The sequence below is a fragment of the Cydia pomonella genome, chromosome 2, assembly GCF_033807575.1.
Source record: "Cydia pomonella isolate Wapato2018A chromosome 2, ilCydPomo1, whole genome shotgun sequence".
Taxonomy (NCBI): domain Eukaryota; kingdom Metazoa; phylum Arthropoda; class Insecta; order Lepidoptera; family Tortricidae; genus Cydia; species Cydia pomonella.
Window position 1 is genome coordinate 33,575,077 of NC_084704.1, and position 273,397 is coordinate 33,848,473.

At 38.6% G+C, this 273,397-nt stretch overlaps 13 protein-coding genes and 2 long non-coding RNA genes across 20 annotated transcripts; 8 read left to right on the forward strand and 7 right to left on the reverse strand.

Annotated features, from left to right (window-relative positions):
* Positions 1–8,662: 8,662 nt before the first annotated feature.
* On the forward strand, positions 8,663–25,617 carry LOC133515464 (uncharacterized). 2 transcript variants are annotated; one of them, XM_061848015.1, is made up of 8 exons: positions 8,670–9,802; positions 12,359–12,456; positions 17,222–17,352; positions 18,343–18,423; positions 18,713–18,848; positions 21,323–21,437; positions 21,746–21,887; positions 22,812–25,617. In XM_061848015.1, exons 2-8 carry the CDS (start codon positions 12,411–12,413, stop codon positions 23,037–23,039), a joined length of 879 nt encoding a protein of 292 aa, XP_061703999.1. In that variant the 5' UTR covers positions 8,670–9,802; positions 12,359–12,410; the 3' UTR covers positions 23,040–25,617. The 2 variants fall into 2 exon arrangements, with proteins under 2 accessions (XP_061704000.1, XP_061703999.1); XM_061848016.1 differs by lacking the exon at positions 18,343–18,423 and having other exon boundaries at positions 8,663–9,802.
* Positions 25,618–26,942: 1,325 nt separating this feature from the next.
* LOC133515457 (leucine-rich repeat-containing protein 40-like) lies at positions 26,943–37,508 on the forward strand. The gene is made up of 11 exons (XM_061848009.1): positions 26,943–27,304; positions 27,772–27,956; positions 28,541–28,744; positions 29,132–29,255; positions 30,620–30,789; positions 31,824–31,966; positions 33,603–33,788; positions 34,594–34,737; positions 35,337–35,525; positions 36,750–36,941; positions 37,377–37,508. The coding sequence occupies exons 1-11, from the start codon at positions 27,142–27,144 to the stop codon at positions 37,483–37,485; spliced, it is 1,809 nt and encodes a 602-aa protein (XP_061703993.1). The 5' UTR covers positions 26,943–27,141; the 3' UTR covers positions 37,486–37,508.
* A 6,774-nt stretch (positions 37,509–44,282) lies between these two features.
* On the forward strand, positions 44,283–89,569 carry LOC133515476 (uncharacterized). Its single transcript, XR_009799029.1, has 2 exons — positions 44,283–47,987; positions 89,366–89,569. It is a non-coding gene; the product is annotated as an uncharacterized LOC133515476 (long non-coding RNA).
* On the forward strand, positions 50,400–78,811 carry LOC133515455 (uncharacterized). The gene is made up of 15 exons (XM_061848005.1): positions 50,400–50,975; positions 65,614–65,726; positions 66,418–66,580; positions 67,160–67,310; positions 71,370–71,542; positions 71,804–71,898; positions 72,823–73,027; positions 73,330–73,537; positions 73,925–74,077; positions 74,418–74,584; positions 74,826–74,923; positions 75,103–75,243; positions 75,612–75,873; positions 77,234–77,360; positions 77,689–78,811. Exons 1-15 carry the CDS (start codon positions 50,960–50,962, stop codon positions 77,813–77,815), a joined length of 2,199 nt encoding a protein of 732 aa, XP_061703989.1. The 5' UTR covers positions 50,400–50,959; the 3' UTR covers positions 77,816–78,811.
* Positions 63,048–64,257, reverse strand: LOC133515474 (uncharacterized). The gene is made up of 2 exons (XR_009799027.1): positions 63,996–64,257; positions 63,048–63,226 (listed from the first exon to the last, which is right to left on the reverse strand). It is a non-coding gene; the product is annotated as an uncharacterized LOC133515474 (long non-coding RNA).
* On the reverse strand, positions 79,685–83,349 carry LOC133515468 (cuticle protein 21-like). Its single transcript, XM_061848021.1, has 3 exons — positions 81,797–83,349; positions 81,222–81,398; positions 79,685–80,299 (listed from the first exon to the last, which is right to left on the reverse strand). Exons 1-3 carry the CDS (start codon positions 82,010–82,012, stop codon positions 80,114–80,116), a joined length of 579 nt encoding a protein of 192 aa, XP_061704005.1. The 5' UTR covers positions 82,013–83,349; the 3' UTR covers positions 79,685–80,113.
* On the forward strand, positions 84,746–89,569 carry LOC133515465 (protein SCO1 homolog, mitochondrial). Its single transcript, XM_061848017.1, has 5 exons — positions 84,746–85,149; positions 85,476–85,599; positions 86,159–86,240; positions 86,841–86,967; positions 88,077–89,569. The coding sequence occupies exons 1-5, from the start codon at positions 84,877–84,879 to the stop codon at positions 88,224–88,226; spliced, it is 756 nt and encodes a 251-aa protein (XP_061704001.1). The 5' UTR covers positions 84,746–84,876; the 3' UTR covers positions 88,227–89,569.
* Positions 89,570–90,598: 1,029 nt separating this feature from the next.
* LOC133515456 (zinc finger protein 501-like) lies at positions 90,599–105,415 on the reverse strand. 2 transcript variants are annotated; one of them, XM_061848007.1, is made up of 13 exons: positions 105,040–105,415; positions 104,683–104,843; positions 104,514–104,578; positions 103,786–103,858; positions 99,297–99,322; positions 99,133–99,209; positions 98,525–98,711; positions 96,680–96,848; positions 96,129–96,296; positions 95,418–95,548; positions 95,134–95,254; positions 93,478–93,605; positions 90,599–90,958 (listed from the first exon to the last, which is right to left on the reverse strand). In XM_061848007.1, exons 1-13 carry the CDS (start codon positions 105,205–105,207, stop codon positions 90,624–90,626), a joined length of 1,809 nt encoding a protein of 602 aa, XP_061703991.1. In that variant the 5' UTR covers positions 105,208–105,415; the 3' UTR covers positions 90,599–90,623. The 2 variants fall into 2 exon arrangements, with proteins under 2 accessions (XP_061703991.1, XP_061703992.1); XM_061848008.1 differs by having other exon boundaries at positions 104,683–104,815; positions 105,040–105,414.
* Positions 105,416–107,109: 1,694 nt separating this feature from the next.
* LOC133515471 (retinoblastoma-binding protein 5 homolog) lies at positions 107,110–121,133 on the reverse strand. The gene is made up of 11 exons (XM_061848024.1): positions 120,948–121,133; positions 120,840–120,865; positions 120,380–120,574; positions 119,231–119,437; positions 117,611–117,792; positions 116,451–116,570; positions 113,572–113,765; positions 110,561–110,736; positions 110,042–110,155; positions 109,127–109,247; positions 107,110–107,205 (listed from the first exon to the last, which is right to left on the reverse strand). The coding sequence occupies exons 1-11, from the start codon at positions 120,964–120,966 to the stop codon at positions 107,129–107,131; spliced, it is 1,431 nt and encodes a 476-aa protein (XP_061704008.1). The 5' UTR covers positions 120,967–121,133; the 3' UTR covers positions 107,110–107,128.
* Positions 121,134–122,210: 1,077 nt separating this feature from the next.
* Positions 122,211–157,834, reverse strand: LOC133515448 (remodeling and spacing factor 1-like). 2 transcript variants are annotated; one of them, XM_061847992.1, is made up of 26 exons: positions 157,480–157,834; positions 157,223–157,410; positions 155,338–155,534; positions 154,148–154,274; positions 151,367–152,994; positions 151,206–151,279; positions 150,747–150,952; positions 148,909–149,080; positions 147,890–147,988; positions 145,431–145,588; positions 143,215–143,353; positions 141,642–141,784; positions 140,915–141,037; positions 139,787–139,908; positions 137,591–137,700; positions 135,415–135,523; positions 132,726–132,960; positions 131,902–132,100; positions 129,453–129,522; positions 128,757–128,863; positions 127,674–127,705; positions 127,243–127,422; positions 126,616–126,774; positions 126,123–126,186; positions 125,256–125,352; positions 122,211–124,167 (listed from the first exon to the last, which is right to left on the reverse strand). In XM_061847992.1, the coding sequence occupies exons 1-26, from the start codon at positions 157,622–157,624 to the stop codon at positions 122,451–122,453; spliced, it is 6,600 nt and encodes a 2,199-aa protein (XP_061703976.1). In that variant the 5' UTR covers positions 157,625–157,834; the 3' UTR covers positions 122,211–122,450. The 2 variants fall into 2 exon arrangements, with proteins under 2 accessions (XP_061703976.1, XP_061703975.1); XM_061847991.1 differs by having other exon boundaries at positions 131,893–132,100.
* A 205-nt stretch (positions 157,835–158,039) lies between these two features.
* Positions 158,040–165,708, forward strand: LOC133515466 (uncharacterized protein CG5902). The gene is made up of 4 exons (XM_061848019.1): positions 158,040–158,350; positions 158,657–158,742; positions 160,033–160,263; positions 161,557–165,708. Exons 1-4 carry the CDS (start codon positions 158,160–158,162, stop codon positions 161,709–161,711), a joined length of 663 nt encoding a protein of 220 aa, XP_061704003.1. The 5' UTR covers positions 158,040–158,159; the 3' UTR covers positions 161,712–165,708.
* Positions 165,709–171,888: 6,180 nt separating this feature from the next.
* On the reverse strand, positions 171,889–181,932 carry LOC133515467 (uncharacterized). Its single transcript, XM_061848020.1, has 4 exons — positions 181,560–181,932; positions 175,169–175,340; positions 172,726–172,857; positions 171,889–172,173 (listed from the first exon to the last, which is right to left on the reverse strand). The coding sequence occupies exons 1-4, from the start codon at positions 181,676–181,678 to the stop codon at positions 171,937–171,939; spliced, it is 660 nt and encodes a 219-aa protein (XP_061704004.1). The 5' UTR covers positions 181,679–181,932; the 3' UTR covers positions 171,889–171,936.
* A 211-nt stretch (positions 181,933–182,143) lies between these two features.
* Positions 182,144–188,797, reverse strand: LOC133515526 (cadherin-related family member 5-like). The gene is made up of 2 exons (XM_061848072.1): positions 188,044–188,797; positions 182,144–182,196 (listed from the first exon to the last, which is right to left on the reverse strand). The coding sequence occupies exons 1-2, from the start codon at positions 188,795–188,797 to the stop codon at positions 182,144–182,146; spliced, it is 807 nt and encodes a 268-aa protein (XP_061704056.1).
* A 3,273-nt stretch (positions 188,798–192,070) lies between these two features.
* Positions 192,071–228,997, forward strand: LOC133515450 (phospholipid-transporting ATPase IF). Of its 3 annotated transcripts, none has more exons than XM_061847997.1 (17): positions 192,071–192,346; positions 202,501–202,693; positions 209,872–209,997; positions 213,400–213,621; positions 214,375–214,554; positions 216,238–216,552; positions 217,892–218,139; positions 220,643–221,068; positions 221,746–221,917; positions 222,326–222,516; positions 223,442–223,723; positions 224,740–224,876; positions 225,290–225,425; positions 225,862–226,007; positions 226,527–226,694; positions 227,420–227,575; positions 228,630–228,997. In XM_061847997.1, exons 1-17 carry the CDS (start codon positions 192,257–192,259, stop codon positions 228,811–228,813), a joined length of 3,372 nt encoding a protein of 1,123 aa, XP_061703981.1. In that variant the 5' UTR covers positions 192,071–192,256; the 3' UTR covers positions 228,814–228,997. The 3 variants fall into 3 exon arrangements, with proteins under 3 accessions (XP_061703981.1, XP_061703983.1, XP_061703982.1); XM_061847999.1 differs by having other exon boundaries at positions 209,876–209,997; XM_061847998.1 differs by lacking the exon at positions 192,071–192,346 and adding an exon at positions 196,851–197,060.
* A 9,295-nt stretch (positions 228,998–238,292) lies between these two features.
* On the forward strand, positions 238,293–252,321 carry LOC133515527 (phospholipid-transporting ATPase IF-like). The gene is made up of 17 exons (XM_061848073.1): positions 238,293–238,361; positions 238,489–238,681; positions 241,580–241,705; positions 242,188–242,409; positions 242,778–242,957; positions 243,146–243,451; positions 243,784–244,028; positions 244,171–244,590; positions 244,742–244,913; positions 245,639–245,829; positions 246,013–246,288; positions 246,614–246,750; positions 247,249–247,384; positions 248,000–248,142; positions 250,124–250,291; positions 250,958–251,113; positions 252,150–252,321. Exons 1-17 carry the CDS (start codon positions 238,293–238,295, stop codon positions 252,319–252,321), a joined length of 3,312 nt encoding a protein of 1,103 aa, XP_061704057.1.
* Positions 252,322–273,397: the final 21,076 nt, after the last annotated feature.

A 273,397-nucleotide genomic window follows, 5' to 3' on the forward strand; every position in this document is an offset into this window, starting at 1 on the left:
AAAATTTATACTAGAAAAAAGAAGTAAAATGTCACCATTATTCATACAATTAGAAATAGCATGCTATAAACTTTTATAACTACTTACTTATTCATATAATTTTACCAAACTTGTACAAAGGGTTTTATGTTCAGCACTAACAAAAATGGAATTTAGTGACATTCTTGAATTTACAGAATAATTAACCAGTGAAATAAAAATATTGGCGAAAGGTACAAATATATTCGAACTGCGAAAATTTTGTATGGGACTTGAAGGGTAAATATCGCTCCTGCTCACCTTACAAAATCAAATAATTGATAAATGTTGTAAATAGTCTTATATGTATACCATGATACATTAAAATATGAAAGTTAATAAACCAGAAATCCAAATTTAGCAGTAGTTCTTGTATAAAGACTTAACGGAACAGGCTATATAACACAAAACTATTACGCATCCACAAAAACGCATGTAACTCGGAAACTAAAAGTCGTGAAATGGTATCTTTCACTAAGCACTCCCACATATTTGAATCCAGTATATCTCCTGCATCCTGTATGTGTTAAAATTGAAGCTGTTCCAATATAATGACTGATATAAATTAAACAAACGAATTAATTTATTTGTTTACGTTTAAAAATAGGTATTCAATTTGCTTATTACTGCATAGCCATTTAAAATATTTTATCATTTCTCATGCTCCGAAAGTGGGTCTTTGATGTTTTCAAAAGAGTGCAGAAAAGTTACTGCTCTAGAGAGAGTCTAGACGTTTGTTTCTTTTTTTACGATAAGCATTTCAAATTTTGATTTTAAATGGATTTGATGTATCATTTCCATTCTGATAATTAGCTGCCCATTCCATAAATAATTATGTTTTACCTAAATTTATAATTAATAGTACTTAAGTACCCCTTACGAAATACTACTGAAGTTTATATTTAGCCGTGTTTTTTTTACTTTTACTTTCCTCGTATTAAAAATGAAAAGTAGAGTGTTTAACTCGGTTGCAAGGCACCATTTCACCCTTTGGTTAATCGTGGCTGAATGCCGGATGATGCGTGTGTAAAACTTGTCAAAAAACATAATATGACGGACGGATGTCTGAAATGTCACCGTATTTAGGAATCAAGTAGCTTAAACTTTAGTTTTTCTTCGTAAGTGTGATAAAAACATTGTGTGTATAACATATTTGTGTATTTATAGTGTGATTATCCATTTTATGTAACGTCCGCTAAACTAGCACAGGTCCGACGCTGACAGTGGTCACGGGCGTACTGGCGTACTGACGGTATTGCCGCGCAGGGTAACGTTTAGTAGACAAAACGTTGAATTCATAATTATGAATGAAAAATTTAACGCACCGATAAAATGACAAGCAAAATCATAGAGTTACTTAAAAGCTATCGAATGAAGTAAATTTCATATTGATATTCGTCATAGTACTTCTAAAATATCGGAAAAGACACAATTCTAAGCATATTTTCAAAGCGATAATCTATCGAGAAAAAGATGAGCCCTCGTGTTTCTGACAAGCATACGGCTAGTTCAAGGACTGAAGTTATACATACTAGAAAATAATCGATGAAATCTTTGTACAAGCTTGTAAATATCGATTTAAAAATAGCGCATTTTACTATACACCGCGCCTTAAAACCGCAGCCCGAACGCGTACAGTCAAGTGTATAAATTATGGGTGCACACATCTTACTCAAAAATATTTTAAACGGAATAATGGGACATATTTTTAAGTTATCTTGTCAGTGCACCCATAATTTAAGGTCAGTACAGGTAAGTGTGGCAAACGGGTAACCATACTAATATCTCGTTATGCCTGGTTTGATTAAAGTCTTGGCTAATTAAATAATATTACGAGTATAGAAGAATAAATCCTTGTTAATTTTCTATAAGAGTTTCATAAATAAAGCTGTTGATTAGTTGAATATGTATTTTTTTAAGTGTGCCGATGCCGTTTCGCTTTGCTTTCCCCTAAGTGTGGCTGGCCGCCACATTTGGCCAGTTTACACATTCATTAGTGTTTAGTACGAATTCATAAATTTGCCACTAAGCGCAAGTACTAACACTAATATCAATCTGTAAGCAGTCCAATGAGAAGGCCAGCCACTAGTGCCCCTAATGTGCCACACCAGATACCCGTACGAGTATTAACCACACTTTAGTTTTCTAGTCAAACGTAACATACGATTGTTATGCATTGTGTATCAGGCGATTTGTACGCTTTTTTTGCCATCAATGGCGATATTAACATTATCCTCCTTTTTGTCGCGCAGTCGGGATAGTGGCGACCTGGGTAATGTCTCTTTAAATAATATATGCGCAATGATAGCAGTGTAATTAGATAACAAAAAACAAAAATGTCTCGTCTAATTGCTACGTTTTTATTTGGACAATTAGGCTAACTGCTGTTATTACCGCAGTTTTATTTAATTGCAGTACTTTTTTCTGTCGCAAAGCGAGAGCTCCCTAATGAGAGCAGTTACCTTACCTTACATGAGGCATTTGGCATTCATAAAAGATTTGGTTGTTATTAAAACTATTTAATAGTCTTAGGGCGCACTTTTATTGATGCTTATGTTGATAGATGAACGAGTGACAAATTTTAGATGTATGAAATGAAAACCTGAGCCATGTGAGGATTTCAACTGACTTTGAAACAAACAGCTTTTCATAGTGGTGCATGAATTGAGCTGTCATCAGACTTTGGTCATCTTTTCATCTTTAGCCCAAATTCCTTCTTTCTCGCGTTGACCCGGCATTTTGCCACGGCTCATAGGAGCCAGGGGTTCGCTTGACTAGTTGCCTATCCCTTGGCGTTGGCATTGGCGTTGGCGTAAGCATTGTTTTTTACGAAAGCGACTGCCATCTGACCTTCCAACCCAGAGGGTAAACTAGGCCTTGTTGGGATTAGTCCGGTTTCCTCACGATGTTTTCCTTCACCGAAAAGCGACTGGTGAATATCAAATGATATTTCGTACATAAGTCCCGATAAACTCATCGGTACGAGCCGGGGTTTGAACCCGCGACCTCCAGATTGCAAGTCCCACGCTCTTATTGCTAGGCCAAATTATTAATTTTAATTGTGGTTTCAAATATGTGAGTAAAACTGTACTTTATCACAAGCGTCGAAAACAAATTAAACACATTGAATATCATTTCCACACTAGCGAACAAAATAATCCTTTCCAGGCTGTTGAACTGAATAACAATAAAGTGAATTAAGCTTAGTTTGCGCGACCGTGTCATGATCAATTTGCATTCCGGTTTCCTCACGATGTTTTCCTTCGCCGAAAAGCGACTGGTGAATATCAAATGATATTTCGTACATAAGTCCCGGTAAACTCATCGGTACGAGCCGGGGTTTGACCCCGCGACCTCCAGATTGTAAGTCCCACGCTCTTATTGCTAGACCAAATTATTAATTTTAATTGTGGCTTCAAATATGTGAGTAAAACTGTACTTTATCACAAGCATCGAAAACAAATTAAACACATTGAATATCATTTCCACACTAGCGAACAAAATAATCCTTTCCAGGCTGTTGAAGTGAATAACAATAAAGTGAATTAAGCTTAGCTTGCGCGACCGTGTCATGATCAATTTGCAGTGCGCATACGCTTATGGTAGTGCAGGGTCCAAATCCAGCCTCCAGGGACCTAAACAATCGCGTTTATATGGACTTGTGAAAGTTCTGGATGACAAGGGTAAGTAGATATACCTATCTACTAAGTTTAAGTGTATCCGATAGGTACAGTAACGGCCAATAATACAAGGTGCCCGTGAGCATTGCGAGACATTTTAACTAAGCATTCCTGGTAATATTTAGAAACTAAAATGTCATATAAAATTTTCTGGATTAGGCCTAGTTTCAGAGATAATTTAATGTTTTTCGAAATCATTTTTTCGCCATAAGTCGGTACAAAACACATTTTTGACTGCGGTATTGCCACTTTGAGGTCTAGTCTGGACATACCTATTGATTGTTATCGAAAAATTAAAAAAATGTATTCGTGAGGCTACTCCCAAATAAAAAAAAACTTTTTAGTTAATTTTAGGTTATGTGTTTATCAATAAAAAGTACGTTTTATGTACAGGAGTGTTCAAACAAAGAGAAAAGAAAAAAACATTTTTTTTTTTGTTTTTTGTCGAATTTCACAAAAAGTCATATAACATTTCTTGCTTCTGTTGCCATCAGGAATGCACCGTTAAAATCTCTCGCATGCTCACGGGCACCTAACACCTTGTATATTACCTTTGTGTTTTCTGTATAGCAATACAGCGTGTATTTTTGATACGAAAGCATAATAAAAGGCTTTGATGAACACACTCTTATAGATTTTGTAAAAAATTGACTACTTTTATTTTTCCTTGTAAAATAATTCAACAAGCAATGTATAGTTTCTATTTTTCTCCGTGAGCTTCTACGGATTATCGTCTTATCTATTGTTTAAAAACCGCAAAGGCGCGTGCCACTATGAAAAAATGGTCAAGCCGCATAGGTAGCGTTTATTGAATTACTACTCTATTGAGCACGGAATAAGATTCATTATGAACTAATACAGAATTCTAACAGAATAGCTGTCTGATCTCTATTGGTGCGGTATCTATTATACCACTACCTTGTTTTAACTCAAAACGTCGTAAAAATCAAAAATGTATTATGTTCTGGTAGGTACGAAAAACGAAATAAAAGGAACCTTAGAATTGATTTTAATTAACTTTCCCTCCTTATTATGTTTTTTAATAATGATCCTTTCGAAAAGTGTATTGAATCTTTTTATAGAAAATTTTGTGTAGATTATTTACGTTTATCAACGTTGTTTACTATTGGCCACCGTTTACGAGTTATTTACGAAAATATAGAAAAATGGTCCATAAAATTGGTTTTAATTAACTGATCTTAGCGAAAAAGTGTAATGAATCTTCTTTTAGAAAATTTTATATAGGTTATTTGCGTGATAGAACTTTTTTGTTATGGGTGGGCCACCGTTTACGGGTTATTTACGAAAAACTAAAAAAGGGACCCTTAAAGCCCCCCTACCCGTTAGCGCCACCCCCATATATCCGTATCGAAATGAATCTTATAGTTGAGTGGGAGCCCATACATGAAAAGTACGCAATTATAGTTTGGTATACGAAATCTTAATTCAACTGTTACAGTTGACGAGTAGAAAAAAAAACTCAGAATAGTTTTATAGCAATAAAACCTACGTCTAGTGTAAGTTTGCGGTTTTATCAAAAATACACACTGTAGTGTAAACAAGTATGTAGGTTGCATATTTTACTAGTCATTAACAGATATGGTTTATTAACAGGTATGGTTTATGGTTTAAGAATTTTATTCTCAAAAAATCTATGATGAATACTTAAATAAATAGCTATTTACTTACTAAATAAGCTCTAATAATAAAAAAAGTGAAGTTGACTATATTATTTAAAAAAAAAATGAATAAACCATTATATGAGACAATTTACTGAGACTTCGCCGTCCGTCCGTCCGTCTGTCACCAGGCTGTATCTCATGAACCGTGATAGCTAGACAGTTGAATTTTTTTCTTTTTCGTCTATTAGGGCCGAAAGAGACCTTGATTCTGAGTAGAAATAACAAATAATCTCAAATTTAAAAAAAAGTTTAGAGAACAACTTTAAATAAAAATAGCACATCTGAGGTTTTATGTTAAAAATCGGTCACACCTCAGGAGTAAAGCAACTAATATGAGTCGGTAACAAATGGCACATGTTGATAGCATCTCAATCTTTCTGATACCGGCGCTGCTAAACGATGCCCTTAACGGTATCGGCATTTAACCTCTCGTATTATGGGAACGTGGATCCGTACTGTAAGTATTGAATTGTAATTGATTATTAATTAGAGCTACAAATGTTGATCCAAGTTCCGACACATGAAAGGTTCACGTCACCTAAGAGGAAAGTGGTCGACCGCTTCTACATGTACCTAGCCTCCATTTTTAGGGTTCCGTAGCCAAATGGCATAAAACGGAACCCTTATAGTTTCGCCATGTCCGTCTGTCTGTCTGTCTGTCTGTCTGTCTGTCTGTCTGTCTGTCTGTCCGAGGCTTTGCTCCGTGGTCGTTAGTGCTAGAAAGCTGAAATTTGGCATGAATATATAAATCAATAAAGCCGACAAAGTCGTACAATAAAATCTAAAAATTTAATTTTTTTTAGGGTACCTCCCCTACACGTAAAGTGGGGGTGAAATTTTTTTTTCGCTTCAACCCTAGAGTGTGGGGTATCGTTGGAAAGGTCTTTCAAAACTAATAGGGGTTTTCAAGAAACATTTTTTGATAAAGTGAATATATTCGGAGATAATCGCTCCGAAAGAAAAAATAAATGTGTCCCCCCCCCTCTAACTTTTGAACCATAGGTCCAAAAAATATGAAAAAAATCGTGGAAGTAGACCTTAAGAAAAACAATAAATGAAAACTATAGCGGACATGATCAGTTTAGCTGTTTTTGAGTTATCGCAAAAAGTTTTCCCTTCATAGTAAAAAGCCTTATTTTAATTAGGTACTGATTATGCAAATTTGCCTATTTGTTTAACTCAGGTGAAAGGTAGCGTTTCATCCCTTGGTTAACAATTTACTATACTTCAAGCTCCAGTTTAGGTTATTGTGACGGAAGAGTAACTACGGAACCCTACACTGAGCGTGGCCCGACATGCTCTTGGCCGGTTTTTTCTCTCTGGATATTGTCGGGAAATATTTTTTCACAGTTTCATGTCGGTACTTTCTTAATATTAATTATATAATAGATATCCACTAGTGGTTCTGTGAGCTGTAGACCTCGCGATAAGCTTAAAAAACCGGCTAAGTGCGAGTCGCACTCGCGCACGAAGGGTTCCGTACCATTATCTATAAAAACGGCAAAAAAATAGTTTGTTGTATGGGAGGCCCCTCAAATATTTATTTTACTCTGATTTTTAGTATTTGTTGTTATAGCGGCAACAGAAATACATCATTTGTAAAAAATTCAGCCGTCTAACTATTCTAGTCTAACGGTTCATGAGATACAGCCTGGTGACAGACGGACGGACGGACGGACGGACAGGGAAGTCTTAGTAATAGGGTCCCGTTTTACCCTTTGGGCACGAAACCCTAAAAATATAAAAGGAAAAAATACCTAGCCACAAAAAATCTATTTCATCATAGAATCTGGTCACAAAATTTCACGAGAATCGGTTGAGAATTGCGACCAGTAGAGGAGAAAGTCCGGACACACGAAAGAAAATTGGCGAGTTAAAACGGAGTCCCTCGCTAATATTCCCCTTCGTTAGACCATAATGTAATTATATATAATTACTTTTATGCAATAAAGGGACATACATACATACATACATACATTATATTAAAGTAATTATATCTGTAGTTGGACTTTTTCGATTTTTAGATTTAGGAGCGGGAAACAAATTGCGAATCTTTGGAAGTTTCTAACTAACTTTTACAGAGGAAAGGGGGACTGCTACTTTTTTCTACGTTTTTATAGGTACACGGTGGTCCACTTTCCTCATAACGTTTCTTACATCCTACACCGTCAAATATTCGGAGTTTCATTGAAAACTGGCCTTTGCAGGTTCACAAGGGTGTTATGCAGGCTGCCGAGTGCCAATATTGGCAATATTGGTTCGAGATGGCGCATCTAGAATTCCTCAAACGTCGTTGCGTTGGTTTCGAGCACATAGACACGTTTCTTTTAAAGAAAGTACATGCATACTTATTATAAGACTTATAAAATACTACTTAGATTTTACCAATGACAATAAAATAACTCTGGCTGTGTGTGTGTGTGTGTAAACCTTTGCAAAAAAAACTTAAGAAAAAATTCGATGGCGACTTTCCTACTTCATCGTCAGAGCTAATTTTCAATTTTAGCTGCAAATATTTTATTCACATACACTGATTGGTGAAATTAAATGACGAGCTTGTAAATTATCTCAGAAGCAGCAGAAGCAAAAAGTAAAAACATGCTACAAACAACTTTAATTTGTTAGTGGAATCTATCCAAGAAAATAAAATAGTTTGTCAAACAAATTTGTCAGTAGAAAAAGGCGTCTTCGCGCCTCATTTTTTAAACCTTGCCGCTTTTTTCTACTGACGGAAATGGCTTGACAGACAATAGGCTCTATATATTTACTCTTCTAAAGTTTGGCCAGGGACTGTCTCATTTCGAACATAGACAGAGGGAAACATAATGTCTTTATCTTACACTAGTACTATACTGGCACCCAAAAGAAAGGGATGAGTATAGTTTATTTTGTTCTTATTTACTGACAAATTGGGTTTGCGAAATTGTCAGAGTATAGTTATTACACAAACATACCACTTAAATATTTAAATTTTAATTCAGTTTGTAAAACACTAACCATCGTGTTTCAATAGCAGATCCTTATTTATTCACGAATGTCATTTGTAGGTAACGAAAACATTAGCTGAAAATAACTAATAATTATCCACTAATAAACGGCATTTACAAAGTTTCTTTAAATAATTGAATAAACTAATCCTGGTGACTATAATAACATCTATTTATTTAGGTATATTTCATTTATTAAGGGGAAACTATATTTCTATATTTATATATTTTCTAAGTCTACTCTACTCTAGCAATAAAACTAAATTAGATATGGCTAAGCGGACCCAATAAATAAAATCTAGCTTTTATGATGTCTTATATGATTAAAATATATATTATTAACGATGTTATTTATTTATTTATTTAATCTTTATTGCACAATACATGAAGGTACAAATGGCGGACTTAATGCCTTAAGGCATTCTCTACCAGTCAACCAATGGGTCAAACCAGAAAGATTAAGTAGGTGCAGTGTAGTTTAGTGATGTTAATCTTTATTTACATAAATAACATACATACAAAAAAAATCTTTTTTGGCTGTCCGGATTAGCGAAGTTCTACAGTATTATGTACTATGTATCTGTGAGCGTAATTCAAAGACAGATATGTAAACATCCTAATATCTGAGCATACTAACATTTAAATATATTTTAATTTAATTTCTTTGAATGAAACTTAGATAATCAAGCCAATTTTGTATGTAAATCAACAAAATGTAGATATTTTTATTCATACGGTATCCCCTATCTTTCCATGATTACGATCAGGGGCGTTGGCGTAACCACACGCCATATGTCAACATTCAATTAGCATGTGTCACCTTGCGGGCGACATCGCTGTATCAGAAGCCATGTCACTATCTGTCAATAAAACAAGTCGAATTTTTCCTTCTGGCTTACTGTCAAATTCATTTGACAGTTCTTCATTGTGGCAGATCCAGGATTTTGTTTTGGGTTGTTTACACATTCAAAAATTTTGCCATTCTAATTAAGAACTCCCTAAATATAAAAGCTATAATATTGATGTGTCTTACTCTTAAATAAGCTTTAATATAGGCACACTACGAGTATGACAGTTTTGAAGTTAAAGTTTCCCAAGCAACAGCCCGCACGATAGTTGGGAAGGGGCGCTCGGCTCGGCGCCACGCGTTCCACGTTTGAATTTAAACTCGCGAGTCGCGTTCCAAACCCGGGGTCCGTTCCGAAACTTATTTTTCGTAATGTCTTGGGGGTTCTGAAACGGCTGCTATTCGTGAGTGCGCTTTAAATAGTGAAGTGCGATTTGATTTTCGAATCGGTTTTTGCTTTTCGATTCTGAGTTGCGTGTTTAGGTGTTTATTAGAAAGATTAAGTAGCAAGATTTAGTATCTAGTGAAAATTTATGAAATATAAGCTCAGTTGGATGCTGAAAATAAACTTAATTTATAGGCACATAGGTAGGTTATTTGTTTTTCAGTTTCTGTGGCTATAGTATTTTTCAAACTTGATGGGTAGGGTGACAGGTGTCATCTCCATATAATGTATAACCTATTAACGCCAAATCTCGCAAAATTGCGTACCTATAGTTTGAAAAATACAATACATAGGTATCTAGCCTAGTCGGTAGTGACCCTGCCTATGAAGCAGGTCCCGGGTTCGAATCCCGTCCAGGGAATTGTGTGTTTATTACGAATAATTAGTCAAGCCTTAAAATATAGATCCGGAACGACAAAATGCCAAAAATATGTATACACATATGGACAATGAGGTTCAGATTCAATATTTTTAGACTTAACTGTACAAGCTCTGCTTAGTTTGGGACTAGGGGGCCGATTTTTGAATTTCGACCACTCGATTTCGTGTATTTTGTTCAATAATATCTCCACTACTAGGCATTTAAATTCTCCTAATGGAATTGAAAATGAGTGGTCAATACCACTCGATTCCCAATTTCTATCGCCCGTATTTCAAATATAGCATTTCGCTGTTTTCCACAGATTTTCGAGTGACGAAATCGGTCCCTAGGTCGATCTGTGTAAGATTGTCCCCAAATATGTAGGTATTTAATTATAACTGTAACACAAATGGAATTCGAAATGTAACTGATTAGTTACTCATAAACTTCGTTAGTGTTTGAAACTTGAAACTCTAGTTAGTGCCGTAAAATTTGCGGAACAAAGGTTCGGCACGCCACAATTACATATTATCGCCGCGAGCTTCGTTTGGTTCACTTTTGAGTGAAATAGTTACACGTGAAACTAAAATAAATAAAGGGTCATTGTATAGAAATCTCATTCCTCAGGCCTATTCGCAAATTCCTAGGAAATTCCGCTTGATTAGCATCTCTTTTTCGTGACTGTGTAACTCGTGTCAAGTTCCATCTACAACAAAAACAGCTGAACGGAATCTTCTGGAAATTTGCGGATAGGTATAGCCCGGGGCATGAGAGTAGAATGACCCATAATAGACTAGTCGAACTTTGATCATGTAGGTAGGTACTAAGGTATGTTTACAAGCTTTTATTTACTTTCACCTGTTCCGTTTTTTGTTGTTTGTATGCAAATTAGACTCAGTTCCATTTTCCGATAGAGTTAGAGTTCTAGGAGAACTTCATGTAAGTCGGGTGACAAATGCGATGTTACGGTACCATCGAAGTCTGTGAGATAAAACAACACAACGTCAATAGGTTTGGATTTTTTAGAATTGTCTCTATGAGTATTAGTAGTTGACTGTTAAAAGAAAAGTACAGTCATCGATAAAAGCTTGTATCAAAAATCCAATTTTCGACATAGACCTTTATGAGTATTTATATATTTTTCACCTCACCAGCTGGTGGCTGGCAAGGCTCTCTTCATTGTTCAAAAACGTTGCATTTTATCTACATGTGTGGCAAAGAAATCTGATGCAAATTTTGAGTTGTTTCCTTATATTAGCTGATTGAATTGACTTATTAAATGTGGATTTGAATGATAAATATTTAATAACGTAGGAATCTTTCGCTTGCTCGGGAATCAATATTAGCACGAGCGGTTACACGTTATCAAATCTTGGTTCAAATCCTGGTAACGGCATTTATTGGTGTGATGAGCATGGATATTTGTTTCTGAGTGATGGGTGTTTACTATGTATTTAAATATTTATATATTATATATATCGTTGTCTAAGTACCCTCAACACAAGCCTTATGGAGCTTACTGTGGGACTTAGTCAATTTGTGTCAGAATGTCCTTATCATATTTATTATTTATAATTTTAAGTTATCTAGATACATTTGTGTATTCCCTGTGGTCACACAGTGGTAAATTTATAAGTTCTTGGTATTGTTTAGTTAGACAGGCTATGAAAACATGACGAATCTATAAGGGTTCCGTTGTTAGCCATTTGGCTACGGAACCCTAATTAAAAAAATTGCTTTAGAAGGTAAATAAATATCTTAATCTACTTACTGTGTAGTAATTACTTCGGATTTTATTTTATTCTTATAAGAAACTATTTTCAGGCTTTCACTGATTCACTTCAAAAATGTTACTAACAATACGGGTAAGTGTGGCTGTAGGATAAGTGTGGCTGACATTTACATTGGGGCCTGTTTAAATGTCGATTAGTGTTTACTGCGACTTTATAATATATATTTGCTACTATACGCAACAAATATTAGGTAATCAATATCTGAACAGGCCCCAATATCGTCGGGGATAGTGCAATACCGCGTAACTAACAAATGCAGTAAGGTCAAATTTCCTTGTACATTGTTTGAATTTCGAACTCTTTCGACTTTGTTATTTGCGCCGTATTACACTATCTTCTACAATATGTAGGCCAGCCTCACTATGCCATAGCCAAACTTACCCGTTGGCCGTAATCATTTTCTTTATCAAAGAACGTTCTCAGGGATAGAGTAGCGAAAGCGATAACTTTTAAAATTATTGTGTCAAAACGACTCGTTGGGCCTTTTGTGTCATTTAAGGTAAATTGTCAATAATTGCTAACTCCGGTCATTATATATTTGACAGGCGCTATGTGAACGCTACTGCCCCACAATGGACGGAGTCTTGTGAATGAAACATGGCGACGCGTTCCTGCCTCTTCGTCGCGCTCGCCTTCACAGTCGGTGAGTAAATTACAGGCTACAACTAAAAAAAGAAAAGAATAGAAAGTAAGTCCTTTCCCTAGCTCTAATGACATGGCAATCACGCAACATTTCAGACAAGTGAAGTAGGAAGTGTCATTCGACCGGCAATATTTCGCACGCGATAAGGTATAGCGATATATTCTCAGGCAAAAGACCTGATTGTCGGTTGTTAATGGGAATACTTTTTAATTGCATGTTTTTCTAGTTCTCAAGGGTTCCTTACATTTTCTTACAACCTTTTTGGCCTTAGGAAACTATTGATACGGGATAGGAATGGAACCGATTGGCATAAAAAAAATAGCATGTGAAAAATAAAATTTTTCATTTTCATACAAATTGTATGGGAAAATATTTCCTCGATTTGAGGCTTTTCTAGCCGGTTTTTTTGGTCCCATAAAAGCTTTTGATCCTGGATAGGAATGGGATCGATTGAAATCAAAAAAAAAGTTTGTCAAAAATTACCTTTTTCTCGCAACCTGCATCTTTTTTCCAAAACATGTAAACGCCAATCTTCATTAATTTGAAATCGAGGGAAGGCCTTCTAAGACCGTTTTCGCGCAGTAGCCCGGGATCTGGTAGTTGCCCTCACTGACCCATTAAGACCCATAAAATCCACCCTGTATATATATAGTTGGGCCCCTCCTTATGGTTCATTTTAAGGATTTTAAAGACATATACATACGTATTATGAAACATCAAAATAACAAACGAAAAGCTTCTTTTTCCGCTTAACCAACCGCGTGCAGGTAATCAAGATGGTTAATTGTTTGGAACTACTGTTACAAAATAATGTTATCATTTTTAGTAATATTTAAGTAGTATCTGGTAACTTGAAGATAATTATGACTAAGTAAAAAAAGTAATTTAAAAAAGCAATTTTTGTGCCAAATGTTAGATTTACTAATAAAATCGGACTCGCCCACCGAAGGATCCGTACTTCTTAGTATTTGTTGTTATAGCGGCAACAGAAAAACATCATCTGTGAAAATGTCAACTGTCTAGTCAATCACGGTTCATGAGATACAGCCTGGTGACAGACAGACGGACGGATGGACGGACGGACAGCGGAGTCTTAGTAATAGGGTCCCGTTTTACCCTATGGGTACGGAACCCTAATATTAAAATTCTTTTAGGACGGCTACTATTGTCGGTGGCAAACAAGCATACGGCCCGCCTGATGGTAAGCAGTATCCGTAGCCTATGTACGCCTGCAACTCCAGAGGAGTTACATGCGCGCTGCCGACCCTAACCCCCTCCCACCCCTCGTTGAGCTCTGGCAACCTTACTCATCGGCAGGAACACAACACTATGAGTAGGTAAAATAGACAGTAGGTTGCCAATGCGGTACATAACATAGAGCCTATATGTATGCATGTACGTATGATTAGCTTAATTTAAACTCAATGGTCTCTGCAGCAGTCTCCTAAGAGACTAATTAGAACGGACAGCGCTGGCTGCGTCGGTTAATAATTGAGACTGCTTAATTTGGCCTGATCCACTCTGGAGGCCTTTAATCAATCGCTATAGATGTAAGGTTAGAGTTGTCATATCTGCGCGTCATCGTGGATGACACGAACTATAGGTCGATAATCAGACAAACGTTATTCACATTTGTGCAAGGACAAGACTTTATAAGGGGGATATTTTACAGGGTAGACATTTTTAAGGAGACATTTTAAAATGTTAACTTAGAAACGGTTATAAATAGTGTAGTCGAAAGTAGTATTAATTAACTGCAGCTATACTTGCTAGTGCAAAACTTAGCGCTATATCTCCCAGTTAATCTTATTTGAAGATTGCGATACGCCAACGATGACTTTATTCGTCAGATAAGTGGCAAGTAGCTTATTCAAGACTTTACTTGGATATTAAACAGACCCTTAATGTCAATAATTATTATGCTCAAGATGTGCAATAATTAACTAATTAATGCAAATATAGTTGACCCGCTGCCTAAAAGTTTGTGGGCTGGGGGTCAAACATCTCCGCAGCAGACTGTATTTAGGAATGGAACTTAGAGCACATAGGTACGTGTCCAGTGCAGCTCTAAAATTAGCACAGATAACAGACCAGGACATCCTAGATCCATATAACGTTCTCCAGATAGCTACGACCTACATGCATACGAAAACACTAATTTATTCTTTGTTCTAGTTCCCGACTGATTTATGTCCACTTTGTTTGTATCTTTGTTGCCTTTTCTTACCTATCTTTTATGACTGTTTGGATTTTTTAAATCTAATATGACAAAATACAACAGCAGATAAAAGTTGTTCCAAAAAAAGATAACTTGTACTTACTGTTTTTACCCATCATGGTATGATGGTGTTCCACATTTGAGAGGCGAGCTTGGAGCAGAAGCCGACATGTAGAGGCCCTTTTGACACGCCCGCCAGGGTGTAAACGCTATTGAGAGTTGATGAAACCTAAAATTAACAAGACTATTGGGTGAAAGCGGTGGACTAAATACTGGGCTACGGGATAAAAAAACCGGACAAGTGCGAGTCGGACTCGCCCACCGTGGGGTTCCGTACTTTTTAGTATTTGTTGTTCCTGAGTCATGGGTGTTTTCTATGTATTTAAGTATTTATAAATATCTATATATTATATGTATATATCGTGCCGAGGTGCCGATAATCGGCTCGGCACTCGGCGAGTCCTGCATATGACGCATGATGTCTGGCCTGAAGCGTAAATTTATTCGATTGCGTGACGTGACGTACGCATTTTGTATGGGATTTAGAAACAGCGCGCCAAGCGGAACGTTTTGGAAACTGAAAATCCCATACAAAATGACACTTAACACAAACGCGTACGTTACGTTTCGCTATCGAATAAATTTACACTGGGGGTACTGATTTCGGGCCCAAAATCAGTCCCGATTTCGAGCCTGATAATCGTTTCACGGAATATCAGCACATCGTTAACAATATCTGAAATGTAAAAAATACTTTGTTTCTGATTGCTTTTAATGTTCAATGTTATATTTTTGCATATAAACCATTTTTTCACATTTAAAATATTGTAAACAATGTGCTGATATTTGGTGAAACGGAAAAATATTCTTTCTCGAGCCCGATAACTGTACCCCTAGTGTAAATAAATTCGATTTTGAAACGTGACGTACGCGTTTGCGTTTAGTCTCATTTTGTATTGGATTTAGAAAGAGCGCGCCAAGCGGGACGTTTTGGAAACTCAAAATCCTATACAAAATGAGACTTAACGCAAACGCGTTCGTCACGTTATGATGTCGATAAAATTTACACTAGGGGTACTATATCAGGCCTGATAAAGTGTGGATGTACCTAATTGGCACATAAGGCGAAAGTCGTTTGATCTCATTGGTTTTATAAGGCGCGTGATAAAAATAACATATTGTTAGGGTTCCGTAGCCAAAACGGCACAATCAGAACCCATATCATTTCTCAAGCAACGGAAATTATTATATCCCTTGCCTTGGTTATTATTCCTAGCTTATCTTTCTTCTAATTCGTTGTTTTCTGTTTACACTAATGTTTTTTTTGTGTTTTATCGTATTCATGCTTGGTCGCACTAACGACGGGGGTTGTTTCAAGTTGCTTGCAGGAAATTAGTTCCCTAGGGGACAAATGTTTCACTTTTCCGATTTAGTAGCAGGCTTTATTACGATGATTGTTGGCTTTTACAAAAGGTCTTTAACCTGTAACATAGAGGTAATGTAGGTCAGTGTAGGACGAAAATGATTCCGGCTCTGATATACTTAGTTATTTCTTATCATTATACATTGCATGTAAGTACCGTAAAACTACCCAACTATAGTCCAATACTGCAACTATGGTCCACAAGTTCAAAAGGAAATTAAGTATCTATACCAATGTTCGTTTTGGTTTACTCCTAGTTTTACCTTCCATTTATAAACATATTTTGCCTTAGAACTACAAAAATATAGTAAAATACAGTGAACAAAAATATAGTGAACGAGAAAAATTGAGTTTATTTGTGGACCATAGTTGGGAGCTTTGGACTATAGTTGGGTAGTTTTTCGGTACCTAAAGTCTATGTAAATTCGTAGGTAACCCTTTGAGTAACCTTGCCAGCCGCTACGATACAGGCCGCTTTGCCGGTGAAGGACACCATACATTATTAAAGTTTTAATTTAATAATCAAGTATGCCAAATGAGGAGCTTTTGTACCGTTCATTTATTATGTGTAATCGATGGCGATTGTGGTGTTAGTCGATGTACGATTATTATATTGGCTGTATTATGAACATGACTCTTCTTCCTCGCGTTGTCCCGGCATTTTTGCCACGGCTCATGGGAGCCTGGGGTCCGCTTGACAACTAATCCCAAGATTTGGCGATCTATTATGAACATGACTACAATGAAATAAAGAAAATAAAAATTAATAATATTTTGTAGATCTGCTACCGAGTAATCCTTAATACCAATAAAATACCCCGCTAGAGTACAACCCATAATTTAGGTAGGCGCCTTTATGCCTTTTCCAGGCCTCATCAATACACAAGGTTTTCCTAAAAAATGAAATATATTCCTATTAATCCAGCTTTGATGATTCATTAGAAGACAAGTCTCAATACCTGAAAGTGCAATCTAATTTAAACCTTAAATCGAAATACTAAAGTTGAAATTATATTAGCGCGTAATGTGGTCGATAAATCGTACTATGCTTAGAAAAGGGTAATGCCATATTTGCAGATACCATTTATACTTATTAATGTTGATGGATCGGTGTTTGTGTACAGAATGCGCATGCTCGCTGCAGCTGTTAGAGCTGCGCGTGCCCGCGCACGTGGCGCGCGGCGCGCGCGCAGCGCTCGCGTGCCACTGGCAGCTCGGGCCGCACGACGTGCTCTACTCCGTCAAGTGGTACAAGGTAGGTTGCTGTTGCTGCTGCAGTAGTTTGCTAAAGTTGTAGCCGTAGATGAACTTATCTTTATTGAGAATAGAGACTTTTTGTACATTACACTATTTCTTACATGCTACACGTACACCAATTTTTTTTTTGTTAGCCTAATTTGGTGCCTCACTGCTGAACAAAGGCCTCCCCTCGTTTTGTCCACTCTGTCATTGGAATTTTCCCACCATTTTGGATAGAATGCGTCCAAGTCGGCCCGCCATCTCCTTTTCGGTCTGCCTGCGCCGTCTATGGTGTTCCGTGGGTCCCACTCAGTAACCATTTCGGCCCACCTTTCCGGCTGCATGCGGCAGACATGTCTAGCCCAGTCCCACTTAAGCTTAGCTGTCTTGACGCCTACATCTACAACTCTAGTTCTAGAGCATAGTTCCGTGTTTCTGACTCTATAAGTTATTATAAGTATAAGTATGCTGATATTATCAACCCTTCTTCGAGCCTCTATACATAATTCCGTGAACTCGATTTTATTGTGTGAATTTTTCGATTTTCTAGATTCAATATCAAATCGCTCTGGTCTTGCTTATGGTTTAATAGGCCAGAGAAGTAGAAGGTATGATAGTTGAAGATTGGCCGTTTGAGGATGCCTAAATTAGTGTTTTATAGTTGGAATTTTCTGATGTGATTTTTTGGGAATAAGCTACTACTAGTAACCGCTGCTTAACCTTTTCAACGCTTTTCCACACGTGTCAAGAAATGCCATGGACGCCAAAAAGTTAACTGGTGAAGAGCGAATATGAAGCTTAACTGACAGTAGGAAAGTCGCTTTGACAACGTCCGCCATAGCCTTTTTAATGGTCATTGGCGTCGCGGGCACGACAGACGATGACCGTTTTAGTGGTCTTTGGCGTTGAAAAGGTTAAAAGAAACAATACTTTTTAACAGATTAGGCGTTTAAGTCCAAAAATCACCTCAGAAAAATCCAACTACACGGCTAATTTTATATTAAAGGATGGCAAGGAGTTCTTCCGCCACGTGCCACGAGACCCGGAACCGAGGAGGCGGTTCGCGCTACCCGGGGTGCATGTTGAGGTATTTACGAGTACCTTTAACTACCACTTAAAATTAAATTGAGATTTTCGCTGGAATTACGGTTTATAGGCATTTAAAAATCAGTTCAGGAATTCCCAGCTAGAAATATTGAGAACGCTTCTTAATATTTAGAAGAGAGCTCGAATATTATTTTTCGGGGGCTGGATAAAATAAAAGTTGAATCTCTGCCCCTCTCTGCCTCCGCTAAAAATGTTGAGGGCAATAGAGCGTGCTTTGAATCTCTTTCTTAGATAGTTTATTTCAAGTAGCTTTATTTTATATGCTCTAGAAATCTGACTCGTCGGGCTCAAACGTGACGCTAGGCCCGGCCGAGCTGGAGACAGAAGGCCGCTACCGCTGCGAGGTGTCCGGCGAGAGACCCCTCTTCCCCACTGTGTCTGACCACGCCGACATGACCGTCGTCGGTGAGTACGTTCTACAAGTCTGCCCTGGACTCATGTTTTACGCTAGGTTCGGCGAAATTGGAACAGACGACCGTTACCGCTATGAGATGTTCATATTCATATTCTTATATTTATAATAATTCATATTACATGTCACTTTTCATAATTACATTAAAATACTTAAATAAATTAACAATTACATTAAATTAACAGTTAAATTAAAATTAGCATAATAAATACAATGTTAAATAGAATGTGAATGTAAAGATGTCCGGCGGTCGCTCTTCCCCACCGTGTCCCGAACCAGAAACGAAGTGATTTCCTATTAATCTATTTTAGAAATATATAAGTCACATTCTGAGCAACTCTACTATGGGACCAACACCGAAATCGCGAAAAAATATTTCCTGTCCCATAGAAAATGTCAAGGTCAGACAGCCAAAATGTATGAAACAGCTAATTTTTTTTTCGCAATTTCGGGGTTGGTCCCATAGTAAAAGTTGCTCATGCAGTATGTATATATTCACCCTGTAAATTATTACAGGTGACTGTAAACACCCTGTATATCCAAATTTGCTAGTTGTTCCTACACACTTTTTCTCATAGGAATGAAAAAGAACTTCGGTCGCATATCCCAATTGAAAAACCTCTTCCATTGATTATGCCGTAATGTTAGCTAATTTCCCTGTCGAGTTATCTAACATCCATATCAAGAAGCTTTTCTCGTGACATGCTACTCCACGGCTTCCTACCGGAATGTCTGATACATTGTTGATCAGGGCCGATGACTCTCTAGCGCCAGTTTGGAACTAGCACCGGACCCAGCAGAGGGGGCCTACCGCAAAATCCGAAATTCGCAAATTGAGGGGATCTTTCTCTTTTACTCTCACTAAGACGTAATTAGAGTAACAGAGAAAAATGCCCGCAATTGAAGAACTTCGATTTTCGCTGAGCACTTAACAATTTTCCGGCACGCGATTGCCCTGGGGGAATATCCACTAACAGCAAGAATTTTACTTACCAATGGTAGACCTTATATCTTGGTAATAAGGTTTACGAAGTTTCAATTAACTGCGGAGGCGACACAGCACAGTGCGTGTTTGTACTATGTTTGATACTGCTATTTTGTCGCCAAACTTAGGAGTCTCCAAAATGGATGATTGTCTTTTAAAGCATTTATTTAATTAAATATACCCATTTCAAAACCTATTTTATGGCCATTACATACCATTTACTAAACCAAGAACTATTGAATACTTTTTGCCTGCACATTTCCTACGAGCAAAACTTTTGCCCGTAACTTTATTCCAAGTTAGTACAGAATAAAATTACTGAGATAATATCTTTCCCAACTAAGACAAGGGGTGATATTCCAATCGAAACTAATGCTCACAATAACAAACATAATACCTAGTCTAAGATATTCTCTCGTCAGCAGGTATATGATTCAGAGTATTCAGACAGAGATGTGAAAAATAGTTTATAGAAAGTATAGTATATACAAAATCGAAATACTTCCTTCATGTATTATATTATACTATTTCAAATTCAAAATAATTATTTTAAATTTGTATTTAAAATACTAAATACGAAATAGTTATTTTCAAAATACTTTTTTTAAATACTGATACTTTGCGATAAAAATATGTAATCTGAATAGTGAATACCTAGTCTGAACTAAAAAGTGTATATTGCTTGAAATTTCCGATTTAGAAAGGCTGTCTTTATTCTTTGAAAACAGTGTATCAATCAGTCCTCTAGAGTGCAAATTTCGAGTTATTTCCTCATGTTAACCGGTAGAATGGACTTTTAAGCTTTTTTTGGCTGGTCATGTGCGAACTTCGACTCGCCCGCTCGTTAAGCAATGAGCAAAGCGGTAAAGTTTCTAACTGAGTGTCCCAGATGATATCGGACGGTGGATGAATCTTAATATTTTACAGCATAAGCCGAGGTGCAAGTAGAATAAGACAAGATTATCTTTGTTAACTTTGTAGAAACTTTTTCTTGAAGTTCTTGGACTTGGACGGTGCAAACTTGCAAAGCTTCCACTGTTTTTCATTTCCCGGTGGTATTGTTGGATACCATACTTTGCAAGTTCTCGCACTATTAAAATACAAGAAGATATTTAAATACTTAAATAGTCCCTGTCTATCTACTTAGTACTTAGGTAGATAGTAGTGAAGTAAAGCCTGAGCCTGAACATGAAAGTATGGTGTTGCAGGTGTCCATGGGCGGCGGTAATCGCTTACCATCAGGTGATCCGTCTGCTCGTTTGCCTCCTGTATAATAAAAAAGAACCATGATGATCATGCTCCATATTGCGGAATTACAGTGGAACTAATTTTTTCATACTATACTGAACTGTAACCCTCTTGACAATGATCATATACCTATTACTGGTCAGGCTTTACACGATCACTGACCGGTACCTGCTTTTGCAATAACGTTGCACTAATTTTCTACGAAAAATGATACATCGGTATTCGTTATTTCAGTGCTACCGGAGAGCGGTCCTACGCTAACCGGGTTCCGGTCGCGATACCGCGCCGGCGAGCGCGTTCAAGCGTCGTGCACGGCGGGGGCGGCGCGCCCGGCACCGACGCTGGCTTGGTACCTACTATGTATTTACAGTATCTCTCAGCGAGCGTAAAAAACCTTCGATGGCGTACAATAAAGGAAAAATATATATTAAGGACCTACACATCGCTACGTATCGCAGCGTCAATTTTTCATTAAAGTTCGTTTTTGTCACTCTCTTTGCGGTTTAATTGGCAAAGTCTATTATATATTCAGCCGCGTCAACCTCGTTAGGGAAGCAGCATAGCCTATCTGTTCTTAATTCACTAAAGAGAGGGAACAAAAAAAGTACATAGGTAAGTTAGACGTAGTACTTAGTTCATACTTTAATGTTTTTGCAGGTACGTGAACGGCGAGCCGGCGCCACCCGCCGCGCTCGGGACTTTGGTGCGTCGCACGCACAAGGGCCTCGATACGGTAACGCTGCCGCTGGACTTCAGAGTCACTGAGGACCACTTCAGGAATAACGGCCTTAAAGTCAAGGTGAGTGTCATAATATAGAGTTTGTCTAAGAATAACACTTAAATCAGAATATGTGAATCGACAGAGCTAACAGTTGTAATTGCTTAAAAAACACCAAAAACGTAGGTTAGCTCGTAGTTAATTCGTTGGCGTTAGGCACTAAAACGCTATTTGTTAATTGAACTAACAATGTGTACCTAACTTAGGTACGGCTTAGGACATTTGTATAAACACATTGCATATTACAAGTAAGCCTAAGTTTAACTTAATATGCCTGATTAATTAGAATTCAAACAGCTATAGAACGGCAGGAACCTCGTAGAGCGCAGGTAATGAGATGACTTGAAGCACTCGAGTTGCGAAACTACCGCTAGATAGGTTTAGTTCATCATTACTTAAACTTGAGTTGGGCCCGCGGAAGAACTTGTGGCGTAATGGAATGATAACAAACTTTAATGCCGTCGAACTAATATTATATGAAGAGTCAGGAATTTGCCTACTTACTTATACTACACCTAAAACTATATAAATTGTTGGTGTACGATTTATCAGTTTATATAGATAAAAATGGATTAGGAAAATGTGATCAAGACTCGCACACCAAAGCTAGAAGCTGCTGTTGTGCATCACAAATGACAACCGATTTCTATACATTATAAATCCGATATGGGTTTCGATCTTGGCATCCTTTTCCAGCCAGCCTTTCCTTATCCATTTTTACATAGAAATTGTTTTAAGCAAAGTTTGAAATTTGTAAGCTCTACATACAGACGATGAGACGATCGGTAAATAGTTGAGTACATATATAACAAATAGATCGATCAAATTAATGTATAAGCGACGGTAATCGCTTACTATCAGGCAATTCGTCTGCTCGTTTGCCACCTATCATCATAAGCAAAATATCGTAATCTAGATTTATGAAGATGTTTTATTCTTCCATAGTGCCTAGCAACCATAGACTCCCTGTACTGGCGCAGCAACGAGGAGAGCGCAGTACGCGCGCGTGACAAATCATACGACACCATGGAGCTGCGCCCGCGCACCGCCGACGCCGACATTGTCGAAAATATCGGCGGCGCCGACACCGGCGAAAGTGCGCTTGGCAGCGCGCAGGGTCTACATGTGTTCAGTGTGGTGATCTGTATTTGCTGTGTAATAAATATTTTGTAAGAAAAGTTTGGATTTTTTTGCTCATCTGCCTGAAAAGTAACTGACTCGTATTCTATGAAAGAATAAGTATATAAATATATTGATTGCCAACAAAATAGTCTGTTCGGAAAGAAAAGAGTTGTCGAATGTATGTGGCCCCATACATACCACGACTCCTCCTCCTCTTTCCGCACAGACTCTAACATACTTAAAAACTTAGTATTGTCTTGGGTGAAGTAGAAATTCTAGCAACGCAACGTAGCAACGTAGTCGGTGCAGCCCGCAACCACCGGCCGCGCACTGAGACCGGCGATTTTTTTTTTAATAAGTTTTTTGTATTTTTAAAAGAATAAGATACTACTACTATTAAAAGGCTTAAGAGGCTACTGAAATATTACACACATTTTGGGCGGGAAATTTAAAAAATTTTGGGCTGGTCACACTTTGTGTAGTAGGAATTATAGTTTTGATACTAGAATAGTACATTACGATACAAGTGCGAAAAATAGGAAATTCGAAACGAGTGGCGATAAATTAAAACACGACCGAAGGGAGTGTTTTAAATCGACACGAGTTGCGAATTACCTACTCGCACATGTATCGTACAACGTTTTACAGTACATATGGCCCTTTAAATGTTCGACACAGTAACGTAATATGCTACTTCTCGCACTAGTGCTATAAAGTAGCCCCATATGTACTGTAAAATATTTTTTATTTTCTGTGCGCACGTGAGGTACCTAAGGAAATGAGTTAAATATACGTTGACGTGTACTATGTAAAGTACAAAGACATATATGTATAGACATGCTTCGCACAGATATTTTTATATATTTTATATTTTTATATCAAATTACTACTGACTGTAGAAGAAATCTGTGGAGTGACTGTCCACAGATTTCTTCTACATATTGGTTTTCAGTAACTCGTTACGTTCCAATGTTTTGATTTTATTGATATTTTCCAGAACTTCTAGTTTATCCGTTTCTTTACACACTTGTCCTGTTCATGAGATTCAGATATTAAGAAATTCACGTACTCAATCAAAGTTAGGCAAATGTTAGAACTAGTACTAAATGTATCAAAATATTAATAGAGCACCAACCTACTAAATTGTTTACGACTTGTAAACATTGCAGTCTTTCGTTATACAACGCTTCACGTCGACTTCGCACATTGTCGTAATTATTTACGAGGTTAAATATTAGTTTGCGGACCTCACTCGGTACAGTCAGTATTAATATTATTTAAAATAAACTGAAATAAACCCCTTATAAACCGCGAACAATTTAAATGAATGACATAAATTGACAACAGACTTTTAGCTTTTTTTTAAATCATAGACAATTGGTGATACAACAAGGAAATATCTGTCAACAACATTTGGTTAGCCAGTCTCTAATTTTGATCACCGCGCCCGCTAAACTACTTTTTGTTACGCTCGAACGCGCTCAACCTAACCTACCTCCTTTAGATTCCTTATGTCAAACTTTTGATAAAAAGGACAAATTATGCCTATGTCACATAAAAATGTCACCCTATCTTTCAAATTCTAATTACGCGCAAAATACTAAAAGTTCAAACGGCTTATTCCACTGAAGACGCGATGAAATGGATACAATTTCATTAGGTAAGAATGTATTCAAGATAGTACTACTCCTAAACTATTGTAGAGGTAGAAATACATAGGTACATATACTTTGGCTGCAGGGTAGATAAGAGATAACAAGTCTATGTACTCCAGCTCAGAAAGGTTTTTTTAGAAATCAGTGTACAAATGCTGCAACTGATCCGGAAAAGAGACAAAGTAACTTAAAGCAGGTAGAATGGAGTTTGAAGCGATCGAAACTCTATACTCTCGTGGCTGAATTTTAGAGTCTTTCGCTACAAGTCAAAATGTGCAATTCGTTTTTTACCTACCTACCTACTTGTATTGTACGCGCACGAAGTCTGAGGAATTTCGAGCTTAGGGAGCATCAGGCGTGAGGGTGAACGGGGCTTCTCTGCGATCTCGGACTTCGTGCGCGAACTGCATTGCATATACTTAATCGGGTAGGTAATAAATATGCTTAGTATAATAAAGAGTCGTTACTTTTGTAGGAAAAATTGCAACATCTAGTTAAGCTGATGGAAGTACCTGAACGATGTTAAATTGTAACATGATGCATGTTCACAACGAATTAAATTCACCTAAACCATTTCACAATGAATTCGGAGGTGAGTCATGACTAATAGTATCTAAGTCTCTTTTTATTCCGTTAGGGAATTTAAATGGCGCCGTAGGTATAGGATATACCTAATAAGTACCTACAATTAACTTTTACTGAGGGTACATGTAAATCAGTGTTAGAAGACTGGTAAAAGTTAATAAAAGTGTAGATGGCGCTCTCGGGAATTTCGGATAACAAGGGATCATCGCTTTCGTGGAATTAGACAACATATAGGTACACCGTTTACAATTTGCCGCTATGAGAAGGTGGGCTGGCAGCAGCGGCATAGTTATATGAGCATAGAGTCCGACATCATTCCGGCAGCGGCAGAATCGGGTTATTCCCACTAGTTACCACGAAGTTGTTACCAGTGATACTACTGGGAAAAAAAATCCCACTAGTTACTACTAGTGGTAACTACTGGGATTTTTTTTCCAGTAGTTACCACTGGTAAAAGGTGGGATTTTTTTTCCCAGTAGTTACCACCAAAATGTTGTTAGAGTTCAATACAAAAAGTGCTTTAATAAATAATTTTAAGTCGATTAGTGTTTCAGTTAACTGCTTTAAAAGTGATCAAACATATTAAAACCGCTGCAAGTGCATAAAATTAAAAGTAAAAGAGAAATTAACGTTTGGTTGAATTTTATCTTATTAATTGTTAATTGAATTAATTGTGACGTTATCTATGAAACCTAGATCTTTAGTCGAGGGCGCTTACGCCGCACTGCGTAGTGTTTATATAGGAGCATCGCTGATAATGGCGTAAGCGCCATCGACAATAAGGTTCGTTTGAATAAATAACGTCACAATTATACGAACGAACAAACAAATCAGTCAAAAGGCCGACTATTTTTGATCACTTTTAAGGTAGTTTACTGAAACAGTAATCGACTTATAATTAAACCAATAACTAATTAACTTATAATTAATTAGACTTTTAATTGATTATTGATTAAAGCACTCTATATTTATACTGTTTTTATTAGTATTGAACGTTAACCAAGTTTTGGTGGTAACTAATGGGAATGACCCTCAGAATCAAGAGCAAAGTGTAAACGATGTAATATAAATAAAGTTCAAGTGGGCAGAGGGCCTACCGACAACATAAAAAAATCGAAAATCGTTATCTGCCTCTTTATTGCTATACGAGCGACAGAGACGAAGATAAGGTTTTTTTGATATTTCGATGTTGGCAATAGGCCCTCAGGCAGTTGCATTCCCCGTTTGATTTTTGGTAGTTCCTGGGGGCCTACCGCGAAAACCGAAATTCGCAAATTGCGGAGATCTCTCTCTTTTACTCTCACTAAGACATAATTAGAGTGCCAGAGAAAAAAAATGCGTGTAATTGACAAACTTCGATTTTCGCGGTTATAGCCCTGAAATCAGATTCTGAATCGATTCCGAGTAATCGATTATATTTGATCATTTCTCAGTATTTTGTATGCTGGCAACATCAGTGGTTAGACGTTTTTAAAACATTTTATCTACGTACTAGTACATTGTATTTTTTACGCAAACATCATAAAGACTTGAAAAATCGGTTACTATAGCTGTTCATTAAAGAAGTTAGAAATAAGAAACAAATAGTGTAATTTTCACAAATTTTTATTACGATAATTATGATAAATTACGACATGCTTGTTTTATGTACGCGCTTGTATTTTTTAGACATAAAACGTCTCCTGCTTGTTTTGATTCGAGGTTTGACATTGACGTACGACGTACAGTAGTAGTGAACTTCGACAACTTCGTCGTTTAGGCAGGTCGTTCACTGTTCAGGGACAATGTTTATTTTAATAAATTCGTAGCTCATTTGCAAGTAGTTATAGCCGTATTCTATTACGTGAACATTCCTTCTAATAAGTAGTTTGTTTACTTCAGTTGTACGCTAGAATTGTCGTTTGTTTTTAAACATGTCTCGTAGACCTCATATAAAATCGCGTATAAAAGTGTGTGATAAATCTGTTTTCCACCTTCAAGATAAAAAGGCAGACGAAAGCGTGTTGACGAATGGTCTGATTCAGTCAGCTAAGCGTACGGGGCAGCTCAACCTAAGCGGGCGCGGCCTGGGGACTGGTGAGTGACTTCCTGACTGATAGGTACTTGCTGGTTAATTACTTCCTACTGCGCATTATAGTAAATACTTACGGAGATAGGAAGTACAGGTTGGGTGGAGTGGAGACTAACGTAGGAATTTGACTTACTAATTGAATAATAATTAATGTTAAGTGTAGTTTGTATGCTATAAGAACAGAGGAATACAAAAGTAAACATTTCAAGTGTCCAGAGAAGAAATGATGACTTGATGAAAATATTTTTAATTTTTTTCAAAATTCGTGTAGTTGTTTATTTTTTTCAATTTTCCTTAAAGTATTACTCTTGCTATTCAGGAAATAGGCAAATTTTAATTCCCTTCTTATTTTAAATTTATTATAGAGAGTTAATTTTCACATGCATAAAGTAAATTTTCTTTTAATATCGTAAAATGAACTGCCACAATTTTTCTGGTTTCATTTTTGTTTATTATTTATGATTTATTTTAGTCCCAGAAAATGTGTGGAAAATAGAGGAGCTGGTGCTAGAGGATGTGAAAGAAGTGGATTTTGCCCGAGAGGACCGGCACAACTGGTGGAACAGTGAGCCTCTGAAGTTCCTGGACCTCAGTTCCAATGCCATTGCTGCCATTCCCCCCGAAGTCAAACTCTTGCAGGATCTTGTCACTTTAAAGGTGGGATTGAAGTCACTATATACTCAACATAGTAATTCAAATATTTCATTTAGTATAGAATTTCTATAGATAGGGGACTGTTTTGATTGCCTTTGAGTCCCCTTAATATATTTTTTATGAATGTTAATAATTATCTGCTTTGATCAGTGAAGTAATTAAGAATGTTAAAGGTAGTTTAACCCTTTAAGAATTTGAACTTTAATAGTTGTCAGTAGAGTTGAATATCATATCCGCCATGTATGACTTTGCATGCGGTAAGGGGTTAAGCAAGTTATATTTTTTATTTATAAGAAATTAAATAAATTTGTTTGGTACATTTTAAAATTCTAAATATGTAAAAAAAATTGTTAGGTTGGCTATGTACTTGTACATTTGGCCAAACTAACAAAAACCAACCATTTTAACCCCAGACGAAAAGCTGAAGCTTGAAGCTTCTTGTTGACTGCAAATAAATTTGCTAGAGTGCAAAAAATCCGTTGTAACAAATCAGGGGTGGGGAGCGGGAGACAAGGGCAACAAACAATTAGCATAATATCGGCCGGGGTAGATAGACGGAGAGGATTTAACAACTTTTTAATTTTCAGCTTCATGACAATGCATTAACCTGCCTGCCCAATGAAATAGGCGAGCTGAAAAACCTGTCAAACCTCAGCCTGAACCATAACAAGCTGGTGGCTCTGCCGACATCCTTCTTCAGGCTTGGTGAGCTCCGTTGGCTCAGCCTCGCTCACAACCGGCTTGAGAAGATACAACCAGACTTTGGGGATCTGGTTATGTTGACTTTTCTGGTATGTAATAGATAATTGATGTAAAACATTTTCCATTTAAATCAACATAAAGTTATAAGTTATACACACTAATACAGCATAATTTTTAAGTGCATATATGGGGAATGGAGTTAAAATCAGTCTTGTTTTCCAAATAGAAATTTAGAATGACGTTGAAAGTGTCCCATCTACACTGTTGTTTTATGAGTAGCCTCTCTGCTATTTCTTCCTCAACTATAACAAATAACCAAAAAAGCATATTTGGAATGTATGGACGTATGGACTGGTTAAAATACTGGTGCCGAATCTGATCGCGGTGACGGCGCGATAACCGCCTTATATTTTTTATTTTTTGACTAACTGTTGATATGATAAATATTTAATTATAAATATGTATTGTGATTGTAGGATCTTTCCCACAACAAACTCGCCACCTTACCCCCGGGTATGGGCTACCTAGTGCGCTTAGTGGAGCTCAATCTGTCACACAACCAGCTGCAGGAGCTGCCACCTGACATCGTCAATTTAAGAGGTAAACATAATTGAATATATTAAAATGAGTCACGTTTTTTAATATCGAAAATCCTTACTAATAATACATCTATAAATGCGAGTAGCTCTATCTGTCTGTCACCGTTGAATCAATTTTGATGAATTTTGCTGTGAAAAGGGTGTGGTTGAATTTACTGTGAAAGTTCAATATGAAAATACTAATTCCACGCAAAGAAAATCGCCGGCAGACGCTGGTCTTTAATATACCTAAGTCTCACGAAAATTTTGCTATTAATAACTAATTTACGTACAAATAGCAAAAATAAAGTACTTAAACAAAATTACCTATTCATTTGTTGTTATTGTGCTGTTTCTATTTGTAATTCATATGGAGTTTACATAACACGCGCATTGCACGGTCGAGTGATTTTGTTGAATACTTTAGGTAAATCCCACGGTCTTTAGACACGCGTCGCCACTTATTTAGTTAGATGGACGCGGATATAGGTTATGGTTTATGGAGCACTTGAGTGATTTTGATATAAGCCACAATCACGTTGGGATATTCCCATACCCACCTTATTCCATTCCTTTTTGTGTAATACATGTTTACGAGTATCCTATAAATTATGTATTTGTCACCCTCTTTTTACTCTCCTCTCATCTACTCAAAGGTTAACTGGAAGAGATCCTTCTTGCTAATTGTATGTTTCGTCTAATATGTATTTTTGTACAATAATAAAGAGTTTATTATTACTACTACTACTACTACTTATAATAGTATATTACGATACAAGTGCGAAAAGTAGGAAATTAGCAACGAGTGGCGATAAATTAAAACACGACCGAAGGGAGTGTTTTAGATCGACACGAGTTGCGAATTACCTATTCGCACATGTATCGTACAACGTTTTACAGTACATATGACCCTCTAAATTTTCGACATAGTTACATAATGTGCTAATTTGCGCACTAGTGCGGAAAAATATCACCATATGTACTGTAATAACTTATTATGAATGCCAAGGTTCAGTTTGTTTGTCTGTTACCTCTTCACGCTTAAACTGGTGAACTGATATAGACGAAAATTTCTATGGAGTCCCGGGGAAAGACATTGAATAGTTTTCATCACAGAAATCGTCATTGTACGCTAACGAAGTCGCGACCGTGGCGGGCAGAAGCTGAGGGCTTACCGCGAACATTGATGTTCACAAATTGCGGGCATCTTTCTGTCACTCTAATTACGCCTTTGTTGGAGTTAAAAGAGAAAGATGCCCGCAATTTGCGAACTTCGGTGTTTGCGGCAGGCCCTCTGATACCACAAATAAACCTATTTCTTGAGCTTTCGTGAAGAGGAGACATTTATTGGTGACCTATATGTACTAAAGTTTTATTTAATTTTAGACCTAAAGAAGATGAATATAAGCAATAACAATCTACGCTCGCTGCCAGCACTTGGAGAGCTGAGAAGAATGGAAATACTAGACGCGAACCACAACGATATTCAGGAGTTGCCTGACTTCTACGGGTGTACAGCTTTAAAAGAGATCTATTTGGCTAATAACTACATTAAGGTAATTTCCATGACACCAATTTGATTGCACCCTTTAAACTATATTATAGCAAATGGATCTTTCAGAAAAAATATGCGTAAATTAAAAAAAATATATCACATCGGAAGATCATACTTTCGCCTTTTGTAATTGTCAAAATTATGCGTTTATTTGTCTGAAAGAAAGTAAGCTAATAATAATCGAGTCCACTTACAAAATGTCTGCGAGGGAGTCCCTAGGTTACTAGTTACCCTAGGTTGATGCTAGATCAAAGATAATTGTTTGTAATAGAGAGCTAAAGGATTAAAAACGTGCCCCTTAGTTTGACTTCCAAAACAGATGGCGCTGTACTGCGCCATATGTTTTTCCGTCACTGAATTGTCAAACGTCAACTTGACAATCAGAGTTGCCGCAAATGTACAGCGGCATCTCGTTCACCAGTCAAATTCGAAGCACGAAATTGTCTTAGATTGTACTCATCTTAATCAATGTATTCAGTGATCTGTATTGATTCAAACGCGATTTAAAAGAAATATGTGGACATGGTAATTTGTAATCAAGGGAATCTCTTATATGTACTTTTTTTTTTCATTTGTTATTATCTCATTATGTATTTGACGTTGTGAAGAATTTATTAAGTATTGATTTTTGATGATGACTTGTATGTATCTATATTTCTAGACATTTTATAATCGTATTGACGATCATAGCATAAATTCATATAGATTAGTTTAATATAAATTATATTAAACTAATCTATAATGAATGTACTACACTCATCTAGTGTACTACATTATAAAATAAAATAGTTATTAATATAGGTTTAGTATATTATTATTTATTATTATTATTATTTATTGTTCGGAGAACCAACAGCTATATTAGGTAATAAGTTACTAATATAATATGAAAATTTAATTTTGAAATAAATGTTTATTTAATTTAATTTAATTTATATTGTAATTTCATATTATGAAATAAATAAATCTAAATCAATAGGATTTTCTAGATATGTAAACGTGAAGACTATTACTTTATTTATTCTAATGTTTTAGGAAATAACGGAAGAATTTTGCGATCAAATGCAGCACCTGAACGTGCTGAACATCAGAGACAACCAACTGGAGGTGTTACCGGAGAATGTCTCTTTGCTACAGAAGCTAAAACGACTGGATCTTAGCAATAACAGTCTGAACAAGTAAGTATTTATATCTCGATGCACTGTATGGGATGCGAGAGGCTTGCATTTTTCCTTTCAGGTGCCGTAGGTTCAGAAAGTTTGTTATAACTTACAACAGATACAAAAAAAAAAACATGATATCCGCGGCCCTGAGCATGCACATCCATCGCTTACGCTCAGTGCCCGGGCAAGGTGCCCGTGAGCATTGCGATACATTGTAACTAAGCATTCCTGGTAATATTTAGAAACTAAAATGTCTTATAAAATTTTCTGGATTAGGCCTAGTTTCAGAGATAATTTAATGTTTTTCGAAATCATTCTTTCGCCATAAGTCGGTACAAAACACATTTTTGACTGCGGTATTGCCACTTTGAGGTCTAGTCTGGACATACCTATTGATTGACATCGAAAAATTAAAAAAATGTATTCTAGAGGCTATCCCCAAATAATAAAAAAATTAGTTACTTTTAGGTTATGTGTTTATCAATAAAAATTACGTTTTATGTAATTTAAAAAAAAAGGGAAAAAAAGAACAGTTTTTTTTGTCGAATTTCACAAAAAGGCATTTTTTGCTTCTGTTGCCATCAGGAATGCACCGTTAAAATCTCTCGCAATGCTCACGGGCACCTTGTATAACGAAAAGTCTAAAGCGTCAAAAAACGTTTGGTCCCTTGAGTGTCGCCATATAGAGTTTACACTAGTTGCATTTTGGCTCTCTGACCAGTAATTGACCCTAGTCTCACCTCTCGCAATTGATGACTCCAAAAACACTTCTCATTCATTAGCTCAATAAGCCTATTTACTCTAGCCTGGGAGAGGTCTAGATTGTATGTTTTAGTATTATCGGATTAGCACAAGTCCTACCCAGGATCGGAACAAGCTAACCCATCACATACTACAATGACGAGTGTTAAAATGCCATCATAAATATTAAATTTCTACGAAAGTTTATTTTTTATAGTGGCACCCCTCACCTTGGTACTTTAAGCGTTTGTGCAGAGTTTGCTTAGACGGTCTCTTGCGTATTCGTTTATGTATCTGTATACATAGGTACTCTCTATAATAATATTGCTGCCCCGCCCATGATGCCGGTTATCAATGTCATTGTGCGAGTTTAAATAAATAAATATTAATAGGGCATTATTACACAAATTGACTAAGTCCCACAGTAAGCTCAATAAGGCTTGTGTTGTGGGTACTTAAATACATAGAAAACACCCATGACTCAGGAACTAATATTCGTGCTCATCACACAAATAAATGCCCTTACCAGGATTTGAACCCGGGACCATCAGCTTCGTAGGCAGGGTTACTACCCACTAGGCCAAACCGGTCGTCATATATAATATATAAATACTTAAATACATAGAAAACACCCATGACTCAGGAACAAATATTCGTGCTCATCACACAAATAAATGCTCTTACCAGGATTTGAACCCGGGACCATCAGCTTCATAGGCAGGGTCACTACCCACTAGGCCAAACCGGTCGTCAAACACAGCAATGTAGTTATGCGCATGCAATAGAGATAGCAACAAACGGGTCAATGTACAAAAATCTATCTGGAAAGCGTCTCTTCTTTATGTGCCTTAAATTTTAAGAAATGCTATTCTGGTATTATTTTTAAGTTAACATGTGTTAAATTTTTTAGGCTACCCAAAAACCTCGGCCTCCTAACCCAACTGCAAAGCATCAGCATGGACGGCAACAGGCTGTCCTTCGTGCGGCAAGACGTGATCCGCGGCGGCACCGACCGCATGATGAAGTTCCTCCGCGACCGCATGCACGAGGAGATCCAAGCCGAAACCAGGGTCAATGAAGACCAGTGGCCGGACAAGTAAGTTTTTTTTTTTTTTTTATACTACGTCGGTGGCAAGCAAGCATACGGCCTGCCTGATGGTAAGCAGCCTCCGTAGCCTATGTACGCCTGCAACTCCAGAGGAGCTACATGCGCGTTGCCGACCCTAAACCCGCCCCCCCCCCCTCATTGAGCTCTGGCAACCTTACTCACCGGCAGGAACACAACACTATGAGTAGGGTCTACTGTTATTTGGCTGCTGTTTTCTGTAAGGTGGAGGTACTTCCCCAGTTGGGCTCTGCTCTAGATCTGGAATGACATCCACTGGCTGTGCCCTACCACACAAAGCGAGATGACATTCACAATGCCCATACCTCTCTTTTGGACGTAGTTTAAGGACGTACCCGGGTCCATAATATAAGTCTACTTACTAGTTCACCAAATATCACGCTAGATGTCGCTGTGCATGTGTATTTCTACATTGAACACACCTTTTTCTGTCGTTCTCAGCAGAAAGTGTACTGAAATAGTAGATAGTGGCACAATCCTGAACAAAGCGAAGGATTCTAAAATAGAATCACGAGTGTAGTGAGGGATTCAAGTGTAAACGTCCAAGGTGAACATAATTTAAATGCTTTATCATATCACTGCTGCCTATGAGGAAAATGTTATGTTTCAAAATATTACATACGCAAAAAAATTGTATGAAAAAAAATGTGTTCTAGAACAGAAAATTGCCATTTGATCCCTCGTAGCAGGGAAGAAAAAGCCTTTTTCCGAATACGTAATGTGAAAAAAGATAATTGTATTAATTTATAATAATCTATTTTTTTTTTTCTTAAAGGTTCACGCTAAAAAAGAACCAAGCCCTAATGTTACCCGGCCGAGAATTGAGGACGGTTCCTGACGAGGTGTTCAGCAACGCGGCCGAAGCGCAAGTGCACATCGTCGACATATCCAAGAACAATTTGACACAAGTGCCTATAGGGTAAGTAAAGTTAAAAAGAATTGATTGTAACAGAGGTAAAGAAAAAAAAACGTAATGTTTTGCGGTCACTGAATTATCAAATGTCAACTTTTGACAATCAGTATTACCGCAAAAATGGAGCTGTACAACGCCATCTCGTTTACCAGTCAAATTCGAAGCACGAAATTTTTTTTTCTCTAGTTATATCTGCGATCAGTCAAACTATAAGCAGATTAGTTGAATGCTTAATAACGTGACGAGCGAATCCTCCAGTGAGGGCTTCTACTCTCTTTTTTTTGTCTTAGATTTTACGCATCTTAATCAATGTATATTTTGTAAAGTACAATGTAATTAAAAAGCGAGCGTTATGAAATATAATAGACGGAATGATCGTCGTGTCAATGGGCTACTTACATCTACGGCTATGTCGGATACTTTCTGCTGAAAGGGACAGAGAAAGGTGTGCTCAGGTTCTCTCCCTCATAGCAGACATATGGGTACACTGATCAAGCCCCTAATTAGTTCAATTAACCTGTGAATGGTGAAAAACTTCACAAATACGCGACGAAAATTATTGAAGAGAATGTGATTCTCATTTATTTTTATGATTTAATTTTTAGCATATGCATCGTGCGAGAGACGTTATCGCAACTTGTCTTATCTTCGAACCACCTTTCCGAATTGCCCGCGGAGGTGGGGCAATGCAAGCACCTGCAACTGCTGGACGTCAGCAAGAACAGCCTGAGCGAGCTGCCGCCTGGGCTGGAGGCTCTGAAGGATTTGAGGGAGCTCGTCATATCCAACAACAAGTAAGGCTAACTGGCGCAGTCACCTGTTGCCTTCAACCAACTTGTCTAAGTTTACCGCTGTTGCGACTGCAACTTAATATTATATAAAAAACAATGCAGTAGCTAAACGCATTAGCAAACGCAAACGCTGTTTTTAGTTTGTTAGTGCCTCCGAATAATAGCCGAGCCCGACGGCTGCGTTTAGCTACTGCATTGTTTTTTATATAATATTAAGTTGCAGTCGCAACAACCGCCGAGATACTTCAAAGTACCAATCATGATTTGATAGAGCTCACCATTTAATCACCACCAGTTCCTAACTTGTTTAATCAAATAAATTAATATTATAGGACATTATTACACAAATTGACTAAGTCCCACAGTAAGCTCAATAAGGCTTGTGTTGAGGGTACTTAGACAACGATATATATAATATATAAATATTTATAAATACTTAAATACATAGAAAACACCCATGACTCAGGAACAAATATCCATGCTCATCACACGAATAAATGCCCTTACCAGGATTTGAACCCGGGACCATCGGCTTCGTAGGCAGGGTCACTACCCACTAGGCCAGACCGGTATAACCGGTGTTAATTAGATGGTATTACTACTCTAAATTGAAGATTTTTTTTTATACTATGTCGGTGGCAATCAAGCATACGGCCCGCCTGATGGTAAGCAGTCTCCGTAGCCTATATACGCCTGCAACTCCAGAGGAGCTACATGCGCGTTGCCGACACTAAGCCCGCCGCGCCGCCCGCCTAGTGTTATTTGGCTGCGGTTTTCTGTAAGGTGGAGGTACTTCCCCAGTCTGGATCTGCTCTAGATCTGGAATGACATCCACTGGCTGTGCCATACCACACAAAGCGAGATGACATTCACAATGTCCATACCTCTTTTACAGTACATATGGGGCTACTTTATAGCACTAGTGCGAGAAGTAGCATATTATGTTACTGTGTCGAACATTTAAAGGGCCATATGTACTGTAAAACGTTGTACGATACATGTGCGAATAGGTAATTCGCAACTCGTGTCGATTTAAAACACTCCCTTCGGTCGTGTTTTAATTTATCGCCACTCGTTTCGAATTTCCTATTTTTCGCACTTGTATCGTAATGTACTATTTTGAACGTAGTTCGTAATACTCTTCGTGAAACAATAAGGTTCAATTTCTTTTCAAATTCAAATCCTTATCTACTTATTTGAGATGCAAAACCCGCTTATTGTTTATAGGTTCACCCACATCCCACATTGCGTGTACTCGCTGGAGAACCTCGAGATCCTACTAGCGGCCGAGAACAAGATCAGCGAGATCAACGTCTCGTCGGACGCGCTGGCGAAGCTGCCTCGCCTCGCCGTGCTGGACCTCGCCAACAACAGCATCGCCAGCGTGCCGCCCGAGCTCGGCAACTTCACACACCTCAGGTATTTTTTTTCTTTGGTTTTTGATTGGCACACTACAAAGGTGCATCTACACCGCTGTTAACATTTATTGAGCAACATTGTGCAACACAGTAACAAAAGTTAACTGTGGTGAGGATGCGCCTTAACAAATTGTACAACGAATAGCAGCTTAACCAACGCAGAAAAATTATTCAATATTCTTAAAAGAAAAGAAATAAGTTTGTTTCCGATGCGATATTTTGCCGTTCTTATACATTCATGGATATCATGCAGGACAACAACCGCTATCGCATATTTACAAGTTTCACAAATTCCTTGATTTTATGAATGTTTTTTTTTTTAAAATAGGTTTTTGTTATCATTAATACTGGATTAATTATACGCACAATTTCTGTAGTTATACGGTACTTATATGGCAGTATGTACACGATATTTAAAACGTTAGCATATTTCCAGGTCTCTCGAGCTGATGGGCAACGTGTTCCGTCAGCCCCGCCACGCCATCTTGGAGAAAGGCACCGCCTCAATACTGGCGTACCTCCGCGACCGCATCCCCGCCAAGTAACGCCTGACTGGCGGCCGCGGGGCGCTCCCGCACTGGCGACTGTGCCGGTGGTGGGGGGGGGGGGGGACACCAGCGACGCCGGCGCACGACGTGGTCAAAATATGAACTGTATACCAACTGTTATGTCCCACACCCAGTAGGCCGGAGCGAATACATTTGGTAATACAGCGGCGTATGTTTCGTGACCGAGGTTTTAGCTGAGGCCATACTGAAGGGGTGGCAGTAAGGCTAAGAGGGGAGGGGAGGCAGCTGAGAGAGCGGGCAAGAAGATACGCATTTGTACGTATTTATTATGTTTTGTATTAGAATATAACCGTCTGCTATGGTGACGTCGCGTATGACGCTGTGCGCGGCGTACGGCGTACGAGACCGAGGCCTTAATTTCTCGTATAAAAGACGCATCGTAAGATTTTCAGTAAAGTAAGTTCTTTAGTACGAATCCTTAGCTGAGAGAAATTGAAAATAAATTCCCATTCGAAAGAAAGCATGAAACTTGGCATACTTTTATAGGTACAAACATATATCTGAATACAAGTTGTAATGTTTTTATCTGCTTTGACGCATTTTTGTGCTCAGAATTGCATTTTTTGACGAGACCCCTTTTTTACAACCCCTTCAAGAAATATCAATACCAAGTGTCATGCTTTCTTCCGGACCGGACTGTATTGAAAGCTAAGAAAACCCATCAGACATAGTTCTTAGATACCATCAAGTAGATTTTAAGTCGCTTCACGCGCTGTCCATTGCGTTTTTCTATATTACAATATAACATTAGGTATGTCAACCCAATATCACCATGTACGATTCACAGGGAGCAACTTATTACAGCCAAAGGAAATTGAACCTTTTATACGGTATTTACAGTTCATATTACTAGTGCGGGACGCCGTGCATCGAAGCTATTTAATCCTTTGAACGTCACGAAAATGGGTGTGTTACCACACTAATCAATCTATAATCGATCAATGGTACAATGGAATATCGATAGTTTCTACCTAGACCAATCGATCGATCGACGGCGACTATTCCATTCTAGCATCGATTGATTGGTGGTACCTTATCGTGTATGGCGTGTGATCGTGAACCTTATCGGAATGCACGAAAGTTGATATCGAACTGAAGCCGCGCGCGTCAGTTGACGTCTTCGACAGTCCAAAAGTTAAATATGGAACCATCATCATCACTGTTAAACTCAATAGGGGGTATTACAGATGTGCAAGTTGCGGAAAGTTTCCATAAAATAGGAAAAGTTCTCGGAAATATCTTGAAAATTTCACAGAAATATAAGAAATTTCCATTTTATGTTTCGGAAACTATCAATCCCCATACAAAATTATAAGAAGTTTCCGTAACTTTCCAGTGTAGAAAATTTCGCAATTTTGGAAATTTTCCTTCGGCACATCAATAGGGGGTATTACTGCAATGTTCTGCCACCAGAATGCAGCACTAGCACCTATCGTAAACCATAGAGTAACTTGAACTGTTTTTTGACAAATTTTCACAGATAATAAAATATGACATTGATGCATCACGGCGGTTTGTTTACAAAGGGCCTACCGGGAAACGCGAAAATCGAAATATAGTTATCTGCCTTCTTATCGTCCGTTAGCAAGAGAGATAGAGAGGTTAGATAACGAAATTTTGATTTTCTTGTTTCGCTGTAGATCCTCAGATTGTGATGGACTGTGATAGTGGCGCCCCCTACGCGGAGTTTCGCATAATATTCCCTATTCGTAAATGAAATATATAGTATAAAAAGTACAAATTCCTTTGACAGAAATATGTGTAGGAATCACGCAATGGACGTTGCTATTGCTATACCATGCAGCCAGAGAATATCAAGCCAAAGTAGTTTTAGAACACCAAATATTATCTTTTCGCGTACCTGTGACACCCGCCATTTTGTTTTTGTATACTTTGTTGTTTATGCTACTTGTTATGCACTTAAGTTAAATCATTGTTATGTTTGAGCTTGTTAATAAGGAATTAATTTGCGTAAATATTCTTATACAATTATATTAGGTTGTGATATTGTATTAATAATTATTAAAAAAAGAAAAATAATTTAATGAAATGTTTCGTAGCTAAGAATTGGACAAATAAAAGCTAAATTTATTTACTTTAGAAGTATGATCTAACTAATAACGTTCTACGTAAATACGCCTAAACTATGCCAAATAAAGGAAAGAAATATTTTTTTCTGACGAATCTATTATCGTAGAAACTTGCTCAATTGATGTACAGCCAAATGATGAAATAATTATATTTTAAATTTATTGCAATGCGCATCAATAAATCTGCAGCTATCATCATATTTAAAAGGATTATATCACATAGCGATAATAGTAATTTAATTCCCAAGTTCGTTATCACGCTAACGAATATGAGAAATTTTTTTTATGTAAAATGCTAACGCACAGTTATACTTTGTAAGTTATCGAAATTAACATTAAAATTTTCTAAAAAATTATAAGGTTCTGACCGTTCGGACGTTCTCCATTCGATAATTGGTATTAGAAAAGCATGTATTACGTATAAGTCGATGTTACGCACAATTGTGATATTATTATGTACCACGCCACGCCACGATGTATGCTGTATGCTGGTAGTTTCTTGTCCGTAGAGGCATTCCACCTGAATGAAGATAATATTACCGTTAAAAAACAAACTAGTAGCTCTGTGAGCTCTAGACCTCGCGATGAGCTTAGAGAATGTAAAAGTGAAAAACACTTTTAGTTCGATGAGTTATTATCACAGTGAACTGGCAATGGTCTTAAGCGCCATAGACCGTATTAGTGCTTACGTCCTTTACGCCAAATTCCGCATTTTGAAAAAAAAAACTAAAACTTAACCGACAAGAAATTCAATTTCATAATAGAATCTGGTCACAAAATTTCACGAGAATCGGTTGATAATTGCGACCTGTAGAGGAGAACATCTGAACATACGTAAGCAAATTGCCCGAGTTAAAACGTTTACTATACTGTGTAACATTTATTAACGCAATAAATATTTTTCATTTTCAAAAGAGAGACCTTCGCTAACGCTTCGGTCAATAAAGCGGAATGCAAATCAAGAATCCGTTGTAGAATTTCAAAACATCAACTTGTTTTCTTTCTCAGAATAAAAAAAACTAGCTTTTTAAATAAAGTAAGTAAATTAAATAAAGTTAATTCGGGCATAAGTGCCCATTATGCCCATTTTATCCTCGACCTATATCGGCTTCGCTTAAACTCGTATAAAATAGGTTACTTTATGACCTACTATTCAATTTTCATACGTCCGTCTTTATTGACATGATGTGCGCAAAAGTAATATCTATTTGTTTACCTACTGAATCAGCAATAGAGCTTGCAGTCGCCACCCGCTGTTGTTCAATAGAAGCTATTGTTGCTAGTTTGAATAATATACATATTAAATGAATGCACAGTAAGAGATCAGATATCAGTTTATTTTCCTCCCAATCGAAATGGAAAGCAGAGTGGACTGGAGAGTATATACCCATTTTATCCTCGACTTACATCGGCCCTCGCCTAGTGGCTCCTCAAATAAAATAGGTTATTTTATGCTATCGTTGTACAATCTTCGATCAAATTATGAATGCATAAAGGTCAATGTGCCAAAGGCGAAATATAAAATGTTTGGTTGGGAAGATCATCATAGAACAAGAACTCTGAGCTTGTAGGTTGTAGGTGGACGGTCATCCCCGCATTGACCTTAATGTCATTTTCGGTGGAATGCTTCTCAGTTTGAAACCACTAATTATACGGTTTGCATTGCAGTATAGAGTATTTAAACTACAAGGCTGTTTTCCAGTTATATTATCTAGTCGTAATAAGTCATTGCAAAAACATAGTCACGTAACAGAGTTTTTATTGTTAGCTTACACATATACTGGGTGATTCTGGGGTTATGATAAGGAATTACAACCTGATAAAGATAATTAGAACATTTTTTGACAAGGGATCGATATGGAAATCGCGAATAAAAATATTGACGATCGATATTCCTCTACTATGAGCTCTTGAGGTTTTCTTAGGAATTGCTCAATTTATCGCGGTTCTGTAGTTTTTCCATTAGAAGATCAAACTTGACCATCTTTATAACTTTTCCTTTGATTAAATGACTTTAATTATGTAAAATTTGGTTCTGAATTCCCAATTCAATTTAATATTTTTAGTCATTCCTGACCTGCTAGCAAAAGTTGCGTTCTCGCGCGCGAGTATTTGAAGTCGCGGAAGATGTATGGAGTCGCGCGCGAGAATGCCACCCACGCTAGCAGATCTGATCCCAACACGGAATCACCCACCAAGTAGTTATTTATATTGTATTCGCTGTGACATAAATTATTATATTTAAATAGACATGCTAAAAATATTGCCGCATGTTTGGAATGTATTATAATTGTATTACTAGTTTTACGTCTTTGTTTATATCATCTTGCGACTTCGAGGGTGATATGAAAATTGCTGGATTGAAATGTAACTTAAAATTTTAAATCTTGGCATTAGTTAAGAAATAACGCCAATACGTGTTCATATTTATCTAATTAAATGCGCGTCTTGAAACTTGACATTGATTATGGATTTCAAAAGCATCCATTTTGTAATTAAAACTTCGTATTCAAAATAATTCTGATTCATTTAAGTAGACGCCTCTGCTTATAAAGGATTTTCGATCGCGTACAATTCTTGCAACGTGTAAATAAATACCCTGTATAAAAGTATTAGTGTTTTCTTTTTCATGTAATAAATGTTCGAATTACTGCAACATCATACGCTATCAAGTTAATCAATCGTTTATTTATAAATATAATAATAATTCAGCCTATATACGTCCCACTGCTGGGCACAGGCCTCCTCTCATGTGCGAGAGGGCTCGGGCTATAGTCCCCACGCTAGCCCAATGCGGATTGGGGACTTCACATACACCTTTGAATTTCTTCGCAGATGTATGCAGGTTTCCTCACGATGTTTTCCTTCACCGAAAAGCTAGTGGTAAATATCAAATGATATTTCGTACATAAGTTCCGAAAAACTCATTGGTACGAGCCAGGATTTGAACCCGCGACCTCCGGATTGAAAGTCGGACGCCATATCCACTCGGCCACCACCGCTTGTGTAATACTATATTAAATACAGCTAAACCCTAGAAGAAACCTAGTCTCATAGACTCGATCTGGGGTTCATTTCTGAAACGATATTAGGCTAATATTATTAGTCTACGAATCGTCAAGTCATATGGGTTACCATGGCCACACACCAATAATATTAGACTAATACCGTACGAGAAATGGGCCCCTATTATAAAATTAAAAGAATACAATACTCCTGGGTGCACCTGTTTTCGAGGAATCAATCTCAGATTTCATCAACTCAAAAGTACATAGTTTTACAGAATTCTCGGACCGTCTACTGAAAATTAATTCCCACATGGCGCTCTGTATTCTTCGTTCCTGCCTTTTTGTTCCCAAATTTACATATTCTCTGCGCTGCAGTCCTTTATGGAAGTTTCCAAACATTACCGCATCAATAGATTCAATCCTCCACATTCAACTGGAAAAAATTTTAAATGTCAAAATAAATGATCGCCAATTTCTTCATGCTACCCTACCGATCAGATTCGGAGGTCTCGGTACCCGTCAAATATCAAGTGTCGCTTTACCCGCGTTTCTGTCCTCAGTACATAGTACGCTCCCCCTCGTAGGCAAAATCCTTACGCCATCACTCCGTGGTTTCGAGGTAGCGTACATGTCTGAGGCTGAAGACGCATGGAAAATGGCTTGCCCAGGAAGAGATCTACCCATTAACAAATCCATCCAGAGAATCTGGGATCAACCCATCTGTTCACAAGTACATACACACCTCTTAAATTCTTGCTCCACCAGCCAGGAAAAAGCACGCATCCTGGCTGTGGCGGAAAGAGAATCTGGCTCCTGGTTGCACGCTCTCCCCTCATCAAACTTTGGAACATTGCTAGACAACAATACCCTCAGGCTGGCTGTCGGTCTTCGCTTGGGATCCAATATAGTCACACCCCATCGTTGCCCCTGCGGAACTTCTGTGGACAGCCTTGGACACCACGGGCTGTCGTGTTCTAAGAGTGCCGGCCGCCTATCACGCCACGCCTGCCTCAATGACATCCTCCGTCGTGCCTTTGTCAGTGCCAACGTCCCAGCCATTCTCGAGCCACCTGGCCTCGCACGTGACGATGGTAAGAGGCCCGACGGAATGACTCTTGTGCCCTGGAGTGTTGGACGGCCCCTTATTTGGGACGCAACGTGTGTGGACACCCTGGCACCGTCTCATCTCGGCTCAACATCATTGAGAGCGGGCGGGGCGGCCATAGCTGCCGAGGCTGCAAAATGCCGCAAATATATAGCTCTCACTGACCGGCATATATTTGTGGCTTTTGCAGTCGAAACTCTAGGACCGTGGTGCCCAAGCGCTCATAAATTAATTCGGCAACTTTCAACAAAAATTATTGATGTCACGGGGGACCGTAGGGCTGGCTCCTTCCTCGCCCAACGGATCGGCATAGCGATCCAAAGGGGGAATGCAGCCAGCCTTATGGGAACCCTTCCACAGGGTTCTGACCTGGGTGATCTAGCTTAATATAAACATATTGGGCTAGGTCACTCATGTTACCCTTTTTTTAGGTTTTAATTTTAGTTTTGTAGGTAGTTTTAATTTTAGGTTACATTTTATACTAAGTTTGTTATTATTTAAATATAGTCACATATGTTAATTAAAAAATAGATGTGACGTCACATTTTTCAATAACATTTAAGGAATCCAAAGAATACAACTATCTACGCCACGGTCGCTCTAGAAATCGTGTGAAAATAGCGATCATTGCAATCAGTAAGGCCCAAGGACCTACCCGTAGTACCTACTGTCCTGATTACTTCTTTTGTTTTGTTCGATTTGAAACAAAATTCAATCATATTTCATTCACTATTGATTTCAAATTTTAATTGCCAGATTGCTAAGTTGAATGGGCCTTACTGTCAATGTCCGGGCCTTCTTTCTAGTCTTTATTACTCTCTTATTATTAATAATCTCAATGCCAAGTTGACATCGTTAATAATTGTTGAGAACCATTGTTCTATCAATTGTTCTAAAAATTTATATATAATTTGTGCAGTTTACTAGAGTTCTAACTCTGCCTCGGCTTCGGAAGCAACAGAGTAGGTACAGCAACGCAACGCCACCATAAACGTAAATTTCCTATGAACATAGGACAATCATAGTGGACCTGTCACACTCTGCCGCTGCCAAGTCGAAGTTAGCGTAGACGAATTTTAATTACTTATCATTTAAAATAAGTACCTATAGACAGCTTTTCAGCACAAGTTGTAGGTAATATAGACTAACTCGAATGAGATATTTTGCCATAAAAAAAAGGTTATCATGATGTTTTCTCAAGTCACCTTTTTTGTACTGACCACCTGTAGGCCTAATGTTCTTGCAATAAGGTCTACAAATGGTTAGAGGGCCTACCGCGAAAAAAGGAAATAAACTTTTCTTTATCTGCCTCTATCGCTCTTGCATATTCGAGTGATAGAGAGGTAGATACAGAAATTTCGATTTTTGTAGGGCCTCAGGTAATGGGACATTTTATCTTTGACCTACGTACCTACTTATTTCAAATGTAAACCTCATTTTCGCGGTACAAAGTGCATTTTTCTTTAAATGGATGTTGCATGTAAATAGGTATATCGTCCAATGAAGAATGTCAAACATACGTACCATGTAGTATTTGAGTTATATGTTAACAAAATTAGCATTGTTACCTACAGTCACGTGAAGGTGTTACTAGCTTGTAGCCGATTATCTTGTGTGCAGCTACGCTGTGAGTCCGAATTCGTAAAAAACAAGTTTCTGACAATTTTTTGTGACACTTATTGCTGTTTATTTACAACTTCTCATTTGCGAGGCTATCAATTATTTGCCAAGACGTTTTTAATGAACCTAAACTCGGTGTGTTTGTGTTTTTTTGCTTCCTCCCGACTGTATCATGATCGGCGCCATGTTATTGCATTGTACACATATAGCAGCATACACATATAGTATATATAGGGTATACATAGGTCACTAGATAGGTTTTGCGATAGACAAATATGAAACAAAGACGTGGCCTATCACGTATGTTAAAAACTATAAGTATTTCCAATGTTTGGACGGAAAACATTTAAATTTTATTTTATTTAGGTACTTATTAAAAAAATAGATTTAAACTTTGAAAACGTCGGCGTGGGCTAAGAACGATTTACGATTATTTTATACAACATTTTCATTTCATACAAAGTTTATATTTTTTTTGAAGTATTTTAAAAATAAAGTAAATGTTTTCCGGCCAATTATTGTCTATGCATATATAGTTTAAAAAAATATATGTGATAGGCCACCTCTTTGTTTCACATTTGTCTATTGCTAAACTTATCTCGTGACCTATGTATAGTCGCCATCAGATATATTTCGGAGCGGCCAAGGTGTTCGCAAATATCTGAACACGCCTCTATTGTCATGGCACTAGAGTGCGTGTTCAGATATTTTTGGTCACCTTGGCCACTCCGAAATATCTGATGGCGACTGTACAAACAAATATATGCATTGAAGCTAAATAAAAAATTGCGTTCCAAGATTCTAAAGCTTATACGTCTCTTATCTTTCGTAAGCACCTACTTATTGAAAATAATTTGACACAAACAACTTCATTAAAAAAATAATTTACACCAATTTACAATATTTCAGAGAACCTGTCAAACTAAGTAAACATGGTAATTTAAAAGCAATAAATGCAAGCACCGCTTATAAGTGAAGTAGCAATTGTCCGTAATTTGGTACATCAGGACGTGATGGTATGCCGCGCCCAGACATTTCCATGACAATAGCGGGACGTTACCGAATTAACATAACAGATTGCTTTATAGGTCAGCGTCTGCGGTTGTTGTCGTCGCATTTTGAGCGAGCGTTCATCAAACATGCTGGAAATATTGGGGAACCTTGGAAATCTATGAGACGCGGACATGGCCCAAGTGTTATTACGATCTCGATCCGCCGCATAGCTGTGGCACTGAAAATATCAATATATACAGCCCAGGGGCGCAGGACCCTGACCAGACTAAAGCCACAACGATATTACTTATACTGCCAAAGCAGGGCTTGTTACATCTACCTTTTTGTCGGACACTTTTTGCCATCTTTCTGCTGAGAGAGAGGGCAATAACGAAACGGTGTAGATAATAATAAACTACCTATAATAGCCCCTTTAATGCACTCTCTGATTACGCATTGTATTTCAGAACTTGAGCTCTCTGTACACTGGCCTTTTATACTAAAACTACTTACGCGAGCTAGCCCGACATTCGTAACACACGGTCAAGTGACACGAAGCCTAATCATAAACAATTAGTCAGCTAGACCGTCGTAAATCATTTACCCGCTTGTTGACGAGCGGCCGATTATTTTCAACATTTCGGATTGTTTCATCACATCATTCAATGGCGCCATTGTCTTAGAGTTGATTATAGTTGTGTGTTTACGTTTCCTGTTTTTGCACGGTCGTTCGTGGACATGACATATGAGTGTTTACTACAGACATGCTCTAAGGAGTAAACTAAAGATTTTGTAGAAAAAGAATATAAATAAAATGATGCTAATCATTGACGTAGCTGTGGGCGAAGCGGCCCCTCGCCCACATCAGCCTCACACTTAACAGGGCCCCGCGGGAACCAACCCTTTTTAGGGTTCCGTAGCCAAATGGCATAAAACGGAACCCTTATAGTTTCGCCATGTCCGTCTGTCTGTCTGTCTGTCTGTCTGTCTGTCCGAGGCTTTGCTCCGTGGTCGTTAGTGCTAGAAAGCTGAAATTTGGCATGGATATATAAATCAATAAAGCCGACAACGTCGTACAATAAAATTTAAAAATTTAATTTTTTTAGGGTACCTCCCCTACACGTAAAGAGGGGGTGAATTTTTTTTTTCGCTTCAACCCTAGAGTGTGGGGTATCGTTGGAAAGGTCTTTCAAAACTAATAGGGGTTTTCAAGAAACATTTTTTGATAAAGTGAATATATTCGGAGATAATCGCTCCAAAAGAAAAAAAAAATGTGTCCCCCCCCTCTAACTTTTGAACCATAGGTCCAAAAAATATGAAAAAAAAATCGTGGAAGTAGAGCTTAAGAAAGACATTAAATGAAAACTATTACACCAATTCTCCATACACTCCCCTCCCTGTTTATACTCGAGGTGGCCAAGTTCGTACGAGCGTTTTTGATTTGTCTTCATTCCTCAAAAAACAGTGGAACCGCAAAAGATTTCGGGACATGCGTCAGCATGACTTGAAACAGCCTGAAAAGCCCACTCATCAACGTGTACAGTCAGCGTCAAATACTTTGTAGCAGTTAAAGTGGCCAAATAGTTCGGTACACCATACTAAATATATGGTGTACCGAACTATTTGGCTACTTTGGTTGCTACAAAGTATTTGACGCTGACTGTACGTATGGTATATGGTTGGATCAAAGATCTAGGTATAATTAAATTCCTGCTCACCAATTCTCCATAAACTCCCCTTCCTGTTGATACTCGAGGTGGCCAAGTACGTACGAAATCACACCATTCAATCAATTATATATGTTAATTATATAAAATTCCACATAAGAGTTTTTATTAGTATTGAATGCTTACCAAATTTTGGTGGTAACTACTGAAAAAATCCCATTAGTTATCACTGGTAACAACTTGGTGGTAACTAGTGGGAATAACCCAAAACTTTCAATGTGTCTGGGTTAGCGTTGTTACTAACTATTCCAAATGTCAAATCGATAGCGTAAGTGGTTCTCGAGATATTTAGATGTGATAATGATAAGGGTTCCTTTTGTACCTTTTTGGGACGGAACCCTAAAAACACCTCTCAGGATTTGTCATGTCTGGGGTGCCAGGACGCTGGTTTTCAAGACAATCGTAAAAAAAACCCGTCTCCTTCCTTACCATTTAAACAAACATCGTCCACTTAAATTAGGGTTTATTACAGTCATATATTGCGTACCTATACTTAAATGTATGTACGTAGTAGTTACTTACATCCACCACCAAATAGGTATCATGACAGCGGCGGACGTCACGATGTTCCTTCCGCGACTGATGCAAATTGCGCTAGGCGGATGATTTGGAAATCTGCGAAATAGCATAGGTGCGGGTGTAATTTTTATTAGTTGAGCCCGTATGTTTGCGAAACATCAAGTGTTATCTATTACAAGCTATTGTCGAGCGTAGTTGAATCGATCACGAAGACAAACCAATGTAAATGAGCTAAGTATTTAGAATTGTTTATCCTATGAGTCGTGTATGAGTCATAAATTGAATATTTTCGATACGCTGTAGTCAACTATAAAAAAAATGTTTAATCACGTGCCGCACGCGCTCCCGTAGAACAGGGGACGGGGGCGGGGACTTGCACTACTAAGATACTTACCAATTTTCATTACTTATTTAGGTTTTATAGTAAAATAGTTATTTACGATACAAGTGCAGAAAATAGGAAATTCGCAACGAGTGATGATAAATTAAAACACGACCGAAGGGAGCACCTATTGGCAAGTGTATCGTACAAACGTTTTACAGTACATATGGTTCTTTAAAGTTTCGACATACTTATGCACGGAAAGTGCTCATTTCCGCATGCGTGCGGGAAGATTGCCCTTCCTGCCAGTAATTTACAAATGAGTAACAAAAGTCCCTATAACATGTCTATAACAATTTTCAACAGTCTTCCTAAAGAAATAGGGATAGAACCAAAATATGATAAATTTGTAAGTAGCTTGAAAAATATCGTCTTGGCTCGTCTCAGTCGTTTTTTGTCAAGTTCTTAAATTGTTTTATATGTTAGTGTTAGATAAAATTGCAATACCCTTACAGGGTGTCATATTGTGAAACATTATATTATTCATTAAGAACATCTGTATGAACACCAATGTGAAAGCAATAAACGTTATTATTATCATTATTATAAAGTAAAATATATAATTTTTGATGACTCGTAGAAAAAGTACTGTATACAATAGTGATATAATCAAGTTTTTCAATCTCGTACCTCACTTAGGCAACTCAGTCAGCTTCGTTGCCTAAATATCAGTACTTAACTGAATCACGATTGTATAAAATACTATTGTTTAACTAAATAATTATTCATGTACAGTAGGTACCTACCGGCCAATAATTTATCACCTTTTTTTTTTGTTTTTAGCGTAGTCAACTAGGAACCCAAAAAAGGTTTTCCGTGAAAACCTGAAAGTGATATATTTTTGGCCGGTACTGTATATTCTAAGTATGTAAGCGTATTATTATGTAGTATAGTTTTCGCCTTATTACAAAGGAGCAAGGTAAAAAGGGGAAACATATCTTAATACCCATCAAAACGAGAGACAATCGGTCATATTACCATTAAATCAATCCTATTTCTGGACACTTTCTGCTGGGAAGGACGGAGAAAGGTAGGTAATATTGTTTTCCTGTCTTCCATATCAGCAAGACAGCAAGTATCCGGCGTAAGGATAGGTGTAATAAACTCCTATCCTATAAGGTTAGGTGGTGTAAGTGAAACAGATATACTTAAGTATATAAAAATCTAAATTGAATAATAGTAATAAAATAAAACGAATGCATTAAACCTTACCTGTTTATGCGTACCTAGACGTCTTAATCACGGGGTCACATTTCAGCTGGTTTACATACTCAACGATAGTAAATCATAAACTAAGTCGATAGTAAGTTACGCTGTCATATCATCGTTCGGTTTCACTATCGGTCGCGTCATTCCATTGTAAATTGTAGTAAAGACATAATGAGCTGCAAGGTCGCGCGGCGGGGCAGGGCTGCGGCTGCACTTCATGAGGCGTAGATACTCGTAGGCAGGTAGTTTCAGCGCGCGCGCCGTCGCCGCTCCGTCGCGATCCCACTGCCAAGACCCTTAACTTTCTAGACTAGACTAGATTTCACGAATAACCTTTTAAAAACGACATTTAAAGACACTTCGGCGAGGCAAGGAATTTCGCGATCTTCGTGCCTATACCACGCGACTCGAATTTACAATCGAAATTAAATTTAAAATGTGACTTTAAATATAGTGTACATCTTGTATAATATATACGAAAGCGCTACACTCACCATGTTCACTCTTAAACCCTGTTTTTGAGTTGAATACGTTTGATTTCTAGTTCGGAACCTGACCACACACGCGATGGTTATGTTAGCTCAGCTGCGGCCCGGTTACTATAAGCTATAACGAATTGCACAAGTGCTTCAGTCCCTACAAGTTTTCCAGTGTTGAGTCACGTCCCAAATGTTCTAGGACTATGTGGTTTTGGAGTATCTGTGTCATATGATCTGGTGCCAATAGTGCTGTGGCTGGATGCTGGATGGAGTTTGGCAAGATGGAGGGGCTGGCTCGTGTTTGTTGTGGTTCTGCTCATGCAATATTTTGGTGGTAAGTGACATATATACCTAAGTACCCACTAAAGAAAAAGTGACCGAGCCCAATAAAAAGTGGCCGAGGCTGGATTATGCCTGGATGTGAACCGGCGTCTTCAAACTTTCGCAGTTGGCGCAACGTCATAGGACATCGATTTCAGTTTTTAATTTGTACCTATATAATCTTAGTATACTCTAATTCTAGGTATCATATAAGTTATCATATTTATCTAGTACAGCCACGTCTAAAAATATCGATACGAACAAAATGCAAAAAATATGTAGGTATACACGACCTTATTGCCCATATATTAAGGAGTATACATATTTTTGGCACTTTATCGTCCGTATCTTTATTTTCAGATGACCGTACCTATGAGACCATTGGGAGCCAGCACTTATTCAAAGACTCGTTCTTACAAAACGTAGTGACATTACCGACAGGAACCTACTTATCACCAACACTTTTACTTGTTTTCCAATAAAATAAGGGTGGGAAGCCGATTTATTGATATGGCAACACGGCACTTACTGGAATTACAATGTCTACTTTTCATTACTATTAAGTAAGGGGTCTATTTTGAGCTGTTTTGCTATCAGCAAAAAGTAGTTATATGTATAAATATAATAGTACATTATGATACAAGTGTGCTAAGTTGGTCATTACACACGAGGCGATATTGTGCGCGCGAGCTGTAAGCGAGCGCGCAATAAGAAAGGCCGAATGACATGAGTCATGAAGTAAACAATTTGATTGAAATGGAGGGTAGATGTAAGGAAAACACTCACGGCTCGGCCACGTCATCTTGCGGCGGCAGCAGCGGCCATAGTGTGGAGTGGAACACAGCGACCCGACCTTTCGTGCCGACACGAGATAGTAAAAACAAAATATGAAAAGTATAATTTTAGACCAAATGTTTATGATATATGAAAGTCAATAGAACGATACCAGTAACAATTATTTTTCACCCCAGATAAATACCTGATATTTTCCCATGTCCAAATAGTGCACTTTAAATTTACACTATAGCTTTGTTTTCACGAATAAAGCATAATGATGATTGTAAGTAAAAATAATCATGTCAAAATGTATTTCCAATATTTTATTTTGGCTTGTAATTCTCCCCCCAAATTGAAGGAATATTTTTTTGCCTGGTATCACTAGGAAACTTCAGAATTACTCGCTATAAAAAACCAAGGTTTACACCTGCAACCAAAGGCGGCGCTAGGCGTGGGCTACGTGGGCCACCGCCTACGGCTCGTGGTCCGAGGGGCCTCGCGCCTCAAATACATTAACTGGGAAGCAACGTAAAAATTATTCGTTATTGCTTGCGTCACCAGAGAGCCTCGCTAAATGTACCTTGCCCACACAAAATTTTGGTCTTGCCCCGCCACTGCCTGCAACCCCAGAGGATTTACATGCGCGTTGCCGACCCTAACACTCCGCAAATCGTTGAAATTTCATCAGTTTATTTTGTTAGCATAGATACACGTAAATTTTAGATAGCCACAGAAATAAGTCAGGAGCTGCAAAAGTTGGGGAATTAGGGTGCCAATCACTGTCATTGTTTCTCGAAATAAATCGAGCAAACGACGTGTTTTAAACAACAAAAACATTTGAGAAAAAATTGCTTGCTGCTAGAGGTAGACATTTCGTAGAAATAATATTCAGTATACAATTGCTAACCCTGAATAATATATTTATGAAAAAATATTTAATGAATTTTGTACTTAATAGAGTTAAAATTTAAAAACAATGTGTCTATATCTCTTATTTGCCTACCCTGTACTTAAAACGTTCGCTTTTTCCCTGTAGACATTGCAAGTAAAAGCTATTTTTTACGCTGCACCCTTTACAGGCGAGATAGTTATATTGTTTCAGTACTTAAGACTCAAATTTTAAGAATATTTTACCTGGTTCGTTAACTTTTAATATAAAGGAAAGCCTTTTCTCAAACGTGTTTGACCCGGCCAGATATTATATTAGATCAGGGGTTGCCAAACTGTGCGCCGTAGACCGTAGAGGGGCGGGCGCCGTGAGGCAATCCTTCTCACCATGTTACCTATCAATTTCGAATAGCCTAGATTTTTTTATATCACGACGGTGGCAACCGAGCATACGGCCCGCCCGACGGTAAGCAGTCACCGTAGCCTATGGACGCCTGCAACTCCAGATATGTTACATGCGCGTTGCCGACCCATTAAAAATCTGTACACTCCTTTTTTGAAGAACCTCATACTGTAGGCCCTTGGGTCGGCAGGCAGCTCATTCCACAGCCGGAGCATCCGCGGGAGGAATTTAAACCGCACAGTGCGCGACCATTTAGGAATAAATAAATAAATAATTATCAAACTCCGCGGTCTGAAAAAAATTAGGAAACCCTTGATTAGATAAATGACTACGAAAATAATTACGTAACTATTCGTTCGCATCTGTTGCTACTTTTCGATTGGCGTTTGCTGACAAACGGTTGTCATGTTAGCTACCACCCAAGGAAACGAATGTCATGCCACTGGCTGACATGCAACCTAGCTCTCGTCGGATCATTAGCTGCGCTAGATGCACGCTGGTTCGCCGTGAACTCGGACAATTAGACTCCCTTAATTATGGATTATTATAAGTATTATTACTAATTTCAGCCCGCGACATAGTCCGCAGTGACGTCGTACACGACAAAAAAGTGCGATATACTGCAAATGATGATGATCCTGATCATTATCACCGTCTTTATTTTTAATTACTACTTCTAATTGCCCGAATATAATATACCTACATATATATGCTACACTCAAGTGCTTTCTCGTTCCTACTTATAACCTCACTCCCATCTTCCAGTCAATTAGTAAGGCTAACTATAAAACGTAAAGCGTGCGTCACCCGTTACCTGTCTGTCATAGTATGCTCTCGCCAAACGGCAGGTTGCCTACCATTGTTTGAGAATCCTAGCCCTATATCAGATCACAATATAAGTACAATATGGTACTTCCGAGAACTAGCACCTCAATATATAAAAAAAGTACGTTCATATCTGCTATTAATGTCTTCAACCATCTGCCAAACGAAATAAAAAGCCTCGAAGGAAATACTTTTAAAAGATGCTTAAAAAACTTTTTAATAGACAAAGTCTTGTATAATTTAAAAGAATTTTATAACTATGTAAACCTAAATGTATATTAAAATATAGTTTAAGATAAAATATGAAAACCTAGTTTAAGTTAAAAATAATTGTATACCCAAGAAGGGTAAAACTGTTGATACTCATCAAAAAATGTACCTAAGTCATATTCTTGTACCTACACAGTTTGCACAATAAATATTTCTGATTTCTGATTTCTAAATAACAATCGAAGATCGTTCGGTAACAAAAACACATCATAGTTTTTTTAGGTATATTTACAAATGAAAATTATGTTGAATGCTTGTGTTCCGTCGGTATCGCCACACATACTCGTGTCCCAAGTTTTGATTTCACCAACCTTTGACCTGCAGGGCATTTTTGCAGGTCTAACAGGGGTTTCTTTGTTGTTGTGGAGATTGAGAACACCGTAGCGAGGGACAGCAGGAATAGCACCATAATGCCGAACACCTTCATCTGCATAAAATAAAAACCGGTCAAGTGCGATTTCGTTTTACTCGCGCACAGAGGGCTCCTGACAAACTTTGAATTATCCCATGCCTAATTATAAAGGCGAAAGACTTTTGATCAGAAGATTCAGGAGTATAGGACTAGGTATAATTGTGTACAGCGCCATCTATCGGCATTTGGCTAACTAATTTACGCGATGTATTGCACGTATGTTGTTAGGGTTCCGTAGCCAAATGGCAAAAAACGGAACCCTTATAGATTCGTCATGTCCGTCTGTCTGTCCGATTCTGTCACAGCCACTTTTTTCCGAAACTATAAAAGCTATACTGTTCAAACTTGGTAAGTAGATGTACTCTATGAACCGCATTATGATTTTTACACAAAAATAGATAAAAAAACAATAAATTTTCGGGGTTCCCCATACTTAGAACTGAAACTCAAAAAATCTTTTTTCATCAAACCCATACGTGTGGGGTATCTATGGATAGGTCTTTAAAAATGATATTGAGGTTTCTAATATCATTTCTTTCTAAACTGAATAGTTTGCGCGAGAGACACTTCCAAAGTGGTAAAAAGTGTGTCCCCCCCCCCCCCGTAACTTCTAAAATAACAGAATGATAAATCAAAAAAAATATATGATATACATTGCCATGCAAACTTCCACCGAAAATTGGTTCGAACGAGATCTAGTAAGTAGTTTTTTTTTTAATACGTCATAAAAATTAAAGCGGCCAAGTGCGAGTCCGACTCGCACTTGGCCGCTTTTTTCGTTTTTTCGAGGATAATTTTCTACTCTACCACGTGAACTAATTTCAAAAATTGTTCTTTTATTTGAAATAAGTTATTTTAATGTAATCTCATAGCAATGTCAAGTGTAATATAATAAACACACGTAAAGATGGTTAAATTGCACATTTAATTCAGATTGTTTTTGTAATAAAAAAAAGTTACCAAGATGGAGGTCTGAGTATATTTTTCCTGTAAAAATTATAGTTATGTTAATATTATATAAAAATTTCAATCAATCAATCAATATTTTTATTTGTTAAAATTTAATATTTTGAGAATGTTTCATAATTTTTCTTCGGTAAACTTCGGAGATAAGAATGGTCCTTTTTCACTATGAACAACACAATGTTTTAAACTTTTGATATGTACAATTTGAGCTCTTTCAAACCCTCTTCATATTGAGCATTTTCCATAATAATTAAAAAAAAAATACTTTGAATGTGTCTGGATTAGCGTTGTTCTTAACTACTTCAAATTTCAAATCGCTAGCTTAAGTGGTTCTTGAGATATATGGCATACATAATGTGGCATACATAAGGACGGTCGTCGTCTGTCTGTCACATCGCTATATATCGAGAGTCGCACCATAAGGTTTCATTTTGTACCTTTTTCGTACGGAACCCTAAAAATGTCGATATCGATAGAGCGAAATGTTGTTTTTCATAACAATGTCTATGTTTCTGGTTATATAAACAAATCGGAGGTCAATCGATGTATCAACGGATATTTCTTCCATATATTTAAGTATTTTTATATTAATAGTCCAAGATCCCAGAGCCGCCAGACCTTACTTATTTTCTCATGATAAAATGTACGGTATACCTAATATATTGTTTAGTATATACTATTAATGTCTGAATACTTGTTATATTGGCCCGACGGCCATTTGTCCGGTACAAGGTGCAGTACATATAAACTTTATGTGGGTCTGGGGGATGGTTGGGCCCCTCCAATTGGTCTGACTACTTACAAAATGGTTTGTAATAGTTCCCTGAGTATTATATATAAAAATCAAGAGTGAGAATATAAGTAAAGTTAGTAATTTTTTTATCTACCTTTAGCACCTTGTACCGGACAAATGGCTGTCGGGCCAATATAGCAAGTATGCAGACATTAAAATTACATACTAACAAACTATATTATCCCATACATTTTATTCATGAAAAAATAAGTAAGGTCTGGCTCTATAAGTACATAGCTCGCTAAGTCGTCTCATCGTCTGCGTAGAATGATAATTTCCGGAATAAAAGGTACGAGTATCCTTTGTTTCTCCAGGATCCAAGTTATTTCCGTACCAAATTTCATTTAAATCGGTAGCCTTATTGACCTTTTTGTGGGGCTTATGTCAGTTACTTATGTGGCTTATTTCCCATTCCCATAATATTGAACAGACAGCGCACTATGGAAGGTAGAGGCATGCCAGAGTATAAATGCCTTTACCTTCCATACAGAGCACACCGCCTAACTGAACCGTCGAACCTTGACTTGACATTAAAAACATATTTTATGTTTCTCAAATGTTGTAAGAGCTAAAATAAGGCTTTTCGAAATTAAAAATGGGATGGAATGTTTTCAACTTCTAAGCGCATTAAACATAAAGGCGAATGCTAGTTAAAATAAACAGTACCTACTTATTCACAAAAAATCACTACAAACTCACCTTCAGGCACGTCTGTATCGCTTCAAATCCAAAAATATCACTAACGAAATAAACTGCGAAATGCTCTAAAGCCGACTAAATCTAAAAATGATCGTATTTTAAGCAAATTACAAAATTTTCTACTCGCAAAACGATTGAGATTATCTTAATTGAGCTGGTTGAATTTATAATTTTGTATTCGCGAATAATTATCGCATAAACAATCATAAATGGCACTAATGGCATAGATCTAACTCTTAGGCTATTAAGATACCAGTGTTACCGACGACAAGAAAGCGACTATAGGTACCCTTAAGTTATCAGTTATCATCGAAAATCGCCTAGAATGGAGAAAACGGACAAGGAAATTCGACGACAGATGATGGAAAATGGCACAGCCAGATGATTATGATCCCCTAAGGGGTTAAAAAGGGGATGAAATTTTGTATGGAGATCAAACAGTTTTTGAGTGCAGAAATTGAAACTTTGTATAAAGGCATATGATTAGAATACAAGAGAAGTTATTTCAACTTTTTTCAAAATTTATCCCCTAAAAGGGTTAAAAAGTGGTTGAAAGTTAGAATCTATTACAACTACTTTGAAAGAAAGTGATTCCAAGTATTTTGAGAAATTCAACCCCTAAGGAGATATAAAGGCGATGAAAATTTGTATGGAGTTCAAGTTTTATTTTAAGCTAGGAACTTGAAACTTCGTAAAAAATATTTCATTAAAATACAAGAAAACCAATTTTAGTGTTTTTGAAAATTCATCCCCTAAAGTAGTAAAATAAAATCATCCCTAAAAGTGTTCAAAAGGGGTAGAAAGTTTGAATCTAATACAAGTCCTTTGAAACTTAAATTACAAGAAAGCGAACCCCTTAACCAAAAAGGAGATGAAAGTTTGTATGTGGTACAAGTTATCTGTTAAGCTAGGAACTTGAAACGCAAAAAGGCATTATATTACAATTACAATATAGGAAAACTGATTCACCGTTTTTAAAAATTCATCATATCATCAAAAAGGGTTGAAAGTCTGCATCGAGAACAAACATGTTTATTTTTAAGTGTACTTGAACTGTCGTAAAAATATGCATTAGTAAAAACAATGAAAGCTATTTAAGCGTTTATGGAAACTTATTCCCAAAGGGAGTTAAAAAGGGTTGAAAGTATGTATTCATCCCCTAAGTTGGTGAAACAAGGGTCGAACATTTGCATCAGAAATGAACTCTTTTTTAATGGTGGACTTGAAATGTAAATAGACACAATAACAGAAAACAATAAAGTGATTTCAGGGGTTTTGGTAATTCATCCCCTAAAGGAGTTAAAAGGGGCTGAAAGTTTGTTTCGGTATTTCTTTTATTGTCAGTAACTTCGAACGTCGGAGAACTAAAGGTATAAAAGTAGAAAACAAGAAAACCCCAATTTCAGTGTTTTTGAAAATTTCGTTATTTACGGAGGTTTAAGACGGAGCTGAAAGTTTGTAGCACACATTAAATATTATGTGAATGAGGGACTTGAAACTTTGTAAAAAAACCTAATATTACATTTTTGTAGTTAGGGACTTGAAAGTAATATAAGCGTTTTTGAAGATTTTCCCTGTTAGGGGGTTAAAAAGGGGTGGAAAAATTATATTGCATTATTTTTTTTCATTTAAGGACTTGAAACTTCGTATAAATAAATAAATAAATATTATAAAACATAATTACACAAATTGACTAAGTCCCACAGTAAGCTCAATAAGGCTTGTGTTGAGGGTACTTAGACAACGATATATATATAATAAATACATATTTATAAATACTTAAATACTTACATACAAAACACCCATGACTCAGGAACAAATATCCATGCTCATCACACGAGTAAATGCCCTTACCAGGATTTGAACTCGGGACCATCGGCTTCATAGGCAGGGTCACTACCCACTAGGCCAGACCGGTCGTCGTATGTTGTGATGTAACAGACAAATTTCATCTTTTGCTACATAATGTTCTATTATCTGGGATACTGAGATTTGCTCGGAAGTTTTGATTGATTGATTGATTGAAACGTATAAAAACTCAAAAATGCGCGTTTTCCCAGAGATAAGACCTAGCAAGATCTATTTTTCGCTCCCGAAAAGCCCCATATAGCAAATTTTGAAGTTTATTAAACTAGCTGTTGCTCGCGGCTTCGTATTCTTATATTTTTATGTTGGGTTGTGGTTATATATTGTATATGATCATCTATCTATAATAATATAATATATATACTACATATACATCAAATTTTATAAATAGTTAATTATACATTATGTAGCTTCCAAGGAAAATCGTGACATACATCGGCGGTGGAACAGGTGCCTGGAATTACGGAATGCACTCGTAAATATATGCATATCGATAAAAAATTTATTTGTTTTCCTCTTTGGCCACATCGGTGGAATAATATACAATTCTTAGAAGACGAACGTGAATAAGAAATAATCGGCCAAGTGCGAGCAGCTTGGACTTGGGAAAGGTTCCGTGCTATATAGTCTAGCAAACCCAATTTGTCAGTAAAAAAAAAAAACAAAAAAAAATCCTTTCCTCATCCCATTTCTTTGGGTGCTAGTACTAAAGTAAGACGACTAGACAGTACAGATTTACCTATCCCTCACATCAAATAACGAATGAATAATTTAATGAAAAAGAATCGGGTTGCAATCCGGGAGTGCCGGCAGAAGTGAAAACTTGAATATTAACGTTGTGCATTTTTTGATATTTTGGAGAAATTGAGTAGCAGTTTTATAAAAAGAGATAATTCTCTATTATACCTACGTAAATAAATTTGAGCATGGAAGATATTTCGAAATGCGAAAATTAGTGTTAATATATAACATATACAGAGTAATTCATGAGACGTGAGCAGGACTACAGCCTACACAATCAGTAAATGTTGAGGACTCATTCACCATCATATTAAGTAAAACAATCACGCTTCTTTTCCGTTATTTAACTTTTTGGTAAGGAAAAATTTTAGTATCTACAATCATGGACACCCAACAACACAAAGATACAATACAACACAATAACAAAGATTAAACCTCTTAACCGTTATGACAGCACTTTGATTATGAAGAAAATAAAATGTCACACTTGAATGAGGCTTCGATGACATTCAATGTTCACGTCACCATGATGTCACGTGTCCGTCTTACGAATTTTCAATCTGACGGTCACGTGACCTGACGCGAGTTTAACATTTTTTATAGAATAGAATAGAATAGAATTTCTTTATTTGCCAGAATACGTATGGTACAAGATGATAACAGAAAAGGTTTTACATATAAGTGTCAGTATTCAGTCGAAGACACGACATGCAAAAATTTACATAAAATAAATCAGTATAGAAAAATTAAGAAAATAAAACCGTGGCTAAATTTTTCATAGTAAAATAATAATAATAACATCCACTTGTAACAATTCGAAAATTAAATAATTTTCCCATCACAAAAAAAGCACAGCGCCGCTAAAGAAGTTTTCACTTTAATAATTTATTATATCTACATCTTAGACAGATATGACAGCAGAACTTTATCTACCTATGTGTGAAACGAGAAATTCCCTGTCCAAGATGTAATTCTTTAACTGAAAAATTGTATTAATAAAACAATTTATTTTTCACCACACCAACTTGCCCTCGTGATTGTTCAAAAACTAATGAGAAAGTTGCACTTTATCCACATGTGGGCAAAGTAATCAGATGCAAATTTTGAGTTCTTTCCTTATGTTAGCTAGTAGAATTGACTTTTAAGTAATGATTTTAAATGATATTTTTTTTTATTACGTTCATTTTGATTAGATTTTTTTGGTATTTCACAGTTTGTAGTTTCCTCGCGTTGTGTTTCACTCGGAGGCAAAGTTTTTTTTAACCCTCGTGCCTTGAAACCCTCGCAAGTGGAATCTTCCACTTCTCGAACCACTCGCTACGCTCGTCGTTCAATTTTGGAATCTAGCCGTCTAAGAAGTGAAGAGTGCTCGGGTATCAATATTAGCACGAGCGGTTAAACAATAACTTTGCCCCCTTGTGAAACAAATAACTAATTCGCGACACTAGTTACTAATGTTATTTGGAGATATCATTCAAACAACTTAATTTATAAAATGAAACAATAGGATTATTAAAACACTATATTTATATCAAGCATACAAATAAGCCATGTATATAAGTACGGAGAGATAACCAAATTGCAAAGTGCGCCCTACCCGAGCACATACGCCCACATATAGGTATGATTTGCAAAACTATTAGCTTTGCAACCATGTATGCAGGGGTGTTATAGTATTTTATGCAACAGTTGTATAAGAAGGGTCAAAAAAGGCGAGTGGCGTGAGTTACAATGTGAGCCGGAGCCGACGGCGTAGGCGAACATTGTAAAGGAATACGCCACGAGCATTTTTGACCTACTTATACAACGTTGCATACAATATTTTTCCTACGAGTCAACAAAAATAAATCTTAATTTAGGTAAACAAATTACAGCAAAAGTATATAGCCAAGACGCGCGAGTATACCTTGTTACGCGCCCGGCCCGCCCGGGCGGCGGCCGGCCGGTCAGCGACACCTCGTAACTCATGAGGCCCTGGTACTTGCTACTTGCTAAATTAAATTTTTGGACAGTTTTTTCTCAATTTTGGCCACCGTAGCCTACGGAGACTAACAAGCAACGCTAAGCGGTCTTCGTAGTCTATGGGTGTTGCTATATTACGGGTGTCACATGCGTGTTCTGACTTATGAAGTAATTATTTTTACTATGCAACCAAATGAATATTTTGTACGTTGGCAGCAATGCACTTAGTTTAACACTGTATTCGTTTTGGTTTTGTTAGGTTGGTAGCCAAAGCCATTAATCGCAGTAACGTTATAGCGATTAAAAGCACAAGAGCTTTTATGAGGAATAGACAATATAGACTTTTCTTGAAACCTTTTATGTATGTTCTTATATTCCTGTTAATGAATGCATAAATGACAGATAACAGTAGAGGAGTAGGAAAAGATAATAGTTTTACTGACTGTACCTAATGTAATCCTTAAGAGCTTTACAGATCTTACATCAAATTGCATGCGATTTTTGATACATTGCTGAAATGTTTTTTTTTTATTTAAACTTTATTGCACAATACATTAAGATTACAAATGGCGGACTTAATGCCAGAAGGCATTCTCTACCAGTCAACCATGAGCCAAACCGAAAGATCATAATTGGTGCAGGGTCAGAATACAGAGTAAAATGACAAAAAAAAATATCACAATATTACCTATATAAAATTATACGTACATAAATAATATGATACATAATATAAATACATACATATATAAATATATACCCATTGTGAAACATCATGAGGACGACCTTTGAACCTTGTCAAACAGATGCAACAATCAACAAATGTTGATTTGTTGTGATGTGAGTGAAGCTCAGAAAGTAGAGGCAAATGACGCAATGCACACAAACCGGCAGAAGTACCGATATTTGTCGTGTTAGGGTGCGTTGCGTCTTAAAATGTGAGTAATGAGACCGAGAAAATCGATATTTAATTATTTGCCTCTCTATAACAGCCCGCGTAGCCAACGTGTCAATCGTTAACGCTCGGTAGCGTATGGTAGCCATCTCTCTCTTTCAGTCTTCCATATTAGTGCGACAGTGACAGTTGCGTTTCGTTCGCTAGGGAGCGTTAACGCTTGGCACGTTGGCTACGCGGGCAGGAATAAGGAAGAGCGTTAGAGAGGCGGTTTTCGCAGTAAGGCCTTAGTCTCAGGTGCCTTAACCCTTCAAAACTTACTAACTAAAAACTTAAAACTAGTATACTTATATAAAATTATCTATACAAACAAGAGTCTGTATACACTTTTCTTAATTAATAATAATAACCCTTAGAGGTGTATGAATAACACCATAAATCAATTAATGACTGCATAATTGATACATGAAAACCGTTGATAATTATCCCTTAACGTGATATTTCTGTATGTTAGAAAGAGACAAAATTAAACAGAGGTTTATAAGAGGTTGCTATTAGTTTTATGAATAACCTCCTAACCCTTTGTCACTAGTATCAAGCGCTTAACGGAAAAGTGTGTGCCAATATACACACTTGTTGATCATCCATGCTTGGCCCTCGGGACATTTAGCTGCGTTCACGGTGAAGTTTCTGTCTTTTTCGGTTTTGACCAGTGGGGCCATGACGAACAGGGACAGCAGGCATACAGCCAATATGCCGAGCACCTTCATCTGTACAATTGAAATGTAATCATGAGAAAAAACGGTAATCATACTTTTTTTGAAAAACGAAGTCTATTTCATTCAAAGTGCTATTCTAGACCTATCTATGTGTGATTGTGTGCGTCAGTGGGCGTCAATTAGTAAGATCACGGGTGAAAGAAAAAATAGGGGTCAACTTGCTCAACGGGTGTGTATGGGTGATGCCCAGCCACTGCGAGGCTGCATATTTGTAAATTGAGCAAGGATTACAAGATAACTAAAAAGGAAAAAGTAAAAAAAATCGAAATGGAGGGTTCCATTCAAGAAAAAGAGCGAATCTCAGGCTTTTAGTGCCCCGCATAAATTTATATTTTTATATTAATTTTAACTTAACTAAGTAGCGGCTCACAAAATACTCTTGCATCCACGTTCCAAATTTCGTTAAAATTTATCTAATACTTTAAAAACAAACAGACAGACGGACATGACGGAATTATAAGGGCTCCGTTTTTGCCATTTTGGCTACGAACCCTAAAATAATCTAAAACCAAAATGTTGAGCACTTTGGTGTTGGGGCTACAGTATATCACACCACAAACACTCAATTAAAATTAAACTAAAAGGTATTTACGAATCCTGTACCTACTCGTACCTATGTTACGTGAGCTCCTAAATATTGATTGTATTTTAGATTAGTAAAAGATAATAACTAATATGCTGTAGGTAGATATGGTTATGTTAATATATGCATTCACACACACACAAATATAATATTTTAAAGTATTAAGTATAAGCTCACCTTCGGGCTCGTTTGATCCAAAATTATTACTACCCAAAATCCTGCGAAATGTTGGCGATCTCGAGTAGGACTGGTGGTGACGACATTTAAAGCTAATTCTGAATTTTAATTACTTATGTACATAACTTCTGTCTAGCGCTTTTAGGATAATTTTATGCAAACTGGTTCTTAGCCAGTTTGCATGAAAATAATATTTATTTTAAAATGACGGCCAAGCGGCTGTCAGACTACGCACACTCAATAGCGGGTTCCGTCGTATAAAACTGCTGTCTTTGGCGGTAATATTTTGATTGTGAACCTTTTTTACAAAATCCTCCTCAAGCCTCCCACCTGGTTGGCCAAGTCTCCGGAGTCCACCTATTTTTACTATCTTTCATTTAGTTTCAGCTGTCCCGTTGTCTGTGTCGGTCTGTAATCAAATCTTGCAAATTAAATTTGACCCACTTCCCGGTTTCCGAAGAAGCTGAAAATTTGCATACATATGTAAGTCGGGTGACAATGCAATATTATGGTACCATCGAGATGATCTGATGATGGAGACAGGAGGTGGCCTTAGGAACTCTGTGATAGAACAATTTAACCTAATTGTGTTTGTGGTTTTTAGAATTGTCTCGATGAGTATTAGTTGCTTATGGAAATAAAAGTACAGTTAGCGATAAAAGCTTGTACCAAAAATTAATTTTTGCCAAAAACTTTTTGGGTTCAATTAGAGTCCGTCTAAGCTTACTTTGCACAGACAGAACAAAGGGTGGGAGTGTCATTATAAACGTCATATTTTCATAAAAAATTGACATTAATTATGACATGGCCACACTTTTTCATTGCAAATTCCATACAGAGTTAGCTTGGTCCGACTCGAATACATTTTGGATTTACGGTTTGAAAGTTATTAGGGGTGAAATGACTGTGACATACGGACACACGGACAAGAATGGCGAAATTAGAAGGTTCCCATTTTGGTAACGGAATCCACAAGCATAATAGGTAGGTACCTAAGCTAGATTAGACTAAAAGGACGTAACTAACCTACTAATACCAAAGAGAATTTGAAATAGAGGTGAATTGTCGAAGAAAACTTTGTAGCCACAGTAAATTTACTGCCACCTTTCGACTTTTAGAACGCCATTTTTTTTTCTTTGTAGCCACAGTAAATTTACTCCCACATTTCGACTTTTAGAACGCCATTTGATTTTGATCCTTATTCTTTCACTGATATGTGTTAAATATCAAAAAGTGGCGCCGTCTCACCGGGCATCGGCTAAAGGTTGTGACGCCATCGCTCGAAACGATGCCGCCATTTAACACATATTAGTGAAAGTATCATCTTAAGTCAGTGATGTTAATGGAAACACGTGTATCAAGTTATTTTATTCTGGCCAAAAAGTGTAAGGTTCTGCTTTGCTTTATCACTTAAAATCCCAAAATCCAATACACGACCTAGGGGAAAACATGCCACGATCGAATTGCCACTTTTGCCCAAGGACCACGGAATGCTCGACGCTGCCGCTGACCGCCAATACCGCCATATGCCTACTCGTGTTTGTTTTAACCAATCAGTAGTCAGCGTCAGTGTGCTCTATAAGTGGTGCATTAACACCCTTTTATTTTTTTGTTTCAGAGGGCAGTGGGCAGTGCCGCAATGGACAGGAACTGAGCTTTGCTCGCTGGTCGGCCGCGAGCCCGGAGCAGGCTGCGCCAGTCTTCGTGTACGCGGCAAGCGGTGAAGAAGAGGTAATTGACGACCGGTCTTGCTTAGTGGGTAGTGACCCTGCCTATGAAGCCGCAGGTCCTGGGTTCGAATCCCGGTAAGGGTATTTATTTGTGTGATGAGCACAGACATTTATTCCTGATAATTAATAGAATCAGGCGTTACTTTGCGGAAATCCATGCTCATTAAAGCAAGAAATATTACTTTGCTAATCCGCGAGAAAATAATGTGTTAGTCAATCAGTGCTAACCCGTTATACTACTTGCGTATTTTTACATGCAATTAATGTTTTATTCCTGAGTCATGGATGTTTTTTTATGTAGGTATTTGTATATTATATATATCGATGTCTGATTACCCACTTCACAAGCCTTCTTGGCTTACCGTGGGACGTGGGACTAAGTCGATTCGTGTAAGAATGTCCCTATAATATTTAGTTACACTAATTCTTCAGTGGCCAGTGACCAAGAAGAGAATTTTATAGTCAAGAACTCGGTACGGCACGGCGCATTTACGATGCGCCATAAAATTACCGCACCGTGAATTTATGAAAGATTTGTAGCCCTTATCGCTTCAACAGCAAACAAGAGCATCGATAATATCTTCGGCTGTTCTTTTAAAATGTAACCCTCTAAGAAATACTCCCAGCTCCGCTGCTCTAAACTGCCTACAGACCTAAAAGTGTAATTTCTCGATTGTTTCAATTATTGGCAGTCGCTGGCAGGAGCTTGCCTGGCGCGCTGCCGCGAGCTGCCAGTGTGTGCTGGCGTTGTGGTCGCCTATTCACGTGGACACTGTCACGGCGTCGCTGCGCAAACAGAAGAAATACTTCGACCGGACAACGATGTAGCTTACTTCAAGAAGATCTGTGCGATATGTGAGTAGACTTGTTGCAATGGTCGCAGGTAGAGCGTTTCTGGCGCGCTGCCAGCGAGTGCTGGCTTGGTAGTTGCGCATTCCCACGAGCAATGTCACTATGGTAACAATAAGAAATACGTCCAAAGGCCTATTCAGATATAACAATTTGTTTAGGGTTGAATTGGTTTTGATACGCCTTTGACCATCGTCTTCACGAGTGGCGCGCATCTTACTCACGACTTTCACTTTATTTCACATACACCAAACAGTGTATGCGACCATCAGGGTCTTATCAAAACCAGTACAAAATCATAACCAATTGTTAAATCAGAATCGGGCTCCCGGACAAAGACGTGGAAGTTTAGGACGATATGTAGAATAGAAACTGAAATTTTAAATACATAATTGGCATTTTCTTTTTACGAAATTCAAAAAATAACATATTATATAAGTATTGGTGCAGTAAAAATGTCCACACTTTTGTACATCTGTACATCTGAAGCAAATTAAGAACTTAAGCTACCTATCCTGAACTTAACTTCAAGACACGAAATGTATGCTCTGTTAACGTTCTTAATATTATGTTTATATACCCCAGTGCCCGAGGGCTGCGCAGAGCGCTGGTGGGCCGTGGAAGCCACGCCGGGGTATCATTTGCATTCCGAAAGCAATATAAAGGTGGTCCTGAACACCACGGCGCGGGAATGCTACGCACTCGTCCTGGGCACAAGGGCGGAACAGCTCTACAGGTTAGTAATCATCAAATTTATAGGGTTCAAGTCAAGTATATACATAATGGGTTATCAGATATATCTGGAAATGGAAGAAACACAGAAATAAAAGGAACGATCTTCATTAAATCTATGCTTTTCTACGAAACTTTCTGTAGAGAAAGACAAGGAAAAATATACTTACTTATTTTGTTTCCCTTTCCTTTTATTCTATCTTCTAAGAAAAGTAGATAGGTATGCTTCATATAATATATATATTATACAGGGTGTTTATTTAGTCACCTGCAATAATTTACGGGGTGAATATATAGGAATAATCATAATGAGCCACTTTTACTACGGGACCAACCACGAAATCGCGAAAAAAATTGGCTGATTACATTTTGTCTGACTACCTTCACATTTTATATGGCAGAGTAATTTTTTTTCGCGATTTCAGGTTTGGTCCCATCAATGCCGGATTTAGAGGTCTGGAGGCCTCGGGCAATAGAGGAGTGGAGGCCCCCTAGCCCCAAATTTTTTCCAAATAAAATGGTAAATTTACCGAATTCTCTATTGTGGAGACCCTCTTTTGTGGAGGCCCGGGGCAGTAGCCCCGGTTGCCCTCCCCTAAATCCGGCCCTGAGTCCCATAGTAAAAGTTGCTCATTATGACATATTTATTCACCTCGTACATTATTGCAGATGCAACAGTTCACCCTGTATGCAGGAAGTAAAAACTCACGTGGTAGGTACATATTTACATGTATAGTATAATCATGATAAGGTTAATAATAACCGTGGAACCGTTTTAATCTATATATGCATTTATCTGAATGACAATCTTATACCATTGTTCCTGGTACAACTGTGCTGAGATCACTAAGATTTGATACAGTACAATCGAAGAAATAAATATGTGAACGAATGCTTTGTACTAAGTTAAAAAAACTATACAGTGTGTATTTTTGATATAACCTCAAACTTAAACTAGTCGTAGGTTTTAGTGCTATAAAAAAATTCTGAAAGTTTTTTTTAGTTTAGTCTTCATTACCAGAGCACAATTATTTTTTGAAATTTTTTCGAGCGGCAATGTATGTCGTACATCATGATCACTATTGACATTTGTGACGCCGCCGCGTCATTAATGAGACGTTTTGAGTTAAAACAAAGTAGTGATACATTGCTTGCTGAATTATTTTGTATGAAAAAATAAGTCGTCCATTTTTAGGGTTCCGTAGCCAAATGGCAAAAAACGGAACCCTTATAGATTCGTCATGTCCGTCTGTCTGTCCGATTCTGTCACAGCCACTTTTTTCCGAAACTATAAAAGCTATACTGTTCAAACTTGGTAAGTAGATGTATTCTATGAACCGCATTATGATGTTTACACAAAAATAGAAAAAAAACAATAAATTTTGGGGGTTCCCCATACTTAGAACTGAAACTCAAAAAATCTTTTTTCATCAAACCCATACGTGTGGGGTATCTATGGATAGGTTTCTAATATCATTTTTTTTTAAACTGAAAAGTTTGCGCGAGAGACACTTCCAAAGTGGTAAAAAGTGTCCCCCCCCCCCCCCGTAACTTCTAAAATAACAGAACGAAAAATTTGAAAAAAATATATGATATACATTGCCATGCAAACTTCCACCGAAAATTGGTTCGAACGAGATCTAGTAAGTAGTTTTTTTTAATACGTCATAAACATTTTTTTTTTTTTTCATCAAACCCATACGTGTGGGGTATCTAGGGATAGGTCTTCAAAAATGATATTTAGGTTTCTAATATCATTTTTTTTCTAAACTGAATAGTTTGCGCGAGAGACACTTCCAAAGTGAAAAAATGTGTGTCCCCCCTCCTGTAACTTTTAAAATAACAGAATGAAAAATCTAAAAAAAATATATGATATACATTACCATGCAAACTTCCACCGAAAATTGGTTTGAACGAGATCTAGTGAGTAGTTTTTTTTAATACGTCAATAAATTAAACAAAAAAAATTTCATCAAACCCATACGTGTGGGGTATCTATGGATAGATCTTCAAAAATGATATTTAGGTTCCTAACATCATTTTTTTCTAAACTGAATAGTTTGCGCGGTTCCAAAGTGGTAAAATGTGTGTCCAAAGTGGTAAAATGTTGAACAAGATCTAGCAAGTAGATTTTTTTTAATACGTCTTAAATGGTACGGAACCCTTCATGCGCGAGTCCGACTCGCACTTGGCCGCTTTTTATAAAACCTATGAAAGTGTGTTTATTACAGCCTAAACTAACTGCCCTTTGATTATGTGTTAATATCAAAAATACACGCTGTATAGGTAGATCCTAAATAGCAAATCCTAGGCAGTTAGATGCCAGTATAGGTCATTGGCCCTATAATGACTCTTGTGTGACGTTGTATGTCAGAGTGTTGGTCAGTTACCATCGTAAGCCCGAACCAACAGCTAATTCAGCCGATTAACTGATTTTCTACTCCCACATACACTAAACACCTTACGTAAGAACTTACTGTATAATCTCATTAACACTGAAGGAAACCATGTCAAATGTATGACATTACTAAAAAAATACTACCTAAGCCCAGAGTAATGTATATTAGATATAAGTACAGAGATAATTGTTTAAAGATAAATTAAGTTTACTGATCACCTGTAAGAGCTGTCGTTGTAAATTGATTATACTGTCTCATACATAAGGTCGATATTTAAACGATAGATACAATAACAGCTTCGACAGGAAAATATAACTAAGTATGTATTAATAGTATTTAAGCAAACGCGAATCGCTCCGCGCGATCTCGCCAACTATTACATAAACCCTAGAGGTTTTCAATAGTGGCTTATTGTGTTAAACCTTGTTTCAAAAATTAATAGTGAATAAATAAACTAAAAAAAAAACAGCGCTTCAGTATTTTTCTCATCATACTCCGGTTATTCGGGGGCAAAAACATACCCGTGCTACGTGCTAGTGATTAATTCAATATCGACTCAAGTGTTATCGATATCGTTAGTAAGCAATTTCTGAATCATAATAAGAAATGCGACTCATCTTTTTTTTTTTATTAAAAGTTCTTTTATTACCTATTTGTAATGTAAACCTCTTTAATTTATTCTTATCACAACTGTAAATATCCAACATGTCATACTAAGTTTAGGTTTAAGTGCGCTTAATCTTTTATAAGTTAGTACCTATTTACGTTTTAATTACTTCACTTAATCACACGCACTCAGTCAAGCCTGAATAACTTTGCTTCAACCGCCTCAAATAAGTCGTGGGCCAGCAGTTATAAAAACAGGAATATATGAACATTGTCAAGAGGGCGCTGTTATTCTCATGTTTAGGGTGACAGTTCAGTTTAGTATGAAAAATTTAGTTAGTCATTTATATGGAAGGTAAGGAATGCAATCTTCATAGGTAGAACTGATGCAAAAGTGTCCAGTTGTCAGTTATAGATAATAGTTCTAAATCTCTCCAGAGTAGCACTAGAGTAGCTAAGAACATAGGCGTTATTGACGGAGTGAAGTGCGCTGTCTATGATTTGTTTTTTTTTCAAGTATTATAGGTATTGTAGCGCCACCTATTTAAGGTTTTTTGATGACACTTTTTTGGTATTCCATTCCTTACCTCCACCTTCCATAGTAATTTAGTTAGGTAGTGTAGTTCCAGTGAAATTTCGCCATATGGCGCGAGATCATGTATTACTGGTCAGCCTTACTTACTTACTTCACTGGCTCAGTGACCCAAAAAGGATCTTGGCTTCTAACACAAGAGAACGCCACTCTGTCCTATTCTATGCCACTTCACGCCAATTGGGTACTTCAAGGACGGACGGGAAGGTGGAGGGGTTCGTCACTCCAGCGGTATCTGATGGGATCCCCGGATGGACGTTTTCCACCCAGGTGCCCCACATACGCTTTTCTCACAGCTCGATCCTCTCCCTTACCCTTATCCTCATGCTTACTTTGGTAGCGACAATTAATATATTTACTAATTTTGCGTTACTTTGAAGTAACGCAAAACCTTATAAAGTGTCTTTCTGTCAACACTGTCGTATGCTTTGGCCCTACAGTTATAAGTAAGCCGACTTTTTCCCAGGTCGGCGCAATGGGTAAGCCCCGAAGGCGCCCTGGACGCCGACGCTGTCAAAGTCTCCGACTCCTCACTGGGCAACTGCATCCTCAACGCCGAAGACAAGTTCACCGAGCCGGAGTCCTACAGGGTTGCCAACTACTACACGTTCTACGTGGAGAACCAGTGCAGGCACGACTGTAAGTATAAAGAAAACATGATAAAAAAATATATATATTTAAATGCTTAGATCGGGACTGTTATTATGACAATCCGTTGAATGTACATTGTACAACTTTTGATTAATTTCTTTTAGGCTCTAAAACCAAACGTTCGCTTTTTACTTCAGTTACCAAGAAGATACTTACTTGTACCCATAAGCTGACAATATCGCGATATTTAAAAAAACTCTTCATTTTAAGGGTTATGTTATTTAAAGTAAGTCCTTTAAAAAATTTCAGATCCAAAGAAGATAGACCGATGTTCCTACGAAGAATATTACAACCAAACGCTGAAACACGTCGAGTTTACTTATAAAAACTTCACCAAAGATGAGGTGTGTATTATGAGGTGTTTGTATGCATCCTATCTAGTTGTTTCTACTGTTCATTACTTTTAAGTCTTGTCGCCATTTACCTACAAATCTAAAAACAACCTTCTTATAAAAACACCCCTTTCAAAAAAAGTTCACTACATGATTAGTTCTTTGTACAAAATTGTAGGAGGATAGGTCTAGAGGGGAAGGGTCTAGGGGGTCTTTACTTTTCTTTCTACGCACAATATCTGGTACCTATTCCGCTTCCTCTACTATTTATAGTCGTACTTAATAGGCACTAATCCCTTTTTAATCATTTTAACCAGCTTTACATTTAGTTTTTCAATAAATACTCACATGTAAAACTAGGTATTTCCAAAGCAATTTACCGTGATTGTACCTAGGCAAATATGTGTCTTATCTACTCACGAACATACAACTTACAACCATAATGAGCACATTATCTACTCGACGAATTACTGGCAGCAATGTTATGATTATGTGTTCGAGGAAAATATGCGCATGTCATCATCATATTCATCGAAGTAGTAGGTATCTATCATTAATGTTGTTACACGATGTTTTTCTAGTAGTAGCTTATTGGGTAATTCGGGACTAAAAATACTTAAGTAGTTATATTACTTTTACTTCATAATAAAGTGCATCTTTCTTGCTTTATGTTTAAAGTTTTAATTACACGTTCCTTATTTCGTTGATGTAGGTATGTCTTTTAGATATACCTTTAATTGGTAGGTAAAATAACACGGACATTCGTGTTAAAATGTATTATTATTAGGTAAGTAAAGTGCCTCTCTAAGGCCTATATATAAGATATAATATAACCCACTTATAATATTATTGAGAAAATAACTGGATCATTTCATTGATCTTTTACATCATCCTTATGTCTAACCACGTCTAACAATGCAACAATTTGATTGTCAGTGCAAGAGTGCCTGCGAGTCCGAGGCGCGCTTCGTGTGCCGGGGGTTCACGTGGCTGCCTCGCGAGAGTCGCGAAGGCGAAGCCGGCGGGCCCGGCGCCCGAGGCCTCTGCGACTTGCACTCCGAGGACCTGGTGTCCACCGGTTCATGGCTGCTTCGCCGCGCAGCTCAGGCTGTGTACTACCGCCGTGTCATCTGCCTTAACAGTAATATTTTTGTTTTTTTCTGCTCAAAGTTTCTTGGCGAGGAATCGGCAGACGTCGCGGCTTACTTACATAAATACAGTATATTTACGAACATAAGTAGTAATCCAATCGTTAACAATGACTTCGGCCTCGGTCTCAGCCTCTGACAATGCGAATGCACCTAATTGCAAAATTTTACAGATTGGCCAAGAATAAACTTTCGGTATGTTCGGATCTAATATGCCCTCAATCGCCATACAAGTTTTTTGGAAAATTGGTCCATATAATATTCGTTACCTATACGTACATGTTTTCTATTGCAGTAAGTGTAGACTGTTCAGACGACTCGCTGATAGTGACGTACCGCCCGCGCGGCCAGTTCCGCGGTCGCATCTACGTGCCGGGCCGCGGCGAGGGTTGCGGCGCGCGCGGCGTTGGCGGCGCAGTCCGGCTCAAGTTACCATTGTATGGCGATTGCGATGTCAACTTCGCGCATGCCATCTCCCATACGCCTAGCGGAATCATTAATAGGTGTGACAACTGGTTGTGGCTCTATTTTATTTGGTAGTGAGGGTTGCGGGGCAAGCGGCGCTGGTGGCCCCGTGCAAATGAAACTGCCGTTGTATGGTGACTATGATGTGAATTTCGCGCATGCTACTCGTATATTATATCGTATACATCTAGCAAAGTCGTTAATATTAGGTGAGATTTCTTAGTTGTGCCTCTAGAATGAGTATAAATAGTGCCAGGACATGCAAGAGTAGAAGTGTGCACGGTTTGCCGCTGCCGCTGTATGGTAACTGGGACGCCAACTTTGAACATGCCATATGCCTTCTGAGGATCACACCCTTAAGGAACCGGAAAGACAAACTAGAATGCAAATTTATACATTTTAAACTAAATGGAATGGACTTTCAGGACGATGGCTTACGTAATGGTTATGATCCAAAACAATCCGATCATCCAAACGGCGGGTGACCGCTGGGTGCGAGTGGGCTGCTCGCCGGGCGAGCGCGCTGCCACTGTGCCGAAACATGTCAACGCAGCAGCCGTCGCCGTGAAGGACACCGGGTATGCAATTTAATGAAATGTACTTTTTTGTTAGGTTGACACTACCATGAATGGGTTTGGAATCCCAATGCTATATAAATAGTCAAAAGTATACGATAAAGAAAATATTGTACCCCAGAGCCCGAGCCTGGATTCGATTGCTCCTCAATTTTTCAAGATTGTAAGTTGTTGAATAGGTAATTACATGGAGAGCTACCATAACCGGGTAAATCTGAACACGTCGGTCCGTATCCAGCCTCAGACATGTTAGACCTTAATTACTTTTTGTATTGTCTACTTCTTCTTACAGAAAACAAAAATTCAATCAAATAGTTTCATTTCATGTAATATGTTCCATAAGGCGTCCATCTGAGCCGAGCAGCGGTGCGCCGTTGCCGGCGTCGGCGAGTACTGTGTACAGCGGCGGCGCGCCCGTCTCAATGTACGTCGTCCGCGTCGCGCAGGACGCGCCGCCCGCCGCTGCCGTCTCGCTGGGCGAGCCTTTAGAGCTGCGTATCGAGTCCACAGGTAGGTATTACACACCAATGTAGAATGTAGAAGGATTGCACGAATTATTATCAGTACCTACTCGTATTTGAATACACTCCTAGAGTACTTGAATAGGATCCTTTTGACCTAGAATACAACAGCTATGAAAACTTTCCTGCTCCTACACCATTTTTTGGATCGGAATAAAATCTTTGCGGACCTCAATCTCATTAAGTAGAATTAATCATACTAGATCAGATTTTTTGTTTTCTGTGTGCAGAGGAAGCCCAGATCGAGGCTTACCATTTGGTGGCCTCGTCGCGGCTCGGCGACAGCTCCGTCCTGTTGCTGGACAGCAGGGGATGTCCAACCGGGCAGGTAATATTTAACATTGTAAGCCTGTTTTTACTACATTCAAAAACATATTACTTAGGTTCGTAATGTTCAAACCAATAATTTTAGCTCGAAATTAGGAGAATTGAAAAAGAACCAAGTTGTCATCTTGTAACTGATACACCTTTTTTTCGACTGACGTTATGAATGTTGTCCCATTTCAGGTGGACTTCCCGGCGTTCACACGCAGCGTGTCGGGTGGCACGCAGCGCTTGTCGGCGCGATTTAAGGCCTTCCGCTTCCCCGCATCACACGTCGTTCGATTCTCTCTGATGGTGCGGTTCTGCGATAAAACTTGTGACCCGGTGTGTATCTCCTCTAGTCGGCAATATATACCTAAGACGCATTAAGATAGCTAGGATTTCAGAGTAGTTTGTGAATAGTTCTCCCTGATAAGGGAGTATCGAGTAAGAATAAGAAATATAATAAACTTCTATTCGTTGAACATTATTATAAAGATTTACTTTAATGATCGGTTGATCGCTTAGATACTATTAGGCGAAGTGTACACTTATTTATTAATTAAAAACGATTGTCATCCATGGCGTACTATTCGTTTTGTTACGAAACGTATTTTGCTTGCCGTTAAAAGTAGATAATTCAAACATGGCCCTACATTCGATACTCGTCATTGCAAATGTATCTTAACTATAAGACATCATTTACTTTCTAGGTGAATTGCATCCAGCCTTCAGCTCGTCAAGCACGCATGACCAACGACACGTTCTCTTGGGACGACGGCGACGGCGTGCCGGGCTCGGCGGCGCCGGCGCGGCGCGAGCTCGGCGCGCGGGGCGTGGTGGCGCAGGGCGGCGCGGCGCCGTGCGCGCCCGCCGGCGCCGGCCCCGCGCCGCTGGAGCTGGAGATGGTGGTCGGCTCCGGGGACGTGGTGTCCGCTGACACTATGGTCCGCGCCGACCATCGGTCTAATATACGTGAGTATACCTATACTTAACATAGAGACTAATTTAAACTTATTACACCTGACATCAAAACGATATCTAAACGACGTCACGTTATTCCCATTCGCCCGTGCGCTCGCTTACGCTAATACATCTATGGATAAGTGCGAACGAAACGAGCGCGGGAATGATAACTAAATGACATCATTTAGATTTAGACATCGTTTTGATGTCAGGTGCACGTTCGAATTGGCCTCGTCGAATATAAAACTACTAATCAAATTGTGTTGTAGGACTTAAACATAATATCGAATGGTTTCAAACAGCGCGATTGTGCCACCGCTCGTTTTAATATTAATATTTGACTTTATTAGGTAATTCTATGCGCTGTCCACAAAACGAACACATTGCGTAGGAATTAAGTCGAATATTTGATTTTGTGAATTTAATTAGCACCCATTAGGACCTATATTCTCTTATCAGTTATCACCTATATTTATGTTTTCCCCGTGCACGGGACAATGGTGTTCGGACATTTCGATGGAGGGAGCAAATCCGATGCCAACACTTTGAGGTTCTTTCGACAATTCAATAAAATATAAGGGAAATACCTGTTTTTCTGAAATTGCAAACTCAGCACTGTATTACAGCCTAGAGATACATCAATTGGAATTTCTAATGAATTCTACTGAATTAATGAAACGAGAATGAAAACAAGATTATACCTTATTAATAGTGGCAATAGCACAAATAGTTATACGTTTCATGATATGAAATTATTATGAAACAGATACGAATCAATGTCTCACTCGACGGCCTCGGTTTCCGGTCGACCGAGCGTCTTGTATAACATCATTAACAATTAATGCGTCTAGGCACGTAACAGTCGCACTCCGCTGATTATCACAATTAAATCATTATGGGAATAATTAATGCTAAGAAAATTGTTCTATCATGCTTAATCGGAAAAATACACGGGTAATTTTGTCTGCAATATTGATTTTTAAACGATTTTATTTTAATGAACAGTCACTATCAGATATATCGGAGTGGCCAAGGTGCTCACAAATATCTCAACAACACGCCTAGAGTATTATCACAGCCCTAGAGTGCGAGTTCAGATATTTTTGAGCACCTCGGCCTCTCAGATATATCTGATGGCGACTGTACGTTAATAGATTAACTCCGAACCCCGTGGCGTGGTCTGATATGGGTACATTTTGGTTTGTTTATATCGGTTTACCAAGTCAAAGCAAGTAGGTACACATAAATGTACGAGTACCTAAGTAGAGGGGTCTTAGGTAGGCCGAATCCATAATTCCATATGTATTACGATATGAAGCGCGATTTTAGACAACATATGCAAGATGTGATAATGTTTGTTTGTACACAGCGGAGGAGCCGCGTGAATTCGATAACGGCCTAGTGTGCGTGCATGAGCTATTGCTGGTGGCGCTGGCGCTGGCCTGGCTGGCCGTGCAGGTGTTACTGCTGCTGGGATGCTGCGTCCTCGTCAAGCGGTATGTTGGGTGGTATTCACATTGGATGCGGATTTGCACGCCGTTCTGCTGTGCAGCAAGCTATTTACGCGCATAACCCTGTAGGTGTGCATAACCAGAGCAGCGTGTGGATCCGCCTCAACGTGATAACCTCGATGGAATAATGTGCATACTGCTGGAGTCGTGTAATGATGGTAGCTTTAAGAGTAGCATGGCGCATGGCTGCAACGCAACAGCAGTTAGTTAGGTGTTCTCATCTTCATTTCATTTATGGAGTGCATGAATTCATGGCAAGAGTCACGTTTCTTTAATAGCTTACAAGAGCTTAATCAATTATATTTTGGATCAGGTACCGTAAGCTGGCGGAGATGAACATGCAGAAGGACTACCAGGCCTTCGACAACGTTGGCTTCGATTCCATGTCGACGCACCGTCGGGTCCATTGGCCCGATCAGAACATTGACGTGCTGCAGTAATGGCGACCAAATCTGTACTTACCTAGGTCTTATAGGGCTTGACTTACGACAGAATAATTATTTGCAAATCATGCTAATTCGAACGTACACTGACATCGGAATGATGCGTCGATATCGTGTGTCTCGCTCGCGGTAATACATGTACGGACAAGTATGGGCTAAATGCTCGATAACTGAATGACATCATTTTGATGTCGATGTACGTTCGAATTGACCTTTATGCTTTCCTTGTTGGTTACAGCGACAATTCAGAATCTGAATGTCACGTGTCGTAGGCGTACCTATTTATTTAAATCTTTGAGGCGAAGCGCAAAAATTGAGTGAAATGGAATATTTTAGTTATGGAACGTTTATTCAGATGTGAAGATGAACAACGCAGATAGGAAGCAAATTCATGTATTTATATTAATAAAATGGATAAAGTAGGTTAAGAAAAACATAATTCAGGCTCAGGAGTTCAAGGTGTCAACCGATGCAGTCGTCGAATTATTGGGTGCAATCATTGTGCAAGTTTTATTTTAAGATTTTAAAATTATCTCGGTGTAATTGTATTGTACAGTTAGCTACAGAAAAAAGGTGCCCCCCCCCCCTGCATATAAATTTGTATGCCGCGGGGTATACTTTTAATAGTTCCTTATTACATCTTCTTATCAAAATACAAAAGTTTGTAGTTTTTATATAATTGTGTTATGCAGTCGATTAAGCTAAAATGACGTGCTCCAGAAAAATGAGATTCCAAAACGCCTTATTTCAGCCAAGAGTACTGTTCATTAATAGTAGGTAAATAGTTCGGAAGTAGTAATAACACAATTTTTTATTTATTTATTTAGATTTAAAACTTAGTAAGCCCTTGTAAACATTCCAAAGTAGTTGAATTTCTTATTTATGTGTTCATTTGTTGAGTGCTTTATTGAAGATATTTAAATTAATAGATAAAATGATGTTGAGTGAATTGTTATAGGTCTTTGTAAGAAAAATAAAATCACGTTTCCTATATCTTTTTTATTCTTTTAGCATTCCTCCTATTTTTTTTACATTTTCCCTTGCATGATAAAATAAATAGCTTTACACGTAATCAACAACATCTTAACCATCGTTTTTTATTATCGCAAAACGGTTGTTATTATCCAGTCAGTTGTAACATCACTTGATTATTTAGGTTGAATTATTCCTTGACTAGGACATAATTGAGTACATTGATAATTTTGACCGATATTGGATAGTTACTCATCGCCTTTGCTGAGTGGCAATAAGGGTGGCACGACACTATAATTTATTAACCAAAATATGGATACATGTAACACACATTTTAGCTGTACATCGAGCAACAAAAGTGCATGACCAATTTACGAATAAATTCCATTCATAACTGGTCATGCACTTTGCAGCTCGCTGTACATGTATGAACGTATACAGTATATAGTCCTTCGAACCGGATCTGAACTTGGCGCATCCCAGTCATTTATAGTTTCAAGCCGTGCAGTATTTTCAAATAAAGAAACTTTCCGTTGAAGGTTTCCTCGCTAGGTTATTATAGAGATCAATATTTCGCGTAACATCAGCTACTCACTGTGTGTGTGTTTTTTTGGCAAGCAGTCATCACCGCCCATGGACATAAGCATCATCGGCGGAGCCACTTATGCGTTGCCAACCTTTGAGAACCCTAAATACCTGCTTCTTGAAGAACCCCATGTCATAGAGTAAGGGAAACACCTCAGAAGGTAGCTCATTCCACAACTTGCACGGATTGTCGGATTGAAGATTTTGTAGGTATATAGTAAATACAGTTAAACCAAGATAAGTTGGCAGCAATTTTGATAGCCCAGACGGTGCACGGGTTATTTTAAACGTCCAACTTCTATGAAATTATGACATTTACTTTACACTTGCACCGTCTGGGCTATCAAAATCGCTGCCAACTTATCTTGGTCTGACTCTAGTAACAAATTATTAAACGAGTTACGTTGAATATCTTTTCCCTGTCCTAACATTATTAAATACACTTCCGGATTTTGCCCAATGTTCTCACTGGCCGATATTTGTGGGACTATTTATTGATTTCGAAATTTCTGGGTAGTAAACATATACAGTGTTTTATTTATTAATGTTTCGGGGTTGTTTTATCGTAGCTGATATTGAGCAAATAAAGATCATTTGAGACATAAAGAGTCCAGTCGCAGGCGCCGGTGTCGCTGGCGCAGGCGGCATGATGCCCACTGGCTGGATTATATGGAACTTGGTTGTTTTTATGGGTCGGATAGGCTTGATTCGTCCCGCGGGAATTTGGGAATCCATAGTCTATCGCGTGGCATTAGCGGGGGCAGCTACAGGCGCGGGGGATGCAGGAGAAGGCGGCGCGGTGCGGGCGGCCTGGCGCGGCGCGGCCTGGCGCACGCTCTGGCGGTTGGAGGCCGCGTTGTAGTGGTAGCCGTCGAACTTGTCCGCCGCCGGCGCGGGGTACGTTGCTGTGCCCATGTACATTACCTGATCATAGAGAATATGTCAATAAAAAGAAGAAACGCTGGAAGCGCTGGTGGCCTAGCGGTAAGAGCGTGCGACTTGCAATCCGGAGGTCGCGGGTTCAAACCCAGGCTCGTACCAATGAGTTTTTCGGAACTTATGTACGAAATATCATTTGATAATTACCAGTCGCTTTTCGGTGAAGGAAAACATCGTGAGGAAACCGGACTAATCCCAACAAGGCCTAGTTTACCCTCTGGGTTGGAAGGTCAGATGGCAGTCGCTTTCGTAAAAACTAGTGCCTACGCCAAATCTTGGGATTAGTTGTCAAAGCGGACCCCAGGCTCCCATGAGCCGTGGCAAAATGCCGGGACAACGCGAGGAAGAAGAGAGAATATGTCAATAGAGGGACCTCAATGTTACGGCACATCAGACACCACGAGAAAAGCATTTACCTACTACTGCCCGCGTAGCCAACGTGCCTATCGTTCATGCTTCGTGGCGAACGAAACGCAACTGTCACAGTCGCACTAATTTGGAAGAGTGATAGAGAGATATGACTACGCTACGCTACGGAGCGTTAACGATTGTAACGTTGGCTACGCGGCCTGTTATTGTTACCTATAAGTAATTTGTAAATGGAGTCCACTGTAGACGAAGAATCATCAGATAGCAGGAATTACTCTTACGTGGCTCACCCGTGGTTTGTGGTGCAGCATGATGGATCTTTCTATCACTACTCGTATTGTGGTGGCAAACATGGGTTTTAAACAGCGTATATCATATATCGCAAATGAAACAAAAACTTCTTTTGTAGGTATAAATAATTTGTATCCGTAAGCGTGATTTCGACCGAGTGATATTGTCCATGGGAAAACAGCACGTGGTAGAATCTGGTCAAGTAATCCGTGATCTTCCTTGTACCTAAAGTCCAGTTTCCACTAACCTGTGGCTTGTACCCATCAGGTCCAGCTTCGTACTCCACCAACTGCATGCGCCCATCAGGCAGGAGCACGTGGTAGGAGCCGGTCGCGCGGTCATCCTTACGCTTCTCGTTGTGACCGAAGTCTAGGCTCACGCCGTTGTCTTCCACGTTGTATGAGAAATCGTAGTTCGCTGGTAACTGGAAGAATGGATAACATAACAAATATAGTATGAGGTTCTTCAAAAAAAAAGTATACACGTTTTTAAAAACTCGGCAACACGCATGTAACACACCTGTAGTTGCAGGCGTCCATAGGCTACGGAGACTGCTTATCATCAGGCAAGCCGTCTGCCTGTTTGCCAATTCATCAATTGCCTGTTCATCATTCATTATTTATAGGTAATAAAAAAAAAACAATCAATCATACATGATTGTATGAGGATTTTTTTGGATACTATGCGATGAGTCGAGTTATTTATGGCAGAATCTCTTCTTTTCTTTTTTATGGTTCCTTACCAAAGGAACCCTCGTGGCTGTCCGTCCGTCCATCTGTCATATCGCTAAATATCTCGTTTAAATTAATGAGATAATCTTACGGTAGGTTCGGGAGCAGGCTTCTTGCCGCCGGGCTTGGGCGGCAGGTACTCCTGGCCCGCCACGTCCGTCACCAGCAGAAACCAAGCTAACAACGATACCTGAAACAACGCCACAGAATAATAAACAGCACTACGCAAGTCGCAGGACTCGCAGGGCGCCAAAGAAGGCCCGGTGTGAATGGGTGCAAATTTTGTGTCAATGTTCACAAGTACCATAGACAAAACTGCATGTTAATATTTAAACATAACGTACCTTCTTTAGCGCAGGTAAAGCATTAAGTACACTTTCAGTTCGAGCTCCAGTTAGTTTCATTTTAAAAACTCCAGACTAAGAATGTAAGCAATAATCTCCTTTCAATTTCACTTGTTACAGAGATTTTCTTGTATTACAGACATTTACAGCAGGTTACTTCAATTAGAATTTCAAAAATAACTGAATTTATATGTCTACAAAAACTAAAATAACTTTTAAAGTTACTCAATAAGGACTTTTATAGCAAAAATGTGGCTACGATGAACGGTCCTCTAATCCTTTTTTTTGGTCTTTGCATATATAGGGATAGGCGTGATTGACCCCATAGTATTGCACTTGCCTCGACTGATAATAGTTATTCCAAAATAAACTTACGCAAATAATTCTCCACATTTTAAACGAGATGAATGATCTACCCGACAATGGCGGCAGGATGTAGGGCTCCGTCTATATAAAGCCGCGGGGCTGCGGTTGCGCGCTCCGCCCCTCGCATTTTTCATTACCGCCGAGCACGACCTACGAAAATTTCGACAGAAGCAACCGATAATTGCTATTAAGTATAGTAATAATGTACAAGTGTTAAATAGTTTCATTTCTCAAGCCTTGCAAATCTGCGTACTTACCGCAAATTAGGTGACACGGCGGTTGATTAAACTGAATGAGCTGACTAATGTTTAGACTGCAGTGTGCCATAGATAGACCTGCAGATAAGACATACAAACTATAGTACATTGTGCAACGAGGGGGTAAGTGAAATATTGGAAGCCAGGGTGGTAATTCCCAACAGCCGTAGGCTGGAGGGAATTAGAGACCCGAGTTTGCAATATTCTTACCACCGGAGTTACACACAATATTTTTCATCACACTTGCGAAGAAAAAACTAAATTTTAAGCGGAATTATGTTTAAATAGGTTAGGCATCGAAGGCACAGACCTATTCTGCATTCAGCCGCGATTGAAAATTACGTAAAAATATTTTAAACGGCTATTCAATTAATCAAATTAAATATTTTTAAACACAACCAAACATAAACTAGGCAGCACCAAAGTAAAACTCATTTACGCTACTTGGTTTGTATGAATTAGTGACATAATTTAAAAAAAAAGTTGTAACTCCCTAGGGAGTTGTAGCTTTTTAGGGTTCCGTAGCCAAATGGTAAAAAACGGAACCCTTATAGATTCGTCATGTCCGTCTGTCTGTCCGATTCTGTCACAGCCACTTTTTTCCGAAACTATAAGAGCTATACTGTTCAAACTTAGTAAGTGGATGTATTCTATGAACCGCATTAAGATGTTCACACAAAAATAGAAAAAAAAACAAATTTTGGGGGTTCCCCATACTTAGAACTGAAACCCAAAAAATCTTTTTTCGTCAAACCCATACGTGTGGGGTATCTATGGATAGGTCTTCAAAAATGATATTGAGGTTTCTAATATCATTTTTTTTTAAAGTGAATAGTTTGCGCGAGAGACACTTCCAAAGTGGTAAAATGTGTGTCCCCCCCCCCCCCCCGTAACTTCTAAAATAACAGAATGAAAAAACTAAAAAAATATATGATATACATTGTCATACAAACTTCCTCCGAAAATTGGTTTGAACGAGATCTAGTAAGTAGTTTTTTTTTTAATGCGTCATAAAATTAAAAAAAAAAAATTTTTTCATCAAACCCATACGTGTGGGGTATCTATGGATAGGTCTTCAAAAATGATATTTAGGTTTCTAATATCATTTTTTTCTAAACTGAATAGTTTGCGCGAGAGACACTTCCAAAGTGAAAAAATGTGTCCCCCCCCCCCCCGTAACTTCTAAAATAACAGAATGAAAAATCTAAAAAAATACATGATATACATTACCATGCAAACTTCCAACGAAAATTGGTTTGAACGAGATCTAGTGAGTAGTTTTTTTTTTTAAAACGTCATATAATTTAAAAAAAAAATTTTCATCAAACCCATACGTGTGGGGTATCTATGGATAGGTCTTCAAAAATGATATTTAGGTTCCTAATATCATTTTTTTTAAACTGAATAGTTTGCGCGAGAGACACTTCCAAAGTGGTAAAATGTTGAACAAAATCTAGTAAGAAGATTTTTTTTAATACGTCTTAAATGGTACGGAACCCTTCATGCGCGAGTCCGACTCGCACTTGGCCGCTTTTTTTCATAATCCATTACTCCCACGGGAACAATATAGGCCTTTGTCCTTCAGTACACCTGCATGAAATAAGATCTTTTTGAGCCCACCACCCAAACCCACGCCATTACCCGCCCTTATATGCGATGCAGACATCTACACATAGATATAGGACGGTGCATCTACATAAATAAACGGCCAAAACTTAAATCACCGCCTTAATGTAACCAACCTTTTTTAAATATTCAAATATTTATAGCATGATTCAGGCAGTTATCAGCCCTTTGACACAATTAAAAAATAAAAAGTATTTATTTTTAAATGGCATTTGCATGTTTTCTTGACTAAATTTGGCCATTATTTCTTTATTGTGTATTTTAAAATGCTATAAGTAAACTCTAGTTAGTTTATAATTTAAAATCCAAAAAAGACGTTTTATTGTAATTTTATTTATATTTTTATTGTAGTATCGCGTAGCGACAAATCGATACTATCGATAGTTGTACTTTTCTTCTGGTAACACATGTCATTCATATTTTGACATTGACATACGCGTGACAATGACAATCTGTAGGTTTGACAGCCAGCTGATATGATAATACTCCCAACGAGGAGCATGTAGAACAGGAAAAAGGCATTTAAAACTACTAAATACATTCTTAACTTTGTCTTCGTAACACAAAACAAACTTAAAATGAATTCCCTAGTACGAAATAGTAGGTTAGCATGCCGCGCATTTTCAACGTCGCTGGTGCGGCAATGCGCTCAGCCGCCTAAGAGGAAGCCGAAGCAGTTCTTGGGGCCTATAACGTGGAAGTCCATGGCGGCGATGGCGGTGGTGGGCGGCGGGCTGACGGGCTTCATGCTGTACGTGCGGAAAGAGAAGCAGGAGGCGGTGGATAGGGAACGTAAGCGGCAGCTCGGCAAGGCTAAGATCGGAGGAGATTTTGAGCTCGTGGACACGCAGGTGTGGATTTAACTGCTTAATCATTGTTATGTTTTTTAGTAATGTATCACCCAGGCTCTGCAATAACTTGTTGTGCTTTTGTATTGGAACCACAAGTTGGATCTGCTTTCATGAAAATAATATTGAGTGTTTCCTACAAAATAAATTACTTATGAGCTAAAAGCACAGGACATATGTTTTTCATTGAATGAATGTCTTCTATCATTTCTAATCTCTTTATTTGAATGACCACTTTTTGCTGGTATTGTATGTAATTACATATATAAATTGTGCAACACAAGTACACATAAATTGTGTAACATAAAAATGTTTATTTATTATTTTAGGGCAAACTGGTAAAGAGTACAGATCTCCTAGGCAAATGGCTACTAATATACTTTGGATTCACCCACTGTCCTGACATTTGCCCTGATGAGCTGGAGAAATTAGCGGAGGTTGTCAACAAACATGGTGAGTTCATGGAATCTAAAATTTAAAATAAAAATGTGTTGCTGTAACACTTTCATTTGAAGAAAAAAAGATTGGAAGAGGAGTTCATCAGAATTTCACTTATCCTCTTAAGGCCCAGCCATAGAAATGAAAAATCCAAAATTTGCCACTGGAATTTGAACCTATAGTGCACGGAATAGAGTAGATTTTATTTTGTTTGAAAATTGCACGAAACAAAACAAATGCAACTCTGTCCTAATTGAATATGATTTAAATTTCATCGAACTGAATAAGTCCTATAGGTAGGACCTTGGGCCTTACGAGGTTAAAACACTGTTCCTTTTATTATTATAATTATATTATAATGTTTCTGAGAAGCTGAGTTTTCATTTGACACTGCAAAATTTTTAAGCCTTCATTTGTTAAATCTAGCAATTAAAATCAGATTGCTAATAGCATTTTCAGAAGTTTTAAAATAGTTGCATTCACAAGCTATAAGTATAGTAAAATGGTTCCTAAGGATACATACGAGTAAGTGCATACTGTTTTCCAATAATCATAACATTAAACTTGTTTACAGATGCAACTCCATCTGCACCACCTTTGCAACCAGTATTTATATCTGTAGATCCTAAGAGGGATACACCTGAAATTGTGGGAAAGTAAGTTTATTATTGCAATATTTAATGAACTGACTAGCTAAAATCTAACATCATTGATATATAGATTGTTTTATCCATAGGGATCTTCTCTCTCCAATCTTCTAATTTGACATAAATGATCAATAGTGGAACCTAGAATGCTTGAATTTTTTGATTAGGTGAGCAACAATGTTGATGTGATAACTTGTGTGAGACGGAGCTCTTTAGTTTGATGCACTCTGTCAAACTGCTTTTATTGTCTCCTGTGACCATCTTTGCCGGGTGATATCTTCAATTTAGACTGGCAAAAAACTAACCATACTATCTAACTTACTTCTGTGAATAACTAGATACTTAGGGCCTGATTCCCAATGACCAAGTAAAAGTATTGGATAGTCAATTAACAAATAAATAAACCGCCAGGTAAAATTTCCTGCAAAACTTAGCTGAAGCTTATCTTCAAATAAGCCAGTTAAGCTTATATGAAGATTGTGAAACACCAACAATGATTTTATTCATCAGATAAGTGATAAGTAGCTTATTCAGGACTTTACTTGGACATTGTGAAACAGATTAAGGTACAAAGATTGTTCGACTAATTCATGTGCACGTTATCGGCAGATACTGCAAGGAATTCTCTCCTCGATTCTTGGGCCTGACCGGCACCGTCGAACAAGTTCAGAAGGCATGCAAGTCGTACAGGGTGTACTTTAGCGCGGGGCCGGAGGACGTCGACAATGACTACATTGTAAGTGTATCTTGATTCTAAGGGGCTAGCCAAAATAAATGACAATGGTTTATAGGAAACGTCAATCAAAACATCAATTAATTTAAGAATAAATTAGACTAGCACTAAACAAATTTTACTCAATACTGAAAACTTTATTGACGACTCTGGATACAGGCATTGTCAGTTATCGAAACAGCCTTCCTTTACAAATAAAAAATATATGGAAATGATCACGTGACATCTGTCATCATCACGATACATTATAATTTTTCGATGGGCGTTTGTCATCTTGATAGTGTTTGAATCGTTATAACAAATTCAACCTTTTGGTTGACAAGGTGTTAGTCAGGGACCACCACTTCCAATTTATTATAATTAGTGTTTTCTCCTACAAAGAACTCTACTTACATGAGAATCTTCCTTGTTTATATGTTAAAGCAATATTGGCTCTAGTAAAGGGATAAAAATCGAATAAGCAAAGAGAAGTTACCCTCTCGGACGGCTTTTATAATTGCTCAGCCCTTCCAAACTGCTTATCCAGCTTTGAAAGCCTAATGAATTGGTTTTCGGGAGCAACTCTTCGGTAAGCAAAATCTCACGGAACTCTCGGAAAACCCTTGTGAAAAGCAAACCCTCAATAGGCATACCAAGCACACGGAGGGATACACTGGTTTTATAAATAGCCGGAATTGTAAAACAAATGCCTTGCCCTGTTAGTATGTCAGTGTGGGACCAATCTTGGAAACGAAACTTGACCGACTTCCCGATTTCCGGGTGACCGAAATTTTGCATAGGTATGTAAATCGGATGGCAGGAAACCGCGCTGGATCAGGACAGGTGGCGTTCTCTCGTTTCGGAGGCCAAGATTATTTTTGGGTCGCTGAACCAAAGCAGTTAGTTATGTAAATCGGATGATAATGCAATATTATGATGACATGGAGCTGATCTGATGATGAAGACAGGAGGTGGCCATGGGAACTCTGTGATAAAACAACGCAAACCAAGTTTGTTTTGGCGATGTTAGAATTATCTCGATGTGTATTAGTTGCCTGTGGAAAGAAAAATAAAGTCGGCGATAAAAGCTTGTACCAAAAATTAGATTTTTGACAAAAACTAATTATGTTCAGGTGGATCACACCATCATCATATACCTGGTGAACCCCGAGGGCGAGTTCGTGGACTACTACGGCCAGAACCGCAACGCGAAAGAGATCCACGACTCCATGCTCGTCAACATTCAGAAGTATGAAGCCTCCAAGAAGTCCTCGTGGTTCTAGAAGGGTCGTCACACAGAAGCACAAGTTCTCTTCTGTTCTCGAAAGTTAAAAATGTTGGAGCTCATGTTCTGAAAGTGATTTCATTGATTTGTGAAGGCTATAAGCGGGTCCCGAAGTCCTTCTATTCCATATGTGGGGGTTCCATGCCTAAAGGGTTTTAAAATATAAACAAAACACGTCATTCGTTCATTTGACCAATGTCTAAAAACATCCTTTGGAATGATGCCGTTTGGACGACTGGGTGCTGTAGTTTTTACAAGCTTTTATTTAACTTGCCCTGTTAGTATGTAAGTTATTTTGTTAGTGTCAAGTTGGAAGCTAACTTTGACCCACTTCCCGATTTCCAATTGAGCTGAAAATTTGCAGTCGGTTGACAACGCAATATTATGGTACCATCGAGCTGATCTGATGATGGAGACAGGAGGTGGCCATAGGAACTCTGTGATGAAACAACACAACCTAATTGTGTTTGGGGTTTTTAGAATTGTCTCGATGAGTATCTGTAGCCCGTAGTAAGAAATGAAGTCAGCGTCAAGCTTGTACCAAAAATGTTTTTTTTTTTTAAAGTGGCCATAAGAACTCTGATGAAACAACACAACCTTGTGTTTGGGGTTTTTAGAATTGTCTCGATGAGTATCTGTAGCCCGTAGTAAGAAATGAAGTCAGCGTCAAGCTTGTACCAAAAATGTTTTTTTTTTTTAAAGTGGCCATAAGAACTCTGATGAAACAACACAACCTTGTGTTTGGGGTTTTTAGAATTGTCTCGATGAGTATCTGTAGCCCGTAGTAAGAAATGAAGTCAGCGTCAAGCTTGTACCAAAAATGTTTTTTTTTTTTAAAGTGGCCATAAGAACTCTGTGATGAAACAACACAACCTTGTGTTTGGGGTTTTTAGAATTGTCTCGATGAGTATCTGTAGCCCGTAGTAAGAAATGAAGTCAGCGTCAAGCTTGTACCAAAAATGTTTTTTTTTTTTTAAAGTGGCCATAAGAACTCTGATGAAACAACACAACCTTGTGTTTGGGGTTTTTAGAATTGTCTCGATGAGTATCTGTAGCCCGTAGTAAGAAATGAAGTCAGCGTCAAGCTTGTACCAAAAATGTTTTTTTTTTTTTTTATGGCAAAAACTTATTTAGTAGGTACCATCAGTCGTAAAAGTGCCTGGCGACTTTACAATTAATCATCAATCAAAATTTCTCGATACAATTTCGCAGCTTACCATACTATTAACTTTCGGGAACAGAAAAGACAAATTAACTTAAATATGAGCTTTTAATTAGATTAGACATGCCTATAGTTTTGAAGTATTTTTGTTTAAGTGAAATAAATTAATTTGTTACAAATGTTTTTTTTTTATCACCCTGATGTAGTTACTATTTAACCCACTTAGAAATAGAATAGAAATAGAATTTGTTTTATTCATAAACACACAAACAGTAATAGACAGACATAAAAGAGAACATAGTGAGAGTAAAGTGACACGAAATGGCCTCATCTCAGCATGTTGCTGGCGACTTCCAGCGCTGATCTTCCGATGAGAGACTTCGTACCGTCATAGTAGGTATACTATAGTTTAAATATTAGGTAAGGTGAATGAAACCTGATTTAGAATCTCTGTTAAGGCGTCCGCTAGGTGGCGCGGTTGCACGGAGCGGGTGAGGGGGTTAACGAAAAATAGTATGTGCGACGGACTTTACCTACAATAGCACCCGCGTGCGTGCGCCCACGAACTCACCCGCCCACGCTAGCGGACGCCCTTAGGCTCTGATACCCTATTATTAGAGTATACATACATATGTTCAGCTGATTCCATTATTTCAATGCAATCTGCGAATCGTTTATTACTTTAGAAATAAACTAAGTACATTATACATATATAAAGAGAAAGACGTTCAAAACGTGCATCCTCCCATGCATGACATATGGATGGGATGCGAAACCTGGTCATTAACAGCAGAACATATAGACAAAATCGTCAAATTCCAACGAGCTATGGAGAGAAGTATGCTTTGTACAAAACTAAGGGACAGAATACGGAACGAGGAAATAAGGCGAAGAACAACTCGAGCGTATCGACCAACAAAAGACAAAGAAAAACGGAGCAAGCAAGTGACCCACTGGTACCCACTCGGCTGCAAGCGGAAAACCGGTCAACAAATAACTAGATGGGAAGATAACATCCAGTTTACTCTAGGACCCCGCTGAACCAGAGTTGCTCTGGACAGACAGAGTTGGAAGAGGCCTATGCCGGCAGCTACACCACATTAAGAGACTTTTTATAATAAGACAACTTAATATTTACAAGTAATTAATATGTGGATTAAGGGCTTATTTAATTAATTTTATAAAGTATATTAATAAAACAGCACGTGTCAGACATAAATATATATTAAATAGTTAAAAGTCAGGTATCTTTGGATGTAACACGACGCGCTCCTCAAACCCGCTGCTCACAAAGCCATCCGCGTGTGTGTACACGCTGATCTGCTCATCTACCACCAACAACTCAGTTTTGATGTCCCCGTTCTCCTGGAGTACCAATTCACCCGTCACTTCTAAAGGTACTTGTTCGCCGATATCTTTCTCGAAGTTTTCGTACGTTTCGATGTGTTGGACTATGAGTACTTTGTTATTGGGCTTCTTTTTCGTTTCGTGGGTCTTTAGGTGCTTTACGAGGTGGGATTTGGTCGGGTATTTTTGTGGGCACATTGCGCATTCGTATGGCCGCTCGCCTGGGGAGGAAATAATTAAATATTTAGACAGTGATACATATTTAAAATTAACAACGAACTATGTCGTTTTAACTCTTTGATTACCAAAGACGTCCACAGACGTGTACGGCCACAGTCTAATATCAACTATCGTACATTCCGACAAAGTTAATTGCGGGAAATATAATTAATAATCCTATCTAGTTTGAGAGAGTTGATGAGCATGTAGGGTGTTACTTATGTTGCTCTGTGGTCTGTGACGGATTAATCCGTCTTCGGCGTTGGACCTACGGTGCGGATATTTTTTTTTATTTTTTTTATTTTATTTTATTTTGATAGGTACAATAACACAATGCAGGCAACAACATTTTAAAATATTCCATATATAAGTATCTTATACACTACCCACACCACGATTACAATTGTACACAACACAACCACGGAACAATTATTAAGCTAAATACAATTTTTCACTATAAAATCTTGTTATTAAAGGCAGTAAAGATTATAGTAAAATATAACAAACTGTTAGTACGATGAGATATTTACTTACAATTTTGGGACAGCAAAACATTTTTGAACTCGGGTAAAGAAACATTCAAAATATCTAAATCAATATCTAAGTTATTATATACACGACACATTCTAAAGACAGGCGCATTATTGGATACATTGTTATTAGAAACCATAGGCAAGGCAAACAATTCTAGATTCCGTGTTCTCTTATTGTTGGCTCTAAGTGAAACATAATCCATGAGGTTACTGTCGAGACCACCATGCACAATTTTATGAAGTGTAACCATATCAACGACATCGCGTCGGGACGATAGTGATTGTAAATTATATGCTAAGAGTTTATCTGAATACTCATAAAGCGTTCGGCGTGTTTTTTTTTTATTGGAAAGATATCGTAAAAACTTTGCCTGTATCGATTCCAATCTATCAGAGTGTGTCTTATAAATTGGTTGCCAAACCGACGAGCAGTATTCGAGCGTAGTTCGTACTAATGCGGAGTATAGAACAATTAGGCTATTTGGCCCTTTGAAAGGTTTAGCAGTTCGCTTGATAAAACCAAGCATGCGATTACATTTTGACACCATATGCTCATAGTGACAACGGAACGACAGTTCACTATCCAATAATACTCCTAGATCTCTAATGGAAGAAACCCTAACTAATATTATACTCGTGATTAATCCAGTTGGTTTTTTTTGTGAACGTAATTGACTGACATTTATCGATATTCAAAGACATGAGGTTAGTGCTGCACCAATCAGATATCAACTCCTATCAACATATATCCGTCATTGGCGTCAAAGAGGTTGATGAAGGGGGTAGATCAACTATTTCTTGTTGTTATTCTGTCCCGTCAGTCAGGGGACATCATAAGCAGTTATTTATGGTATATAAAGGTAGTTGGCGAGGGCCCGGATTCGTAAGGCTCTCCGTTATAGTACCTGTGTGTATCCGCGTGTGGTCGCGCAGGCGCGCCGCGCTGACGAAGGTCTTGGGGCACGCCGAGCCGACCGGCCGCTACACCCACTAGTATACTGTACCTGTGTGTATCCGCGTGTGGTCGCGCAGGCGCGCCGCGCTGACGAAGGTCTTGGGGCACGCCGAGCCGACCGGCCGCTACACCCACTAGTATACTGTACCTGTGTGTATCCGCGTGTGGTCGCGCAGGCGCGCCGCGCTGACGAAGGTCTTGGGGCACGCCGAGCCGACCGGCCGCTACACCCACTAGTATACTGTACCTGTGTGTATCCGCGTGTGGTCGCGCAGGCGCGCCGCGCTGACGAAGGTCTTGGGGCACGCCGAGCCGACCGGCCGCTACACCCACTAGTATACTGTACCTGTGTGTATCCGCGTGTGGTCGCGCAGGCGCGCCGCGCTGACGAAGGTCTTGGGGCACGCCGAGCCGACCGGCCGCTACACCCACTAGTATACTGTACCTGTGTGTATCCGCGTGTGGTCGCGCAGGCGCGCCGCGCTGACGAAGGTCTTGGGGCACGCCGAGCCGACCGGCCGCTACACCCACTAGTATACTGTACCTGTGTGTATCCGCGTGTGGTCGCGCAGGCGCGCCGCGCTGACGAAGGTCTTGGGGCACGCCGAGCCGACCGGCCGCTACACCCACTAGTATACTGTACCTGTGTGTATCCGCGTGTGGTCGCGCAGGCGCGCCGCGCTGACGAAGGTCTTGGGGCACGCCGAGCCGACCGGCCGCTACACCCACTAGTATACTGTACCTGTGTGTATCCGCGTGTGGTCGCGCAGGCGCGCCGCGCTGACGGTCTTGGGGCACGCCGAGCCGACCGGCCGCTACACCCACTAGTATACTGTACCTGTGTGTATCCGCGTGTGGTCGCGCAGGCGCGCCGCGCTGACGAAGGTCTTGGGGCACGCCGAGCCGACCGGCCGCTACACCCACTAGTATACTGTACCTGTGTGTATCCGCGTGTGGTCGCGCAGGCGCGCCGCGCTGACGGTCTTGGGGCACGCCGAGCCGACCGGCCGCTACACCCACTAGTATACTGTACCTGTGTGTATCCGCGTGTGGTCGCGCAGGCGCGCCGCGCTGACGAAGGTCTTGGGGCACGCCGAGCACGCGAACGGGCGCTCGCCCGCGTGCAGCCGCAAATGCGCACGCACGTTGAGCCGCGCGAACCTGCACACAAATTAGTACAGAGGCATAAAGCAATCCATTTTTTTTTCGAGGCAATTTATAACCAATATAGTCAAAGATAAAAATGGACATTTATGCCTGACACTACTTTTTTGCGAGGAATTTTTCAAAAATAATAATGTTTTAGGTTAATTTGCCGTATTTTGTCAAGACTAAAGGAAACCGTACTCGGGGCGGTCCGGCGGGTAGGGGCGCGCAGGCGTATAGCTAAGTTAAAAAGGGTCGTAAAAGATGATTTTTCTTTATGCTATAGACCATAATAAAAAAAATTATGTTACTTACACGTGACTTAAATGTCAATTTTACAAGTATGAGAAGTGAAAAGCATTTTTTAACAGCATTATTTCCAAACATCCACTTTGTACCTAATGAAGCCCCTGTTTAGAATGAGTGCACCACAGCCAGCTAGCAGATCACTTAAATATCCTTTAACAAGCAAGGTTCTTGAAGGATTCTCTGTCGAAAAGTCTATACGGTCTAATAGGTTTTTGTTAAAACGCAATTTCAGATTATTCTTGGTCGATTTACAGTTCTGATTATAGATGATCTTGCCCAACTCGCATTTGTAGGATTTCCAACGGTTATGTCTACACGGTTTGAATTTTCTATGGATCCTAAGTAAAACGATGTGAACTAACAACATGATATGCCAGTCTTGCATGCTCTGGGTAAATACCGACTTTTGCTACATAGCTTACAGCTGTAGGTTTTCTCACTGATGTGTGTACAGTCAACATCGAAAGTAGCGCATCAGATTCCGCGACAAAAGTATCTACTATTCTCTAATAGCTTAACAAAAAAAGGACATGTCTCTATAAGTAGAATTAGATAGTGACAGATACTTGTGAACGCGAACTGTAAACATATTTCTTTATTTGGAAAACTATTCCAGGATGGCAGATACTTATGGGGCGTTGTTTCGTCCGGTACGATTGATGCTGATTCTACATGCTTAGGTCTTTAAAAACGATACAGGCGTGAGGCGTCGGGAACACAGTACATTACAGCGCAACGTAGTGTAGCAATCATTACTGTTGTCAAACAACACTTAAGCGAAGACTGATCTTCACCGCACAGCTCGCAGCTGTATGGTTTCTCACCGGTGTGTACGCTTAGCTCTTTAGAAACGTGGGAGACATTAAGCCTCGCAAATACATTGCGATGGAGTCTAGCACGATGCACAGTCAATATTTTTTCCACTCAACACTCGCTAGACCGATACGACTTGCAACTGTAGGGTATCTCACCATTATCTGTGCGTGTTTGGTTCTTTTGTATCGAGCCGGAAGTTATGTGTCACAAACACAGTACCACAGTGCAATGCGATGCAATGTAGTGTAGAATGCAATGCAGTCAGTAATTTTCTAATAGTTCGCAGCTGTAGGGTTTCTCACTAGTGTGTGTGTGTATTTAAAACAAGTCCGATGTAAACCATTGTAGATAGACACATTGCAGTGCAATGTAGTGTATCAGACAATCCTTTCCAACACTATACTGAAACGATACTGACCTTTTTCCGCAAAGTTCGCAGCTATATGGTTTCTCACCGGTGTGCGTACGAGCGTGTGTCTTTAGCGAAGAGCCTGAAGTGAAGCGACGCGAACACACAGAACACGAATAAGGTCGCTCGCCTGCAATAATGCAGGGGTATTATGAAATAGGAAGAATTAAAAATACTTTCAGACATAGGATTTAAAGAAAATTTTGGTAAGAAAGAGATATATTAATTATCAATTTCATCAGGTATTTAGAGCAAACGTTTAATATAAAATAAATATTGTTAGAACGCCTTACCAGTATGCGTACGCATGTGAAGCGTGAGATTGGAGTTCTGTATAAAAGTCTTCCCGCAGACGGAGCACACGTAAGGTTTCTCCCCCGTGTGGGTGCGGAGGTGAGTGCGTAGCGTAGACTCGTGCCGAAATCTGCACAATATTAAAACAATTTTAATAGCGGTAAACAAGATGTGTTAAACGACTATTATTAACACGCTTTTATTAGGTCGACCTGTATGGAACTATGTAATGGAATCTCAGGTAACTAATTATATATTAACCATCTTCCAAGGATCGTAGCGTCATGAAAATTGGCAGCTGTATGTAGTTCTCATGACAATACAATAATATGGTACTGTCGAACTGATATAATGGTGGAGCCGGAAGATATGAACTGGAACTTCATGATGGAACATAGTATCATAGCTGTGTTTGGATTTGTTAGATAAATCTTGTAATGAACTTTGACCACGATTAGGTTTCAAGGTCTGATAATGAAGCCGGAAGATAGGCACTGGCATTCCAATTTCATGATGGAATATCGTATCATAGTCGTGTTTGCACTTGTAAAAAAGGTCACGTAATGGACTTTGAACACGATCAGGTTTCAAGGTTAAAAAGCGTGTTTTTCTAGTGTTTTTTAAACTATTAATTTATTACTACTAAAGCACACCATTGAGAATAGTTACCATCAACACAGCGCATCTTAAGAAGAGAATGAGTCACTCACTGTCGGTCGCAGAAGTGGCAGGCGTGCGGCTTGAGGTCGGAGTGGACCAGCGCGTGCGAGGCGAGCAGCCGCGCGGAGGGAAAACGTTTGTTACACACGGGGCAAGCGCAGGGCAACTCCCCAGTGTGACGCGCTATATGCGCCGCGAGTAGACTGCCGTCTGTGAACCTAGAAAGGGAAAAATCATAAATACATTAACATCGATGTAGAGGAACACTATTTTGTTCACGAAACTCCTGCTTATCGAATTGAGGAGGCTTGCTTTTAGGAACAAGGTGTGCCCGACGTATGTAGTGCAAATATATTTTGCACTACATACGCCGTAAGTTGGTGTCGTTCAATGAAATACAGTACTATTTGGAATAGTATTTTTTGGTGCACAACGGTTACTATTGACTACGGACGTTGAAACTATAGGGGTGTCATAAATCTGACCGCTTATCGCACATGTGGCAGGCGTGGTCCCGGTTGCCCGGAGTGGACGCTGGAGTGTTGTCTCAAGGCGTAGCTCTCGGCGAAACCTTTGCCGCAGTTGCTAACAAGAGGCTCACCGCTTTTCGCACAGATGGCAGGCGTGGTCCCTTGGCGCGGGTACTCCGGAGTGCACCCGCGAGTGCCGCCTTAAGGCGTGGCGCTCGGCGAAGCCTTTGCCGCAGCGCTCGCAGCAGTGCCGCTTGCCGAGCATGTGGCGGCGCACGTGGCGACGGAACACTGTGCGATCTGCGCAAACGCAACTTTTATTGACTAAAATCATATCTATAGAGAGTTAATAAATAGGTCATACTGAACCACTTTTGCTACCTTCTTCTTCTTCCTTGCATTGTCCCGGCATTTTACCACGGCTCATGGGAGCCTGGGGTCCGCTTGACAACTAATCCCAAGATTTGGCGTAGGCACTAGTTTTTACGAAAGCGTCTGCCATCTGACCTTCCAACCCAGAGGGTAAACTAGGCCTTGTTGGGATTAGTCCGGTTTCCTCACGATGTTTTTCTTCACCGAAAAGCGACTGGTAAATATCAAATGATATTTCGTAGGTACAAAAGTTCCGAAAGACTCATTCGTACAAGCTGGAGTTTGAACCCGCGACCTCCGGATTGCAAGTCGCACGCTCTTGCCGCTAGGACACCAGCGCTCACCCGAAGTAGCGAAAAACAAAACTGTTTCAGACGTTTCAGAATATTTTATGCCGATGTTTTTTACGGAACATCTTTTTTTTCGATATTTGGCCCCATAGGAATATATTTTTAACATGACTTACAGATTCACCCCTCACACCATGGTCATACATAACATAATCACTTAAATATTCATTGATTTATATAAAATACTTCTGTTTACATATAAAACAATTCTGTTACTTTAGGTACAAATTAATATATCTGTTACTGTTACAAAGGTTTTTACAGACAACGTATAGCCTAACCTGCTGAAGGTGGATCTTGAAATTTTCACAATATAATTTATTCATCAAATCAAAACAAATATATTACTTAGCTAATCCGCAAAAAGATAAGGTGCTAGTCAATCAGTGCTAACCCGTTATACTTGCGTATGTTTACATGCAATTAATGTTCCCACCCTCCCACCGCAAAAATAAATACGCAAACCCACCACCAAAAGTTCAAAACTCGACACGTGTTTCGCTTACGAGGCATCCTCAGGACATGCTGGAGACGTTGACGGTCTGACGTCCGACAACTGAAAGTCAGACAGTCAACAAAGTCAGAACGCAAGTGGAGTGTGAGTGAATGTTTTAGGGTTCCGTAGGCAAATGGCAAAAAAACGGAACCCTTATAGATTCGTCATGTCCGTCTGTCTGTCCGATTATGTCACAGCCACTTTTTTCCGAAACTATAAGAACTATACTGTTCAAAGTTGGTAATTAGATGTATTCTAGGAACCGCATTAAGATTTTTACACAAAAATAGAAAAAAAAAAACAATAAATTTTGGGGGTTCCCCATACTTAGAACTGAAACTCAAAAGAATTTTTTTCTTCAAACCCATACGTGTGGGGTATCTATGAATGGGTCTTCAAAAATGATATTGAGGTTTCTTATATTTTTTTTTTCTAAACTGAATAGTTTGCGCGAGAGACACTTCCAAAGTGGTAAAATGTGTCCCCCCCCCCCCCCTGTAACTTCTAAAATAACAGAATGAAAAATCTAAAAAAAATATATGATATACATTACCATGCAAACTTCCACCGAAAATTGGTTTGAACGAGATCTAGTAAGTAGTTTTTTTTTAAATTCAATCACAATTTAACCACTCTTTGGGCGCCATACTGAGCCATCTACTACACCTTTCAAAATAGCAACTAATTGACTTATTATTTTGCACTAGTGACTGTACGTGTCTTAGCATTATGTTGTCTCACTTTAAACATGTACTCACTGTTGTACTTTTTCTGGCAGTCAGTGTTAGGGCACGTCCACACGGGCCCCTTAAGGTGCACAGCACTATGCAGCTGCAAGTCGTGTGCCGATGTGAACGCCTCCTTACACTGCCCGCACGCGTTGGCCTCAACCTCTTTTTCATGCTTTTTCATGTGGATTCGGAGAGCTTTCATCTTTTTAAATTTCTGTAGAATAAATCACAGTACAAGAATCTTAAACATCTTAGTTTACTTAAACTTAACAAAAACTGTTGAAAAATTTTGCAAACAGTAAACAGTACCCCTAGTGTAAATAAATTCGATTTTGAAACGTGACGTACGCGTTTGCGTTTAGTCTCATTTTGTATTGGATTTAGAAAGAGCGCGCCAAGCGGGACGTTTCGGAAACTCAAAATCCTATACAAAATGAGACTTAACGCAAACGCGTTCGTCACGTTATGATGTCGATAAAACTTACACTAGGGGTACTGGAGACTTTCAAAACTTCACCAATGGAGAATTGCAGTCAAATATTAACGTAAAGACTGACAAGATTTTAATATGGCAGCTTATCAAGCAGTCATTTTAATAGTAACAGCGAATAAAACATGCGGATAGGATATGTTACCTTATTGCATGATGCGCAATAATAATTCCGATCCTTATTATTTGTAACAGATACTAATTTTCTATGATTCTTCTTGCCTGAAAAACAAATCTTTTAAATAAAATAAAAGAGTTCCGGCCAAATAAAAAAACAATAGTCATTGTTAAGATGTTTCTGACACAAACCTGCTTTCATGTTTTCCAAGATGCTCCTAAAAAATAAAAAATATTCATTTAATAAATTACAAGACCGTCTTGCTTTTGTTTCAATTTTGTAATAAAATTACTGATCGTTCAAATAAATTGGGGCAATTCATTTCTATATTGTTATATTTCAAATAATTTAATCCATATTATTAGTGACATTACATAGCACACACAATTTATAAATCTATGTTAGCGACAATAACAAAAATAAAAACTAATTTTGTGCAATAAACATTATTTTTATTTTATTTTTAATTAAAAGCGGCGTGGTCGGCAGCGGCGGTACGTGCAGCCGCACTCTGCGCGCGAACAACGGCGAGTCCCAGCGCTGCGCCAACACTAACTAACTAACTATCTATTGCGTCGAAACTATCAGTGTGCGCCTCAGCAAACGTTGACGCGCTACTGTAACGCGGCAGTCCAAACAGCACTCTAAACGATAACGTAGTAATACAACTAATATTTTAATATAGATCGTGTCATTCACGAAGACGCGTGCCTTAACTCGTAATGTCATGTTGTTAAAGGTTAGATTTGACAAAATTTCCCGTCATCGTGGATGACACGAACTATATCTGGAATATATTTATATCCCAAATACAATGTAACAGTTTTAAGCGAATTTGATGGTATTAAAATCATCCAGCTTTCACACCATTACAACCTGTCTGACCTAGGCGGTAATGACCCTGCCTATGTAGCCTTTGGTCCTGAGTTTAAATCCTGGCATGGATACTTATTTTTGTAATGAGCATGGATGTTTGTTCCTGCATCATGGGTATTTATCTATACACAGTGCCGGATTAACCATTAAGCAAAATAAGCACTTGCTTAGGGCACCACGTCTAGGGGGGCACCAAAATCGTTGGCAAAAAAAACGGGTAGTCTCCAACGCAGGCCTTTGCCCCTACGAGGAGGCCCATTCCGTCAGGCTTGCAATATGCTGTTTTTTTCCTCATACTTTACCCATTGGTTCGTGGTTGATTTTTGATTTCCAGCATTCTGCAAATCTGGCAGCCTTTAGGCCAAAGGGCCTTACATAGAGCTCAGTTTTAGAAAGCTACTTGTCTTCAACCCTACGTGGAGCTTGTTCTTCAGCCTTCTCGGAGTGTCGAATTTAATAGTAGATCTACTTTTGTCTTAATTTATAATTATGTTGTGTCCGAATTTCGCTCTCATGCAACTCGGCCTTCGGCTTCGCACCGATGTCTTAACAGATTTTCGAGGATCGGAATTCGCCACTCATGCTGCCCGAGCTCTTGCACACCAGATTGGTTTGCGACGTATTGCACACGGCCAAGCTGCAGAGCCGCGATCGTGCGAACTAATTGTCAAAGTTTTATTATAAAAAAACTGATGACGGAATCAAAGGCTAAAGTCCAGGTTCGGGGCCCCACGAAGGTCGAAAACCAAAAACATACGGTTTTATTTGAACCAAAGGTTTCCTTTAGCAGAATTAATCTTTGTTTTCCTAAGATGTAATTAAAAAGTGATGCCACCCAGATTTTAGATTCAGGTTTATTTCAGCTTCGGCGAAGTCGGTCAGTCGGAGGTCAATAACTGTTTAAGTTTAGGTTCTAAGTTACGTTTGGTATCATTTTCGACATAATCTAAATGTAGATCATACCAAATTTCATTCAAATAGGTAGGTGCAACGGTTATTAATTCCACCCTCCTTTACACATCCTTAGCGATGATTTATTAGATTAAAACTATCCTGTCCTTTCTTGGGACTAAACTAATTATCTCTATACCAAATTTCAACTAAATTGGTTCAGCGGTTGAAGCGTGAAGAGGAATATTTAAAAAAAATGAAAATTTTACATGTTTCCACTTCGGAATGGTGTCAATGTGATACCATACTCGTAAATGAGTTCGGCATTCCCGATTTATACGAAAACGATACCAAACACAGCCTAGTAGCTTAACTGATGTAGATATCAAGATAAAGTTGAGAGCCCACCCCCTCCTCTAAAAATGTACACTACAAAACTTGGTGGCTCCACTTCTTAACTAAATCAACCCTTGGGTCCTAACTCCTAGGGGCCAATCCTGCCAAAGGAAATCTTCGGTTCGAAACGCCTATTTCATCGGCTGCAACTAACTCTAATCAAGTGCCCTTTTGAGCGAGGCCAAATGCCGAGCAGCAGGAGAGCCATGATCACATTGGTTCGATTTCGTTAGGTCTTATTCATACCCGGCTTTTTACTTTATGCAAAAGTTAGCCTTACGCCTCACATTTTGGCTATGTGTCCAAATCCAGGCTTTCGTCTCTCGCGGCTGGGCATTATGCCTTGTTTACAATTCGCCATTGGTTTTTTTTTCTAGCGCGCCGCCATCAGACTCTCCGGGCGTCTGACCTTATGAGGACCTCAGCATTCGGCTTCATTCACACAATTTGTCAATTCCAAGTTCTGCTTTCTTGAAGCGCGGCCTTTAGCCTCATAAGTAAAAGCGCCGATCGAACCGCGCTTTCAGCCTTATGAAGAGCTCATCTTTCGACTTAGTTTTGTAAGACACTTGGCCATAGATTCTTGCCAGAGCTCGGCCCTGCTGAAGCTTGACCTTTGGCCTCACATGAATGCGCTTCTCAGAAAAGCTCTCTTTTCATCCCTGTGTGAAGCTCGACCTTAGTCCTCGCTTACACTGGGTATTTTTTCAGTCACAAAATCCAACTCTCTCGCAACTCCGCCTTTAGGTCTTTTTTGAAGTGATTAAAGCAGGTTTTAATCACATAGTTAGCCGGAAAGGCAAGTACACAATCATAGATATAGGTAATTTCAATCATTTAGTTCACGCCTGCTTTGATAAAAGTGACATTAGGATGGCGACTGCACCAGCATTACTGTTGCAACGTTACTGCTGCAGCACTATCAATTTCCTTGATAAAATAAGTAATGGATTGAAAATACAAATTGCAGCAGTAATGCGACCATGAACGTCACTTAGTTTACCAAAAAAAATCAATGTTGTCAATGTAATCTGGATGAGCCTAGGCAGAGGGGGCACCAAGATCTAGAAATGCTTAGGGCATCAAAATTTCTTAATCCGGCACTGTCTATACATATTTATAGTATAGTATGTATCGTTGTCTAAGTATACATTACAATACAAATCCTCTTTATAACAGTTACAGAGAGACACACATGAAGCCAGAGGTGGCAACTGGCGGTCTTATCTCTAAAGAGCGATCTCTACCAGACAACCTTTAGGTAGTGGAGTAGTGATAATATTAATTTGACTATTTAGGAGGTATACCAACAACACATGCAATTTAGTGTTTTCCTTAGTCAGTTTGTGTAATAATGTGCTATAATATTTATTTTATTCTAATTGACCGAGTCTTAGCAAAGGTTTCCGTTTCAGTTTGGGCAAAAATGCTTTCATATGCCAGGATGCTCTCCTCTGCAGGTCGCATTTTTTCTCAACTGATTCTCGTTAAAATTTGTGAGCAGGTTCAGTAGTTAGATAGTAATTTTTCTGTTGTTTCGTCTTTTGGAAAGTGTTCGAAACGGTGGAATTAGGCATAGCGGAATTAAAGTCCAGTGCTATGGCAATAAAGACCATTGCGAGTTTGGTTTTATACTGACTCAACAAAGTATTTTTTTAATTTTCATAATTTTGAGGTTATGAAGCTTATTGCGTGGTCTACAGTAGATGTGCAACGAATATTCGGCCTCTATTCGGTCTCCGGCCTATTCGGCCACAGCTTCACTATTCGGCCGAATACCGAATAGTGGCATAGTATTCGGCCGAATACCGAAAAGTACGTTGACACGTAGATAACGGTAAACGAGCGGTAAAAAAAGTAAAAAACTACAAGTAATCAATTATTCAAATCAGTATAATCTTTCAGACTACCTTTATATTTATAGGTAGTACAAAACCATAAGAAAAATAATACAAAATATTTTTTTTATACGCACGACGAAAACGAACGCACCGCAATGTCCGCAATTCAATACGCACTGCGTGCAGAATAAGCGCAATTTCTATCAAAGACTGCCTACAGCGAGAAACGCGCGTTCGAATTTACTTCATTTTAGGTACAACTTCTAACCGAATATTAGGCCGATGATTCCGCTGGATATTCGGTATTAGGCGGGTCCACACAAAGCGACCATACGCGAGAGGCAATTTCCTCACGCACAAACCGGCTAGTGTAGACGTGCCTCAACCGAGGTGGGGCGCTCAGGCGAGGAAAATGCGCGTGCGCCACGGTCGAGGCACGTTTATGCGTGAGGAAATTGCCTCGCGCGTATGCTAGCTCTGTGTGGACCCGCCTATTCGGCCAAGCCACTATTCGTTGAATCTCTAGTCTACAGCTCAAAGCCACTAGTATGACATAATGATGTAACAAATAGGGGTAATCATACTGTCAACTTGAATCTAGGATATAAAAACAGGAATTAATATGAGTAGTAGTAAAGTTAATATGATCATGGTCCAAATCAGCCTGTGAACTTACTTGCTGTCCATCTCTTCCTTGAACTGCTCATCGTCATTGATCAGGTCTTCTTCTAAATACTGTATGTCTGTAACTGAGTAACAAATCACATTAGTTGATGACCAAATAAAAAAATTGCAGAAATTGCAGATTGTGGTATTTAAATTGGTAGAATGGTGAGGCTGTTTCCCAAGGCTATGCATTCAAATATCGATATTTGCATGGTTGAAAATTGGACATGGCTTTGCAAACACAAAATTGAAATACAGATTTAGTGTGAGTTGGTTCCTGTTGGCAAAACTACCTCCAATTAGCAGAGGGCTCTGCAGACTACAATGTGAGGGGTCTTCTATCTATCTACCTATTAAGCTCTTTTATTCTGAGTTATGTCTCTTTTTATTTTTTCTAGTTAGTATGTCTCTTAACTCAGTGTGCCGCTTGGCAAAGGCCTCCTCCAGCTCTTTCCATTGGAGTCTATCGTGGGCCACTCTTCCCGTCCGCTGTGAGTTTGAGTTCATCCTCCCATCTTGTTTGAGGTGAGTATCTTAGTTTCCCATTTGAATGCAAGATTAATTAAGTGGATCCTACTGACTACTTCCTGCAACAAGAGCCGCTGTATTTTGCACAGTGTGGCCAAACAGTTAAAACAAAGTTCGGTTTTGCCAGCCATATACATGGTCACCAGAAAAATTGTTAAGATTGCCATTATTGGATGATACATGGAGGACTATATATATTTGGCAACTTACTTTCATCATCCTCTTCTTTCACTTTAGCTTTGGTTACAATTACACTGATATATTGTGAAGACTCCCTGAAAATAAAATTAATAACACTTTTGGTACGGCAATTTGTTAACATTTAAATTAAATATACATATTACTAACACTTTGAAAAAGAAAATAAAGTAAAGATTACCCTTTTCCACTGTTAATTTCTTTTTTCATTCCAGCTCCTTCTTTAAAAAAGGATTTTATGAAGTCGTTGGATTTGATGCATTTAGCCCGGAACCCATAGCAGTGCTCAATCTCTGCTCGGCATGATCCACAGACTTGCGAGGGGAAGTGATCTTGAGACATCTATTTTAATATTGACAATTGAAAATATTTATTCATATTTTTCAATTTAGAAACAATACTAAAACAACAGTATTTTGCATAAAATTTAAATCAGAATTTAAAAATGAAATGTAGTTAAATTAGAAAAGAGCATTTAGAGTTGAAACTATAGTTAAACGGCACTGATCAAAAAGATTTAGATAAAAAATCAACTCACATCAATAGATGTTAGTGTAGCATACATTTCTGCAAGACCTTCGCCTTCCTGAGGCAGTAATGGCTCCATTTGTCTACTATCTGTTAATAAACATACTCGGCACATGTTTTCCATATTCTCCAAACTCAATTCTTCTTTAAAAATCTTGCAATCGCCAGACAGATCCATCCTCTATAACTAGAACGCTCATATTTGTTACGGGTTTTAAGTATATATTTTCGTTAGGGTGTTTATTACCTATATGAATACATTGTACTAATTTAAAACTGCATAAAATCAGTATAATTACTAATTACATTATTACGAAAATAAGAAATCAATCATAAATCAACAAAAACCCGAAGCAAAACTACAAGTTACTCTGCTGAGAAAAGTGAAATTGAAATGTCAAAATAAATGTCAGTTCATGGGGGCGAAGTCCGATTATTGCAATCTCCGTCTCTGTCACTCCAATAGGCATGTTCGGGATTAGATTTTCGCCGCACCACTGAGGATAATCATCATGTGACAGTTGAACGTTGAACTTAAAACAAAAGTTAACAGTTCTTGTTGTTAGTCGTTTTGTTTACCAGTTTCACCAGAGAAAATTGGAGAAATAACGCGAAATGTTGGAAGGAAACAAATAACGATTGGACTATACTGGGTTACCATGACATTATACGAAGCGAGCGCGTGAGCCGCCGGTGGCAGCGACTGCAGCGAGTGGTGCTGCTGTACTTACAAGGCATCCGTTTTGGTTTCTTGGGCAGGAGAGATGATAACAGCCCTTCAAACGCCTTTAGTTGGAAACTACGGCTATCCATGTACGAATCTTTCACTAGATGGACTGCCAAGCTAGGCTCAACGGTAGTGGCCACTTACTGCAAGACTGAAGAGAGTTTAAATATAATTAGGGAAAACTGCCCTAATCTAGAAGCTTTAACGTTGATCAACTTTAAAACCAAATCAAAAGACCGATCTCAAGATCAAATTACATATAATTTTAATGAAGACTAAGTACCTGAAACGATTTTGTTTCGATACATGTATTATCTCAGACCAACTTGTCGGCCGGTATATAGCACACAAGGCATTAGAAGAATTAGAATTTTGTTTTTGCTATGAAGTCACTGGGGAATGCTTGAACTCTGCAAACTTGTCTAACATTAAATCCCTTGCCTTCAAGACATGTGTTAAACTTCAAGCTACATACACATATACTGACATCTATCAACCAACTTTGCAACCTGACAAAACTGGAACTACTTACAGTACCAACTGAAATATTAAAGGGAGTTCAATTAGTGTTGGACAAGATGACAAAATTAGAATGGTTAGAAATGCATTCTTCTTCTTCTTCTTTTCATCCTGTTACCCCTTGCTGGGGTGTAGGGCTCGAACCATTTTCTTCCACTGACTCCGGTCCTGGGCAGCTTGGGTAGAAATGCATTACTATCTTGGAAATCCATGTCATTTAGAAAATTATGAGCCTCTCTGTCGCCTCAGTCAATTAAAGCATTTGAGTACAGACCTCTCAGTATCAGACGATTCTGTGGAAGCAATAACATGGCGCTGCAAGAAGCTGCAAAGCTTGGAGTTGTGTAACTGTGCTTACAGCTTAGAGACAATTTGTTGTAATGCAGGAGAGCGCCTTACTGAGTTTGGCGTGTATCGTTTCTGCTATCTACGGGATGGTAATGTGGTGGAATGTACCCGCAGCTGTCCAAAGCTTACACTGCTGTTTGTGGGTGGAATGTGTGGGATAACCCCGAAGCTGCCCGAACTTGTGTCAGCTGTTCGGCAGGAGGTGAGTCCAAGGTATGTTCTGCGCCTTGATTTGAGTGATTTTGAGCTGTTTGATGGATATTATCGTGAAAATGAGGGATTGATGAGCGCTCCATTGCTTAACTGGGTGGCATTTAATCCTTTGAATACCAAAAACCCCTTTAAACCTTTGGCTTTAACCTCTATGAACCCTTTATGCTGTGGAGGTTGTACATTAAAAATGCGCACAAAATGTGTCTTTCTAGTTTGTGGATATAAGCTAAAATGCCCTACAGGAACATGTTTTTTAAAGAAATAAAACAGATATTTACATAATAATTATTCTTTATTTCCTTGGTCTTCCCGCCACTTTTTTACTGCCTGCCGCCTGCTTATTCTTTCCGCCGAATGACAATGGTTGTTCTGTAAAAATTAAGTCCAGATTTACAAAATTGCATCACTCATCTAGATGACCTAAAAACAAACTATTAGGCGGGTTCACACAGAGCGAGCAGCCTCGCGAGGAAATTTCCTCGCGCGGCATACGACGGGCCTGAGCCTCGCGCGGCCGCGTGCTCGTGTAAGTTTTGCCTCAGCCGAGCCAATTTGCTCGGCATGATGGCGTCCCTCACTCAGATGTTCAAAATGGTGCTGCACATATTCACTGCCGTGGCTCGTGTATGTTTTATTTTGCTTTTCAATGCAATCCAAAAGAAAAAACGAAAACGAACAAGTTGCAGGAAATTTTGAGTGCAACAAATCTATAAATATCAATCACGATACGGAAATCGGCTCTTTTGAGGTTAGAAAATGGAGCCAAGACAAATTTTAAACGCATTTAAAAAAAATCTGCCATGTGCGAGTCGGACTCGCACAGGAAGGTTTCCGTACCAATATCTAATAACGGTCACCCATCCAAGTACTGACCCCACCCGACGTTGCTTAACTTCGGTGATTGGATGAGAACCTCGAGATTGGAAAGAAATATTTATTTTATTCTGTTTTTAGTATGTTATAGCGGCAATAGATATTTTAAAAAGATTATGTATTCTGTAGAAATTTCAACTGGCCAACTATCACAGTTCATGAGATACAGCCTGGTGACAGACAGACGGACAGCGGAGAGTAATAGGGTAGGGTCTTTTTAGGGTTTGACCCTTTGGGTACGGAACCCTAAAAAGGAGTGATTCGACTTGTTATGTTCACAATTACACGTAAAACTTAAATGGCAAGACACAAATTGAAGAAAGGTATCACTTTCAGGGAGATGGTGCTTCCCACGCAGCAATATTTAGCGATGGAAGACTCGTACACCAGTCTCCGTCTATTAATTTACGATCAAATTAAACATCAATCCTATCTAATTCCCGTATTCGTATAGTTAAGATCTCTAGGTCTAGAATCCCATATTATGTATTTACTACGTAATAGAATATTTTATATTTATAATTTGCAACACTGGTCTTTATAATTTTTTTCGTACGGAACCAAAATAACCACGCGCACCAAACAAACACGTCCCGACCGGCGCGCGGCAAACGACAGGCACCTTTGAGCATGCCGAAAAACCGACACCGAGCGGCTCGGCCAACGTCGCACTCGCCCGAGGAAAACGTGCGTTCTGCCTCGGCCGGGCCGAGGCACGTCTACACTGGCCATTTTGTGCGCGAGGAAATTGCCTCGCGCGTATGCTCGCTGTGTGGAATCGCCTATTTATGACGAACCCAAGACCAGAGCACCCGTTTTCGGTGAATAAAACTGGTTTGGTTTGTAGGTGATGCGGTGCGGGCGGCGTAGTACTTTGCATGTATAAAATCACTAATGGATTTATCATCTCAGACTCTCAGAGGCAACTGAATGTGTCAGAGTAATATTTTATTCCTAAGACTAGCCAAATATGATAGGTGAAGTTGAGTGTGGGCACCATCTCAAGTAAAATTCGTTGCACGCGTCCGCGCCAGTAAGCGTTGGTCATACTATTTTTGAATAGGCGTTCATCCGCAAACAGTGGAGGCACTCAGGGTCGGTTGCACCAAATCGTAACAGTTGAAGTTTGCTTGTCCATTCTAACATTGCGATAAATGCATCATATCGACAAATCTTTACGAGGTAGCTACTCTCTTTAGAATAGTATCCTACTAATATGAATGTGAATGTTTGGGTATTTGGATATTTGTTCTTACTTCATGCAAAACCCGCTATACGGATAATGGCACATAGGTTGTATTTAACCTATAAAAGGACATAGGATAATTCTTATGCCCTAAGAGGCAATAAAATTCGTATTCTCGGGGGTTCAACGAGGCCACTTAGAACTAAAGGTTTAGAGTTTAGACGATCTTACCGGGTGGCGCAATTTTGAGGGAAATATCATATGTTTTGCTCTTCGGCCTTTTGGCGGCCGGCTCCAGCTTCTCGGGGGTCTCCGTCGGTGTCACCGTGTCCTGCGTGGCCGCCCAGCCGTCCTGCAATCACACAAATATCTCAATACAATAAACATGAATATTACCATTTAACTTAAGTACATTAACAATAATAATCAAAACAAAACAAAATTAAAACTAAAGAAGAGTAGATTGTAGAAAAGAGGTGGTGCCTAAGAAAAAACTAGATACGGCATCAAAACCATATAACATAACATAATATGTCAATTACCACATGTTTTGCGGTAACCGAACAAACGTCAACTTTTACAACGAAAAGTGCCGATGTACAAATACGCCATCTGTCTACATTAACTATCAAATTCGGGCGATATGGGCAGTGTAGTGTATAGACGTTCCGAGCGCTTACGTCATGGTGATTGGTGAGGTCACTGACAGTTACAGTCAGTCGATGTTAGACCGGCGAGCAGCACGGTTGTACGGCGTGATGATCGTGTTGATGAACCGTTAGAAACTCATTATATCGTATGATTTACTGGGGTAAATACAGTACATTACAGGAAGGAAGTGCAGCATGCCTCCGTCCTCTTCGTCGGAGCTACAGTAGGCTGCTATAGGCTCGCATGTGTACACTATAGTAGCTTACCCCTGGGCCCTCTATCTCGGGCTGTATGGGTAGGAAGTGCAGCATACCTCCGTCCTCTTCGTCGGAGCTACAGTAGGCCGCTATAGGCTCGCATGTGTACACTATAGTAGCTTACCCCTGGGCCCTCTATCTCGGGCTGTATGGGTAGGAAGTGCAGCATACCTCCGTCCTCTTCGTCGGAGCTACAGTAGGATGCTATAGGCTCGCATGTGTTACTATATTGGCTTACCTCCGGGTCTTCTATCTCTGGCGCTATGGGCAAGAAGTGCAGCATGCCCTCGTCTTCGCCCTCTTCGTCGGAGCTGCAGAACGCTGCCACGGCCTCGCATGTCGTCACGTCCACCTGCACAGAAATAATATCATTAAGTGCCTGCAATTTATGTTGAAGTCGAATCTGGCAATCAGGTCGCGGACTGAACTCACGGAGCGTGCGGCAAATCAAGGCCGTTCATATATTTGGTCGAGAGCAATGCATGAATGCCCACGGCCTAAAACGGTCCAGGACAGTCAGCCGGACGGAGCGGCCAAGGTTTTCAAAAATATCTGAACATAAAGTTTAACGTAAAATTTAGATATTTGTGAACGCCCCTCCGATATATTTGATGGTGACTAGACTTAATAGTATTAGATTTGTAGCGTTCTTCATCTCAGACAAAGTCATTATTAGGTACCTCAAAATACATTCTCGCCAACTTTTTAACCTGAAATTTGTCGTTACCTCAAACTCATGAGAACCTCACCAGCTCACCTCAAAGTCCTCGTCGTCCCGGCTCTCGCCGGCCTGGTCGACGGAGCGGTCCTCGTCGGCCACATCGAACTCGCTCTCCCTTTCCTCGTATTCGACGTTTTCGTCCAGTTCTTTGAAGTCGGGCGCAAATGCCGACCAGTTTTCGACCTGATTTTGCGCCCAGATGGATACAACACCTGAAACAAGTTCAGTAATTTATTTAGGCATTATTGGACAAAAAAACCATAGAGTAAAAAAAGCGGACTTAATGCCTTAGCATTCTCTACCAGTCAACCTTAAGGCTAAGCAGAGAAATTGCAAAATAAGAATAATTAAGAATTAAGAGCAATATATGCAAATTATGTCGATTAAATTACTTTCTTATGAAAATATTACACCAGACGACGTCGAGCAGCAGCTCGCCCTTGGTGCCGTGCGGGATCTTGACGAGGTTGCCGATGCTCTTCTCTGTGCACTAACCTGCACTGATGCTGGCTATGATGGGTCGGATGGGATGCCAGACGACGTCGAGCAGCAGCTCGCCCTTGGTGCCGTGCAGGATCTTGACGAGGTTGCCGATGCTCTTCTCTGTGCACTAACCTGCACTGATGCTGGCTATGATGGGTCGGATGGGATGCCAGACGACGTCGAGCAGCAGCTCGCCCTTGGTGCCGTGCAGGATCTTGACGAGGTTGCCGATGCTCTTCTCTGTGCACTAACCTGCACTGATGCTGGCTATGATGGGTCGGATGGGATGCCAGACGACGTCGAGCAGCAGCTCGCCCTTGGTGCCGTGCGGGATCTTGACGAGGTTGCCGATGCTCTTCTCTGTGCACTAACCTGCACTGATGCTGGCTATGATGGGTCGGATGGGATGCCAGACGACGTCGAGCAGCAGCTCGCCCTTGGTGCCGTGCAGGATCTTGACGAGGTTGCCGATGCTCTTCTCTGTGCACCAGTGGCGGTGCGTCACAAATATTCGTAGGGAACCCGGAGCTAATTTTGCTTTCCTTTTCTCCATGAATCGATCGTGAAAGTACTCAACGGGCTGAAGTTAGACAAGCCGGTGGGAATCGAGTTCTTTGAACGATCCGCCACTGCTGTGCACTAACCTGCACTGATGCTGGCTATGATGGGTCGGATGGGATGCCAGACGACGTCGAGCAGCAGCTCGCCCTTGGTGCCGTGCAGGATCTTGACGAGGTTGCCGATGCTCTTCTCTGTGCACTAACCTGCACTGATGCTGGCTATGATGGGTCGGATGGGATGCCAGACGACGTCGAGCAGCAGCTCGCCCTTGGTGCCGTGCGGGATCTTGACGAGGTTGCCGATGCTCTTCTCTGTGCACTAACCTGCATTGATGCTGGCTATGATGGGTCGGATGGGATGCCAGACGACGTCGAGCAGCAGCTCGCCCTTGGTGCCGTGCAGGATCTTGACGAGGTTGCCGATGCTCTTCTCTGTGCACTAACCTGCACTGATGCTGGCTATGATGGGTCGGATGGGATGCCAGACGACGTCGAGCAGCAGCTCGCCCTTGGTGCCGTGCAGGATCTTGACGAGGTTGCCGATGCTCTTCTCTGTGCACTAACCTGCACTGATGCTGGCTATGATGGGTCGGATGGGATGCCAGACGACGTCGAGCAGCAGCTCGCCCTTGGTGCCGTGTAGGATCTTGACGAGGTTGCCGATGCTCTTCTCTGTGCACTAACCTGCACTGAAGCTGGCTATGATGGGTCGGATGGGATGCCAGACGACGTCGAGCAGCAGCTCGCCCTTGGTGCCGTGCAGGATCTTGACGAGGTTGCCGATGCTCTTCTCTGTGCACTAACCTGCACTGATGCTGGCTATGATGGGTCGGATGGGATGCCAGACGACGTCGAGCAGCAGCTCGCCCTTGGTGCCGTGCAGGATCTTGACGAGGTTGCCGATGCTCTTCTCTGTGCACTAACCTGCACTGATGCTGGCTATGATGGGTCGGATGGGATGCCAGACGACGTCGAGCAGCAGCTCGCCCTTGGTGCCGTGCAGGATCTTGACGAGGTTGCCGATGCTCTTCTCTGTGCACTAACCTGCACTGATGCTGGCTATGATGGGTCGGATGGGATGCCAGACGACGTCGAGCAGCAGCTCGCCCTTGGTGCCGTGCAGGATCTTGACGAGGTTGCCGATGCTCTTCTCTGTGCACTAACCTGCACTGATGCTGGCTATGATGGGTCGGATGGGATGCCAGACGACGTCGAGCAGCAGCTCGCCCTTGGTGCCGTGCAGGATCTTGACGAGGTTGCCGATGCTCTTCTCTGTGCACTAACCTGCACTGATGCTGGCTATGATGGGTCGGATGGGATGCCAGACGACGTCGAGCAGCAGCTCGCCCTTGGTGCCGTGCAGGATCTTGACGAGGTTGCCGATGCTCTTCTCTGTGCACTAACCTGCACTGATGCTGGCTATGATGGGTCGGATGGGATGCCAGACGACGTCGAGCAGCAGCTCGCCCTTGGTGCCGTGCAGGATCTTGACGAGGTTGCCGATGCTCTTCTCTGTGCACTAACCTGCACTGATGCTGGCTATGATGGGTCGGATGGGATGCCAGACGACGTCGAGCAGCAGCTCGCCCTTGGTGCCGTGCAGGATCTTGACGAGGTTGCCGATGCTCTTCTCTGTGCACTAACCTGCACTGATGCTGGCTATGATGGGTCGGATGGGATGCCAGACGACGTCGAGCAGCAGCTCGCCCTTGGTGCCGTGCAGGATCTTGACGAGGTTGCCGATGCTCTTCTCTGTGCACTAACCTGCACTGATGCTGGCTATGATGGGTCGGATGGGATGCCAGACGACGTCGAGCAGCAGCTCGCCCTTGGTGCCGTGCAGGATCTTGACGAGGTTGCCGATGCTCTTCTCTGTGCACTAACCTGCACTGATGCTGGCTATGATGGGTCGGATGGGATGCCAGACGACGTCGAGCAGCAGCTCGCCCTTGGTGCCGTGCAGGATCTTGACGAGGTTGCCGATGCTCTTCTCTGTGCACTAACCTGCACTGATGCTGGCTATGATGGGTCGGATGGGATGCCAGACGACGTCGAGCAGCAGCTCGCCCTTGGTGCCGTGCAGGATCTTGACGAGGTTGCCGATGCTCTTCTCCCAGATGTAGAGCGCGTGCTGGCGCGCCGAGCCGGCGCAGATGTACTCGCCGTCGCCGGAGAAGCAGCATTTCTTCCATGTCGTCCTGGGGACAGTCGGGACGCACTCAGGTACAGTAGCGGCCATCAGTGCCTAACGGGCCAAGTAAACCCTCGCTACCCAAAGGTTTTGTGGAGCAGATCGTTCTTTAGCAATAAGACTGCCTATTGTCTGCCTCTATATTTATTTAATTTCTATTTCTCTGATTTTTCTATTCCTCTATTTTTCTGGAGCTGTAATTTTATTGAGGTGTGTAATAAAGAGTTTTCTATCTACCTATATCTAACGAAATGTATGACCGGCGAATGTTGCATAATTTCTACAGTGGAATATTTCGAATACTTCTCAAATTTCTGTTTCTTCCATACAGATTCCAACTTATCGTTTCCAAAATAGAAATTTCTGAGAAAATATCCAACTTTTAGATTTTCTACAACTTGCACATCTATACTTGTAATCAGTAGGGCAGAACACTTGCCTAATATTGGATTGAATTGAAGTAGCCTTTATTCCTGACAAATAATTTTTACATTTTCTTTATTTATATTTTTACTCCTTTCTGTTTCTTCTTCTTTGTCAGGCTGTCTTTAACTTTTGAGAAAATGTGAGAGTTACGCGTACCAACATGGCCTTAGGTATAATGCGCGTAAAAGTGAGACGGTGGTTTTCAGAGCCCGTAAATATAATCCACTAATTCTACCTTCGGTCACGTTGGGAGGTGTATCACATAAAATTGTAAAACAATTAAAGTATCTAGGCCATAGCCACGGAAGATTTAGAGGATGACCTTGATATTGAACGAGAGAAAGGACCCTAGCAGTCAGAGGCAATAAGCTCATCCGTAGATTTGCACGATGTACGAGGGAAGTCAGGCTCACACTATTTAAAGCGTTTTGTTCGTTCTTCTACTCGTGCAGTCTACGGGTGAAACATACGAAGCGCGTTTATAACGCGTTCCGTATACAGTACAATAATATCTTCAGGATGTTGTTAAAGCTGCCTCGCCACTGCAGTGCGTCAGGCATGTTTGCCGAGGTGCACACGGTTGGCTTCCATGCCATTATACGCAAGAGGGTAGCCTCTGCTGAGAGCACAAGTGAGAGGCAGCAATAACAGCATCCTGAGGATGGTAGCCGGACGCCTCGACTGCCGTATATTAAGGCATTGGGTCAGCATTGTGTTAGATATTAAAGATCTCGAACGATCTTTTAGTATTATTTTGTTAAGTAGAAAGCTTAAGATAAATAAAATATTGTAAAATAATTCAGTATTTTTGTGAGAGATATATTAATTGTAACGGGGAGTGCAAAATAAGTGGCAAATAGATAGACTGTTATAATTTAATTTATAGTAACACACTTTAATTTATAGTGACATTATTGTGAATAAATCTGAAACTAAAGAAGATCGAAGGCTGATATTAAGCATACAGTGTTCTTAGGTCCAACCACTACTCCACCTAAAAGTATAACCAAATCTCGTGGGGGCCACTCTTATTAGCTTAGCCTGCTAGACCCTTTGATCAATTTACGAGCCGTTTAAAATAATTTTCAATCGTGGCTGAATGCCGAATAGGTCTGTGCCGTCGATGCCTAACCTGTCAAGAAATTACAAAATGGCGGACGAATGTTTGATATGTCACCGTATTTAAGAATTATTTCATTTAAAAAGATATTTTTTTCTTCGGAAGTGTGATGAAAAACATTGTGTCTTTAATTCCCTCCAGCCAAAATCCGCTCGTATCAAAAATTTCAATTACCCCCCCCTCGTTGCACAATGTACTATTGTTCTTCAGCAGAGAGCGAAACTTTGGTGCTGGTGACGTCATTATGACGTGATGTCGCATATAGGATGTTTTTTTAAAACAACATTGTAACACCTCAATGATTCTTAATAATGATAATATATATATAATTGTTTATTTATAAAAATACTTGGTAATTTACTGTTAACATTAAAAAACAATACGAGTAACACTTTATATTGGGTAATGACTAATTCTAATCTAATGTAATTCAAACAAACAATATTATTCCTCGTGTAACTAAACCAACACAACAAAATGTCCCTCTGAATGACGAAGTGTTTTCTTAATATTTAGATATATACTTACATTTCACACGTACATTCAGGGCAAAATAATTCTTGAACCTCTCGCCAGTTAACGAAATCGTCGCACTGGTCTTAATTCCTATAACCACACCTGGAGCAAATGTTGTTGATGGTCAACCATTCTTCATTTAAATCAATTTATTTTGATGGGTATAACGCATATACGGCTGCATAGACTCCATTGCGACTTCAAACAATAATATTTCCGTTATATTTTACTATTAAAAAAATAAGTAAACAGAAATTGGTTGTCATTTTCAAGAATCTTGTTTTAACATGACAACAGTTGTTTTTATACGTGGCCAGTACGTATAAAAACTCTCAACTCAAGTTTCGATATCAGTAAACTAAAGAGGCTAATAAGTTGTTATTTGATGTAGTATCTATAATTTAGATAACAACACTCTGTATTTAGCTTGACGTCATACGTCTGTCATCGGCACCAAAGTTTCGCTATCTGTTCTTCAGGAAGGATAAGAATAAGCGCTTGTTTGACCCATTAAAAAAGTGTGCATTTTGTGAGAATTTTAAGAGGGTTACTACATTTTAGATCCGCGGTCCGATGTGTTCACCAATAAACAGCTGCCATGTTCAACAACGGGTAATACAACAAACTTACTTGTTGACGAGATCCTGTAGTTTCTGTATGGGCTCGGGTTCTCCGTTGACGCCGCTCTTGACGACCGTCGTCGTGTCGTACACGCGGATCACGCGGTCAGAGGTGTTCACCAGGAAACAACTGCAATCAATATAAATGTTGTCCCTTTCTAACAAACACAAATATTAAAATGACAGATAAGGACAGACGATTATCAAGGGCTTGTCAGACTTGACAGGCGTTTATGAATGACACCATAAGTCTAAAGCCCCATTTAGACGAATCAACAACTTGCATGCAAATTTCGTTACATTGCGGTAATTGGGCGATCGTCGTAATTTATTGTACTCTGTAGTTAGCAATTATCGAATATTGCATGCAAGTTCTTGATCCGTCTAAATGGGGCTTTAGCTATCTCCAAATAGAGTCAAGTCGGCACCGATTTTGCGACAATGTGGAAACGTAATAATTTGCATAAAATATTTTATAATGTTTGTTCAATAAACATTAAACACGTTCCACACCGTAAATGTGAAGTCCGTATTTTTTGTAACAATTTTGTAAACATATTCAAGTTTAAAAAACCTAAAACACCTATAATTTTATTTTGCCCTAATGTATAGGTATAATAAACCCTTTTATTTGATTCCTTAGGTTATAACGAGAAAAAAGTATTGTAACAAAATACAAATAATTATAATATAAAATTTATAAATGATCATATTTTGACGACCGGTTTGGCTCAGTAGGTAGTGACCCTGCCTATGAAGCTGATGGTCCCGGGTTCAAATCCTGGTAAAGGTATTTATTCGTGTGATGAGCACAGATATTTGATTTGTTCCTGAGTCATGGGTGTTTTCTATGTATTTAAGTATTTATAAAAAAATATGTATAAATTATATACATCGTTATCTAAGTACCCTCAACACAAGCCTTATTGAGCTTACTGTGGGACTTAGTGAATTTGTGTAAGAGTGTCCTATAATATTTATTATTTTATTATTATTTATTTGATTCCGTGAAATTATGTTTTATGAAAAACCAATTATATCCAAATTGAAACGAATGCAGAATGAAACCGTTGGGTATGGTGCTTTACGCACACTTAATTGTACAGTCTCGGAATTTGAAGGTTTGTCACTTTTGAACCTGACCTGACTAAGTACATTGAAAACACTTACTCTCCCCTCCTAGCAAACTCTATGCTTTTAATGCCTGTAGTGCTCGAGGTGCCGACGGTGATCTTGAAACTCGCCTTTATAGCCAGCGTCTGAGAGTCCAAAATAAGAATTTTGCCTTTGGTGTTGCCCGTGTACACGTAGTCGCCGCGCCGGTCGAATGATGCTATCACGTTTATGTCACCCTGAAAGCGATAATTAATATCACTGTAGAGTAAGGAAAACTGGTTTTTATATAACATTTTTACAAGTCATAATCAAGGGTGAATACCAAAAATTCACGCGGAAAGTAGACTATATTTACAGGGGTAGACTCCAACCAAAACATGAAAAAAAAGCTTTTATTTCGGACAAGATGTCCATATTACAAAACAACGAACTCAAATTTAAAAGGTTGAATTTGGCGCGATAAAAAAAAATCACGTAAACCTGTCTAATTCTCATACATTTTCAGTTATATATCGTTACCCTGCATACAGTATAATTTTAGTAGAAAATAGTGATTTAGCCTGGATATCTGACAAGCAAAATTTTAAACAGAAGTATATTTTCAGAATAATTGAGATAAAAGGTTCTTCTTCTTCTTCTTCATCTTCCGTTGCAAGATTCGCACGGCTCGCTATATCTTTTATTTGCTTTTAATCAATTTAATGGCTGCTTGATTCCACCCGGTTATTTTTCAATATGGAAAATTGTGTGGGCTTATTATTACAGTACCACAGAAGTTTTAGAGTAGAGTTGTGCCCGCTCGGTCTTTAAAAAGAGCGCTCCGATCTCGGTCAATCGGTCAAACGAACTAGTTCGCTCTTTTAGGTCCTTTAGTTCCTTTAGTTCAGGAGCAAATCTCGAGATCTGAATGAGTATGACTAGGTTATCTTGCTCTCGCTCGCAAATAAACAGAGCGAGAGCGTGAGAGAGCGAATTTCTTGACCTTGACTCATTCCGATCATTCGCTCCCGACCGATTTGTTACTTGGTACTGAGGGCGAACCACGTTCGACGTGTTGCCTCTCTGTCGCACTTGTAAATTCGTACGTAAGTGTGACAGGGAGGCAACCCGTCGAACGTGGTTCGCGGTAGGCCCGCTGACATACCGACTACTGAACTAAAGGACCGAGACCGATTAAGAGCGCTTAAGATGAACTAGTTCCTTTCGGTCTGTGGTGGGATTTCATTCCTTTTAGTTCTTCGGTCCTGACCGACTCAAGCCTATTTTAGAGAAAATTTTGCCTTGAAATAAACAAGTTCACCAAATGGCTTTCCGAGTACTTGCCATTACTATAAATTCGTAAGATAAACAAAACACATTGTGAAGTAAAATCTCCTACATCTTCATCTATGGGCAGTATATTGTGATCCCCGTCTGTGTCGACCAACAGCGCCGCATGCCGCATGAGACACACCAGAAACCTCTTGTCGTTACGTGGATCGAACTGGACTCGCACTCACACTCGCAACAAGATGTGTTGAACTTACATCTTCATCTATGGGCAGTATGTTGTGATCCGCGTCTGTGTCGACCAACAGCGCCGCATGTCGCATGGGACACACCAGGAACCTCTTGTCGTTGCGTGGATCGAACTGAACTCGCACTCACACTCGCAACAATATGTGTTGAACTTACATCTTCATCAATGGGCAGTATATTGTGATCCCCGTCTGTGTCGACCAACAACGCCGCATGCCGCATGGGACACACCAGAAACCTCTTGTCGTTACGTGGATCGAACTGAACTCGCACTATGGCGGTTGGGAAACGGTAGCGCTGCTCGCACTCGCCGGTGAGGATGTCCCAGATGCAGACGTTGTGGTCTGTTGAGGCTGATAAAAGCTGGAAATGAACAAATGCTGTATATGATCCGGAAAGCATTCCATGTAATTACTAAGGATCTATTTATTAGAATATACAAGTCATATCTCCATCCTTTACTTAAGTATGCTTTTCAGATATGGTCCCCCTACTTTAAAAAGGACATCACTTTGCTGGAAAAAGTACAGCGAAGAGCAACTAAAATGGTTGCTTCACTGAAAGACAAGCCATATGAAGAACGGCTTCAGGAATTAGGTCTTACAACATTGGAGGACAGAAGGAAGCGAGGCGATCTTATTGAGACATACAAAGTCTTGTCTGGACACTACAATGTTCCAAATATTAAAGACCTATACATATCAAGCCAGAATGTAAGGTTAAGAGGACACTCTAAAAAACTAGTCAAACCTCCATGTGCTAGCAACCCTAGGAAACACTTCTTGCCAAATCGTGTAGTAAATGTGTGGAACTCTCTACCAGAAACTGTTGTTAGTGCACCGTCAGTGAACTCTTTCAAAAATAGACTAGATACACATTTTAGAACATTAAAAAGTGCTTAATAAACACAAGTGCTGCGATATACACGCATCAGCTCCAAGAGCTGCTAGTGTATCAAATAAAATAATAATAATAATAATAATTTTATTTACAAAGTCACATGTTGCTTATTTCTTTATTTAACATATGCCTTATATTATAAATATGGGCAAATCAAGTTTTAGGCCGATATTAATCTGTATTGATTTAACCAATGAATGTATGAATGAATGCAACATGCGATCAACAGTTCAACTGTTACCGGCCAGGAGTCCCTTCCCTACACTACATCTACGACTCAAAAGAAAATAAGATACATTTTTACCAAATTTTATCAAAAGGTGAGAAAAAAACTACCTAAATTTTTTTTTTATGTTTATATGTGTCTAAGAATTCTTAAGATAATAAAAATAAATTCTAACTAACCTTTCTACAATTTCTGGACCAACTGAGACTGCAAACGGGATACACATGTGCGGATATTGACTTTGCAATTCCTCGCGTAAGGAAGTCCCAAATAAAGATCCTTCCATCATTGCAGCCCACGGCCAACAGAGTGCCTCGGCGGTTAAACGCGCAGGTCGCCGCTAGAGATATTGAGTCAAGAGACCCATCAAACTCCTGGAAAAAAAGTCTTTTAGTTAAATGAGTTTTAATATAATGAAGGCAAGATTAAGGTTAGTTTTCTCATAGAATTAGGTTGGATGAAATTACCAGCATAGGAACTACGTTCATTTTTTTCTGCGACTTGTGAGCGTATAGAAGAAACAATCTCTAATCTTAAGTCAACATGACAAACTTTGTTTTTATTTATAATACTAGTTGGGTAATGTCAAAATAAATTACAGTCATGGAAATCTTTTGACTATATTATTTAAGTGCTTACCTCGGGATAATTTTGTCCAAAAGATTCTGGAATTAAAATAAAAAGTGATTTGAAAAACAATAACAAGAAAGAAACAAACACCGGAATACCATATTGAAGTTTACGTACCCAGTAACTCTAAATTCATGGCTGTGTAATAGTTTGTAAATTGATTTTTAGATTTGTATTATTAAATATAACTATGCAATAATGATAAAACTCATTTAATAATCCTTAAAGCTATTTTAATTTTTCTCGAAACGACGCTGCTTCTACCATGTTTGCGTCTATTTTGACATTTAGTTGACAGCTACGAAAAAAGTTGATGAGGTCAGTTTAAGACATCTTTAAAACCGCTATCTAAGTACATAGCTGTGATTAAGGCTGCAATGGATGATCGGACGCGCGCCGCCCATGTTCACTGTGGTTGCGGCGATAGACATAAAATCGTTGCGGCGGCGAGTGAGAAAGAGAAATCGCTTCAGATGTAAAATGGCGGTGTTATGTGCAGTGAAAATTGCTCCAACCTTTATAATTATTTATAAGGCATACGAAATTAAATCTGGGTGACGATGTTTTGTATCTATAGTTTGTCATACAACTTTATCAATAGAAAAAGGCGCGAATTTCAAGTTTTTTTATGGGACAATAATCCTTCGCGCATACATTTTTTTTAATTTGGCGCTTTTTTCTACTGACGGAAACGGCTTAACAGTCTATATAGTCCAAATTAAGATTTTTTTAGTAACGACATGGTAACATAGATGGCAGGATCAAATTAAATATGCTATACGCGTGTGCCCGTGAAAGCCAGAAAATATTTAAGGGGGCTCCCATACAAGTGATTTCTAGATAACGGTACGGAACCCTTCGTGCGCGAGTCCGACTCGCACTTGGCCTGTTTTTATTATAGTATTAGTATTTTCCTTCTGATGAATTCTCATTATACTTAAAGACTGTGCCGTGAAGGATAAAACATTCTTACAGTAGATGTTGCTATGCGCCTCCATAAGGTGCTTAATCATAAACGAAAGAAAGGACAGATTCACAAGTCTTGTCGGAAGCGGCGAAAAAAACAAAAAAAAAACTATACTCTTATCCTTTTCTTTTGGGTGCTATATAGTAAGACAAAGACAGTATGATTCTTTGTCTGTTTGAAATAAGAGTCCCTGGTCCAATTATATTATTGTTATTGAAATAAATAAATCAATGTACATAATAGTTACCAAATTGCTTGCTTTCTAAGTGAATTGCCAATTCAGCAAATATTAAATTTCATTAGTTTGTTCCTGTTTTTGAACATCAATGCTCTAGAAGAGTTTTGCTTATACGATTTTAAGTGCGGCATAAGTATTTTTTATTAAGTTAACGCATTAAAAATAACAAGACACATTGTAGGAGAAAACATTTATTTTGCAAAAAGAAATAATCGATTTGATTCTTTAATAAAATTCGTATTTAGAGATACATCGTAAGTACTTATCGACTCTGTATAAATAAATCTCACTTAAACATAACCGGAAATAATACATTTTATTCGAGACCAAAAAGTCCTCAACTTAATCTGCTAATTACGCAAACGTAATATCGAATCGATATATAAATAGATCACTATAGAGTATGTACAGGTCGCTACGCGTCGAGTTCGTCCTCACGTTGGCTCGAGAAGTAGCTGACGAGACCGCCGAACACGCTGCCCTGCGGCTCGGTCGGGGGCTCGGTCTTCACGAAGTCGGGGCCTTTGGGGGGCTCGGGGGCCTCGTCCATGGGCGCCGGTGGCATGGCTACCGGTCCCGGGGCCGTGACGGGCATAGAGGCTGGAACGGGCACGGATGCCGGAGGTGGCGGGGCGGGGACTTCCGGAGGGGGAGGTTTGTCCGGGGGTGGGGTAGGAGGAGGTTTCTCTCGTCTCATGTCCGGCCCCGGATAGTACGGTGCGGCCGGACCGGGCGCTCTCATTAACGGAATGTTGTAAGGCGGAGCGCCTGGCCGCAGCACCGGGAGGTAGTGCGGCGCTTCGGCTCGCGGCGATCGCGCCGGCTCAGGCTTCTCGGGCAAAAACTGGTGGAGGTTTTGATGCATGCGCTGCAGCGGCGAGGGCCCGCGGAGGAGCAGCTGCTGCTCCGCGGGCGGCGCGTACGGGCCGTAGGGGCCGTACTGCGGTGCGTAGGGCCCGAGCGGGTAGCGCGGGCGGCGCTCCTTATTGTCCGTCACCTTGATCTTGGGATGGCGCGGCGGCTCGGGGGACGCCCGCGGCGGAGACTGCACCGGCGAGTGGTACTCGGGCTCGGTCTTCACCTCGGCTTTGATTTTGATCGGGGGCTCGCTGGCGGGCGGCGTCGCGGGCCGGGGCGGCAGCGCGACGGGGGAGGCGGAGCTCGGCGGGCCGGGGGACGGCGTGCCGGGCACGTGCGGCGCCAGGCGCGGGGGGCCGGCCGGGCCGCGCAGGAGCCCGTGCAGCGCGCCCGGGGGGTGCGGCCCCGGGGGGCCGTGGGAGGAGCCGGGCGGGCCGCGGGGCCCGTGCGACGAGCCCGGCGGTCCGTGCGACGAGCCCGGCGGTCCCGGAGGTCCGTGCGAGGAATTTGGTGGCCCATGAGGGGGTCCGTGGGTTGAATTAGGCGGCCCGTGCGGTCCCGGTAGGCGGTGAAAGGACCCGGGCGGACCGTGAGGTCCTGGGGGTCCATGGACACCCAGCGGGCCGTGGGGAGGACCGGGAGGCCCGTGAGATGAGCCCGGGGGTCCGTGAGGTCCAGGCGGGCCGTGGGGTGCCCCGGGTGGGCCGTGGGCGCCGGGCGGCCCGTGAGAAGATCCAGGGGGTCCGTGAGAAGATCCAGGAGGTCCATGAGAAGATCCAGGGGGTCCGTGAGAAGAACCAGGGGGTCCGTGAGAAGAACCAGGGGGTCCGTGAGAAGATCCAGGGAGTCCGTGAGAAGACCCGGGGGGTCCGTGAGAAGATCCGGGGAGTCCGTGAGAATTTCTTGGCAGGCCGTGCGACGATTCTGGGGGCCCGTGAGGTCCGTGGGACGAACCCGGCGGCCCGTGAGGGCCCGGCGGGCCATGGGTCGACCCGGGCGGACCGTGAGGCCCGGGCGATCTGTAGGGCGAGCCCGGTGGTCCGTGCGACGAGCCGGGCGGGCCGTGGTGCGACGAGCCGGGGGCGGGCAGCAGGCGGGGCCCCAGCGCCAGGTGGCCGGGGCCGTGGCCGGGCTGCGCGTCGAGGCGGTAGGGCGGCAGGCGGTAGTACTGCGGCGGGTACTGGCGCGGCGGCAGGCCGGGGTGCGGCACGTACATCATGTTCTGCGGCCGCGGCCCGTACGGCGACCCGCCGCCCGGGTACATCATCGGGCCTCTGTCCAAACACAAAACTATTATAAACGGCACCGAGTCACGAATTGCAATTAACGAAACACTAACTCCCTGATTCATAAACGTGTACTAAAGTTACGAAGCCGCTAATAGTCGTTTGTCCCTTTCCGACGTATTGGTATGATGGAAAGGGACAAACGATTTTTAGCGGCTTCGTAACTTTAGTACACGTTTATGAATAAGGGGGTAAATTTCTATAACAAAAAAAAAATTGGATCGGAAGACGACAGAAAATTAGTTTTTTTTGCAACAGTCGTGTAAAGTAATAGCGCTCATTTTGGATCTCAAAAAAGAAATAAAATGACACCTACAATAAAAAAAAAACATGTTTTAAAATAACTTTTCCTCACTACTGTCAACACACCGCCTTATTGTGCTGCATAGTTCACAAAAAAATAACAAAATGTCTTTTTTTAAGATCAGCCAGGGCAAAGATTTAAATCCCCCTCGATTGGAGGAGGGTATCCCAATATGGACCGGCAAGAAACTCGGCACTAAAAACGAGTAGGCACTATGGAATTTATATGGAATGCACAAGTGATATCACGGTCAAGTCACGTACTTTTTTTTGTTTATTCGATTTATTAAACAGAAATCGTGTCAAAAAATAACTGCTGTCTACGTTTTTTTTTAATAATTATCTGGTGCTTTATTTCGTGCATGGTGTGAAACAGGGATGTCATGAATGTCTGCCATCTTTTGGCCTGAATCGGAACAATAAACATGTAAATTTACACGTCACGTGTTTTCTTGTGCATAGTAGGTTCTGCCATCTTGTGGGCTACATTGGAACAATAAACATCACATTTACGCCTCGCGCCAAAAATCTGACGGCTCCTGTGCTGCCTCCTGCAGTTCATGCACGCTCCCTATACGAATAAAATGGAATATGTAGCTGTCATTATTGTTCCTACTTAGAAAAAAAATTGTTAGTACACAAATCATAGTTACCTTAGAACTGGATATTATAAAGTGTTGAAAAATGCTGTCTTACCGGTCAAAATGCATTACTTGAAAACAGTTTGCCCATACGTGAGTTACAATATGTTTATTTTGTGTGTATGTATGTACCTGTATTGGTTGAGCATGTGTGGCATGCGCGTGATGACGCTGGGCTCTTCGCTGACGGGCTTGAAGGGCTGCGGGGAGCCCGCTACGGATAGCGTTCCTGCGAAACAATTTTAATTCATTTTGTTATTCTGAAATTAATAGAAAATATTATTCTTCGACTGAGATACAGATTTAATATGTATCCTGCTTTCATCCTCTAAGGCGGTGCAATATGAGACCTCGTTAACAATGTTGCGATTAATTGAAAATCAGGGTTGGCAAAAGTTTTACCGTAGGGAACTTCACTGTTGGTAACCAACTTCGCCCAAGTCAAATACTAAAATAATGTACGGTCCGTACAAGGATTAACATTTCGCTCATCAGCACTTTCCGTCAGTCAGCATTTATTTTACCTATATGAGACAGTACATGTCCGACCGCCGCGGAGTGTATTCAATAATTGTATCATTTTTATCATGTTATCAATAAATCATTATATCGGTGGAAACTGCAGTTTTATCAATTATCATTATCAACTATATCATCTTAAGACTGTGCGGGAAGCAGCCCGTACATCTTTATGGTCCTTCGAACCGGATCCGGTAATAATATCTTACCAAGAAATAGATATAAAAATCCTCTGTAACTCCTCTGGAGTTGCAGGTGTACATAGGCTACGGAGACTGCTTACCATTAGGCAGGCCGTATGCTTGTTTGCCACCGACGTAGTGTAAAACTGCATCGAAATAGCCGAAAGGTAAAAAATTAAAGTTCTAAAATAATTTATTTTCGCCACCCGTCCCCAACTTCAGAAATGGGTACTACGTTTGTATGGAGAAGCGGTCGTCCCCTTCGTCCTAACCGTAGTTAGTATGACATGTGGCCTACCTTCCCGCAGGCTGTCGGCGGCCAGCGGGCCCGCCACCGGCACGCCGCGCAGCTCCGCGCGTACCTGGAAAAACACAAATAATATCCAATTATACTATGTATTTAAATAAAAGTAAACAAAACCTACCCTCAAATGGCTCCTTAAGCCAGTTGAGGGTAGATGAAAACATTACATGATCAAATGATGTAGGTTAAAGTCAGGTCGTTCAGTAACAGATCCAGGCGGTTTTGTATTTGGTTGGTTAACCAACAAATGTTATAACTACCCGAAAATGTACAAATTGTTTGTTTACTTTTATTTAAATACCTAAAGATACAGAGTATAAATATATCTAATGAATTATTTATTCCCTCGAAATCACCCAGTATAAGTATGACAACTCGGCCGAATATCTGAATAGCCGGTCAAGCTAAGTTCAGAGGAATTAATTACGAACCAAGTATAGAGGGTAGCGCTTCATTCCATAAAAACAGTGATAAATGTGCACGTTACCTGTAACCTCGGCTGCGTAGGGAACCTCTGCGGCTGGTCGGGGCCCGGGCCCGGGCCCGGACCGGGATAGTCCGGGTGCTTCATGCCCGGGTACATCATGCGCATGTCCGGCCGCACGTTGTAGCCCACCGGCCCGGATATCGGGTATTCTGGCTTCTCCTATGATAAGTAAAGATAAAGTACGGGTATTTTTTATTAAATATCAAATGACATCCTCGATACTGCACAAAACCTAAGATAAATAATTCAACAAAATTGCCGCAAAGACCCGAGGCTATTAAAATTTATGTATTAGATCGTTTAGATGTCGAAATTTAGAGAAAGGCGAATGGAATAAAATATTTATAAAAAAATACACAATTAACTTTAGTGACTAAAGCATAAAATGACAAGACATCCAAATTTAATAGGGTTATGTGCCTGTCGGCTCTTTGGTGCAATGCTCATTTTCCAGGTTTTCGGAAGTACTGAATGAATGAAAATAATGGTTATATGATTAACTGCGAAACCTGAAGATGTCGGTTTTAATATGGTCGCGGGCATTTGAAGGACTGGTCACAACTTTAGTTCTGACATGAATGACATATGTATTTTAGTTTACAGCTAATTAATTTAAGGTAACCAAACCTTTTTCATCCGCTTGCTCTCCTGCAGCGCTATCCTAGCAAGTTTCTTTTCCTCTCGCTCTTTTGCCTTCAGTTCTTTTAGTTTCTCCTTCTCTTCCTTCTTTTGTATTCTCTCCATGCGTTTGGCTTCTTTCTCCGCTAGTTTGGCTTCGCGTTCTTGGCGTTTCTTTTCTCTTTCAATCTTGAAAATAAAAAATAAGTTACTATACTAAAACACACCCAACTTCTCAGTAGAAAAAGGCGTGAATTCAGAATCAGAATTTCTATGGTGCGTGAACTATTCGCGCCTACATTTTATTTTATTTACTGCCTTTTCTACTGACAAGGTCACTGTGCCAGAGTATATTTATTACTTTCTTTTTTGTTTAGTCACGATTTATATGACTACGTGACGTTACTTTAACAAAAAAAATTAAGACAATTATTTCTTACCTGATTGGGTTTGATCGGTTCTTGGCTTAGATCTGTAAATAATGTAAATATGTTAGTTGTTTAGTAAAAAAAATTTATAAGTTATGTTACTATTAATAATTTTGGATGTTGAGTTGATATTAACCTTTTGACCGCCAAAGACGTCATATGACGCGCGCGGCTACAGCCCAATATCAACCTTCATGCGTACGATAGGCGTGGCGTTAAGAAGGTTAATGCTGATATTAAAATAAAATGATATCTAATAAAAAAAATCGGTTTGAGTATGGGACTTTAATTTGTTTTTTGTTGAATATGGAGATTTTTTCTATACTTAATTATATTTGAAAAAAAAAAACAATACTAATGAGTAACAACGTATTAAAATGTTGTGTAAAACATTGGTGTCGTATTGAGTTTTAATCGTAGTACATAAATAAATAAATAAATAAATATTATAGGACATTATTACACAAATTGACTAAGTCCCACAGTAAGCTCAATAAGGCTTGTGTTGAGGGTACTTAGACAACGATATATATAATATATAAATATTTATAAATACTTAAATACATAGAAAACACCCATGACTCAGGAACAAATATCCATGCTCATCACACGAATAAATGCCCTTACCAGGATTTGAACCCGGGACCTTCAGCTTAAATATGTATATTAAAAATAAGTGGAGGTATTTTTATTTTACAATTATGTTTATATTTTTTGTTTATAATATATGATAGTTCACTTGCATTTTTTATGTAGATATTAGGGAAATAGGAGGTGAATAGGAGGTTCGCTCGAAGCTCGTACGATCGATATAGATAAGTTCGTGATTTGACGTTTCGGTTTAATAATGATAATCATATATTTATTTGCCGTCGAACGTATCATACGTTCCACGTTCCTACGTTTGTATGGTTCCGAGATGCACGATTACGGAAGTGGGAACAGTAAGGTCGTTCACACACCGCGACCTTGTAAGGCCTAGAACAAAGAGGGCGCGGTGTGTGTGTTTGTTTGTGTGTGTGTGTGTGTGTGTGTGTGTGTGTGTGTGTGTGTGTGTGTGTGTGTGTGTGTGTGTGTGTGTGTGTGTGTGCGTACCTTTGATCTTGACGCCGACGAGCTTGGCGAGCGCGTCGTCGGCGCCGCCCGCCCCGCCCCCGCCCCCGCCGCCGCCGCCGCCCCGCCCGCCGCGCCCGCGGGGACCCCTGCGGACATGTTAATATTCTATAATAATATAATAAAGAACTTTTATACAATCGTGATATAATACAAAGCTTTTCAGTCGAGTACCGAGTTTAGGCAACCAAGCCTGCTGAGTTGCCTAAGTAAGGTACGAGATTGAAGCACTATTGTATACAATACTTTCTCCATGACTCGACTAAAATAATACTTTTTCTACTATAAAACCCAAAAAATTAAACAAAATTATGTAAGAATCTTAGTAGATAAAAAGAAAGTTCAAAGAACATCAACGCACCTCTTATCCATTAAATAGTAAGGCGTTGATGTCTTTTATCCTATCCTCTGGCGACACGCGATTGATCGAATTCCTTACAATTGATTAAAGCGTTTCGTAATAAGTTATTGCTCTTGAGTCGGAAGCCCATACAGTGGAGAGCCCATATAGTACGATTAGTTTGGCATACGAAATTTAATTCAACCATCCATTCATTTATAATTTAATTCCGAGTAGAAAATCAATCTTACAGTCTTATAACAGAATCGATTCAGTCAATAACTCTACCTTTGTATATCGGTTAGAAATCTATGAAAGAAAAACAAAGTAAAATATACCTGCTTCCCCGCCCGCCGCGACTGCCCTTGCCTCGCAGCGGCCTCGTGTCCGCCGCCGCCGCTTGAGCGTCTGCGACACGACATATAAATATTATAGGTATTATGACCCTTCCACAATAAGCCCTATAGTAAACTCGAGAAGACTCGTGTTATGAGTACTCAAAACGACGATATATTACCAGTAAAACTATTCCAGAGTTATCGTTTCGAAATCATCGCTTTTATATTAGGAAATGGCCGTACACAACTTTATAAAAAATACTTAGACGAAAATTAATAAAAATATTACGCGATAATATTTCACAATACAAAACTCAATCAAATTTACACCCTCGTATTTTAACTTAAACATCTTTCAGAAAAAAAATAGTAACGTAATAAAAAGATATATTTAACTTTCCATTTTTCAAATATATTTTTTATTAACATGAAAAACCGTTTTTTTTTCTATAAATATATTCAATAAAATCCCCAGCATATTGTTACACTATAGTTTAGCCTAGTTTTGTTCATCACAGTAAATATGCACGCTTTGTTCATCACAGTAAATATGCACGCTTTGTTCATCACAGTAAATATGCACGCATCTCTATTTTTGAACTTATAATTATGGAGGGTAGAGAAAAGGAGAACAATCTTTTATGGGAGAACTGTTGCTAAAGTGTCCAGCTGGCAGTTGTAAATAATAGTTCGAAATCTCTCCGCTAGGGTAGCACAAGGACATGACATGAACGTTATTGACGGCGTGAAGTGCGCTGTCAGCCATTTGATTTTTTTTATCAATGTCAAAAATTTGTTCGCGATGTACCGTGGCGCCACCTATTTAAGGTTTTTTGATGGACACTTTTCATACACGTAGATTGTTCTCCATACCTCTACCCTCCATAGTTATAATACTAACATTTAGACTACGGAAGGTGGAGATAAGGAACGAAATCTCCATGTACCAAAAAGTGTCATCAAAAAACTTTAAATAGGTGGCGCTACAATACCTAGAGTACTTGAACACAAAAATCAAATCATAGACAGCGCACTTCACTCCGTCAATAACGCCTAGGTTCTTAGCTACTCTAGCGCTACTCTGGAGAGATTTGGAACTATTATTTATAGCTGACAGCTGGACACTTTTGCAACAGTTCTACCATAAGAGATGCTACTCCTCTTAATTCCACACTCCATAATTTAGACATTCGGTCGGTCGGAAATTGCGACGAATGTCAAAGCAACGTCATGCTTTAGCTAGCTGTTATGGTGACAGAAGGCGGAAAATTGTGCAGAATGACGATCTTTGTTGCACAAAATAACGACCTCATGTGATCGCAAAACACAAGTCATGCGGATACGAGGAAGAATTGCATTTGTGGTCGTGTTTGACAAAGGGTTAGATACATTCAGTGCTAGTCAAGTATTAAAAGGCGTATACACATCTTACTAAGGGCCACCACCAACCATAGTTAACAGCCTGATCAACGTCCCGAAGCAGACTTCTATGAAATTTCCCATACAATAAAATTTAGCGAATGGTCTAACTCTGACAGATGGTTTGGTGCAACTGACCCTAAGGCGAAGAAGGAGGACCTGTCTTCCTTTGGCTTGGTGATATCATTAGGTAGCTTTTCAAGCGGAACCACTGCTGTCTTGATGAGGTCACTCAGTTTAATAGTAGTTTATGTGACTGCTACATGATAAAAGGCATTAAAATACACGAGTGTGGGTTTAAGAAACGAACGAAGTGAATTTCTTAAAAGGATCACACGAATGTTTTAATGCCTAATTATGAACAGTTACATACACTATTTTGTTTACACACATATTAAAGAAATTCGATATATTCACTAACCCAAATTACAGCCAACGTTGGGGCATCGTTGCTTTCTTGGCAGAACTCGCGGATATGTGGTGGCGTCACCGAAATATTTTTTAAGCTCAATTTACACGAAACTTTTGCTATAGTTACTTTAAAAACAACATAATATATTCATTTTATACTTAAAACTAATTAAAAGATAAACTGTCCGTTACATGGCGGTAAATGAAAACTTTTTTCACACATATCACGCATTAGTAGTTTTTTTTAATTCAGAGACAAACTATAGTCGGGGGCCTATTCCTATCATGCGAGATATGTTAAAATTGTATGCAATTGACATTTCATTTCAAACAAAAAGGCATCTCGACTGATAATAGAATAGAGGTCAAGTAGAATTGCTTATTTTTTCAGAGATGTTCCAAATTAGAATGTCATAACCGAATCGATTTTGATGTAGTTACGAAGCAATTACAACATCATCACAGATAAGAAATTTGTTGTAACAAAACAGTTTATAGTAATGTTGGCCATTATTTACGGATTTTGAAGGCATCATAGAGGGTTTATGATATGTGTGTAGATAAAGATTCAAAGACTAGTGCTAGTTAATGTGTTAAAAGGCGTACACACATAACTTACTAAGATGCGCCTGCAGCTCCTCCTCCTTGGCCCGGGTGACGTCGTCGGGCAGCTTCTCGAGCGGCACGACGGCGGTCTTGATGAGGTCGCTGAGGGTCCGCCGGGGGTCGGCGCGCTCCGAGTCCGAGCTGGACGACGACGTCACCTTGAACTCGTCCGAGCTGTCGGGCATGTGCTTGCCGCTGCCTTTATGCATTTCCTGTTCGATAGAAAAGGTATTTGTTCAGTAAACGGGCGGGATTGAAGTTTCGGCTTGGACGAAACTACTTCCGGATGTTCTCCTCTAGAGATCGCAATTCTCAAGCGATTCTTGTGAAATTTTGTGAGCAGGTTTGATGATTACATAGTTTTTTTTTTGTAGATTCGGTTTTTGAAAATGTACAAAAAGGCGGATCCATACATTTTTTGAGTTTAAAAGTGTTAAGGGTAGTTAAATTTATGACTTTGTACTGACTGATCTTCTAATTCAGTGTTTGGCATTCTGACACAAATTGACTACATCCCACGGTAAGCTCACGGCAGGCTCGAATTGTGAGTACTCAGACAACGATATATATAATATACATATACTTAAATACATAGAAAACATTCATGACTCAGGAACAAATATCTGTGCTCATCACACAAATAAATGCCCTTACCGGGATTCAAACCGTCGGCTTCATAGACACTCCCCACTAGGCCAGACCGGTCGGCATCTCAGTATAATCGATCTTCTTCTATCTTCTCCTGTTTCGGCGACCAGTCGTTAGGGGAGTTAGGCCTCCTTTATATGACTCGAGGCCGAATGTTACAAAATTAGTAAACTATGTTCATATACTTACATCTTCAGATTCAGTATTAGGCATCTCTGTATAATTAATTTTCTTCTGTCTCGTCCTGTGTTTCGGCGACCAGTCATTAGGGGAGTCGCTGAGGCCTCCGTAAGTGACGCGAGGCCGGATGACGTTGCCGTCGGCGTCGTACTGCTGTAGGCCTCGCGGTTTCTTCGGTTTCGAGGGACGGGATTTGTCGCGCTTCTCGCGTTTCTCGCGTCTGACCCGCGATTTGGATTTTGATCTGGAACAAGTTAAAGGAAATTATAACATATAAATGTTCATACATTGTGTGTGCTCATATTTGGAAAAATCTGTATCTAAATTGTCAATATAAAGTCTGGGGGCACGGCAGTGCCTACGCCAAGTCGGGAATAAAAAGCGGCACAGCCGTACCATCCTTTTCTCAAAGCAGTTCAGGCCATTTTCGACCCCCCCCCCCCCCCCCATAACATTGTTGTGGTTAAAACTAAAAGCCTGAAATTTCAGTAACCAAGCAGGCATTGCATAAACACTGTATATTTCAAATTTCATTCAATTAGAACCAGTAGTCTAAGAATTATAACTAGTCAAAGTTTCTTCACTTTGTCACTCACTCACTGACCGACCGATCATCAAAACTCTAAGGCACTTCTAGCAGACATAGAAGCTTTATATTTATAATACAATTACCCCCTTATTCATAAATGTCTACTAAAGTTACGATGCCGCTAATAATCGTTTGTCCCTTTCCGACGAATTGGTATGATGGAAAGGGACAAACGATTATTAGCGGCATCGTAACTTTAGTACACGTTTATGAATAAGGGGGTTAGTGTTTAGTGTATAAATCAAGGAAAAACACAAATATTTTGCAATTTCGCTCCAGTTTTCTAGATATACAAACTGCAAAAATAAACTTTTGTATCCCATATAAATGTATAGGATTACAAAGTTACATTTGCAGTGAATGAATCAGTGTACATGTATATGTATAATATAATGGAATTCAAGAAGTAGAAGGTACTGGAAAGGAAAAAAGAAATAGGACTATCTGCAAAAAGAAATCAGATGCCATCAAAAAATAAAGGGACCTTCTGTTAAGTTATTACGTAATAAGCTAACCTAACAATATCTCATAGTGACCATATCAATATTAAAAATCTTTTATGTTTGTCATTTCAAAATCCTAACCTAACCTAACCTAACAATATCTCATAGTGACCATATCAATATTAAAAATCTTTTATGTTTGTCATTTCAAAATCTCTTTGGTTAGAGTAATAGTGTCTGAGAAATCAACTGCATAGGGCATAAGCATAAGGCCCGCCTGATGGTAAACAGTCACCGTAGCCTATGGACAACTCCAAAGGTGTTACATGAGCGTTGCTGACCTTTAAAATACCTGTACACTCCTTTTTTAAACTTAGAAGCCCATCCTGAACTTAAGCTCAGGAATTAAGAGGCTGTCAACACCCAATGTCCTTGAAATTGATGTTACTTAAACAGTTTTTTAAGAAAGACTATTTGTTTTAGTCAAGTAAGAAAAATATATGTTCATATTAATTATATTTCAAAGACCGTGGTTGTACTCGATACATGATTGAACGAAATCGGCTCGATAGAAAATAATTGCAAAGATTGGTCTTAAAATCACAATTAAACGGTTTTATGTCTTTATCGTTTTGACTTATGGGTCTGCAATTAAAATCACAATTTCAAAACATTTATATCTAAACCGCTGTTGAGTAAAATATTACACTAATAATCCACTTTTTTGATTTAAATATTTTTCTTATTATTCCCTTGCCCAGGCCCAGTAACATGCGACAGTGCTAACTCATTTACTCCGATACAAATAGACAGTGTGCGCGCTTTAGGTATTGACAGCCTCAATCCTTGAACAAACGAGCAGACGGATCACCTGATGGTAAGCGATTACCGCCGCCCATGGACACACGCAACATCAGAGGGGATGCAAGTGCGCAGCCCGCCTTTAAGATGGGAGTACGCTCTTTTCTTGAAGGCAAGGGAAAAGTGTGGACTGAACGAAGATGTAGTGACAAAAATTGAAAAAGGTATGTTGAGATGGTTTGGACACGTGGATAGAATGAGTGAAAGAAGGTTAACAAGAGAGTGTATAAGGGAGAAGTAGAAGAGGGAGCTGGAAGGGGTAGACCTCGGCGGAATTTCTCTGATCAAATCGTGGAGTATGAGGAATGTCATGAAATTGAAGGAAGCGAAAGAGGTATGTCAGGATCGTAGCAAGTGGATATCCGTGGTCTCTGCCTACCCCTCCGGTAAATAGGCGTGATTATATGTATGTATGTATTGAAGGTTGTATCGGTCCGGAAAAACTGCAGGCGACGGTTCATTCCACAGTTTAGCTGTGCGAGGCGGAAAGTTTCTGGAGAACAGCACTGTTGAGGACTGCCAACCATGCATGGGCTTGGTAGTTCAGTTGGCAGAGCGCTGGAGTATCGATCCAGAGGCCGTGAGTTCAAGTCTAACCCAAGGCAGTAATTTTTCCACTTTAGAATTTATTCTAAGCTTAATAGCATCGTACGCAGACGTTTGTTTGTTAAAAAATAATTTAGTATGGGGTATGTAACTGGTGAATTTCCAATATGACTTAGAACTCCGGTAGCCGTTGAAGAAGTGTAACGTAGCAGTAATTTTTCCTATGTTAAATTTATTCTAGCTGTATAATAAAACTCACTTATTCTTCGGAGGCCATTCTTTAGCGCCGCTGGACTCGCTGGAGCTGCCGGCGAATTCTCCCTTTTTCTTCTTCACTTCCGGTGATGACTCCCGGAGTTTCGGACGGTCTGCAAATCATTATACAAATATTCACTAAAACGTACCTTATTGCAACGAAATAAGGTCTACGAATGCTAAGTTAACACGTTCATTGCACAAATAGCACTGGTTAGTAATCCAGAAGGGATTCCTATTCCTATTTTTAATCCGGACGTAAAAAGAGGTGTGTTATAATTTTGACGCTAATGTCTGTCTCAGTTTTGAATGATTCACGGTTAGTTTCACTAGACTTAAAGCGACCGGGATATACACCGTGATTACCTTTTATCACCTACCCACCCGCTATCTCAAGTTACCCGTGAACAAGATGCTTTTCAATGTTCTATTTAATCCTGCTTCGCCACCTTACCTTTCCGAAAGGTTTAGTTATTTAGCTGCTGGTAGTGGTCATCGCCTTCGATCAAGCACCAATCTTTTACTCACGATTCCTTCCAATACGACGCGCACATACAAGAAATCCTTTACTGTCCATGCCGTCAAGTTATGGAACGAGATTCCGGTGTCCGTGAGGCAATCCCAATCTGTAGCATCACTCAAGGAGAAGCTTAAAAAATTGTGGCTTTCCGATACTTTGGTTACGACTTCCTAGTTATTTGGAGTACTTCTACTTTTTTAATTTCCTTTACTTTTCTGGTTCGAATTCATATTATATATTGAATATTTATTTATTTATATATATATATATATATATATATATGCATTATTTTATGGTTATTTTTCTATCTATGTATATTTGTATCAATGTGTATTCAAAACGTGCATTTCATTAATTTCAGTGATTGTATACTTTTGTTTGTGTTTGTCATTCATTCACCGTTACTTCTGTTTTACTCATTTCCTCAAAGGTTAACTGGAAGAGATCCCATACAGGGATAAGTTCGCCTTTGTTGTATTTAATTTACTCTGTAACTGTGTTTTTGTGTTTTTATTTCTATGTACAATAAAGTATATACATACATACATACAAGATGCATGTAACTGCGTTGAAATATCGGGAGCTCGAAAACAATATAGCAAGTAATCATGGTTCATATCCCGATCGATATAAGTCGAGTAATGTCTGTCTGTCTGTGGCATCGTAACTCTTCAACGGATGGACCGATGTCGATGCGGCTTTTTTTACGTGAAAGCGAGTTTCCTTGCGGCGGTTCTTAGAGCTGTGTTTGATAGAAATCGTTCTAGCAGTTTTAAAAGTGTTAGATCTTTTCCAAAATGATGTAAGGCATGAAATAGATTTTACAGTACATATGGTGTTACTTTCCCGCACGCGTGTGGGAATGAGCACTTTCCGTGCATATGTCGGAACTTTAAATATATGTACTGTAAAACGGTGAACGATACACGTGCGAATAGGCAATTCGGAACTATTGTCGATTTAAAACACTCCCTTCGGTCGTGTTTTAATTTATTACCAGTCGTTGCGAATTTCCTATTTTCCGCACTTATATCGTAAATAACTATTTCAACACTTATTATTCTATATATTAAACATACGTGTTTTTTCATTATATTATAGCACTTGTTAGGTAATGAATGGTAATCCGAGTGATTTAACCTTTTCAACGCTTTCCCACACGTGTCAAGAAATGCCATGGACGCCAAAAAGTTAACTGGTGAAGAGCGAATATGAAGCTTAACTGACAGTAGGAAAGTGGCTTTGACAACGTCCGCCATAGCCTTTTTAATGGTCATTGGCGTCGCGGGCACGACAGACGATGACCGTTTTAGTGCTCTTTGGCGTTGAAAAGGTTAAATAGGTAACCGATTGCTAGTAATATGTATGGAAACAGACAGAGGCTTCTTAAATTGGTCGAATAGATTATGTCAGATGCAACACTACATACTAACCGACTTAACCATTAAAATTTGGTTAATATCAAAGTTTCTTCTTTTTCCTCGCAAGAGTGTTGAAAAACATCGTATGAAACGCGTGTGCATTGGTCATTACACACATCGGCTTTCTTATTGCGCACAATATCGTCTCGTGTGTAATGACCAACGTAGCACACTTGTATCACAATGTACTCGTATGTACAATTTTTTTTTATGTAATAATTATATGTTTGTGTTATTGCCTTTCTTATCGGTGCGTTGCGCGCGGCGAATGGGCAGGGAATCTGACGAGCGGGAGTCCGAACTGTCGCGGTCGGCTGATGAGGACATGTCTTCCGAGGACGACTCCATGCTGGAAGAAATTATTATTATACGACATTGTCACACAAACAGACTAAGGTATTACATTATAGTTATAAGAGTTATTATAGTCTGTTTTTTATTCCGTAGACTAACATGACAACCACAAATGTCAAACGTAGAAATAATGTGACCAGCTTAAAACAAATAGTGCTGATCTTTGATTTCGGTTTGTGAATAACCGATAAATATTTAATTAATTTTAGATTCAAAATAAACAATGAATGAAATCTACTCACTACATGATAGGAAATAAACAATAAATAAAATCTACTCACTACTAACCCACTCAAACATTTAAAAATTGCATTATGAGCTTCGAAGTGACTGTTAATCTTACAATAAAATCCCTTTTAAATATTAGAAATATGGTGTATAGACCTGGATAAAAAACTTTCTAAATACCTCAAAATGGGGTGTTACATGCATATATAAGTAACTCCCAATAGTTTATTTTCGGTTAGTAAAGGTTGTAGCACATCACTATTTATAAGATGTAAAAAAAAGCGGCCAAGTGCGAGTCGGACTCGCCCATGAAGGGTTCCGTACCATTTATGACGGAAACAAACTACTTGCTAGATCTCGTTCGAACCAATTTTCAGTGGAAGTTTGCATGGTAATGTATATCATATATTTTTTTAGAAGTTACAGGGGGGGGGACACACACTTTTTCACTTTGGAAGTGTCTCTCACGCAAACTATTCAGTTTAGAAAAAAATGATATTAGAAACCTCAATATCATCTTTAAAGACCTATCCATAGATACCCCACACGTATGGGTTTGATGAAAAAAGATTTCTTGAGTTTCAGTTCTAAGTATGGGGAACCCCCAAAATTTATTGTTTTTTTTTTCTATTTTTGTGTAAAAATCTTAATGCGGTTCATAGAATACATCTACTTACCAAGTTTGAACAGTATAGCTCTTATAGTTGCGGAAAAAAGTGGCTGTGACATAAACGGACAGACAGACGGACATGACGAATCTATAAGGGTTCCGTTTTTTGCCATTTGGCTACGGAACCCTAACTAGCAACACATGAAATGTCATTTTAGTCTCCGGAATAAATAAAAATAGACTTTTAGTATTATTACCGGGATTGGAATCCAGGACTATTGGTTTCACAGGCAGGTTCACTACCAACTATGCTACACGTCGTCAAAACCTCATGCCGAATACAGTGAAGCAACATTAGCAAAAGGATAGTTGAAACTTTTTTAAGCTGAACCTTTACCACTTGAGAGATTATCTTATAAACAATTGCATTGTTCTCTAATATTTAAGGCTACCGCCAATAACAATAGCAAGTAACAAAAAATGCATACAAATAGCTACCATCTTCTCTAATTCACAAGGTTGAAATTGCAATAGCTTAACTCATTAAATAAAAAAATAATGACACTTGGACAATGAAAATCATGCTTAGGAAAGACGTCGGCGTTGTACCGCTTTTAATGACAATAATTAAGAAAGGCATTTATTATTATAGGCTATTGCTATTTCAAACTTGAATAAAAGAAATTGTAACATCAGAAGAAAACATTAGTTCACAATGTCATTGTTCATAAGACAATCTCTAGAGTGCTAAATGGTCAGCTTAATTTTTAGTGTTCCGTACCAAAAAGGTACAAAAGGAACCCTTATGGTGCGACTCTGTCCGTCCGTCCGTCTGTCACATTGCTAAATATCTCGAGAAGTACTAAGCTATCGATTTGAAATTTGGAATAGTAATGAACAACGCTAACCCAGACATATCGGAAGTGTAATTATTTTATTTTATTTATATTTATTATGGAAAATGCCCAATATAAAGGGGGGCCAAATTTCAAAGTCTTTCATTTCATTTGAAAGAGCTCAAATTAAACATTACAAAACAATCTTTTATATTTTTTTCATTGTGAAAAAAAAATTACTTATGAAAGAAAATGTAAAAAAAATACGATCCCCCCCCTTATCTCCGAAGTTCACGAATAAAAAATTATGAAATTTTTACATTGTAATAACATTATCATAAGGATAACCCTCGGCGCGCGAGATAAACGAACTCGCACTTGACCGGTTTTATTTTAACTATACTCACCCAGTGTCCTTGAAGTCCTCGTCCGTTTCGTCGTCGTCCTCGGACACGACCTCTAAGGAGTTGAGCTTGCGCGGTTTCCGGCGCTGCTTCTTTTTCTTGCGGACCTCCGTTATAGGTTTACCCTTGAAGGAATAATAATTATACTATAGTCTTCATTTTACACCTTCGTCACAAATGTCATTAGCTTAGCGTAAATATACCATATGAATTTTGTAATTTATGATAATTTCAAGAAGGCATACCAAGTGATCATTTTATTTTAGAATCGCGTCTTGGTTAAACGATGGGTCACCTGTAGTGTGTGCTATACCTTACCCTCACACGTGCCATAGCCTATACTATGTAAGTACGTACATATGTTAATCTATTCACAATAAATATATACTCAAGACCTAGCAGTTCTCCTTTACCGCCCCACCTCACATCCATTAATTAATTTAGACGACCAGTTTGGCCTAGTGGGTAAACCCTGCCTACGAAGCCGATGGTCCCGGGTTCAAATCCTGGTAAGGGCATTTATTCGTGTGATGAGCATGGATATTTGTTCCTGAGTCATGGGAGTTTTCTATGTATTTAAGTATTTATAAATATTTATATATTATATTTATCATTGTCTAAGTACCCTCAACACAAGCCTTATTGAACTTACTGTGGGACTTAGTCAATTTGTGTAATAATGTCCTTTAATATTTATTCATTACGTCACACGTTTAGGGGCCAGGGAGGGGGGGGGGGGGGGGGGATGGCACAACAAGGTAGGGTGAAAAATCATGAAAATCGTGTGACGTACAATACAATACACGTACACAGACAGAAGTAATTTACGGATAAAGATTTTTTTTAAATTTGTTACAAAGGTTTAAAATGTATGTATTTAATCAATCATAATAGTACATTACGATACAAGTGCGAAAAATAGGAAATTCGAAACGAGTGGCGATAAATTAAAACACGACCGAAGGGAGTGTTTTAAATCGACACGAGTTGCGAATTACCTATTCGCACATGTATCGTACAACGTTTTACAGTACATATGGCCCTTTAAATGTTCGACACAGTAACGTAATATGCTACTTCTCGCACTAGTGCTATAAAGTAGCCCCATATGTACTGTAAATGATATGTTACCTGTGCAATAGCCTCCTCTCGCTCGGCCTGGAGCTTCTCCTCCTCGGCGGCCTCGATGATGGTGGAGATGTCCTTGCCGCGGCCCTGGTTGCCCGCGCTCGTCGTCGGCTCCACGTACTCTTCCTGTACACAGTTTGGGCATTAACTATATGTTGCACAATTGGGTTCTTGACACATGTTGAATATTATAACAAAATTTTGTCAAATGGATAGAAAATGAGCCATCCATTATAAAAAAGTGGAATTCAAAAAATTATATTGAGATCAAGAGAGAAGTCTAAAAAAAAAGTTATTTTTTGTCTTTCAAGAATATATTAAAAAAATGGTACCATAACAACTATGCACATAAACGCAATATTTCAGGGTCAAAATGGCAATTTCCTTTATCTTCCATACATTTAGGACAAACCTATATGATGTGACGTCACATCACATTATCATTTCATCATTTTGTTAGAGGCGTTTCAATCGTCGAGTGCGAGCGTCAGACTTTAACTTTCATTTCTGATCTTTGTGTTGCTTAAATGCCATGAGTCCTATATAGACATTTGATCCTCAGGAAAATCAAGATCGTTTGACATTATTTACAAAAAACTGTCAAGTCGCCAATTAAAAATAAGGAGCTGAGATTAGACCAGAAATAGTAGAGGGCATAGTGCCATTTTATCCGAAGCAATTTATCGATCCGAGCGTAAGCGAGGTCTGGAATAAAGAATATTTTTTGTACCTTGATAGCGGAGCTGATGAGCCGGTCGTACTCCTGAGCGCGGTAGCTGACCGGCAGCTGTCGGCGCGCGCGCAGCCGGTACACGGCGCCGGTGGATGATGATGATGAATAGTCGCTCGCGCTGCCGCTTCCGCTGTCCGACTCTGAAAATCAACAACATTTACAATAACAATTTTTGTAATAAAGAAAAATACTGTCGGTTAATTGCACCTAAATTTCAAAAATCTAGCCTAGTGTGGTGGTCATAGGTTAAGGAAGTTTTGTACACTTTTTGGTAAATAAAGTAATTTTTATTTCATTTTATATTTTAAAATCACAGTCCCTTGAAATGCCATAAATAATTACATTTATTCGGACGTCAGTGGTGGATATGCCCTAGTCACACCTGATGGAAACCAAAGACAGGGCCTAAGGTAGAGCTCACCGGTTCAGTAATAGCCGATTGACTGTTCCTTTAAAGAGACGGCCATATTTCTCAGGGAATACAAATGGCGGGAGCGCATTCCATTCTTTAGCCTTCCGTACCAAATAAGGAGGCAAATCGTTTGGTGTGGACAAATAGAACGCTTACAACGAACGGGTGCATTCCCCGCGCCTGGATGTCCGATGATGGAAAGAGCAAGGTGGGATCAGGTCGTGCAGTTCTGTGCGCACTCCCCGGAATGCATCCGATAGAACACCGATAGACTAGCGACTCGGTTAAGTGTTAATCCACAATATTGACGAATGTATCAGATGTAATAACAACTCACCTTCAACGCCCATAAGTTGATCCCGTATTAAGAGCGGGAGCGCGATCTGTTATTTACATTAGTTCTGTCTACATTTCCGAACATAATAGTACATTACAATACAAGTGCGAAAAATAGGAAATTCGAAACGAGTGGCGATAAATTAAAACACGACCGAAGGGAGTGTTTTAAATCGACACGAGTTGCGAATTACCTATTCGCACATGTATCGTACAACGTTTTACAGTACATATGGCCCTTTAAATGTTCGACACAGTAACGTAATATGCTACTTCTCGCACTAGTGCTATAAAGTAGCCCCATATGTACTGTAAATTAAATTATCAACTTATAACTGAAATCCCAAAAAATATATAAAAATTGAATTATTCCCTAGTTGTATAGTTAATTAAATTATCTACGAACATGGATAGGAGTGAGCGAGGCGTAGGATTTTACAAGTAATTGCACCTACGTGTATTGGCCTCGTGCACTTTTTCTTCGTTATCTACTGAGTCTGACTACTCGTAACAAACCATACCTTCTTCCTTCTCGCTCTTGACGGACGGCGGTTTCTTCAGCAATTCCTCTTCCTTAATGCGCACCGTTTCCGCTTCGACGCTCGCTACCAACGTATCGTATTTCACTAGCTCGCTCTCTACTTACTGCCTGCTGCTTACTACTCGTAACAAACCATACCTTCTTCCTTCTCGCTCTTGACGGACGGCGGTTTCTTCAGCAATTCCTTTCCTTAATGCGCGCCGTTTTCGCTTCGACGCTCGCCACCAGCTCATCGTATTTCAATAGTTCTCTCACTACTTACTACTTGTAACAAACCATACCTTCTTCCTTCTCACTCTTGACGGACGGCGGTTTTTTCAGCAGCTCCTCTTCCTTAATGCGCGCCCTTTCCGCTTCAACGTTCACCACCAGCTCGTCATATTTCACTAGCTCGCTCTCTAGAGACGATATTAGCATTGCCTGGAAAGAAAGTTTGAAATTAGTCCTTCTCCTTTTAGTTTAGATTTATCCATATTTTTTAATTCTGGCCCTTGGCTCCACGTAAGACCAGGGCTGTGGTATTTTATACCTGAGCATATGCTGAATGGTGTCCTTTGCAGCCAATAATTATTTGAAAGTTTTATTAATTACCTACTTTTTTGAACACTTTATGAAATATAATAGAACAGGGTTTTAAATGTTTAGTGATTAAATTTTGTAACTAAAGTGGCGTTATATGTAGGGTTTTATAATAAATTATTTTGTATTCTATTTAAAATTTCCATTTATTGTATGTTGTATTTATTTTTTATATCTTGCCAAAAAATATCTTGACGTTTTAGCCAATTTAGCCCGTCTCCCCCGCCTTCGCGATATATAGTCGGCAGAGGAGTTCTCGATATCGCATCGTGAGAACCGAGGGTTCCATTGAACTATTATTACTGCGTATAAAAAACAGAGAATCAGTATTTTGCGCCATGAATTGTTGTTGTTTTGACAACAAACCACGGAAGCGGAACGTGAATCTCGCGACCTAAACGCGTAAGCGCCATGAATTTTTAAGGCGCTTACGACGTTTTGGTCGCGTGGTACAAAGAAATTATTGAAAAAAAACGTGCTCAGATTTTTTTGCCATTGCAATAGTTATGATATAAATGGTATTTGCAGTGTGCAGAATTTACCTTACTTCCATGTCGTAAACAAAAGTATTATATCTGTTTAAAAATAAACTTTAATAGCTATCAATAGAATTGAATATTATAACTGCCATATAGGGCTGCGCATACGGTAAGGGGTTAAATAGATAAAAATATAAGTAACATATAGACTACCTAGCTTGCATATTATAGGAGCTTCGTCGGCCAACAAACCACTCTGTGGTTTGGCAGAAGTATATTGTAAATATTTATAAGGCATGAAACGTGAATAAACGTTTATTTATTTATTTATTTTTATTTATTGAAATTTAGTGTTGCTCAGAAATATTTGGACACGTTGGCTGCCTCGAAATATCTGATGGCGACTGTACAGGTTGCGATTGCGACAATTTTATTGTTTGGTATGGCTTATTTAAAGTAATAATAACCCAATGATTAATTCCTTATTTTTATAAATATTGTAATTTCGGAGTAAAACAGCGATGTGCGTAACGTTGACATAAGATTCAATTTCGCCTAACTTTTCGCAATTAGTGTTGTTTATTAATGGAATACATCTAGCACTAATTTAAACCTATAATATATAGAAACTAGTGCTAATGAACACGAGCCTATAATAATTCGAGCACGACATAACAAGTATTGCAAAAACTGAAAGCGAGTGTCGTTTTACCAAATGAATAGTTTATAAACACAAATAAAATGTTGGGATCTATATACCTCTTCCTCCAGTTCCTCGTGAATAAAGCCACAAAAACATGTTTTAAGTACTTTCATTGGAAAACGTAAAAATTCTTGTATCGTTATAAGTCGATCAGTACTTAAATAAATTTAACTATTCATTGAAATGCGATTTTGGTATAAAAATATACAATCGTATGTTAATTAACTCGAAACGCAATTTTCCTTTCCAAGAATTTCATGGAAATCCTATGAATCTCGTAAAATATTCGTTAATCGCCTACAATATACATGTTAACGAGTAATTATTTAGATTACCGTCTAAGGAAATTCAGCCACACCCACAAGCGTAAAAACGAAATACGACGCTATGACCTACCCGCGCTTTTAGTTTTTTAAAGGCATAGACAATATTAGCTTACTTTTCCTCATTGGAAAAGTTGCGAGGGAATTATACTCATTCTGCTAACTGATTTAAGCGGATTACGAAAAAATAAAAAAAATATATGATTTTAATTTTATCCTGAATTTAGTATTTTTGTGTATTGTATTAAATAAATAAGATTTATAATCGGCGCAAATTAGTACAAAAAAAAAAATCGACGCACTCATAAAATTAACTGTTATAATGAAATCATAGCGCAATACTAAGTCGGAAGGGAAAGATATTTTTTCTGCCAACGCGTTATCGCGACAGGTTTAGTCTGCAAGTTACTTACATGATTGCACGGTGGACAGAACCAATCGCCCTCAGGCACAAGGAACAACATAGGCTTGAGACACGACGCGTGGTAGCCGGCGTCGCACTTGTCACACAACAGTATCCACTCCGGCTGTTCACCGCTGCCGCAGTGCTTGCAGAACCCATCATCGGCTCCTAGACAGTTAACGAACTTACCAAACGCACTATATACGGCAGTGCCACGGAATTTTCAGTCATGTTTCATGAAAATGATAAAATGTTTGGCGGAATTATCGTAAACATTGCGAAAGGACGCCACTTTGACAGATTTTTTTTTTCTAATCTAGCATCTTGTTATGTCTTCCTATTCACGATCCATCACGTGTTAGATTGATTTGAGGAGACCAATGAGAGATGGTTCCATAGTTCGTGTCGTCCACAATGACGCGCAGATTTGTCAAATCTAATCTTTAATAGCATCACATTACAAATCAAGGCACGCGTCGTCGTAAATGACACGATCTATATGACTGGATGAGCTCTATGAAAATACCCGTAATAAATTTTGATAACATCAATTGTAAACTACCCGTTAATCAGTATTAATGAAAAATCATCACTTTTACCTTGCAATAAGGTTCATACGCGGCTCAGAACTAAAGGAAGAGAAGAGTCGTGGAATGTATGGAGCCTAATACAATCCACGACTCTTCTATAGTACTATTGTCGACCATGTTTAACGTGTTCAACTAGATGGACCGTGAATAAGGGCCTTTATACGTTGATGTATTGTGTCGAAACCACTCTATGGCTTATGTTAATTAAAAAGGTTCTTTATTTGAGTTGTATTCCGATAAAAGCAAATGAAATATTTTATCTGTATTGAAACACACTCAACTTGTCAGTAGAAAAAGGCGCGAAATTCAATTTCTTTATGGGAGTGCAACCTCGACATTGGCAGAATCATCAACACCCTGATGGAGCCATAACACGAAAAATTGATTGAACCCTTCACACCTAAATTTTTTTTTTAATTGACCGCTATTTTCTACTGACAAAGTCGCTGTTCCAGAGTATAACTGCCAATGTATTCACAGTTTTAGTGCATTACATTTAATATAAACTGATAAAATTGAATAAAACCACATGCGAAGTAACTTTTATTATACTTTACCGACATATATTTATCATAAACATCAGATGATACAATAAATAATTAAGAGACTCGCTTAATTTAATTGTTTTATGGTTGATTTTTTTATTTCTATCGAGTTTTAGTAACCATTCAACTTACAAATCCTACAAAAAAAACAAAAACATACAGTTTTTTTTTCAGTAGTTTATAAATCACTTTATCACTGAGATAAAAAAACCACATGAATGAAAAATCTACAAAATATATATCTTAGCCTATTCTTCAATAGTTGACTGTATTTAAAATAAATTATTTCACACCATGTATTAAATAAAGCAGCAGAAAATTAATAGAGTAACGTATACAGCGGTTATTTTTAGACACAATTTATATTTTATAAATCGTATAGGGACCGTGCGCGTTGGAGGGTCTGCCATCTTGTGGCCTGAATCGGAACAATAAACATGTAAATTTACACGTCACGTGTTTTCTTGTGCATAGTAGGTTCTGCCATCTTGTAGGCTACATTGGAACAATAAACATCACATTTACGCCTCGCGCCATAAATCTGACGGCTCCTGTGCTGCCTCCTATAGTTCATGCACGCTCCCTATAGAACTATAAAGAGTAGACCGTGATGTGATTTGGTTTCTTATTAATTCCATGGTGGCAAATGATTTGACAGTTAGAAAAAAGAAACTGATTTGACTAGTAGTGACTAAAAGGACAGTCAACCTTATTATTAATCTTATATAGTCCGATTTTTTAATGTTGTCGATTTTTCTTCGTTATATTGGGATAATATTTGGCTGATTTGAAGAGCTCCTCATTCTGAGTGGAATAAATATAAAATCACAATTTGTGACAAAAAATGTACGTATTTATCGTTGAATTTACGAAAATTCCATACGTTTTCGTAACTCAAGGGACATACGGTGAAATTATGCTTATATTGTACAGAATAGGTAACTCTTAATTATTCACCGAACTTTATAAGGCAGGTCTACACAGAACGAGCCAACTCGAGTCTGCGAAGACGTGCCTCGGGGAGGCACGTCTCCACCGACCGAGCTGCTTCGCGCGGCAATTTCCTAGCGAGGCGGCTCGTTCTCTGTGTAATGCCTATTGAAATCTGACGAAAAAATAACAACAACATAAAAATCGACCCATATACACTTCCAAGTGGATTTTAAAAATTTGCGACAGTAAATAACATAAAAAACATGCAGTCCTGAAAACAATTAAGGTGGTGCTGAGAAATAAGCGTAAAAAAATCATGCAGCATTTTCTTCTCAAGTTTTTATTTGTGCTTTCACAAATTTTTGCGTTTTCGTGCAACCTTCCACCCGAAGCGAACTTACCTTCTTGCAACGTTCTGGCCCTTTTTAGAGGCTCGCTCGGTTCCCCAGTCTCAAGGTCGGACTCTGGCGAGAACTCATGGTCTGATTTGCCGAATTCGACTGTAAATTTATAAAAAGGAATTGATTATTGTTTAATATGGTGGCAAACAAACGTACTACCCGCCTGATGTTATGCGATCACCGTAGCATATGGACGTTTTTAAGTTGCCTATTTCAGTGTTACGTTCTGTAGAATAGTTGCTTTCTTTATAATGCGATAGGAAAATGTTTTGCAAATAGAAGAAGGCTTCATTATTTCATTTCGATAGACATACCTTTACTTTTGACATGAAATCTTTATTTCTAGAAAGAAAAGTTCAAAACTCTTAAAAATATATTTTTGCTAATTTATTTAACGTATTATATTCATAATGTAAGCTGCCTTCCCCTTATATGTTAACTTCAAAATTAGTAAACCCATTTACTTTTTGGTATCCTCGTACCTTACTTAGGCCACTCAACAAGCTTCGTGCCCTAACACGGTACTCGACTGAAAAACTAAACTATATCACAATTGTGTACAATACTTTTTCCACAAGTTAACTAACATAATACTTTTTCTACTATAAAATCTAAATAATTAAACAATATTAGGCAAGTATCTCAGTAGATAAAAATATAGTACAAAAGACATCAAAGCACTTCTTATCCATTAGGCGGATCCACATAGAGCGAGCATATGCGCGAGGCAATTTCCTCACGCACAAAACGGACAGTGCAGACGTACCTCGGCCGAGGCGGCGCGCAAGGAAAACGCGCGCACAGTGTGAACCCGCCTATTAAATAATAGCGCCTCGATGTCTTTTGTCATATCCTTTGGCGACACGTGATTCATAGAATTCAAGTTGACTAAAGCGTTTCATAAGAAGTTTAGTTGAGTTCGGAGCACATTGTGAAAAATATGCGATTACAGTTTGGTATAGGACTTGTTAGTTTAGCCATTAAAGACGGACTCGTAGAGAACGTGAGTTCGGACTCACGGTCAGGCTCGGGGCGGTCGGACAGCTCGTCGCGCTCGGACTCGGAGTCGGGCTCGCTGGAGTCCTGCGCGCGCCAGCCCGGCGCCGGCCGCGCGCGCGCCGCCCGCCCCCCCCGCGCCGGCGAGCCCGAGCTGCTGCCCGACAGCCGCCACTCCTCCTCCTCCTCGCCGCCCTGCAACATCACGTACCTACCGTTCAGCACGGGATCTACCGTACTTCTGTTTGTCGAATATATGACTGCCAGTAAATCGAAATCAACTTTATAAGAAGCGCGGCGCAAGGGAGCCGTTGTCTATAGGATCCTAACAGCTGCGTTGTTAGGTATATTCATACAGTTGTATTTTTTTTTGATGCTGACTTCTAGGCAAAGATCTACAAAGTAAAGCAATATTTACTTTAATTTTATTTATCTAAAATAATAAATAAAATTAAAGTGTTTGTTAGTGTCTTAGATAAAATAATGTGTGCAACGGTACATAATTAATAAGCAGGTCTTCAAAATATGATAGCTAATAAGCTAACCTAAACCTACCCCACCTAATTGTAAATAAGTTTTATTATGTTTTCTTTTACAATAAAGGATAATTATAAGCTTGATTATTGTCAGTGGCGGGGCAAGATCAAAATTTTATGTGAGCAAGGTACATTTTGCGAAGCCTTCTGCTGGCACTGGCATTTTTACCTTACCCAGATATAGGTAGTTATTTGAGGCGCGAGGCCACTAGTACCGCGAGGCCGTAACGCCGCCTCTGATTATTGTCCTTTGAGGTGGTAACTTTTTCAAAGGACAAAATCTTTGTTTGTTATTAAATACTAACGTAGGCTAACACTGATTGGACCATTTGTTGTCTTTAATGGAATAATAATAAATAAATAAATATATTTCCGAGAACGCGTTCAGAAATTATAAAAAACAACCTGACACCACTCGCCGTGCCCAGCTCACTCGATCTACACCGTGTTTTTATTGAATTGCGTTAACTCCGGGGTTTCGGTAAGTACGTTTAAGGAAACTAAATGGCATAGTTAATTAAAAAAAAAAAAAATTTTTTTTTACTATTTTTATTTTTATAAAAAGTAACTAAATGTTGCATATAGCGTTGTTGTAACACGGGCATTACATTTAACTCAACCAAACAATTGAAAACTGTGATATATCAATGTCATTTCTAACATCGATCGTCCGAGATAGTACGTACGTTTAGTAGCAAATGTATGAACTCGCACTAAACACTAATCAATAAGTAAACAGGCCCTAAGGCAAGTGTACACGCTCGTTATAATATAAAAATTTATGATAGATTATCTCCGAAATGGAGTTAGTTAGAATATCGGTATCTTTGAGAAAGTTACTTAATTTAAGCTCAGGAATGCACCCTCGAAATTAACGCAAATAAAAAAAAACACGGTGTATATGAAAGAAATCTTTATTACCTAATTTACCTGGCATAGCATATACCTATAGCATAAGAGTCGCATACGAGTTTTTATGATAAATCGTAAGTATGTAATATAAGCGACCATTATTTGAATTTACTGATGACATCACCTGCGCGTCGACACATATATGATGCAACTCATGTACATATAGCTCTACAACATTTTCACAACTTTATTTTGACTTCCCATTCATATTTTTACATTGCCAAGCGCAAGTTTCTTCCAACCTTCCAATTATATCTTCAATTCCCTAAGCGCAATCTCCTCCTATCAGCTTCCTGTTTAATCTTCTGCTGCGCGATCCGACGCGACTGCCGGACGGGTGTCGGATCCGAGTCGTCCGCAGCTTTTTTTACGTTAGCCTTTATATTTAAACATACATTAAATACAAGTCTTACCTTTTTCTTATGGATCATCTTTAGCTCCCTAAGTGCGACCTCCTCCTGATGCCTCCTATCAGCTTCCTCTTTAATCTTTTGCTGCGCGATCCGACGCGACATCCGGACGGGCGTCGGATCCGAGTCGTCCGCAGCCTTTTTTACTTTGGCTTTCTCTTTGCCTTTTGGCTTCTTTTTTAGGACTTTTTTGCCAGTCTTTTTGCCTGCTGAAATTTGATAATGCAAATATTATTGAAGGCAATCTATCTATACAAAAATGACAAAAGATAATTATAAATGTCCATCACTAAAGATGCTTCTGGCATTGAATCTAATTCAATAGGTATGCCAGAATCTGTATGAACTAGACTCGTCTGGAATTTGGTTAAATCCAAAATAAACAAACAAAATAAGTAAGCGGACTGAGAACATAACATAAAAAAAATCGAAGAAAGTCCTCAAATTCAAATTGTATTTTACCTATACTGTACAGTGTTTCTTCTTCGGAATCGTCACTAGATTTTTTCTCAAGCAGCTTGGCTTCAACCTTTTTTCTACAAAAGAAAATGTCATTATATATGGCATCAAAACTTACCAATTTCAAACACATTTTAAGTAACAAAAGTAAACTAAAAAGTTACCTTGAAGTAGTAATAATTTTCTTGGGTTTAATTTTCAACCTCTTGCCACTTGTGATAGGCATATCATCCTCACTTTCACTTTGAGATTCAGATTTGTTCCTGTCACTGTGCGTCGCGTCCAGCAGCGACCTCTTCAAAGGTTTAGATTTACTCTTCTCCTTATTATTACTCTTTTCTACATCACTATTATCTATCTTATTTTGTAATATCTTTTTTCTTTTAAACTTGCCTTTGTTAGCTTTAATTTTCTTCCTCATAGCTATAGGATCTTTTTCTACATGCTCTTTGTTAAGGTTGTCGTTGTTTTCATTGTTTTCGCTTTTAGCTTCGTCTTTATTTACATTGTCTAGAGTATCTTTGGAATATGATACTTCTATGTCCTTACTAGGTTCTAAGCGTAATTTTTTTGGAGGTAGATCGTCGTCAGGCTTAGCCTCGTTATCTGGGCTTCCTTCCTTTTCCGGCTCCGTGTGATCAACCCCATCTTGATCTGAAGACACACTGTTTTTCCTCTTTTCTATAATACTGGCTTTACTATCATTACAATTGTCAGCGTCCGATGTAGGAGACTCTTTCTTCTGATTTAACTTTAATTTTCTCGCTACTTCAGGTTTCTTCTTTACCTTACCTCTAGTTTTTTTCACATTATTTTTATTCGGACTTTCACTATCTGTGGTTTTGTCATTCACGCTGCTTTCCCTTTTCAAGTCATTGTCATTATTGCTTGAATTTGATTTAATACTGTCTGATCTGTTAGACTTTCTAATACAATGTTTCTTAGAATCTGGCTTTAGAACTTCAGAATTATCATTAGATTGCTTCTTCAATGATCGTTTATTGACAGTAGGATGACTACTTTTTAACTTAACACTTTTAACTAATTTACTTTTACTAGAGTTAGAGTTATCATTAGAGTTAGAATGTTCACCGTTAACACATTCTTCATTGTCATTCTCCTCATCTGAGTTATGCTGCACTGTGTTTGCTTCTTCTAATACTTCAGGGTTTCCGGTATCATTATCATAACCACAACCTTCTCCATAAAAATACATGACAGGTTCGGATATTTCTTCACCTATAAAGTAAGTGCTCTCGCAATCGGCTCCGCTGCCTTCTCCTGTGACAACCAGAACTGGTTCTTCTATTGCCTCACTCACTCCATCTGTTTCCTTTATTTTCGTTTCCTCACTTGGAGGATTCTCAGGCGTCTTTTCACGTACTGGAGACTTTTTGCTATCTGTACTGATTTGAGGTTTTTCAACATCTTCAGATTCTACATTTTCTTCGGTTTCGTCTTCTTTTTCTTTTAACTGTTGATTTTCTGAATCTTCAGCCTTTTCTGATGTTTGCACTGATGGTTGTTCACTTTTCTCTTCTATATTTTTATCTTCTATAGAAGGTTCTTTTACCTTCACATCTTCTACTTTTAGTTCTTCTGTTTTAGAATCTTCAGTTTTTTCACTTTCTTCTACTGTTTGGTTATCTACTGTTTTTCCTTCTTTATTATCACTATCAGCTTTTGTGGGAGGGGGTTTCTTATCAGCTTTAGATTCATCGTCATCATGTTCCGACTCAGACTCTGGGCTTAGAAATTCCTCGTTTTCTTCTTCGGGTTGTGTATTGGTTTTCTGCAAACATAGAAAAGTAACATAAGTATTAGTAGTTCAAAGACAAAACATTTTTTATATATTGCGGTCTTAGGTTTTACCAAGCAATATCTGTTTATTTAGATAGATATATCAGATACCAGATTCATATAATTATGAAAAAAAAACTTTGTAGCTAAAATAAATGAATCAAAAATCCCTTACGATTATACTTAAACGCACCCGAATAAAAAGAAGCAAAAGTTACAGGTGCCATAAAAGATAATTAGACGTAATATAGGTCATACTTATGAAAATCTGTCAATACAATCTAAACTTTCTGCCACAACAAAAACTCATTAATTTCAACACAATAACAACAAAAATAAAATAAACTAAAATAGATGTCTTTACTAAAGAAAAAGTGACCAAGTCGTCCAGTGGCAGAAGCAAGATTCAAACCTGATTTAGTTATTTTTGATTTTTCATTTTAGTTTAGTTTAGTGTGAGTACTTAAAAATCACAAATCAGAATATTAATTTTTTTTATGATATACACCGTGTTTTTATTGAATTTCGTTAACTTCGGGGTATCGGTAAGTACGTTTAGGGAAACTAAATGGCATAGTTAATAAAAATAAAAATAAATTTTTTTTTGTTATTTTTTTTACTATTTTTATTTTTATAAAAAGTAACTAAATGTTGCATATAGCGTTGTTATAAAACGGGCATTACATTTAACTCAACCAAACAATTGAAAACTGTGACATATCAATGTCATTTCGAACGTCGATCGTCCGAGATAGTACTTACGTTTAGTAGTAAATGTATGAACTCGCACTAAACACTAATCAATAAGTAAACAGGCCCTAAGGCAAGTGTACACGCTCGTAAGGGCCTTATAAGATAAAAATTAATGATTGATTATCTCCGAAATGGAGTTAATTAGAATATCGGTGTCTTTGAGAAAGTTACTTAATTTAAGCTCAGGAATGCACCTTCGAAATTAACGCAAATAAAAAAAAAACACGGTGTAGAAGGCGAAACGAGCAGACGAACCGCCTGATGGTACGCGATTACAGCCGCCCATGGACACCCACAACACCAGAGCGGTTGTAAGTGCGTTGCCGGCCTTGGAATGGGAGTACGCTTTTATCCTGAAGGGAATTTGATTTGTTGAACAACAAAAATAATACCTCAGTTGCCTCAGTTGAAGGTATTTCAGTACTGTTGGAATCCTCATTGGTGTTAGACACAGTTGAGGGACAAATTTCTTCTCCGTTTTTCAATTGTCCTATTACTTTGACTAGCTCTTCTCGATTTCTGCAAACAATAGCTTATTAACAAAACGGATCACAGATTTACTCATCCACATTGCCTACCAACACTAAGCGTCACTTGCACCATCCCACTAACACGGGGCTAACCGGTTAAACCTGGAGATACCATGGTTACTAGTACAATTAATAATAAAATAATAATAAAATGTTTTATTGCAGGCATAAAAAAAACCCATACATTTCTTAAAAACTAACTATAAACTAGCTTAACTTTAACAAAATTAAAATAATATATTGCCACTAGGTTAACGTTTTAACTGGTTAACCTTGGGTTAGTGGGATGGTGCAAGTGGCGCTATAGATTTATTTTTGTTTATATAATGTAAAGGTTCTTATTCTTAGAATATAACTTTAATTTCAATATTTAAGCAGTTTCAGTTTCTATAAATATACGAATATTTTTATAAGCATAGGGCCTATAGACTATGATAACACATAAAGCCTTTAAGGGTGTTCTATGGGTTAGTATGTGCCTTAAAAAAGAACACTGAGCTAAATTCAGGAATAAGCTATAAAAAATTAAAATTTTAGTTGCCTTTCTTATTTATTTCCATAAATTTTTAGAACAGGAATAATGACTTGTCTTGACTCGATATATTTCGCTGTCAATATAACCTTTATGCATACAAGCAAGGTTTATATTTTCTAGCTTGTAATAATTAGGCTTGTGTAGAACATGTACTGTACTTAGGGTTGCCATCCGTCCAGGTTTCCCCGGATTTGCCCTAGTTTAGAGGGCATAGCATCGGGGGGGGGGGACTTCATTTGTAGTCCAGATTTCAAAATTTAAAGTCTTAGGCCACCCGTGACACACGCACAACCTGTTTAAAAAACGACCAAACGGCTCTCGGCTAATATGAGCAAGATAGCACATAGCCATCACTCCATTGCAACTGCATAGGAGTAAGCGAGACAACTTATTTTGAATTATACTACTTTACATTTACAAAACATCTGCAAAAACTGTTCCATTACATTCAATCCTCCAAGCTAACACCCATTGGTTAAGTTTATGAATATCTATGTATCTCTGTTATATACAGTACCTCGCTATTAACTGCCAAGTCTCCTCATCCTGGTCCTCCCGATACAGACAGAGGTTAGCCTCATCGTCCACCTGAAGCCAATACACGCAGCCGTGCTTGTCCCGCCCGATGGGGTCCAACCGGAGCTCCTTACATGACAGGGCATTCACTGCCGCCTTGAACTTTATGTGGCATGTGAACTGGTACTCAAGTAATATCTGAAAATGTATAACTTATAACACTATAGTGAAATATAGTAAGGCAAGCATTTACTGGCAATGCCTTACTGTAAATACAAAAGCACAAGAAAATGGTATAAGCAGCAAAGCAAGGCAAGGCAACTAAGGCAAGACCATTGAAAAGTGCCTGTTGCTTTTGAATCTTTTAGAGAATTTATAGACCGCGCGGGCCAGGAGCATATTTCGTCAGTCATCGCCTCCCGGCTGATACGGCCAATACTTTGTCAGATGCTCTTTTGAACTAAAAAAACCGTCAGCCGGTTCTATCGCGGTGGAATGACCGTCAGCTGTAAAATGAACATTTAAAAATATGCGCCTTACCACTTTATGTGCGGCAAAGTATGCGTAATGTGTAAATTGCGTAATCTGTTGATGGCTTTTCAGGCGTTTACGCCTGATGAAATGCTGCATGCAAAGTTTCATGATTTGTTATTGCTGTCACAAAAGGTATAGTGCTTATTTTTTACATGTTCATGTTACCAGCTGATAAATTAACAACAGCATCTGAACTATCATTTGACAAAGTATCAAATGGGAGGAAATGACATTTTTTTTTTGTTTTACGTGTTTCGGTGGCTGCCATGGCTCAACCCACCAATGGAGCGGCAGCTGACGTCCACGAGGGTTCATCATACCTAGTTAACCACTACACGAGTTTTCAGCCAGGAGGCGATTGGTCATGGAAATTGTTCCTGGCTCGCGGTCTATTAAATATTTTAGTTGTGACAACAAGTAATTTTTTTGGCATAGTGATCTCTTTAAGAATATTTAGGTAGCAAAGAAAACATTTCAGTTTGAGCAAAAATGCTTGTACATCTTGATGTTTCTCTTTACAGGTTCCAATTTTCAACAGATTCTTACGAAATTTTGTAAGCAGGTTCAATGATTTAAAAGATTTCTTTTGTCAATTCAGTTTTTGGAAAACTTTAAAATGGCAGAGCCATATATTTATTGAGTTTTAAGGTAGCTCACAAAGTCCTAGTGGCTTTTAGATTGATAACATTGTTAAGTTGCATTTAAATATATATAAAACATGTTTCTATAGTTTCTGTTTAAATTAGCGCTGGGCAAAGTACGGTCCGTGGGCCAACTCCGGACGCTTTTATTTTTTATTATGTACTAACGATTTCAATTCAAAATACATTTTGCTGTAATTTTGGCCCTCCTCTGAAATTTCAGTGTCCCGCCATGAACAAAGTTTACCCACCACTGGTTTAAGTGGTAGTTGTAGTAAAGAAATGCACAATATTTGCGCAGCTTACACTGCATAATTCTAATTCAGTCTGACTTTTACGAGATTCTTTACCTTCAAGTAAGTTTTTTCAGGCATAAGCATCAATTTTAAAATGAATTAGATCATTAAATCAAGTTGCTGAACATAAACATGCCATTTTGAAATTAAAATGATCAAATGCATAAGTTCATAGAGAAATGATCAGAGATAGACAGTGACTAATTAAAGGTTTGTAAAAACTACTACATTCACCTACCCTGCTTCAACATACAGGGAACTCAATTACTTTAACAATGTAATGACACTTACATAGTTGTTTTTATGTCAGATCAATACATTCTGTATACAATAGAAACTAACTGTAATGCTTCCATCAAGCTACTTTCTAATTCAAGTGTGGGTCGCAAAATGTCGTAAAAGGTGTTGTTCGTACCTTGAGGGTCTTTAGTTTGACCTCTGTGCTGGCTTTCTTGTAGGAGAAGCGCTCGATCTCCCACGCCTCCTGGTGGTGGCCCTGCTGGTGACAGAACTTGATGAGGCAGCGCTCCCAGCGGTTGCTCTGCACGGACTTTTGCGCGCGCCGCAGCAGCCGCAGATGCAGCTCCTTCAGCGGCTCCGGAACTGCATAAACATCACTTTCAACACTGTTTGTTTATAACACAACACATCACAATTCTCGTAATTCCTTACCTTCCTCCGTATTCTCTACGAGCTGCTGTAATTTTGCTATTGACGGTATTTCTAGCCCGTACAATTTCCCGAAAACCTTCAAGAACGAGTAGATAACGGCGAAATTGGGATCATTCGTACAGGAAATTTCTCCGTCAGACGCCATCGTCGAAACTCAGTTAGTTTTTATACTAAACATCGCTATGTGGCTTCAATTAGTGGTATACGATTGCATCACTTATATCTAGATTAAAATTGTATAAAATGTACATTATTCACGAAAATATTATTTTAATGTGCACAGAATTCATTATTTTCTTATTTTCTAGTAATAAAATATAACTCAATTGACAGCCATCGTGCCATAGACTTACGAATTCGTAAATGTTTTGTTTTTAATCGCCTTTACCACAGATATGGTATTTTTCAAAAAGAACCGTTTGAAATGCATCTTTATAATTTGTATGCACGTGTGATAAGCGCTTTACAAAATGTCGGTGAACTTTGTCGGCGAATTAAAGGATTAATTTAGGATTGCCATAGAAAAATCACCTGTCTAGATTACGTCTGTCTAGTGTCTACATACTCTGTGGTTAACATCAATCCAAAAAATTGGTCAAGAACTCGAGTATTGTTTCGTTCGCGAGTTTTTTGTGGTTTAATTGTTTAGTTTAATAATTATAAAAGCAAAACCTACAAACATGTCTTCAGCGTGTTGTGGTACTAAGAAGCAGAAGTTGAACAACTCGTATAATGGTATAGATCGACCTTTAAATGGGTACCTAGAATCAGTGGCTATTCCTGATATGTGTTACTTTTGTTTCGATGTTTTGTATTGTCAGCTGCATAGTATGGACCCCCCACAAACGCCAAATTTTACTAACGATGCCTAGTAAGTGCCAATATGTTTATGCTCTAGTGAAACTATTTATAAGTTAATATCTAGGGGTAGGATTTCGCTTAGGCATTCTTTGTTTGCTTACAAAGAAGCTGCTTTGTTCCTCGGTTGGGCAATTAGTAGGTCGAGCAGTTTACGCCCAAAATGCGTTTTTGTCGACGTAAATGTGTGGGTGGTGTTGTTTATTATGCTTGTCTTCTTTATAGCAACTTTCACTTTAGATAATAAATGCACTCTTTGTCGTAATATAGGTAATGGATATGTATATTAGTGGACTCTAAACGAGAGGTCTTCTTGCAGCCCTTTGTTTGTTACCTGGAAGATCGGGAAGGAGCATCGGCTGCGAGGCTGCATTGGGACATTCAATGCCATGCATTTGCATTCTGGTAAATAAATGATTTGGTAATAAAATACAATATTTTTATAACATAAGGATTTATAATGCTAAATAAATATAGCTTAAGCAATAAGTTAATTTAAGGTTTTACAAATTTGAAAAATAGCATTGGGTGATTATCTAACCAAATAATCAATAGGCTATGATAGACATAAACATCATTACTTGGTAGACCTTGAGAGAAGTAATTAAAGTCAATGATGTAATTTGTAAAGCCATTAAAACTAAATTTTTAAAATCACTTCTAGTTTATTCATTATACTGACTCATTTTCCTATAAAGAAAACTATAGAGTCACCTTCAGTATGTAGGTTAATTTACTTGCAGCACCCAGGTTGTTAACCTTTCTTAATGAATAAACATTACAATTCTTTGATAGGATATCTATAGTAAAAAGAGTCACATGAACCTAGTCAAAGTTAACTTTCATTTTAAAGCAACATGAAAGTTGACATGAACATTCAAGTAGCATATATATGACTGGTACCAGATTTTGTTGCTAGAAATTGTATAAATTCTGGTTATGTGGGGATTATAGCCAAAGCGCTGGTGTAATAGAGGAGGCCTGTGTCCAGTAGTGGGATATATATAAGCTAGTGATAATAATGAACAGATGCACAATTACAGTTTAAATTACCTTTGTGCATTGTGACAAGGATTATGATGGTATGCTGTGTATAAAAAGTGTGGCGTCTAAAGGGTTAAGGTTAATGTATGTCTGTGCAGTCATTATTTGAATAAACTAGATAAATTATATATATTATATGTATCATTATTTATTATTAGTAGTTATAAAATGTATGAAGATTTTAGGTTCAAACTGTATTAATTAATGCATAATTTGCATGATAAAGAGCAATAAATATGTATGATCTGTTGACACACACCCCAATTATTTATTATTTTCTGCATAACAATTACTGCCAAACAAAGACTTGTTTAAGAAAACTCTGCATATATCAAACATGTTTTATTTTGTTTGGTTTAAGTAAGTTTGCAATAAGTAATATTGTACAATCAAGTACCTACCCCCTCTTGGCGACTCACTTTTGCATTGAGAGAACGCGATACCAGTCCGTAGCTCGGGCCCAAAGCTCCACACCATATGTCAACACGGAGTGGACCGTCGCAAAGTAGCATTCTCACACCGCGGCCTTCCTGGCGTCTTATCAGGGAGCCCGCTGCTAAACTGCCGGAACTTGACTCCATTCTAAAAAAATCTTCCTTAAATGAAGTTCCCTGTTATCTTAAGTTAATTACTAACCCCCATTTCTTCTAGGCCTCCGCGAGTACGCGATAACAAGCGCCCTTAAAGACTCCCGCTTCTCGCCCATCACGCGCGAAGAAGTCCCCCGTCTCACGGTGTCCGTGTCCATCCTGCAGCACTTTGAGGAGGCCGAGCATTACCTGGACTGGAAGCTGGGGAAACACGGCATCAGGATCGAGTTCATCAGTGAACGGGGGTCCAAGCGGACCGCTACGTATTTACCACAAGTTGCTACTGAGCAAGGTTAGTGTCTACTAGGGGTGCCATACGTCGGGATTCAATCCTCTGATATTTTAGGGTTTTTGGTCCTTTATCAGGATTGCGAGGGAACTTGGAGTGTGTCAGGATTTTTCAGAACCTCCACTAACCACTAAGGGTCAGCTAGAAGTTTGGATTTGGACAGAGGAAAGGGAAGATTGTGTTGTAGCTACAGCATATGGTGAGATATGGAGCTTGTAACTCATGAAAGGTTTTAAGAAGAACGAAAGGAATAAGGGATTTGTTTTAAGTGAAATGATCTTCCAGGAAATGACAGGATTTTTATGGCGATGTCCGGATTTATGTCAATTTGAATTTCTCTCAAAAATGCTCCCAGGCCGAATACCCGCGGACGATATCGTCCACGATTAACCATTACCACAATTTATTCCTATTATTTCTAAAACTAACGCGCCCTGATATGCTGTAGCTAATACAGATAGCCTTCCCTTTCCTCTACCCAACTTAGACCAAACTTTTAGATAGTGGTGGGTTAACGTTTCTAAAAAACCTTAACACTCGCCAAGTCCCCCCCGCAATCCGGCCAAAGGACCATAAATCCTGACATGTCAGGGGAATTCCTGACGTATGACAATCCTAGTTGAGGGCTTCCTCAGGTTGCATCCACCAATTTCCGTTCTACCATCAATCTGCCTAGCCCTTAACCGATAACCAGAAACCAAATGGCAAACAACGTCTAATTGTAAGTGGTTACATACCGTCTTGACTCTTTTAAACTTTTACTTTAGACTACCTTTTTGAAGAACTTCATAGTAACCTAAAATAAATAAATAGTTTAAAAACACAAGAAAACACGCTTATCATGGTCAAGTTCATTACAAGACTTTTCTAACAAATCCAAACACAGCTCTGATACGATGTTCCATCATGAAGTTCCAGTTCATATCTTCCGGCTCTATCATCATATCAGTTCGACAGTACCATATTATTGTATTGTCATCAGAACTACATACAGCTGCCAACTTTCATGACGCTACAATCCTTGGAAGATGGTTAAATTAGTCAGCTAAGATTCCATAGTTACATACAGGTCGACCTAATAAAAGCGTGTTAAAAATAGAAAGGATGACTGGTAGAGAATATCTTTTGGCATTAAGTCCGCCTTTTGTATGATAAGTTTTCTGTTGTGCAATAAACTTTAAATATGTAAATAAATAAATTAAACCTCGACAGGGAGGTCATTCTACAGATTCGCATTTCAGAATCAAAACGAAGAGTTGTAGAAAGTCATTATAAGCTGGATTGTACTAATTCCAGGTTGGGACCAAATCCAAACAATCGACTCGCTACTCCGCAAAGGTGGCTACAAGGCAGCCATTACCGGCGAGATGAGACGCAGCATCAAGCTGACTCGCTATCAATCCGAGGAGATCTCTGCCTCCTACAGCGACTACATCAGCCAGCGCTGCTAGCACCAACCTCTCCGTCTCCGGGGCCTGGTGACTCACACCTCATCTGAGTTGCCCCGGAGGCCTATGTACAGTTCACTTTGGGAACTACCTAGAGGTTATGAGATGGAAAACAGTTTGACTCATCTAAGTGGTTATAGTGCTAAGTTAGTATCTAAGTGTACCCTAGTGGCATGATCCGATTGTGATCAAAGTGAACGCGTGTCTTAAACAACACTGCCATCGACATTCCGAACACCAAAGTTTGGGGTAATGTGTGTGTGAGTTATTTTATGTTAAGGCGGCGGGGTTTGGCGGGAATGGTTTTAAAACATCCTAATTTTAGGTTATCTAAAAATGTAAAAGGTCTTTGACATTGAATTACCTATTGCAAAAAATACAACTGTGTATATAGGTACTAAGTGTGGACCAATTGCCAAATAGCATTTTCTGCCAGTCAACTATAGGTCCAAATAGAGTCAAATGGAACAAAGTGAAAAGTTGAATTATTAAATTTTTGCGTTCAATTTTTTTTCGGGTTGGTTACTCTGAGGTTATTTCGGGTAGGTTACTCTGAAGTTATTTCGGGTAGGTTAGTGAATCAACTTTTTCTCGTATCTCGTTGCCGTTCCCCTGGTTCACTCTTAAAGCCGGTTTTTTATGGTATTTCAACTAACAAAACATTTTTTGTGGGAGTTATATCATAGAGAAATAAGATAGCTTAGAGAGCTCACTTCGTACATCAGTTTTCTTACTTAATAAATAATAAGGTATGGTATGACGTATTATTAATAAGTTTACTCGCTTAAAACGTAATACTTATTTTATTTAGCTGAAATTTTACCATAAATAAGTTTACGCAAAGCTCTTTTAAACCTTATTATAAATAGGTTTTTATTTATGTATGGAGTGAGCACTCTTAAGTCTAAGCTTACTTATTTCTCTATGGTTATACTATACACCCTTTCCACATTAGACCATCTATTAAGCATATTATAACTAATGACTTATTAGAACTTGGTACAACAAACTGTGCTAATATTGTCCTGTGGCTGACGGCATAAAATAACTGCAAGAATTATTAATTAATTACCGAAACAAATGCCCTCTGACCTTACCCGAAGTGCTAATAATAAAGTTTGCGGTGTGACATTTAGGATTGAAATAGGTATTTTGGGAAGTGGATGTTTTGAAGCAAACCAATGCATGGTTCAGCAAGGAAATTGTTTTGTGTGTTATATTTGATACATAGAAAGAACTCCACATAAGTAAGCAATGGTTGTTATTGGGCACTTTATGCGGTATAATAATGCAATAAGGTTTTTTTTTTTTCATTAATATTTCACAATAAGTGCTCGATAGTAATCATTATGTTTATAGGTTGATTTACCAAAGCTGGCGTAGATTTTTTATAAGAATTTTGATAATTCAGTACAAATCTCACGCTAGCTCTTATAAATCTGCATTTACTTTTGTGGATTTCTTTCTAATACTAAAAATACGAAGTAAAATAAAATTTATAGTGGTTTGTCACTGGAGCATAGGCATAGTGAATCATGTATTTTTCTTATTTAGTATTATAACCTCAAAAAAAAATTTTTTTTTTATAAGACATTCCCGCCAAAATATTAAGCCGCGCCGACACGTTTGACCACTTTGATCACAATATGGACAGTGTTGACATCTGTTGTTGCAATAAAACAGTTACACGACGACCGCGTTTGTTTCTTTCTGACACTTGATTCATTTCATGAGTTGAAAAGAGACAAAACTGAAGCCGCTTGTTTTAAGTAGTTTATGTATTGACATTGTGAGAATAATGATTTGATTTTTTTTAAATCAAGTATTTATTCCAAGATTCGACTTCGGACAATAGTTTACGACGTCGTATAATTAATTAAAAAACCCTTGTTTTTATATCCGAGATTCTATAGTATTTTTCAAACAGCTTCGGTACAGTGACAGATGTCATCTGAACACAATTTTGCGAGATTTTGCGTTTTAAGATTATACATTGTATGGAGATGACGTACCGTACACAAGCTGTTTGAAGAATATTATAAAATGACAGTTCGATTGCCCCAATTTATCTGGCAGATCTGCCTTTTTAGCCTCGTAAAGCCCAACATACAAAAAATTGGCAGTTGTATTAGAAATCTACAGGGAAGGAAGGTTGAATTTCTTTTGTTGTAGAAATCGAACGGAACAAAGGAAATGCAACTCTTTTCCGATTGAAAATGATTTAAATTGCATTGTAGTGATTAGTACTATGGAAAGGACCGTGGGTCTTGCGTGGTTTGTACAGTAAGCTGCAGAGATAGTTGACCCCCTCTCCCCGTTTATACCGGGGAGGACGGGGGTTACGCAAGCAGGATGATTAGGTAGTAAATGGGCCAATGGAACTGTCATTTTAGTATTTGGGCTATAAATGAGCGTTTAAAAAAAAATGAAAGCCTATTTGTTACAAATCTGCACTTTCTTTGGTTCTTTCTACACAGAATCGTTAGCATCTATCCTACCATTAAAAAATATCTCTTAAAATGTGCGTTCCATTACGTCACGTTTTTAGTGTGATTTTTTTTCACTTGTACAGATCGTGTCACTCACGAAGACGTGCCTTGACTCTTATCGTCATTTTATTAAAGGTTAGATTTGACACATCTGCGCGTCATCGTGTGACAGGAACTATATGTTCGTGACGTAGTGGAAACTAAAATTTCCATACAAATTTTCGGGACTTTTTTTGTTAGGTTCAGGATTGAATAGTGATTGTGAGTTGGAAGAACCCGAAAGTATCAGGATCTGAGAATCTGAAAACTTGTTTCAATATTTTTTTTAAACGCTCAAAAACATGGCGTAGATGAAAATCAACATTTATCATTTACAAATCCCTATAATTTTAAACTTATGAACTTACAGGTCTATTTGCCAAAACGTGATCTGATATATAAATTATAGATAATAAATAGCTTATGTTTTTTGTCGAAATGCTTATACTAATGTTTGGGTTAATATGACAGAAATACACATAAAATGAATGAATCGGTAGCTTATAATTATACATTTCATTTTATATTATTTCGTAAGCACTAATAATCAAGGCTTGTAAAAAAAACTTCCAGAAAATACAATTTGAAATACAGTGCGTAAAACATATCTCTTGCTTATTCGCTGTCTTATCGTGCTCCCAGATTGGCTGTTATATGTTTTTTTTTAATTCATTACATTTCACAGCATTACAGTACTCCAAATCGCTGTGAAACCAATAGACAGTTTCACAGACATAGTACGCATAATTAACATATCACAGAAGATCTTTCATTCATCATCTCGCAGAACCTCAAGCATTCATCACATACGTCCAACCATCCACTCGCAAACACATCACAGTTTGGTGCTGATCGAGTGCGAGTTTATCAGGCGCAAGGCTTGAACAAGCTGTATTCTCGGCGGGACAGTTCGTACTGGTGGCCGCGCTGACAAATGGCGACGCGGTCCAAAAAGAAATCTTCCCGATGAGGGAACATACAGACGCAGCAGCTGAGATACTAGTTTGAGGCAGTTAGTGTAAAGTACTTGTACTCAATACCCAAATTACACTAATCCCGTTAACGTATAACAAATCAACGATTACTTATAACCGGCTGCGCCATGTAAAGTCCTTATTTGGACAGGATGATGTATTGAGACAACGAGTGCATTGCTAAGACTGTTTATTCATAATCTCCCCTACCCACATATCATACATAAGTCTACCCACAGTTAGAATCCCCACGTAAAATGCTATTGGCTAAAGTACACAGTCTGTAATTTCGCCTCGCTTCAAGTGAGTTAAAACCTAATGTACCCAGCAAAAAAAAAACATTGTGTGACAGGGACAGCATGATAAGTGTTTTATTATGTTGTCCCTGTCACACGATGTTATATATAACATTTTGTAACAGCCAATGTGGGAGCACCACTAAAACCTGTAATATTTGATCAAATATTCAAATCTTAATACAAAATTTTACGAACTACACCAATGCTTTTGCTAAAACATTCTCCATTTTATTCCTTTTTTAACATAAAGAACAACCATGTTATTGACTATTGTCAAAAGATGAGTATTTTTAAAGGTTGAATCACATTTAAACGCAGTTTGACGCTTAGAAGAAACACATTTTTTCTTAACATGTTCAGCTTGCCTAAAAAAAAAAATAAAAACAAAGGTACTTATTACATTAGATAATAGCGGTAACTTTAAGGTGAAGTTCTTATGCTGAAGTCACAAGAATATTATTAATATTATAGATTATCCTTATATTAGCATGATATAATATAAGGATAATCTATAATATTAATAATGCATTGGTTTTGTAATGAGGAAAGTATAAAAAAAGCAAATAATTATGAAAGGACAAAAAAAGTTATGGTTATGACCGATTTGTTAGGGCGATCCGCCGGCTATTTGTATTTCGACTTGTTATGTAAAAGTATAAGCATTAGTATGGTAAATATACAGGATGGATTATTCAACGGGTCAATGTGGGTAAAGCTCGACCAGAAATTTATGACCATTTTTGAAAAGTCAAACGCGAAATCGACTGTTTTATCGTTTTTTGAATGCCGATGGATTGTATATCTGCACGGAACCTAACATTATAGGTTGAATTTTTAGGCGTGTCAAAATTCTTTTCGTTGTCTTTTTTTGTTCCCAAAATATGGTACCATATGGCGCTGCAAGCCTATAATAGGTTAATTATAAAATTAAGTCCCTTGAGATAATTTTAACGTCGCAGCACATATTCTAACCCTTTAAAAAATCCACCCAGTATTACGCTTAAATGCCTATGACTAAGTAGGTATTCATTTTGGCCACTTTGAATTCATTAAGGGATATTACCTACATAAAATACTGATTTGGGAGCGCATGTACTTAAGTACGTTGAGGAAGGGTACGTATGGTCGAGTTCGTAGAAGCCAATGTTCCAAAATAGCCCTTGTACAGTCTGGGCTATCAAAATCGCTGCAGACTTATCTTGGTCTAACTCTAAATATACGATTTTTTTAAAATTCCGTTAATTCTGGGGCATGGTTAAGTTCATTTAAGGAAACAGAATAGCATGGTTTTTAAATCGGACATTATATTTAAATCCACCAAACAATTGAAATTTCAAATAAAACACTAATCATGTAAGGCAAGTGTACACGCTCGTGGGCGCCTTATAAGATAAAAATGAATAATTGTCTATAATGATTATCTTTAAAATGATGTTAATTAGAATACAGGTTTCTTTGGGAAAGTTATTTAATTTAAGCTCAGAAATGCACACTTGAAATTAACGGACTTAAAAAAAAACAATGTTTAATCGGCTCGACTGTACTGAAACGAACAATACCTATATATTGCCATTGACGTTTTGACATTAACACGATAAAATTAAAATTTATTTAATATATTTTAGCCCCATATTTTATAGCTAAAGTATATGGCGCTCTGTGGTAACTAGTGTCAAGCTCTAACGTTTGTTTACGATCTCGCTCGCACTGGTGTATTGGTGCGATAGAGAAGAAATGCGATCGAGTTAACGTGAATGTCAAATGCCAACTCGTAGTAGCGGTGTAGTTATCACAAAACGTACGGCCCCATACAGCGCCATTTATGTCAGATTCTGTGGCTACAATATTTTGTATTAAAACATCGACATCGTCAACACAGTTAACCCTTTGACGTCAAGTGACGCGCGCGGCCACAACCCAATATCAATCTGACCGCGGGCTGGATGCACGCGAAGAGCGGAGCGGCGGGCGGCGCGGCAAGCGGTCGCCGCTGTCGCAAACAGATTCATTAAATTCTATAAGACCGGCCTGACCTTGCCTATGAAGCCGTTGGTCTCGGTTTCGAATCCCGGTAAGGTCATTTATTTGTGTGATAAACAGATATTTGTTCCAGAGTCATGAGTGTTTTTTATATTTATCTATATACGTATGTACGGTCACGTCTGACAATATCGATACGAAAAAAGTGCCAAAAATATGTATACAGCACTTTAATGCCCATGTGTATACATATTCTTGGCACATTTTTCGTACCGATATTTTCAGACGTGACTGTATATCGTTGCCTAGTACCCATAGTACAAGCTTTGCTTAGTTTGGGGCTAGATCGATCGGTGTAAGATTGTCCCCAAATATTAAATATACGTACGTCCAGTCCGCGGCCTCACGATGACGCGCCGGGCACGTTAGGCGTAGCGTTCAAAGGGTCAATACCAGTCCTTGAAAACAGTATTTTATGTGTAATGTCCAAAGGAGTGTAGAGACAAAAATAAGTTGGCAGCGATTTTGATAGCCCAGCCTGTGCAAGTGTTAAGTAAACGACATAATTTCATAGAAGTTTGACGTGTAAAATAACGCACTGGCTGGCAAAATCGCTGCCAACTTATCTTGGTTTGACTCTATATACATTTATTATTACCTATCACAGATCACAATAGCTGATTGTAATGGTCGCTAGAATTTGCTGAGGCTTAGGTTTCCTTAGGACATTTAGCGATTGTCTATGAAAGACCTGACCAGATCTGAAAATTGTCTGAGTTTGAATAATGGAGTGGATGTATTAGGCTCAATCTGAAGCCCCAACTTGCAACTGCAAAATAGATTGCTAGATCGTAGTGAAACATATTAATGTAAGTATTGAATATGCAGACAAACTCGGTTCCATAAGCGATTCATTAATTAACTTGTTTTAAAGGTCAATGTGGAGAAGACCGTCTATAAGGGAATACCGTCTAGATGCTCTAGTCGCTTTTAACTCTAGCGTTTATACAGTCGCCATCCGATAGGTGGGTATATCGGAGCGGCCAAACATCTGAACACGCCTCTATTGTCAAAGCGCTAGAGTGCGTGTTCAGATATTTTTGAGCACGTCGGCCACTCCGATATATCTGATGGCAACTGTACACATACTCTACTTACTTCTGTCGATATAGTAGGAGTGAAGCTCTTCCTTTCTGGCTCTGAGAGAGAAAGCTTTCTGATTACGAGAGTTCTCACCTACAATAAATTTTATATGCCCATCTTATCCACATTGACTGTAGGGTTTAGTCAATATCTGGTCGCCGAACACTTCCTGCGATCCTGCCCTAAGACCGACAGGGAAATAACATAAACCTTCTTCTGTCCCTTTCAGCGAAAAGCAGGCGACCGGATAGAGATAACGCGTATGGCAATTATGACACTCTTCTTTTCATCCTGTTGCCCTGTTGGGGTGTAATCAATTCATAATCTTCGACTGACTCCGGTCTTGGGCAGTTTAGGTGGTTACCTAAACTGCCCAGGTGGTGTGTTGGGAGGAGGTTCCTCCCACCCAATGTAAATGTTTGTACACCAAAGTACTACGTTAGGCTGTGGACTGCACGCACGCGGCGCGCGGCGCGGCAAGCGCCGCTGTCGTCCAAAACAGATTCTTTAAAATCTATATATTTTGATCGCCTCGCTCGCCGCGCACGTCCAGACCGCGCCCTTGACTGCGTTATGTACAAAATAAACCCGCGAACGTATAAAAGTTCATTTCTTTGACAGTTTTTTTTAATGCAAAAATAAACGTAAGACTTTCGATTGTTTCTCATTTCAAATACATTAAATGAATCCTATTTTGTTACCGCTTAAAAAAATGTTTATGGAACTGAGGCGTTCCCTCAATAGAGTGTAATTTATTCTTGAGGTCTGTAACAGTGTAGTGTAGGGCAGCGATGGAAATACACTCCAGAGCAATTAAAATGGGTAGCTTTATATGCAAGCTTCGATAAAGTAACCTATCATAATTGATATTGAGTATAGTTGGAGTTTAGAGACCTGACCTACACCAATTCATGGTATTAATTGACAAGCGGACAGCGGCCCCAAGCTCCCATGATGATGATTTGGAATATAAAAACAGAACTCAGTTGTTTATAAACGTGTTGAAGAATTCTTGAAGTAGTATTGTCTGTAACATAGGATGTGTCTGAGCTTTTCAAGCTAAAAACTGCCATTAAAGACCTTATTCGGGTTGCATTAAAGTCCAAATTTAAGGAACGCACTACCTAGTATTACTTGCGTATATTTTGGCAAGTATATACACTGTTTTACGAGAAAAAACTCGGAACGGGTTGTCACAAATACTGAAAATATACCTGAAGCAGGGACGCTAGGTACAAACAAACAAAATTATAAACACACCTCTACATTTGTTTCAACCTGCCCCAAGTATAGTATGAATTACATGAAAGTTTCTTTCGGTCTCGGACCCTAATCTGTGCCCCTAGTGTAAATTTTGTCGATAGCGAAACGTGACATCCGCGTTTGCGTTAAGTCTCATTTTGTATGGGTTTTTGAACAGCGCGCCAAGCGGGACGTTTTGGAAAGTCAAAAATCTCATACAAAATGACACTTAACGCAAACGCGTACGTAACGTTTCGCTGTCGAAAATATTTACACTAGGGGTACTGTAAAACAAAAGTGTGGTTTCCTTTATACTCCTGCTACTGCTCAAAACGCCGTCATAAATAAACGGGAACAAGCCGTTTAAAAATCGATTTTATCATCCTATTTATATGGTTCAAATTCATGAAACGGTCCAAAATAATGCTGTTAGTTTTGCCCCATGGCATGGCTGTTTGGGTGTCGAATAAACTGTTACATAAAGTTGAACTTTGATAATATCGCGATAGATGCTTTTTAAATACATTGTTGCACACGTGCCGGCTTTTGTTTAACAGATACGGGCCCGTGCCAAAAATCATTTCATAAAATTTATACTATAAGCAAGGCTCGGAAACCGGTTAATTTTCTAAACCGTTATCATGTACTTGGCGCAAAACCTTTTAGTTTCGGTTTCACTCGAAAAACCGTTATTTTTTTAAACCGGTTTTTATGAGAACAGTTCTTGTCCAATTAACCGGTTTAGAGCAATAAAAACCGGTTAATTCCTATGTCGGTGTCTATGTTTACGTGGCACACCACCAGGCCGGCCGGCCGTTTCGTCGCTCATCGAATAAACCGGTTTTTTTAGGTTACAATAAAGTTCTTAAAACGTTCGGGTTCTTTTTAAAAGTTCGAGGGAAAACCGAAATAAACGGGTATTTACCGGTATTTTATAAACCGGTTCCGAGCCTTGACTATAAGTATACCTACTTATAGTCTGTTTTTTTAACTATTAAGTACTTCGCCATATATTTTCTATGCAAGAAACAAATGAGCGTTCCATACTATTTCGAATGGGCTTCATAATTTAAAAAAACAGAGTATATGTGTGCAAATCATCAAGTCAATCAATAATAAGCAATAATATAGCTAGCATAAGATCTCGCATGTGTTCAAGGCAAGTGTTTCTGGTGTGACGTGTGCGGTTTGTTGTCAGTTTTTGTATCTCGTAATGAATTAATTAATATAGGTTAATGAAATCATTTTATTTTATTTTATTTGTCCATGTTTACCTTTTCAGCTGATGATGAATGGTTGACAAGACATCAGTAGTTGTGTATCACCTGTATCTTTTACTGAGGTGTGCCAATAGAGAGTATTCTATCTGCCGCTTCTTTGGAGGAAGGTGGTCTTGAAGAAAAAAACGACTATAAACTTAATTAACATCTAATACCAGGAGTATTACTGGCCTAACATTTAAAACTTTCGAGTTTTGAACACATTATAATACCTGCGTCGAAACGTCGGAAAAATTAGTAAAATGAAGGCTACAAAATAAATGTCGCTATATAGACCCGGTTATAAGGTTTTATGTTTTAAAAAGTATTCATGGGCCTTTGTTCTGTAAGGATTATCTCTCTTGCGACTAAGGTACAGTCACGTCTGAAAATATCGGTACGAAAAATGTGCCAAAAATATGAGTACTTTTTTTTTAATTAAGTTCCAATTAATTTAAAAAAATTTAAACTACCTTAATATAGTCGTGTATACATATTGTTGGCACTTTTTTCGTATCGATATTTTCAGACGAGACCGCACAGGGCTATAACCGCGAAAATCGAAGTACGTCTATAGCGGGCTTTTTTTCTCTTTCACCTAATTACCTCTTAGTGAGAGTAAAAGAGACAGATCCCCGCAATTTGCGTATTTCGGTTTTCGCGGTAGGCCTCCAGGCGTGTGAGTTGCACTAAATATATACCTATGACGGGGCAATATCCCCAACTTCATAGTAATGAAAATAAAAAATCTCAAATCATTTTCTAAATCTGTATAATTAACAAGCTATTTACAATAAAAACAACTATTTAAGCCCATGTTCGCCCATAACTTTTTCTTCAATTTCCAATATCTTTAACCTAACAGTGATATGGTTCTTCATCTCGAAATATGTCAGCACGGATGACATGATCAGCTGGAAGGCGCCCATGTAAACTAGCGTTGAGTAGAAAGGCTTTGTTAGTTTGGCAAGAAACTCGAACATTACTTTAGGCCCCTCTATTAGATTGGGTACTCTGTATGTGGAGTATCTGCTGGCGAACTGAAAAATAAGGTGACTTTTAAAATATAATAATTAAGAAACCATTGGCAAAGAGTACATTCCATAGATGGAGTGTTTACAAAAACCCATTGGTCCTCAGTGGGGAATGAAAAAAAAGTTACCTGTTACCACTGTGATTAACTGGCAAGCAATAATTCCCAGTTGTTACCATTGAGGATAACAAATGAACAAATCCCTAATGACCTCAGTTGTTACCACTGTTTTAGTCTGATATACAATGCCAGTTAAATATCAACACATGATATCACTTCATAATAGCCGGGTCCACACAGGGCGAGCATACGCGCGAGGCAATTTCCTCACGCACAAACCGGCCAGTGTAGACGTGCCTCGGCCGAGGCGGCGCGCTCGGGCGAGGAAAACGCACGCGTCATCACGGCCGAGGCACGTCTACACTGGCCGGTTTGTGCGTGAGGAATTGTTCCCAGTTGTCTTTAATAGTAATTTTTTGACCCATTTCTTCTCACTGGATTACTAATAGGACAAATGGGAATAGGCCGAAATTCCTCTAAGATAATTCATTAGTCATACCATTAAACCTGATGCAGGTCCTAAAACCATGGGGTAGGCGATACCAAAGCCCCACTGGATGGCTGCAGATTTGATCTCGTAGCAAATGGGACAGGCTTCCTTCTTCATCAGTAACATCTCTGTTGACACCAACTGAAATAATTAAACACTCATGAGGTTATTTGGTCAAATATGGTACAAGTAGTAGTAGTAAAACAAATGAAAACAAAACAGGAAATAAAACACTCATCATTAGTGCAAAGGCGAACTTATCCCTTTAAGGGATCTCTTTCAGTTAACCTTTGAGCAATTGAGAATTGGAGACGGTAGACATCCGTACTGTACAAAGTGGCGCAAAAAAAAAATTAAAATAGAAAAGGTATTTATTTCAACCTACAATATACATGCAGTGGTAAATGACCAACTGACCTATATTAATATATGTATGTTTATTTGTATTAAGTATATGTGTAAGTTTATCAATATATAGTTTATATTCATATATAGTCTCGGTTACAAATTCATTTACTTTAAAAGACACTGCACCTACTTAATCTTTCTGGTTTAACCCATTGGTTGACTGGTAGAGAATGCCTTAAGGCATTAAGTCCGCCATTTGTACCTTCATGTATTGTGCAATAAAGATTAAATAAATAAATAATATATATTACATATATACAAATACTACCAGAAACAGAAATTGTTAATAAATAGGCGGGTCCACACAGTGCGAGCATACGCGCGAGGCAATTTCCTCATTTCTCGCGCATACGCGCATTTCCTGTAGACGTGCCTCGGCCGAGGCACATTTACACTGGCCAATCATATAAATATTTTGTGTCAGTGGTAAGTAATATAAATAAATAAAAAACTATGGGTTTTATCACAGACTACAGATATATATCTACTTTATGGTTTCATTGTCCACATCCACACTGTTAACTGACATTTTTGGAACCTTATTGCTTAGGTATAAGAAGAAAATGGGACTGGTCATCCTTAAATCTTACAATATAGAACAGTGGTTCCTAACCTTTTCAGTACTGTCACCCATTTGACTAACTTGGGAACTTCATTTTACCCCTTATCCATAATAATTAATATTCTTTCTTATAGATCTTTGTTTTCTTTGATTAGCTTATCACCCCCGTAAAATACCAGTTTTACCCCATGGGGGTAATTACCCCCAGATAAGGAACTACTGATATAGAAGTATTTAATAATTTCATGTTCTCTGGCAACCCCACAACAGTGTTTTGTCATTTTTTATTAAATGAGGATTTAGTACACAATTGGTACTTAATTTATAATAACTAAACCATTAATAACTTTGATACAGCCTATTAAATTCAGTGCCGAGAGCAGGCGTAATTTGCGAGTTTCCTGGCAAGGCAAATTTTATATATATGACAATAATATTGTGAAAACAAAATTTTCCAACCTCCTGTTTTCTGCAAAAGTAGACACCTATCCTAGATTCCAGTAGGGGTTGCTGGAGGTATGCTCTTCAGCAACCCCAACTTCATTTGGCTTGTACTTACATACTAAGATACATTTTTTTTTTCAAGATATTACAAAATAAGTACCAATTGTGTACTAAATCTTCATATAATAAAAAATAAAAATGGGTTTGCTAGAGACTTATGATTATGACATATTTAACATCTTTATCAGCCAGAATTATTTTTCCTTTGGGTGAAGAACTCATTTTTAGGGTTCCGTAGTCAACTAGGAACCCTTATAGTTTCGCCATGTCCGTCTGTCTGTCTGTCTGTCTGTCCGAGGCTTTACTCCGTGGTCGTTAGTGCTAGAAAGCTGAAATTTGGCATGGATATATAAATCAATAAAGCCGACAAAGTCGTACAATAAAATCTAAAAATTTAATTTTTTTTAGGGTACCTCCCCTACACGTAAAGTGGGGGTGAACATTTTTTTTTTGCTTCAACCCTACAGTGTGGGATATCGTTGGAAAGGTCTTTCAAAACTTATAGGGGTCTTCAACAAACATTTCTTGATAAAGTGAATATATTCGGAGATAATTGCTCCAAAAGAAAAAAAAATGTGTCCCCCCCCCTCTAACTTTTGAACCATAGGTCCAAAAAATATGAAAAAAATCTTGGAAGTAGAGCTTAAGAAAGACATTAAATGAAAACTATAGCGGATATGATCAGTTTAGCTGTTTTTGAGTTATCGCAAAAAGTTTCCCCTTCATAGTAAAAAGACGTACACCCACAACAGTTAACAATCTACCATACTTTAAGCTCCAGTTTAGCTCATTGTGACAGAAGAGTAACTACGGAAACCTACTCTGAGCATGGCTTGACATGCTCTTGGCCGGTTTTATTTTTTGTTTTTCAGACTTGTCAGAAATATCCAGAATCATCAGTATAGATTGTCAGAATTAGAAATAGCTAGAATTATCTTTCCTTTGGGTGAAAACACATATTTTGTTTTTGAAACTTACATGTCTATGAAATAATGCAGTCATCAACCCAGGCATCAGAGAAATAGGTATCACTGAAGAGAAAAATCCAAAGTTGCCCAACTTTAATTTCTTCCTGTAGTGGTCATTTATGATGACGCCAGACAACGCACTCATGCCTCCTAAGACCATCGGACCGTAACGTAATGCCCATCTGTAAAAAATTGCAGTACAGTACAGTTGATATAAAGATTAAAGTTAAGTTGACAAAAATTAAATTTAAGTAGTCATTTTTCAAACACTTGGCAAGACTTGTGGCATAAAACTTTTTAATTTTTTAACACAAATATGTAAAGCCTGCAATGATTTTTGAGCTTCAATTATAATCAGATCTCAGAGTTTTCTTAGCATGGTAAGACGGAAGTGAGCTGTTTACATTAAAATGTAGTTGATGTTTACATTAAAATTATATTTATTTTATTTATTTATTATTTTATTTATAGGACCTTTATTTTAAGTTTATTTATAGTTTTTATTATTATTTTTAAGTTTTTTAAGTTTAGTATTAATTTGACTTGACCGTTATTCGAAGCTTATTAATTGAGAGAGGCACGTCGTTTCCCGCCATTGTATTGCTATCTCTTTTCAACGTATGGCTATATTTCGCTCTTTTCCCCCACCATTAGTGGACCACCACCTGGCAGTGGGGATGAGTTTTACTTAAATGAAATCCCAGAATGGCTCGTCATTGGCGTCTCGTTTCCCGCCGCGATAGGTCGTGCTAACAAAAAGTACGACTTTGGTTAAATTAGTTATTTAAAATTATAGCTCCAAGTACAAGCATAATATCTAATTTTAAAAGTTTATAGTTACGTGCTCATTACCTGCAAGTATCTAGTAAAAGGTTACCTATTTGTGACAACTTATTCACGTAAGTAATCTTCGAGTAGCTATTACTTTGTTTCTACTCCATTGCACAAAGAGTTTCGAATCTACCCTTCACATTTGTGGAAAAATTATAATTATTTAAACGGTTTTTACCGTTCGATTCTTATTGTTGTTTGTACCTATTGTAGATTATGGATGATGTAGAAGGAAAACCTGAGGACAAACCGGATGTCTCGAAAACAAAACATAAGCGTGTATCGAGTGAGTCAAGCAGTAGTGATAGTGACTGCTCCAGTTCCTCAGACTCTTCAAGGTCGGATTCGAAACGCAAGTGCCGTTATCGCAGCAAAAAAAGGGGGGGCCGTAAAAAGTCCCGTCGCAGGCTCCATACATTAACTAAACAAGTAAACGAGCTGCGAGCACTTGTTAATCCTGATAATTATTACACTCGTCACGATGATTGTGATGCATATTCCGTAGTTTCGGACAATGTCAGTCGAGAACTTTATACCGAAGCGGAACCTCAGCCAGGCCCATCCAAACCTTTTGTTTTGGGCCTCGGTACCAAATTAAAGGAACCAACAATTCTTGAAGCTACAGAACAGCAAATAAAACTTATATGCGAGGTGCAACGCTTCGATAGTAAGGGCTGGAATGACATTCGCTATTCCGAAACTCAGAAAATCTATAGTAGGTCTCCAGGTTATACTGATTTGGAGGTTAATGAAGAGGTTAAACAGTATGACACTTATCCTCATTTGGTGCATTCTGACAAAGCGTATGGCGCCCTTACGTTTTGTTTGATAAAACAACAAGAAGCCCTGCACGCTGCAGTGGCAGAAATACTTGATTATACTAAGTCAGGTGGAGAGTTTTCGTACGAAAGCTTCCGTGATAAGGTAAGTAGCGTCCTTTTGGGCGGCGACCTTTTCAAAGTATCTGAAGACATGTTACAACTCGTTTGTGGACACAGAGCCGAGGTGATAAACATGAGACGGAATGGAATCACGAAGCATATCAAGGAGCCTTTGCTTAAGGCGGCTATACGCAAGATACCGCCATCCAGTTCGTCGCTTTTCAACACCGAAGCATTTACCGCTAAGATTGAGCACCATGGTGGAGTTCGTAAGTGTTTCTGGCCTCTCAAAAAGACCACTGTTTCGCAAACAGATGAGTTTAAGGCCACTACAGGCGCTCCCTCGCAGGGAGCAGTGCCTCATAAAGTGCCCTCGCAGGGCTACTGCAATCATCCACATGCAAGCAATACTTGTAATGCTCATGCTTGCCAAGAAAATGCTGCCGCGCAGCCATATCTTCCCCAGCGGGGTAATTACAATCATAACTATCCTTCGCAAGGATGTAACAGTGCATTTAAGAATGGGTCCAGTGGTTCCTTTCGGGGACGTCGGTCGAGACAATACCAGCAAAGGCCCCAACATCAGCCCAGAATCGCTCGAAAACGAGGAGCTTCCCCCGCGGGGTACAGATACAATAAGAAAGGTAAATATTGACATGAGGTTCAGGGCAGGCCGGCTGGCACAGTTTTACAACATATGGGAGAACATGAACGCACCGGACCACGTGCTACGGATGTTAAAGGGGTATCGCATACCCTTCTTTCAGAAGCCACCTCTGGTTTATCCAAACTGTTGCGGCAACAATCTCAAATGCCCGCAGTCAGCCGAGATGACGCAGATCATCAATCAAATGAAGGAACAGGGTGTGCTAGAAGTAGTGGATCCGTCTCCCAGTTTCATATCAACGATGTTTATAGTGCCCAAAAGCGACGGCTCGCCCCGGCCTATTTTCAATTTGAAGGCTTTAAACCGGTATGTAATAACCGAGAATTTTGGATTGATAAACGTGCACCGCGTGCCAAATTTCATTCAGCCGGAAGACTGGTTATGCAAGGTAGACTTGTCCCAGGCGTACTTCCATCTGCCGATAAGCCCACCACACAGGCGATTTCTACGCCTTATCTATGGCCAAGAGCTCATGCAGATGACCTGCTTACCGTTCGGGCTCAGCACTGCGCCGAAAACTTTTGCGACCTTCACCAATTGGGTAGCGCAGGTTCTAAGGGACATGAATATAAGGATAATAGTATACCTCGACGATTTCCTTATTGCTCACCAAGACAAGAATACACTGGCCAGGCATGTCAAGGTGGTCGTAAAGAAATTAGAAACACTAGGGTGGTTGATCAATTATCAAAAATCTCAATTGACTCCCCAAAAAGCACTGGTATACTTAGGCGTCTGGTGGGATGCCTGGGGAAACCAGAAACGACTTCCAGAGGAAAAGATCCCTATTTTGATAGGCAAAATTCAACTGATGCTTTCCGCTGCGAAAACCAGCCGGAAAAATTTAGAGAGGTTAGTGGGACTTCTAAACTTCGCAAGTTTTACGGTTCAAAAGGGGAGGTTGAACTACCGAGCCCTACTAAACCTTCTCAACTCTATGCCACGATTTTCAAGCCGGACTTATGCCATTCCCGACAGGGTAAAGGAGGACTTGATGTGGTGGTTGCATCATTGTCGTATGCCTTCGCCAATCCATCTGCCCCCACCATCGCACTTCTTAACAACAGATGCTTCAGACCTGGCCTGGGGTGCCCAATTAGACGATCTAGCTCTGACTGGATTTTGGACAAAATCGGAGCAAATGCTACATTGCAATCAGAAAGAGATGCTTGCTGTTCAAAGGGTATTAGAAGGTCACTGTCAGTACCTGAGCAACTCTACAGTACTTGTCCAATGCGACAACAAAACTGTGCTAGCTTACTTACGCAATCAGGGCGGAACAAAATCAAATCCACTCCTGGAATTAACATTTCAGATATTTTGCATCCTAGAGCAATATCGCATCCATCTGAATTTAGTTCACATTCCGGGAAAATACAACAGCCATGCAGATCACCTGTCACGGCTTCGTCAGGCCCCGGAGTGGCATCTGCTTCCGGGGGCCTTAGAGAAAGTATTTTCAAAATGGGGTGTTCCCCAGATCGATCTGTTTGCGTCTCACAGGGCGCATGTAGTGATAAACTACGCCTCACTGGACCAAAACGATCCGAAGGCATTATTTCACGACGCTTTTTCACACGTATGGAATTACAACCTGGCCTGGGTGTTTCCACCTCCTTACCTGGTGCCGAAAGTGCTAGCCCATCTCAACCAAGCAACGGGCACGTATCTGCTAGTAGTACCACGATGGGATCGCGTTTATTGGAGAGCGGACATCAGGTCACGCGCTCTAGCAGCTCCATTCACTCTGCGGTCCCTGGAAAGGTTCCTTATCGACATCACGACGGGATTGCCACCACCGAAAGTTCAGGACATGGTCCTAGAAGTGTGGAAGTGTGGGGGTGGTCAGCGAACTTAACTGACTGGAATTCTGATCAATTAAAATTGCTCGAACAATCTTGGCGTACGTCTACCAGAAAAACTTACGACATAGCGTGGAAGAAATGGGTGGTCTGGGCTACTAGTCATAAGGTAGACTATAAGAAGCCATCAGGTTCAGACGTAGCTAAATATTTGTCAGACCTTCATTTGATACATAAACTTTCGTACAGAACTATATTGCTTTACAAGTCAGTAGTGTCAACTTTATGTAATACTGAGGATTCTGGCCTATTAAGTTCACACATTCTTGTTAAACATGTCCTTAAATCAATTGCTTTACAGAAACCTATTGGCCAAAAACCACCTATTTGGAATATTGAAATACTTCTCGATCATCTGAATAAATGTAAAGTTAATTTAGAAAGCCCTTTCGAATCATCTAGGCACACTGCTATGTTACTGCTTCTTTGTTCCGGCAGACGAATTCATGATTTGACATTGTTGAAAATTGATTGTCAACACTTTGTGCAATCTGATGATGCTATTGTTTTTTGGCCGACATTTGGGTCTAAGACGGATTGCGCTGATTATAGGCAATCGGGATGGAAATTGTTGCAGAACCCTGACTGTCAAAGCTTGAATCCTGTGTTTTGGGTGAAGCATACTATTTCCTTATTGAAATGTAGGCGTGAGTTAGCCAACATATATGATTTATTTGTTACTCTAAGAGGTGATGTTAAAGGTGCTTCCCGAACGATCATTTCGGGATGGATAAAAAGCTTGTTTAAGGAAGCAGGCATTACTGCATCCCCGGGCAGCATTCGCTCTGCTGTGGCATCAAAACATTGGGTGGACAATTTCCCTGTAGACGACATTCTAGCGCGTGGTAATTGGCGCTCGGAAAATACTTTCAGTCGATATTATAGGCGTGAAGTGATGCCTGTATCCTCTACTGTTGATTCTGTATCACACTTGTTTCAACCAATTAAGTAGAAAACTAATCTTATAATAAAACTGTGATGATAAAAATTTGTCTGTTATAATATATATAATGTTCTTGAAATAAATGTTTAATTGCTGAATCTAAGGTATTAATACATTTCTGTCCTGTCAAATTTATCATCACGTTATAAGGTCACATTGGCGTCTTCTTTTCCACCACCACCAGGCGATAACAAACAGGTCTCAATTAATAAGCTTCGAATAACGGTCAAGTCAAATTAATAGACGCGTTTTACCTACCAATAAAACGCATATTAATTTACTTACCTTATTCGAAGCTTATGAGTAAACTCTGCCTGGTGGCATTCAAATAATTTCGAGCCAATGACGAGCCATTCTGGGATTTCATTTAAGTAAAACTCATCCCCACTGCCAGGTGGTGGTCCACTAATGGTGGGGGAAAAGAGCGAAATATAGCCATACGTTGAAAAGAGATAGCAATACAATGGCGGGAAACGACGTGCCTCTCTCAATTAATAAGCTTCGAATAAGGTAAGTAAATTAATATGTGTTTTATTGGTAGGTAAAACGCGTCTATTATTTATGTTTAGATTATGGAAGTTAATTATTTCGAATATACAGTAATAAATAAAATTTAAGTCATGCTCATATTCAATCAATAATTTTACTCTGAAATGCTTTTAAATATATCCGAACAAATTCTTCTAAGTAGTGAAATATTAAATTATTAAATAATTTCATTGTTGTTATATTGCAATCTTACAGGTCTAAATACATTTTACTCACCAACCTAGTCAAACAGACTCATTTTTAAAGTGTCTTTGCCCAGAAAAAGCATCAACACACATGATATCTTTCGTCTTACCATGCTATTAAAACTTCATAGCCGGTTTATAATATTCTAAAACCATTTTTCAAATTTTAAACAATTTAAAAATATGCATTTTCATCACCATGCTGAATCGTTACAGTGATCGTTATACCCGTCTCCATACAGTGTGTGCCAAAAGTGATGGGGCTGCTTTGATTATTTAGAAGACTACAATTTTTTCAATGTTAAACTCAATGGCCTTCTTTCGTTAAAATGATTAATTATGGCATCAGAAAAGGTTATCTTGATCAGGTCTGTACGACATTGGCCTGTTTTTATTAAATACATTTTTAGGTTATGCTTCTTGTTAGACATTTTCAAGATTTATGATATTATTTCAACGTATGAATTAAAAGCAGATTCTTACGTGTCGGAGAAAGATTCCCAATTAGAAATTAGCTCCCAGACATAATTGGTAGCTTCAACTGGCGTAAGTTCGACTGCATCTTTCGGAATTTCTCCGACCGTCCTGCCCCTTAAAGCCATGGCGGAGTTATCACTGTTCAATTACTCTTTATTATTACACGCTACAACATCTCAGGAAATAACAAATAATTTAATTTATTGTTTTTCATTTAGAATATTCAGGTTTGGTTTAGGAAATATCACGGAAATATTTTTATTTTTTTATGCGCTAATCAGCTGGCTGTCAACAATGTCATTGTCAAAACGCAGACGTTCGGATTTCACTACACATCGCACAAATGTCTATGTTCACCGGGAGGCGATCAAGATTCTTCGATGGGTTAACAACCCATAGTGCTGTAGTGCTTCGTTTTTTATTTAGCATTAGAAATAACTTCGCAGAAAAACGCTTTAGGCTCCAAACCGGGCACTTAAGACGGTAAATTTTTGAAGTAAATTATGGGGATTGGCCATGCTACATTAGATAATTCCATTATTATTAACAATTAAAGAGCCCACAGAAAGAGCCTGATAAAAACTACATGCTTACTTCTGTGGAGTTCTTTCCTTTACTTTACTCTTTGGTTCTAATTCTAATGCTAAAAGTAAAAGGCTACATTAAAACATAGTGATTATATGCTCTTTGGGCTACATGACGACATACCCAAAGAGCATATAATCACTACGTTCTACGTTGGATATACCTTCGCGCATACTTTTTTTTTTAATTCGCCACCTTTCTCTACTGACGGAAATGGTTTTTTTTTAATATATCACTTACCTATGCATATTCGAGCGATAGACAGGCAAATATACGACCGAACGAAGTGGTTTGTTCAGTCTAAGGGACGCAGCTGTGCGGTGGAATGAGATAGCAATATATGAGATAGCATAAATGCGTCCCTTGGACTGGCCTGCGCTGGGCCATCGTGTAGAGGAGCCATTCTGTATGGGGCCTCGTTACCGATTGCACGCTAGATGACGCTGTTCTCTGCAGTAAAAATCCTAAATCGCGCTATCAAGATTTTTCTTGGGACGATGGCCCCATATTATTACAAATTTTGTTTAGTTTACAAATCGCCCGTTAGATGGCGCCGTTCCAATAGCATATTGCCTCAGCACAGTATTTTATCTCTATCACATTTGTGATGATCTCTTCGATACCGGTACTTCTAGTATTTTTCAATGTTTTTATTATTCTAATAATATCGATAGGTGTTACAGGGTCTGGGTTTAAAAATATGTGTTAAGGGTATTTGTAGGTAATTTTTCCTTACTATTTGGTAGGCGGTTTTGTTCAACATTAGTCTTGCTTAAATAGAAATCGTTAAAAGCATTCGCAATAGTGATATAGGGTCTGTGACATAGATATAAGAAGTAAGGAGATTTATAACGAAGCATAATTTCAATGAGTCTCGTTGTCTCCAACTGTTCTCCACCACATCACTGAGGGCGTGGCCAGACATCCAACTCACGCGCTGTGATTGGACAAACCGCGCGGAGTAAGAAACGAGAGCGGTGACACTAGAGGGAGGAAAAGTCGATAAAGTAACAGCTATCGATATTTTATATGTTCTAAACACTACCTTATTGTTTTGACATTAAAACGTTTTGTTTTAAGTAATAATTGTCATTGTCTTAATATATATTCCTTTAAATATTTGACCTTATTTGCGAGCTATGATTTTCAAGGTAGGAGTTAGGTATATCAGTCGATCTATAAGTTCTGCCACAAAGGTTTTTATTGATAAAATGTAATACTAAGGCTTTTAATTTTTTTTTAAATGTACCATGATTCAAAAGCTTGTTTTATGCTAATCAAAAATTAATAATTAATTAATTTGATTGTTTTTAAATTTTAGTAACGATTTTATTGACTGTTTGTTTAAATTGTTTACTTTGGGACTGTCGTTAGACGCGAGCACTCGCCTGGATTGTACTTCACAAAAGGGAGTAAAAATCAGGGTTACATTATTAAAATAGTTACAATTGAATTTTTGAATGAACTTTCTTTATTATAGCATATGTGGCCACCAGAATCCGAATATTACATAGCGTTATGAAGAACTGCGAAAGCAAATTATGTTAAATTATATTGTTAAATAATATTTTTGCAAGCATGAACATATTTGATTATACTTAGTGCAGTTATTCGAATCGTTGCTAAGACTCTGACTAAGATATACTTATAGGTATAAACTACAATGTAATAAATAATTGTTATTAAAACAGTTTTTTCTATGCCGTACCTACTCGATATTTAATTGAAATTAATAGGTATACTACATTAAGTGAAAAGTAATTACTTCCATACACACTATATCCAGACATTTTTATCGATAACGCTCAAACATCAATTATGCACGAGCGCCATTCTGTTTCGCGGCGGCAAGAGGCTAGCGGTTGGCGGTCGTACCAAGAAACAGTAATGCCGTTGTGACTATCGTTAGCGGCTTAATACATTGCGCCGTTGCTTAGCACACTACAAATAGTTTTCCATGCTAAACCATCGATGTAGAATGCATATTCAAATTGCCACGCGTTTGTTTGACAAAATGGTCCGACTCAGAGAAATCAGATGTCACTGGAATTATTTGTAAAAATGTGTGGTTTTATTGACTAATACGTGAAAAAAAATGTTCCCACATGTGGTATGTAACTCCATCATCCTTATAGTTTTTGGATACACTCCTATTTCGACACGAAACAACGGCATTTTAAGAAAATCACATTTTTCGATGACAGCTAAATTCCGACTGTCGACGGTGGACACGGTATGGCCACGATCTGGCCATGTCGCGGCGACACGCGCCACGCCTCCGTCAGATATCTAGTGAGCATTTCATTGTTTTCGTTAGTAATAGGATGGTTTTCATTTGTATTATTAATTATTTGCCTATAATATATAAGTATTTTATTTTTATTAAAAAAGTGTCAATTCTGTATGGTATTACTTTCGTTTGACTTTATTCGATTTTTTGATTATAAGAATTAGGAGACACAAATTCCATAAAAAAATAAACTAGCGCATAACTCTTATAACTTCTTGACGGCCTTATAGCCCGTCGGTATATAGTGACCCTATAAAAAAAAGCGGCCAAGTGCGAGTCGGACTCGCCCATGAAGGGTTCCGTACCATTTATAACGTATTAAAACAAGTGCGAGTCGGACTCGCGCATGAAGGGTTCCGTACCATTTAAGACGTATTAAAAAAATCTACTTACTAGATCATGTTTAACATTTTACCACTTTGGACACACATTTTACCACTTTGGAAGTGTCTCTCGCGCAAACTATACAGTTTAGAAAAAAATTATATTAGGAACCTAAATATCATTTTTGAAGACCTATCCCAGACCATACCCCACACGTATGGGTTTGATGAAAAAAAATTTTTTTTAATTTTATGACGTATTAAAAAAAAACTATTCACTAGATCTCGTTCAAACCAATTTTCGGTGGAAGTTTGCATGGGAATGTATATCATATATTTTATTTAGATTTTTCATTCTGTTATTTTAGAAGTTACGGGGGGGGGGCACACACATTTTTTCACTTTGGAAGTGTCTCTCGCGCAAACTATTCAGTTTAGTAAAAAATGATATTAGAAACCTAAATATCATTTTTGAAGACCTATCCATAGATACCCCACACGTATGAGTTTGATGATTTTTTTTTTTGTTTTTTAATTTTAAGACGTATTAAAAAAAAAAACTACTTACTAGATCTCGTTCGAACCAATTTTCGGTGGAAGTTTGCATGGCAATGTATATCTTTACCACTTTGGAAGTGTCTCTCGCGCAAACTATTCAGTTTAGAAAAAAATGATATTAGAAACCTCAATATCATTTTTAAAGACCTATCCATAGATACCCCACACGTATGGGTTTGATGAAAAAAGATTTTTTGAGTTTCAGTTCTAAGTATGGGGAACACCCAAAATTTATTGTTTTTTTTTTCTATTTTTGTGTAAACATCATAATGCGGTTCATAGAATACATCTACTTACCAAGTTTGAACAGTATAGCTTTTATAGTTTCGGAAAAAAGTGGCTGTGACAGAATCGGACAGACAGACGGACATGACGAATCTATAAGGGTTCCGTTTTTTGCCATTTGGCTACGGAACCCTAAAAAGGAGGTCCCGGGTTCTAATCCTGATATAGTAGATTGTTAACCAAGGGATGAAAGGCACCCATTTATGTCGAGGTAGTTTGGCGCACGAACGCAGTGGGCCTTTCATCCGAGTTATACACTCTACTTTTCATTTCGAATACAAGGGAAGTAAAATAATGTAAGACACGGCTAAGTATAAACTTCAGTAGTATATCTTGAGGGTGCTATAAAAATTAACAATTTAGGTGAAAATATAGTTATTTATGGAATGTACAAGAAATCCATTTAAAACCAATCTTTTAATTGTCTATCGTACAAAAAGAGAAAAAAACATACTTAGAAAGTACAGTGCTCTAGAGCAGAAACCTATAATTTTCTGCACACTTTTTAGGACAACAACGACCTACTTTCACAACATGAGAAATGAAAAAGGCATTTATCTGTGTGTTCATCACAAGCTTACTGTGGGACTAGGATGATTTGCGTAATAATGTCCTATAATATTTATTTATAATCATTAAGAAATGGAAATTAACCATAGTTATTAATCAATTTTCCTCTTAAATTAGACTGCATAAACCATCGCTTTCTATAGTCGACAAAAAAACTGTATTTTATAGTTTTTCCCCTGGACTCGCATTTGTTATGCTAGACAGTTCTCTAGGGAGCCCGCCACATGGTGTTAGCCTCGCAAACAACCTTGTGCCAAGGACGTTCGCACGAACTAAACATTGAAAAAAATATTCTGAACTAGACGGTGTTAATAGTGGAACATAATTTTAAGGCATAATTTTAATTTTTTGGCTTCTCTACCAATCTTATTTTCCCTAGATAAATTAAGAGGGAAAAATAACTATTTGAATCTAACGAAATAACGGTTATTTTTCTATGTAATTCCATTTCAGGAGAAATCGGTTTCTACTAATTTAATCTTAACAAACCGCTTTGATTTTGATGTCGATCGCTTCAGCATAATATATTCTAGGTTTAGAGGTTTCGCTTTTACGGTTTTTTTTTTGTTTTGCTAATTTTGTGTCAATAACATACTAAAAAACATGGAGAATGGAAAATATTTAGAAGTGGAAAAAGATATTATCTTTTTCTATGGACGTTCCCTCTTAATCTGATATAGATATTTGTATGTTTATCACGAATAAGTAGGTACGTGGTGTAGGCGTAGGGCTAATGTAAAGTGGGGCTAATTTTATATAATTAGCTTAAGTTAGGCCGAATCCTGTGGAATTCTAGTTCTATAGACGAGCATCAGCCACAGATGTCTCTTCACATACTCGTAGCAAGAGTGAATAGGCTACTACTAATAGGGAATACAATTCTCGCACCGAGATTGGCGATATTTGAGATCTTGCGCGAAACACCTGAATCGAAATTGGGTGTTTCGATTCTGGTTTTCGAGATAGAGACTAAACAAAGTAAATAAAAAATGAAAAATTCATACACGTCAATCTTTCAGTCTCGTTCGAGGTCTTGAAAATATTAACCGAGATCTCGAACAAGATGGAAAAATCGAGATTTCCTGGTTGAATCTCGAAAATTCACTCGAGATCTCGCAGTTTCGAGATCTCGCGAGATCGAGATTGCATTCCCTAATTCCGGTTCGTGTAGTCTTTCTGTCAGGTCAAGTTAAGGTACGAGTATATAAACGAGTCGATAATGGGGTGCGTAGTTCAAGAGTCGAGGAACCCTAATTTCACTAGTTTTCCCTCTTTACTATGTTTATGTACTTAATGTAATTCTCAAACACGGGTCCCACATTTACTAAGAACTTAGCTCAATATGTCGGTTGGTCTAGTTGGAGCAGTTGAAAACGACCTCTATTGTTATAAGCACAGTTGCAAGCTTATCATGTGTCATGAGGCGAATCGTGGGGAATTTAGTTTTACGCCTTATGCTGATTCGGGTAAGTCTTAATTTTTTTTAGGACATTTTTACACAAATATAATATATTTATTTATGTAATTACAATATACAATACAACATAATAATTATTAATAAAGGTGAAATACATGATAAGGGAAAAAACTGCAGTAATGAAAGAAAGTTTTGTCTATCCTTTCTCAAATACATGAATATGCAAGAGTGACAAAGAGCCAAATAGATGATTTATCGATATTCAATGTACGATTGAGCAAAATTAAAAATTTATTAATTTCACTTGTTCAATTTATATTCGTTATTCGTTATTCGTATTCGCGGGCTGGGTTTCCGCAACTCGACGTCGCAATTCGCGCCTATTTTGCGTGATGGTGGGTTGACGGCACTACTCCTGCCAACCCAACTCTACCAGGAAGCCTAGCAGACCCTTGATGTTGCCGACGACTTCTGGGAGAGATCCCGGGGAACTGGACTCGTGTACGGTCCAGCCAGCCTCCAGCTGGGCAGAGATAGGGTCCAACACCACCTGCACCGGTTCAATCACCGGGTCCTGCTCCGTAACAGGGGGTTTTCCCCCTGTTGGAACAGCACCCCTGGATGTCCCCGGTGCTGGAGGTAGGGACCGGGTACTCTTTTCCGTTACGGGGGGTTTCCCTCCCGTTGGAATGGTACCCGTGGATGTCCCCGGTGTTGGTAGTAGGGGCTGGGTGCGCTTTACCTTGGCGGGGGGTTTCCCTCCCTTCGATATGGCACCCTTGGATGTCCCCGGTGTCGGTAGTGGAGGCGCAGTACTCTGGAGCACCGGGCCTGCTGCTCTGGGCGTCAACGCATCAGGTTTACGTGCCTTCGGTTTCCCGGCGGCTCTCCCACCTGGTGCGGACTGTCCCTTGCATGGCGGTACTGTCGAGACTGCGCCGCCACGGTGTGTGTGTGTGTTGTGTGGGGGTGCTGTCGAGACAGTGCCCCTCTGGTGTGTGGTGTGTGGCGGAACTGTCGGAACAGCTCCACCATCGTGTGTGTTGTTGCCTGCCAGGGTTGCTTGTGCCTCCCTGTAGGCACGTGTTAGGGAGGGAGGAACTGTCGAAACAGCTCCTTGACCCTGTGGTGTGGTGTGTTGGGTGGAGGTTCCCGGTACAGCCGAAGCTGCTCCGTCTCCCTCCGGTGTTGGGGTTTGGGATCTTGGTTCATCCATTGTTCCTTTTGCTTGTTTTCACCTCTCGAGCTTCCCACCCTCCATGGAGCCCGCACCTTTGGGGATGTCACTTTGGACACCAGGAATACCCAAGAGGTATAGGTGTGTTGAGTTGGTTCTCCTGCGCGACATCGGGAGCTGCAGACACGTGGCTGGAAGAGACGATCCCATCTCCTCCAGTGGTTCCACGCGCCCTTGCCCCGTCAGCATGGCCGAGCCCCAGGCATCCTCCCAGAGGACGCCCCTCCCTACACCTCGCCTGCGGACCGTACCACCTCGACCGTACGGGACGCGTGTCCATTACCCTGCAGTGGCTAGTTGCAGGGCCACCGTTTCGCCGGAAATTCGGACCAAAAAGGGCATATTGGCCCACAGGGGATAACTAACCCCGACCCCCTGCGGGCCTCGGCCCCTAGGACTCCTGCATCCCCGCTGACGGCGCTCTACTGCGCAGGACAAACGCAGGTAGGTGAGTGTAGTCCGCCTAGGTCACCTACTCCCTAAGCGGAACCGGGAGATCCGTAAAACATAGCTGGCAATTAGATCGAAACCAAATTGCCAGCCATGTTCTACAGGAAACTCCAGAGTGTGTCATACCCCCTTCGGGTTTTTAGGTCCTCGTGGGTTATGACGTCGCCTTCATACTCGGCTACTGGTGGCCCGGGGCAGATGGAACGTGCGACGCCCGACCGACCACCAGCATTACCAGGGTGTGCGACCCACCCCACAAGTGGGATGGGTTCGTCCATGGCCTGCGGCGGCAGAGCCATAGACGACGGGGACGCGTATGATAGACTTGAGGGAGTGAGCCCGCTGGCTCAGCGCCGCACACCTGAACCCGCGTGACTACTCCCCCCTACACCCCTGCTGTTCAATTTATATTCAAGTGCAATAAAAAAGAGGTAATTTTGTATGCAAATGTTTAAATGCCGGCGGCCGATCGTAAGATCAGGCAAGTCGTAATGTACCTGTATAATATTTTGAAGGTAGTCATATCGTTCCAATTCGTTCATTATTTCTCATTTTCATTATCAATCGTTGGAACGAAGTTAAGAGAGGGTCGTGACGGGTTTTCGTGACGGAGTAATCTTACAATGGGCTTAGGCCTAGTCCCCATCCGCCAAGTCCGCACCGTCCAATAAGGAACGGAACTTCGTTCCAAAATAAAGGTTGAGTACCGCTGAACTAAACTAAGCGACAGCATATCCTCACATTCAGCTAGAGTTAGACCAACTTAACTCTACATGACATTTCTAAGGTCTACGTCTGTCTGTTTGACTAGGTGTGATAATGTCATTATTAATGTCAAATGTGTATAAAAACTTGACGCTTATAATAAAGCTGCTTCAGTTTGTTCTGTTCAAATCAATGCAAAGTTATCTTAGACGGACTTTTAAACGATACAATTATAATTTATATAGCAACAGAGGGCCTACCGTTCGCGGTACGAATTTACAAATGCGACAGAGAGGCAGCACTTTCGGCGTGTTGTCTCTATGTCACACATGTAAATTCGTACGTAAGTGTGACAGGGAGGCAATACGTCGAACGTGGTTCGCGGTAGGCCCTCAGACTTCACCGCGGAAACCGAATTTCGCAAATTGCGGGGATCTTTCTCTTTTACTCTCACCAATACGTAATTAGCCGAAAGTTTACGTTTCAGCTCGGGCAAAAATATTTTAGTATATCCGGATGTTCCCCCCACGGGTCGCAATTCTCAAACATTCTCGTGAATTTTTGTGAGCAGGTTCGATGATTAGGTAAATAGTTTTTTTTGCTGTTTGAGTTTGTGACAAATTTTCAAAATGGCGGAAGTATACATTTATTGAGTTTTAAGCTATTATTCCTTGTGAGGTCGACAGCTCACAGAGCTACTAGTTTAGGTTTTTTCGTAGAGGGAATAGCGCCATCTATCAGGCAATATGGTAATTAAAGAAAAACTGGGTATTGGATCATGATCCAAGGAAAAATTTTAATGGCGTGTTTCACGATTTTTACTACACAAAATAGCGCCATTTAAATAAGATACGTAAAAAAATATTGCATAAGCTTGGGGTCATTATCTAAAGAAAAATCTGAATTTTTTTACTACACAATGGCGACACGTAAAATGCGATTTGTAAACTAAACAAGTTTTGTAATAGCATGGGGTCATTATCATTATACTCATTATCCGAAGAAAAATTTCAATAGCGCGATTCGGATTTTTACTAGACCGAATAGCGCCATCTAGCGTTCGATTTGTAAACAAGACAAATATTGTACGAGCCGGAGGGCCTACCGCCAACACCGAAGTTCACAAATTGTGTGTATCTTTTACTTTCACCCTAATCATTAGTGATCAAGAGCGATCTTGCATATTCGAGCCATAGAGAGAATGGTCTTTGCAGTGCAATTCAGGATTCTTATTACATGTAACAACGTCATCTGCCTTTCAATTGGTTATATAAATAAACTGTTATATGCAACATTGACATAAATGTATTGAAATTTAAATAATTTATTACATATCACATAGCAGGTACAGGTGTTCTTAAATATAAGGCTATTCATGTGACACCCTGTTAGGGCACAGCAACATAGTTCCACATAGGGCTACATACTAATCTATTCTAATTGTACATATTATTTACATGTATTCCTAATAATTAATTAATTAATTTACATATTAAAATATCTGTCTGACATACACATACTAATTAAAGATTTACAATCACATGCACACAAAAGAGATATTATGTATCTTCAAAAAGTTTTCTCATACTATAGTAGCATTTATTTAACAGGAATGGTTTTAGTTTCTTGCTAAACAGGCTTAGTTTATCCTCGTTTTTTATGTTATTTGGGAGGTGGTTATATGTTTTTATTGACATGTAGTGTGGGCTAGATGTGACCAATTTCAGTTTAGAAAAAGGAAGTTTAAGTTTATTTAAATTGCGGTCATTTCTTTTAGGTAGTGTTTCAGGAGAGTATAATTCACTATGTTTTCTTACAAATTTGCTGGTCTCTAGAATATATATTGAGGTAGGGGTGAGTATTTTATATTTTATACTGAATATGATACATGTACTATGATATGCAAACCTAAAAGAGATACTGATATATGGGACTGAGATATATGGGATTGCATGTAAATTATGATGTATGTAATAATAAATACAACATTCCAAAAAGTGATTGTGCTCATTTTAAAGATCAGTTTCTCTACTGCAAAAGTTACCATACTTAATAGTTAAGTTGGTTTTATGGTAGGTAGGTAAACAAACCTATCTATTTGCTAGGAAATATCTAATTCATACTAAAATTCCTAATAAACCAATCATAAGTACGTCATCTCTGATACTGTATTGAAGGTTTGCGATATGGAGATAAGATATTAGCTATCAGCTCAGTCCGTTCGTTTACACTGACAGGGTCAGCCATATTTGTTTTTTTTTTCTTTTTAAATATGCGTGGTAAATGACAATGGCCAGAGCAACAGCCAATTGGCTTGTGTGGTTTTTTGTGTTGGTGAATACGATTATTGGATATGTGTTTAAGCGTTGTTTGGTGAGTACTTTTAAATTGTTTATGGTCTTTTAACCTACTGAGGGCTTACCCCGTATACAAAGTTCGTAAATTGCGGGCATCTTTTTCTTTTACTCCAATTAAGGCGTAATTTGAGTGACAGTGAAAGATGCCCGCAACTTGCGAACTTCGGTGTTCGGGGTAGGCCCTCTGTTATGGGAGAAAGCGGTGATGCTGATGGTGATGGGTGAATCTACTTTTTTTTAACTGTCACTATGCTAGGGGAGGAACGGCCATTTAAATGCTGTTCCTGATTTAATGGTATTTTAATTTACCAAACATGCATTGTTGTGATAGATTTAAGCAATTTCTAAAATGGGCCATCTACTAAGTATACCTCTAGTATTAGTAGAATGTGATAAAACATTTCTTATAAAAAACTGTGCCACTATTGTCACCTCTAAGTTTTGTGTATTAGTATACAGACGCCCGGCATACATAATCGGCAATAATAAACGCAAACATCAAAACGCTCAGACACATAATTTCTTTCTCATTCCGTTCCCAAAATTTCGTTGTGATGGTGTTGAAGTTTTGGAGAAGGAAAATGTCGAGAACCAAACCTCGATTTCTGTTATTTTTATGCAGGATTTTTCGACTAAGCTGAAGTTGTCCTTATCGCACTAATTTCAGGAGCCGCCCCCGTCAGCGCGACGGAGATACTTATTTACCTAAAATTCTCAAATTTGAGAAGGTACCAGCTGGTATTCCCTCTTAATACAACCGCGAGACGTAGGTTTTATGTGCTATGAAACGAGTTAAAGAAATGTTTAATATAGGTAGCAAAGAGAATTTGAAATAACTCGCCATCGCTCGAAACGATACCGCCATACCTTTAGCCTTTGATCTATTAGATGGCGCCACTTTTTGATATTTAACAAATTTAACACATAGTGAAAAAATAATGTTTAAAGTCAAATGGCGTTCTAAAAGTTCTAATAATGTGTCGAAATATGGCAGTAAATTTACTGTGGCTACAAAGTTCGACAATCCATCTCTATTTGAAATTCTCTTTGATCATTTTTGAAAAAAACGCGAGCAGCGACATGGCCATGACTTGTGATAGTTGTGGCGTCGAGTTATAAAAACATAGTGGTGATGATATATTGCGTGCTGAATTATTTTGTAGGGGAAAATATAAGTTTTAATTTTTTTAGTACAACATGTAAGTTAACTGATTTAAGGAAGGAAGTGGTGGGCAAACTTTCTCTACAGGAGGCCAGAACATTTAAAAAATCTGAGGAGGGCCAGAATTGCATTTTGGTTTGAAATCGTTAAGTTGCGAGCCTGATACTGTAGAAAAATAATGATTTGGCGCGTCAAAAAAAAACATATTTTTTTCCGTTCTCTTTTAAAAGGTAAGCATTTGACCTCAATCTCACCTGATGCTAAATGCCGCTGCAATCTAGGATGGAACATCTTCCTTGTCGTATCCTCATTGCTGAGGGCCGTGACGACTGTCGACACTTCACCAGTGCTCTCCAAGCCGCTCTATCTAGGGCCCGGTGCATGCTAGACTGAAATGTGGTTTTTATCTCTGAAGTTATTCTGTCCACCCAACGCATGGCCATACGTCCATCCCTACGCTTCCTTGGCATGCAGCCAGTGATTATGAGCTTTTCCAGACTATCTGGACCTGTCCAGAGGGTGGAACATGCTTACCTAAAAGATGTCTATTCACTGTCGATTTAAAAACCCAAGTTATATTGGACTGGGAATAGATTTGCAGGAAGTGAATTCCACTCCTTAGTCGTTTGCGTTCTTTTACTTTTTCGTAATCAAAATGACAGGATACCGAATATGCTCTTAAACGGATTACCATTATTTTTGATACACTACACTTTATATATGTTGGACAAAAGCGGGCTAGTTACAAAAAGCCATCGACCGACATTGTTATCTTCAACTTACGTTTTAATTAATTTACTTCCTATCATAATCTCAACTCAGATAACGCTGCAAATATATTTAATTATATAATTACAATATATACGTTCTTTGTCGATAATATGTCTGATAGCTACAATACAATCGCAAATTAGGTAAATATACGTACACTCACGAGGATAATGCCCCTCGGTCTTCAACAACTATTTTTTGATAAAGTAATAAGTAAAGATAATAATAATAAAATGCTTTATTGCACAGTACAAAAAAAAAATGGTACAAAGTATGTAAAGGTATAAAAATATGTAGGTTTCCGAGGCCTTATGGCCTTTCCAGACAGGGACAATTTTCGCCCAATCTGATTAAATTGCCTGATTGATTCAGGTGATGTGGACGCGAAAATGAAACTGGCCCGCTGATTAAATTTTAAGATTTTGACCTATCAAATAGAGATGCGGACGCAAGAATGACAATACCTTTTGATGCCAATAGTGGACGCTAGTATGCGCGTTTAGGGGCAAGTTTTTTATTTAGAGCGCTCGAATCTCACTATAGATCTAAAATTGGTGATTACATTGTGTACGTGGGGACGCTACATAAGATTGACGCCATTTTTTTCTCCTGATCAAATCAGCCGATTTGATCATCCCGTCTGGACTAGCCCACAATCACTCCGAAAGAAAAAATATCCTCCCTCTAACTTTTGAACAATGGGTCAAAAAAATTAAATTAAAATCGTGAAATAAAATGAAATGAAATTATACATAATATAAATAGGGGAGACTCGGGTCAATTAAAACGTGGGACATTTGGCACAAGCTCGATAATTCCAAAACGGATCGTGAAAACCGTGGAGTCCCAAGAGGAAAATTTTCGGCATTCATAAAAGCATCTGCTAACAAAACTCCCTTTTGCTTATTTATTTATCAATGCTAACACGGTCTAAATAATGTATGAGGTCGCTTTAGATTATTTTTAGTCCCGAAAATAACATTGGATTTCTTAGATTTTAAAATTTAATTTAATGTAACCTCAATTCTCCCTTTTTTCGAAGGCTGACATGTATTTTTAATTTCTTCAATTATATTTTATTCAAAAGAAAAGGGATGTCAATGTTGTTAATAAATGCGTGACACCAACACGTGTAACGGAAGACGAGAGAGGACATTTTTATGATATGCCTACAGGGTGACAAAGAAGATTGTTAACCAACGGATGAAAGGCACTCATTTCTGTTACCGTAGTTTGGCCAATAGTCCGAGACTGTAATGGTGCCATTTATCCGAGTTATCTACACTACTTGTTACTTTAATTTCGAATACGAGGAAAGTAAAATACACGTGTATTAAAATATATGTCTAAGCATGGACTAATTAAGTAGATTAATTAGTCCATGGTCTAAGTATGAGCTTACATAGTACTTCTTAAGGTTACTTACAATTTAGGTATCGTTATGTATGAAATGGGGAGTTAAATATCAAAATGGAAACTGTCCAACAAATCCATCGTATTCGCTCGTACTTTGCCGTACATGTATTGGTGCGAGCGAAACGTACGTTAACTAAATGACATCATTAAAATACCATTTTGATGTCAGTGTACCTTCGAATAGGCCTGTCCGTTTATTAAGTGATATTTCGTCCAATTGATCTTCATTAACAGCTTAACTAATTATCAATGCGTTTAAATAATAAACGAAGCGGCTAGCCGAAACTGATGCTTTAAAATCTGGCCTCGTTTCCACGCGTGGATGTTTCAAGTTTCAAACTAGTTTATATTACAGGGGAAAAATATACATCGAGAGCGTGCATTTTCTCCAATTATAAAACTGTAATGAAAAAAAAAATGTTACGTGTAATGTCTAACTTTCCAACGGTGGTATGGGGTCTTAGTTTTATAAAAAGGGGGGGGGGGTCCTCTAGTAACTGATAGGAACTATATTATCTACTATAGTGCTTATATAAGATAAGCGCTTAATGCTTACTCACATTACATACATCGATATTCGCAGGAACAGTCTCATGCAAAAGTCAAGTCAACTCATCATGTTGTCCGGCATAACGTCCCGCTTTGTCTTTTGCCATAAGGATGCCTTGTCAGGTTATTCGTATAAAGATATTAGCAAATCTCGTCCTCATGGCAAGTGACAAAGTGAGACGTTTTGCCGGCCGCGGTCACATATATATTTTATTACGTTGTCCTATACTTTGTCCGATCTGGGGGCCGATTTTTCAATTTCGAATTTATAATATCTCCATTACTAGGCATGTAAATTCTACTAATAGAATTGAAAACGAGTGATCAAACCACTACATTCCCAATTTCTATCGCTCATATTTGAAAAATAGTATTAGTTTTCCACAGATTTTATAGTGACGAAATCGAAATTCAAAAATCGCCCCCCTGGCCTAGTGGGTAGTGACCCTGCCTTCTACCTATGAAGCCGATGGTCCTGGGTTCGAATCCCGGTAAGGGCATTAATTTGTGTGATGAGCACAGATATTTGTTCCTGAGTCATGGGTGTTTTCTATATATTGAAATATTTGTATATTATATAAAATATAATATTTATTTATTATATTTATTAAATCTATCTGAATGTATTTCAAACATAAAACCATAAAAAAACTAGCCCTAACTACGAATCCGCCCTGTAGTACTACCCTTTGAACACCTGTGGCCCTTCACACGCCACCCGATGCACTGGCAATGACATTGGGCGCAGTCCTCGACGCTCGCGCCACGTGCTAAGATGCCTCGGCGGCCGATATTTGTACGATAGTTCGCCTACAGTTGGGAACACATGAAGGTAAAAGATAACTGCATTAAAATTTTCGTTTTCTTGTTTTTTTTCCCCATAATGTGACGGAGTGGAGCTTTGTATGAGGTGAAATTTTGGTTTTAAATTTTCTTAAGTAAAATGGAGCTACAGCTAGAAAGACATACGACAGCACTCGACTTTTTAGGGTTCCGTAGTCAACTAGGAACCCTTATAGTTTCGCCATGTCCGTCTGTCTGTCTGACTGTCCGAGGCTTTGCTCCGTGGTCGTTAGTGCTGGAAAAATGATATTTAGCAAAAAATGGATTTAATAAAGCGTAGTATACAATTTTTCTCTTTATATTCTTACAAGTATTTTAGGTAGGTAAGTACCTAATATTGTTAAGTCTACAAATTCTTCAAAGAACTTGAAAATATTTAATTTGATATAAGTAATAATCTTATAATATATAAAAATTACATTTAATGGGAAACATACAGCACATAATAAAACAAAATGGTAAAAACTAATCTAAATTAAAATATATCTAAATAAGGCCCCCGCGGCATTGTGCCAAAGATGCTGGCAGCATTCCCTCGCTGAATGGCAATACTTATGCGCTGCGAGAGAAAGCTGCCAGCTCTCTGGTCACCGGTAGAGTCTATGAGCCTTTTATTTATTTCCTTAAATAGTATCTTGGCGCTTTGACCCCACGGCCCTAGTGTCTCGACTCCAAACGCCACAAAGTGGTATTGGGGGCCGAGACTTCGATATTTGGAAACCTTTTTATGGGTTGATAAAGTTATTTGGCATTATTCATGTAAATAAGCTAAAATTTAAGATAAAAATTTGCTTATTTTACTCATTCTATTCTTATTTAATATTTAATTTGTCTAAAACAGTTTCATTGGCTGTATGAGTAAAGCCGTTGACTATTGGCAGTTTTAGAAAGAAAGAGTAAAAATTAGAAAAGTAAGAGGCAATCCCCCTAATTTTATATTCATTATTGCGCTCATGTACGAGTATGATGCATTATGTCTAGGACTTATTGTCATACTTTACTTTTTCATGCTTTAATGAACTAAATCATTTTAAAATTACTGCAGTTTGCTAAAATATGTGTTTTATTCATCTATATAGCAATCTCAATGTTTTTCGCTATGGGATATTTATCTTTAGACATGCAAAGTCTCCGATTGCAAGTATTAAGTCTGTTAATTTAATTAGGTAATGATTATGCAAATTTGCCTATTTGTTTAACTCGGGTGAAAGGTACAGTTTCATTCCTAGGTTAAGACTTTAAGCTCCAGTTTACCTTATTGTGACGGAAGAGTAACTACGGAACCCTACACTGAGCATGGATCGACATGCTCTTGACGGTTTTTTATTTATTTATTTATATATTTGATAGAAGACATTGATTGACGACCGGTCTAGCCTAGTGGGTAGTGACGTTGCCTATGAAGCCGATGGTTCTGGATTGGAATCCCGGTAAGGGCATTTGTTTGTGTGATGAACACAGATGTTTGTTCCTGAGTCTTGGCTGTTTTCTATGTATTTGTATATTATATATATTGTTGTCTGAGTACCCACAACACAAGCCTTCTTAAGCTAACTGTGGGGCTTAGTAAATCTGTGTAAGAATGTCCTATGTTAACGGCACCAATCATGCGACATTTAAGAGATAATTTAAAGTACTTATTATTGATATTTCACCGACACCTGTAAAATTTCTACTGCTTTACGCTTTAAAAGTTGAATGTCCAATTTGTCCTTTATGTTTTCTATGTATTTAAGGAAAGCTGCTGGTTTCTTGCTCCAGTCATGGGATGTATGGCGCCATTCATTTTCAAACTAACAAATATCAATGAAAAATTAAACTTAAGCAGCACTTTGGCTCTTGTTTATGGTAAAATGTTGTCAGCGATTAAAAACTGATGGTAAATACTTGTTTTACAGGATTTGTTCATACTTACCATGCCATTACTGGTGCCTGTTCAATTATAGGGGTGTTTACTATATAACATTTATTTATTTATTGATACAAGCGGGACAAAGTACAAGACAACGAAAACAATTTTGACCCAACTAAAATGAAGTTTTTGGAGTCTTTAAAACTCGACTCGGTTAATAGGGTTGTTTCCATCTACGAATCTTAGGGCAGAATTGTATCCCAATAAATTCTTTTGGATTATATGAACATGTTAAACTACTTTTAGGGGACCTGTAATGACCATATTTTTGTAAATATTGAATTTCAAATATCTGGTGGCACACGTCACGTGACCAAACTCGAAACTACTATAATCTATATGTTTTTTTTTCTTTTGGAGCGATTATTTCCGAAAATATTAACATTATCAAAAAATGGCTTTCGGAGACCCTTATTCGTTTTGAAAGACCTATCCAACGATACCCCGCTATATTGGGTCGATGTTAAAAAAAAAACAAACAAAATCATTTCGTATGGGAGGTGCAGCATTAATAGTAGCGGATGAAACAACGCGCCAAAAGTATCTGATAATAAATAATAAATATTATAGGACATTATTACACAAATCGACTGTCCCACAGTAAGCTCAATAAGGCTTGTGTTGAGGGTACTTAGACAACGATATATATAATATACAAATATTTATAATTACTTAAATACATAGAAAACATCCATGACTCAGGAACAAATATCCATGCTCATCACACGAATAAATGCCCTTACCAGGATTTGAACCCGGGACCATCAGCTTCGTAGGCAGAGTCACTACCCACTAGATATCCCGGATAACTTATCCAAATATAGATAAATCTCTAAAATTTTCTTCAGTCTTGATTGTTCTAGATATAAAACCATCACTGACTGTTTGTTAAGTTATTACAGAATGGTAGATACTTTTGAGACCTTGTTTGATCCGCTACTTTTGATGCTGACTGTACCAGGAGGTACCCAATAACTAGGTGACAACGATGAAACCCTAAAAATGTCCCCTGCGCCATTTAAAATGTAGAACAGTAACTGGGATCTCAATAAGCGCTGGTGGCCTAGCGGTAAGAGCGTGCGACTTGCAATCCGGAGGTCGCGGGTTCAAACCCCGGCTCGTACCAATGAGTTTTTCGGAACTTATGTACGAAATATCATTCGATATTTACCAGTCGCTTTTCGGTGAAGGAAAACATCGTGAGGAAACCGGACTGATCCCAACAAGGCCTATTTTACCCTCTGGGTTGGAAGGTCAGATGGCAGTCGCTTTCGTAAAAACTAGTGCCTACGCCAAATCTTGGGATTAGTTGTCAAGCGGACCCCAGGCTCCCATGAGCCGTGGCAAAATGCCGGGACAACGCGAGGAAGAAGAAGAACAGTAACTGGGATCAAGAGGGTGGACACTATTAGACGGCTATATATAGGCGTCGTAAACCCATTGTTAACCGACTTCAATTTCATAGAAAGAGGAGGTGCTGTATTCGGTTGTGGCTATTTTATTTATTTATATGGTGTCACGAAGTAGTGTCTAGCCTAGTGTTAACCCGCCCCCAGTACTAGAAACTACAAATTAAACTTTTAACGAATAGATCGCTTATTTTGGCCAGTGCTATAAAGAGACTCTCTTTAAATAATCTATATGTTTGTCGGGCGTTTGTTGCAGGCAATTTCAGTTAATCATTCATTCCTTAGCAAGTAAAAAAGTTGCGTAATAATCTTTTTAATACAGTTGCTCAAAAAGTGCTATTTTACGTAGCTGTTTAGCGTGCGGAATGTTGGATTTCGCGAACTAGTGCTTTTTACGTTTCCACGTGTTCCAATTCATGACTACTTATTGATGAGTGTTGATGTTAGTTTCTTTTAAAAGTCGTAATCAACATAAAAACCTACTTTTAATGTAAAAATAATAAATTTAAGCATATTTCATATATTATTACTTACCTCTTCATCATTATAATACGTTTATTTTTTAATATTGAATATTGAAAAACCGTTTTTAATAAGTTATCTGAATGGAACGGAATAGCTGCCAAAACGCCTGTCAAAGCAGAGGCGTTTTTTCTTACCGCAAGAATGTTTTAAGTTTCCAAAGGCAACATTCGATATTGTTTTCATACAATTTAAGTATACGATACACAAATAATCGTAAATAACGATACTTAGGTAATAATAGTATAATATTTTATATTTACAATTGTTTCTGTCTTATAGTACATGCATAAAAAGAAGTATACTTGTTGTTTTTCTTATTTTTACGCAACTTTATTAAAAAACGTCGTTCGCTACACGTGCGGAAATGTCATTCTTCACTCGTCCCGAGTCTTGCCACTCGCCTACGGCTCGTGGTAAGATATCTCGGTACTCGTGAATTAATGACATACTTTCCGCACTAGCATCGAAATGTATAAATTACGTAACTATATCGAATATTTAAAGGCATGTGTACTGTAAAATGATGTGCGATACATGTACGAATAGGAATTTCCTATTTTTCGCACTCGTATTCATAAATGTACTAGGTATTCTACTATTGTGACAAAATGTTTTGTCATGGCATATGACTGCCTAATCGTTACTATTGTTTCAACACTGGAAATATATTTTATGTATGAGTATGAAATTAATAATATTTTCAGTGAAAGCGTGAATTGACTGCTCTTGAGTTACATGTAAGGGTCTCTACAGATCGATAATTGCATGCGATTTGCGATACATTGCTGATGTGCAACGAATTCTATCGATCAATCACATGCCGTAATGTATCAAAAATCGCATGCGATACCTCACCGACGAGGTTTGTAGAGGCCCTAAATATGTAAAGAAGATCAATTCAAACGTACATTTTGACATCAAAATGATATCTTAATGATTTTATTTACTTATCAGTCGTGCGTGCATTCCTCTCGTACTTGTTCGTATCTACATGTACATAGATATTGGGGCGAGCGAGACGCACGGGTGGATGAAATCAAAATTACAATATTAAGATTCACTAGACTTAGATCGACCGGGATATAAACCGTGATTACCTTTTACATTGTTTTTGAGCTCCCAATATTATAGTATATATAACAATCCCGATTATATATAAGAAACAATATAAAAGGTAATCACGGTTTATTTTATATCCCGGTCGATCTAAGTCTAGTGAAACTAACCGCGAATCATTCAAGACTGTTATTATTAAATAAATAAAAAATAAAATAAATAAATAAATATTATAGGACATTATTACACAAATTGACTAAGTTCCACAGTAAGCTCAATAAGGCTTGTGTTGAGGGTACTTAGACAACGATATATGTAATATATAAATATTTATAAATACTTAAATACATAGAAAACACCCATGACTCAGGAACAAATATCCATGCTCATCACACGAATACAGATAGATTTTTATATTATTAATATTTCATCTTGATGTATAAATGTAAATTTGATTTAGCATCTAGGTTGGTTTTCAAAGGACGTACGATGAATTGCGTCATTCTCATCATCTCTTCTTCCCCCAGGGCAACAAAGTATCGTCAGCATCAGAGACCCGGCTGATCGAGGTGGGCGCGGCGGCGGACGGCAAGAAGCACAACAAAATCAAGACCTCCCGCTACACGCTGCTTATGTTCATACCGCAGAACCTCGCTGAGCAGTTTAGAAGAATTGTCAACTTCTACTTCCTCGTCGTCACGTTTATAGCCATAGTTATTGGTGAGTGGATAGATAGATAGATAGAATACTCTTTATTGGCACACCTCAGTAAAAGATACAGCTTAAAGAAAAACAATTGATTAGTGATAGAGGCAGACAACAGGCGGTCTTATCGCTAAAGAGCGATCTCTTCCAGACAAACTTTGGGTAGCGGAAACAAAAACAATTAATCAAAAAGAGTAGGTATTGCAAAAAAAAACATTATGAAGCGTACTTTCATATACACAATTTAGGTCAATAAACATATGCGTATAAGAAAATAAAATAGACATACATAAACATACATACTAAATATATCGGACACAAACCAAAATATACCAACATATAACAGCAACATATCAACCACAGAATAAGAAATAACTATGTATTTCAAACACTAAGGGAGAGATAGGTAATGTTCTTTAAGTAGTTTTTTGAATACAGCAAGAGATTGAGCGCGTCTAATGTTTGGAGGTAAGGAGTTCCAGAGTCGAACTGCTTGAAAGGTAAGAGATTTGTGAAGAAGTGGATCATACCATACATACTTATACATACCTACGCAGATCTTTAGTTAACAGTAAGTACCTACCTAATGTAATTCAGCAAGAAACATAAACCAATCAAGACGTTATTGCTCATGTCCATACTGGAGAACCTTGCTGAGCAGTTTAGAAGAATTATCAACTTTTACTTCCTCGTCGTTACGTTTATAGCCCTCGTTATTGGTGAGTGGGTCATACGTACACAGTTTTGTATCTTCGTTAATGCTCTTGTTCATAATATAGGAACTTCAGGAGGGTTATCAACTTTTGCTGTTTCGTCTCATTAATTAGCCCTAAGTTAATTAATAGCCGTAAGATGGCCCTAAGCACACAGTTTGGTACCTTAAGTTATTAGGTAAGTAGATCTAATTCATACGCAGCTCAATTCAGTTCAGGAGGATGGTCAACCTTCACTTGTAGTTTATCGACCGAGCGATGGATAGTTAGGGGAAAACTAGGAATGCACTTATATGTTGACGACCGGTTTGGCCTAGTGGGTAGTGACCCTGCCTACGAAGCTGATGGTCCCGGGTTCAAATCCTGGTAAGGGCATTTATTCGTGTGATGAGCATGGATATTTGTTCCTGAGTCATGGGTGTTTTCTATGTATTTAAGTATTTTATACATATTTATATATTATATATATCGTTGTCTAAGTACCCTCAATACAAGCCTTATTGAGCTTACTGTGGGACTTAGTCAATTTGTGTAATAATGTCCTATAATATTTATTTATTTAATGTTTGTAAGTTCCGTGGTTGTTAGACGATATTTCATCATTCATCTTCAACCAATGTTTTTGAAATTTTGCAGCAACGGGACGTAGTTTAAATCAAACAATTTTTTTGTTCGAACATGAGATAAGTGGGTAATTGGGAATGTAGATCAGCTTGAAGGGGAATTTGAAGAATCAAAAGGGTGTAGCAGGATAGCCTAGGAAAAATTGCCCCCAGCGATTTTGGGCCGAAACTGTAATCAAACGATGCCTTTTGGGGAGGTTATACTCTGCACAAAGTTTCATCCCTCTGTTACCCCCTGGGGGTGAAAAAAACCCGATTAACCCCAAAACTGTTTTAATTATTTTTTCCTAAACTATGAAAGTGACGAATTTCAAATTTCGTACAAATATTAATAAGACTAAAAGCTATGTGCTAAAAAAATATTAACCCCCTAACCATTGAAATTCTTGTAAAAAAAACAAAAATAAAAAAAGAATCAACCTGTATATCAAGTTTGGCTCATGGTACCACACCATTTTTTTTTTCAAAAATGAACCAGTTTATATTCTACATGATACAAAAGTTTCATGGACCTACTCCAGAAGGAACATTGCGAAATTAATATGTATTGGCTCTTTGGTGCGTACTATTCATTGAACTCCCACTAAGAGCCTTGCATTATTAATAAACAATGGCTTGCGATCGGACCGCTGGCGCTGCTCGTGCCCGATTTGAAAAAGGTGGGGATAAAGAAGTATGAATCAAACTCATTTGTACATGGATCTCAAGTTTGGCTCATGGTACACACACCATTTTTTTTTTCAAAAATGTACCAATTTATATTCTATATTATATAAAAGTTTCATGGGCCTACTCCAGAAGGAACATTGCGAAATTAAAATAAACGTACTATTTCGTAGCTACTAATCATTATACTCGTATCATGCTTAATACGCAACGTCTCGGACCCGAAAACAAAATAATTTAAAAAAACCGGCCAAGAGCATGTCGGGCCACGCTCAGTGTAGGGTTCCGTAGTTACTCTTCCGTCACAATAAGCTAAACTGGAGCTTAAAGTATAGTAAATTGTTAACCAAGGGATGAAACGGTACCTTTCGCGTGAGTTAAACAAATAGGCAAATTTGCATAATCAGTACCTAATTAAAGTATGTCTTTTTACTATGAAGGGGAAACTTTTTGCGATAACTCAAAAACAGCTAAACTGATCATGTCCGCTATAGTTTTCATTTAATGTCTTTCTTAAGCTCTACTTCCACGATTTTTTAAATTTTTTTTGGACCTATGGTTCAAAAGTTAGAGGGGGGGGACACATTTTTTTTTCTTTCGGAGCGATTATCTCCGAATATATTCACTTAATCAAAAAATGTTTGTTGAAGACCCCTATTAGCTTTGAAATACCTTTCCAACGATACCCCACACTGTGGGATTGAAGCAAAAAACAAAAATTCACCCCCACTTTAAGTGTAGGGGAGGTACCCTCAAAAAAAAAAAATTTAGATTTTATTGTACGACTTTGTCGGCTTTATTGGTTTATATATCCATGCCAAATTTCAGCATTCTAGCACTAACGATCACGGAGCAAAGCCTCGGACAGACAGACAGACAGACAGGCAGGCGGACATGGCGAAACTATAAGGGTTCCTAGTTGACTACGGAACCCTAAAAATGTTTTTATAAATACAAATGAGTTTGATTCATACTTCTTTATCCCCACCTTTTTCAAATCGGGCACGAGCAGCGCCAGCGGTCCGATCGCAAGCCATTGTTTATTAATAATGCAAGGCTCTTAGTGGGAGTTCAATGAATAGTACGCACCAAAGAGCCAATACATATTAATTTCGCAATGTTCCTTCTGGAGTAGGTCCATGAAACTTTTGTATCATGTAGAATATAAACTGGTTCATTTTTGAAAAAAAAAATGGTGTGGTACCATGAGCCAAACTTGATATACAGGTTGATTCTTTTTTTATTTTTGTTTTTTTTACAAGAATTTCAATGGTTAGGGGGTTAATATTTTTTTAGCACATAGCTTTTAGTCTTATTAATATTTGTACGAAATTTGAAATTCGTCACTTTCATAGTTTAGGAAAAAATAATTAAAACAGTTTTGGGGTTAATCGGGTGTTTTTCACCCCCAGGGGGTAACAGAGGGATGAAACTTTGTGCAGAGTATAACCTCCCCAAAAGGCATCGTTTGATTACAGTTTCGGCCCAAAATCGCTGGGGGCAATTTTTCCTAGGCTATCCTGCTACACCCTTTACTCTGTTTGGAACGAACTAGGTACTACGTAGGGTGAAAAGCGGTAATTTTCCCCGTCACGTACTTCGTATATAATCAATACTAAGGTGCATAAATAAATAAGTACTTACTTCGTAGACAAGTAGTACAGTCACGTCTGAAAATATCGATACGAAAAATGTGCAAAAATATGTATACACTACCTTAATACATGGGCAATAAAGTCGTGGATATATATTTATGGCACTTTTTTCGTATCGAAATTTTCAGACGTGACCGTACATAACGGAAGTTTACTTATAAATGTACGTAAATAAGTGTGAAGTCATATTTAGGTAAGTGATAATTCCCTCACAAAGAATCGTGGATACGACAAATCTTTCGCAGTGCGTGCAGTCAAACTGTGGAATGAGCTGCCTATTCCGCTCAGACAAGCACAATCGGTTGCGTCGAAGGTTAGGTTGAAGAAGCTGTGGTTATTTGACTGCTAAATAATTTTCATTTTCTAGTGTATAGTATAATTACTAATTATTTTCCACTTTTTTCATTCTTTTTTTTAAGTTTAATTTCCCTATTACTTTTTTGTGTAATATATGTATGTTAATCCTATAAATTTTGTATGTATTTGTATCCTCTACTTTCTGGTACCTTGTTGTACATTCAACCAATTTGAATCCTAGGGCACTATAGAACCTTGTCGCTTTAACTACTCTATACATGACATGCATCACTCAATAAGCACTGTCGCTGTCGTAGAAGTGATTATGATTTGACATGGTTCTATAGTGGCCAAGGAATCAAATTGGTTGACCGTACATGTTGCTGCATTTGTCACCCTCTCCTCACTCTCTTCTCTCATCTACTCAAAGGTTAACTGGAAGAGATCCCTTGAAGGGATAAGTTCGCCTTTGTACTTAGCCTTTCCTAATTGTAAGTTCCTTTTATTGTGTGTTTTTGTACAATAAAGAGTTACTACTACTACTAAATTCAACTCAGATAAGCACACTTAAAATTTCTTAAGATAAAAATGGTAGGTTATTGAAATTTACACTCTTATCAAGGTTTTTCCCAGAATTAACTAATCCATATAAATGCCAAAGATATCCTATATTAGTATCTTTTGTATTGGCTTACCACGACCGTGAGTTGAGACGCAATAGACGAAACACTCCGCATCATTTTCAATTTCTACACTTCTTCTTTCTTGTTTAAGGGCTTCTATTACAACACTGTACTATTGTAATAAGCAGAGATCGGACAAATTTGCGTCATTGCTCGCAATAATGTGGACATGACTCCAAAATTAATCAAATATGTAATCATTTAATTAATTTCTTACTTGACTTAAATTTTAATTCCTAGTCAATAAATACAAAAGTTTGTTAAAGTATAGATTTATTAAGAAAATAATCAGTATTTTTTCCAAATTTTCTGCAGTCAAGTCAGTCTATTTCTTTTTACATCAAAAATATACTTAAGTGCTGAAAAACTCCGCTCGCACTCCACTGATGTTAATGGGGCAAACTTAAGTAGTTTTATACGAATATTATTATTCCAGTATAATTCAGAGTTTATTTTCTGTTCTAACGTGGGCGATAACCTCAAAATCGGGATAAACTAAACAAAGAACAGAAAATATATATATAAAACTACTTAAGTTTGCCCCATTAACATCAGTGGAGGGCGAGCGAAGTTTTTCAGCACTTAAGTATATTTTTGATGTAAAAAGAAATAGACTGACTGCAGAAATTTTGGAAAAAATACTGATTATTTTCGTTAATAAATCTATACTTTAACAAACTTTTGTATTTATTGACTAGGAATTAAAATTTAAGTCAAGTAAGAAATTAATTAAATGATTACATATTTGATTAATTTTGGAGTCATGTCCACATTATTGCGAGCAATGACGCAAATTTGTCCGATCTCTGGTAATAAGTCAGCTAGGTACAATTATTAATAGCTCTGTAATCAATGCCCAATAACTTATATATTAATTATAATTATAATTATCTGGCTTTCTTCATTGACATAACTACAATGAAACGGAGACTCTGCTTCTAAAATTAGTTTAAGAAATATTTTAACTAAAATACCCAAATGATTTTGTATTTCTCTTTTATAAGTATGTAGTTTAAAGCATGACACAATATGGCAGACAGTAGAAGGTCTCCGCGATACAGGCCTGGCCTCGCCTAGTGCGGAGACCTCTGCAATTTCTGTACACGCACTGTTATTCGTATGCGTATGTGCTATTTTTAATACCCACTGTTCACTAATCTCTGTGTAACCTTCGGTCTCCATCATCAGACCAGCTTGATAGCGACATAACATTGAATAACATCTGGGGGCACGGTAGTGCCCCCGCCAAGACGAGCTTGAACTTGACTTAAAACTAAGCAGTTTGCTCAAGTACCCAGAGTCCATACTAACTTGGTCCATAAAAAATGGTACAAAGCAGAAAGTATAACATTAAAAAAATTCGCGTTATGAATATGAACACATATTAAATAACATTTATAAGGATAACCGGGTCTGTACCAAATTTATTTTATTACCTTACCGACGTTTCGACACAGGTTTCACAGGTCGTGGTCGCGACTAACTGATGTCCCAGCAAAATGTCAAAACAGAGATTTGTGTAACTACCCGACGAAAAGTCTATAAATAAGTTAAGTCACATTTGCAAACCACATATTTGTATGTTAATTATTGTCAATAGTCCGACACACACAATATCCACCGATACATCCAAAGATAGATCCCTTTGGCTTTAACTTCTGGATCACTGGTTCACGTTCTTTTTCATAGACTTTTTGTCGGGTAGTTACACAAATCTGTTTTGATATTTTGCTGGGACATCAGTTAGCCGCGACCAGTGAAACCTGTGTCGACACGTCGGTAAATAAAGGTAATAAAATAAATTCGCTACATTGTTTTAATATACAGCATGAAGGTGCCACGAGACGTCATATTTTCATAAAAAAATTACAGCTTATGATGGTAATATTCCGACACTGTAGAAGCCCTCAGCATTGTTGCCAATTGCTTGAAAAAGTTTCAAAATGCCAGAACATGTTTCCAAGTGGTTATGGTTAAGCAGCATACAGAGAATCGATGCGCCACCTGTTGTTCCCACGTTACGTGCTTATTATAATTGACCGTTCCGTTTTTCACATTCCCACGCTGCCAGCTATGGAACTTTATGGTTTTTCATCAAACGACCTGTATGAAGGGCTAGTGCAACTTGAACGAGGGAGGCAATCATTGAAATGACATTCACGACGATGGTCCTTAAAACGAATTTGAATGTCGGGAAGCAGTTTCAATTTTTGCGAAAGTGATTCTATGCCCGGTGTTGCTCCGAAATGAGAATCCATCGTTTAAAAACCCACGACTTGGCCCCTTGTTTACCATTAACAATCTTGACATGTCTTTTTATTGACAAACGCTTTTTAAAAACCACAGTTACTACCTATTCCGCTTACCTTCTTTCTAAAATGCTAAAAATCAAATCATACGGGGCCGTTAAATGATGACTCGCGTTAGAACGGGTCCGGGACGGGGCATCCGTCACTTCGTTCGTCACACCTGTCATAGAAAATGAAGTGTCGGTTGTATTGGCCCTAACCCGGGTCATTCTAGCGTGAGTCATCCTTCAATGTAACCTTTTTACAGACAGCCCGGTGTCACCGCTGACGAGCATCGCGCCACTTAGTTTCATGGTGATGGTAACTGCCGTCAAGAACGGTTACGAAGACTGGCTGCGTCATAAAGCTGATGGCCGAGTCAACAACCAGATAGGTAAGCGATCTGTGCTTTAAGGACTCTGTGAGCGTTTTCATATCATCCGATCCGATTTGGCATGTCGGATGGAAGTAAAATGTGAGACATATGTGTTTTTCTGTATTTATTTATTTTCATATATGTGACCGCGGCTGGCAAAACGTCCCACTTTGTCGCTTGCCATAAGGACGAGATTTGCTTTTATCTTTATACGAATAAACTGTCCAGGCGTCTTTATGGGCCATTTTGCCGACCGCGGTTACATATAATAAATCATTTAAAAACGATAGATAACGCATGAAAGGCGGACTTGACGCCATATGGCACTCTCCTGCAGAGGCGGCGTTAGGCGTGCGCGACGTGGGCCTCCGCCTACGGCCTCGCGGTCCGAGGGGCCTCGCGCCTCAAATAAGTATATCTCGGACACAACGTAAAAATGTTTGTCATTTCTTGCGCCACCAGAGGGCCTCGCTAAATGTACCTTGCCCACATAAAATTTTGGTCTTGCCCCGCCACTGCTCTCCTGCAGCTGTTTTTCTCATAGGTGCCTTCCGACAATCGATATCGGAAAGACACTTCGGTCGGACTCATAATATTTGTTTATGTGCGTATGTGTAGGCATAATATTCGCGGTAGAGTGCGTGGTGCGTGGCTGCTAAAGACGGCGTGGATCCTGTAAAACAAGTATTTACCATCACTTTTTAATCGCTGGCAACTTTTTACTATAAACAAGAGCCAAAGAGCTGCTTATGTTTAATTTTTCATTGATATTTGTTTGTTTGAAAATGAATGACGCCATAGATCCCATGACTGGAGCAAAATACTACAGTTTTATTTGGTTAATAATATTGAAACCAACTGCAGCTTTCATTAAATACAAAAAAAATCATAAAGGACGAATTGGACATTTAACTTAAAGCGTAAAGCGGTAGAAATTTTACAGCTGTCGGTGAAATATCAAAAATACTCCAAATTTTCTCTTAAATGTCCCATGATTGGTGCTGTTAACATATCTATGGACGGGCCTTACGGACATTGAGAACGGTGTGCTAGTTCAGTGGTGTCACTCACGAATTCGAGCCAATCGTACATTCTAACGCAACTAGTTGCGACCAATCGCGTGCGTGATGCAACTCATCAATCAATCGCGTTGTGGTGATAGACTGCACGATTGGCCCCACTCTGTTTGTCCGTAAGGCTCGTCCTTAGATATAAGTCTATAGACGTGGCGTGGATATTGGATGTCGGATACGACCATAAAGAAGTAAAACGTTAAAAAGCGCTTTTTTAATATTTTGATATATTTCATTATTCTTTGCTATTCAGAAGAAAGCGTTAATGCAGAAATTAAACGACTTGACGCCATATTATATTTTCTAGCAGCTGTTTTTCTTCAAGGATAATACGATATGTGATATCGGATCAGACAATGTGCAAAACGCTCTAAGGCTGCCTTTCCACTGAAGAGAAGATAAGAGGAGATGTGCGGAAACTAACCAGTTACATTGGTTCTCATCTCCGCTGGATTACTTACAACTGCATTCTGATCTCCTCAGGGGCAAGGCAGCCTAACGGTAGCGGCTTAGGGAGGCCCACCACCCTAAGGGTTATTTTTTTCACTTTTAATTGATTTCGAAAATTGACATATGTGAAGTTTGACTAAAAAACCGGGCAAGTGCGAGTCGGACTCGCGCACGAAGGGTTCCGAACCATTATTTATAAAAACGGCAAAAAAATTATGTTTGTTGTATGGAAGCCCCCGTTAAATATTTATTTTATTCTGTTTTTAGTATTTGTTGTTATAGCGGCAACAGAAATACATGATCTGTGAAAATTTTAACTGTTTAGCTATCACGGTTCATGAGATACAGCCTGACGGACGGACAGACGGACGGACAGCGAAGTCTCAGTAATAGGGTCCCTTTTGACCCTTTGGGTACGGAACCCTAAAAAGTACAGTGGGCGATAAAAGATTGAATAGGAAATGAAACTCTCAACAAAGACTTATTCCAAATCTTAGATTACCCTTGACATCATTCAGCCGTGATAAATCTTTATCTAGCAAGCTATGATGAAGCATTATATGATTTAGAAGGTCATTTCAAAGATTAGATATATCTTTTGTACTGCACCTCAACCCCACCCATGCTAGGGCAGGATAAATATTAAAATTAACTTAACCTATAAAGAAAATAATATTACTAACACTTTCAAAATTAAAACTCAACCTACATGTTTTCCAGTCCATTGTCCACATATTCTTTGATGTTTTTTTTTTTTAATACTACGTCGGTGGCAATCAAGCATACGGCCCGCCTGATGGTAAGCAGTCTCCGTAGCCTATGTACGCCTGCAACTCCAGAGGATTTACATGCGCGTTGCCGACCCTAAACCCGCCCCCCCCCCCCGTTGAGCTCAAAAAAAAAAGAATAAAAAAAAAAGCGGCCAAGTGCGAGTCGGACTCGCCAATGAAGGGTTCCGTACCATTTATGACGTATTAAAAAAAACTACTTACTAAATCTGGTTCAAAGCAATTTTCGGTGGAAGTTTGCATGGTAATGAAGCTGATGGTCCCGGGTTCGAATCCTGGTAAGGGCATGTATTTGTGTGATGAGCATGGATATTTGTTCCTGAGTCATGGGTGTTTTCTATGTATTTAAGTATTTATATATTATATATATCGTTGTCTAAGTACCTCAACACAAGCCTTATTGAGCTTACTGTGGGACTTAGTCAATTTGTGTAATAATGTCCTATAATATTTATTTATTTATTTATTTATTTATTTATTTTAATGTATATCATATATATTTTTTTAGATTTTTCATTCTGTTATTTTAGAAGTTACAGGGGGGGGGGGGGGACACATTTTTTCACTTTGGAAGTGTCTCTCGCGCAAACTATTCAGTTTAGAAAAAAATGATATTAGAAACCTAAGTATCATTTTTGAAGACCTATCCCTAGATACCCCACACGTATGGGTTTGATGAAAAAAGATTTTTTGAGTTTCAGTTCTAAGTATGGGGAACCCCCAAAATTTATTGCTTTTTTTCTATTTTTGTGTAAAAATCCTAATGCGGTTCATAGAATACATCTACTTACCAAGTTTGAACAATATAGCCCTTATAGTTTCGGAAAAAAGTGGCGGTGACATAATCGGACAGACAGACGGACATGACGAATCTATAAGGGTTCCGTTTTTTGCCATTTGGCTACGGAACCCTAAAAAATATTAATTAATTATTTTTTAGCTTTTTAATAAAAGTCGTGTTTTTCTCTTCAGTTAGTATGTGACTAGGTAGTTATTATAGATTTTCATCGACATGAATGTGGTCTCTTGATTATTTTGGGTTTGGCTGTTCGAATTTGCAACAGTTTATGGTAATCTTAGGCTTTGTACTAATCATAATCCTTTTCCAGTTGAAATACTCCACCGCGGCGTAATCAAAGAGGTCCGTAATTCCTCCATCGCACCTGGCACTTTGGTACGAGTGAAGCGGGGCAAAGAGGTCCCGGCAGACTTAGTGCTACTGTGTGCAGAGGGGGAGAGGGGAAAATGCTTCGTCACAACAGCGAATTTGGATGGCGAGACCAATCTGAAGACGTTGAGGGTACCACCTCCGCTAGTGGGGTATACTCCTGGTGAGTTTTGGCTGTGACACCTTAAATATGTGTTTTATAATGTAACTGTTGTATGGTTATGAGCGGAATGAAGCAAAGAAGTCCCGGCAGACTTGAACTACTGTGTGCAGAGGGAGAGAGGGGAAAGTGCTTCGTCACCGCGGTGAATTTGGATGGAGAAACGTTGAGGCTACCACCTCTTCTGCGGTATAACCCTGCTGAATTTTGGCGGTGTCTTGCGTATTAGTGCAATAAAAAGGTGTGAGCGGCTGAAATACAGCTGTGCTATGGTTTACTGTAGGAATTTTAAATAAGGTACATATTCAACTATCTATAGTCTACGCAGATGTTTCGAGGCTTCTTAAGTTTTGTTCTTACGCTGTTTTTCTCATAGTAGTTAATAGCTTTACGAGTATTTGGAATTAAGTTATCCTGGTTACAGTTTGTATCCTTGTTCTGTCTCGTTTTGGATTTTTTTCATATTTATTCAGGTACTTTTAAATAAATTTTTTTAATTTTTATTTTGTTGAGGCTTCTGGGATTAATAACTCTGCCATACCATCGACCATATCGTCAACCATAATAACTAACATCTCATGAACAGTTTGATTCGGAAGACTGCGGGTCACTTCTGGATGATATTAGCTCAGGACCAGGACAAGTGGCGTACTAAAAAAGAGACATTTAATGCTCAGCAGTGGGCGATAAAGGGCAACTATCATGATCGTAATGATGATGTCTGATTAAAGACTCATCTTCATTGTCTTTCTACAGACGTCCTGCCTCAAGGCATGCGGATCGAGATCCCCAACCCGGTGGCAGACCTGTACACGTTCTACGGCCGCCTGGAGATCCCCAGTATGGAGAGCCTGCCCCTCACCACCGATAACCTGATGCTGCGGGGATCCAGGGTCAAGAATACGGAGTGGGCTATTGGGTGTGCGGTGTATACAGGTTAGAGTTTTATGCCACTATTTCTTTGAAGTCACCGTGACTGTAGGTCCTTCCGAACATAGCTCGCTGAGCACTGAGCGGACGGCTGTGCGTGTATTTTTAGTTAGTTTTCACAAAAAAAAAAGAATCCATAAGTTCGATCAAAAATAAACTTCCTGCTTCGCACAGCTAAACTGTGGAATGAACTGTCGCTTGCGGTATTTTCGGACCGATATGACCTTCAAACCTTCAAAAGAGCGTACTCCCATTTTAAAGTCCGGAAAGCACTTACAAACCCTCTGGTGTTGCAGGTGTCCATGGGCGGCGGTAATCGCTTACCATCAGGTGATCCGTCTGCTCGTTTGCGTCCTGTATAATAAAAAAAAAGATGCATGTTTAGGGCATGCTCCCATCTGGTTTTATAATACCGATTGGCGGATTTTATTTCATACAAAACTGGTTCCGGAAGCATGCCGATAATCATACGTATCATACGTCTTATCTCATATAAACAATAGAAGTGTATATAACGTACATAATGTACCTACTTGTGGAGATAAGACGAAAATACGATATCCAGTTTGGGCTTTTTAGATATCATGTGCTATTGCGAAATACTCTACGTACGGTCACGTCTGAAAATATCGATACGAAAAAGTGCCAAAAATATGTATACACGATTTTATTGCCCATATATCGTAGTGTATACATATTTTTGGCACATTTTTTGTACCGATATTTTCAGACGTGACTGTACAGTGTGTTGAGCAATTTAGGGTTCAAGCTAAATTAACTTGAACCCTAAATGGCTGACTAGAATCGTACTTACATCTACCACCATTGACCAATCAGGCAATCACATGGACTATTAATTTTAACTTAAAGAACAAATTTCTGGATACAAGAGAAGTCATATTGCGATTATTGCGTCATTTTATATGTACAGATGTAGTGAATAATCCTTTCCCTTTGTGTTTTCCCGGAAACGTTTGTATCTATCATGCTACTTCAGTCAACCTCAGCGGCGGTATTATGGTTCCATTTTTATCACTTGTCACTGTGCCCGTCACTTTCGCGCTTACATACTTGTTAGAACGTGACAGGTATGGTGACAAATGATAAAGAGTCGACCATCTTAGCCCTACAGTACTTATGTACTGAGACGGACTGAAATAGAATGACACGTTCGTACATTTTCGTGAAAATACGATGAGAAAGGATTTTTCACTACATCTGTAAAGGAAACAACTGACGGTTTTTGGGAATTTCTACAGTTTTTTCAATAAATATTTACAATACAAGTAAAAATAAGTGAATAAAATGTAACGCTTCACCGAATCCGTTGCTATGTAAAAGTGTTGACTATGTTAGTAGAAACTTTAGTGGCTTATGATCTACCTAACTTACTAACTTTATGTGTGATTGATTCTGTTTATTTTAGAATTATAGAAAAGCAAAAATAATTAGCGAAAAACGAAAATCTAAATTTCGTTATCTGCCTCTCTAATACACGAATAAGAAGAGCGATATAGACAGATATCGAAATTTAGATTTTCGTTTTTCTCGGTAAGCCCTCAGCCTATCATATCATCTAACGCAATGGACGATTTTTAAATTGGTTTCTTTTCATTCTCAGTGATAACTGATAACTCAATTGGTACGGTTTTACATGTACTTAAGAATTTACAACGTCATCCATTTCAGGTGAAGAAACGAAACTGGCGCTCAACTCAAAATACGCCGGCAACAAATTCTCCTCCTGCGAGCTCGCAGTCAACGGTTTCCTCGTGGTTTTCATAGTGATCCTCGTCCTCGAGGTCTTTATCAGCTTCGGCCTGAAGATGTACAATGACATCCACTATCAGAACAGGGATCTGTACCTGGGCCCGAGCCTGTATAGCGGGTCGGCGGCTGTCACGGTCAGAGGGGTACTGCAGGATATATTTTCGTTCTTACTGCTGTATTATTACATCATTCCGATGGCGCTGTATGTGACTATAGAGCTGTATAAGTTTACTGGTGAGTGGATTTTAATGTTTATTGGGATTGTCTTTAAACACTCTTAGTTTGTGTCTATCAGTAACTCTACAATGTACAATATTTCCTGTCAAATATCAAAAGTTCGACCAAATTCGGAATGATATCAAGAGTCATTTCGAAGTATTTACTGTACTGTGCCAGTGCCGCATTTTATCTCATTTAGTTATTTATCTCATTTCTATAGAAATTTAGAAATAATGTAAGATTGCGTAAATTATTTGCTTTTGTAACAGTATATTCCAAGATATAATCACCCAACGTATCTCCTGAATAGGGAGCGTGCATGAACTGTAGGAGGCAGCACAGGAGCTGTCAGATTTTTGGCGCGAAGCGTAAATGTGATGTTTATTGTTCCGATGTAGCCCACAAGATGGCAGAACCTCTATGCACAAGAAAACACTTGACGTGTAAATGTGCCTGTTTATAGTTACGATTCAGACCACAAGATGGCAGACCCTCCAACGCGCACGGTCCCTATACGGCTTTCCGTACAGTCTAGTCTGACAGGACAGGGCTCGTACATTTCATGCCGTTGACGCAAAAATAACGTAATTTTAACAGTATACTATACTTTTCGTAGCATAATTATGTCGCCCCGATCTATTGGTTTCTCGTTTGGCGTCGATCGATGCACGATTGACATAGGCTTATTTATCATTGCGAAAACATGCATAAGTATAGCGACAAAAGATAATTAATCTTGCTTAGTATTAATAAAAGGAATGGTATCAGATAATATTAATTAAAGTTTATCTTCAATAACGAAAACGTATGATTTATGATAACAATATATCATATCATTACTACTTCCTTGTATTGCAGAAATTATTTTTAATTTTAATTAAACTAATTTTACGGGTTTTAGTCATCTTTTGATTTTCAAGCACCAACTGTTTCGTTGACACCGTTGCGTTGTTTGCACTTCTACGAGGATACTACACGACCGCTTTGCCATATATACTTGGTCCCCAATTCCCCATTTCCCTTCCTGGCTATTAACATCATGGAAAATACTCTACACAATTTATTGTACTTATATTAACCATAGCTGTATGCCCTTTAGTTTGACTTTTATCGATTTACTTATTGATTATTTTAATCTTCTTTCGTTTTAATTCCGCCCAAATACATCGCAGAGTTAGACCAAGATAAGTCTGCAGCGATTTTGATAGCACAGACTGTGCGAGTGTTATAAGTGAACGGCTAGATAATTAGATGTTATTTCATAAATTTTAAACGTCATAAAAATAACACTTGCATAGGCTGCGCCATCTAAAACGCTGCAGACTTATTTTGGTCTAACTTTAGTTCTTTTCAGGTGCACTTTTCATCGGCTGGGATGAAGAGCTCCGGTGCGAGGAGACCGGCAAGCCAGCCATCGCCAACACCTCGGACCTCAACGAGGAACTGGGGCAGGTCGAGATACTCTTCTCCGACAAGACGGGAACGCTCACCAAGAACATCATGGTGTTCAAGGCCTGCTCTATCAAAGGGATTATTTATGAGGAGCGGGATAAGCTGCTATACGATACTGGGAGGTTTGAAGAACCCGTGGATACTAGGCAGGTCAGATACACTTGATATGTTGACTTTATATTGTAAGGAACATTACCAAGAACATACATACATAGAATAAAATAGGATAGAATAGAATATCATTTATTTCAGTATAAGTACACAGTTATACAATACATATAGAGAAAGAAACAGAAAAAATGACTTATAACTAACTTGTACACTGTATATAATTATACCGAAAAAAGTGAACACTCAGCATAATGCCAGGTCCTACTGAAGTAGTACGCTGACGACGACGATGACGCTTTAGGGAGCGTACATATACATATATATAATCACGCCTATTTCCCGGAGGGGTAGGCAGAGACCACGGATTGCCACTTGCTACGATCCTGACATACCTCTTTCGCTTCCTTCACTTTCATAAAGTTCTTCACACACGCTCGTTGGTTTAGGGTGCTCTTATTGACATGGCATTTCTTCAGGATTTCCCCGATTTGAACAGAGAAAGTCCGCCGAGGTCTACCCATTTCAGCACCCTCTTATTTTTCTCCTGTATACACTATCTTTGTTAGTCTCCTTTCACTCATTCCTTCCACGTGTCCAAACCATCTCAACATACCTTTCTCAATCAACAAGAACATCGTGGTTTTAAACGGTTAAGTTATACGGAAAGAGATTAGCTGACGCATGACTAAGTTCTAGGAAGCGTATGATTTTATTTTTTATGTTAATAAAAAACATATAAAGTATTAAACCTAAAATTCACCTCATATAATTTTGTCCCCAGCAAGTTCAGTTCTCCGTAAAAACGTAGTTATGCTCTCATTTTAAAACGACTAGCTAGATTGTTTTGAAACTTTGTACTTACAATTGGATAAGGTATATCTTAGGCTGTAATTAGTTCATGCAGCCTCAGATATCATAGTTAAAAAAAAATATCTGCGAATTTGGAGATTTTCATTCAAAACTTGTTTTTGCTCTATTTTATTTGTATTATAAGATGGAGCAGTACAGACTAATTTTGGCCCTAGATATACCTCATGTCACTGTATGTGCAAAGTTTCATTGCAATCCAACACGTAGTTTTAAAATGAGAACGAAACTCCTTTTGTATGGGAAGGTGAAAATCGGCCGAGCTTGCCGGGCACTTTTAAAGGGCCGCCATGTAGATCACATGCTTAAAAGTCTACTTACGGTGGCGTCGTTAATCGGGTCGCCACTTTCCCGAATGAAGGTTGAATGAGGCGATGGCTGAGATACACGTTATACTCGTGAACGGGTGCTGTTTGTGGAGACCGGTCTGTTTAAGCTTACACGGGCTACATGTTATGTTATAAGTATGTAACTTTACTTTTGAGTGGCATTAACGTGAGACACTTCATTCGGTTCTTGTCTGATTTATTTTTTTGTCTCTTAATTATTTATATAAGAATTCAAGCCTTGGAGACCCTCTACATCTCTAAGGATAATTTAATATCTTTTTTTTATATTTTATCTCTGACACTTAAAGACTTATACATCTCTAAAGAATTTTAGTATTTGTTGGTTTTTTTTGTGTGTAATTTGACATTTAGAAACAGTATACATCTCTAATAACGTATTTATTATTTCATCGATTCCATATTTGTAATTTTTATTGTTTGTAAAAATGGACATGTAAAAGTGCCCCTGTGGCCTATTTGCTGAATAAATGTTTGATATTTGATATTTGACTGCTTGGTCGACGTGACACTCATAAAGGCCCACAAATTACAATAACAACAAGGTAACTAGTTTAAAATGTGTCAGTTCGGCAGTTTATTTGGCGTCTATTAGCTTTGTAGTCAGTTGTAATAGAGCACACACGTGTACTGAGTCTGTACCTGTAAGTGGGTGTTCCTGTACTCCGCAAAATGCCCCGTTTCAAGGCTTTTAGATAAGCTATCAGTTCATGTAGCTGTAATCAGACCGTTGACCGATGACAACTCTTGCCATTTCCGCATCGATTTAATAGCCTGATAAGGCTGCAAAATCCCTGCTGTCCCTCCTAATATCCATACTAGAAATGTGAAAGTATGTGTGTTTGTTACCTCTTCACGCTTAAACCGCTGAACAGATTTCGTTGAAATTTAGTATAGAGATAGTTTGAGTCCCGGGAAAGGACATAGGATAGTATGTATATGTCAATTATCATTATCATCCCACGCAGACCAGCAGTAGAAGTCGTGGGCAGAAGCTAGTATATATAATATATATATATATAACTGCATGGATTTAGAACATCAAAATCGTTTATGATTTGTCAATATATTTTTGTATACGATTTTTTACGTGCATACTTTTTTCTATAAAGTCGACCTTATCTGAAAACCTACGGTACTCAAACGACTTTTTAAAAACAAAGCTTGGCCCATTGACACTGAGTCGAGTTCTTTTAATTTAGGCTAAAAAGACTTGCTTGTAATGATATTAAGTAAGTCTAGCTAGACGGAGATGATAGCATTTATACCCGTCGACATTCAAAATTATCAATTCCATTCATAACTTTACCACTCACTTTTTATTTCAGGCAGACATCAGATTCTTCTTCAAAATCCTCGCTCTCTGCCACTCCGTCCAGATATCCAACGAAGACATGAAACGACTCAGTGCTCGCCTATCCATGACCGGAGACCTTCAACTTATGAACATATTTAGAAGAAAGAAACCTAAAAAAGCCATAGCTAATGGAAATGGAGTAGTTGATACATCTACATGGAATGCTATGATGAGTGTCAACAACGTAGGACACATCGATTATCAAGCTAGCAGCCCTGATGAGAAGGCTCTAGTTGAAGCGGCCGATAGACTAGGTGTCACGTTTCTAGGCGAAGACGGAAACAATCTAATACTTAAGATGGGAGATGAGACTGAAATGTACGAGAGATTGCAGATTATCGAATTTACATCGGAAAGGAAAAGGATGTCTGTAGTAATAAGGGATAAAGATGGCAAAGTAAGTCTGTTAATTTTTATACTGTATAATATAAAAATCAAATAATCATAGAAATAAGGATGTGTTCCGGTATATTGCCTTCACTATTTGTTTGGTACTGACTGGACAATTTGCGTGAGCTTTGATGCCCGGTTGTATGAGGGCGTGGAGTGCGATTCATCAAAATACACGTGTAGAAAGCATTCGTCTTCTTTAAGTACTATTTCTTGTTTGATATAGGTATGCCTTCACTATTTGTTTGGTACTGACTGTGCAATTTGCGTGAGCTTTGATGCCCGGTTGTATGAGGGCGTGGAGTGCGATTCATCTAAAAACACGTGTAGAAAGCATTCGTCTTCTTTAAGTACTATTTCTTGCTTGATATATGTATCAATCTATTTGAATTGAACGCAAATGCTTTGTAAACTATTTTAGCAAAAAAATATCAAACTGATTTTCATGGCAAACCAATGAGCTCGCAAATTACTTCGCAAATAGCTCACCAACTATCTGAATTAAGTGTTAGGACGAGTAATAGCCATCTTCCATGCTTAGATGACCCAGATATATGACAACCTCCTCTCTATTACTGTCAACCAAGATATACTGCCTTGTAAATGTTGGACGGACGAAGTAGGTAACGGCTTAATAACACACTAGGTTATGATATTTACGAAATAACTATCCGCTTTTTTTAGATCTGGCTGTTTTGCAAAGGTGCAGAAAGTGCGGTGTTTCCGCTGTGCGTCAACCAGTTCATGGTAGACGATACCAATGTGGATATTAACACGTTCGCTAGCAAAGGTCTGCGGACCCTCGCCATCGCGTACCGGGAGATACCTGATGACGAGTACGATAGGGTTTGTGAATGTGAGTATATGTACCCAAATTATCCGGTCCATTTCTTCAGAGTAATCCAGTCAATTGAGTCTAAATTTCCCAACACTTATTAGTGATAGTGTTTCCATACAACACCTGTGCCTATGTTTTTGAAATAACCATTCTGTAAAGAAAATTAAGTGCTTTATCTTATTGTTCTGTTACAACAAGAGTTATACTCCAACGTGGATATCAATAGTTTCGTTACCAAGCGGCGTCAAGCCTTGTCATTACGTACCTGACGAATAGTTCAATAGGGTATTTGAATCTTTTCTGAACGCCTTATGAAGCCATAAAGGCCAATTTATAAACGATTTTCATCCAGCTAGGCATGAATTTATTTTATCAGAGATAAATTCAAGACAATCCAATGTTAAAAGAGATTCCTCTAATGCACAGTAATAAAGAAACAAGACGTCAAAAGCGCGGAAGCCCTACAGCAAGTAACACACCAGTTCAGGATGCTGGAGCGCGACTTGACGTTAGTAGGTGCGACGGCAGTAGAAGACTGCCTGCAGGACGACGTGGCAGATACGTTAGCATCACTACGTCGCGCGGGACTCAGGATATGGGTTCTAACAGGGGATAAGGTAAGTCAAGAATTAGCCCCCCGCTTCGGTGCTAATGTTATTAATGAATAGATTCTGTTACTCTCCACTGAGATGGCAGTAGAACACTGCCTGCAGAATGGTGTAGTAGATATGTTAGCATCACTACGTTACGCGGGACTCAGGATCGGGGACGGGAGTTACGATTAACAGGGGATAAGTTAAAACAACAATGGCCCCACGTTGGGTGCCAATGTTATTGATGAATAGATTCTGTTACGCTCCACTGAGATGGCCGTAGAAAACCGCCTTCAGGATGACAAGGCAAACACGTTATCATCACTACGTAGTGCAGGACTCAGGATACGGGTCCTTACAGAGGATTAGGTAAGACAAAAAATGGCCCCACGTTGGGTGCCAATGAATAGATTCTGTTACTCTTCACTGAGATTGCAGTAAGAGACTGCCTTTAGGAGAACGTTACGTCAAGTTAGCATCACTACGTCGGGCAGGAGTCAGGATATGGGTCCTAACAGGGGATAAGGTAAGTCAAAAATTTACCCCCGTTGGGTGCCAATGTCAAATTATTGATGAATAGATTTTGTTACGCTCCACTGATATGGCAGAAGAAGACTGAATTTAGGATGACGTGACAAACACGTTAGCATCACTACGTTGCACTGGATTTAGGATATGGGTCCTATAACGGGGAATAAGATAAGAATGGGTGCCAATGTTATTGATGAATAGATTTTATTACCCTCCACTGACACGGCAGCAGAAGACTGCCTTCAGAATGACGAGGCAAACACGTTAGCATCACTACGTTGCACTGGACAGTCCAGTGAAATGAGAAGAATATTTTTCGAAATTCTCAGAAACTGTAGCTATTAAATAAAGAATACATAAATACTGTACATGACAGAAACAAAATTGTAGAGCGTAACCGATTCTTCGTCTTTTCCAGGTAGAAACTGCAATAAGCGTAGCTCAGTCCTGCGCACACATCTCAGAAAATAGTAGACAAATGTACATAATAGGCGTAGACAACGATGAAGCTATCAAGTCACATTTAGAAGAATGCAAGCGAATATTAGCGGAGCCGAGCTACAAAGACATAGCTCTTGTAGTGGACGGGAAGAGTATGAGTTGTATTTTGGATAATCCCGCGGCTTCCGAGTTTACGGAGATATCTTTGCAGTGTAATGCGGTGTTGTGCTGCAGGCTATCTCCTCTACAGAAAGCTAAAGTGAGTATCAACTGGCATAAAGACGGTTGCGATCTGTGCCGAAATTTTAAGTCTTGATAATTCGTGATTACATATTATTTTAATGGTGATGATTAGGCATCGGAGTTTTTATCGCATGGTAAGACTAATAGCGAGCTATGGAGACGACATTAGCAATAAAATTCAATTCATATTCATACTCATTCATCTATTTAATAAGTGATTTTAATTTTATAACCAAGAACTAGAACTTTGACGAGTTATATACTATACTTTAATTTTGTCTTTGAATATATAAATACGTATTACAAATAAGAATAATTACTATTTTTTGTATTAATTATATTACGAAATTTCATTAAAAAAAAAAAACAATATATATATTAAAAGAGGTAAAAATAATATGAATATAAATTAATCAATACATGAAAATGGTCATTATTTTTTGTTAGTAATATTTATGTCCTGAAAGACAAAATTAAAGGATCGTTTACAAAGTTTTAGCATCCCCCTTGGCTGCTCCTTCAAGGTTATATTTACAAAAAAACGCAATTAGACGGTATTAGAGTAGAGATCACATGCGAGTTTAGATATTTATATACATTGCTGACTATAAAAGATATAGCATATTCAACTACTGGATCTAAAACAGCAATGTAATAAAACTGGCAAGGGAAGTATGTAGTCCTAACTCGTTAAAAAGGGTGCACTGTACTAATGAAGGATTGACTATGAAAATGAACTACTAGTCATTAATAAAGCTAATATAGTAAAAAAATAATCCCAAACTCTTATATACAATCCCTATAAACATTTCAATAGCGCGTTGTAGAAATCGTCGCTTCCGGTACACCGCCATCTCGCGTGATATTTGGTAAACATGTTTTATATGAGAGTACTCTACGGAAGTACGGACACCAGTGTTGGTCGAATGTTAATCAGAATTGAAAATATTGAAAATTAACTATTACAAATTGAACCGTAAACAAACTGTAACCGTCCGTTATGTGTATTTGTATATGTGTATTTCCTTACAGATAGTAAAGTTAATAAAGCACAGTCCATCGAGGCCGATCACCGCGGCCATTGGCGACGGAGCCAACGACATCTCCATGATCCACGAGGCACATGTTGGCTTCGGGATCTTCGGAAGGGAAGGCTACCAAGCCGCTAGGTATGATTTCGTGTTTCGTGTTTTTGTCCGCTTTGTTGCATAGGCAATGGGCTTTCCAAGCGTCACCGGTAATCACAGGCGTTTCTTTGCTCTTACTTAGTCAGCAATTATCTAAAATCTCATGCAATTTGCTGTAAGAGGTTTTTAGATACCCTAAATCCTAATCCTAGTCTGGGTTGCAAGATTTAAGTGAAATTTAAAAGGTGTCTTGATATTTTTTTGGGTGTTTTACATGTCTGTCAGCGGGCGGGGTTTTTTCTTGCTGACACAATAAAAAAATATAATTATAATAAACAATAATAAAGGGAAGTCACAACACAATACTAAAAACTTAGATTCTATCTTCCAGTGGTATTTGCTGTGTGTAATTGCGCTGTATTTATTGTGTGTAATTTAAATTTATTTTTTTTCAGATCTGCAGACTTTGCTTTTACAAAATTCTCTATGGTGAAAAAGTTCCTATTAGTAATGGGTCATTGGTATTACCAAAGATTAGCTACTCTGATACAATATTTTTTCTATAAAAATATAGTGCTCGGGAATTTAATGGTAAGTCATATAAGATACACAATCTAGCTAGCTTCCAATGCCAACTACTTAATTTATCAAAGTTACTTAATATACTTAAACTATTTTTGGTAGTCAAATTTGTTATATTAAAAGTTCAATACTTACTAGAGTTCAACCAAGATAAGTCTGCAGTGATTTTGATAGCATAGACTGTGCAAGTGTTATTTTAAACGTCAAATTTCTATGAAATTATGAGGCATAAATAACACTTGCACAGTCTGTGCTGTCAAAATCGTTGCAGAGTTATCTTGGTCTAACTCTAAGATCATTTTGAAACATCACGATTCACAATTTAAAGGTGTAAAAGGATACCGTTTTCAACAATGCAGGTCTCTCACCATCATTATGTGCATTTTCCTCAAAAGATCATTCATAAAAAGTATTTTTTTTCATTACTTATATTTCATTGTTCCAGTTGTTTTTCCAAGTAAACAGCGCGTGGTCGACTCAGGCAATATTTGACTCGCTGTATCTGACGTTCTTCAATTTATTTTTCACGGCATTGCCGTGTTTGATTCTCTCCGTTACTGAGCAAAGGTGGCCTAAAGAGTTACTCCTAAGGTACGTAATTACGTATGCCTAAAACTGGGGTCGGCAAATGCAGCCTAACCGCATACTGAGAGTGTACCGCGAACACCGAAATTCGCAAGTTGGGGGCATCTGTTTGTCACTCTTCTCAAAAGTTTGCCGATCCTTGGCTAGCACAATTAATTAATTACCGACACAGGTACCGACAATCGGGCCCTTATAAATATAAATATTAGGTAGTTTTATGACATGACATGTATCAACATTGTGGGCTATCGGTAGTTTGTGATAAAACATTGTTTAACTAAGGTCCGTACTTACAATATTGCAATAAACATTGTACTATAAAAGATGACGTGGCTACCGTTTGTAAATTTTTGTCATCAGTAAGTGTCAGTAGCAATGTCACCAGTGTAATGTCGAAATTTTTGTAAGAACAAACTATGAATGTTGAATGTATTGATACGAAATAATCCCATAGTCGTGGTGTAGCACTCACGCCGCAGTTTTTAAACATTTTTTGTGTACTTAATAATATTCATTAAATTGCAGAGACCCGACGTTATACAGAGACATAAGCAGGAACAAGCTCATGTCATGGTCACGATTCTCCGCCTGGCTGTTAATAGGAGTGTACCATTCCGTGATCATTTATATATTCGGTGCGATGGCGATAAAACACTCCGTGATCAACGCTGACATGAAGGCTATGGACGTTTGGTAAGTAGCTCTTGTGTACTACCACACCTTCAGGCTGCTAATAGGAGTATACCATCCCGTGATCATTTATGTATTCGGCGCTATGGTGATAAAACACTCCGTGATCAACGCTGACATGAAGGCTATGGACGTTTGGTAAGTAGCCCTTGTGTACTAACACACCTTCACGTTGGTAATAAGAGTATACCATTCCGTGGTCATTTATAATTATTCGGCACGATGGCGACAGAGCACTTCGCGATCATCGCTGTCATGAAGGCTAATATGGACGTTTGGTAAGTGGCTCTTGTGTACAGTGAGCTGCGAAATTGAATTATGAATGAATTTACGGCTGATGGCATTACCACACTTTCAGACCGGTAGTAGGAGTGTACTATTTCGTGATCATTTATACATTTGGCGCACTGGCGATAAAACAGTTGGTGACGGTGACATGAAGGCTATGGATGTCTGGTGGCAACTTCGAAATATGTTTCCCCGATGTTTTATTCGCCGAATTTTCATTTGACCGAAACTTTTGAAAAAAAGCATCGTGTAGAAGCCATTGCGTTAGGTTAGGTTAGATTGATGACCCTTCTAAAAATGCAACGGTTTTTAGAAAGAACACGTTCGGCCGAATGCAAATTTGGGGTTTATAATCGGATTTAAAGTTTTCGGAGATATGTAACCATTATAACGGGCTTTATGTTTAGGTATCTGTAACCTAACCCAACTTGTTTTATCAGGGTTTTCGGAGCCGTGCTGTTCCACCTCCTCGTCCTCATAACGAACCTGAAGCTGTGGATACAGGCGCGCTACAACACGGTTTACTTCGTGCTCAGCATCATAGGCTCCGTGCTTTTCTACGTTGGCTTCAATCTCGGCTACTCTCTCATAGACTTGTGAGTACTTATATACTACAGTGTATCCAAAATTCAAGGTAAACTACAGCTTCAAAAATATTTTGAAATTTATTTACCGTAAAACTACCCAACTGTAATTCAGTACTACACTACTATGGCACACAAGTTCAATACGTAAAGTTAATATTTTAGCTTGGTGATTGTTCTTTAATTAGGTCTACCGATATTTCAAAGAAAATATCGCATCACGAGTAAATAATTTTTCCCTGAACCCTTTCCTCGAGATAAAATCCGTATGAACTCCCATATAGTTATTATGCAACGCTGAACTGTAACCTGTAAAAGTGTTAGACACAAAACTGTAACCAATAGTGAATAATGATTTACAACCTGCTGATTTTTCAATTATATAAATATTTTTTGTGAAATCGATACTATGCAAGTTTGTGCGTTGCCCCGGCGCGCGGGCGCCGAGGGGCAGTCGCCGCTTGGCTGTCAGACGGGGAACCGGTCCACTGCGCGCCGCCCGCTTCACCGTTCGTTGCGCGAGCGCTGGTAGGGCGGGGCAGTCCGCAGCCGGAGTTATCAAATCATGAAAAGAACGCAGCGTGTAACATCTTTAAAACTAAATATGTAGATAACGAGTCGATTTTGTCAATTAATTGGTTTAAGGCTCAATTTGCACATTTATTCGTGTTAAGCGGGAGTTCATACATATGCTACTAAACACAGGTAGCCAAATATTTCAAAAGTAAAGATAAGCCCGTTCATAAATATAACCCCGAGCGACAATGTGCAATTGTGCACCATCATGTGACTCGCGTCCGAAAAACCGACACCAAGCGGAGCGTCAGCCAGGCGAGCCGAGGAAAGACGAGGGGACACGAGCGCATCGTCCACATTTTCGTACTCGCGTTCCCTCCTGTACCCTCGTGGAGAGTCTGGACGGGGCATAAGAGATGGCACTTGTTTTACACGTACAAGATGGTCCGTGTCAAATGTTCCGACGATTCTATCTTTAGTACTGAAATCTTTGTTACGAAACAAAAAAATCCTATTGCGAATTACCTACAGTTTGGATTTTTTTTTCCAGACAAATCGACGGCGCAATTCTTGGCACGTACACCCGGCTCTGCTCTTCCCTGTCCTTCTGGCTACTAAATGTACTAGTTGTAGTCACAACACTAGCACCCGACTATTGTTATCGATACTTCTCAGACAGTAAGGGCAAACAGTTCGTTGATACCGGTGGCTCTGTCTTTACCACTAGATTGTGATTGGTGAATGGACATTAATAATTTAAGGTTTCTACAGATGGTACGTAAGTTGGAGCAAAGAATTCAATCGATCGACCAAATGCCGCAATGTTTATGATTTGTATCACATGCGATTATCGGTGACGTTTGGAGAGGACCTATCTGATAACTTAAATCTATGTGTGGTGTAAGAGTTTTCGGGGGGGGGAAAAAGGAATACGCTCTGCTACGGATTATTCTACAACGGGGAGTGCTCCGAGGAATTGTTCGGATTAATCCCTGCCGCTTCTTTTCGCCATCGCCCTACGCGACAACATTTCCATCCTCACCACTTAGATGGTTGGCAGTCCTCAACTGTGCGTTTTTCCAGGTACTTTCTGCCTCGCACAGCTAAACTGTGGAATGAACTGTCGCTTGCGGTATTTCCGGACCGATACGACCTTCAAACCTTCAAGAAAAGAGCGTACTCCCATCTTAAAGGCCGGCAACGCACTTACAACCCCTCTGGTGTTGCAGGTGTCCATGGGCGGCGGTAATCGCTTACCATCAGGTGATCCGCCTGCTCGTTTGCCTCCTCTACCATAAAAAAAAAAATTGTATTATAAGCCAATTCAATTAGATAGAAAAAAAGCGTTTCGTGGAATACATTTCCAGTAACCTGGAAATCGTTTTAATATGTGCCTTCATTAGGTCATCTTCAAATGCGTGTAATCCGAGTGTGCGCAATCCCACAGGAGGTGTGAAAACTGAAAATAGAGCAAAAATGTATGCACACCTCCCAGGTGGAACTCAAATCCCGCCCGCGTAGCCAACGTTATAATCGTTAACGCTCCGTAGCGTAGTCATCTCTCTCTATCACTATTTGAGTTCCACCTGGGAGGTTTAGGACCAAATGTACGTATTAAAACAATTTCTAGCTTGCTGGAAATTAATTCTTTGAATAAATCTAATTTGTTTGGCCTTTTACTTAGCAATTTCGGCTATTTTAAAACAAAAGATGGATCTTTGTAACGTGCCATGATTGGCTTACGTAATACGAGACTCGCAGGGTAATTAAGATTAGTCAAGTTTAAGTTAGTTGATTGAATGAATAGGTAAAGAGAATGCCAGGCGGTAAGACAATTAAGTGAAATTATTCATAAGTATTTATTTAGTTAAAATTATTACTTAGGTACCTACTTCAAAGCTGTGTATTAGCATTTGTATAAATTAAATAATTATATTTTAGTTATTAATATTTCTATTTTTGGTTTAAATTAATGAAGGCATTGCTATTAAGCTTTATGTTACTAAAATAATTATACAATTATTATTTAATTATTATCTTCTTACAATGTTTACCTATATATTGATCATATGTATGTAATTATATGAAAAAAATATATTTGTAAGTAAAATAATTAATTAAGTAGTACTGTAGATATTCTTATCGTTTTTGTACAAGTTAATTATAACGCACATATACGTAATCTTATATTTACTATAAATCCAATACGATACTAATTTACATAAACCGTTAGTACAAAGAGAAATAATGATATTTACATAAGGTCAGGCAGGGCAATTGCAACTATGGGGCAAATGCACTCTAAAAATACAAGAAGTGAGTCTATACTCTGTATCTTTAGGTATTTAAACAAAAGTAAACAAACAATTTGTGCATTTTTGGGTAGTTTTAACATTTATTAGTTAACCAAATAAATACAGTACCGCCTGGATATGTCACTTAACGACCTGACATTAACCTACATTTTTTGATCATATATGTTTTCATCTACCCTCAACTGGCTAAAGGAGCCATTTGAGAGTAGATTTTGTTTACTTTTATTTTAATACCTAAAGATACATAGTATAGAGCTATAGCCACTTATATCATGGCTGAAGTGTTTTTATGACTAAAGTGGACCATGAATACAAGTGTCTTCATCTGAGGCTTCTTGGAATTTTAGAGTAGTTGCATTTGTCCCATAGTCGCAATTATCTTGGCTGCCCTTACCTACTTATGTGCTATATAAGAGGTTAAAAAAATTACAATTCATGGCTAGTATTTTGAAAGTTCAGCCCGCGTAGCCAACGTGCCTACCGTTCACGCTCCGTGGCGAACGAAACGCAACTGTCCCAGTCGCACTAATATGGAAGAGTGATAGAGAGAGATGGCTGCGCTACGCTACGGAGAGTTAACGATTGTAACCTTGGCTACGCGGCCTGTGTCGCGTTGCCAAATCGTCAAAACGATTAGACGATATGGATTTTATATGATGACTTTTTATTTCCGTTCCATCCGATTTATTAAATATGAATTGTGTAACGTTCAGACGTTTTTTTTTCTCAAAAATTGAATTGAAAAAATAGGCCGCGAAGTCTGTAGTTTATGTTTAGTCAAAAATTAAAAAGTTAAAACATTGCAGAGAATGGCAGCTGCAGCTTATATGTACGATCAAGTACGAGCGAAATGCACTCGCGAATGATAACCAAATGACATCATTTAGATTATATTTCGATAAAAGTTTACGTTCGAATTAGCCTCACGGTCGCAGTCCACGCCCATCAGTTAAATAATATTTTAAAGGGTTACTTATTAATGCTGAGTTGCCAACCCGATTTTTTGTTTTGTTTTTTAATCTTAGTTTGATAGTCATTCGTTTTGATATTGTTACGTTGATACCTGATACCTGCTTACTAGTATATTTAGGTATGTAAATTATTTTTAGTCAAAATATTTAATAAATGCGAAAAATCATTTATACATAAGTATTCATATTGTTCAATAAAAAATGCGAGGGGCCAATGATTAAACAACTAGTTAGTTATCTAGTCAAAGTTATTACCAGTAATTTAATTATAAATATATACATACCTAATCTAACTAATATATTAATATTATGAATAATTATAGCAAATCAAAATAATAATTTATATTTAACTCTATCCATCACGGAACAATGGTGTCGGACATTTGGGAGGCGTGCGTGGAGCCGAATGCAACACGTACAGGCCCTTTTTAGCCTTTAATGATTGATGAGATGTATATAAGGAGAACACCGAGCCAATGGTACCTTTGCCTGTGTCATTATTATATAAATTTATTACTTGCATTTTATTTAATTTTTTTATTCGTCACACCAGTGAAAAGTAGAGCGCTAACACAAAAAATATATGTGTCATCGAGTGACATCACTAACTACGCTGGTGGCGTAATTCGCCGGTTTTAAAATGTAATATTAAGCCACATTTCATATATTTAAGAGTATCAACATGGTCGCCGGGCACTTGCGAACGGGGGGCCTACCGCGAAAATCGAAGTTCGTCAATTGCGGGCATTTTTCTCGGTCACTCTAATGACGTCTTAGAGAGAGTAAAAGAGAAAAATCCCCGCAATTGGCGAATTTCGGTTTTCGCGGTAGGCCTCCGGAGCCCGATGTTGGGGTCGTTTTCGGTTTCACGAAATATCAAAACATCGGTAACAATTATTAAAATTAAAAATAAATTTAGTTTTAAAAACCCTATGTAAAAAAAGACTAATAATAAAAAAAACGATCAAATAGCAAAAAAGTCATTATATACTTATATAGAAAAAAAAACCATGAAGATAAAATTACGTTTTGCTTTTAAGGGTTATTTTCAATTATGAGCTTTTTCACGTAGCGGGTTTATATTTTTTTATTAGTTATCTTTTAAACCATTTAAATTAACACAAACTGTTTTATGTCAATAATGCCTTACATCATTTTGGAAAAGAGCTGACTCTTCAAGAACTACTATTTGAGAACTATTATGAAGTAGCCAAGGGTCATTATTTCAATATGACCGCTTTCAATCACAATGCGCATGCGCTTTGCTTGAAATCAGGCAGAAATTCAACTATGGAGTGTGGAATATTATTAATGTGTTGCCATGGTAACCCATATGACTTGACAGCTCATGGACTAATAATATTAGTCTAAAGGGCCCTCCATACTCGTGCGCGAATCGAGGCGCGAAGCCGCGAACGCGAGTGTGGATGGCCCTCGCGTCTATTTCGCAGATTGTTCACGCCTTCGCGCCTTATTCCCCGTTTTTTGTCGGTATTTGGCCCGCGTTAAAGGAGACGCGAAGCGCGAACTTGCAAGACTCCACACTCGCAATCGCTTCGCGCCGCGATTCGCTCACGAGTCAGTTAATCTGTCCTTCTATGGCGGCTACTTGGTTATATTGGGTGCGAACTTGATCAACCAAAAATCAATTTGATAGTTCCCAGTTTGAATCAGTGCCTTGCCGCAAACTAAATCCGATCAGCTGACGTTTCGACGCCATCTTGCCGCGAACCAAACTGCGAAATCGCCGTGAAGTTGTGCGAGTGTGGAGTCTACGTCAACGTCGCGCCGCGATTCACGCGCATAGTCTGGAGGGGGCTTAATACCGTCCGAGAGATGGGCCTCTGGGGGCTGATTTTTTAATTGCGAGCCGCCTCAATGTTTCTACTCCACCTTACCTTATTTAGAGCTGTCTCTGTGATAGTAATTAATGTATGTAAATTTGTCTTTCTCGACTACTTACCTACTTATTATATTGTAAATGACCTCAACTTATATTTTATTTATTTATTTATACCTAGTGAATAAACATCGACATAGTTCTTAAGAAAATCGATTAAAATATATTTTATATTTACAAAATAAAGTGTTTTATTCAAATACATTAACAGGCAGGTAGCCTTTTAAGGCATCCATGCCGCAGTTTACTTTTGCGGATCAACACTGTGCAGCACAGTTAAAGGCCAGTTACTCGTACATCCACACTACAATGGGCCCGAGCAAGAGCCGCTTTCCGTTTTAATAAATAGTGCTGATATTTATTAAAACGGAAAGCGACTCTTGCTCGGGACCGACATCGGGCCCAAGGCACAATATTTCTTTGACGTTTATACTTTCTTTGACAATATTTGACATGTAAAAAATACTCTGCAGTGGCACCATGGTTCCATTTTTATCGCTTGTCACTATGCCCGTCACTTTCGCACTTACATACTTGTTAGAACGTGACAGGCATGGTGACAAACGATAAACAGCCGACTATCATAGCCCTACTGCATACACCGTGGGCTGATAAAACCCGACAAATTTTAAAGGTGTATTCTTGACCGCATTTAGAGACTAAAATGTGATACAAAGCTTCCTGAAATCGGTCTTGTTTTAGAGATAATGACAATTTTTATAAAAAATTGTTTCTGTAATAACTTAGAGAAATACGCATTTTTGACTGCGACGCTGCCACTATGTGACTTGGTTTAGATATACCTGTTGGCAGACATAAAAGTTTTATAAGAAACTCGCAATTTTTAGTGTAAATAAAAAAAACTATAGTTATTCGTTGTAACTAATTAGTTTTTTTTTTCGACAAGATTTAAGAAGAAATAACGTGTCGTATGAAGAAAAAGTAAAAATTTTTTTTTATGTGTGATAATTTTTTTTTATGCCGAATTTTCCCAAAACTTATATAAAATTTTTTGCTCCTCATGACCTCAGGAATGCGGGTTAAAATCTGTCGGGTTTTACCAGCCCACGGTGTATAATTGCCAAAAATATTCAATGTTTGATATTTTTGCATATATTACGAACCATTTTTTTTACATTTCAAATATTGTTAACGCTGTGCTGGTATTTGGTGAAATGGAATACGTACGACTATTATTGGAGCCGGATGTCGGGCCCGTTGGCCAGTGTGGATCTAATAGGCCCATAACTGCGGTGTGGATTTACCGCAACCGAACCTAGGTACTGTTCGAGGTCGGGGAATCTAAGGTGCAGTAGATGCTTTGTAAAATCACAATACGGTTGCCTAAAATTTAATTGGCAGTCTAGAAGCTTTTCTCTAGTAACTACATCGATTTCGAAACCTAATTTCTTGATTTTTGCTCGATAGAAAAACATTACAAATATAGGTCTAAAACTCAGCTTGAAAATTTGAAACAATTATTGCACGAAAGCTAAAAATATGAAAATTGTTTCTAAAAATGCGCAATTTTATTTTTGATCGAACTCATGGCTTACTATTATCTTGTAAAAATTTCCAAAATATTAAAACTCTAAAACATGATATCTGCAATCCCGGGCACGTACAGCCGTCTCGCTCACGCTTAGGCTCTGGTTTCCTAGGATAGCAGTGCCGTCATATATAGCGGCCCTAATATTACGGACGCAAAAAGAATGTTCCTCTTCTTTCAATCACCGCCCTCTAGCAAGCCGCGCCATTTTGCTTACATAGATACAGAGGCGTAGCGAGGGGGGGGCTAGGGGGGCCATGGCCCCGGGCGGCACATAAAGGGGGCGGCAAAAACGGTATTTAAAAAATATAAAATTAAGAAATCAATATTTTCAAATCAAGCCACGAAACGAACTAACGCACCGCGGAAGCGAACAGCGCGGGGCGGCTGTGCGGGGGCGGCCAATCGCTACCGGAGTGCGTTCCAAATCACCGACGAGCTTACACTCTTGTCCGCTGGTTATAGGTATAACCTATAACACGCCTATAACCCTATATGACGTCACATCAAATTTAACACAGCGCCCTCTGCGAGCGATCTACAGCCGGGCGCCCTCGGTGCCATCATTCGTTCAAAAATAGTTGGGCGTAGCCCGATATACGTGGCGCAATACGCGCGATTCAATGCCGGGCGCCTTCGGTGCCCTCATATTGAAAGTTTCGGGCGTAGCTCGACGTACGTGTCGCGCTGCGGGCGCTTTCGGCGCCCTCATGCAAAAGCATCGGGCGTAACCTGATGCATTGGGCGCTTTACTGCTGTACAGAAGGCGCCCTGCCACAAAAATAATGTAAAATGACTTTAATAGTTATTTTCTGCCCTCCGGGCGGAAAGCGTCAACTTTGCTCCCGCTGCGCTAAACAAAGTTGCCGCTTTCCGCCTCCGTCGAGCAGAAAAATAGTATGCGCACCACGGGAGGATGCTCTTTTGGGACACAAATAAATTTGTCTATTTTTTGCTGGAGGCGAGAAGCGGCCACTTCGTTTAGCGCCGCGAGAGAAAAGTTGACGCTTTCCGCCCGGAGGGCAGAAAATAATTAAATACGAAATTATAACCCCATAATTAATAATTCAATGTAAGGCAGACTACTGAAAATCGCGCTCTAAAACGTATGTAATAAGAAAACATTCTCACCTGAAATAATCATTTACCTTTACCTGAAGAGGGAAGAATAGCTTTGCGATCCTAGCGAAATAACGGTATTTTTTCTATGAAATTACATTTCGGGAGAAAACGTTTTCCACTAACTAAATCTTAACAAATCACTTTGATTTTGATGTCCATCGCTTCAGCATAATTTATTATAGGTTTATAGGTTTCGTTTTTTTTTTAAGAATTATTTATTTATTGTTATCAAATTTTGAAAAAAAGGAAAACCTATAAACTTAGTTTTTTCATTGTCTCAATAACATACTACAAAATCCTGGAGAATGGAAAATATTTAGAAGTGGAAAAACGTTTTATCTTTTTGTATGGACGATCATGTGCTTTATACTTCCCGCTTAAAGCTTATGACCGTAGCAATCGACCACGGCTATCCTTTGAATATTTTTGTGAATATTGAATATACACAATGGGAATCCGACCGATGTTAAAAGTGTATTCTTGACCGCATGTTTAGAAACTAAAATGTCATAAGTACAAAGTTTTCTAAAATCGGTCTTGTCACATGTTTAGAAACTAAAATGTCATACAAAGTTTTCTAAAATCGGTCTTGTTAAAGATAATGACAATTCTTGTGAAAATTCGTTTTTGTAATAAATCAGTAAAAAACGCCTTTATGGCTGCGACAACGCCAGCACTATGAGGCCTTACTAAGACACAAAAAAGTTTTAAAGGAAACTCGCAATTTTTTTGTGCAAATAAAAAAAAAACTACTATTTATTCGGTGTAAAGTTTTTTTTGCCAACATGTAAAAATAAATAACGTGTCGTGTGCAGAAAACACATACACACACTTTTTTTTTGCCGAATTTGATCAAAATACAAAAAAATTTTTTTGCTCCTTAAGACAGGCATACGTGGTTAAAATCTGACGGGTTTCTCGTTCATACAGTGTAATTGTATACACTGTTTTAGTTTTTGAAGATATTTTTTGTATTTTACCTTTTCCAACTACTTAACTTTGTCTTGTCTATTAACTACTTAGTGAGGTCACAAGTTTTACAAATAAAATGTTATACAAAGCTTTTAATAAAAAAAGTTGGACATGATTTGAAAGCTTATTTTATACTCATAAAATGCAATATATTTTTTTTATGTAAAGCTCGTCTTTATTTACTACTTGTTTACTTTGGGATTGTCGTTAGATGCGAATACACGCGAAATAAAATAAAATATAACTTCTTTTTCGAATATTACATATGTTTGAACCCGGATCCGTCCTTAAACTACGTCCAAAAGAGGTATGGGCATTGTGAAAGTCATCTCGCTCTGTGCGGTAGGGCACAGAATAGCGGATGACATTCCAGATCTAGAGCAGAGCCCAACTGGGGAAGTACCTCCACCTTACAGAAAACCGCAACCAAAAAAGGCTAGACCCTACTCATTTATTATTATGATTAGTGTTGTGTTCCTGCCGGTGAGTAAGGTGGGCAGACCTCAGTGAGGGTGCGGAGTGTCAGGGTCGTCAACACGCATGTAACTTCTAGAGTTGCAGGCGTACATAGGCTACGGAGACTGCTTACCAGCAGGCGGGCCATATGCTTGTTTGCCACCGACGTAGTATAAAAAAATGAATACTTAATGCAAAACTATCTATTTTTTTTTTATCAGTAAAAATCTTTGTGACAGAACTTATGACCTGACTAAGTGATGTTGATCATAAATTGGGGCGGCAAATTTCTGATCGGCCCCGGGCGGCAAACACATACGCTACGCCGCTGCATAGATAACATTGAACCGCTGTTTTACGGCCGATATATGACGGAACCGCTGTCCTTAGGACCCAAAGCACAGAATAATTAATAGTATTATCATAGTATTACACTATGATGGTCTACTTTAAATCGGCATATATATCAACATAACTACCACAATGTTATATTTAAAGACTTAAAATAAATTTCTAATTTTAGAGCAAAGTAGGCACATTTTAATGTAATGCGATTGCGTCACTTTTGTTTGCCGCACAAAAGGAAACGATGCACCATAAATATTTCGAAAAACCCCGTTAATATAACACGACATAAATTGCCAGCATGAGTGGTATTTTCGTGTATCCAATATACAGCAACACTCTCCTGAACAGAGGTAGGCCTTATATCTATGAAATAAGGCCTACGAATTATCAGTTACTGTACTTTACGTACGATGGTACCTAAAGTATCTAACAATGAGATGAACAAGTCACGATTATGACAAGATAAGTTATTGATACGGGATTGATATATCTGATTGTTAAAGTTAGTTACCAGCGTACAACATGTACCGAATACATGTTTTTATTATTTTTCCTGGGTATACGCATTGACCTAGTCATGATGATGGCGAGATCGGTTAGTGGGCTGCCTCGATGGTTCTTGTGGTTCAGGACTATATTTGGTTGTTGGGTAAGTATTTCTTCTTCTTTTAAAACAAGACTTCAATCAAGGACTTCAGTCGCTCGCGGCACAATACACGTGGAGTCGTTTTTGAGTTGTAGTCAGACTTCAATAGTTATTCTAGTTCGTTGTCCAGGCCAAGAAAGAAGATGCCAGAGCAAAAACCCGCCAAATCGAGGTCGGCGTGACAACACCTGGCGACCGGCACAACGAAATCAAAACGTCCCGATACACGCTGCTTACTTTCGTGCCTAAGAACCTGGCTGAGCAGTTCCGGCGAATCATACATGTTTACTTCGTGATAGTCACCATCATAGCTTTGGTTATCGGTAAGTACCTATCCCAACTGTGTGGAGATGAGGAGGTGGGAGAGGTCAGGTAAATTAGTACACAAACTAATATGGTCGATGCCAAGCTCCAGGTCCTTTTGTAACCTCAATCATTATGGGCATTTTATTTAAAGTTATGAATATTTTATACAATCGTGATATAAAAGAGAGCTTTTCAGTCGAGTACCGTGTTTAGGCAACGAAGCTTGCTGAGTTGCCTAAGTTAGGTACGAGATTGAAAAGCTTAATAATATCACTATTGTATACAATACTTTTTCTACGAGTCATCTAAAATAATCTTCCATATACCAGACAGTATATTTGCCATATTTAGATGTGTGTAGGCACGTACACAACTTTAAATACATTAAAGAACTTTTACCACCGTCGGTTAATCTTTCGGGAAGTTAGATCCGATATCGAAGGGATTAACTAGTCGAAACGATAAGCCTATTACTGAAATGACGGATCACATATGATAGGCAAAACTTACAATCGTATTGTTTCGCTAGAATCACTAACTAATCTTATACGGGTGATCTGTAGTATAAATAGTAGTAGTAGTAAATTCTTTATTATATAAAAATAAATTTTAAACATACAGTACAAAGGCGAACTTATCCCTTTGAGGGATCTCTTCCAGTTAATCTTTGAGTAGATGAAGGTGAGGATAGATAAACAGAAAGTAGTAGATAAAGTTAAATAGACGAAACGTAAGTTCTCAGGTGTATATTTCTTTCACGATTTTACGATCATGGGAACGTTGTTCACTATGACCATCTTCATACATTGTTGACATTCGTTAAGCTACTGTTTCATATGCTCTAGAATAGCATGCTAAAAAGCGTGCTATCAGTATGCTTAATATGAGCATGCTTATGGAATGTTTACATATGCTAGCACTGAGCATGCTAGTTTTAACATTTTACTACTACGATACTAACATGCTCAATAAGCAAATCAGTTCACACGCGCTAATGCACGCTCCTTTGCACACGCGCTGCCGGTAGGGATTGCAATCCGGTCCGGCGGATCCGGTAATCCGGCCGGATCCGGCACTTTTCAGGAGCTACCGGATCCGGTAAAATAAAAAAAAACGCCTAAATACAGCACGCACTGTGCGTTTTAGATAAGGAAAAGGCGACGGATGAGAGGTATGAAGTTGAACAGAGCGTAAAACGAATGAAAAAGTTTAAATTTAGTTAAATAAAAATATATATGACGATGACTGGGAACAGAAGTTGCCTTTCACGTTGGTGGCACGATATGACGATTACATAAATACTGTTATAGAAGGAAAAATAAAAGAATGGAGATACTATGGAAGGCATTTGTAATTTATTCTAAAGAGAAGGTTAATGTTGTGATAGGAGATTATAAGTAAACAAATGAGCAGGATTAAGTCGGCGGTACTCAACCGACTAGAGTTGGGCTAATCAATATGTGTTATAGTGTGAATGAATATATGATAACATTGATAATCTTTAGTTTGCTCAGTTTTTTTTTTTCAGATTTTTTGCTCAGATATTTATACATATATATATAAAATATTGGTTATTTTCTATTCGAATTTACGAGATAATCTTTTGTATTTATAATTTCATCCAATCTTATGCAATTTCCTTCATCTCCTGGTACATGCTACTCTACGTCTAGCCAATTCTTTATTTGATCCATGTAACTATTCTTAGAGAGTCTCCTTCCGCGATGGATTTCAATCCTACACTCTATTATTTTTCGCACGGGATCGTCGTGTCGTGCTCCATTCCCTATAATTTGAACAATATAGTTTTCTGTTTCATAAGCGCATATTAATATGCCTACTTGAATAATAAACTATCTTTATCTGTAAATTTCTTAATTTAAAAGTTAATTTTTTTAAATCATACAGTCTCCTACTTTCTCGGAAAAAAAAATGAGGGCAAATTTAATATCATTTTGGTTAATAGTAAAATATCTTATTATCTTACTGGAATGGATGTCAACGTAACAAAGAATTCAATCAAACAACAGTTATGAAAACTTGTCCTTTCAAGGAGTTCCAATTCCCACCCCACATCCCATTACCGGGCTTTGGAAACTAATCACAATTGTAAACGAAAATTTGAGCACTTGTTAATAGTTAAATATAATAAATGACCGATTTCATATTTTGTTTTTAAAGTGATATTGACAGTGTCACACTTTTTACTACTAAGTTCTATTTTATTGTTAAGAAGTTATTTATTAACTTAAATTATAGATTTAGGAATACGTATTATGCAAAAAACTAGAAAAATATGCCATTTAATTAACTTTAATATCCCTATACCAAACCGGATCCGGTCCGGCCGGATCCGGCCGGGTTATGGTCAAAATCCGGCCGGATCCGGCCGGATTGAAAATCAATCCGGTTTGCAATCCCTAGCTGCCGGTAGCATGCCTAAAAATCGCACGACCGCCGATTTAAACTCGAAATGAGCATGCTCATTATTAGCAATGTTTCGGCACACGTACTTCTAAGTAGCAATACTTCTAAATATAGGTATATATATTATGTATCGCATACTAAACAACAAAAGTAACTACCTACCTATGGTATTTAGGTTAAGAATAGGAAATGGAAGCCAATTCAACCTAAAACTTTGGGGCAGCGGCTGGTGTGAGTAATAAGTTGCCTTTGGAGAGTTTGGAGGGCAGACTTAGACTAATTTATTTCGTGCTAAGTGTTTATATATATTACTTATATTTACATTGGTGCTACCGTAATGTGACATTCTTAATCTACGCGATATAAACATTATCTGTACCTACTGGATCAGCGCGTGTGCTAACTTCTTCTAAGTTATCGTCAAGCACTGATAATATTTTGCTGACTGGCGTAGTTTTGTTGACATGACCCACTACAGCATTTTACAGATAGCCCAGTGTCCCCACTCACCAGTATCGTGCCCCTCGCCTTCATGGTGGCGGTTACAGCTGTCAAGAGCGGCTACGAGGACTGGCGGCGGCACGGGAATGATGGCCGTGTCAACAACCAGATGGGTGAGCCAAAATATTCAGTTTTAAAAGTCAGTATTTGTTGTCCTGAATCGTTTTCGAGAAAATATAATTCATTGCATCCTTATAAAGCAAAGTGAAATAGATGTCATATACCTACGAAAGAAAAAGTGTCCGACGCCTACAGTGCCCAGGAAAAAGTCTCCGAGGCCTGCAGTGCCCAGGGCTGGAATCGACTGAAGTAGCTTGACAAATACCTACGAACATTTTCGAGAAAATATAATTCATTGCATCTTTATAAAGCAAAGTGAAATAGAAGTCATATACGAAAGAAAAAGTGTCCGAGGCCTGCATTGCCCAGGACTGGAATCGAACCAGCGTCCTGTGTAACCCGGGGCCACTGCGGCATGGGTTGAATTTTCTCAAGTATGACATCTATTTCACTTTGCTTTATAAAGATGCAATGAATTTTTAAGTTTATTATAATACGAAACTCAATCTATCTTCACTTCCAACTTTAATTTCAGTGGAAGTACTCCAAGAAGGGAATATCAAAGAGGTTCACAACGCCACCATTTCTCCCGGCACTCTAGTACTTGTGAAGGAGGGATCGCAAGTCCCAGCAGACTTGGTCCTGTTATGCTCTGAGGGAGTCAAAGGGAGGTGCTTCGTGACTACGGCCAATCTGGACGGGGATACGAATCTCAAGACGCTGAGGGTTCCGCTCCCGCTCGTGGGATGCACTCCTGGTAAGTTTCTTGTTTCCATCAGCGTCAAGAAACCTCCTCAATCTCTTGACGCTTAAATTATTAAACTACATCAACCTTCGTGCATTCCGATAAGGTTCACGATGACGCACCGCACACGATAGGCATGGCGTTCAAAGGATTAAATTGTTGCACTTATGTATTATTCTAATTTGACTTCAAAAAGTGTCAGAAGGCATCAGAAGATGGTGTTCGTGTCATAATGTGTCTCCCACACTTAGCAAACTGTCAAGACTGTGATGGAATGTACATCATAGTGATTTTTAAAGGCGATGATAAGGCCATGTTGTATTGCAAATTTTGACAGAACAGCCAATAGTGTCCTTATTTCTTTTTTTCTTCTTTTACAGAAAATTTACCTCAAGGTTTACGCATAGAAATACCGAATCCGACAGCAGATCTGCATACATTTTACGGGAGGCTAGAAATTCCTGGAGCAGACAGTCTACCGCTCTCAACTGATAAGTTGATGTTGCGTGGATCTAGAGTCTTGAACACGGAGTGGGCTCTAGGATGTGCAGTCTATACAGGTTAGTTTAGTAATTGATTAAAACAATTTAGAAGCTAATTTCTAGCCTTGTTTTATTATAATTAAATTCTGTAAGCTGAACACCATTGCCATGACACTTTTACAGCAAAGCTGGCAACGTCCATTAGGTCATCAATAATCAAACCTAACAAACTTTATGGGGATCGATCTGTTTTTTTTTTGTTTCAGGGGCAGAAACGAAACTGGCTCTGAATGCCAAATGCGTTAGCAAAAAGTTCTCTTCCTGTGAATCCGCCACCAACCGATGCCTCTACATTTTCATCGGTATAATAATCTTACAGATTGCAATTTCTTACATTGCCAAGAGATATATCGACGTTAACCAACAATCCAGAGATCTATATCTAGGATTGGGAGCCACATTTCCGCAACCATATTCTGGTGTCATTCAAGACGTATTCTCATTCTTGTTGTTGTATTACTACATAATTCCAATGTCACTCTTCGTTACCATTGAAATTTATAGGTTTATTGGTAAGTTTCGGTTGACATTTATTTTATGCAGATAAGAAGATAGGTAGGTTCTTATTATTCGTTTATTGCAGTCATGTACAATTCATTATGTCTAGGACTTATTACTATGGTACATGAACCCGGATAGGGCAAAGTAATTTACTACGTATATCTAACACGTAATTTACAATAAAAATAATCAAATCATAATACATTATGTTCTTACATGCAAGTAATATAAAAGTAATTTTAATTATTAATATCAATATTTTTATTAATTTATTCATACCTGTCAAATTTGTGTCAAATTTAAATAATAGTAAGGTAATTATTGTCCACCAACTTTTCTTTAGGTGCCTTATATATAGGATGGGATGAAAATCTCCGTTGTAAAGAAACTGGTCTAAGAGCACTTGCAAATACCTCTGATCTAAATCAAGAACTCGGACAAATCGAGATACTCTTCTCCGACAAGACGGGAACGCTCACAAAAAATATTATGGCTTTCAAAGGTTGTTCTATAAAAGGAAATGTGTACGAAGAGAGGAAAAAGTTGCTATATGACATAAGTACGGAAGAGCTGGTGGATACCGGGCAGGTTAGATTTGAACGAATGCAATCAAATGTTAAATAACAATATGTGCGAATATGTTTGCCGTGACAATCGCTGCTTAAAGAGACTGACACGTTTTTGAAATAGATCGTTTAATGCAAAGTTAACCACTGACTTTTTTTTTCAGGCAGATGTCAAATTATTTTTCTTGATTCTCGCTCTCTGCCATACTGCGCAGACTTCCACGGCAGACATGCGTAAACTCAGTGAATGGCTTTCAGGGTCGAACAAGCAACTACCCAAGAACCAAATCAAGTATGTGGAAAATGGTACAATACCCAATGGACATGGGTTTCTATATAAATCTTCAAAGCACAAGATCAATAATATTTATAAGACTAATGTCCAGTACCAAGCCAGCTGCCCGGATGAAAAGGCTCTTGTCGAAGCGGCAGACAGATTTGGTGTAACATTTCTCGGAGAAGAAGAAAACAACGTATTCGTGAAAACTATAGAAGACACTGAAGTGTACGAGAAATTAGAATCGGTTGAGTTTACATCTGAACGAAATAGAATCTCTGTTCTTATTAGAGATAAAAATGGAAAGGTATGAAGAATGTAATACTTGGTATTTCTTTCCAACAAATATAAAGTTAGTCTAGATTAAGTATATATTTCTTCAACGCTGTTTCCGATTGTATTTTAACTGGACCATTATTGAAATTTCCAAGATTCTAACTTCAAGTGCTTATTTACAGATTTGGCTATTCTGCAAAGGGGCAGAAAGTTCAGTGTTTCCTCTTTGTCAAAAAAATGGGATGGTTGAAAAAATAAACCATGACATTAACGCATTTGCCATTAAGGGGCTCCGGACACTTGCCGTCGCATACCGAGAGATACCTGAAGAGGAATATCAGGAAATTCGTGAATGTATGTACCTTAAGATCTGGTTTGGTTCGGGTTATTCCCACTAGTTACCACCAAGTTGTTATCAGTGGTAACTACTGGGAATTTTCTTCCCACCTTTTACCACTGGTAACTACTAAAGTAGAGAGTAGAAGTAGAGATAGTACTAAAGTAGAAATAATTACGAGTATATCTGCCATAAAAGCCAGTCCTATTAGTGTATAACTATAGAGAAATAAGAAAACTTACTTATTTCTCTATGCTAGAACACTATAATGTTTCGTCTTTCTTTTTAGCCCATCTACTTTACAGCGTAGTTAAAATACAAAGCAAGTGTAAGGTTGACCTCAAAACACGTATTTATAATGGCCACGTAGGACATTAAACCTTAAAAGTCGTTAGAACCATCTAAAAGGTCCAACGGATTATCGACTAGATACGAGACACTCTAAATTACCATTCTCAGGTACTCGGGTAAGATAGCATAGATAAGTGGTCGGGTTTTGTGGTAAACCTTACAATTGCTTTGCGTATTCTTAAGTAGGCTGTGAAGTGGATGGACCAAAAAGAAAAAACTAAACAATATAAATACCTACTTCAAAATTCAAATCAGGTGTAACGAGAAATTTTAGTCTTGTGAAAGAGCCTACTTTTAGATAAAAATTGTTTTAATTTTAAGGTCCCTAAAATCTTAAATCGTACTATAGAATTCATTTTAGGAAGAGATTTTGTTTACAATACTTTTCCAGCTATAAAAAAACAAACTGTAAAAAGTATTGAAGAGCTAGAACAAATAAGTCAACAGTTCAGGATATTAGAGCGTGACCTGATCCTTCTTGGAGCAACAGCAGTTGAAGACTCTTTACAGGATGGTGTTGTTGAAACAATAGCATCACTGCGGAGTGCTGGCATCAAGATTTGGGTGCTTACCGGAGACAAGGTGAGCTAGTAACGATCATTCCTATTGTCTGTCAAGTAGCTTAGCAAAACGAGCCTTATGGGTAAACTATAATTTATCAAATATATCCGAAATAATTGTGTTTGAAACTTTATAAGAAATTGTAATAGAATTCAGAATGCTTTGAAAAATAATGGAGATAGAATTTTGCTACGCAATTTTTAGGTAGAGACAACATTGAATGTAGCACAATCATGTGCCTACATTTCGGAAAATACCAAGCAAATGTTCATCATAGGCGCGAAAGAAGAATCGGATATAAAAGCCTATTTAGAAGAATGTAAAAGAATAACAGACGATGGTCAATCACTAGCGTTGGTTGTAGATGGAGCCAGTATCAATCAGATTCTGGAGAAGTCGGTAGAAGCAGATTTTGTTGAAGTTGTGAAGAAGTGTAATGCTGTAATGTGTTGCAGAATGTCCCCGATACAAAAAGCGAAGGTATGTGTACCAATTACAAGGTAGACGTTCGAGACAGTTATCATCTATCGAGCTCTTTAGTTACTTACCTTAGATCATTCTTGGAAATTTTAAGTGTTGTTTATAGACTTTGTCTGTTAGGATGGTGACATTTACTACGCTTAATAGGAAGGTCTATGTTTTGGTTTTATTTTAAGCTCGTACACCAGTTTCTTACTGTTGAGGATCATGACTGCTCTATGTATGTTACCCCATAATATTTTTCTGAAACTAAGCATCAGTCTTATCAATTTATGATAAATATTACACAATAGATACTATCGTTTATTTGGTGAACTTGTTCTAGATAGTAAAATTAATAAAGAATAGTCCTGGTCGGCCTATCACAGCGGCGATTGGCGACGGAGCCAACGACATATCCATGATTCAGGAGGCGCACGTAGGCTTCGGGATCTTTGGCAAGGAGGGCCATCAGGCTGCCAGGTATGACATATAACAAAGGTTCATAGGTCGAATTTCCCCTAAAATTTTTAAATTATCTGTTTCAGTTGCTCAAACGTTAAACCTTTAGGATAAGAAAAAGTTCGCCTTTGTACAATTTATTGACGATTATCTCTTTGTTATGCAACTGTAGTGTTTTAATACTACTACTACTAATAAATCCCCAAATCCCGAACTGAATCCCTATCAGATTAATGCAAAGAATTATAGATAGATATCAGATAGACGAGTGATCTTTGAGTCTAGATGTTCAGATTCAGACCCTAATTTAGCTTAGAGACTGCGCGAACTGAATGTAACTATGTATGTACTTGTAGTTATTCTGGTATTGTTTTCTGGGAAAGGATTTGTAGCCTGGATTTATTAAAGCTTTTGAAAATATAATAGAGCTACCATCTAGATGTGCTTTTAGGAATACTTCTTGTACAGTAAGTTTAGTAACAATTATGACATCATCGCTCAGGGACTTGTTTTTTACAGATCAGCTGACTACGCTTTCACGAAATTTTCCATGCTCAAGAGGATTCTACTGGTGATGGGACATTGGTATTACCAAAGATTTGCTACTTTAATACATTACTCGTTCTATAAGAATCTAGTCCTCGGGAACTTGATGGTAAGAAAAGTAGAATATGCTTATCTATTGCAGTTCTCATTGCTTTAGTATCTCAATTAGATATAAGTTATCGCAGTAATTAAACTATTGCGTAAGACCCAATAAGCTTTTGCACTACTTCGCATTCCACTACTTAATCCATTGTGTTTGGTAAAACTTCATCATTTAGCTAAATGTCAATATTTATAAAAAAATATGCGGCGTGTTTTGATATGACCACATAATCCAAGGGTAGTTTAGTCTTTAATGAATATACATTCATAGGTTTTATAAAAAATGGACCACTTTGCAATGTATCACTACTTTTTTAACTCAAAATGTCGCATTAATGACGAAGTAATGATGTACGAAATATATTGCGGCTACCTAATTCAAAAATAAAGAATGCTGTTGTGGTTAAGAGTTAATTAGAGTTTTCTATCAGAATCATTAATATATACCACTAAAACCTTCGTATTATATCAAAAATACACGCAGTATAGGTACTAACATTACTGTCGTTATTTACTGTTTATTTATGATTATTGAGTTAAAATGTTCATTATTGTTTATTGTACTCGTATTGGAAGTTGCAAACATCATCCTAATATTTAATAGTCTAAACATACTTTTCAGCTGCTCTACCAAATAAACTGCGAGTTCTCTACCCAGTCAATATATGACTCCATGTACCTGACCATATACAACTTGTTCACGGCGCTGCCGTGCATGGTGCTATCTGTCACTGAGCAGAGGTGGACTGCAGATTTACTTCTCAAGTCAGTTTTAAGCACAATACATATAGAATCAGACCAAGATAAGTTGGCAGCGATTTTGCAAACCCAGACGGTGCAAGTGTCAAGTAAACGACGTAATTTTATAGAAGTTTGACGTTTAAAATAACCCGTGCACCGTCTGGGCTATCAAATTCAACTTATCTTGGTTTGACTCTAGAAATTTAAGTTAAGGAAATGAAATGAAACACATGGACTTTTTTTATGATAGAGGAAGCATCCGAGCAGAATCTTCTGATGGTAATTGATTATCGCCGCCCATGGACAACTGCAACACCAGAGAGGTTGCAAGTGGGTTGCCGGCCTTTAAGAAGGGAATACACGTTCCTTGGACTGTGGATTTATCGTTTTAGTTTTTATAACCCATTCTCATAGTGAGTAAATATAAGTTATGCTGAATACAGTTTTACTATGGGAACAACCCCGAAATGGTCATAAAAGTCAATTTCACACATGTATAACTTTGGCTAGTTAAAGCACGTAAATATCCAAGGGATAGCTATTTTTTTTTTCCAAAGAAAGGAAGGTGTAAAGTGCAGTCCAGTCGTTACAATATTCGCCCGATCTGATTAAATTGCCGGAGAATTTCAGGTGGTGTGGCCACAAAAATGAAATTGGCTCGGTGATCACACATACATCCAGTTCGCGTTTGGGGCCATTTTTTTAATTTCCAGCGTTCAAATCCATCATAAATCTAAAATTGGTGATTAAATTGTGTATGTGTGGACTCTGGATGAGATTGACGCCAATTTTTTTGTCGATCAAAGCGGTCGATTTGATCATCTCGTCTGGCCTTAATGTTTTGGAGCCTACCGACTGCGCCATTTAATATTAGTAGTACCTGGGCGACCGAGCTTTGCTCGGTTATAACTATTTATTGTAATATGATGGTCTATAGGTGATAATCTTAACTACATTTTTTTACTAAATTAAACTTGTCTAAAACAATAAAAATTTAAAAATTATATATAAATCGATCAAAGCGGTCGATTTGATCATCTCGTCTGGCCTTAATGTTTTGGAGCCTACCGACTGCGCCATTTAATATTAGTAGTACCTGGGCGACCGAGCTTTGCTCGGTTATAACTATTTATTGTAATATGGTGGTCTATAGGTGATAATCTTAACTACATTTTTTTACTAAATTAAACTTGTCTAAAACAATAAAAATTAAAAAATTATATATAAACTTGAACATATAAAAAAAAAAGTTAGTCACCGGGCGAGATTCGAACCCGTAACACTCGTTTAGCAGTCCGCGTCTTAACCCGCTGGACCAGACGGACAGTGGCCGGCAATACGAAATTAGCGACCATATTCTGCGTCGAAAGAAAAACGCATGAAAACTCGAAAACACGCGTTTTCCCAAACATAAGACTAATCTAGATAGATTGTATACCCCCAAAAACCCCCATATACCAAATTTCAGCGAAATCGTTAGAGCCGTTTCCGAGATCACAGAAATATATATATATATTTATATATATACAAGAATTGCTCGTTTAAAGGTATAAGATAAGATAGATAAGAATCAGCAACAGCAACTATTACTTGAGTTTGGGCAGCGAGTCATATGTGACAAAAAAATTGGTACATACATTCAAAGTATTCCTAGTATGTAATGTAATAAGTTTTTGGCAAAACAATCATTTTTGGTACAAGCTTTTATGGCTGACTGTACTTTTCTTTCCATAGGCAACTAATACTCACCGAGGCAATTCTAACAACCCCAAACACAATTAATTTCCGTTGTTTTATCACAGAGTTTACATGGTCTCCATCATCAGATCAGCTCAATTGTACCATAATATTGCATTGTCACCCAACTTACATATGAACGCAATATTTCAGCTTAGTCGGAAACCAGGAAGTGGGTGAAATTTAGCTTCCATGATTTGACCCACACTAATTTACTACGAGTAACAGGGTAACTTAAATAAAAGCTTGAAAAAGCGTCTACTTGCAGGAGCCCGACGCTATACCAAGTCATCAGTAAGAACAGCCTCATGTCCTGGTCCCGGTTCTGCGGCTGGATGTTGGCAGCTGTGTACCATTCTGTGGTCATTTATGTAGCCGCAGCGTTGGCCGTGGGTGACACAGCCATCAATGCGGACATGAAGCCTGTGGATCTGTGGTAAGCTGTAGTCTTTGAGTGGATCAAATATTTCTTCATTCTTGTTGTTATTTTGTCCTGTCAGCCAGACAATAGTAGTACAGTTTGTTAGAAGAAATGTTGTACCATGATCTACTTGCATGGCCCACTATGGAAATCGCTTTTAACACCACAAAAAATAAAAAATAATGTTTGGAGTTTATAAATACCGTATAACTATTAATTTAATTTGAAAACCCCTTACGCTATATGCCAACAAAATTAATTATATGCCAAAATACCATCATTTTGGAAAAGAGCTGATATACTCTTCAAACTGCTGGATCGATTCTATGAAACTGCTAAGAACCCTAGCAAGAAAACTCGCTTTCACGTAAAAAACGCATCGAAATCGGCCCATCCGTCTGAGAACTACGATGCCACAGACAGACAGACATTGGCGTCAGACATAGAATACCCCTCTTTTTGCGTCGGGGGTTAAACACCAGGATTTTAAATTTTAATAAAAAAATCAGAAAAAGTCAAACGAAGTGGCATAGCTATGGTTAATATACAATTATTATTTATACCTACATCGAATTGTGTAAAAATATTTTCCATACTGTTAATATCCAGAAAGGAAAATGGGGACTACGTTTGTATGGAGAAGCTGTCGTCCCCTTTCGTCTTAATATGTTATTGTTTCAGGTCTTTCGGAGCAGTGCTATACCACCTTTTAGTCCTGATAGTGAACCTGAAGCTGTGGCTGCAAGCCCGCTTCCATACCGTCGCTTTAGGCGCCAGCGTCGTGTGTTCCGTGCTCGTCTACGTCGCTTGCAACACGCTGTATGCTGCAATTAATGTGTGAGTAGACTTATGGAACAAATAAATTTACTAACTTACTGCTGTGGCGCAGCGACCCGAAGTGGATCTTGGTCTCCGACACCAAAGACCGCCATACTTCTCTATCCAAAACCGTTTCTGTCCAGTCGACAGCGCCGAGTTCGCTATGTAACAAATACGAGTAAATTAGATTTGTATTATTTATAACTACGAGTGACTCAATAGGGAATATTACGTGATACTCTGCGTAGGGGGCGCCACTACCAAAATCAATCACAATCTGAGGGTCTACTGCGAAACAAGAAAAACAAAATTTCGTTATCACTCTTGCATATTCGAGCAATGAAGAGGCAGATAACTAAATTTCGATTTTCGCGTGTCCCGGTAGGCCCTTTGCAAAGAGCATATAATCACTACGTTCTAAACAAAAAAACTACGGAAGGTGGAGATAAGGAACGAAATCTCCATGTACCAAAAAGTGCCATCAAAAAACTTTAAATAGGTGGCGCTACAAGACCTAGAGTACTTGTACAAAAAATCTAATCATAGACAGCGCAATTCACTCCGTCAATAACGCCTCGGTTCTTAGCTACTCTAGCGCTACTCTGGAGAGATTTGGAACTATTATTTATAGCTGACAGCTAGACACTTTTGCAACAGTTTTACCATAAGAGATGCCACTCCTCTTAATTCCACACTCCATAGGTTCTTTCTTAGCTACTCTAGCGCTACTCTGAAGAGATTTGGAACTATTATTTATAGCTGACAGCTGGACTTTTGCAACAATTCTGCCTAAGGAGTTTCTGTTCTTTGCCTCTACCTTCCATAAACACAACTTTTTTGAAATAGAGGTGGATTGTCAAAGACAATTTTGTAGCCACAGTAAATTTACTGCCATTTTTCGACACATGATTAAAACTTTTAGAACGCCATGTGGCTTTGATCTTTATTATTTTACTGATATGTTTTAAATTTGTTAAATATCAAAAAGTGGCGCCATCTAAATTTTTAAACGAAACGCGAGGGTTTAGTGTTATATAAGTGTTACCTGTTCCAGAAACATCCACGGTTCAGTCCTCGGCACGTATACTCGCCTGCTCTCTTCTGTCACATTCTGGATACTCAACTGTCTGGTCATTGTCGCTACGTTGGCACCGGATTACTTGTACCGATATCTTTCCGATAGGAAAGGAAAGAGATTTGAAAGCAACTCCGTGAAAAATGTGTGACAAAAAAATTGTATGTAAGCCTGGCCAGACGCTGGCATTGGCAACTACGGGTTGGCGATGGCGACTGTCAAAGGTGTCATAGATGGCGCCAGCATAGGTTTTATCTGTCGCTAGTGTTGTTCTATGGGATTTGGCTTAAATAAGGGCTAGCATCCATACAATTAAAAAAAAACAGAATTTGACAATAATGGCCGTCCAGACGGGACGATTAAATTGAATCACCAATTTTAGATTTATGGATATATTGTAGCGCTCTTAATTTAAAAAATGCTCCCAAATGCGAATACTAGCGTCACAAATGGGTATTCATGCGTCTGCACCTCCATTTTAGATTATAATAGACTTCCGCGAAAAATTGTCCTGTCTGACTGGCCTTATTCGTAGGATGAACAGGTAAAACGTTAAACTAGCTGGCGCGATCTGTGAATTCCTTCGACCGGCAGGTATTAGCTCGTACGTCTCTTTAACATGTAGAGATCGTATGTAGCTAGCAAGGCACTTTCTTCTGTCTTGCTGCTAAGAGGGAATGAGAAACAATATACCTTTCACTATCCCTCTCAGTAGCAAGTGCTATAAAAGGATAGCAAGTGGGGTAGTTGCTCGCACGTCCTTATAACACGTAGAGATCGTATGTAGCAATATTAGTTACTTACGTAAATAATGACTTTTACAGTATATGTAACTATGGCGAAAATTTAAAGGGTCATATGTACTGTAAAACGTTGTAGGTACTATATATGTGCGAATAGGTCATTCGCAACTCATGTCGATTTAAAACACCCCCTTCGATCTTATTTTAATTTATTTTTCGCACTTGTATCGTAAATAACTATTAATTTTCATCTTGGTGGTCATCTATACTAGCCACGTATTTAGATTACATTCCCTTCAAAATTATATTATATGTCATAAGCCAAAAACTACTGCAAAAATTACGCCTTTATATCAATAAACAAAAATTTGCGACAAAGGGTTAAACGGGTTTTTACTGTAACATACACATTGATACATATCACTTTTTGTTACGTTATTAAAGAATGGTAAGTATATAGATGCTTTTGACGTGTAGTATGATCCGCTACTTTTGGTGCTGACTGTACACCTCACTACTACATATACATATGTAATACATAGGTGTTATGTTTATTTATATAAGGGGCTTTAGTTAAGTTTTTTACCTAATAAACTCTATCTTGCTCTTTCCCGGTTGCGCGAAGATTATGTTTTACCTTTATACAAGTTATTAAAGTTAAGAAGAATAGTGTAATGATAAATAAGTAAGCTTAAAGTGCTCACTCCATACAATGAGTTTTCTTCTTAAATAATAATAAGTTGTATGGGAGGTATCGTAAAACGCATGTCAATGCGACATTTGTAGCCACAGTACATTTATTGCCAACTTTCGACACATGATTAAAACTTTTATAATGCCATTTGACTTTGATCCTTATTCTTTCACTGATATGTGTTAAATATCAAAAAGTGGCGCCATCTTACCGGGCTTACGGGCATCTTTTTGATACGAACGATATTTTTGATATTTAATAAATTTAACACATATTGGTGAAATAATAAGGATCAAAGTCAAATGGCGTTCTAAAAGTTATAATCATATGTCGAAATGTGGCAGTAAATTTACTATGGCTACAAAATTTACTTTGACAATCCACTTATATTTCAAATTCTCTTTGGTATAGAGAGAACACTCTAAGCTTGCTCATTTCTCTGGCTATATTAGCAGTCAAATGTTACCTAATATTGTAAAATAAAACATTGTTGACAGTAATTAAAATTGTTTTATTTATCCCATCAAAAACTTTAATGTGAAATGAGAGCCAAATTAAATATGAAGTATATTATGGGTGCCAAGTTCTGTGTAGATAATCGACTACCGTCTCATATGTACATACATACTTGCATACCTAAATCATTGTAAAATATCAGATTAAAATAACTTAAGCGCCAATTACATCCACACTTGCCGATATCGGGCTCAAAATCAGTCCCGATTTCTAGCCTGATAATAGTTTTCCGTTTCAAGGAATATCAGCACATAGTTAACAATATTTGATATATAAAAATACTTTGTCTCTAATTGCCAAAAATGTTCAATGTTTGATATTTTTACATATGAACCCTTTTTTACAATTGACAACATTTCAATTTTCTGACCCTATAATTTTATTGGTTCTCTACATTTTAATTGAAACGAGGAATACGCCAATAGTTTATTTTTTTCACTAGGATTTCTATTTAATTTTTTTTTATATGTACTTATTCTAATGTGGCGTAACTCGTTCTACGTTAGAATCTACGTCTTATCTCGATAGAAAAAAAAACATGACTTAATCTGACGTTGTCTGTCATTGTAAATGTTTTAAACTAGTCTGTTGTTGTTTTAAAACAATTTTGATAAAATATCAGATTTCTACGATGATTTGGATATTATAACGGATACTGCTACACGAATACGATACCAGGCTTTCATAAGGATACGACGGATCGACGGATAAACACTAACGAATGTAATATAATTAAATGTTTTGTACCGATATCTTCGACGAATCATTTTTGCTATTTTTGCAGTAGGTAAGGGACGAAACAGTATTTGGAATACTTTAGAGGAGTATATACCTCATCGATCCATACGGCTTTGTCCATTTTAAAAACGAATAGTAGATATTAATTAACTTAATTATATAAATAAATTTCTCTTTGTTTTGAAATTCAATCAATACGTCGTATTTTTTTTTTAATATGGCTTACTGTTGATTGTTGATTACGTCGTATTTAATTGACAATATCAAATCCAATATTATGACAGCAATTTTTTTTCGTGATTAATGGCAATAGCATTTCACCAATCACAACTTTTTTTTTTATTATTTTGTAATTTTTGTAATAAGCCATATTAAATTTATTTTAATATATTGCAGTGTTCAGGAAGCAAAATACTTCCAAATCATATGTAGAATTTCTGGTTTTATAAGATTGAAATTTTGTCAATTCAAATATTGTAAACGATGTGCTGATATTTGGTGAAACGGAAACATTCTTTCTCGAGCTCGAAATCGGTCCTGATAAGTGTGGATGTAATTGGCACTTTAGCTGAGCTGAGGGCCTACCGCAAAAAACGAAAATACAGTAATTAACACCAGAAATCGTCCTTGTTTGGTCCTTGCCCTTGCTGTCAACAAAAAATAATTAGTCTTAGCCAGCCGGTTGGTCTGATAACCGCGCTTTGGTCCGAGGCCTGGGGGCCTACCGCGAAACCCGAAATTCGCAAATTGCGGGGATCTTTCTCTTTTACTCTCACTAAGACGTAATTAGAGTGACAGAGATGAAATGCCCGCAGTTGACGAACTTCGATTTTCGCGCTTATAGCCCTGTTCTATCGTCTGGAAGATGGTCCGTCGCACGTTCGTTAAGGACGCAGCTATAAGTGAGAGTGAGAAAGATATATATTGACCAGACCAAGGTTAGGATCCGGTGCGGTCGTCTGTAAGCCTAAACACTATTATAGTGCTAATAGACGGGCGTAACGAACCGCGACCTTGGGCCGGTCCGCATGTATCTTTCTTGCTCTCTGTCGGAGCCAAGTCGGAGCTATTATTGACAAACAGAGAACCTACCGCGAAAAACGAATATCGAAATTTCTTCATCTGCGTCTCTATCGCTCTTGCATATTCGAGCGACAGAGAGACTGATACAGAAACTACCAATATTGAACTCACAAAAATGTACTGGTTGATAAGAATATTTTAAATAAGGTGACAGCTGGCTCAGATTCCATCTTTAGGATTATTATACAACGTAGTGATTATATGCTCTTTGTATTATACCTATGGCAAGGATAGCATTATTTTAATGTAGTAACATTTTCGACAAGCAACAAACTGTCAAATTAGGCTTGATTGCTTGAAATAGCTTGGTTTTCGCCTGCCGAAATACAATTGTATCATTAGAATTGTTAAAAACGGAAGTGATTATTATATTAAATGGTACAAATATAATGGCAGACTCGCAATTTTGTTTAGAGTGGGACTCCCACAACAAAAACATTTGTAATGGTTTAAGTTCCTTACAACAGGTGAGTTATTAATTTTTTACATTTTTCGAAAGTATACTGTTGTTTAAAACCCTCTTACCTATTTTAAAAGCTTATAGATATGTTCAGTATAAAAAAAATAAATTAATAGATTGACTTGAGCTCCGTTGAAGAATTCCTTGAACAATAGGTTGCCGGTTTCGGTTTTATCTACCTTTCTTGTTCATTACAAACAATATTATTATTAAGTATATTGAAGTCCATCAGTTAATAAAAACTGAATAAATATACCATTGAATATTCATTAGGAACTACCAATATATCTAACTATGATTACTTTGTCTGATTATTAGTAATTTTTTAAACGAATGCAGAAGAGGTGTAGTTGGTATTACATTACCCTTACACATCACTTGGCTTTACCTTGGTGCTTGGATAACCAATTGATATTTAATTGTGAAAGTTGTACCCTTTTGTTTTCAATTTGGAAATTTATATGATATGTCTACTCAGAATTACCAGCTCGTCTGATCCTAAGATGCATGGCACACTGCATCTGATTCTGGCATTCCGAGCGGGATGTCACTATAATATGCGCACAGTGTTGTCTAGTTCAAACTTTCGAGCGAAGTGTGAATCATGCAGTGTGCCAGGCACTTAATAGGAAAAAACAACTGTCCTATAATTACCATATATTTTTGTGTTCCTTCCATTACCATATTTACCATACTGTATAGTCTATAAAAAATGGTAATCAAATAGAAATAAAAATTTATGGGCAATCGGGCTAATAAAATGGCCCCAATATGCAGCATGTGATGCCTTATCTAAATTGCAATTTAGAACAGGCAGTTTTCAAAACAGTAGAATTCAGTCAATCAAGTAAATTAATGTTTTTTTTTTTATAAAGCTTCATTTGTTCTACAGTCAGGTTATTATGTTTATTTTTTAACATTGTTTTGGGGCTGACTGCAGATCCCATGTGCTGGGTGAAAGCCTCGTCACTTTTTCTCCACTCTGAAGAAGGCCCAAAAAGAAGTCGATAGACACCATCTCCTCTGTCGCAGGAAAAGACTGGCACAAAGCCCAAGACAGGGATGAGTAGAGAAATTGATGATTAGTCTCATGAAATTGTCTGCATCATCAAGCTGCCTAGACTGTAATAAAGTAGAATATGTCCACCATGTTTTGATGGCATGTGTCCACAACGAGGCACTAAGGACTTTGTTACTCATCAAACTCACATTTTGTAAATCTACAAACATAGGTGTGTTTGCAACATGATCCTGGCATTGCCACTATCAAGCGAGGCCAGGGTGATGTGCAATCTACATTTAAAAATAATAATAGAATAACTGTGAAGGAACTCATTACAGGGAGTCATAGCATGATGAAACTCATTTCCACTTTCTCAATAAAAATTTAAAAATGTTTTATTTTTTGTACAGAATGGGGAGTTTGTGGACATGACGCTGGCGGCAGATGGCCACCATGTGAAGGTGCATCAGATGGTGATGGCGCTCGCCAGCCCGTACATTAAGGAGCTCATTTCCACTGCCAACTGTCCACATCCCGTTATCTTCTTAAATGTAAGTATCTGTTCAAACATTTGTGAAAATTTAATACTGAACTAATACAAAAATTACTCACACATCCAAAAAAAATCTTTCAAAAATTTCTCACACTTACCAAAATTGGTATTAATCTTGCACATTGAAATTACCATTAAACTCTGTGATTATATTCCAGAACTTTATGTACTAAAATAGCAGTTCAATAGGCAGTTGATACTGTTGATGGGAATAGGAGGTTGCTAAATAGAAAGTCGGCTAAAAACTTCTGATTTCAACATAAATAGTTTATCCTTTTGTTTCTCTGCAGTCTCCATGCCTATGGGACTGTATATTACTCGTATTTTATCGTCAGAGTGAAGGGCAAAAATGCTATCATATGTCCAGATGTTCTCTACATCTCATTTCTCAGCTGGTTGTCATGAAATTGTATGAGTAGGTTCAATAATTAAAATTATATAGTTTTCTTTTTTCAATTCAGTTTTTGTAATATTTCAATAATGGCAGACATGGAGTTTGCGAGGTCTACAGCTCGCAGAGTCACTAGTTAATCAATTAGTAGGTTTTATCATACACTACAGATTCTTCAGTATTTTAAGTTTCAATAACTAGACTGTTTATTTATTTATTTAAACTTTAATGCACAAAAGAAAAACTTAATGTATAATGTACAAAAGGCGAACGAAATTCCAAGTGGCATTCTCTATCAGTCAACCTTAGGGCAAAGCAGAAAAGATTGTAGGCAGTACATTTAAAACTAAAGAAATCATTATTGAAGGTATTTATTTATTTAAACTTTATTACACAAAAGAAAAACTTAATGTATAATGTACAAAAGGCGAACGAAATTCCAAGTGGCATTCTCTATCAGTCAACCTTAGGGCAAAGCAGAAAAGATTGTATGCAGTGCTTCTTCTTCCTCGCGTTGTCCCGGCATTTTGCCACGGCTCATGGGAGCCTGGGGTCCGCTTGACAACTAATCCCAAGATTTGGCGTAGGCACTAGTTTTTACGAAAGCGACTGCCATCTGACCTTCCAACCCAGAGGGTAAACTAGGCCTTGTTAGGATTAGTCCGGTTTCCTCACGATGTTTTCCTTCACCGAAAAGCGAGTGGTAAATATCAAATGATATTTCGTACATAAGTTCTGAAAACTCTTTGGTACGAGCCGGGGTTTGAACCCGCGACCTCCGGATTGCAAGTCGCACGCTCTTACCGCTAGGCCACCAGCGCTTCTAAAGATTGTAGGCAGTGCATTTAAAACTAAAGAAATCATTATTGAAGGAAATAGATACCTAATACATATAAATCTATTTCAGAAAGTATCATACAAGATACTATGCTCAATACTGGAGTACATCTACACGGGACAGGCGTTGGTCGCCGTTGATGACATCAGTGAGCTGATCATCGCCGCCAAAGAGTTGCACATCAAGGGGCTGGAGGATGTGGTAAATATTACATTTCAGAAAGTATCATACAAGACGCTATGCTCAATACTGGAGTACATCTACACGGGACAGGCGTTGGTCGCCGTTGATGACATCAGTGAGTTGATCATCGCCGCCAAAGAGTTGCACATCAAGGGGCTGGAGGATGTGGTAAATATTACATTTCAGAAAGTATCATACAAGACGCTATGCTCAATACTGGAGTACATCTACACGGGACAGGCGTTGGTCGCCGTTGATGACATCAGTGAGCTGATCATCGCCGCCAAAGAGTTGCACATCAAGGGGCTGGAGGATGTGGTAAATATTACATTTCAGAAAGTATCATACAAGACGCTATGCTCAATACTGGAGTACATCTACACGGGACAGGCGTTGGTCGCCGTTGATGACATCAGTGAGTTGATCATCGCCGCCAAAGAGTTGCACATCAAGGGGCTGGAGGATGTGGTAAATATTACATTTCAGAAAGTATCATACAAGACGCTATGCTCAATACTGGAGTACATCTACACGGGACAGGCGTTGGTCGCCGTTGATGACATCAGTGAGCTGATCATCGCCGCCAAAGAGTTGCACATCAAGGGGCTGGAGGATGTGGTAAATATTACATTTCAGAAAGTATCATACAAGACGCTATGCTCAATACTGGAGTACATCTACACGGGACAGGCGTTGGTCGCCGTTGATGACATCAGTGAGCTGATCATCGCCGCCAAAGAGTTGCACATCAAGGGGCTGGAGGATGTGGTAAATATTACATTTCAGAAAGTATCATACAAGACGCTATGCTCAATACTGGAGTACATCTACACGGGACAGGCGTTGGTCGCCGTTGATGACATCAGTGAGTTGATCATCGCCGCCAAAGAGTTGCACATCAAGGGGCTGGAGGATGTGGTAAATATTACATTTCAGAAAGTATCATACAAGACGCTATGCTCAATACTGGAGTACATCTACACGGGACAGGCGTTGGTCGCCGTTGATGACATCAGTGAGCTGATCATCGCCGCCAAAGAGTTGCACATCAAGGGGCTGGAGGATGTGGTAAATATTACATTTCAGAAAGTATCATACAAGACGCTATGCTCAATACTGGAGTACATCTACACGGGACAGGCGTTGGTCGCCGTTGATGACATCAGTGAGTTGATCATCGCCGCCAAAGAGTTGCACATCAAGGGGCTGGAGGATGTGGTAAATATTACATTTCAGAAAGTATCACACAAGACGCTATGCTCAATACTGGAGTACATCTACACGGGACAGGCGTTGGTCGCCGTTGATGACATCAGTGAGCTGATCATCGCCGCCAAAGAGTTGCACATCAAGGGGCTGGAGGATGTGGTAAATATTACATTTCAGAAAGTATCATACAAGACGCTATGCTCAATACTGGAGTACATCTACACGGGACAGGCGTTGGTCGCCGTTGATGACATCAGTGAGCTGATCATCGCCGCCAAAGAGTTGCACATCAAGGGGCTGGAGGATGTGGTAAATATTACATTTCAGAAAGTATCATACAAGACGCTATGCTCAATACTGGAGTACATCTACACGGGACAGGCGTTGGTCGCCGTTGATGACATCAGTGAGCTGATCATCGCCGCCAAAGAGTTGCACATCAAGGGGCTGGAGGATGTGGTAAATATTACATTTCAGAAAGTATCATACAAGACGCTATGCTCAATACTGGAGTACATCTACACGGGACAGGCGTTGGTCGCCGTTGATGACATCAGTGAGTTGATCATCGCCGCCAAAGAGTTGCACATCAAGGGGCTGGAGGATGTGGTAAATATTACATTTCAGAAAGTATCATACAAGACGCTATGCTCAATACTGGAGTACATCTACACGGGACAGGCGTTGGTCGCCGTTGATGACATCAGTGAGCTGATCATCGCCGCCAAAGAGTTGCACATCAAGGGGCTGGAGGATGTGGTAAATATTACATTTCAGAAAGTATCATACAAGGTGCTATGCTAAATACTAGAGTACATCTACACGGGACAGGCGTTGGTCGCCCAGTTGTCATCAGTGACCGGATCAACGTTGCCAGTTGCACATCAAGGGTTGGAGGATGTGGTAAATATTACATTCTGTACTTCACCCAACTTAGGGGTTATTAATCTTTTGAGAAGAAGCCCAGAAGAAGTCATCTCTAATAATATCAGCTCTAATGTAGATACTGCCAGGCCTTCTTTTACATCTGCATTGTTAGGTCACCTATATGGGCCAATAGAAAAACAAAAACTATGTAACTTAGTTACAGACTTACGGCATTTGACATTATCTTTTTTTACCGCACCATCACAAGGCATAAAAATAATTCAGCTCAAAATTACTACCTATAAGATATTTAAAAAAAACCCTACGGTTTGGAAAAGATCTGATACTCTTCAAACTGCTGGATCGATTTTTCTCAAACATAGCTAAGAACCACCTCAAGAAAACTCGCTTTCACGTAAAAAATAACGCATCGAAATCGGTCCATCCGTTGGAGAGCAACGATTCCACAGACAGACAGACAGACATTGGCGTCAAATATATAACACCCCTTTTTTGTGTCGGGGGTTAAAAACAAGTATTTCATTATTGACTGTAAAACCTTTCAGAAAGCAGTCAGTGAGACACCGTCAGTAACAGAAGTGGAAGTAGATTACGAAGTGCCAAAAGAGCTCCCAGAAATACAAATAAAGCTCCAACGACCTGACACATCCACCCCACAATTCTCAGCCTCGCTCCAGAACACTTTGAAGAGAAAACTCGAAAGCAATAAGACATTATCCAGCATGCCGATACGAAAAAGAGTTTTACTGAACAAATCGGAGACGGAAAACAGAGATATGCCCGTGTTACAGAAAGATGATGGAAAAGAAAAGGAGTTTGGTTATGATGACCCGTTGGATGTAGATGACCGGGATGATTATAATGATGATGATGGAGATCAGGACACGACAGTGGCAGTTAGTAAGCCGTCAGCTGATAACCCTCAAAGTAAGTAAATTTCTATTAGTATTCTTAAGAAATGGGCTGAATATGGAGTTTGCCTGTTCAGACCTTACCAAACCGAATATTCGGCCGAATTATTCGGTTCATCTGTATCATTCTAAAAACCCTTTGAAAAGGCTTCAATTACATTAACAGCTAAAGATGAATCGCTTTCTAGGCGATTCCCTAGAAACAAACCAGTCTGAAAGGCAAGGGACTCGTAAACCAATTTTCAACACCCTCGAAATAATTAAAATATCCTATAGATTCAACATGTCTCATGATGTGTTTGAATGATAACGGGAAAACGTAACCTGATGGAAGAGAGTACTTGAGAAGTACTGGATGAGCTCACATTTTAAAATGTTGTAAAAAGGCGTGAGTGTTGTGGAATACTCGGTTGGAACGAAGTATATTATTAGTGATAAACGTAGTATATTATTGATTACCAAATACAAAAATGACAAAAAATAACGAAACTGCTCACAAAATTTCACAAATCAGTACAAGCAGGGAGAACAACTAAACATAAGAAAACAGTTTTGTAAAATCTTAAACTGATACGCTTATCTCGAGCTTCACACTAGCTTAATAATAATAAAAGCCTTTTATTACCCAACTATAAATGTTACAAATATATTATACAGTTAACACATTTTTTTATTTATTTACAATACAAAAAAAGAAATTAAAACTAAGTTTCATTATGTGGGTTTGTCCATTTTTGGACGTAGGCCTCCTCCATGTTACCATACCATACCATAGCTTTCTGTCTCACACTGGCTTAGTCAATCAAAAATATGAAATTCAATTGCAAAAAAAAATACAATCACGTCCGGGGATCGAACCCGGATCGTCGCTTTTAGCACCTGTTTCTAAGCGGCTGTTTGCCAACTGAAGGGACCACATCAAAAGCACATCTTGCGGGGAAAACGTATTAACCGTGAAATAATGTATGAAAACAAATTTCAGGAAATAGTATTAAACGTAATCATAGTAACCCGGTGGTTCTACTGTATATGTGGACACTGAACACGGTTCTCCGGGTTATTTGTGGACACTGAACACGTTTCTCTGGGTTATTTGTGGACACTGAACACGTTTCTCTGGGGTATTTGTGAACACTGAACACGTTTCTCTGGGGTATTTGTGGACACGGAACACGTTTCTCTGGGGTATTTGTGGACATTGAACACGTTTCTCTGGGTTATTTGTGGACACTGAACATGTTTCTCCGGGTTGTTTGTGGACACTGAACATGTTTCTCTGGGTTATTTGTAGACACTGAACACGTTTCTCCGGGCTATTTGTAGACACTGAACACGTTTCTCTGGGTTATTTGTGGACACTGAACACCTTTCTCCGTTTTATTTGTGGACACTGAACACGGTTCTCCTGGCTGTTTGTAGACACTGAACACGTTTCTCTGGGTTATTTGTGGACACTGAACACCTTTCTCCGTGTTATTTGTGGACACTGAACACGGTTCTCCTGGCTGTTTGTAGACACTGAACACGTTTCTCTGGGTTATTTGTGGACACTGAACACCTTTCTCCGTGTTATTTGTGGACACTGAACACGGTTCTCCTGGCTGTTTGTAGACACTGAACACGTTTCTCCGGGTTATTTGTGGACACTGAACACGTTTTCCCGGGTTATTTGTGGACACTGAACACTTTTCTTCGGGTTATTGTGAACACGTTTCTCCGGGTTATTTGTAGACACTGTGAACACGTTCCTCCGGGTGTTTTCGTAGTGTCCGCACACAGTCGCGTTCGCCCGTGTTTTACATATCAACACTTGTCTGGAATTGCTTTCTTTCCATACTTCTACTTACAAAATTTTACGTTAACTTAATTGAATTTTAAATTCTTTGTTTTATTGAAAAGTGTGAGTTTATTTTGTGAACGGAAACGTAACCTCACCTGGCTTCCGGTAGCTGAAGAGGCGCTGTGAAAGAGCAACAGATAAGTACAGCTTTTTATTACTCTTTCACAGCTTAAACTTGCCTTAAGCTCCATTTAGACCGTTCAAGAACTTGCAAGGGATTTTGGTTACATTGCGATATTTGATGTATTTGCTCGAACGACTGAATTCATTGTAGTTAGCAATGTATCGAATATTGCATGCAAATTCTTGAACCGTCTGAATGGGGCTTTACATTGATCTCTTATATTGTAATTGTATAGTTTGGCCCCGGGACAGTCTCATTTCAAACATAGACAGAGAGAATCATACCGTCTTTGTCTTACGGTAATACTAGCACCCGAAAGAAAGGGATGAGTATAGTTTACCTGGTTCTTACTGACTGACTAGTTGTGTTTGCCAGAGTAGTACCTAAATCGAAAAATATATAAATCATGGAATGTATTGTAGCGAATTGAAAGAAAATCTGAAAATTATTTTATTTTTTTAATATCGTAACGGTAAATTCTATTATAAGAGTTCAATAGGACGTGGTATAGCGAATGATCCAATGATAATAATTTCCAATTATTTGACAACAATACAATACTCATTTTGATATTACTAAACTTTGTCGAAATGTTTATACTTTGGATCTTCAGCTATCATGTCTATAGTCCGTTTCTTTAGTATTAGAAAAAAGCGGCCAAGTGCGAGTCGGACTCGCCCATGAAGGGTTCCGTACCATTTATGGCGTATTAAAAAAAACTACTTACTAGATCTGGTTCAAACCAATTTTCGTTGGAAGTTTGCATGGTAATGTATATCATATATTTTTTTTAGATTTTTCATTCTGTTATTTTAGAAGTTACAGGGGGGGACACACACATTTTTTCACTTTGGAAGTGTCTCTCGCGCAAACTATTCAGTTTAGAAAAAAATGATATTAGAAACCTAAATATCATTTTTGAAGACCTATCCTTAGATACCCCACACGTATGGGTTTGATGAAAAAAAATTTTTTTTTAAATTTTTATGACGTATTAAAAAAAAACTACTTACTAGATCTCGTTCGAACCAATTTTCGGTGGAAGTTTGCATGGCAATGTATATCATATATTTTTTTTAGATTTTTCATTCTGTTATTTTAGAAGTTACGGGGGGGGGGACACACTTTTTACCACTTTGGAAGTGTCTCTCGCGCAAACTATTCAGTTTAGAAAAAAATGATATTAGAAACCTCAATATCATTTTTAAAGACCTATCCATAGATACCCCACACGTATGGGTTTGATGAAAAAAGATTTTTTGAGTTTCAGTTCTAAGTATGGGGAACCCCCAAAATTTATTGTTTTTTTTTCTATTTTTGTGTAAACATCATAATGCGGTTCATAGAATACATCTACTTACCAAGTTTGAACAGTATAGTTTTTATAGTTTCGGAAAAAAGTGGCTGTGACAGAATCGGACAGACAGACGGACATGACGAATCTATAAGGGTTCCGTTTTTTGCCATTTGGCTACGGAACCCTAAAAAGTATCTTATACCTTTAAACGAGCAATTCTTGTATATATATATATATATGTATATATATTTCTGTGATCTCGGAAACGGCTCTAACGATTTCGCTGAAATTTGGTATACGGGGGTTTTTGGGGGTATACAATCGATCTAGATTAGTCTTATGTTTGGGAAAACGCGTGTTTTCAAGTTTTTATGCGTTTTTCTTTCGATGCAGAATATGGTCGCTAATTTCGTGCTGCCGGCCACTGTCCGTCTGGTCTAGCGGGTTAGGACGCAGACGGCTAGAAACGAGTGTTACGGTTTCGAATCTCGCCCGGTGACTTAACTTTTTTTTTTTTATATGTTCAAGTTTATATATATTTTTTTTTAATTTTTATCGTTTTAGACAAGTTTAATTTACTAAAAAAATGTATTTAAGATTATCACCTATACTCCACCATATTACAATAAATAGTTAGAACCGAGCAAAGCTCGGTCGCCCAGCTACTATTTATTTATAAAACGCTTGTTAAAAATCAGTAACTATTACCAATGAAAGCAAAGGAATATAAATGATCGTATATGATTTATTGTGACATATTTGCAGCGACTTACTTTTCAGAAGTGGTTTTCAATAAAGAGACACGTCATAATCGCTTACCTTTTTTTCTAATGCAAAAAAACGGACTATATGCTTCAGCTACCTTAATTAGATATTTATCATTAGATTAAACTGACGGCAGTTTAAAAAAAATGATCTGTGAATGTGTAAGTTATATTGAACAAATTTACTTATGGAGGTAACCCCGTGGTGACGGAAAAAATGTTCGAGGTCTCTCTTTATGTATAGTATGACATATACTCGTACATTCGCTAAATATTTACGCCCACAAACATTTTACCCCATTTCACTCTAGGGGGCCTAGCCAAGATTACAATTCACTCTTCCATATAAAGCGGTGGTGGCCGAGTGGATATGACGTCCGACTTTCAATCCGGAGGTCGCGGGTTCAAATCCTGGCTCGTACCAATGAGTTTTTCGGAACTTATGTACGAAATATCATTTGATATTTACCACTAGCTTTTCGGTGAAGGAAAACATCGTGAGGAAACCTGTATACATCTGCGAAGAAATTCAAAGGTGTATGTGAAGTCCCGAATCCGCATTGGGCTAGCGTGGGGACTATAGCCCGAGCCCTCTCGCACATGAGAGGAGGCCTGTGCCCAGCAGTGGGACGTATATAGGCTGAATTATTATTAAAAAACTGTTTGTTTCTTAAATAAATAAATTAAATTAAATTATTATCTTCCATATTAGTGCGATAGAGAGAGGCGTTTCCATCGCTACGGCGCAAACGTTTGTCATCTTAGCTAAACCCCCAGTTTAGTTCATAACTAACAACTTTCCCTTGTTGCAGTGTCCGTTCAATACACAGTATCCAACCAAGGCAGCCTGCAACTGATCCTGAACCGGTTCCTCTACTTCCTGTACTACCAGTACCGGGACAAGAGCCGACAGTGGCGCTGCGTGGACAACCGCAACAACAAGTGCATGGCCTCCGTCTTCACTAAGGACAACATTGTGCTCCGGAGGTAGAGTAGCTAAACAATTTTCATTTAAATTATGATTGTGTAAGTGTTTTGACCATAACATGATGGTAAAAAATACCTGCACATATATTTCTTTCCTAATTTCCAATTTTATCACAATTTCGCCTCAGGTTACTTATTTCAAGTAATAATCGAAATCGAAAAAAAATCGAAAGATAATATATGTACCTATACGAACATGTTATATTGTAAGCAAAACATCCTGTGGAAGAGCGGTGTTCTCTTAACACAAGTATCTTAAATACTTACAAAGAGGCACCAGCACAGCTACTGTATACCAAATCATAGTTACTGAATAAAAGTATTTTTATTTTTATTTAATTTTATTGTATTATTTTTCAGAGTTGGTGCCCATAATCACACATTCCACGACAAGAACATACTAAAGAAAGTCCGCGCCGGTTCAGTGTATTCAGCCCTACAAGAAGCCGAGGCCAAAAGCACGCGCAACTGCCGAGGCCGCGGACAGAAACCGCGCAAATGTGATGCGGCAGAACAATCTGACAACCAGGATAACCAGGAAACGGACGTTACTCAATAAATACTGCAACCTATGGCAAATTCCCATAGATTTAATGTATTCAGCCCTACAAGAAGCCAAAAGTACTCGCAAACGGTCGAGGCCACGGACAGAAACCGCGCAAATCTGACGCGGCAGAAGAATCTGACAACCAGGATAACCAGGAAACGGACGTTACTCAATAAATACTGCAATCCTACAGTATAGCTGAGAATTAATATAATAAGAGAATTTTAAATAGAGGTGTATTGTCAAAGAAAACTTTATAGCCACGTAAATTTACTGCCATCTTTCGACACATGATTAAAACTTTTGAAACGCCATTTGACTTTGTTCTTTATTCTTTCATTGATATGTGTTAAATTTGTTAAAGATCAAAAAGTGGCGCCATCTTACCGGGCACAACCTAAAGCTTATGGCGCCATCGCTCGAAACGATGCTGCCATACCTTTGGCCTTCCATCTATTAGATGGCGCCACGTTTTGATATTAAACAAATTTAAACTGTAAAAGAATAAGGATCAAAGTCAAACGGCGTTCTAAAAGTTTTAATCATGTGTCCAAAGATGGCAGTAAATTTACTGTGGCTACAAAGTTTTCTTTACCAATCCACCTGTATTTCAAATTATTTTTGGCTATAGTTACAACACTACTACACCGTAGATAAATAAGTAGATATTAGCAAATATCCTAAATCTTGATGTAATTGATAATAGTAAAGAGAATTTGAAATAGAGGTGTATTGTCAAAGAAAACTTTGTAGCGACGAAAATTTACTGCCATCTTTCGACAAATAATTAAACCTTTTAGAACGCCATTTGACTTTGATCCTTATTTTTTTATTGATATGCGTTAAATTTGTTAAGTATCAAAACGTTTCGGCATGTAATAAATCAAAGCCCAAAGGTATGGCAGCATCGTTTCGAGCGATGGCGCCATAAACTTTAGGTTGTGCCCGGTAAGATGGCGCCACTTTTTGATCTTTAACAAATTTAACACATACCAGTGAAAGAATAAGGAACAAAGTCAAATGGCGTTCTAAAAGTTTTAATCATGTGTCGACAGATGACAGTAAATTTACGCCGCTACAAAATTTTCTTTGACAATACATCTCTATTTCAAATTCTCTTTGATAATAGGCATTAGTTATAGTTATATACAAAATATTGTATATCAATTTTTAATTGTGTTTTACGTGAGTAAGTTTAAATAAATAAGCGAATAAGTATGTTGTTGTATTATTTATATTATATACGAGTAAGTAGAAATAGTATAAAGAAGCGTTGGTTCCCTCCCATCCAAAGGTCGAGGTAACTTATGTGCGAAATATCGTTTGCTACTAGTATTGAAGAAAACATCGTGAGTAACCCCAGCCTAAACCCAATGCGGGCTGTGGAATGATTTTTTGCCTGCAGTATTTCACAATTGATACGTTAAAACCTTCCAGGAAATAGCATACCCCTGGGCGTAGTAAGGCGGGTTAAAATTTCTACCTACGTGTACCCCCCTCCCCTTGGCTTTTAACGAGATGGCGCTGTGCAGCTTTATACGTTTTGCGGTAACTCTAATTGTCCAAAGACGTTTGACAATTCAGTGCCCGCCAAACATATGGCGCAGTACAGCGCCATCTGTTCTGGATGTCAAACTAAGGGGCACGTTTTTTTCTTAGACTACCTCTATTATAAATTTTCTTTGACACGAATGTGCTTGTAATCTTACTATATGTGCCAAGTTGAGTGTATCCATGTGATTTGATGAGTAATGACTGACAAGATGAGTGCTTTACAACTATTTTTGTATAGTTATTTACCTACAATCAGGCTATACTTTAAAATTTGCTGTGTCCATCTAAATCAAATGCATTTTATTTGGTGGTGTGGTTTTCACTTGTTTGTCCCGAGCAACCGCTGTTTTTTGCCTTTTTCTGCATGTTGATCCGTAAAAAATCTGAGCGAGCTTCCATTTCACAGTTAACGAAAGCAATTCTGTGGAGTGCTCCATTTTAACCTTTTGAACGCCAAGAGCCACTAAAGTGGTCGTGTGCTGTCGTGCCTACCACGCCAACGACCACTAAAGAGGGCAGACGCTGTCAAAGCAATTTTACTGTTGACAGATAAGGTTTAAATTCGTTTCTCAATAGTTGACATATTGGCGTGTATGCCACATTTTGATGCGAGGGAGAAAGCGTTGAAAAGGTTAAGGAGATATTGCATTGCTCATTGAAAAAAAAAATTACCGGCCACCAACATCGAATAATCTTGACCTATGTCTATCGCTCGAATGTGGCGGTAGGCCCTGGACCAACCACGAACTACTTCGTTCGTCAATTTATCTCTGTCGCTCGAAAATACGACAGCAATAGAGAGGCAGATAACGCAATATCGATATTCGCGGTAGGCCCTAAGTTTAATAGATCAGTAGCCAAACGAAAACCAATCGTATTGTTGTAGGACTAGATACGTCATTGCAATATACACTATCGAACCAAGGCGCAGCGCAACTAATACTAAACCGGTACCTGTACACACAAGGGTACCGATACACAGACAACAGAAAGAAGTGGAAGTGTGTTGACTTGAGAGAAAAGAAGTGCCCTGCTAAAGTCGTCACTCGAGACAACGTCGTCATACGAAGGTTAGTCGAAAATGAACCTTAACCCTTTTCCAGGCCGCACCAATCTACAAGGTTTTCCCAAAAAAGCCAAATATATTCCAATTAATCCAGCTTTGATGATTCATTTGAAGACAAGTAACATTTCGTGAAAGTGTAATCTAATTTGAACCTTAAATCGAAATGCTAAAGTTGAAATTCTAATGGCGCGTATGTGGTCGATAAATCGTACTATGCCTGGAAAAGGGTTAAATTAGTTGCAATAGGCGGCTTACGACTTGTGTATTCGCAAATACCGCTAGATAAAGGCAAAGATAATTTGAAATAGAGGTGGATTGCCAAAGAAACTTTGTAGCCATAGTAAATTTACTGTCATCTTTTCGACACATGATTAAAACTCGCGCGCCAATCTAATAAATCAAAAGGCATGGCGGCGTCGTTTTGAGCGATGGCGCCACAAACTAGCCGATGCCGATGCCGGTGTAAGATGGCGCCACTTTTTGATATTTAACACATATCAGTGAAAGAATAAGGATCAAAGTCAAATGGCGTTCGAAAAGTTTTAATCATGTGTCAAAGATGGCAGTAAATTAACTGTGGCTACAAAATTTTCTTTTACAATCTACCTCTATTTCAAATTCTCTTTGGTAAAGGTATTGGATATTACATACAGTGTGGAAAAATATTATTAGCCCTGGAAGGAAAGAGCCTTAAAACCTTAAGTTAGATAATTTTACTTAAAGGAAACATTATATTATTATTAAAAAAACTGCATTAAAAAAAACGCTTGTCCCGCCCGGGCATCGAACCGGGCATTCAACTAGTCGATACAGTTAATCTTAAAATTTCTGCAAGAAACATTAGGTCTACACTCGTCTGTTGTACAAAATATCTATAAAATCAAAAATTTTGTGCACAAAAATATTTTTAGACAAGCAAATTGTAAACAATCTTTGAATGCAGTTTTGTTTAATTAAAAAAATAAAAGAATGTTACCTTTTAGTGAAATGAGCTAACTTAAGGTTTTAAGGTACTTTATTACCAGGGCCCATTAATTTTTTCCACCCCGTATCGTATACTAGCAAACAGAGTGAGCGGCGCGAGTTGGTAAATAAATTAGACCCCAATTCTGAATAACGAATCAGTTTTGAATGATTCACGGTTAGTTTCACTAGACTTAAATCGACCGGGATATAAACCATGATTACCTTTTATATATATTGTTTTTGAGCTCCCGATATTCCACCCGCTATCTCCAGTTACCCGTGAACAAGATGCATGTACTCGTAACTGCGTCGAAATATCGGGAGCTCGAAAACAATATAAAAGGCAATCACGGTTTATTTCCCGATTCTAGCGTCGATTTAAGTCTAGCGCATCGTGAAAAACTTAAATTTAACATTCACATTTCATACAAATATGCTAGTGCTGCTTGACCTAGTCTCCATTTATTTATTTACCATAAGTACATAACACATGTTCTTATATTAAATTGCTCGCCACATTGTCATGAACTGAACTGGTGAAACCATTGACGTATATGTAAGGACCAGCCTTACGGGCACTAAGTATGGTGCTACTGGTCAGTGGTGTCACGAATTCGAACCAATCGTTGCAACTTAAGATCAATTGGGTACTTGACATTATGTTGAATATTAGTCCATTATAAAAAAGTGGAATTTATAAAATTATATTGAAATTATAAAAAAAATACAAGGCTCCGAAGTGTAAATTTTTTTTTTTGTCTTTCAATAATAAACGCAATATTTCAAACGCAAAATGGCAATTTCCTTACATACATTTAGGACAGACGAGACTAATGTAATGTGACGTCACATTACAATATCATTTTGTTAGAGGCATACGTTTCAATCCTCGAGTGCAAACGTCAGACTTTAACTCTCATTTCTGACCTTTGTGTTGCTTAAATGCCATGAGTCCTATATAGACATTTGATCCTCAGGAAGATCAAGATAGTTTGACATTATTTACAAAAAACTGTCAAGTAGCCAATTGCGCGCGTGATGCGAACTCATCAACTAATCGCGTTGCGGCGTTAGACTGCACGAATGGCTCGCATTCGTATGCGTGACACCGCTGTACTGGCCCCATTCTAATTGCCCATAAGGCCCGTCCTTAGATATATGTCAATAGGTGGAACAGTTTGAGGCGAGATCGCGCTCACTAAATATTCTTTTTCGGAATTATTCCGTGTAATTTTTACTTTCAGAATCGGTGCCCATACGCACGCATACCACGACCAGAAGATCCTGAAGAAAGTGGTAGCTGGCTGCGTATATAGCGCGCTTAAGGACGCCGAGGAGAAATCGATAGAATTGAAATCGGAAACGAATCAAATCTAAAGTGTACGGGCTCTAGCTGGCTTACAGCGGCGCGTTCGGAGTCGGACATATAGCGTGGCGTCTTAGAGCATTTAACCAACCGGAGACACCTTGTCTGTAATTTTCTGTACAATACAGTCTGCCGATTTTTCCGGGGAAGGGCCACGTCAAATGTATGGTGTGTACAAATATCCATGTCAGATAAATAAACATCAGTCCACATAATAAGTATGACCATTGGCCGAGGTTTCCGACAGGGGATAGTTCTTAAAGGCAACTCCGGTTGGTTAAATGCTCTAAGCGTGGCGTTAACCTCATAAGTCCCAATGTGCTATACAATGTACATTCCGTTTCAATCTAAGTAATTAGAACCTTTCATAAACCAAATCATGTAGCATTCCTTTTGTTTCATTGCTTTCTCAAACAAACGAAACTGATCCCAATTTTTAATTTCAAGAAATGCCATTTTAGAATTGATCACATCACGATATGGTTAGGTTAGTTTGACATTTTCAT

Coding starts and splice junctions, on each gene's coding strand:
- LOC133515464 (XM_061848015.1), top strand. CDS start 12,411: ATGGCGACGCGTTCCTGCCTCTTCGTCGCGCTCGCCTTCACAGTCG. Junction 18,424..18,712: donor TACCCGGGGTGCATGTTGAG/GTATTTACGAGT, acceptor TATATGCTCTAG/AAATCTGACTCGTCGGGCTC. Junction 21,438..21,745: donor CCGGCACCGACGCTGGCTTG/GTACCTACTATG, acceptor ATGTTTTTGCAG/GTACGTGAACGGCGAGCCGG.
- LOC133515457 (XM_061848009.1), top strand. CDS start 27,142: ATGTCTCGTAGACCTCATATAAAATCGCGTATAAAAGTGTGTGATAAA. Junction 28,745..29,131: donor TGGTTATGTTGACTTTTCTG/GTATGTAATAGA, acceptor TTGTGATTGTAG/GATCTTTCCCACAACAAACT. Junction 33,789..34,593: donor GAAGACCAGTGGCCGGACAA/GTAAGTTTTTTT, acceptor TTTTTCTTAAAG/GTTCACGCTAAAAAAGAACC.
- LOC133515455 (XM_061848005.1), top strand. Junction 66,581..67,159: donor CAAGAAGATCTGTGCGATAT/GTGAGTAGACTT, acceptor TATATACCCCAG/TGCCCGAGGGCTGCGCAGAG. Junction 75,874..77,233: donor CGACCATCGGTCTAATATAC/GTGAGTATACCT, acceptor GTTTGTACACAG/CGGAGGAGCCGCGTGAATTC.
- LOC133515468 (XM_061848021.1), bottom strand. CDS start 82,012: ATGGTACTTGTGAACATTGACACAAAATTTGCACCCATTCACACCGGG. Junction 81,399..81,796: donor AGCCTGCTCCCGAACCTACC/GTAAGATTATCT, acceptor CCATTCTTCCAG/TTACCAGCGAACTACGATTT. Junction 80,300..81,221: donor CTGATGGGTACAAGCCACAG/GTTAGTGGAAAC, acceptor CTCTATGATCAG/GTAATGTACATGGGCACAGC.
- LOC133515465 (XM_061848017.1), top strand. CDS start 84,877: ATGAATTCCCTAGTACGAAATAGTAGGTTAGCATGCCGCGCATTTTCA. Junction 85,150..85,475: donor TTGAGCTCGTGGACACGCAG/GTGTGGATTTAA, acceptor TTATTATTTTAG/GGCAAACTGGTAAAGAGTAC. Junction 86,968..88,076: donor ACGTCGACAATGACTACATT/GTAAGTGTATCT, acceptor AATTATGTTCAG/GTGGATCACACCATCATCAT.
- LOC133515456 (XM_061848007.1), bottom strand. CDS start 105,207: ATGGATCTGTCTGGCGATTGCAAGATTTTTAAAGAAGAATTGAGTTTG. Junction 103,859..104,513: donor GAAAGAAGAGGATGATGAAA/GTAAGTTGCCAA, acceptor TTTGTTACTCAG/TTACAGACATACAGTATTTA. Junction 93,606..95,133: donor TGCGAACTTTGCGGAAAAAG/GTCAGTATCGTT, acceptor ATTTGTGTGCAG/GTTCGCGCGGCTCAACGTGC.
- LOC133515471 (XM_061848024.1), bottom strand. Junction 120,575..120,839: donor TTGGACAAAATTATCCCGAG/GTAAGCACTTAA, acceptor CTTTTTTTCCAG/GAGTTTGATGGGTCTCTTGA. Junction 109,248..110,041: donor CAGAGATAGAAGACCCGGAG/GTAAGCCAATAT, acceptor GTGTGATTGCAG/GACGGCTGGGCGGCCACGCA.
- LOC133515448 (XM_061847991.1), bottom strand. CDS start 157,624: ATGGCGTCTGACGGAGAAATTTCCTGTACGAATGATCCCAATTTCGCC. Junction 139,909..140,914: donor GAGAGGAGGCTATTGCACAG/GTAACATATCAT, acceptor TATTCCTTCAAG/GGTAAACCTATAACGGAGGT. Junction 135,524..137,590: donor GCAACGCACCGATAAGAAAG/GCAATAACACAA, acceptor AATGATTTGCAG/ACCGTCCGAAACTCCGGGAG.
- LOC133515466 (XM_061848019.1), top strand. CDS start 158,160: ATGTCTTCAGCGTGTTGTGGTACTAAGAAGCAGAAGTTGAACAACTCG. Junction 158,351..158,656: donor AATTTTACTAACGATGCCTA/GTAAGTGCCAAT, acceptor GTCTTCTTGCAG/CCCTTTGTTTGTTACCTGGA. Junction 158,743..160,032: donor TGCCATGCATTTGCATTCTG/GTAAATAAATGA, acceptor CATTTCTTCTAG/GCCTCCGCGAGTACGCGATA.
- LOC133515467 (XM_061848020.1), bottom strand. CDS start 181,678: ATGGCTTTAAGGGGCAGGACGGTCGGAGAAATTCCGAAAGATGCAGTC. Junction 175,341..181,559: donor TGGGAATCTTTCTCCGACAC/GTAAGAATCTGC, acceptor AATTTTTTACAG/ATGGGCATTACGTTACGGTC. Junction 172,174..172,725: donor GACCTGCATCAGGTTTAATG/GTATGACTAATG, acceptor CTTATTTTTCAG/TTCGCCAGCAGATACTCCAC.
- LOC133515526 (XM_061848072.1), bottom strand. CDS start 188,797: ATGGATGAACCAAGATCCCAAACCCCAACACCGGAGGGAGACGGAGCA. Junction 182,197..188,043: donor ATCTCTCCCAGAAGTCGTCG/GCAACATCAAGG, acceptor TTTTACTTTTAG/CATTAGAATTAGAACCAAAG.
- LOC133515450 (XM_061847997.1), top strand. CDS start 192,257: ATGACAATGGCCAGAGCAACAGCCAATTGGCTTGTGTGGTTTTTTGTG. Junction 225,426..225,861: donor TAGTGCTCGGGAATTTAATG/GTAAGTCATATA, acceptor TCATTGTTCCAG/TTGTTTTTCCAAGTAAACAG. Junction 226,008..226,526: donor CCTAAAGAGTTACTCCTAAG/GTACGTAATTAC, acceptor ATTAAATTGCAG/AGACCCGACGTTATACAGAG.
- LOC133515527 (XM_061848073.1), top strand. CDS start 238,293: ATGATGGCGAGATCGGTTAGTGGGCTGCCTCGATGGTTCTTGTGGTTC. Junction 241,706..242,187: donor CCGTGTCAACAACCAGATGG/GTGAGCCAAAAT, acceptor CTTTAATTTCAG/TGGAAGTACTCCAAGAAGGG. Junction 242,410..242,777: donor GCTCGTGGGATGCACTCCTG/GTAAGTTTCTTG, acceptor CTTCTTTTACAG/AAAATTTACCTCAAGGTTTA.